Raw genomic sequence first — 274,813 nt, forward strand, 5'->3', positions numbered from 1 at the left:
CGTTTTGTTTTCCTGTTCTGTTCCGGTTTCAACAATGGAAGTAAATTTTCATCCCGAGAGCTTAGAGTTTGATTTAACGGAAAGCATAGCGGAAAAGCTCTATCGTGCGGATGCTGCTAGGATGAAAACTTTTAAGCTCCGGGAGCTTCGTGGTGAAGTTTCACATGATTTCACTTTGGGGATCGGGGTGGAGAAAATCGCCTCAAAGATTGAAAAGTTGAATAAGAAATACCTCTTTCAAAGAATTAATGTATTTCCAAGATGATTCAAATAATCGAATATTCTCTATTATTGGTTAAATTCTATTAACATAAATGCCAGTTCACCCTGTTGCGATTGTACTACGAGAGTACTTTGGGCAAAGAGTGTCAAACTATTCGTTTTGCTATATGATAATATGAAAGAATTTTGTATGCCTAAATTTGAAAATATATTAAAAATGTTGGAGCTTCTTTTACATTACAAGTTCCTGTAGCTAATGCAAACAAAAGTTTTATAGGACGCTAAAAGGGAGATCGTGCCCTTCTACTTAGTATTCTATAAAGGTATTTGTAAATACTAAAAACATATGCAAAATTTTTATTTTACGAACGTCGTCATTTTGACCCTTTTGAAAATGTCCCATAGTGCATAGTCGGAGGAACTCAACACATCCGCGGCACGCTCTCCCATTCCCGCGCCTAGAGAGCTTTTGCTTTGCACAGCTGAGCCGGCTGAGCTGACGTCGACTTAGTCTCGCCGGAACATTCAACGCAATAAGACGATCGTGGCTCGATCATCACGCGCTCCGCTTCCGCCAGAATGGCGCAGTTTATTGTTTGCCTTTCGTGAACGACACGTTTGGGGACGAAGCTGTGGAAACAAAGTGGAAAAACAGCACCGGATCCGAAGACACACGCATTCCCGGTGGTTTCGTACGGTAAAGTGATGGAATTGGCACGAAAACGTGTGTTGTGCGAGTGATCTTTAGTTGGTTTGGTTGAAAACAGCTGATGGACGGGTACGTGTGACGGGTAATAAGTGCTGTCTTAAAGAAACATACAATGTCGGGATTCACGTGATTGAAATCATAAAAAAGAAAAGTGTGTGTGAAGGATTATTTTCTATTTTAATGTTTGTCATATTGGTCCATTATTGTTCAAACATAGAAGAAGAACTTTCCTCAAACATTTTTCTTCCACAAAAATAAATATGTAAGTGCCATAAAACGATCGTTCCGGCGAAGGGAATATTTAACGCGTTCTTCATAAATTTCCACCGGCAAGCGCAAAGTGCTCGGCGTAAGTTGTCACTCGTTTCGATTAAGTGAAAATACGGCGCAAGATAAACAACGGCAACAGAAACAACCCATTCGATCGGCGCAACGCTTGTCGGCGCATTAAACATAAATTTCGGATAAATCTTGGCACCATTTAAAGCGGGTAGGGAGGTAGTGGTTTTCCCTCCACCCCGCCCCTTCGGGCTAGAATTTACGTCAGGTGGAGTCTGCCGTCGGTTGAGTGCGCGAGATTTGTGTGTACTTTTATGCAAGCCGAGCCCTCGCGAGGCAACGGCGCGTAGTTATGGGACCTTTCTTTGGGAACTGCGCGAGAGAATGCCGCGCGAGAGTTCCACCGATCGGCGGTTTTAGAACGATCGACATGGGGAAGGAAAAAGCATAAAGAGGTTTCGAATCGAATCGCGGTCCGCATCGTACTGCCCGCATCTGGCCGGGCCACTCCTTGGAGCTCGAAAACCCCGGGTGGAATGCGATGCAGAGAGCGTGAAAGAGAGCGCACGCGAATGCGGTTAGAAAACGCTAGAACTGGCCACTACCGAAAGCGACGAACCCGCATGAACGTTAAGGCGCCGTTTCTGTGCGCGTCCCAAGACCCGGTTGTTGTGTCCCCATCGGTTGCGTCGGCAAGACTTTGTTGGAACCATGGGATGGGAGAGAGAAAGAGGTCTAAAAAAAAAGAAGTAACAACGCATAAAACATATGTCCACGGTCGAGGTGTTGTGAGGCGAGAACAAGGCGAGTAAGAATCTTTCTCTTTTCCTCCTTCGGGATGGAAAAAAAAGCTTCAAATCCTCACCCTCAGTGCAACCGTAATCGCCGGGTTGCCGGCTAAACTTATGCTCAGCGCGTGGAGATTATGTTTTATTGTTTGCTGTACGCGGCCGAAATAGGGTAGCCGTTGGAAGGAACAGCGACAAATTATGAGGGTCACAACCCGGCCGATGAACCGCTATGTCGCTAAAAGCCCGATGTAGACGAGCCCTCCGCGCTTGGGACGGGGTTGGAATACTAAAATCCGGCGTCCAAACCGACAATTAACGATCGAGGTTTATTGTTGCTGAATTTTGATTGTTTGTTCTGGTTTTAAAAGTCTTCAGTTCAAAAGCCTCCGCCTTCGATTGATGTAATTGTTTACGGAAATTGACTTGTTTCAATCGGAATAATTATTTTTATTTCTAATGGAACGAAACACTCAAAGACAATTGGTCTTATTGATCAAAGAACGGTGAAAAAAGCTGTTTAATTTATCCACAATCAAAAATGTTTATTGATAAAACAAATCGACCAAATCAAAATAAAACTCATCGAAGCAAAGAAGCGGGAAACAGCTCACAAGTGCATCGAAGATCGAGTGCCAGGTTTGCCCGGAAAGGTAAGAAGTGATGAGAAGTAATTCAGCTGGAAAAGCGGACCACGGAGCAAGCAACCTGCTGCAGCGATCCATCGATCTCGTGTTGCACAGTTGCAGTTCCTCCTTCATCTTCTGTTGCGGGAAAAAGGGACACCTTCAGCCTCCCCGTTTTTCCAGCGACCATGAATTTCTTCTCCGATTCGTCTATTCCTCATTGACTTGTTTGAAGCGTTTTCCACTTCCCTCCCCGGTTGGTCCACTCCAACCGCTTGCGTGACCGATGGGGGATTTTCTGTTTTGTTTCATTTCTTCTTATTTGCGCACACTCGCTCGCTTTTCCACTTGATCTGCGGACTAGAGCGGGCTGGTTGGCCGATCGGACGGTAAAACCTGTTCCTCGTTTCTCCACTGTCCCGATTTTTCAAATACCGATACTATTTCCCAATGTGCGATGCTGATTTGGCAAGCATTTTGTTTTTGTTATTTCCCCCAAAAACTAAAGAAATGTTGTTTTCATTTTCCGATTCCCGCTCGGATTCGGAAATGGATGTGAGAAATTGGTCGTTTCGCTGTACTGTTCTTTCACTAATTTTCTCCCCTCCTATGCAACGGGATCGATCTTCCACCCTCGATCGGGAAGTTTTTCCGTTCACAAATCATCGTTCGATCAATTTTAAGTTCGCAGTTTCGCGGCTTTCCGATCGAGCGCGCGAATAAATAATTAGTAATACCTCTTTCTTGCACCAGCATTCCATCATCTCCCGCGTGCCTTCCCCTTTCCCCCTCTCCTCCCCTGAAGTGAGATATTCTTGGAGCAAAACAAAGCCAAAACAAAAAAAGGGGAAACGTTCTGCTTCCCATTCCTGTCCACCTGATTTGTCGTCGAACGTCGAAAAGGGGGAAGGGGGTAGGGGGCGGTAAATAATTAGCATAGAACAGAGCACCGAAGGGGGAAAGGTGGCGACGGAAGTAGGAAGCAAAAAAACGCGTGATCCATTAATCATGTGTAAGTGTTGAAAATTGATGAACCGCTACGAGAAGCCGGAGTTGAACCAAATGAAGCACGGCTCGTGATGCTATTGTGTGTGCGCCTCCTCCAATACCACCCACCCCCGGGCCCACCACCCACAGCTTTAAGGTAGACGAAACAAAAAACCGATCACCAACAAATAGCAGAACAAAACATTAACACGCTGTTGAGAACAGAATAGAACTATGCTAGTTTGTTGAAAAAAAAGCGTTTACCCATACTTTGATGGCAAAACCCGGGCTGTCCCACCCCATGCCGGACACCCCTAGGGCATGTGTGACCACCCCCGCGAGTGCTGCTCGGAGGCCCAATTGTTGTGCCCGAATAGGCGTTGCTAAAATCCATTCAAATGCGGAAAAGAATGGATCGAGAAAACCTTTTTCGATACGCAGTTTTTTTTCCCCTCAAGTGTTCCTCCTGGGGGTAGGATAAGGTTCCGGGGGGGTTTGGGGTGAGTTCTTGTGCCTTCCGGAACAGAATATTTGATACCCACCTATACCGTGATCGCCGCACTCGAGAATGATGGCGATGAGTTTTGCTTGATCGGTTAATTAACTTCTTTCATTCTCTCCTACTCTTTCCCTTATCGCTCGCTTCTCTTATCCTACGGAATTTTCCCGATGATCGATCGACGTGATGCTGAACAGTTTGGGGGAAGAAATGGAGATGAATCTTCGTGCGGGATCGGGAATTAGAATGGACGCCACGCGTTTGCAATGAGACTGATCATGATGCGTTTTGTTCCGTCTGCTCATTGCTTATTCATTTTTTTTCATTTTTCACCGTTTAAGCGAGTCGATCGCTTCTATTTAACCATCATTCTTTTTCTGCCTTCTCTTCCCTCGCAACTTAGTTTTCATTCATTGTTCATTTGATGTTTTTCATTTCTAGTTTGGTTTTGTGTATCGATAGCGGAAAGAATTTCCAAACTTTACCGTTCTTAACGTTCCTTCCATCCCTTTCTGCTCGACATCTTCGGTGGCAGGTGGTCAACTCAAAATGAAATGCTTCTCGGGGATGGTGAAAGATATTTTCCAAGTGTTCATTCTTCTCAATTTCTTCTCCATTTCACTTAATCAAAGGCGCACGAACGCACACCTCCCCCCAAAGTGGGCGGAAGATGGGGTTGCGCTTTTAGGGACGGCAAAAAAAAAGGTAAAAGTAAGTCAATCCGGCACGACACTCCCTTTAATCCTACACCAAGTTTTTCTTCTCGCCCACCCCCCTCCTGGGAATGGAAAATGCTAATCAAAATCTCACACTTCAATGCCAGATCTCGTGACCTACAATGGAAAAGTGAGGAAAAAATGAACCAAGCGTCTTCCGACCAAGCTGATGGCTGGCAAATTTATACCATTTTCCTTTCCCTCCCCCTCCCAGCTGGGCACCTGTCGTGAAGTAGGTGAGGGTGGGAGAAGGTTGGCTTCGAAGGCAAGTATTTGGGCCAGCGTAGAATTTGCAGCACTTCCGTTAGGCGTGTCGTGCCCGATTTGTGAAGTGCGTCGTCTTCGAAATGCCATACGCCCGGACCCATTTTTTGCCTTCTATGGTGAATTTGTAATGACTAAATAATGGCCGTCATTGCGGAGGATGGGATACTTAATTGAGGAATAACTCGGGTTGATTTTTAGTGCACACGCTTTCAAAACTGGACGAACATTTTACGAGTGACAAATTGGGGAAACATTTCTTTTTATTATTTTCTCATAATTTTTCTCTCTGGTTTATGAAAGTTTATGGAGAAAATCTTAAACCCTAAATGACAGTTAAATTTGATTGTCGAAAATAAAAAAAACAATCAACAACAAAATGAATTAAATTAAAATCTCCATAAGCAATAGAAATAACACCAAAATCGGTGTGAAAATAAGATTGAAAGATGATCCTCGAAGTGGATGAAAGAAGAAACAAACATCATCGCACATCTTCAAAGGGCCAGCTAGCTCGCAAACGCATATGTTGTGTGTGTTTGTGGACCGCTTGCGTACGTGCGCGGAACGGAAACATCGTAAATTTAAAACAAAAACCCAAATGTTATGTTATGCGCCCGGCCGAGATCCGGCCCGTTCCGTCCATCGGAGTTGCGCAACCGGCCCCGGGAGAGTTGATGAGAAGCGGACCGAAAACAAAAGATGGAAAACGTTCGACGAACTGTACGAAAAATTTCCAACACAACCCGGTCCCGTCACGCGCCGATCGATGGGTGGCCGTGTTCGATCAGTCGATCGATCGATCCGTCGATGGATCGATGCGGGTTGCTGGGAAAACACCCACTCCCCCTCGGTCGACACGTGGCGGAACGGTTCATTTGCTTATCGGCCCGTGTAATCGTGCCTCTTTGCCTTCGCGTCGGTGGGCGAGAGTGAGTGTTTTCTTTCGCCTTTTGCCATTATCAAACGCCTGATAGGGGCTAGGTTAGTTACATAAAATCATCGGGTACCCTTAAGTGAGTGATTGATGGTCCATGTTGGAAAAGCACAAGGGAAACACATAATGGTGCCTTTCGATTGGCAGTGAATAATCTCAACGTCAAAGCTTTGAATGTTAAATTAACCCCTTCTTCTGTTTTTGGTAATAAATTGTCCCATAAATTAACATGTTTAACAACGCTTCGCTTTTCAGAACAACACAATGAAAATACGATGAAATAGTAAAGTGTAAAGACTTGCTAGTTATAAACAAATACTGATAGTGAAATGGGACGAAGATAAAAATAGATTAGTCGGTCGTTTTAGTCAAAGCCTCGTTTACAATCAAAGAGGAAAACCTAAACACACGCCATCGATTGGTTTTCCTCCGCCGTCCTTGAAACGCCAACTGCCCAACAACAAGACAAGTGCGCTCCAGTTCCTGTCCGCGGTGTGTTTGTGTGTCCGTGCGTGTAGCAAGTGAGGAAAAAAAAGATAAATCAATCGGTGCCGAACATGGTGTTCCGGATCCGGCCGGCCGTCTGGTCCTCCGTCTAGAAGTGGAGCGAAAAGTGTACTGAAGTGAGACAACGGGAGCGCGCTGTGCACTGGGATGCGCCCGTGACGCTCTGTTTTCAGGTGTGCAGCAACATTAACATCAACATGTTACGTACTGTGTGTGTGTGCTGAGGAAGCGGTGCAGCTTCCCACTGAGCATTTCCTTTTTTGAATCGTGTGCTCCGGTCAAACGCAAATCTAATTGCGAATCGAAGAGAACAAGTGGAGGTGGTAGTTTTCTTTTACTGTCCGTTTTTCACTCCGAACACCACAAGATGCCCGCCGGATATCGATCGAATGGGCACATAGCGTTGCCGGTCAGCAACGGTCACATTAGTAAGTATTTCTTTTTCTATCGTTTATTTAATTTAAACAAGCCAAAATACATTAATTACTTATTTTGAACAATTTGGGAATGTCTTAACGCCAATTTAAACGATTGCAACTTTCAGTAATCGTTAACTGTCAAATGTTTTCTGGACCTCAAACTAGTACTGGTAAACGCATGGTTGTTTCCATGGTAACGTGAAATAAACACAACTCTTCTCAATGCTTCACAACATGAGTTGGTTTATTATTGCACTGTTCTGTCTACTACTATTCTTTAATCTTTGAATATCTTCTAGACTGTTTGAGTTGATTTGAAATGAAATTTGGGATTATTATTGGTTTTGTTCAGAATTGTGCTGTGAATTGAGAAATAACTAACTTGGTTCAAAGATAACAATCGATTAAAGTAGCTTTCATTTATCTTCTGCTTAAAAATAACAACTATTTTAAATTACTTAAAGAATAAATTTCTTCAGAAATCTGGAAAAATAAAGCTCAATATTGAGATGAAAAACAAAATTTCATCGTTTCACGTACTCTAAAATAATTTATCATCATGAATCATATCTTTATCATATCCTTTTCGCCATTTCACCAAAAACATTTTATGAGGAAAATAAAGCAATATAAAAGCCCATTTTCGTGACAATCCATAAACACAGAACGATGAAACTATAACTAACTCGAGATATAAAAATATGTTTTCCAAGAATAAACAGCAAAGGAATGTGCTTCTTCGTCAGCATATTTAGCAACAGCTCGGATTGTAGACTCTCTAAAAAAACACATACACACTGTGCGCTTCCTTACCTAATTTTTAAGGCATTCGTTTCAAATATGTGTGACAGTAAAGGCTTAACAAACAACGTCGGTTGGAGAGATCTAGCCCAGCAAGCTACCAAAGGCGATGGCTTTACAAATGAGCATCATTTAAATATTTTATAGCTCCCGTGAAAACGTCACGCGATGGAACGCGTGGACAAAAAAAAAATGCGGACATTTGTTCTTCGGATTAGAAAAGAAGGTCTCTTGTCTTGTGCCTACCGTGCTGTTTTATGCCTATGTTCATATTTTTTACACACTACGTTGTTGATTTTTTGTTTTTGTTTTAACTTTGATGAAGGTGATGATTTGGTTTGGGGTTTTCTTTTCCTCACGACGAGCATGTCGTTGTGCCCTGCGCGAGAGATAAAAGATTCCTGCTGCCTTCCACGACAACCACGTGTGAAGGAATAAAATTACGATTTTTACGATCGAAACCCCGAGCGGAATCCACCTTCACGGATCACTTAGTCAAAATATTTTAGCATAACATAATGCGAATGAGCCTTCGTCGGCGGGGTGCGGAATTTTTGTACGCCGCAGATAACCTTGACCGAGGGCTTCCTTGTGCCGCTTTCGTTCTTCGGCGATGACTCAGGGTGAAGGTGCGTTTTTTTCTTTGCCTTTCTTTTTCGCCACTTGAATCAGCTGTTCGAACACTTTTTTCGTCTTCGACCGTTTATCGTTCGGTCGTTCGGTTTGGTTTGATGGCTTTAAATGAGTCTTGTGTGTTCCTCCCCGGGGGTAGATTACTTCGATTACGTTTAAGGCAAAAGCAAAACCGCCATAAACAGAAGGCAGCAAAAAAAACGGCATCAAGGAGAAACACCACCATGCTTATGTGTCGCCATCGTATGGAGGCGTTCTTCTGGCGCGGTTTTCTTTTTCGGTCGATTGTTGGCAAAAGATTAACATCCAGGCGAAAGATGTAATCAGCTAGCCAACGGGAACGGCCCGTTGCCGCCACCGGAGATAATTCCTATAATTATTCCTCACCCATTCGAAGGTTTGTTGGGGAGCGTTCGTATCGTTCGTCACCGAATCGATCGGACTCATGTAATTTCGCTTCCAGCCAGCCAGCTGATCGATGTTCATCCAACGCCTGCCACGAGGGAGCCAACGAAATAGATCGATATTATAAGCCTCATTCAGCGAGTTTGGCCTGGAGTGGAGAGGACGATGGAACGGGGGACGCTATTTAGCGCGACTTGCGCAATCAACACGCGCAAAACCATTCATTCGCTCGTTCGTCACTAGACCGAGACGAAATGGCCGCCCCAAGCTCCCTTCATGCACACACACACTCACACACAAACGGATCGTTTAAAAAGCAATATAGGGACTCGGGCCCTTTGGAGAGATTTTCCCCTTGGAGCTTCCCTGCGAGGCTAGCTTTCTTCGCAAAGGGAAATTGTCTCCACTTCCTGGTTGCGATTTTCTCCCGGAGTATTCAGAGCATAGGAGATGGAAAAACAATGTTGCCTTTCTTTTTTTCTTTGCACCAAGTAATCACCTATTAATGTCTTGTTTATTTTATTAATTTGGAAACGAACCCGTTGATAATCAATCATCACTGTCAAATTTTGACAGGAGAGTGTTGATGTGTTGCTTTAAATGTACATTATGTAGAACAATTTTTTTTTGTATTTTAATCTTACACTCTTGTGACTCTCTTACATTATAAAATTAGTTTTTGTTAGTTTCGAGTCGAGTGTCGATTATTTCAAAATTTAACATTTAAATCAAGTGGACACAAATCGGATGAGACGCATGACAAACTGTATCATGTTCGTTGAATCAATTCCTAAGAACCTCGTTCAACCCACCGAAATCGAACCAAAACAATCTGTAAATCATATTAAGAATTCACCAAACGTCCTCACGATGCGATGATTTAATGCACCCCCGTACTGGATATCGAAGAATTCAAACTGAATGGGAAGAATTAGAAAAATAAGATTAAGTCACCGAATGGAACGCGAACCGAAGTTGTTCGAGGTTGAATAGAATATTTGGTTTCCAAAAAAAGACTCGTTCATGAAATGCAGAATTAATTGTGGCCACTCCCTTCACGATTCCTTACCAACTTATCCCTACGTTCGTGCGGCTCGATTTACTTGTCACTCTGGGGCGCGTTTCGGCTCCAGCAAGCCCTCGATGACTCAAACATGATTTTGTTGAACGGAAATCAGCCAGCGTTCGATGCGAAAGAAGCGATCAATTTTGTTGACTGCTCCGTCGAAACCGTCCGCGGGAGGCGCGAGATGAGAAATCGAAACCGTCCCGAAAAATCGTCCAACGGCTTTTGAGGTTCATGTGTCAGGAGCGTGTGTTTCCTTTATTCAATTGCCTCAGCCTTTAGGGTGCGACCTGGCGGTCGTACTTTAGCCCTGGGGGTGAAAGAGTGAAGAGAAGAGAAGGAAAACGAAGATAACCTCACGAAGGTCATTGTCACGCCGGCACGCCCGTGGCATGACCGCAGCAGCAGCAGCAGCTCCAAGACCGCCCGAGGTGTAGGGAAATTAGTGCTCCCCCAACTAAACGGATTCGAGATCGCGACTTCGGCGAAACACAATGAAATAAAGAGTGGCAGGTTTGGAAGAAGAAAAAAAACACCGAAAACGAACCACAACGTTATAATTACACGCAAATTTGTCATATTTCCTAACTATTGTGCGGTTCAAGCTGACATCTATAAAGCCATGATGCTTGAGAAATGGTGGTCCTTGGGAATCGGAAAGAATTTCGACCGGGAAATAACCAATTTACGGCAACGCTCCCAAAATGGAGGGCAAAAAATGGAGGAAACGTTAGCCTGGTGGAACGATACGTTAGAAGTCAACCACATGCCAGAGCTAGTCAGATTTATCTGAAACAACGGATCCGGCAAACGGAAAGCGAGACAGTGAGGAAGTGAGCAAGGAAGCGATTAATCAGCCGGTAATAGGAAATGTACATCTTTGTCGATTTTTATCGCTTGAAATGAGAAACAAAAGTGACGAAAAATATGACAAAACTTGTAAAATAAATTAAGTTTAGTTGTTAACGGCGTTACCGGTTCGATAGAAACATTTTACAACTAGCTTGACGCCCCGGCGTTGCTCGGTGAAGAAGGGATTGAGAATAGAATTATGGTTTTAACTAATACTTGAAAGATATGTTTGAATTTAATCCTTATAATAACGACATATCTAAAATGTTTGATATTTCATCAATTTCCCCGTCATGTATAATCCTTAGGGTAAATATGTTGGATACGATAGACATTGGTTTACATGCTTGTTTTGTTTGTGTTGTAAAACTGAGTTTCAATTGTAAAATTTAGATGATTTTATCAAAAAACAGTGATCAAACAAACCTTCAACAACATCAACAGTACTTAAACTTAGTGTGTGAAAAGTTTCAGAAGTTTTTTTTAGAAGTCGAGTTTTTAGTGTACACAGAACTCCATACATGGAAAAAGCTAAAATATGTCGTAGATTTGGAAAGTGTAAATAATGAACATAGTAATGCCAAGCTTTATTTAAAAAATAAAACTTTGGAAAATAAATTAAATTAAGTTGTTAGAGGTGTCACAGAATATGTGGAAACATTTAACAATTTGAAAAGCGTAAATAATGAAGATAGTCATGCAAAGCTTTCTTTTAAAAATAAAACTTTGGAAAATAAATTAAGTTGTAAGAGTTGTAATATGAATATTTTACAATTTAAATAGCGTCATGCATGAAATTATTTTAAAATGTGATGCTCAAACATTCAACCACTGCATCCCGGGTACGGGATGCATTTCCCAGCAGTTATGACATTCGATGTCGTAAAGCCATTTGAATTTTTCCCTCCTTTACCCCTCGTTCCTGCCCGTTCACTTTCCAATCAACACTGGGATGCGAAAGGCGCAACTCTGCGACATCGAAGGGCCATCAATAAAAGCCCATTTTTACAACCGAAAGGGCATAAACACGCGACCGTGAATGACCTCCCATGAAATGATGCTCCATTCCGTCGATGTCGGTCGGATTTGATTGAATTTCCTCGGGCCTTCGACATTCCCCCGCGCAAAGAGTGCCCGTGTAATGGCCGTCGGTAATTATCACTTTTCACATTCCGACTCGACGAATCGCTTTTCGATCAGCCGCGATCGCGGACAAGGGAGGGTAAGGGCAACGGAGACTGAGACTTTCTTTCTTGAAGCAGTCGTCGTAACGCACACTTACCCGACTGATGCCAAAGTGATGAGCCACGAACTGCCGAACGGAACGGGGACACATGCGGATTCGGATATCTTAATTGTCGCCAGCGATGGTTGGAATTTTCCGGCGAGATTATCACCGACCCTACCTGTCCTCTTTCCTTGCCGAGGGTTTCCTACCGGAATTGTGAAGAAAACAAAAAGCTTCTTAGCCATTTTCGTCGTGGTTTGGGTCAACGTCGTGATCAATTTCACGTTGTCGAGTGTCGAAAACGGGCAGAGATAATGCAAACGGAAGAGAGTTGGAGGACATGAACTTTGCGAAAGACCTCCGTCAAGCCGTTGACACTCCGCCAAGTCGCCAATTGTTTCGTTTCACGACCACAACATAATCGCCATCCTCCTCCTCCTCCTCCACCTCCTCAAGGCCAGCGTGACGTTCACGCACGGTCCACATCCGGCGGATCGTTCCCATTTTCCAGCGCCAAACGGATTCCCGTTGTGTCGATCGGTTTCTATTTCTAAACCATCCGGGATGATGAGGAGAAAATATGCAAATTATGCTGCCATGCCCGGGCCGATATGTTGCCGCAGTGGAGCATACATTAAGAGGGGAGTGCGAGTGCATTTGGTATCGCTAATGTATGCAAATCATCCCGACGCGATGGGAAACGAGCGGGAGGAAAAAGTAAAAACTGGTGCATATCGAGCATTGACTCGGGTCGTGTTTGTGTTGTGTTGTGGGGAAGGCAAAAAGTTCGCTGGCGATCTTGAAAAGATTATATTTCCAATGATAATAAATTTCTTATATCTTAAGCTCCTTATGAACGTCGTTCTCTAACTTTATCCTATTTTAAAACTGCTAAATTATTCTCTTGTTGATTCCTCTAAAAAAACCTACCAACAAAGTAACTTTTCGCTCCACCTCTTTTATCAAAACAACTGTACACCGGAGGTTGTATTCCACCGGCGACACGCGGGTTGATGCGCGAGCCAAACGTCCGGATGTCGTCCGGTTATCATGCCCCGATCGCGGATCGCGTGATCACTCTTTCTTTCGTCGACCGGATCGTCTCCATCCATCGGCGACGCATCTTAATCGCAGTGAAAACAGCTGCTTTGCGTTTCCTTTTCAAACCGCCCCGGATCGGTCGCGAAGATGAATTCCCCAAGGGGCAGCAGTCGTTCGCCCCTCGGGATGGTGAAACGAAAGTGGAAAGTTGTGACCTCCCGGCGGTGGGGAAGACAAGCAGGGACGAGGAGGACCGCCATTGGGCTGGCTATCGATGTGACGATGGGCGTTTTGCTCCAGTTCTTCCATCGACGCCTTCTTCCGAAAGCCACGCGCTATCGTGCACGCTCTAATCCCAGAACGAAGGAGAAATGGTCGGGAAAAATGGTCCCCCTTCCCCTGCCTCTTACCGCGATGCAAAAGCGTCAAAGTGGACCCCTCGGCGAGTGACCTTTTTCACGCGTCGGCCCTGAACGGAGCGTTCAATCAATTCGGCATCATGCGGCGCGAGCGTGTGAAAATTCAAAGCGCAACCCCGAAATGCACGCCGCATTTAGACCGCCGAACTACGGTGCCTCAAAAGTATGTCGATGGGCCTTTTCCGGCATCTTCATTAAAAGAGCGAGCCGGTGCTCATTCCACAAAACCCCAGCTTTATTGTCGCTTCCTGCATTCAACCCCTTTTCATACAAGCAAGAAACAACTTTTACTGCGAAGGATGTCAGTTTGTACAATCATAGCCTTTTTTTGAGAGGGTTCAATTGCGTTGAACTGTCCAATACTGTTGGTTGTTTTGGTTTTTCGTGAGAGTTATTTTTTTCACTTCCTGTCATTTGCAAACTTGCATTTCTTTTTTTCAATCTTCAACCGAGAAATTTATAAATCCTTATTTTTTATCAATTCCGGTAAGGTACCTTAGTTTTCAATTACCTGTACTTGCACAATTGCTTTTTGCCACGCACTTTAACAATGTTGCAAGAATACTTTTCAATAATGAAGTTATATTTGGAAAGAGTAGAACTATTTTCAAGATCCGATTTACATGGTTGTCTTTAAAACTATTTAATTTGCACTATATGAATGATGTTGAAAGGAAACCCGTGACCTTGATTTGTCCTATCTTTCAATGGTTTATGCAGAGGCGGATTATAAGGTAAGAAAACTAAGCAGCTCTTGGAGGCCCCGTATTTTAACACATCAAACACAATAATATTTGTTTTTAAATTTCAATGTTAGAATGAAATGCGTGACGAGTTTGTAAATTTACTTCCCAATGACAATAACAACAAAATATGAAAATGTGAGAATCATACATCTGAATTATCAAAATTGAATTTCGTTGAAGAACACGTCACCGAACGTTCAAAGATTTTTTACATAAGAGTACTTTTCTCAGGATAATTTAAGTATAATGGACATATTTGGATTAGCAAAAATTGGGTCCTTCTCTTTTCAAAACATAGAAATAATGCTTAAAAATGTACAAACCTTTTTTTTTAAACCTTTCATTCAAAAAAACACTGTTGCAGTTGTAAAACGATTTAAAAGCTATTTTATCAAAAAGTAAAAAATTAAATACTTTTTAATTTTCTTTAAAGAAAGTGATTTCATATCAAATTTGATTATTACTGTACAATAAATGAAGCAAATGTGTCACTGCGTTTTCCTCAAGAAAAACAAAACAAAAAAGTTAAGTAGTTAAAGAGTGCTTAAAATAGATCGTAAACCATTTGAGCGCGTTTGAAAGGCAGGCAATTCTATGAGGACAATTTGTCCTCCGACGAAAGTAATCCTCGTTACGCGAGACCCGGGTGTTACCGTGTTTCCCAATCGTAGCAGGTTGTTTGGTGGGCCTTGGAAAAATGGGTGAAAACCCGCGGCCTGAAGACAACCTACCTACCAACAAGCTCCTGCATCCTCCGGTGAATGTGAACGGCTTCGAGCATTCTGGCTAATGATTCTAACTACGGCGCGACCACTTGCGGCATCGTGTGGTGCAAAGTGGGTCAACAGCACTTTTGAGGGCAGTTTTGTTTTTGCTTCCCCTTGCGGGCCCTTTCCGACGTTTGCATCTTAGCATCTTAGCCGAGCGATTAAGCCAAAGCCTCCTCCGGTGCCGAGATGCTTCATTTGGACCACTTGGCCTCGCGTTGTGTAACTCATAAATAATTCCCTTCACCGAGGCCCGGGGGACCCCGGCGCCGTAAACCGGGAGAAGCCGCAGATTCGTCCGCGGGTTGGCAGTTTCTTCTGCCGTGTGCGACCTCTAAAAGCAAGCGCCCGAGAATTAGTCCGGTTCCCAAAACCCACGGGGAGAAAAACCGAAATCCACCGCGTCGTAATTCGTAACGAAGCACGAGCTTGGAAGTGCCGGGAGTGAAATTTATCCCGTCATTTATTCATCCAACCCCCGAGAGCTAACCTTCATTCGGTGGGTTTTTGATTTGGGTTTTCTTCGAAAGCTGTCCGAAGATTAACACCCCAGTGCCTCCCCCGTGGGGTACGTTTTTCTGTTTTTCGGGGCAGCACTTTCCAACCAAGAAGAAAACCTATCCGATAATTAATAGATTTACGGCTGCATTCTCAGCTGTGTCACTTTTGTCTCGTGTTCTCTATCGCTCCATTCCCTTTGGTATGCGCCGGAAATGGGTGGCGTAAGTGAAGCGCTTAAAGCTGCGTTTTTTTTTTCCTTTCTCTCCTTCATAGCTTACCTTTAACGGCTCATTTGAGCTTCGGCTCTCGGTTGGGGGGCAGCTATTTTCCCATTCGCTGCCACATCCGAGGTCGCACTCGACGTCGACGTCGCTAATTGATAAATAATCACCGCTAAATCGATGGGCTCGAGACGCCGCGGTGCCAATTTGCGACCGAACGGAAGAGCCGAAGTTCGTCCATGGGCCAGTGACACAATTTTGTCACGCACGAAATACATTGAGGGATATGGGCAGCTCGGTTGCCTAATTTCCGTTTGTTGGTTTTCTACATTTTTTCCTCCTTCCGATTTGTGTTAATTTTTTTTTGCTTTTGCAGCAAAGAGAAAAGCCAAATAATTGAACCAGGAAAAAAAAACACACCAACTAAATAAAACCATCACCACCGAACGATCAACGAAAAGAAATCAACAAGCTGGCGAACGAGATAAAAATCGAAAACGCATCCCACCACTTCCGAAACGGTGCCAAAATGGTGGTGGAAATAAAATAAAAATTAAATCAAGGCAAAACGAAAGAAACAAACAAACAAACAACCAAACATCCCGCATCGAAATGCGAACGACGCAACGAAAGACTTCAACGCCGCCGACAGAAAGCGACGAACCCTCGTTCGGGTGGCGTGGAAGTCGACGGCGTTGTTGTTGGTGTCGATATGGCAGTTGATAAAGTAAAAGTGGTCGTCGCAACGTGTTGATATCGGTGCAAATAGAAAAATAAAAACTAATGTGGATAAGAAAACATTGCTGGCGCTAAGAAATGGCACAGATGGAAGGAATTGAAAGCGGGAGCATTCCGGGAGTCGTCAGGCAGTTTCGTTGTTTCCACTCGTTTCCAAAGGGTGATGCGATTGTCAATCATCAACATGGCACTGCCGGTGGCCATGAGGGAAAATGAAAAACAAACACTACACACTTGGAGGAATGCTTTCTTCTTCCTAAGCCAATGGTAAAAGGATTTAGCAGGCATGCACATGGAAGTGAAGGCGATAAAACAAATGGGAACACAATATACCGGCTCGTGTGGAAAAACAAAACCTCAACGATGCTTCCCAAGTGGAAAATCCACCACGTTTCCCCCACCCCGCGCTCGGCCGGGAAACTCAATGAAGAGTGAAAATGGCACACACGATTCGGAGTAAAAGACGCTGTGTGCAGCAAGAACAATGCGCTTTTGTGCTCGATTCCATGTTTTCCACCAGGCTGTGCAGTTCGCCCGATGCAGCTGGGGCAGTGCAAGTGTGCGGCACAGCACTGCTGCTGCATAATGTGATGTGCATTCCCTTCTTCCCTTCGACGCTCGACGGCTTGTTGGCCCATTTTCTTACCTCTTTCGCACACTCCTTCGGCTTTCTCACTCTCGTGCTCGCATTGCAGCCCTTCCGCGTGGTGCTTTCTTTCCAAACAAAGTCGACAACGCTCCCGTCTATGTTGTCCTGCTTCCATCTTTGGCCTAGACCGGTAGTCGCGCCATGGTACTGGTGGCTTCTTCGGCGTTCCTTTCCTTAACGCTAATTTGCTTCTTTCTTCTTCGGTTCGTTTTTTTGTTCGCCCTTCACTTTGCTTCGACAACTTTTCCTACTCTTCTCGGACGACTTTGATTTTCTTTCCATTTTGCAAAATCCAACGCCTGCTACCAACGACCCAGGGGAGTGCACTTCTCCCTCTTTCGCTCGGCGGTATAAAAACAGTATGCGCGGTAAAATTATGCCATATTAGAGCGAGTTTAGTTTTACAAGAACAACGGTTTCTATTTATCACCTGCTGCATATTCATGTGCGCGATCTTCTTCGCGGCGCCCTAATCAGGCCAATCGGTGCGACGGTGGAAACCAGGGGTGAGGTGGGTGTGTTTTGGTGTCTTAAGGAGCCCGTGTGCCCTTTTTATTTATCGCCCACCCATTCCATCCATCTGGAGCAGCCCACCCGCGGGGAGGAGTAGATAAGATTTAATTTTCCTTTCTTTGCATACCATCACGGACGTAAGCATGAGAGACGTTTGGGTGGAACTTTCTGCGTGTTTGTATCTCCATTATCTTCCCAGTGATGTTTCATTATCTCACGGGGGCAGTACACAATTTTTCATTACCGATATGGAGTTTGCCAGAAGGGCGCGTCACAGTGAGCATGTAACAATACGTCGTGGTGAGTCGCAATATTTCATTTTTTCCTTCGTTTCCAACTTCATGTTTGTCACATTAACACTTTCTCCCTTGCGTTTGTGTAAAACATCCTTTTTATTTATTCAAATCAAGAATATGTAAATCAAGCTTACCACCGGTGGAGATTAATATGTTTGTCCCTCTACTTTTATGTTTTACCATCGTCTGACGTTTCAACACCATTGATATATTTTATTTATTTTAAATTTATTAACCACCGTATATGGAAAGGATAATCGTCAAGGCTTGTGCAGTGTGCTTGTTCGAATGACCGTGCAACAAAATTTGTGAGTCAGAAAATGCAGTCAAAGGATGTTAATTTACGAGCCACCGTATTTGGGACACCAATATTTTGCAAAGAATAACTCATTAATGAGGGTGACCTCGCACGAACCGAATCTCGTTGACTTGTTATTGATTCATTATGGTTAAAATTTATGAACATCACCAGAGTGTCTTCATTGCAGTTTCAATTCATATTTATTATTGTATTTCAAATCTCGTGGACTTTTAATTTCTGCTGACATTCTTTCTTTTTCTTCGAAAAGTAAATAAAACCCAAATCCAGCAAATTAAATGTCGTCAATGTATCACTTGTTTTAACCCATATTTTACAACGTACATTCTACCGGTCATTCACTCCCAGAATCTATGGCTTTACCGTCCGGTCTTTTTCCCTCGGGGGCGAACATTTAATGTCTTTCTTCAAATCGCTGCTCAGCGAAATAAAGACGATTTTATCGTTCATTGACTCCACCGCCGAACTCCAGCTACCTTAAGCGGCCGTCCCTGACAGCGTCGGCCACACTGGACGATTGAGATAAATAATCAAAGATTGTCCAGTTACGGACCCGCGCGAGTGGCCTATCCGGTCCATTTTTGGCCCGACGCCCGACGCGGCAGCGTGCGGGAAGATCATCCTCCGAAGTGCGTCCGAAGATAGAGGTAAAAATAAAAACAAACCGAAATGATGTATAAAAAAAACCTCACCGCACACACCAAGCCAACTTCTCGCGCGCTCGGTTTTGAAGGACCGTCATGGCAAAAGCACTCATGGCGTTCAAGTGGCTCCGGGAGTTCGTCTGTCACTCGTCACGGCCTACACGCCGTGGCCTCCCGGCCTCTAAATCGGGAAGGTGAGTGGCATTAGACGGGATAACCCGGACCCGTGGCTGGGTCTGTCGCTCCCCGAGAACAACGCCACACATTGTCACCCACGAGCGGGAGGCGGGAACGGTGACGACGAAGAAGAAGAACCGATCCCACCCTCAGCATCCGCCGCGTTTTCGCGTAATCAAGAGAAGGTTCCGGCCAACGGTGGGAACGTACCGAGTAGGTGTAAATGATACATTCGCGAATTTCTAGCCCCCTGGTACACACTCACACACATCTACAGGGACAGTGGAGGAGGTGGGTGGTGAGACGGGTGGCAGAAGAACCGCAACCGTTTGCGGGAACCGGCGAACCTCGGCTTGCCTAGAGAGACATCCATTAGACCCCGGCTGATTTATGCACTCGACGAGATTACGAGCTGCTTGAACCGTGCTTGTTTGTTTGTGCTCCCAACCCCCTACTCCCCCCCCATCAGGTTAATTTTATCTCGGGAAGGTTCTTCCTTTCCGAGAGACCGCGGCATTTATTTATTTACGCACAGACTGGCGTGATGTTCGCCCGACGCCGAAAGGAAAGTGGAAAGAAAGTTTCCGAACCTCAAGGCGGTGCACATCAAAACATGAAAACTGGTTGGAATGCTAATCTCGGGTGGGGCGAGAAGTTTCCTCCCAAACCTCCCACCTGTTTGGAGGTTTTTGCTCACGTAAGCCGTGTCCAACATGGAATTAGGATCGTTTGTTGTAGGAAGCGTATTGAGTAGTCAAGCGAATTTTGATCCAAGGCGAGGACGATTTTATACTATTTTATTCCTTTCTATGTAGACAAAAGCGGGTCGCTTCCATAATTTGGTGACAGTAGGAAATAAATAACGGATTGAATAGGGGAAACCGATATGGATGGAGTGAGAAAAACGCCTTCGCAGTCAAATTTTGCATTCGCAATCAGTTTCAAAGAAGTTATTGATGGTATCAAGTGGTTTATTTAAATTCATTTGCACAATGAAAATGTTTCATAGGTAAAGCAGATATGGAAAAACACAGATTTCAAGTACACTGAAGAACACAATTAAAAATACTTATTATGTGAATGTTATCCAAAATGCGTTTAATTTTTTATTGTCCAAAATACTTTCCAACCTAGAAATGCTAGAGTAAATTCTTTGACTCTAGAACAAAGTTTTGCCACCCCGCAACTAAAGGTTTGGTAGATTCTTTAGTTTAAAAGTACATTAAAAATGTGCCGGGACAAAACACTCCCAGCGCAATCATCATTACGATAAGAAAACAGAACTTGTCGTAAAGTTTTATTTGGCAAATTAAAGTTACTCATGTTGCGTCGCGGACAATAAGCAATAAACATAAATAACATTTTCTCACCCCGTTTCGCTTGCCAATTTTACGGTGACATCGAACACACATAGCTCAACACCCCGTCGGTACCCCCTTCCCAACGGGAAGGTGAAGCAGTTTAACACTTTGTTATGTGTGTAAACTTGCTGAAAATATATTTATAAAAAAAAGGAAAGGAAATGGAAGGACCGGCGCCGGTAAAAGCAAAAATGTGTTTGGCCTGTTAGCACACCCACCGTCGCGTGTTTGAGAGCTTCCGCCTTCGGTTTACCGAGCTGAAGAAATATCACCAAGGAATATAGGGAGGAAAAAGACCCAACAAGTTGAGAAGGGAGTTGAAACGAGGAAAGTTTCACAAGCGCAATGGAGAAAAGTATCTCATAATTGTATGACAAAAGTGTGCGCTCGCACAATTAGAGTCGATTTTTCATGGCAAACCCCATGGCACGTCGATCGGCGGCGTTTACTTCCCAACTTGACGCCAAGCTTTTTGCGGTGGAGTTCGCCATTTTCGCTTCATCTTCCCCCCTGCTTCACTTGCGGTGGTTCAGAAAAAGGGCCAAATGCCAGCCCGAGCCTGACAGGTTGAAGGTTTTGTACGCCCGTACCGCCACATTCGGTGGGAGTCCGGTTGCCTGCCTAGGCGGAAGATTATTAACAAATACGATTGTCACTTAACCAAATTGGCATTCCGTGCGCGCGCTCGTGGGTCGAACGCGGATGGCGCATATTGCACAAGTCCACCGCCAACACGGCCCGGGCGACATCTTCCTGCAGCGTTGTGCATCGGCCGGGATTGAAAGCATAAACTATTGCTGTTTATAACGCGGTCGAGAAGGGGTTTGGAAAACGGGGGGTTTGAGGCTGTGCAATATTATAACATATGCGTTGCAAATGGGACCCTCATTAAGCGGTACTTGCATTCGGTACGTTTTTTGCCGAACGATGTAGGAAGTTAAATATGTTTTCCTACGTGCCATTCGTTACTTCCCTGAGGAAGCCAGAAAAGGTTTTTAACAAACTTGAAGTCCTTGGAATATTTCACATTTACCAAAATTATCTACTTTCCGTTCATATTAAAGTTATACGAAACAAAATTATCCAAAACAGAGACAATCTATTTTACAAGTCAGTCAGAGAAAACTCCCAAATCGCAATATCACCATTAACCATACTGAAATTCATTGAAACAATGAAATCAAATACAACACGTCCAATAAAACATTTGTGCTGCCGAGAAAACGATTAAATCACTCTATTGCTTTGTAAATAGGAAGTCGAGTTTAAACTTAAGCAACAAACTGTTGTTGTATAAATCACTCATAAGACCCTTACTGCTCTACGCGTCACCTTTTTGGAGTACATGCGCGGCGGTACACTTACAGAAGATGCAAGTCTTCCAAAATAAATGCCTCAAAAAGATACTCAACTTGCCGCCGCGGCACAGTTAAACATGACATTCATTGGAAAACATCAATGAAAAAAATTAGTTGTTACACAAAGGAACTAAGTAGCAAGTACAAGATGAAATGCCAAACAAATCAGAACTACTTACTGAACTCATTGTTCAATAAACGCCAAATGCGTGTAATAGTCCGTATATTAGTTGTTAATCATTGTTATTATCATTATTTTGTTTATTTGTTGTAAGTTGTGCATGTCTTTTTTTTCTTCTTCTTTTTTATTAGGTTAAGGTTAGGGTTGTAAATCAAAAGCAACTGAAAGTTTTTTTTTATTTTTTCCCTTAGTTACATTTTTTTATCTAATCTAACTTGTCAATATGATCACTGATCATCGATATAATTTTAAAATGTCGAGTTGAGGATATGTATGCAGTACCGAGAAATCACTAAGATACAAATATTGTAGAAACATTATCTTAAATAAAACAAACTGAAACTGAAACTGAAACTATACGAAACAAAATTACAAATTTTTTACGTTAAAAACGGCTGATTATGTCCAAAATAAACTATTGTTGCAATCATGTCGATGAACATATTTTTTAATGGTTCAACTTGATCACTTGTTATTCTTCAAAAGAATTTATCACAAGTCAGTTAAAAAACCGCTGTTATTAAATCGCCCTGACCTACAAAAACGTTGTAAATATGATCCACTTTTAACATTATACCATAGATCGAGCTGGCATTTAATTGTTTTTCCTATCGCAACACTTGATTTTACCTTGAGCCGCAACCGTAAAGCAATGATAAAAATGCATCCACTCCCGTTAACCCAATTATCAGCTGAACTAATCCAATAAAACAACTGGCCACCCTCTGCTTACGGCTTGAAACCGAACCGACGCACCCTTTCATCTGGTGCAGTTTTATTATCTCTGGCAAAGTGTCCCAAACCCGGGCTCGATTTCATTCTCCACCCATAATACCTAGGAGGGGGGGAGCATAAGACAATGTAATAGATTTCCAGCAGATGGACGACAAGATGGCTTCGGGAAAAGTTAAGCCAGATCTCCGCATCGTAGAATTAACAAATGGAGTCGAAAGAATGAATTCATAATAATTTTCGACTTCGCATCATAAATCTTCCAGCTGGACGCTGTCGAGGAAAACCGGCGGGGGTTCTCCGGGCGGATTAATCCCAAAAAACGAAAAAATAAAAACTTAAATTTGTTTGACCTACTCAACAATTTGAAGGTTTTCAACTCCATCCTCCATCCAAAATGCGTTTTCCCTTGGGTTCGTAAGGCCTGAAGGCAACGCGGAGCGACAGAATTAGGTCTCCGGTAAGCCCATTTCAGGCACGCGCGTGGCTGCGTCGCAAAGAAAAGCGTATCATTTCCTCCCACCCCCCGAAACGAATGCAGATCCAACTAATTCGACAAAAACCCGCCAGACGAAACAATGGAACACAATTTCACACGCCGTTCGTTATCGGGTTGGCTTTCCGCCGTGAGTTGGGGCTTTAGTCGGGTCGAAAGACGGGTCGCCAAAAGCAGAAGAACCTCACTGTGAGCCCATGGAGGGTCCCATCTCAGGTCGCATCTCGATCCTTCAACTGGGTCATCGCTAATGAAACGCAAGCGTACTCGGGGCAGCTGCGCAAACACGTCCGTACACGCAAACCGAAACAACGACCAGAGAGAAACCTGCACTTGTCCCTGACAATGACTCTGAGCCAACTCAACTTCTGTTGCAACTGAACGCACGTGCATCGCTGTTGCAACGGGCGTGTTTGTGTCACTGTCATTAGCGATTGTTTATTTTGATTCATTCCGGTGCTGATAGACGCGGCTAATGGTGGTCGCATGCAGCAGAAATGGCTTGCTTTCCTTTTTTTCTTTTCAACCCTTCAACCTATCAACATTTCAACAACCCCGGGGAAACGGCAACAATGGCAATGTCAAATTGTATCATGCAGCGGACCTCCGGTAGGGTTAATAACAACTTCCTTCCCGTGTTGTGCGATTTGCATTTTTATCTGATCGTTTTGTGATAGTTTGATAACAACACGCACGCACACAAAACCGTAAACAAATGTGATTGATGATGATGGTGGTGGAAGGAAGAAATGAATCAAAACACAACCGAGAAATGGTTTGTGTATATTAAAAAGTCGAAAACGCCCTTAGCGAACGAAATATTGTTCATCATTTGATTCGAGAAGACGATACATTTTTATCAAGCTCAACTAGACCAACGATGCCCTCCGAACCCGAATCGGTTTGATTTATTTTCCTCCACGCTCCGCATCGAACACTTTCCACGCGCCTGGGGTTCGTCGTCTGGCGCAGCGTGCAGCTCGTTTGTTATTTATCAAAACGACTCCCGGGGGCGGGGGGGGAGGCCACAGAATCAGTTAATGTTTCCAGCCTAATGATGTGCGTGGGAATTCCTCCGCGATGGGGTGGATTTGTTTTCCTTTTTTCATCACTTTGTTTCTTCGGGTTGCGTTTCGGTATTGTTTTTCCTTCTAGTTTCATTCTTGTGCAATCTGAATCGTTCGATCGAGGCGGACCAGAACAATATTAATGATGCTGCCGGCGCGTCACAACTCAATCACGGCGCGCTGTTGTTGAAATTGTCCTTATCTTATATTTTACTTACTTTTTTGCATTTGGCCAACTTTTCATCACATCCGATCGGCAACACGTCCGGGAAATCTCTAGCCCCAGAAGTGCTTTCAGCACCTCGTATTTTCTACCCTATGGTGACCTTTTCCTTCCAACACCCCTCCCCTCTCGAATGCTTCCGAGCAGACTTTTGTTTGGAGCACTCAGTTCAAGTTTGATCAATGACTGTTTGTTGCCGAGCTTCAGATTTTTCTCCACCCATCTCGTTTGCTTTTCCTACGCCCAAACGCCCTTATTCTACATATCAAGTGTTCTTCTACATCTCAACTCTTGTGTGAATGTGTGTCTTTGTGTGTGTGTACCCACCACCTCTTGGGTGGGAAAGTGAAAGGAGGCTAAAACCTAGCCCACGGCATGGAAGCTTCCCATTTGGAAACACCTTACCGTTTATTGTTGGACGCGGTTGGAAGGTGGAAGCATCATGCACCGTGAAGGAAAATAAGAAGAAGGAGAAGAAGAAGAAGAAGAAGAAGAAGCAAATGAAACGGGTTTTCTTCTAAGTTCCGTGCGCTTCTTTATCGTCCCATCGTTGGGGGGTTCTATGAAATTAACCGACGATGATGATCAGCAACGCGGAGAACATTAGCAGAGTTTAGTGATCTCAACATTGCGGGCAAACGTTCGTTGTTGGATGGAAAAATACCCACATTGGATGGTCAATATCCTCCAAGGTGGAATTTTACACAATCTTTCCAAATTAATTTGAGAAAATTGAAACAGAATCTCGTCGAATATAAAGTGAATTGACATAATATTCAATTATACTATTTTTCTTCTACCTTGACAAAGAAGTAGGCATCGCTGGAAAGGTTACGTGAAAAAAAAAACAACGAAGCTCGAAAAGTCATTGCCTACCTAGAAGCCCCTCGAAGGGAGTGTGCTTTTGAAGGAGGATCGACGGTGGGGAATGCATACATGTTTCGTAAAAGAGACACATATGACTTCTCGTGTTGTGTAACATTCGCTAAGGAATCGGCCGGCTCGGACGGTGGGATGAAAAGGCGAGTGACGTTCTCTCCGACGGTTTTTTGTTTTGTTTTCTTCCTTTCAATCCGACACCCAAAGGTTCAACCCTCACCAAACGGTTGAACGTCGTGTCGCTTCTCTCCGCGTGCACGTTGTTCTGCTTCGGGTAGTACGGTATCCTATTGCTATCTAATTACGAACCGCGCAAGCCCCGTTACAGGCCCACCAGACTTCCTCCCCCTTCCACTCTCGCCCGCGGTTCGATATGTGAAGACATTTTCATTCTTGAAAACGAGAAACCCACCTTCCCGACAGTTGTTGCGCTGAAAACGGGCGTGCTTCCCCGTTTGGGTTCGGCCGCACGACGCGCCCCGAACGTCAATAATGACATTTGCAGTTTGACAAGCTGTCCCGTTGCATTGTTTACCTTTTGTGGTGCCGGCGGTGGTTGGCTTTGCGCTCTCGCCGGGGTTCACTTAAACGATTTAGCCAAATTATAACCCGCGCAAGCAGCCCCTTCCCGAGTGTGGAGTCTGCAATTGCTGCACCCTGTGCGCGGTGCGTAATCCGGAAGCGGGCGCAACAAAGGCATAAATTAAACCAACCCAAAGCGCACGCAACCATTGGACTCGGCTGCAGATTGGACTCATTTGGTCCTACGCGAACCTCGCTCTGATGGGTTCTGATTTCTTTCTTTTCCCCCACCCAAACGGGGCTTCAAGCGGGCCGTCCAGAATAGAAATGGAATTTGAGAGCTCCATTGCACGATCGAGATTGCGTTTCCGATCGTTCGAAAGGGACTTTAATGCTTCGCTTGTTTATTTCTCCGCGTGTTTCTATTTTCAGCAAACCGCAAGAATAAGTAGCAATTTAGAGCACACGCAATGCGAAGTATCTACACCACCGTGCGCCTTTGCGTGTGGTATTCCGCCTATTATTTGTGGAGATTTTAGCAAAGACATAAACGATCCAAAAGCGACGAACCGGAAAAAGGCGGAGAAGCAGACAGGTTCTGTCATTTTTTCAACCTCAATTATTGTTATAGTTTGTTTTAGTTGTTTCTTCCTGTTTAATATCTACTTTGGAAAATATACAAATATTTAAACAAGCAAATACTTTTTCCTATCTTTAAAATTAAGTTGGAATTAATTTCTATAGTATTTTACAATATTTACCAGTTTATAGAATCTTATTATCTCATAGCGTGAAACTCAAACTTACAACACATTACACAAAGTTGAGCTTTATCTGCAGACAAACAACATTTAACGGTTGAACGGTTTTTTAAGATAAATCACCGGTAATTACAACAACATGAAAAAATAACCCTATTCATTTCATTACGCCACGCGGAACACTTGAAAATGTAAACCAACCCAGAAAGACCGAAGGCTGGTTTTGTTTTTAATTAACAAAGCAAAAAACTACCGCCCTGATTCTGAGACGCACGCGGACTGCGTCAGAAGGCGGGAAAATGTGAGAAAAATATCTTTCACCTCCTCCTTGGTTTTTCGCTCCCGGGTGGTTTTTCGAAGGCCTTCCGCCCTCCCGCTCTACCTGTTACTATTTTCTATCTAAATTATTACCTTCGAAAACCGAAGGCAGATGTTGCTACATTCCGAACGGGGGTCTGATGCCCAGACATTTGGAACATAATTACTTACACCACCGAAACACTGTTATTCGTTATTCGCGCGCGTTAGGGTGGCCTCATGGAAAATAAAAAAGGAGACGAGGAAAAACAAAAGCGAACGCTGCCAAATTCCACTCGCCGAACGGGGTTAATTCGATGACTTCGACGCTTGACGAAAGCGCAAGATGAAACAAAGTAATCTAACCCACCAGCATAAAACTGCAACCGGCCGGTTTGGCGCAATAAACCCCAATTCCTAAACGGTCCCGCTGTTGAACGTTTCATTTCATCCGACCAATTTGAAGATCGCCACGGAGCGCCGAGGGAAATTGGCTTGGCCACTTTCGAGTTCATCGGTTCACGCGAGTGGAAAGTGATCGTTAGATTGAAAACGATCAGCTTCCGTTTTAGGTCGTTTTTCGTGTTGTGTGTGTGTATGTGTGTGTGTTTGGGTTTTTTTTGTTTATGACCATCTTGTAAACCATTTGCTTCCTCTTTAAAAGAAAGCTGCCGGGCAAACACGAACAGTGGCCAATGGGGGATGTACGAAATAAATAGAGAAAAAAAGTAAAACACCCTCGATTGCAAGCTCGAACAGGCTTCGGAAAATGAGAGGAAAATTTTGCGAGTCATATGCGCCTTATTACGTACCACGTCTGATGCATTGCAACTTTGTATTTTTCCATCACACACCGAACGCATCGGCATTACTCTCCTAAATCTTTAGAAATAAAAAAGGTCCGTGGAAAAATAGACATGCCAAAAGGAAGAAAAAATGGGGGGATGATGCTACCTTTACCTTTTCCACCCCAAAGTATGGCGTCATCGATAATCAGATAATTGGATCTTGATTGCTATTATTTTCTAAGTTGCGTCATCAAAGCAGACGACCGGGGCATTCCCAGCGAAGCGGCTCGTTGTGGATCAAATGGTCTGTGAAACCTTTTCACCTTGTTTTACATTTCTCGTCAGTCAGTTTGATGTTCGGGTTCGGTTTTTCGCGGCCGGTTAAATTATTATTTCCAGCTCTAAATGGTTTGCGTAAGAAAACTTGCTGCAACAGCAGAGATGGTAAGGCAGACGCACTTGTTCGTATGAGAAATACCGCGAAAGCTGGGGCATCACTCATTTAGTTTAGATGCTCCAAGGGCAATTAACATATTATAATTAAGGTTACATTCACATCGGTCGAAGGGGAGCAAAACACCAGTTATGTTTAGGTTGGTCAAATTGTTAACTGAATTTAAATGCGCAGATAAATAAATAATACGCCACGATCAAACTGATAGGATATCTTTACGATCAATGAACGTTAGAGTTGTATAAATTGAATCGAAATGGATTGAAAGACGTTTTATAATGAAATAAAATTCGTACGAAACATCTTCGCATCATAAACCAATCAAACAAAAAATAACAAAATATCAAGCTACAGATCAGATGGAAATGAAGAATTTTAAACTACAAATGAAAAGTAATTAAATTAAAAATCAAAAGAAGCAATACGCCCAGGCTGTTAATTCTGAAAAAATAATAAAAATCAAAAGATAGTAAATATATCATTCTTTAAGCTTTGTTTTGGCTACATGAAAGATCTTCTACACCAAACGGGAGTAAAGTTCCCCCCGTCGGGGATCCGCAAACGAAGGTCGCCAGCAAGAACAAAGAAACATCCCAATTATGGCGGGCTGCCGCGGCTAAGCGGAACATTTATGCATCTAAGCACGCATCAGCACCGCCGAACTCGGGTGCATCCGAAGCACTTGCACGCGCACCCCCTTGCATTCCTTCCGAGCTGAATTTCTGCAACTCGAACTCTCGGAGTTCTTCAGACGCGCCATGCCGGTAGATCCCGAAACCGCAAGAGCTTTCGCTTGTGGGGGGCAAGCGAATAAAAAAAAGGGAGGATAGTGCGGGAGTTGGTAAGGTTTAAAATATATTAACCACTCCACTCAACTCCCCCTTGACGCCAAAGAACCGCGCTCCAGAAGAAACGGTAATGATTAAAGCTCAACGCTCCGGTCTTCGTCCTCGGTTTTGCTCTCGTACATGTCGTGTTTTCCACCGTTTTTTTTTCTCTTCCTTCCACCTTCTGAGACCGTTTTTCTTCGCTTTCGGTCGATGGCGTTTCTTGCGCTTACTTGCTTTTCGTTGTTTTTTCTTCCAACCGTACGCCAAAGAATTTTCATTCAGAACTCGTACCGAGACTCGCTTTGGACACTGGGACTCGTTAAACTGTGCCTTCCAGTCCAGGGAGGAAGGGAAGGAGAGACAAATCTCGTCCGCGGGTTGTGGCGCACGCGGTGATCTAGGTTCGGTTTTCATCCAATTTCGTTTCCCTATTGGATTTATCTTCTTGTTAAGTTTCCCTTGTAGTTCACTTTACCTTTTTTTTTTGTTGTTTCGCTTACTCGGTTCTTCACTCCGTGCGGTGCTTTATTTTTACTCTCCTCACGTTAATGAACGTAGAAGTGTCGATGTCATTTGTACAAGTGCTTGTTGATAACTAGCCACGATAAGCCCGTAAAGCACCGGCGGCGCTATTCCAGCTCGTTGCAGAAGGTTGCAGTCGCGGAAAGAACGATCGTTAGCAATGAGGGGAGCACGGGCAAGGGAAGGATCGCTGGGAGCTTGTCGATAGCCCGGGGCAGATAACGAGCTGACGGTTACATAACTTCCACCTCCATAACGATCGGTCTCCCCTTCCGAACCCGGGTGGGACTCCGGAGAGTCGCTCGACAAAGGCCAAACGGCAGATCTCGGGGCAGATCCGGCTGGACCTGCCGACAGTGCAGGCGGCTCGAAGAGGTCAAAGTCTGCGTTTAGGAGTTTCAACCCTTTCCCCCTCGCTGCGGTGGAAAAGTAAGGAGCGTGGCAATGGCGATAAAACACGAGTTCGGAATCGACCCGATCCGGATTCCTCCGCGTGCTCTGGATTGGATTGGCGTTCTCAGCCGAGTTGCTGGCGAGCGGGGGACTGGGGTCTTTCAGGAGATCGGGAGCCCAAACCCCGAGAAGGTCTAACGTCATCGTGTAACGGGGCCTCGATGGGTTGGGCTCGATGAAATATGGTTCGGCTCGTAGGGAAACGAACTGTGAAACAAACGCGGTTATGGCAATGTTGCATCGCGAGCGTATGCACTTCTCGGTTTCAATAGAATCGTAAAATGTGTTCTTTAGATAACTTTCCAAGAAAGCTCCTTTCGAACCATAGTGGAATCTAGTATTGCATCTATTTTAATATTCGGAACTTCTTTCAAGCAATGAAATATAAGTTTTATAACCACATTGTTGGGCTGTTTTCTTATACATTGTATGTTTTCTAAACCAATCTGACTACAATGTTTTGTACAAGAGCAAAGAAATGTATAGACAAATCAATTTTCGTTCTGAATTAAACTAGAGTCTCTTTTTAAAACTATTTCGGATGAACACAGTTTTATACTTAGTTTGTGGATTGTTTCTTTTTCGATATTTTTAAAAACATTTAATGGTTTCTTCTGCTGTTTACCTAAATAATAAATTGGTGTTCCCATAAGTATATCTCATACATCTTAGGTGCATTGGTTCGGTCAGGTTTCGGTTCTCGTTTCGCAGGCCATCAGTTTACTTCCCCCGTAGAGTCTTTGTTCCAAACGACCTCCCGCAACTGACCTGAACTGGAATTTGCCAATGCCGAGGCACCTTACTGTTATTCGAGACGCGAAAACAAACTTCAGCCGTAGATAGAGGCCTGGCCTGGGTCTGTCGTTGCTCTGGTCGCGACCTGACATGATCTAATTATGAGCACACACACCCTGCCCGTGTCAGCATCCCTCGGATTGGTTGGCGAATTACGAAACGTGACTTCACATAACCCTAACGAGTGACTCACCTCGCACCCGGGGTGGGGTGGGGAAAACTGACAGCGGGCCGATGGAAACCGATACCGCTTCTCTCCACCCTCCTCCGGTTGTTGTGGACTCGGCAAATCGATCACTTCACGGCATCGGGGGAAAGAACTTGCTGTTTGCCCTACGGCACGGCATTCAGTGTTACTTTGTAACTCCTAGACAAGTTTGGTGTCCATTTCAATGGCCGGTTGCCTCTTCCCGGGCTCTCGCTTTGAGGTTTGCATTGGCCTGGCGCATAAATAATGCAACCATGATTTGCTAGCCCAAGCCAGGAAGTAGCAGAAGGAGATTATTTCCATTCATTCATTCATCAATCGTGTAATGAGTTTTCAGTCGGACCGGAGAATCGATCAATCTGTTCGGTGTAAAACGAGACTTAGTTTTGCGCAATTGTAAGAAAGTGGTCTTAATTTTGTTTGAAAAATAATAGATAATTAATATTTAAATCATACCGTTCACTTTTAACTATGTAATACAGGCTTTGCCTGCCAAATTTGCCTCGAAAGCGGATGATTTTGTCTCTAACGCACGTTATTTTGAAATAGCTCATCAACTGTTGTCTCTAAAGCAACTGGTATTGAAATAGCTCATCGACAGTTGTCTCTAACTCATCTCATTTTGTCGCTAACTCATCTGACTATGTCTCTAACGCATCTGGGTTGCCTCAAGCCGAAAAACAAGAAAAAACCAAAGTAATTATGATAAACCAAACGTATAAAAATTAAATGCAAAATTGTTCAAAAATACTTCAGAATAGCTTTAAAGCATACAAAAACTACAATGTTTATTGTTGTTGGAGTTCTACAACGTATCGTAACCACAATTACTTTGTTTATTCCATAGTTTTCGGCTTGAGACAAACCCAGAAGCGTTAGAGACAAAGTCAGATGAGTTAGAGACAAAAGGAAATGAGTTAGAGGCAATGAGCTATTTCAATACCACATGCTTTAGAGACAACAGTTGATGAGCTATTTCAATCATCGGTGGGTTAGAGCTGTGGCATAACATAGGTGGCAAACCCTGTAAGGTTTACCTAGAGCATGTTTTGAAAGAGTAACACAAACAGGGTTGCTTTTCCCTGGTTATATCTCTTTTCTCACTATTTTTGACATGCAATGGATGATGAAAGTATGGAAAAACCGGCAATTCTCATGACATCGTTCGATTTTTATGTTTCCTTTGATTAATAATCGCCTTCCTGCGGAAGTCACCGTGCACTTGAAGCGGTCGTAACGCTTTCTCCCAAGACGCTGACAATGGCGCTTCAAGCTGACGATTGGCAAACAGTGTCAACCCTGCGCGGTCACATTTAATACCATCCGGGCGGGGACAACCAGAAAATTACAATTATCCGCAACTAAAACTTCCAAAACCGGATGCGACCTTCGTGTGCGGCCTAAATAAATAAATCCACCAAAAAGGGGGATTTGTTTGGGGTCGCAGTCTCTTTCTTTCGGCGTCACCCTCTAGAAAGGTTGTGGCACACAAAAATATACAAAACATAATCGTCACATTTCCGTCTCATGAAGGGAACGAAACGCCGCCACCGGAGTTCCCAGATCTCGGGACGTTTAATTAGACATCGTCGTTTAAGTCGTTTGTTTTTATTAGTTCGTCAAAAAATCAAATGGCCTAATGCCGAAGGCCAGACGACACCCGAACCCTTCCCGCGCGGTTTCTGATCCGCCATTGTTCCGACGATGCTAACTTTAACAATTATCCCTTCATCCCGCCCAATTACCCCGGTACGCCCCGCGCGCCCTACCATGTGCTTAGATTTCACGGTGGAGATTAGAGCGGTCGTATCGGAGTGCCCAGAAAAGCCACTGCGTTGATGTCACGGTCCAATTTTCCACCGCCTCCTATCTGCCCCCCCTTGCCGAGCTTTTCCACAAATCACCAAACGTTACCCCCTTAAATCAATTATTCACTGACACCGTAATCGCATCGGTTGCGCGCCAAGATGTCGTCAGCATATCGTAGGAATCTCGTTGGCTTTCGTGGTGTAAAACCACTAACAAGAAAACGACCACTTGTTTTGAGGTGAAGCAAACACACACACACACACACGTGGCTGAGCTCCCGGAAAACGGCGATTATAGAGCGAACCACCCTAAACTCCAAGAACGTCACGCAATGTTGGAGTTTTTGAAGTGTTTCGACATTAACGGGAGCCGACGTTGCTAGAATAAGTGGTGTTGACAGAGTAAGAGGTCGGTTGACAAACTTTGTTGTTGATTTAGAGTTGTGTTGAAATGTGAAATAGATAAAACAAAACGAACATTAATTTATACTTCAAAGACGTTGCTCATTTATGCTTCATTTATAGACTTTATTTATAAACTTTATTTGTAGACTTTTAAAGTCTTACGGTGCTATTTTATTCGTTCAAAGTCTATGAGTTGTAAGTCATTTATTGTATTGTGTATCGAAGTGGTAATAAAGTCTTTTGTAAATCATTGCATGTGCTTGATGCTTAATTTATAAATTTTATTTAATTTTATTTCCATATCAATTCAAGTTCAAAACTTCCAGTACTTCCCAATCCTTTTTCCAAAACTAATTCAACAGTTTGATATATTTAATATCATTTAAAATATGGCCCTCTAAATCAACTGCAACCCCCTCGATGACTCATACACCAACATGCCGTGAGTACTTTCCTTGCCGTGATTCAATCGAAACCTTCCCTTCGTGCGACACACGGTCCATAACAAATGGGGCCCACCGGGACGCTGGTGGCCGATAACCATCGCCAATTTGCTTCCAGCTGCTGATGCAGATGCATAAAATTGCTGCGACCACCACGAGAACCCCGGCGGACTCTCGAATGTTGGCCGGACGTGAAGTCGCGCCGGCACAAATTGGCTTCACAGAAACACCGACCGACGGGAAGAAAGTAGACTTCATTCGTCGGACGGACTTGACCGTCGGCCATCGGAGTGTCTTCGTCGGTTGCCCCTGCCGGGCCTAATGAGCAGAAATTGATACACTTTTATTGCCCACGTGAGCCGTTTGCCCGCTTGGTCGCTCGGGTGGACGTTTTTCCGCACGGTGGATCATTTTGCTAAACGAGGCAAATAAAAGCTCGTGTCCATCCGCGGGTTTACTCCACCATTTTCCCCGGAGTTTCATCCCCTTTTACAGTCCTCTCGGGAGTCACAAACCCAAAAACTTCTTCTTGCAAGGGGAAAACTTTCGTTCGAGAAGGGAAAAGCTGGACTTCTACACCTCGGTCCATTGCTTTACCAACCGAAACTCTGCACTCAATGATTCATGTACATTTTATAGCCCCAACTTGAGAGATCTTCGGACGGTTTCCGTCGGCTTCAAATTGACATTTTCCCATGCACCAACGCGCCCCAGATGTGGCAACAAGTGAAAAGAAAATATTCTTCTCACCCAAACCTAGACTCCCGATGGCGGTAAAACCCGCGGGCCACCCTTTCTTGCCCTTTTCGGGACCCTCTGGAGTCCTAACCTATGTCTAACGGAGCATGGAATGAACCGACTCACAAAAGTTCGAAACAGAATGAAAAAAAAGGCACCCAAAAAAGAAAAACCATGCCATGAGGGCACAGCAGGGACATGCAAATAGCTCCCGGGCGAGCCTTCGTGTGACTAATTTGTGCTGAATAATTTATGTCAAATCACAGTTGTGACAGTAGGGCACCTTCTGTAGGTCGGGAGCATTGTAACAGTGTTGATTCGGAGTCTGCATCACCGGAGTCTGACATCTTACGAACACCCTTTAGGCTATTCACTCTTTGCGTTGTAGATTTATGTTTGCTGTGCACATTGTAAAGATCAGCGGGAAACATTAAAATTATAAGCACAAACATATTCAAACCTAGGATGTTTTGAAATGTTTCTTAAAATGTTAGTTAACGATCCTATCGAAACTAGCAATATTTTCTATTTTATTTCCAAAAGTTGATAAGTCTTTTCCCTGCTATTCGTAACACAAACTCCTACTTGAGAGTTAGAATTGCTAATAATGAACCTAACCGGAGAAAGTAATTCGGCTTATCTGGGTCATGTAAGCCCAGGACAATCGACAAAACCTACGCTCGGTTTAACCCAAATTTGCCTGCCGCTGGTGAGAAATTGAGTCCAAGTGTTTCAATGTCAAACAAATTGAGCCATTGACACAGTGTCTCGTTGGTTGGGATTTTCTTCTTTGTGCATGCTGTCTCCCCAGTTCCCCTCCAATATCCCGCTGACGCGACCCGGAGCGAGAAAGTGTTAATTTTTAACAAAACAGCACCATTTCACTCAGGCCTCAATTGACTTTCCTTCCGATCATAAACGGAACTCATAAACGAAAACCGTACCGACACAGACCTAGCCTTACCATTTGGTTTCCTTTTCTCTTTCAGGTGAGTTCACTGCCGCGGATAAGTATTACACAAGTAAGTAGCCGCAACGCGCGAGCTCGAGGGGCTCGATTGCGGGAAAGCTTACCTTCAATCCATCACTTTTGTTTATTAGTGGTCTCTTGTGGGATTCGACACAAGATCATACTCCACTCTCACTCCTCCCAAGGCCCAGACCATAACGGTCCGTGGTGATCTTCAATGAACCCTTGGTTGGCGATCGCATTACAAGAGGGTTTCCCATAACTCCGTTCCTTTTTCGCTACAGATGGTGGACCAAAGCTGCGGGGCTGGACCAATGGAGGGATGCAGGATCACCAGTCGACCCTGTCGCGACCCCGCTCGGCCGAGGTCATTACGGCGAACGGCAACGGCAACGGTACGCTGCCGAACGGAAGACACGTCAACGGTGTTGTCACACGCGGACCCGGAGGGCTTCACGAGGACCTCGAGTTTCCGCCCACTCCACGAACGCTGTCGAAAAAGAAGCAAATTGTCTGGATGCGGCCACACGTAAGAAGCCTTTTACATCATCCGATGCTGTCTATGAAACTCTTGTGTAAACATTTCCTTCATCCAACATCCCCAGGATATGTGCGCCAGACCACAGTTTCGGATTGCACCTCCTGGAACGCCACTGACCGCCCGGGAGCTTCCCGAACCGGTCGGCCCGGGAGATCCTAGTTTGCTGGCGGCCCTCGGATGCCTATCACAGTTGCCGCGCCTTCTGGAGCGTGTGGTTCCGCCGGAGCAAACGTTCGATACCGCCAACGGATATTGTGGAATGTTCAAGTGAGTGATCGATCATTATTTACTTTAGAAATTAAATAGCTCCCTTAATGTAACACACTCATTGTTTCACCTTCTTGTCAATCTATTACGATTTTAATTGAATCGTTAACAACGAATGAATAATGCAAGTTTTCCCTCGCATGTTGGACGATTATTCGTCCGTGTTTCTCACGATCGTTGCGCCTAAAGGTAGACTATCCGGGGTTGGCGGGATTGGCTCCAGATGTCTGAAATGCCAGGAATGTCACACTAAACGTACCAGACACTGTACTTTGCACACTCAATAAAAACCTGTTTAATGTTTTTTTCATTACATCAGAACCAACTTCCCCTTTTGAATTTAAATAATAACCAGATTCTCGTATAGTTGCTTTTGAAAACTAAAGCTTGTTTATTATCCTTAAAAGATCGAAGGGCGTTGGTAGTTGTCATGTTGTCTACGTCATTAGCAATTGGGGGATAATTCTCACTTAAAAATGCGTAGGAGTATGCGTGGAATCTATGACTAGTTTGTATCAATTATAGAAATTACCTTAATTAAATGTTTTGTATTGCTAATTAGAACATGGCCCATACCCAGTGGATCTCCATGGGCATTTGGATATTCTAAGTAATCCTTAACCCAGGCATTAGCACTAAGAGAAAAACAAAAAAGCCCTGTCTAACTTATTGGGACACTTTTTGAAGAGTCCTCTAATGTTACGGTGGTTTCAGTAGTTGATGTCGTCGGTATCTTTGTACTGAGTGGATATGGTCCGGCAACGGTCAACGCTTCTTCTAAAGTTTTCTTCCTCGGCAAAGGCGGTGACTCCCACTGCTTGCCCCACGCATGCAAACTGTAGATCAGATATTCCATCATGTGCATCCTCTTTCCATCGATGTAGTGGAAACTAACGGCCAGATTAGAGCAGCAGTTCTTGCCGTATATTGGCTCGTAGTACGAGTATAGGTTGTACCAGTACTCCGGATCGTCCGATACGGAGCCGGTAAGGTGGTCCACAGGCTGAAAGGGTAGGAACCGCTTCCGACCTAGCTCATCCCGCGAGTCTCCAGCCGTGACGTTAACGCCTTCCATGCATTTTCCTTAAATGGTCAAGAAGATACATTTGTAAGAGAAGTGAAAATTGAGAGACAAGGATTTCTTCTACCCAGTTCGAGATCCTCGACTTCACGCTTTAGCGGACAGACCGCCTCATCCTCCAGTGCTTTGTCGTAGAACCGGCGGACCGCTTCCCGGCTCATCACGTACCCAGCTCCGCCGGAAAAGTATCCTTGCTTCACGTAATCCGGATACCGAAACTTGCTCCCAAAGTATATCGGCAGATCGGGCGAGTACGCGTACAAAAAGTAGCGCAAGTTCTCCATCACCACGTACGTATCGTCGTCTGCCTTCAGGAACCAATCGTACCCCTCCAGGTCATGCTCGTAGATGTACCGGAGCGCTTCGCGCGTCTTATTCCACAGACCTTGGCGACCTTCCACAACCGGAAGCGCAATGCTTCCTACCGTCGGATCGGCTACCGAGCTCATAATCAGCAGCTTGTTGCACCGGGCGCCCCAGGTTTGCTGCAGATGAACCACCTTGCTCTGGTGGTTCTCCGGCGTGGTCATAATCCAGCAAAGCACACGGACGCTTTCCGTCAAGTTGATGGACGAACTCGCAGGCGCGGACCAGTTGGTAGACACCAAAAACGAGTGGTGAAGCATCGGCATTCCATGCAGAAGACGAGACAATATCCAACCACAGAGGATCCCCAGCAAGAAATTGCCATACTTGGGAATGAATGATTCTGAAATGTCAAAGATCATCTTAGAACACTTTCGATGTTGAATCGGCTCAGTCAACTCAGATCCATGCATAAATTAATTTATCTTATCAATATACGCATTAATCAGGTTCTTCGCTTCCCACACGAATAAGTTCACGCTGAACGACCTTTGAAGTTCAAAACAGTTTCTCGAATAGGGGAGATTCTTCACAAAGCACACAATTTGCGAATCGAGATTTGCTTAAATCAAACATTTGCATGATCAATGTGCTTCTTCCGAGTGTGAAATTGCACTTAGTATTCTTTCTCTTTTTGAAATACTCACTTTTGTACAATAACTTAAACATTTTCGAATACTGCCTGCGAGTGAGTATCCTAATTCGCTTGATACTCTTTTAAATCAACGTTAGGAAGGACATCTATTCCCCACCGGTTTATCACTAGCTTCTCAACCCTTCGACGTGCTTCACACAGCGTTGGTTAACAAAAGTTAATTGCCTGTTTAACGACGATTGACTCCTTGACCGATAGGCCGCACGGTCGCGAGAGAAGAAGCCATCGTCCGTATGATTGCCTGTTGTTGTTTTTATTTTTCTACTCTCCGGTTAATTAACTTCACCAGCCGAAAAGAATACACTATTGGGCTCGGAGGTTCGTACGAACCGCACCGTACACGGTACCAAACGCGAATGACATAAGCCGAGTGGATCCTAATACACGCCACCGTCCACGAGTCGTGAGCCTCATCCTCCGTTGCCGGGTTTGTCAAACAAACTTGGCGAGGGAGCGAAAGTGAAGAGGTCACAAGTCGTGCATCTGCTCGGTAGGGATGCGCCCGGCTCTCAACCCGATGCTCACCGATCTAATCACAACAGGTCTTCCTCGAGATCGGACGCTGTGTGAGGGTGGGCGGCATCGTGAGGTGACGCATAAAGCAGCAACTCGTCTCCGATTATCGATTAAGTTAGAAAGAAAAGCAAAATCCATCTTCAAACAAAGTCATGGATATCTGCAACACGGATCTCAACACTCATGCCATGCGATGGAGGGGATATCCTTTTTCCTGCCACTGGAACTCTCAGCATGGATGGAGTTCCGGGCATTGGAATACATATACGAACTGGTTGACCTTGGAATATTTTATCTCCTGCCGGCGATGTTAGAAGTTTTAACGGCTTAGACGACAACGCCAGCTCGCTACTTCGGGTAGAATCGCGGAACAGATGCACGCGAAACATCTTCATCTTTTCATTCGCGTAGTATCTCCCGTCAGGTCATTAGGCCATCAATACCCCCTTCGATCATCTCCCACGATGTCGTGACACTTTCGCACATTCGATTTCGATGCTGCTTTCAATGTCACCAAACACCAACGAATGAAAGCAGACTTATGTTTACCCGGTGTACACAATACGTAGCAACAGCATATGCGCTCGAACGTGCCTACTACGACCAGTGATTAAGTAATCGTCTCGAAAATGGTCAACAGCGAATGTGCGAATGGTGGACCATTCGTTGGTGTGTTGCGGTTGTAATTTGTCAACACCACTGACGAGAACCTCGATGGGTCGTACATTATGGCCGACAGGTTGTTGGGCAACGGGAAGTCTGTTTGACGATGAATCTTGATGCTAAATGGCACTTGTCCTTTCAGACGAGCGATTGAAACGGACGTGCGGGAAAGGGTTCAAATTTGTCACGACAATAAAGCCTGCCTTGATCACATTGCCCTTTCTTCTTCTGAACGGTGCGATCGTAACTGTACAATTTTATTTGCTTTCGTTAATGATCAGATATTTACTGTCCATCAAATATTTATGGCGAGCTCTTCTAATGTTGAGTTGAAGTAAAAGTGAAGTACTCGAATTCGTCAAGCAATTTTATAATAAACTATCTAATCAGGAAATTACCAAATGTTCATCATGGATGAAAATAGTCAATCATAGTAGTGAACCCTTCCATCAATGAATGCTTGAATAATCACTTCCATTATTTGGCGACACAGAAGTAAATAAGGTGGAAAAATAATGTTTCAAAACTTACCTAAAGTTCACTCGTTTGTGAGAATGGACGTTGTATTTTCTTTTATTTTATTACTAAACTAAACAATAAGAAAATTATTAGAACTGTCTATATTGGAACTACCTGAACTATCTATTTTGCACTATCTAATGCTTGTCTTACAGATTTCGCTTCTGGCAGTGGGGTAAATGGATTGAGGTACGGGTCGACGATCGACTTCCAACCCGAGGTGATCGTCCGGCTCATATGCACTGCGCCCAGCCGGACATCTTCTGGGCGGCGCTGCTAGAGAAAGCATATGCCAAGTGAGTGTCTCTTATTCAAAAAGAATGCTTTGTAGACGTCTCTATAACACATTTTCATTTCCCTCTCACGATCACCAAGATTATACGGAGGCTACACATTCTTGAAGTACGGAACGGTTGGACGTGCGCTACAGGACCTAACGGGTGCGGTGGTGCAGAGTGTGCCTCCAAGTGGACCCCTGCTCGGTGGCGCTGTTCCCCGATCGACACTACTGATCGCCATCAGTGGAGTGGTAAGATCTTAGATCATGTTCAGATACACTTACCCCAAGACCCATTAACATGCACTGTCGTTGTAGGAGAAAGAAACCAAACGCCGCAGGTCGGGTCTACTGACAGAGCACCCTTACTGCGTGACAGGATTAGCGCGGGTCCGGGCGAACTCCACCGACTCGGCGACGCACGGAAGTGGCTCCTCTGCCGGTGACACCAGCTTGATCCGGCTACGCAGCCCCTGGATCGGGGGGGAGTGGGGTGGCGTCTGGTGCGGGGCCTGGTCCGAACGAAGCTGGGAGTGGAATGCACTGAACGAGCGCGACCGTGAACTCCTGTCATCCCGTTCGTCAAACGACTGCGAGTTCTGGATGTCGGTGAACGAGTTCCTGACGCGCTTCGTTGTCATCTGGTTGGCTCACATCGGTCCGGACGACTGGGCGCTAGAACCTGGGCTGCACACACGCGCCCCCTGGCGGGCGGCGTTAGCAGTTCGCCAGTGGCGTGCCGGTTTCAACGCCGGAGGACCCCACAAGTTCATCGAAACGACCGCCACTAACCCACAGTTCCGAATCCGCGTCCCACCCGGCCACCCATCGAAGGCGCACGTGGTGGTAGCGGTGGCACAGAAGTACGAGTGCTACCGGAGTCGGAACTACGAGGAAGAAGAAATTGGCTTCACCATCTACGAAGTCCCGCCAGGGATGCAACGCGTCACACCGCAGTACGTCAGCGAACAGATGCCACTGGATTTTGCGCCACTTTCGAACCTACGAGAGATTGCCACGTTCTTCGCGCTGCCGGCCGGAGACTTTGTCGTGATGCCGCATGCCGCCCAGCATCGGGAGGGCCGGTTCCTGCTGCGGATCTTTGCCGACCAGCACACCGACGTGTGGGAGGTGAACGAGGAGAATCTGGTGATACACAACATTGCGGCCGAGTTTTGCGACGAGCGAACGATTGATGCTGTAAGTGAACTGGTGAGCCCGTAGTGAAGAGATTCAGAGCAAGGGAGTCTTCAATGCTATGTCCAGCACCTCTCTGATTGGAGCTTTTCATATAGACAACCAGTTAACCACCTTCTTCGTTCCAATTTCAGCGAATACTCTACAAACTAAGAGCCCGCTATCCGCACGAAATCGACGCCCCACAGCTACAGGCCATCCTGAAGGCACACGGAGGAAACAACCGTGGGTTCCGCGGACTCGGAGGAATCAACTGTGGTCCATCGCTGGAACTCTGTCGGGGTATGCTGGCGCTACGGGATCCGGCTCTCGGAGGACGACTCTCGATCGAACACGTGCCCGCCCTGATCGGACTGATGCGCTTCTGGAAGGCGGCCTTCCGACGCTGTGGACCCTCATCCTCCGGTACAGCCACGCTTAGCCGTGGCATCTGGGCGTCCAAGGTGTCATCGTACTGCTTACGTGGGTTACTCTGGGCCGGTGGTGCCACCGCTAGCAATAAGGTGTTGGAGGCGCTGGTCAGCCGCTTTACCCGCAATCGACAAATCACGCTAGAGGGCTATCTGCTGTCGATGGCGCGATTGCATCTGGCTCACGGTGAGTTCTAATGACAGAAAAGTGGTTTGTTGAAAGTTACTAACAGGGACTCTTTTCTACCCCTCAGAACGCTACCATAGTCTGGATGCCAAAGCTAAAGCAAGCCCCTTATCACTTGAAGAGGTAAGGATATAACGATGGCCACAGGTTCTTCCACAAAAGGCGTCAGACACTAATGAACCCAATTTTGCTTGACCTGTCTTTTCTTTTCTTCAGATGATTTTGATGACGATCTACTCATGAGAGCAACGCCAACGGTAGCAACGGACGCCCGGACAGACCTTCTGCAGGTTCACAGCATACGCATGCTGGAAACAGACGTATTTAAAAATCGTGTACATCACCAAAGAAACGACGATGGTATTGGCGAACATTGAATTGGACCATCTATTTGTTTACTTTAAATTTTGCGAAATTTCTCCACGAGACTATGCGCGGAAAAACAGTACCGAGGGAAAACTCACGCTAGCAAAGAAAAAGCAATGAAAAATAGCAAAATGAAACAAACTGATTACAAAGACACCTTTTTTGTGGAGTACTCGTAGGAGTCTTGAGTAATAGAGTGGCCAAATGAAGGGGAAAAGGAAAACATAGCAAACATCCAACAACATGAAAATGCAATATTAATTTAAATTGACTGATAATTAAATAAAATCACATATTTATGGAGCTCGTTACAACGTATGTTTGTGCAAGTTATTGAAGAGGAATGTTCCATGCATCCGAAATGTATAAATAAATCAATGATGTAATGAAATGTATTTAATGTAGTAACTTTTGCAGACTCGGTATCATTTCTGATGTTTTCATTCATCATCATCTTCTACTTTCTTCTTCAGCAAAACCGGTACGCAACAAAGTAAATTAATTATGACTATTTATCACCTCTTCAATTTCGTTCACCATCCACTGTGCAAATCTCTTCCAAAGGTGTTTGCACGAAAGCATTACCGTTTTTTAATTGAGTTGCACTAAAAGTGCTCTCGCAACCGACCAGCAGTCGATCAAATTGAACCAGTTACACACTGCCGTTGATCCTCCTGCGTGACAGGCGTGCAATGTCTCCACGTTCGAGTAGGCGTTTTTGTATAACTTTTTTGGATTTTAACACACCCCAAGATCGGTATCCCCCACTCGGGAGAAAGCCGGCAATGGCAATGCACTTTGCTGACAGTTGCATCGCGCAAAACGCAGTCAGTTGCAGATTGCTCTCCGATAGCGTTGGGTGTGCGTGTTGTAAGAAATGCAAAAAACGGTTGGTCAAGCATTAGGCCGCGGTTCGATCTGCCGGTCCGTGTGGTCTGGTTTGCCTTTAAACTGGTTCAAACGCGATCACAACACATAATCACAAGTGATGTCTAAGTGCGGTCCATTGGGCGATACTAACCACGCGGAAGGTGCTGTGAAGAAAAGTCGCACATGCGACGTCTGGTGTTTTGCTCCCTTACGTAACGTTGTTCACCGTTGGACGATTTTATGGATCAATTTGTAACCGAACGGGCTTGCAGGGTTGTTCTTGGAAAGCTGATCGGAATCAAGGAACCAAGGAACGATAGAGTTGAACCATGAGGCTCTTAGTTTGATTCAGTGCCGCGCAGAGGAAGGATCTCTCTCCAACGGTTTTTCCAAAAAAATAAATTCAAACGGAATGTTGTTCGATTGGTTTGGTGTTTGTTGTAAAGTTTTAAATACTCCACAGAACACTATCGTACGAACCATACTTTCAAATACGTGTCTTCCAAAGTAAAATTTGAGTTTCTCGTTGCAGTATCAGATTATTTTACAATTTTTATAAGAATTCTAAAGTGCCCCGAATTATTTATCAACACATGGTTTTCTTATCTCCGTCGATGTTTGGTTTCAGTTTCATGTTTCATTGGTTACACTTTTTACAACTAGGAAAGGCATTGTTATATTTAATCAAAAGTGCTAAGTTTGTGTACGGAAAGGATTAAGAAATAATAGTGTCCTCTAGTTCCCCGCCATGAAGGACCTGTTAGTGTTTATCGTCTGCCTACTGGTGTTGCCATCGACCACCATTACCTTCGTCCACAAGAAAACTCCCGACCAAAGCAACCTCACCGTGGGGAACTTTGTCGACTTCACGCGATGGCTTGGTATCGATTATGGCGAACCAAAGCTCCGCAAACGCTACGACTACGTCATAGTCGGCGCAGGACCGGCTGGCAGCGTCCTAGCGGCGCGTCTTTCCGAAGATCCGAACGTCTCGGTGCTGCTGCTGGAAGCTGGCCGTGCGGAAATACCATTAGTGACCACCATTCCACTGAGTGCCCCGAACCTGCAGGCTACCGACTACAATTTTGCGTACGAAACCGAAACCCAGACACGCGCCTGCCTTGGTCTGTGGGACCGGAAGTGCAGTTGGCCACATGGCCGTGGCGTCGGTGGATCGTCGATTATCAACTACATGATCTACACGCGGGGCAACCGGCGGGACTACGACGCCTGGGCCGCCGCCGGCAATCCGGGCTGGAGCTGGGAGGACATGCTGCCGTACCACATCCGAGCGGAGCGGGCAAACCTGCGCGACTTCGGCGGCAATGGATTCCACGGCCGCCAAGGCCCGCTTTCCGTCGAGGATTGTCCCTTCAGGTGCGTATCGTGCGTTTTCCCGGGGCCGCAACGTTTGGCAACTTTGATAAGTGTTTGTGTTTCTGAAAAAAACCAGTACCTTGTAAACCGCTCGAGGTGTAATTGCAATTGGTGCGCATTCGAAGCGCCATTTCTAGCGAGTGCATGGGAAAGCATGCGTTGAGGTGGAGGGTTGGAAAAGCGCAGCGTTTGTGTTTATGATGACCATTAAATGCTAACACGCCAGAAACCGGTAAGCGATGCACATTCACGATTGGCGGATGTTTTGAAATGTTGGCCAACATTCACTGAAACTGGTTTGTCAGTTCACTGCATTGCAAATTAAATGCAATTTTGGTAAAATACGCCAACTATAGTGACGAACAAAATGCATCAACGGTAAATCTGCAGGAAGTTGTGAAGTTTTGAAAGTACATTACTTTGTCGTTAAGACATTGTCGGTATATCTCCGATCGTGATTTTTTGGGCGTCCCACGTTTTTGGCTGGACTATTTTTATGTATGAAGTTCACGCAATACCAACAAACATATTAAAAACCATACAAAGTTTAAAGGAAACCTCAAAAAAGTAAAAAAGAAAAGTACAAAACATAGTCTACCAACACAAACATTTTATAACGAACCAATGGAAGGAGACAAATTTGAGCTAAATATGATCAATATTCCAGGCAGCCTCCTTTATAATTTTCATAATAAGTAGTTTTTCAGCTCAGTCAAACACTGGCCCATTGTGCGCCCTACAGATAAAGTTTTAAAACTTTTAACTACACAAGTTGAAGTGAAAGTATAGAAGTTAAGGCAATAATGATCCGACATGAGGCAGTCAAGATCGGGTCTTACAAGATTTACATAATGCACCGATAAAGCAAGTGTCTCGTTTTCTTCGTGGCCATCGTCAAGTTAAAAATAACATAAACACAGAAAAAACAAACCAACCTTCGTACTATTTTTCTTGATGTGACCTTCGATTTTTCAAAGCCATTCACTTCATTACACTAGTAAGTGTGGACGTCTGCTCTGACTTTATTGTATTGCATTTACAATCCTCTGTTTTGTCCACTTTACGTAACTCAATACGCATATAGAACACATTTTTTTTTACATTTCGCATTGTTATCGTGTAGAAACTATGTCAACACCCCACCTATGTTACCGCCGGAATCGTTAAAAACCGCCAAAAACCGAGCTTTTGTCTATTGAAGGTCATTGGTAGTGATTATTATGACTCACTTACTGTCGCCGAATTTTAATGAACGTCTGTAATCAACTCATTCAATCATGCGAATTGGTTTACGTACAGATCTGCTACGATAAAAAGCCCATAACAAGTAATTTCTACTGCACGATTTCATGAAGAAATTGAGATACTTTACCGTTTATACCGTAGATTTAAAAAAAAAACAACAACAAAACGGACTCTTTCGATTCTATTTAAATAAGTTTGTAATTCAAACTAAGTGCCAAACTGCTGTTCGCACCTATACTCTAACATCTAACGAAACTGTTTAAAAGAGGTTTGAAACTTAAAACGCTTCCGCAATTCCACAATGTCCCTCCCCAGATCCCGAATAGCTACTGCATTTGTCGAAAGCGCTCAACAGGCTGGCTTCCGGTATCTGGACTACAACGCTGGCGATCAGATCGGTGTGTCATTCCTGCAGGCGAACACCCTCCAGGGACGTCGTGTGACGAGCGGCAACGCCTACCTCGTTCCCGTACGCAACCGACCCAACCTGCACATCCTCACCCGGGCGTGGGTGACGCGGGTTTTGATAAGCCAAGGTATGCCAACGTACTTCCGGTTAGATGTGGTACCTTTTGAAGAGCCGTTCTTTACCGGTTTCTTCGAACGTTTGTCTATTCGCAGCCACGAAGGAAGCGACCGGTGTGGTGTTCGTACGCAACGGTAAAACACACACGGTGAAGGCCCGGAAGGAAGTGATCCTTTCAGCTGGTGCTTTCGAGAGCGCCAAGTTGCTTATGCTGTCGGGAGTTGGGCCTGCGGATCATCTGCGATCATTTGGCATTCCGGTGGTACAGGATCTACCGGTTGGTGAGCAACTGTACGAGCATCCGGGAGTATTCGGTCCGGTGTTCCTCGTACGACAACCCATCGATGGCTACACCAACCTGGATGAGAACCTCACCCTCGGTAACATCCTACAGTACCTCAAGGGTCGTGGCGTCTTCACGACGAACTCAGTGGAGAGTTTGATGTACGTAAAGTCTCCGGTTGCGGCCAGTCCGGACCCGGGACTCCCCGACGTCGAGATCATGCAAGCGTTCACCTCAATCGCCTTCGATACGGGTTACGGTACGGCACGCTCCTTCCGGTTAACGAATGCCACATACGACGGCTACTTCCGGCCAATCGAAAACGTCCGCTCGTTCCAGTACCTGCCGATGCTGCTGAAGCCGTACACGCGAGGAACACTGCGCCTAAAGTCCACCAATCCATTCCACCATCCCGTGTTCCACTACCAGTACTTCGAGGACGACCGTGACCTGGAGGCGTTGGTGTACGGAATGGAGGAAGCGATCCGCGTTACCTCCCAGGAACCGTTCCGCAAGCTCGGGGTCGAGCTGTACCGAAAGCATCTACCCGGCTGCGAACAATATCCGTTCGGAACGCACCGATACTGGCGTTGCCACGTGATGACCCTAACGGCGACGTTCCACCATCAGGTTGCCACCTGCAAGATGGGACCCCCGACCGATCCGGAGGCGATCGTCGACCACCAGCTCCGGGTGTATGGCGTTGGACGGCTACGGGTCGCCGACATCGGCGTTGTCCCGTTCCCTCCGACGGCTCACACAGCGGCCATAGCATTCGCGATCGGTGAGAAGGCTGCCGATCTGGTACGGGAGGCTGCCGCAATGGGACACTATACCAGCAGGTCGAAAGACCAACGCGTCACCGCCGAACCGTCGGCAGATAAATCCTTCCTCTGGTCTCCCTTCGACTGGCCCTTTAAATGAAAACCGGGGCACGTGCGATGACATCTTGAGCTACCTCCATTTGCGGTCAACGGCGACAGAAAACAATGTCCAGCTTTATCTGCTAATAAATTAGTCCATCACGGGGCGAAAGGTTAACAATGTCACATAAATATGGCCACCGTAGGCTTCCTTTTTGTTAACCTTCCTCTTAGTGCTTCCGTTGTACAAGAGATTTTATTTTTCGTCTTTGACCCTGTTTCATCAACATGATAAATCTACCTCCCACTAGTGGATTACAGTGTCTCGCAGGTCAAATGTGTTAAATTTCGTTTTGGCCTCGTAAACCTCGTGCAAAAGTAAGCCATCCAATTTTGGAAATAAATATTGCTCTTTTTTAGATAGTTCCATGATGCCAATTTTGAGATTGTATCCTTTAAGTATTTTATTCTACTGAGAGCATTTATGATGTTCTTGTTGACAAATGAAAAATACATTTCCACAATTTTATTAAAATGATGTTTTCATGATTTTTCCCATCTTATGGGAGCTTTCTTATTGCGTCTAAAGTAAAACAAGTAATACTGTTATAAAACTAGAAAAGTTAACCATTTCTATTGCTTGCTTAAAGAGTGAGCAATTTCTATTTACATTAGATGATAAAAGATACTCTTTTTTTTGAGTCACAGAACATTAAAACCAATGACAGATGGACATTGTTGTTAGTTTTTTGGGATGTTACTTTTTTTCTCCCTTTTTATTTCTAGTTAAAGTTGAAGAACCAGCGGCAGATTAACTTTTTTAAATTCAAATTCAATGAAGTCGTTGGTTACCAAGTTCAAATCGTCTTAAAAACACCGTAAACCGTTACTTTCTCCCCGCTCATATCGCCGATTTGTGACCGATGCTGTGGGTACCAAGTTTTACCAGCAACCTTGCGCCTGTGAACTGTGCCTGTACCATCACACCGCATGGGGCGCATGTGTCCAGACGCGTTTGCTGGACGCTCGTTTCGTAATGCCCAAACCTACGTTACGGAACCCTCCACTCCCTCCTTCAACTAGAGCCACAACGGGCATGGGGCTCCGGGTGGGGGTATATGTTGTAGCTAAACACACATATTTTTAAAAATCCATACCCGAATTGTGCCTGTTTTGGCGCGCTGGAGGCTCAGCGCGAGGAGTAGGGCTTCGACTGGTTCGCAAATAAACCGAAACATACGCTTATGTTCGCTGGAGCTGCTCGCTTGGAGGGGCGCAAGGAGGGTGGAGTAATGAGGGTCATCAGATTATGCTTTCTTTATGGCGCTGGCCGTGTACCCTACAGCGGCCACTTGATGACATTCTTCGCTCAGCGGCGCTAACGTGTTCGATGTGGTTGATGTTAATGTTGGCGTGAGGCGTTAAACAGTTCTTGTAAACTGAAAACGTGTTACTTGTACATCGAATCCACCTATCCTGAGCATACATTTCTACATTTGATTATCGTTACAGACCTGTTGAACATACCATGGCTATGTGTTGTTGTATTGAAATGAAATGCTCATTGCGTTTCCGGATTGCTTGGATGGTGGTACAACTTATTAAACTATCTTCTCACGAACATTGTTTTTTAGTAAGAAGTAAAAGAGCTCCAAATTAAAAACTACCGACCTCAAATGGAAGCTATCATAATTCAAATTAAAGATTTGATAATTTTGGAAACATGTTCAACCATCTTTTCGGTTAATTAATCCGTTAACATGGCTGCCCTTAAGTCGATGGCAAGGTCCAATTTCATTGCATTATCCTCCCGGCGCCAACACAAAAATCGCAACACGCCAAAGGCGCCAAAGCCATCAGCAAACACTGGCGAAGCTCCCAGAAGCGTTACAAACAAAAACCTCGTAGACTTGCCCCACGTGTTGTGCTCAATGATGCGTCCAACATCGCGCGACCGCCGCAGCTTGCTATAGTACGGAGTACCCTCTCCTATAGTTGAAATGCAAAAGGGGCTCGCAAGGCAGCACGCCAAAACGTAACGATATCCCTTCCCCGCACACCGTGTGCACCTGTGCGCTGATGACGTTTTGCAGTCATAATTTCCACATACCGCATGGGCATTAGGTTATACGATCGCGCGCGCCGTTTTTCGGATGGCACCACAGAGATTGACCTGGCGCTGCAGAAACAGATCGCCGCGAGCCTTTAAACGATGCGGACTAGGAGTTAGTGCGCGTAGTGACGCTGAGCTGAATATCGGGCAATCGATGCTAGAATTCCCAGCACTAGCTTGCAAGGCTAGTGAGTGAAGTGATCTACATTTGTGGATGTGATTGTGCCCGAGTGATAATACGTTGTTACAATGCGTGCGCTATATAGCCAAGTGATCCTCTGTCTAGTACTAGACCTCCCCAAGTTCAGTGTAGCGTGGTTGAGTTTCGGTAACATCTCCAGCATCGTGACGGATGCGAAGGAAATGAACTACGGAAACCACCCGATCCGGGATGCGTACGATTTCATCATCGTAGGCGCAGGTCCTGCCGGGTGTGTTCTAGCCAACCGACTGTCCGAGGACCCTTCAGTGACGGTGCTACTGCTCGAGATTGGTCGCGGTGAGAGACCACTCCTCACCGATTCGCCTCTCGTCGGGCCGATACTCGCTTCGACGGACTACAACTTTGGATACACCACGGAGAAACAGCGCCATGGGTGTTTGGGTCTTCGCGGTGGACGGTGTAGCTGGGCGCATGGACGTGGCGTCGGTGGATCATCCATCATTAACAATGTGATCTTCACGCGTGGCAATCGGCGGGACTATGATAGTTGGGCGAAGGCGGGCAACGAGGGCTGGAGCTGGGACGACGTGTTGCCACTGTACAAGCGTATCGAAACGGCCAACATTCGTGACTTTGGTGACAATGGGTTTCACGGGACTAGTGGACGGTTGTCGGTCGAGGACTGCCCGTTCAGGTGAGCCAATTCGAAGTAGTTGATTACCATCGAAGCTCACGCGATATCATTTCTCATCCGGAGCAGGTCAGATATTGCCCGCGCGTTTGTGGAGAGTGCAGAAGAGGCCGGTTACCGCTACCTGGACTACAACGCCGGTGATAACTTGGGAGTATCCTTCCTTCAGGCACATACCCGCAATGGACGGCGAGCTACGGGAGGGAACAGTTACCTACGGGATGTGGTGGATCGCGAAAATCTGCACGTCCTCACTAGAGCGTGGGTCACCCGAGTGCTCATCGATCCCGGTAGGGAATCGATTTGGATTTTCCCATCCCAAATTTCTAAGCACAACGCCACTGACCGTTGTTAACCTTCCCTTTTTAGATACGAAAACGGCCACCGGTGTGCGCCTGCTTCATAACAGGCAGTACTATGAGGTGGAAGCATCCATGGAGGTCATCCTATCGGCCGGTGCCTTCGAGAGTCCCAAGCTACTGATGCTCTCCGGCGTGGGCCCAGCGAAACACCTCAAACAGCACGGCATCAAGCCACTACAGGATCTCCCCGTTGGGCGCAAAGTGTACGAGCATGGCGGTGTCTTCGGACCGGTGTTTATCGTACGTGAACCGACCGACAATCTCGTCAGCTTCGATCAGCTGACCAACATCGGGGAGGTGTTGCGCTTCCGCAACGGATCCGGTCCACTCACGTCGAACTCTGTCGAGAGCCTGCTGTACGTGAAGTCCCCATTCGCCGAGGATCCAGATCCGGACTATCCGGACGTTGAGGTGATGCAAGCGTTCACATCGTTCAGCTTCGACACCTCACCCGGAACGAAGCGCGCATACTTTCTGACCGATCGGATGTACGACGAGTACTTCCGACCGTTGGCGAACAAACGAAACTTTATGTTCCTCCCGATGCTGCTAAAGCCGCGGGCCGTTGGACGCGTCGAACTGAAGTCTTCCAATCCCTTCCACCATCCGGCGTTCCGGTATCAATACTTCGAGGACGAACGGGATGTGGATGCGCTGGTGTACGCAATAAAGGAGGTGATCCGTATCAGCACCAAGGCACCCCTGCGCCGTATGGCGGTCGAGCTGTACTCGCGGAAGGTTCCCGGATGTCAGTACATGCCGTTCAACACGGTCGATTACTGGCGTTGCCACGTGCGAACACTGACCGCTACGTTCCAGCATCAGGTAAGCGAGCCGAGGATCATTCTGCCTCCTGGAATGGGCTTAAGAAAACCCTTTTTCCCCCCTCACTTCAGGTTGCGACATGCAAAATGGGACCCCCCGAAGACCCCGAAGCGGTCGTCGACAATCGGCTACGGGTGTACGGTGTCAAACGGTTGCGCGTGGCGGACGTTGGCATCATACCAGAGGCACCGACCGGTCACACCAGTGCACACAGTTTCCTCATTGGTGAAAAAGCATCCGACTTGATCAAGCAAGACCATAGGCTCCGATAAGTGAGGATTTGTTCGCGTCATTGACTGTTGGCCACCAACGAACACATGGTGGTGGGGGTTTAGGCGGCAAAAAAAAATCATCCATCGACCGGATGCGCTGGGAAATGTCGACAAACAGACGAAAAAGAAAGACTGCAACTGGCAGTGGGCCTCATTTATAAACGTTTAAATTTATTTCTAGATGGCATTGAACACATTTCGGGGGCGAATGAAAGCAAGCAGATTGGAAATGGGTACCCGAGCCTAACACAATTCGTTGCGGCCTCCACGGTGTTGGGGTGGTGAAATTGTCAGAGATGAATGAAATTAATTATACAAGTTGCACCATGCTGACGTTGGGGAAAATGTAACTTACGTAGATGCATCAGTCAAGTATGTCAAGATCGTGGCGGTATCGAAAAAGCCAATTTTATTGGCAGAACTGCAGCGCTATGCAATCATTTCCACTCTTTTGATGTAGTTCATGCATAGCTCTCAAAAGTGTGTGCTATTTTTAGTGTGGGTTTTCAATTGCAACTTTTTTGGGGCCACTGTGCCATCTACAGCCGCATGGCAATGAATGTGCGTACATTGCCATTGACCCCCAGGTGTACCCAACACAGCTGCCTACAGTTTGTTATGGGTCCGGGTGGAGGCACTTTTTTAAGAGGCCATCCATAGGAGTAAACTGCGACACATTGTGTATATATACACCCCAATCCAGGCACCGACCTGCGGTGCCTTTAGTTCCTAGTAAGCAGTACAAGTAAGCACACCCTACCTCAACATGAACAAGGGACCTCTCGTGTGGACGCTGATCGTAGTGCACCTAGTGAACGACGCCCTTGCTGGGTCATCGATAGTTCTAGGTAGTCATTTTTCGTACATTGTGGTAGGCGGTGATCACGTGGCGGAAAGCGTTGGAAGGTATCTCGCCACAAGAGACCCAAATAAAACGGTGCTAGTGTTAAAGGGTAGTCGGTGTAACGATGTTCTTGAACCATCCGAACCGTCGAAGTTGTGGCTAGAGACGTCATACCTATTTGCGGAGAGTGCACACTACCTCGGGTACGAGTTTATAGACCCGTTCTTGCGAGGTTCGAAACCCGGTATAGCGTTCACGAATCAAACGATGGGCTATATGCCACCGCAGCAACAGCTGTACGCGGTCGATCCAAACCTTAAGCTGCTAACCGACGCCAGACCTCAGAGGATCATCTACAACAGAGGTAGGATGAGAATTATTTATTCATCGAAGTGGTGTACAATAACACAAAATGTCATTACAGCGTCATCGACCGTGTTGGGAGTGGAAGTGAGCATAAACTTTGAGCCACAATACATCTTCGCCAAAGAAGAACTGATCATAGCCGGACGATGCATCGAGGACTACCAACTTCTGTCGAAGGCAGATATACTGCCCCATGATGACTTGCTAGAGCTACTACATAATGTTCCGCTCGAGTTTGCCCTTAAAAGCCCCATCATGTCACCGATCTTTACACTCGCTACAAACCCTTCGAGCGATGGAGGAACCTCCTCGACCCAACCATACTGTCTGCTAGCTACGGAACTTTACATCGAAACACTGTCTAGGGATAAACCGGGTCGAAAGAAAACTGCCATTGAAGGCATACAACCGAACGCTAAGGTGAACATTGTCGTCCACGAAAATCCACCAAATCGATGGATTGGATTTAGTCCTTCCGTAATCTACCAGGAGTCAACCACCGAATTAGCCAATCTGGACTCGATTCTGACCGTCTTAATGGACGCGATCGAGTTATGCATCCGGCTCGGTTCAAGTGAAACATTCCAAAAGCTGGGCCTCACTCTTCAGCGTCACCAGGTTCCATCGGCCACTTCCTGCCCACCTGACGATCAACCGGGTGGCTTACTTTGTTTTGTAAACCACACACTGTCGACGGTTTACAGCGGTCCCGAGGAGGTAATGAACTTGCACTTTGGAAAGGTCACAAGTAAAGGCCATGCCGTTCTACGCGGCCTATTGTATAGTGTTTATGGTTCATAAACGTTTTGCTAATGTTTATACTTTTTTGTTCTCTTTACCCACAACAACAGCATTTGACTTCGAACCCAGCACTCCACGAAACCAAGTTTCTAACGGAAGGCTTTCATCTGAAAACGTCTCGAAACCTTCGTGTGCTACCACTTGGGTTGACCGCACCATTTCTGGAACACTGGTGGAAGCGTATCTTCGACGCCACAAAGATGGTCCGGGAATACACCACGAGGACCGGCATTATGAGCCATAATCAACAGCCTTTTCCAAACAGCCCGCCCATGGATACACTGCTGGAGAAATTGAAAGAACGGTTGAAGGTTATTGATAGCATTGCAGCGAGACAAGAGTAGATAAGAAATTTGATAGCTGATATCATCCGATCCGACTAGTTGTTTTAAACTTGGGTCATGAATGCGATACAGCGGGCGCTTATTCGCAACTGTTTTACCTGAAGAGTCAATAAGTGATAAGTTTAATGCTTGAAGGGATGCACTACGAGATCACCATCATTGTTTTTTTTATATTAAATAAAAATCGTGTCAACAGTCTGCTCCACATGGGCCTATGTAAAATAAACATTGACAGAAAAAGGTTTCCACACATTTCCGCTTCGTTGTACAAGAAACGCTCTGCAGGAAATGAACGAGGACGAAAATGTTATCTATTTAAAAATATAAAAGCAATAAAAAAAATATTAGTGTGATGCGGCGACCCAATTATGCTGCACAACTGTGCCTTATATGATCGACTAAATACCGGTAGATATTTTTTACTATCTACCTGCAACACTTTCCCAAATGTTTACAAAAGCTTGGGATGATTTTAGTTTTCTCTGGAAAAAAAAATTAACCAGTTTCTATTCAATCGGTTCCCAAAGCTGTTTAATGATACAGCTGATAAGAAAACCAATGCTAGGAGCATCTGCACCGAACAGATAATGCGAGAGCGATAAAACAGAATAGACAATGTGATATAACAACTGATAATATTAAAAAATAAGAATGTTTAAAACCATTGTCTTGCCATCCACGTGGCTTAACACATGTGGGCCTTTTTTAAAGAGATCTCGTTGGTGGGAAACTTTTAAGGTAAAGTGGGGCAAGACGCCCCCCTTAAGCGGAAAATATTATTTTCTTCTATTCCTTTCATTAAAAAGTCTCTAATTTTCATAGTTAGATAAATTAACATCTTGTTTATGTATGAAAAATATTAAACACTATATCAAACTAATCAATTTCATATTAAATAAGATTTTCGAAGGGCCTTCCAGTTTTTGCTCCGTTGACAATAGTGGGGCAAGATGGCTCAACCGGTGGGGCAGGACGCACCACTACGTAAACATGGGGCAAGACGACCCAAAACAACCGGTGCATCTTGCCCCACTCTGAGGATCGTCCGTTGTAATTTGTAATTTATTTAAAATTTAGAGAATTTTAAAACAGTTTCTCTTCGGTATTCGTTAAATACCATTATCAGGTAGTAAAAGAAGGCCTGGGTGTTGAAAAAATATAATAGCGAAGCATGCCATACCTTACATAAAAGTGACAAAATATTAGATCATTTAGAGGCAATTTGGTTTTTTCTCGTTTTCTTTTTGAAATGGTTATTTCGTGCAGTGAAATTTACATAGGCTGTATTAAATAAGTTGATGAACATATTCGGTAAAAGAGTAAATGAGGCCCCGGCCGCCATGTTTTCGATCGTGGCTACACCTCTTGTGGACGTTTAAACTGAATGTATGCAATTGGTGATACATTAATTCGTTAAATTCAACCTACGAGTATTTGAACCGTAGTGTGTACCGTTAATTTCGGCTACGCAATCAACCTACTGGTGCGGTATGAGGGGGGCCCACGGGCCCCCCTTATTTCTCAAAACTATAACAAACTCTCTTTTTCGGTAGACCTAGCGCAGTCCGCTCGCTTCGCTCGCTGCGGGCGCGCCGCCGTTTCCAAATCATTTCTTCGGCTAAACTCATTGTTTCATGCTGTCCACCATGTGTGGTATAGTTTACTTACTAGTAACTTAACATGTAAAAGTATATTAACCCGCATTCAACCTCCACTGGGTGATTAGTTTAAACCGTTATGTTCTTTTAAGCGAACCGTTAGCGTTCAAAAATTCGAAACGAATGCATGTGTCGCGCTTTGCATAGCTTCAGGCGCTTAATGTGAACCAGCAGGAAGAGGAGAATCTAGCCCGGGGCCCCATTTACTCTTTTACCACATATTCTATTACTTAAATCATTTTTAAATGGCTTAATTCAGCTTAAAACAGGTCGGGGCATCCTACCCCACTAGGGCGTCTTGCCCCATCTTCCCCTAAATGCACCTCCTTACCTCACCACTACAACAAAAGCCCTACTGATGTTCGTGAAATGTCATTTCGAATACGTCAATATAATGTTTGTTTACATTTCTAGTCGGGGCAGGAAATTAGTTCCAATTCGTTCGTCCAACGTTGCTTGGATCGGATGAAGGGAAGCAATTTACTATCAACAACAGGCTCATACACTTAAGCTACGAGCCTGTTTGATAAGGCCTCGAGACAAGCGTTTAGAGGGCAGCGCAGGGACAGACTGTAATAGCCGCAGCAGCAGACACGGAAAGAGATGCGTATGTGTCGCCACAGGCAGCAGCAGTGTGTTGTGTGGACATTCTCGCAGAGCGACACGAATTATTAGATGAGCTGTCCGGACCGGGTGTGGATCAGTCGGTTCGCGTGGCAGTTTCCAAACAGTGGTAACAAGTGACACCGTGCGGTTGGGCGGCTTCCTTCGTGTACAATTGCAATTCTTCCTCCAAATATCCGAACCAAAGCCTCAAACCAATATGCCATCGAATATTCTGGTCACCGGCGGAGCCGGCTTCGTTGGATCGCACACCGTGCTAGAGCTGCTAAATGCGGGCCACACGGTCATTTGTGTGGACAATCTTTGCAACGCGTACGGCGGTGGCGCTGGGTCCAAGCTGCCGGAGTCGTTGAAACGGGTGCAGCAAATTACGGGTGCTAGCATAATCTTCTACGATGTGGACATCAGAAATCGGGAGGAGCTGCAGGGTGTCTTTCTGAAGGTATGTTCGGGGCAGATAATTTCCTATTCTTATCGCGCACAGATCACACATCGTTTGCAATGTTTGTTTAACTGTTGGCAGCACAAAATCGATTGCGTAGTGCACTTTGCTGCCCTAAAGGCCGTGGGAGAATCATGCCGTATACCGTTGAAGTACTATCAGAACAATATCACCGGCACCAGCGTCCTGCTCGAGGTGATGGCTGAGGTATGTGAGGGGCACAGGAAAGGCAAACAAGTTCTTCAAGACTCATAAACAAATTGTTTTACCCCCCATCAAAGGCCGGTGTGTTCAAGATAGTGTACAGCTCGAGTGCGACGGTCTACGGCGAGCCGCAGAAGCTGCCCCTGACGGAGAGCCACCCGACGGGCAATTGCACTAATCCGTACGGCAAGAGCAAATACTTTACGGAGGAAATCATGAAGGACCTGTGCGAGTCGGACCCGCGCTGGTCGGTGGTGTCCCTGCGCTACTTCAACCCGGTCGGAGCGCACAAGTCCGGCCGCATCGGGGAAGATCCGAATGGTGAGCCGAACAATCTGATGCCCTACATTTCGCAGGTTGCCGTTGGGCGCCGAGAGTGCTTGCGTGTGTTCGGTAGCAACTACGATACGCCGGACGGTACGGGGGTGCGCGATTACATCCACATCGTCGACCTGGCGGAGGGCCACGTGAAGGCGATCGATAAGCTGGCGGGCGGTTCGATCGGCGGATTCTGTGTGTATAATCTGGGTACGGGTCGTGGGTACTCGGTGCTGGAAGTAGTTAAAGCCTTCTCGAAAGCTTCCGGGAAGGAGGTGAAGTACGAAATTGTAGATAGGTAATTAACCACCATCCATTCTATTTTACTGTATTTTTCCCCGCTATAACTTGCCCACTTAAAACATAACACCCTTTCCGGTTGAATTTGTGTATGTACATGGTAATCTTTTAACACACCCTAGACGTGCCGGCGACGTGGCTGCCAGCTATGCGGACGTTTCGCTCGCCGCCAAAGAACTCGGCTGGACCGCCAAGCGAGGACTGGACGAGATGTGCGAGGACACCTGGAACTGGCAAAAAAACAATCCCAACGGGTTCGCCGGGTAGTGATGGAACACGGGAGGTGAAGGTGGACAGGAGAATGTGTGTGTGTGTATATTACCAGCACGCTGAACTAACTGAACCCGACCAAAGGCATTCGTTGCATTTAAGGCAATTCCTAGTAATGTTTTATCCAAATAGCACACAGCATTTAGTTGCATTTCTTCTTATGCTTTCCGCTTAGATAAATTAGTCCAAATCAGCTATGCACTTGTATACTAACAATCTTATGGGAATTATAGTGAAATTTAAAGTGTGTAATATTTTTTCCGAAGAATAAATGATCACCGCTAACAGACATGTTGGAAGCAATCGAAAAATGTTTTTACAATAAAACCAATGGTTCTAAACAGCTATAAAAAAGGAATGATATCTTTAAATTCTTAGAACTAGTAGAATGCGAATTTGTAAAGAAAAATACTATTCGCAATAAAGAAACGCTATTTTCAAACATTTTCCCTCAATTCCACTATTAGCGCCATCTGGTGAGCACTTAATAACTACTATGTATTGCATTTTCAAGCAAGCGGTAGTGATGGAATTCGAGTCATTCGATTCGACTCCATTCTATGATCCGGATCTCCAAATCCGAATCGCAATCCATCGAACAGTCGCAACACGATGTAAACTAATCAATGCCGCTCTGGAAATCGTTTATCCTAACCGGAATCCATACCTGATATTTAGATTTTTCCGTAATAACAACATGCCTCACATTTTCGATGTGAGGTTCACTGCTGTAAATACTTCTGCTGATCTTGATTATCTGTTTGAGAACCAAGCGAGAATTTAATCAAATCGAGTTCCAAACAAATCAAATCTGATTCAAGTCCCAAACGAATCAAAACTGATCCGAATCTGTCATATGGGACTCAATCCTTTAGAATCCGCCGAGGGGATCGAGTCCCCGAGTCTTACTGCCAACACTAGTTTTCAGAAACACACAAAAAATCGCGGCGGACATTTTGAAGGCAAACGCGATACAAGGGGCGCACTATTTTCGTTTCCAAACCTCAGGAAAATCAGCCCGTTTTGGCACGGTAAGATTCGTTTCGGCTGCGGAAAGTTGCCGTCCACCGACGGTGACTGTTATTTGCGGGCAAAAGTTGGTGAATTTCGTGCAATAACACCGTTTAGTTCGACACACGGTTCCCCCCCGCTCCTCTTCGGAAGGCAACCCAGCAACAATACGAAAACGCAAACGACACGAAGAACTGTGCGAACGTCTCGCTGAAAGACGCACTTACCGAGTGTGCGAATAAGAAGAGTACGCGCGGTGTGGTTCCTAATTTCGCGCACAAAATTGGTCGGTGTCAAACCGTGTGCTGGATTAAAGTGCTGTAATTGTTGTAGAGCATTGTTTCTGAACAGTTTCGGTGGTGGTTGCGGCAGGACAGACGGTGTAGTGAATGCCTACGTGCCGACGGCGACGGCCAGCATCTTTCTCATAATCACCAATTGCCAGGATCAGCGGGTGTGCTTAAAGGACCAGGTTGGTCGGGGGGTGGCAGTGACCGGAGGTTAGTTTGGCGCCTCACCACCACACGGCAGCTCCATTTACTATTACCGCCCGCAAAATCGCGCGTGAGTTCGCGTAAAACGCTTCGCCTGCTTGCGCAAAAGGAAGAAAACGCTTCAGCTCTCCCCACCTCCGCCGTCCCACCAACAGCACATTCGCGGTCACAGGTGATTCGTGGAGAACCTGGAGGGCGGGTGGTGGCGGATGTGCATCGATGCGACGGCGTGACGATACACACACACACTCACACATACAAACGCACACGCATAGTGAACGGGGACAATGCGTTTTTAAAATCACGCGTATGTAACCTTCCCCACGCAAAGGTGCATCGATATACCCAAGCGTTTGTTGGAGGAAAAGGAAGAAAACATATGCGTGCGACACAGGGAAGGGCAACCTGACGAGCGTGTATACGTGTCTGTGCGCGAAGAATCCTTTTGTTGTAACTGAAATCCGGGATTATGTTTGCGATATGTTTGCCCATCGGTAAAGTGTGAAAAGTGAGCTAAAATGCAGTGATGGCATGGAACAAACAATTATGATCAATTATCTAGATCCAGGCAAAAAAACCTCTGTGCCATAAATTCCATCGGAAATTACTCCACCATGTTCCTTTCCAATGTAGGAAAAGCAAAACAAACAAGGACGACACGCAAATGTTTTCTCTGGTCGAACAATGCGTTTTAAATCAACCCTTGACGGCATGCGATGCTTAAGCAGCCCAAACAAAACATACAGGAACATTATTTTAGTATAAAAACATAATTTTAACCGTGTTTGTTAAATAGAGCTTTTTGTTAAATCTCTTCCTATTTAAGATTTTTTCTGTGCACCAAATTCAATTTTAAAAACAATTTACAATCAATTTTGTTTGTTAAATTGTTTGAGAAATTGAAAACACTAATCGTGGACGAAAGGTGGTTTTATATGTGGTATATTGTTTCCCAGCGAATGAAATCCTATTCCAATATAAATCCTTTTGATTACAATACGACCTGGCCGTCCAAATATATATAAAAATAAATCCTTTTGATATCCATTGTCCCTGCAAGGAAAAAAGTCGTCCTTTTCACATATCGCTATTTTTCCGGCCTGCTTGATTGATTCGTTTCGGTTCGTTTCATTGCAGGAACAAACGCAGCGTGCAACGCCGGTTTAAAATTGGCGCCAAAAAAGCTTCCGAAATGCCATAAATGAAGGTTGTGTGGAGTACTAAAATCAACCTACCGGGTCAGTGCGATAAACAGTGGAACGCAGGAACAAAAGCAACGTCCGTTTGGAATCGTACTAACATTGTTCCAGAGCCCTAGTGTTTGAGGCTCGTGAAGCGGATCGAGCGAAAGGAACGTTGTCACACAAAATGGATCCCGTCGGTCCGTGGTCGTACACGTACAATCGGATACCGGGTGCGGCAGGCGGTGAGTTCCATCATCATCTCGCTTCGGCCGCGGCAGCCGCCGGAAGTTCGGCCGCGGCCGGTCTAGCAGCTCATCACAATGCAGCCGCTGCTGCAGCTGCGGCCACAGTCGCCGGCGTACCCTCGACGACCTCACAGTTACTTCTTCAGGCGGCCCACACCACTTCCCTCGGTTCCACCGGTACGCCGTTCAATCCGCCCAGCTTTCTTTCGCCGGGCAGCGTGACAGGCTACGACGCAGTATTTACCCCTCTATTCCATCATGCGGCCGCGGCCAGTAGTAACCCCAAGCCGGCCCATTACAGCACGAACAGCACCGGTGGCGGAGTTAGTGGCACCAGTAGCGTCATCAACGCCCAGCATCGACAGGTGCTGGTGCAGGCGCAAAGCCCGGTGGCCGTCGCGGCTGCTGCTGCGGCCGCCGCTGCCGCCGTCGGCAAGCAGCACCATCAGGTGGATAATCTTCGTGACAACTACCAGTCAACGATGGCACAGCATCAGCAAACGCTGGTGACTTTCTTCGAGCAGCAACAGGCTGCGGCAAACAGTGGTGGTGCAACGAATGCAACAGGAACGGGAAGTGTCGCCGGATCGTGGCAGACGAACAACAACCAGCTACCGAGCCCCTTCGGAATCATGCCCCACGAGAATGTGCTCCCATCGAGTCCATCGTCGAACAACAACGCCGCCCCCGGAGCGGCCACAACGGTCACCACGAAGTACGAAAACTTTGGCACACACTACACGAACTCCGCGTTGCAACAACAACATCATCACCACCAGCAACAACAACAGCAGCAACAACAGCAACAACAGCAGCAACAGCAGCAGCAGCAACAACAACACCAGCTGCTTTCAATGGCCGGAAAGGTAGCAGCTGGTCGTTCCTCTTCGCCAGCGGTGAACGTCGTCACGAAGACGGTCGGACAACCTCCACCACCGCCATCAGCCGGAGGTTCATCGGCGGGTGGCTACTTTTCACCGTCGGCGGGCACTAGCAGCAGCACCGGTGGAGCCAACAGCAGCCCTTACGCGGTGAACGAATCATCCCCGCATGGCGTCGGAGCGTACTCCAGTATGAGTAAGTCTTGCAACGACAACACGATCGGTAGTGGCGGCGGACGCATTGGTTCGTCTTCGCTCCTACCGACACCACAGCTTGGTGGTTCATCATCCCAGCGTTTGGACTACAAATATCAAGCCTCCTCCTCCTCCTCGTCTTCCCCTCGTGTCCCATCGCTATCCTCTCCCTCGCCCACACCGTCATCACCCTCGCTCGTAATCGGCAACGGTGGACCGGCAACGCTGTACTTTTCCTCTTCCTCCTCCAATGTACGCACGACCACCTCTGGGGCGACACATGTCGGTGAGAGCAAAGCAAGACAACAGTCCATTTCCCCTGGCAATATTCTTCAGCATCAACACCAGCTTCCTCAGCAGCAGCAACAGCAACATGTACAACATAATCATCATCATCATCATCCGCTAAATCACTTCACGGTGCCACGACCCTCGACGAATCATTCACCACCGACGGCGATACTGCAGTTCGGGGGAAGTAAAGTGCGACCGCCCTCGATGGGATCCCCTTGCGGAGGGGATCGGGTGGGGAAGTTAGGAGGCTCGTCACCGCAGGGTACGGGACAGCCGCAATCGTCGCCGATCAGTTACTCGATGACGGATAGCCTTCAGTCGAAGCTGAGTAGAAACGCAGCTAATAGTGGTAATAGTAGTAGCAGTAGTAATGGTAGTGGTGGTAATAATAGTAATAGTATCAGCGGACAGCAGCAACAGCAATATCAGCAGCAAGCCAGCACTAGTGCCTCTCTTATGTATAGGTCTTCTTCCAGCTATGGTAGTAGTAGTAGTAGCGGGCCCCTGGGGGACCCGGCCGGAGGGGATGATTCCAACCCGGGTCCTCCTTCCTCCGCAGCGGGTGACACACGGGTGACGGCGGAGCAGCACGTTCCACCGTACCACCACCATCACGCCTCTGCCCATCCGCATCATGCCCCGTACCATATGCTTGCCATGGCCGCTGCTGCTGCCGCCGCCGCCGCCGCAGCAGCCTCCACCAACTCCTCCGCGTCGCAGGCGGTAAACCATCCGTCTCGGTTGCCCCCATCCTCGCCAGCGGCCGGTTCCACATCGTCCACTTCATCAGGGGTATCTTCCGATTACTCCTCCTCGCCGTCCTCTAGCGCCGTTCTCACGTGCAATAACACCCCATCCCGGAAGGGTTCACCACCCACGGTGGCGTCCGGTGCCTACTCGTTCTACTCCCCTTCCGGTGCCCAACAGCATCAGATCGGTGGGCAAATCGCATATCCATCCGTGATAACCCGTGCGCAACAACAACAACAACCGCAGCAACAGCATCTTGCCCACAATCAGGGACACTCGTGGGACACGTCCACTAGCGATACGGTTAGATCCGACCCGATGGTCATGGTGAAAAGCCTCCAACGTCCGACGGTGGAAGAGTGTACGGAGCAGACAAAACCACCTCCAAAAGGGACTGCGTCGGAGGGGGGTGGATCGAAATCGAGACGTAAAAAGCAGACGGACTCAAAGGCGTCTAAGTTGAACGGAATCACCCACCAACGGCCGGACGAGGAACGGATCGTAGAACCGGTGCCTATCAAAACGGAACTCGACAGTGGCGGAAGCGTGGCAACGGCAGCGGCGGCGGATCTAATGGTGCAGCGATGGAACTATGGCGCTGCAAATGGGCTCGTCGTTGGCAGCGGTGGGGGTAGCAGGATTCCGTTTTCGTCTCCCTCATCTTCGTCGTCCTCTTTCTTTCCTTCCTCATCGCACTCCCATCTTTACTACCATCATGCCCCATTCCACCAGGATGGAGCGACCACCACCGGAAGCTCCTCACTCGTGCCTCTCGCTCCCAGCGAAATGCTTGCCGGGACGGCGCCACTGGCGACTGAATCATGCCCTTCGTACACGACGCTCCTGAACGTGCCATCGGCGAATGCCGCGTCCAGGAGCGAAGACGAACGGTCGCGATGGTCTTCGTCCGGCCCCACATCCCACGATAAGGTAGTCGTACCGAATATAGAGGAGGAACTTGGCTTTCTTTCAGAGCACAATGGCAGCGTTTCGAAACCTGCCGTAGGACAGCAGCAGCAGCAGCAGCAGGTAGCGGGCGGAGCGTCGGATGGGACGAACAACAACAACGGTACCGTGACGGTGGCCAATACGCTTAAGAAGCTCAACATCCCGGCCAATATGAACAAGGGCTTCATGGGCAGCTACCTGAAGTTTCTGCAGGGTGAGCGCGAAGGATCGCCACCACCGGTCAACCGACCCGGCCGTAAAACGGCCTGGTCGAGACCAGCCCCAGCTACATCATCCAATGTCCCCAAAAGTACAGCGGCTGCGGCGACATCAGCAGCAGCCGGCGGTACGAATGCATCCAGTCCGAAGGGAGGCACACAGTACAACAATAGCCAGACGCCGACAGGCGATGGTGGCGACCAGCGTCTCAAGCAGCAGCAACAACAACAGCGCGAAGTGCGTAACGGTACCGATGGCATGCAAGGTGGTGAGGGTGAGAACCAATCGTCTAATTACAGTATTACCGCTCTTCAGACTCCCAGCAGCAACAATAACCACAATACCGCCGCTACCAAACAGACCGATGCGAACCGGAAAAGAAAGTACAATCCTGCGGCGACCACTGGCGAAGCTGGTGAAGGTACGAATACAACCACCCTATTTCCGGGGGATGTTCCTCCCGCCGCCGGAAGTGCTCAGCAAGATCAAATAAACCTTGCGAATGATGCTAGCAAAACGATACCGGTGACAACTCCGACTGTTGTCCCCATAAACTTGCCGAAAAAGGCGCGCTACCTTCAGCAACAGCAACTTCTGCAACAACAACAACAACAATTGACCAATCCTACCTCCTCCGCCTCGCCGACACTTTCGATAACGCAACAGCAACAAACGCACCCTTCGTCGTCCGTTGCCGAAAGCAATACGCTTTCCCTGTCGACGGCGGCAGCGGGGAGTGCTAGTAGTGGGCTCTTACTACCAGCATCCCATGCTGCTGCTGGTCCCTTACCTGTACCACAGCACGATCAGCTGCACCAGCAGCAGCAGCAACATCAGCAACAGCAGCATGCCATGATACAGCAGTCCTATTATCAGCACAATGTGCACCAAACACAACATCATCAGCAACCACAGCAGCAGCAACATCTCCATCACAATCCACATCTTCAGCACCAGCAGCAGCAGCAGCATCAGCAACAGCAAACGCAGCAACTACACCAGCAGCAGCACCATCAACAAGTGGTCGATGCTGCTGCCGCATTCAGTTTGTACGATCTGCATCTAAGGAGGCAGCAGCAACGGTGGTAATCCATCTGTTGCTCTCCCGTGGTTGCTGTGATGTTCTGTGCTGGTGTTGCTGCTGGACTTTCTTTCTTCCCTCGTTCCATTTTTTTCCTCAATCATCTTCCACCCTGTTTTTCCATTTTTGTTTCACGAAAATGTGCCATTGCCGTCGTAGGGAAGATTTACTCGCAATCAGACTCGTAGCGAGAGCTACGGGATGATGATTTTTTAAAACCTAATAAGCACATATTCACACGACCAGCGATTCCGTAATTGCTTCCTCGAGAATATGTATTTGTTTTCGAACGTGTTCCGGTATCCTGTTACCCTTTCGTTTCTCCAGTACATTTTCCGGTCTGCCTGTCCCACAACGCAACACAAAAGGGGTGCTACCAGAGTCGATCGGCCCGAGCGGCAAAACCGTTCAAGCGAGTTTTAGTTTTATGGTTTTCTATTCGTTCTTCTAGGCACTGACGCCGAGTCACAAGCCGCATTTTCAGCACACAGCACAAACGCAAAAACCTGGTGAAAACGGGATTGTGTTTATGGCAGCTTTCTCGTGCACTATTGTAAATTATTTCCGTAGAAAAACAATACTCATATAGAGCCAATTGGCAGTGGCTGTTGTTGGTGTGAACACTGTGATATACGTAGGAAGATTTCGTCATGATGGGCAAACGGATTCTCCTCTCGCTCGTAAAAAGTGCGCTCTCTTTATCTGTCGATCGGTGCGGGAAATATTATTTATACGATTGAATCTCGTACGGTGTATTTAATAATTTTCACTACACAAACTGTTTGGATAATGGGCTAATGACAAAGAGGGTACGCTTGATGCAAACTGTTATTCTATTACTGCTGCCTGACTACCGTAGCTCTTAACTAAAACTAACTTCGCGACACTAAAAAAGACAAACAACCGTTGATTGCGGGTTGTCCTTTCACAGTTCTCCAATTTGTTTTTCGTTTATGTGGATTAAACGTAAACATAAATAATCGTGTCCTTGTATATACCGCGTGTAATTTTTGGTTCTTAGGGAACCGATAGGCTGTAGTGTAACGTGAACTAACAGAAGAACAACCACTGGGACAATATGTAGCAAAGGATCAGGTGATCACTTCAAGCAAGCAGGAATATGTGAGTCAAAATCAAACTAGGGTGATTTAGAGTAGAGGAAAGAGCAAAGCCGAACAAAATCGTATCAAATGCCATAATGCGATCGAATACACAAATTGTCTAGTTGCAGTACACAGTGGTGTAGTATTAGCAGGATCAGATGATCCGAAAGAAGGATCTTTTGCAAATTCTCATAGTAGTTTTTCATGTTTTATGTTTATCTTTGTTTATTTCTTAAAACTACCAGTGTCGAATTTCACCGAGAGAGTCATTTATATAAAGCAGGAATCGAGGCAGCCAGAGAGGACAAATAGCTTTAAAGGGCACACCACTGGGGGCGTAAGATGGGGACACTAGAGAAGGACATTACTTACATTTCGTGTCAAATATCGCGTTTGTGGTTACTATTTCCATATATTCGACACTCTCCAGCCCGGGTTGGGAGATTAGTTTGATTTGGTGGAAACCGTTTGTGAATTCTCTGAGGGAGGTATGAAATTTGTGAAGAGAATATAAAGCCTTTGATTTTAAGATATAAAAAAGACGTCGATAATTTATTGTATAATATAAGTAACGAATGTTTGTGCGTGTGTGCGTGTGTGAAAGAGCGAGAAACCAAAAAGCGTAACAGAGGTAGCACCCCGGGGGCAGAGGAATTTGTACGATGTTTGTTTATTGTTTTATTTGTTTTTCAACTGGAAAATACTGATCATGTGTTGTGGTTGGAAATTTATTAACTCGTACCATGCACATCAGAAAACCTTCGATCGCCTTGTTGATCGAAAGAATATCCGCCTAATTGATTGATAAAATGCCCAATTTTGGCACAATCTATCGTGGTGCGTTCCTTCATACCTTCCTTACGACTGCAATGGCCTAGCTGTACATCATATTCGGTCGTTGTCCGTCTGTGGTTTCCCAAGACCGTACGGGTTGCTACTTCTGTTACGTTCCGGTATCCGAACATAGTCCCTCAGAGCTGTTGCTAATGTTGCTGCGATCGTTCGCTTGGTAAGGATACGGCGGTCCACCGGTAGGTATGCCAAATCGAATTCCTGTTGACTGTTGTTGCAGAAAAATGATGCTGTTGCTATAGTTACGTCGCCTTTCGGTAAGAGAGTGTATCGTTTTAATGCTACTTATTTTTTATTAGTTATCAATTGAATTTATCAACGATAAATCCGCATGATATTTTGGCGGCAGGATCCGATCCACTCGTTGTACCGCAACGCCGTCAAACGACCAACCGGAAGGCAAAGGCGAAAGCCGTCGAATTGCAGCAGCAGATACTGGGCGGCTCGAAAGCGACCGGACGGGTACTCGACGAGGTGGAAGAACCGGCTGAATTCGCCAACGATTCCGACTCCGATCCGGCCTGGACGCCGGCGGAGGATAAGGTATTGTGATGACCTTTTTTTGGCTAAGCTCCTTCATTGTTTTGTTGGCACGATCTAACTTTATTTTGTCTACCGTACAGGACGATGTTGATGATGATGAGGAACGGATGGCGGGAGGCAGAAGGCGAGGAAGAAAAAGCACCACTGGCACACTGGGTCGGGGCAAAGGTCGCTCTAATATATTGTCAGGTTCGTATTGGGTGATAGTGCGCATGCTAAGCCCCTTCTTGCGAACTGTGCGAGCCACGAAACGGACACTGGCTCCGATGCTAACACTTGTCATGTCTATCGAGAGCTCAACTCTTATAGTTTGTTTTATTTCTTTTCCTTCAAATTGACCTTAGATGGTTTATTTGTGTCTTTACTTATTTCCGAAAGATTATGCCCTCTGCGATAACGTTGTGATTTGTTGCGATTTATTTTTTTTCAATTGTTTTACTTCCAACGAAACCTATTTCAAGCGGGACCATACTCGATTATGTGATTTCAATAATTTTTTATTCCTTTTTGTAGATTAAAAAAAATATGCAAGAAGCAATTTCAACTATTTAGCCAAGACAGATTTTGCCCATAGAGTCTCCCCAAAACTATTCCCACTGTGCTGCTTTTCAAGTGTAAGGATCTTCGACAAGTGTGCTAAATGTGCTCTAACCGGGACGAGGATTAAACCTTAGTTTTTAACCTTTCATGCCGGCACTCGCGCAACCGACCAACCAACCATCACCACGACACTACTAAATCTCACCTCTACGCCCTTCATCTCACTGCCTCCCCGCTCTAACCGCTCATTCCGTTGCTTCACATTTTCCCGTGCACCATTCCGTCGTGTGGTTCGACGAAACGACAAAACCCATGCCTGGCGAACCGAAATCAACGACACCTACGCGATCGAACGTCCATCGTGCCACAACCGCTTCGATTCAAAATGTGCTGTGCTACGAATATTCCGGAAAACACAAACTCACCGATGCGTCAATCGATGGTAATTGTTGTTCGAGTTTAAGGTAGTTAGGATAAACTGCACAATCTCTATCCGGCTTTTGTTGCACGCTTTTTTATCATTTTTTGTGAAACGTTCATCTCAAAGCTGTTCTCTAATGCGCTTGCTAACTACTGTTTCTTTTAGTTGCCGTTGCTGGTGCTGGTATAGCCGGCGATTACGAGTACAGTAGTGAGGAGGACAACAACCACAACAATGTTGGTGGTTCCCATGCTGCTGCCTCGTCAGGCCATACACCATCTCAGGCCAACCTACAACAGCATCAACAAATCGCGGTACCAAACGCGCCTCCTGCAAGCCATCACCATCCGAGCCAGATCCATCAAAATCAGCACACAACACAATCGCATATGCTCCACTCTCAGTCCTCGATGCAACGGCAAGCGCAGTCTGTTGCCGGTGTCCAGCAGCAACATCAGCACCACCACCAGCAGCAACAAATGGGGAACCTGCAAACGCAGCCCAACAACATCTACTCGTCGCAGTCGCCAACGAACAATAACATGCCTACTCAGTACGGTATCCAACAGCAACAAACGTACAGTGCACCGGCGTCCAACCAGAACACCCAGCCTGTTGTTCCTTCGACCGAAAGCGGAGAAGACTTTCAGGTAAATGTTAAAACGGCAGTCTTAAAAATTTCATGGTGATTCTAATGATTCTGATGACTCTTTCCTTATTTTATACCCCGGAATCGTTATCAGACGGGAGACTTTGTCGCCATCCGGTCCGAGCTAATGCAAGACTATCCGGCGATATGGCGCGTTGACGGTAAAACGCTGCTGCAAAAGTACGAAGCATTTGACGATCAGACCGGAAAAGTGCTCCATCGAAATGTATCTACCGTAAGTATGCGGTTCTTCGCTCCCCTCCTCACCTTTTTCCCAGTTTCATTTCCCAACTGTTTGTTTTGCTCTCCTTGCAGTACGCCGCGTGGAATGCGGAATCGAAAAAGTTGTACGTAAAGATCCCCGTCCGGTTCCGCGTGTACAACCAGATGGAAACGGTTGTCGAGTTTATGCGCAGCGAAATGGTGCTGGGTAGCGGTGCGGACGGGTCGTTCGACCATCAGCAGTTCCGGGAGACGGCTATGGCAGATACGAAGGCGTACCAGGACGTGTTCGAGGTGTACATACAGACGCTCATATCGCAGGCGCTCGATTCGAACTTCCTGAAGGAAATTTTACAAGAACAAGGTAGGAGGAGATCTTGGTTCAAGCGAGGCGCGACGTGCATATACATTTCCAACCATTTTTTCCACAGATGATTACTTCTTGTCGCGGGTGAAAACGATCGACAATCTAACGGAAGATCGTCGCCAGCGGCTGATTCAAATAACGCCCTGGTCGCATCACATCATCACCTCGTTAGCCACCTTCCCGGCGTACGACATTATGAATGAGCTAGGCCACCAGCAACATCATCAGCAGCCGCTGTGTGTGGCGTGCCATCAGCCTGGCATCGCCGTCCGAATCGTACTCCAGGGTCAAACGTACAACGTGGCCACACTGGGTACCTCGACGAGCTCCAACTCGGCTCAGTACGAGAAGAATTTACAGCTGTGCCGGGGCTGCTCGAGCCGCTTCGAGCTGCTGCATAAGATATGCCACCAGAAGTACATAATGTTTGTCGAGTGCGCCAAGCGCGTCAACCAGCAGATTTCTAACGATTCCTCCAAGGGACCGACGGTCATTTTGAATGATCTGCTCGCTGACGAAAACTGGCTATCGATGGTATGGTAGTGAACTCGAGGGATTTATTTCCTGTTTTATACTAGTCTCTTTTCTCCATTTGCAGCTCTTCAAAGAGGTACGCAGCATCTGGGCCGAGATCGAGCTTTTGGAGCGACAGTATAGATTTCAAATGGGCGGTGGTTCCCAGTAGGGGCCTCCCGGCAACTTATTGCTTTCTGTAACTAAAAAGTTTTCAAAGAACGTAAAAATCATTGCCAAGCAAAACAAAAACAAACGCCAGTGCCGATCTGCAACGCAGCGAGCCATATTGCGTACAGCACGATCAAACATCGACAAGACGAGTGGTGCGAAACACTTCTAACAAACATCCCTGCGAACATGCTTTTATTTTAGATGAGCCTACTTAAAACAATTGAACGGGTTCCTTTTTTTAATCTGGTATTTTTAAAATTGTCTTGAGCTAACGAACACTGGTTTACTACGTCATCTCAGTATGAGTTTTTAGATGGAATCAGGAATTAAAGTGGGACAGGAATTAAAAACGAACGTTCGGGAAACTATCCAGTTAATATACAGTGTGTATTTATAGTCCCACATCAGAAACGTACGATGAATCCTGATCGTGAAATGTTATCGTTTAGGTAAAGGGAAGAGAATAAACGCTTCCACACGTAATCTCCTCGTGCATTGTTATTGCTATTTTTCCAGTTCTGTAACCGAATATATTTTCTCAATCCTCTATAACAACCCGGAAAAGAAAGAAAGTAGATTGTATTTTATGTAACTTTTATCATGTCGCTCGAATCGAAGAATATGACTAGTACTGCTTTATTCTAGGATAGATCGTCTAAAATTGAACCATCGTTCGGTTCCGTCCTCTGACTGCTTTACCTTCCACGCAAGTCACGAGGTTGGCATCGCAGCTAAACTCAACCCCGGCTTTGTGTAGAATATGTATTCCTTGTCAATGTTAATGCGTTTTCGTGGTAAGAAAGAAAAATGTGGGAAAGGGCAAAGTTAGTGTTGTTTGCTTATAAAAACCCGAACCAAAAAGGGAAAACAGAATGGAAACTAAGGAAGCATGAAACAGATGTTTTAAAGTAGTCCAAATCTGTCGTAAAGGGGTTTCGGTTCCGTTTGGTTCGTTTTCCTGCCGCGACCCAGTTGCTGCATCGAGATTTGTTTTACTCATCGCTCGTTCTGCGGTAATTGCTTTAATTGCGCTTATTTTATTAGCCCACAATCAGTTTGGTAGACTATGTGTTTTTTTTTTGTTTTGCTAAACGTTTCAACATGCACAAGAGGATGGCTTCGAATATACTTTTGTTTGTTTGTTTGTTTGTCTTATTGAGCACACGCACACTCTCATATGCACACACACACACACACGCTCGTGCAGCAGATGAACTGTTTGCACAATTGATTTAATATGAACGGGTAAGAAGCAATAGGTTTATAAAAAAAAAACAAAGGTTCCATTCAAAATGTCCTCCGCCGCGACGATGCTCTAAGCGGGATCTCGTTCTATCTTTCGCCCACCCAATCATCGACTGACGGCAAGGAATGGGGAGGGAAAGATGGTGAACATACGTTTAGTTGGGCCAGGTGCGGTGGTAGAAAGCAGTATAGAAGATCGATAGTAAACTAGAATCATTCGAAACGTGTTTGGATTTGTTAAAAAACGAGATCCGATCCTTAAGGGGGAGGGACAGAGCCGGATTTAATCGTCCTTCTTTGTGGCCGGGCCGGCGGAAGTGTCCGTGGGGGAGTTCGCTGGTGCTGGCGTGGCCGTCGTCTTCGGCGCGGAAGAAGAGGAGGAAGATCGTGGTAGGACGGCTCGGAGTAGCGGAGGAAGGAACGCGTTGCCGCCGATGAACAGGATGAAACCGGTGAAGCGAACCGTCGTGTAGATGTGCCACCACTTGTTGAAGCTCAAAAATACGAACGGTACCAAGCACCAGCCGGCCCAGACGATGGTATAGTACTTTAGGCCAATAAACACGAGCGCTCGCAGGAGCGGCTGCTGCTGCAGTAGTTTCTGCAGTTTTTCATTTTTGGCAAAAATCGGCTCCACCTACAAGCGATTAACACCATTTGAATCGTTCCTAACCGGATGGATTTCAGCGCCTTTCTTACCTCCTTCTCCATATGGATGACCATGAACTCCATCAGGAATGTAACGTAGTAGCCGCTGTGGAAACCGTGCCAGATCGCGAGGAAGAACAGCGCTCCCAGGTGGCTGAGCATGCGGTTGTTAAGGAAACGTAACCGCTTGTAGACATAGTTGGCGACCCACGTATTCGTCTGCACGTTGAACGATTCGACGTAGTGACCGTACTTGCTGGTGTTTTCAAACACGCCCACCTTGATGTTGCTACAACCGGACAGTTCGTCCGAGCTGTACTCCCGCTCGCCGGGTTTGGCGTCGATGTACGTCAGACCTATGCGAAGAAAATACATTTATTGCCTTCTATCGGAATTTAACGCACCACACAGTATTACCAAAAAGAACGGCGGCACCTTCCGCCAGCAACCAGATCGAGATATACTTGTACAGCGTGATCCGACCCCAGCAGCCCAAGTAGATGTGCTTCATGAACAGCGATTCGCCTGTAAACTCGTCCGACATCAGGTACGCATCGGACACGTACTGCGTGCCGACCTGATTCACCACCAGATAGAAGACGCCCTGGAGGAACTTCTTTGTGGCGTATGCGGGCGCACCTTGAGTGTGCGGCTCGTAAGCACCGGCAACGAAGCGCCGGTAGCGCAGGAAGCTAAACTGCGGCCCAACGAGCACAGAGGCCGGAAAGTAGGTGAACGCGATCAGTTCCAGCAGCGTCGGCGTTGGGATGCACTTGTCGTCCGACTTGCCGGCGGCTTCTTTCTTCCGGCTGTCGGATAAATCAAACGCCAGTCCAATGAGGCGTAGCACCAGCACACAGTGTGGCATCGTCCACTTGATGTCGTACGTGTCACTCGTGGTGTGGTAGTATCCTGCAGGAGAGCAGAAAGAACAATCGTTAGAGAAATAGGCAACAAGCAGTTTAGCTGAAAGATTCCAGCAAGAAATATCTACTGATATCTTGTGCTATGTTTTTTCTACTCAACTTCAGTTCAGTATAAGCAAAATTAAAAAAAATTAATATTCCTCTTTTATTCGTTTTTTACACGTTGATTTAAATTTTATTGTAAAACGAAATTTTTTTAAAGTCCAATCGGTCTCTTCAATGACCATTACGGGTAAATAGTAGATATAAACTAATTCAATGTTATTCTAAATCAACGTAATTTGTAAATTGGATAAATTCTTGAAAAGGAAGATTCAAAAATAAAAATGCCTCATTTTATTCGATTAAATTCAAACAATTTCATCCTATATGTTTCCGAAAGAAATAACTAGAACCTTTAGCTCGTTTAAATCAATGGCTAGAGCCTACAAATGCCCGGTTAGAATCGGGTCACCGCGTGCACTCACCGATTAGCAGGTAGCCCATGTGGTAGGTGAAGCTGACCGGCACCATCAGGCTGCTGGTGCGAAGGAAGGTGTTGCACAGGAAGCTCACCGCCACGGCCAGCATGCTGTGGTACAGGTCGGTGCCATAGTTGAACAGCACGATCGATACGCCGGTGCAGGCAATGAAGAGGTTCCGCACGGTCGGCCCACCCTTCAGCTGCCGATAGAACAGTGCCAGTGGGTATGCTGCACTCGCGCGTTTATTTTTTTTTCGGAACATGCAGAATTGCAAGCGAGGAAAAAGGGAGAAGAAGAGAGAAAAAAAAGCATATGAGTTCAGCATTTAGAGTGACGTTAAATATAAAAGTGCTAAAAATATATATGTAGCTTTCAATCGATAAACGGTTGGGTCGGGGTAAGGGAGGTAGAATTAAAAAGGAAAACATTCCCACCAAGCCCACGACGTTCATCCAAGAGCCGGCTTCCTCTCGCACGATGACGCGTACGACGAGAAAGCCCTAATGCGTTATATCATTCGACGAGGCGCCTGGCTTAGCGAATGTTTTCACATTTCATCCGACGACGACGACGACGACGTAACCCTGTAACAAGGCTTTCTGCTTCGCTTTCGACTGTACGCGCTGGGTTGCGTTGGCTGCGGCCGATGCGGGGTGGGGATATGTTCGAGACGCATACGCACCGCATAACGCATGCAGCATGCTGCAAGCCCCACGAGTGGTGATGTAAAATCCGATCCTACTCCGAGCACACACTTACCAAGCAGGACGGATAGAATGAGCCGGATTGCGGGCGCCGAGGCACCACTCGCCCTGGCTAGGGCTTCCACGGGATTTATCATGCTGGGCAGGAGAAGATCCGTGGATTTGGCGTGTTATTATACGGATGCGAAGATAACCCGCCCTACGGCGTCTACCACGTGAACCGAGCGGCACAAGAAACGTTGTCCACAAGCGACGAAGCCCCTGTTATCGCGTACGCGCTCCCGATCCGTACCGGGTCGACCTGGTGCATAGAAAATTATATAATTTCCTTGTATAGTTTATCAACACAACACGCTACACGGCATCCACAAAAAGAATTTACTAATTCCGTAGGTCTATCGCAAGTTCACTGCCACCGAAAGTAATTGTCCTTCTCCGTGTGGCCTTCGCCTTCGTCGGCTCCGATGTTTTGCTATTGCGACGTGCGCCGTTTTGTCCCAACGTGACACCGTTTTCCAAAAGGCCGCCGCACAACAGAACACGCTATCGCTGAGCAAACAGATTTGCTGACGTGCAGCCGCTTTTGCCCGTGTGCGCCGCTCGGTACGACGGTTCGCGTAGCTCTAGCGATTCGATCGGCGAAGACGGCGGCAAAAGTTGGCAATAGCGCAAATATGGACCGACGAGGACGGGGCAGCAGAACGTGGAGGTCGTGGAGAGGCAAAACAAAACTTCGCGCAGCGAGTTTGGGCACGCGAAAAGCGATCGAAATTGAAGCAAACTTCATACGCCGAAAAAATCTCCACGGTCTCCTAGGTTTCCCAGTGCAATTCCGATCCGGTGGATGATATCGGCCTAATGCACAATACATTACAAAAACCCCCGAAACAGGTCGGCTATAATAAGTCTATCATTTGTTAAAGAAACATTCACAAATAGCACAGTTCTCGGGTCAGCGTATGTAAAGCGTGCTAATCTAATTAGCCAAACTAAATGTGCATCAAACGACACTAATTTTAACGCAAATCGAATACCAATAGAACGTAATAAGGTTAACAGTGTGCACTGAACTAATTGAACAGGAAATCCGTATGTAAATTCATTCGTAACAAAAAACCTTACGTACAAAATAATTCAGTTCGTATCAATATTTATAAACAACTGAATTCGAAGAAAGGAACTGTCAAATGACATTCCATTTTTTCACGTTCGGCTAAGCTTACTAGATCGAAGCTGTACTTGCTAAGCAGGATTGCTTCGTTCTAGTAATCTTGTTCAATGATTCAAAAAGACGGTTAGTGGTGTGTTTGAAATTTTATTTTTCGCTACATTCTTCCACATGTTGAGTCATCATTATTAACACCAAAAAACCCACATCGAATACGTAGTTTTAAAGCACATTTACGAAATATTTTTATTACTATACTCTTGTACAATACAATATCATTTCTTTTAATCGGTATAATATTTCATGTCAAGTGATGGATTTTACGACAGATTGCTCGCTTGATTTGGTTTGATCCAGATACAGATTATGTGTTTGGTTTTCATTTTCCTCGCTCGTTCACGGAAACCATGGAATACTGAATGGTCTAAGGGTTGCCCTTTGCGGTTCCGCCCAACTCCGGTGTAACCCTCGTTATTTGTACGTGTAGCCCTTGTTCTGGATTCAAATTGTCGTGGAGTAGTGGGAAAAGATGACGAAAAAAAACCTGCTTCAAAATCATACATTCTCCATACTGCAGCTGACCTATATTGGAACCAGGACGATTCCTTGATCTCACATGCTCCATCCTAGAGCCAGAGAGCATGGAGTGTACCTTGTCCGTGCGGGCCCGTGTCCTTTTTCTGTCGTTTGTTACCTTCTAATTGACCTTATTATATGATGAACTGTATGTTTGTTGAAGCATTGTATGAAGATCTGAAAAAATACCCTACGTTAAAGGTTCACGTTATAGATTGTGCTTTCGGTTTGTTATATGCTTTGCAAACAGGATCAAAAACAATAGAAAATAGAAATTGAGGTTCTGTTTTGAAGATTCCCGCTTCCTTAATAGAGCAAGAAAGCGAGATTCAGCCTTGACTTTTGTTTCCATTTTGTCCTTTCATGTCCTTGCCCAATGTGTGTTGCTTCTTTCGCCCAAAGGATGTGACCGCGGAATGCGGCTGGTTTGCAATCCATGTGATTTGAGTTTCCTCTAGGAGCTTGTTCTTTTTTTTGTTTTCATTTTGTTTTGCACGAAACAGAAAAACATCTCGGTTAAGGGCATCTAGGCACCGGTACTAGTTTTGCCCTCAATGGAGTGAATATGTAGCGCATCTCCTTACTATAAGTACTCCCGATGAATGCTTTTTCCTAAAGGAAAACCTAACGAAACAATGGTGACGTCATTATTGCCAATTTGTGTTACTCATTTCAAAAGCTCGTCGCTGTAAAACTGGAAATTTGTATTCTTTTTCTGTTACAGAATGTTTAGGTCTTCCATTTTGTTGTCCGTTGTTTGCATTTATTGTACAATCATATCTTTTCATCCATATTGTGTTTACCACGTGTTTGAGTAGCACGCCGGCGTAACTTCCGGCGCGTGATGTTCTGGTTCTGGGTTGGTTTTTCGCCTTTCTCGCACAAATGCGATGCGGTAAACTTGTGTCAAGCGTCAGATCGGTTTGTATAAAAATGCTTGATCATTTCCTCCCGTTTTCTCGCTACAGATTTGAATACCGTTCTACAAGTGTTTTTTTTTCTCTCTATGTATATTTGTTTCCTTTTTTGATTCGTTACTTTATACGACTACGCCGGTTTGGAACAGTAAATTTCATCTACGTTTGCGTCGGCACTGCTGCTGCCCGTTAGCTGCCGACCGATCCTAACAGGATCCTTGTTGTTTTTACGGGTAACGAATGACCCTACCATTTGATGGAACCTGATTTTTATTCTTCATCATTTTCTTGTTTTCCTCGCTCTAAACGACCGACGGTCACATGGATATTTCCTATTCCATATTTCTTACTTACTGGGTTTGGTTTGATCGATTTAACTACTTATATGGTTCGCCTAGCCATTGGTTGATGATTGATGGAAATGCTACTAACGCTCTGATTGCAGATATCCGCTGGTTTTTCTCCTTTGTTTTTTATTTGTTACTAGCCATTTTCTATCACTGCATTCACACCGAATGGCAGGTATACCGCCCTAAGTTTTAGGCTAACGCTATTTACTCGCCGCTACTATGACTATGGAGGAATGCTACGCGAATACAAAAGGTCAGACTAGACTCACTCAAAAAACGATGCCTGGTTTTGTGCGGGTTTTAGTTGTCCTTCTTTCTCTCTCTCTCTCTGGTTTTTCTCGTTTAAATTATTTGCGCTAAATGCAAGGTACAACTTTGACTAGTAACCAACGGAGAAATCTTAAATTTTACGAATTTGTTTCATCCCTTCCCTTCAAAATGCATCCAATTTGCCATTTACTCTTCGACTATTGAATCGATTTGAAACCGGCATCACCTACGCTTTGTCGGATAAGCCAACGTAATCAAACTATAATATCACCGAGCAAACGATACATTTGCAACACCACTTATCGCACTTATTTCGATTACTGTACGAAGCATTTTTTGGCATGCTGCTGAAGGAGGATCTCCCGCGATCGATCGTTCAACCGTCAGCCGTGCGAAAACGATCGTAAAGCTACAACATAAGGTACATTTTTTTAGCGTTTGCAATGATTGAGCAAAACTAATAAAATGGAAAATATAAAACATACCTAGAACCTACAAAACATCACCAAAGCCACTGGCCACAAGAGCCCAACCAATCCCAGATTTACGCTGGATAACTTCCGCAGGCACACACGATGGGGACGATGGCTCATACACACACATACACACTAACACACACACACACACGCACACATACACGCATACCCATACACACAGTCACACATACAAATACACGCTCTAACGTACCTTAGTAATCTTATCGCTGGTTGCTCAGGGCACCTACAAAGCGTTTTACGATCAACCGATAATGTCAACGACGACGATGCACTCTAATTTTACGACGATATCCGGAGATCTTTACCGTTTTACAGTTTTACCTTCCGGTTGGCAACGCGGTTACTACCCGCCCCCGGGGGCGCAGGATTCGTGTTTCCAATGATGCATTGCCTTTCATGTTCTGCTATAATTTGCTCCTGATTTTCCGGCCCTTCTATTATTCCTCCACCGTCCTACGCAATATCCGATGCTGTGCCTTTTACATCTTTCTTGATTTATCTTGCATCGCCCCCTTGTATTTTTTAAATAATCTTTTCCATCAATCTTTCGATTGCTCGCTTTTGCCCCTTTTTTCACCGCTTCTATCATCTTTTTTATTAACCAATATATTTGTGTGTGGTGTCGGTGTAAGTGTGTTCGTGTTTTTATTTTTTTATAATTTTAATATGTGAATTCTTAAGTTTGTTCTATTCTTTGTGATGATTTTCTTCTGCTCTGCTTGATGATTTCGTGCAGAGCAACGGTGATAGCATTCGCAATCGGTATCATTTGTCCGAACTACTTTTCGCTTCTAGTTTTATTATCAGTACTAGTATTATCGTTATTCATACTCATATTATTTTATGTAATTTTTTCTTTTCTTTTCTTTTCTTTTTGTTTTCATTTTAAGGCTGATGATCAACGGTCAATGCTGCGGAATGCCCACGACGATTCCACAATTGTCCTGCCATGTGCTCGAGCGCGCATGCTGACGTTCGAAGCTGTTTTTTTTTTCAGGACACTTCAATCCAACAGTCACTCGTTCGGCCCACGGTTTGGGGAGCTGGTCCCCCTCAAAAATAAATAGACATAAAATAAATCACACCGCCGATTGGAAAACACTTGCTTTTCCTCTCACTATTAAATGATATTTTGTACCGACAAATAGGGCCGACAATCCAAACAACCGGCCCCCTGCCAGTACCGTGCCTTCTCCCTCTCACGAGACAACAAGGGAGCTCTCTACACGACACGATTACTTCTACAAATGCTCTGTCTAACGGCGAACGACGGGGACGACGATTTCGATAATGTACCTTCAGGCCATATACCCCCTGGGGGAGGGCGCTAGGACTTTTTCCGAAATGGTTTTCTACTCCAAAAGCGACAGGTTCCTCTTGTCCTACGGTGTGGCGTGTCGCAAGCTTTCCCATCGATGCTGCCAACCATCCCAACGGATCAATTGTAAACTTTGTGCGAAAGTTGATAGGAAAAACAAAAAAAAAACGCCCGAATAGGATCACCACTTTGGGGGGGGTGGAGTGTTTTGGAAAATGTCCTTCTACTTTTTCGCGTTTTTTTACTTGCAAAACCGGCGCCCGCTCGATGCGTTTAGGGCGCTCAGGACGCCCGCTTCGAGTCGTCCACCTTCGCCGTACTGCTGGACGTGGTCGTGCTGTCGACGTTGTTGTTGGCACTTGCTTCGTAGCCCGCCACCAGCGTTTCGATGATGAACTTGATAGTGAGCTTGTAGATACCCTCGACGTTTTGCGTGTAGCGATCGCCGAGCGTGGTCGAGACGGCCGACAGGAACGGTTCCTCGATGCGCTGCGAATTGTGTGCCAGGGGGTAAAGAAAACAAGAAAGACAAACCAAATGAGTTCGAGCCGAACAGCTTGTAACAAAAACAAAAACTCCGTTGCGCCGGAAATGAGCGAAGTGGGACTACGAGATTCAATTAACCCATCGATTGGGACGCCCCGTAACTCCCTCGCGCCTCAAGGGGCAATTAAATACCGCGTGGCGTTCGCGCCCGCCCGCCCTCTCTAATGCAATTACCCAAAAATACTCCTGCTTGAAGCCGGGAATGCGCCGATGGGAGGCGCCGACCTGATGGATGAACTCGAAGAACGTGTCCAGGTCGTCCAGCCCGCGGATGCCCTCGTCCAGCGTGTTCATCACCTTGTTCGCGTGCTCCTGTAGCTCCTCGGAGGTGGCCTGCTCCTCCTTGGTCTTCAGCTCCTTGAACTTGGCGAACATGTTCAACAGGTCCGCGTGCTCCTCGAACAACCTGCACGAGGGTGACGGGTGGGGAAAATGAAGCTGGTTAGTGGAACTGACACTGGGAAAGTTTAGTGAGTGCGAAGGTGCCAAAAGGGATGCGTGAATATTGCATGAGGTTTCACGTGCTCGTTCGGCCGTGCTGAATGTTAATCGAAGTTGGAGGTCGTATACTTGTAGTGCACCATGGAGCCCCTCCCAGCATATGCCGCTGGAATCCAATTTCACGATACGACCCAATAATGTTGTTAAGTTTAGCATCTGCTTCAGTGCAGCAAAGTTCTACTTTTGGGTAGGGTCTACTTATCACTAGTTTATAGGCTTTACTTTTCTATACATTTAGTCTGGTTTCTTTCTTTCGAACTTTCAAAGAATAGACTTTCTACTCTGGGAAATACTTCACTTACGACATTAGGACAAGTGAGATTCCTTTAAAGGTTTGAGAAAAAACAACAATGACAAAAATCTAATAGTTTGAACTGCTCTGGACTTCAATTACCAACTTCTTAAAATCATAGTTTAAGTTGAAAGTCGACTATTTGTTTGTATACTTTACATCTCTTTTATTAGCTACGGTATAAACAAATACCAGAAATAGAATTGTATAGCAAAGAAAAGTGTATGCTTCAATTAAATTATATGGAGATAAGAAAAAAGAACATTTTTCTCCAGTTTGCAGGATGTAACAATGGAGCTTATCAAATTATAAGACTTATATTTAAAAAACAACCTTTAAAAATATGTTCAACCCTTCGGTTCCATCTATTATTTGAAGCATTAAGGGATCAAGGATAAAATGTTATATATTTTGTTAAAAGCTGTAACCCTCCGACAACAACTAATAATCTCAGATAAATTCATGTGAGGCATTTACCGGTATCCTTTAACATTTTATCGATGGAGGCTTGAAAATAATCGGCGAAAAGCCCATTTGTAAAGCGTGTGACTTTCAGCGCCATGCAGTAAAATGCCCCGGGAGGGGGAGAGGAAAAGTACAAGCTCGACAGTACTTGAGCACCAGTTGAGTCCCGGTCATACGTCATCGTGTTACGGACACGGCCGCACATAAGCCCTCCGGGACGCGATCGGATAAGGTTCGCAACGTTGCAGATGTAAAAATAGACCATCCGACCGGCCTGGAAAATGCGCTCCCCGAAGGACCTACCAACACACGCTCAACCAAACACACGGTAAACGAACCCCCTCGGAAAGGTCGTAAAACAAAACGCGCTTCGTTTTACTTGTTTCTTTTTTTTCTTGTTGTTTTTTTTTTCTTTAGGACTTTGTCGACGTCCTGGCGGTTTGGGGACAAACCGGCCGCCGACAGTAGTCGAATTATAGTAAATCAATTTTGTTTATGGCACTGGGCGCCGGAGTCGATAGCCGAACCCGAAATGGTATGACGTTGGATCGCACCCTACAAACGATGGTGACCTTCCTCCGCTCCGGGGTGCTGAGGTGGGGGTAGAAGGGTCGATAAAACGTTCCTCCGCACGGACGGAGGTTCGGTCCGGTTTCCCTATCGGTTTATTGATTACATGCTAATTTTTCACCGGTCCAACAAACCCTACCACTCCCGGAGCCCGGGCACGGTTGGATCCGTTTGATTTATTGGTACCCAAGTTTTGTGGACATGTTCCGCTCCATCAAACGAGGGTGCCGCAATATGGCCGTATTTGCTATGCCCTAGCCCGGGTTCCCTGCAAGACCGCATACGCCCAACGTCATCGAGGCGGAAACATAAAACCGATGGAATAAAACAAACTCCACCTAAGCTGGGCGGCAGTTCGGGGTCTAACACGGGAGAAAAGATGTCCGGAACAAATAGACCGGCGCCTTCGGACGATGGGGGAGTTGGCAAGCCGGGTTTGTGAAGCCACGAGTGGTTAGGTCGTCCTGTCCATTTGCTCTGTTCTGTTTCTCCTCGGCAAATGCAGAGAATGCTTGGAGCCATAGGATGACGACAAAACATGGCCACGACCGTTGAGGACTCCCGTGGTGTATGCATCAGCGCTCAGACCAGAAGGCCTTGTTGTGGTGCTTATTAATGAGAGTTGGGGATGGTTGCCTGGGTTGATCCTAGCATAGCCCCGGACAGGGACTGGAGCTAACTCTAGCGAACTCCAGGTCGCTGCATGTATGTGCAGCGCTTGATTGAACTCACTTGATGAACATGGTGATTCCGGTCGTCTCCATCGCTCGGCTGATGCCCTTCCAGGAGGCCACCATCGTGTACTTCTGTTTGGCGGTGAGGGGCAACCGGCTGTCCACCGGCGGGGGCCCGCACGCGTCCAGGCTCGGCACGTTGTTGCTCTTCGAATTGCTTCCATTGCTACTGCTCGCTAGCTTTGTAAGTTCACAACCCATGTTTTCTTTTTTGTGTTTGTTTATTTACTTTTTTGTGTTTTGTGTTGTTTTGTGCAACGGTTTTTGATTATTTTTCCTAAAAATTGTCTTCTTCTGTAACACTTTGGTATGTTATTTGTTTCGGTCTTTAGTATAGTTCACTTTCGCAACCAAGTGAAGTGGAATGTAATAGTTCGGGGGTTTATCACTTATTTACTCATATATTTTTGTTCTTTACAAAACTGCCTTTTATAATTCTTTTCTTTTCTTTCACACTAGGCAATGTTTCCGAGTGTGATTGATAGCCTCTACACAAGGATGCTGCTGCTCGTACTTTACCTCCTGGACATTTTTGTTGGAACCATTTTACACCTCACTTCCACGAACAAACACAATCAACACGAAAATTCCCCAATCGGCTGGCGCTCCCGACGGGAGCTACAAATTAAGTTGCTCAGCGATAGCACCGACTGAAGAAGGTGGGAAAAATAGATCCAAGAGTTTCACCCGGCGCACAGTTTTGTCACAAAATAATCCAGCAATTTCCACTTGCTTGCTTCAGCTCTCCTTTTTCGATCCTTTTTTCCGTTTCACTCTCTTCTCCAGAATCCTCTTCCGCAATTGTATCGATTGTGCTTTTGCTTGTTGTGTTAGATTTTCTTGTTGTTTTTGCTTTTGTTTAGTTTCGCTTAAAGGACCTTCGTCATGGTTGCGACCCGGTCACCACCTGCTTCGATGTAATAATGGTGTTCTATTTAAAGCTTCCGTTTCTCCGACTCTTTTGTCACGTCCTTTTGCCACTTCCGTACGTTCTTGCTTCCTTCTTTTTCACACTTTTGCACTTCAATCACTGCTCAGCGCCGCGCGTTGATCCTTGTGTCGGTTGCAGACACAAGCACACATTCTCTCCCTCTATCCCCGCCTCCCTCACAATGTAGCTGCACTGTTCACACGACATCCGTTGCTCAACATGAGGAAAGCGGCATTTGTAGCGCAATACTAGGTATTTACACCATAATCAGGACCGTGGTTATGCTGCTGTAATAAAAAAATAAATAAAATAAAATAAAATAAAAGGTTCCAATCCTTGTTCCAAGCATTGTCTCGCTCCATCGTCCCCCCTCAACACTATCCTACAAGATCTTTCTGCGTAGGAGGCACACCATGATTCATCTAAAGATGTTAGGTGGATGAATCGTGCTTATCCTTAAGGAATTATTTTATTTCCCTCTGACCTCAATAATATTTTTCTCGAATTTTGATTCAGGGAAAGATTTTTTTTAACTATTGGGAAACTCTAATTTTATTTGATTCTTTTTTACCTTACTCCGCTTTAGCTAGATCCAACTTTTTTGCAAAGATCAACGATCAATTTCATCATTGCGTTTTTTCACAATGTGGTAGTTCGAGCCACAAGAAAGCGACAAAATAAGGTGAAATGTTCAACATATGTAGATGAAAATTGATTGGTAAAGAGGGCGTCATGGGAACGATGGAAGTAAATGCATTAAACTATATGACTATTAAACTGTGTGTCTGTGTTGTCTCAAATTCGTAACTTAGTAAAAATAATAATTAAATTCTTTTTACGCTTCCTAACCCACTGTGCGACTTCATTGAATGTTTGAAGTAACGGTTTCTAGACCGTTACTCTTTTTTTCTTCTCGATGACCATCGGGAATTTGGCTTCGTTGGAATTCCCCGAGCACTAAAGCCCAAGGACTCTCGATAACATCAATTTGCTCGTCCCAGCACGTACCGGTTGGCCGTCGGGATCGGGGAAGGATTAGAATGAGACTAGACAGGAAATAAGGAAACATAAACCCCACTAATTCTTCACCAGATCGGAAAACCCATGCAACGCGCGATAGGGGTGAACGTGGAGACCCTAAGGTAAACGCGTGGACCGGTGTGGACAGACATCCTTTGGGAGATCCGCGCTCCACTTCACGTCACTTCGCTGGGGCACTACACGTGTATGCACATATACAAACAAGAATATACACATACACAAGTGCGCGCGCGAGCTCTCCCCGGCCACTTGAGGTGGCCCCCGCGGTGTGTTGGGAAATCTTTCCCCGAGCCACAAGTCGAGTTTTGATGTAATACACTTAGCTAGCTTTATCTGATTGCCTGTCCACCTGGCCACGAATACACACACACACACACATGCCGTGTCACTCATACCAGCACGAGTATGGTTTAATTTTTTCTTTGCCTTTTCCCCCCGTTTTTTTCTAGGACACCAAGCCAGGACCGGGGAGCAACGGCGGCCTCCGCGTGGTCGAGCAAGAGAAGGCTCGGTTCTGGAGGACCTTATCATCCCCCTTTGACTGTTTTATTATTTTTCCACAGCAGATACCGTGTTCCTTCTGCCTCGTACGGTATAGCACCGGACGAAGAAGTACCATTGAACCAGGTACCTGTATCCTGCAGGGTATGGTAACGTTGATATTTTTTTTACTTTTTGCTCTTTACCCTACTTTAAGTAGCACTACACACAGTTTCAATTCCATTATCAGCGAGGTACTAGTACGAGGGCTTTCCTATATCGCACGTGAACTAAACTCGAGATGGTAGGAAAAGTGATGATGCTGCACGGCGAGAACGGAAATTTTCGCATACAAATATACTGGGTCACTGCTGTTCACGTAAGTAACACCATTCGACTGAGAGCTAAGATCGCTCGTCTGCAAATATTTCCAGCCAAGGATTATAGCACACAATAAAATCAGGACATGAACGCACAAACACACAAGCACACCTGAGGGTCAGTAAGTATGGGGGGGAAAAAAACATCACAAATATGAAACTGCTCCACTTAGCTCGGCAACCTGGTCTGGCAGGACATTCTACGCAAGACTTGGAGTTAACGTGCGAACGAAGAGAATCTCTGGTGCTGCTGGTTCCTTTCGCTTTCACACGTTTTCGATAGGTGGATGGGGACGGAAAGGAAAACCCCCCGCCAGCAGGGTGCGGATGGTTGGCAAAAGTTTGCGGAATTTATTTATTTGAACGCTTCTCTACCCAGCTTCTCCGCTCCCGGTCCGGAACACACAAACCCGACCACCGTGCACGAAAGGCACCAAATCAATTCACTTGTGCACAAGCCCGGACCGCTGATGATGGCGCACCGTCAGTTTGGCCTGCGATGTTCCGTGTTTGTGCTGCTTCTGGGTGCCTCCAGGGCAATGCTACGACTAACGGTGGCCCTCAGCATAGCAGGTTACATGCAAAACACGCAAAAGAGGAAAAAAAGGGAAAAACCCTACCCAAACCCGAAGTGTGTGCGCTCTCGCCGGAAAAAAGGCTATATCTATGTAGATACACACTCGCGCAAACCGCGGCACCCGCCAGAAGGGAGCGTGTTTGTGTCGGTACACGGCACGAGCACAGGTTTTGTTATTCAACGCTTTTTTTCGGAGGAAAAATCCTAGGCGAAGGCGAATACTGCGAATGGCGCATGTTCATGATTTTTCCGACCGTGCACACGACTATCTCACCGTTCCGGTGTACCCGCGAGCTGGCCGTCTTTTGCACTCCGCCAGCGACACTTGTGTGCCCGTCTCGCTTGCGTCCGCACATCGGCCGAGAATTTTCCGATCGAGGTAGTTTTCCCGTCCGGCTCGGGGACGCTACTAACACAGATCAGCCCACGGGCACGCAGCGGTCTCACTTTTCCTCGCACCATACGTTCGCTTTCGCTCCTTCACGCTCGCCAAAGGTAAAGATTCATTCACACATGCCGGAACACAGTTTTCCTGCTGCTTAGGTAGGCAGCGTTGGTCAAACTGAAAGTATCGATTTTTGAAACTTTCCACCTTCGGTTTGCATCGTCGCCTGTACTGTGTGGCGTAAATGTTTGCAACGTACGATTTTATTCAATACGTTCGACAAACATTTTAAAGCGCTGGTTGCCTAGTCTGTTTACTATTCTCACACCAAATAAGCGTAGCAAAGCGCGATGTTTGCAAAGTAGGCTCAACTATGACAATGAAATCATGAGATCAATGAAAATTTCTTACTACACCGTACGATAGAAAAAAAGGATCAAGAAAGAGGGATAAACGGAAAGTCTACTAGAAAGAGACAGCATCGAAACGAGAAAGCACAAGGATCTTTCAATATTTACTATAGAGAATCCCACCACGTGTGCAAAACTTAAGTCAGCGTTTGTGATTAAATTTGAACATTTTAAGTGTTATCAAACAAATTGCAATTTTTACTGAATTGCACGGGTTAACTCAATTTAGAATTCAAGCATTTTTATGTATATTTTCAACTATATATATAATCCCGTTTCTATTTACTTCCAAAAGGATCCTCTATAATGCAAATATTGTATTTTCAATTACAGCATGCAATCAGTGTATTTGAATATGAGTTTCTTTCCTTATTGTCCTTTTTAACCTGGAAATGTAAGACAAGTTCCAATATGACTGTTCAAACTAGTTTGTTTCTTTACAACAGTGATTTTGGAGACTACGCAAACCAGATGCTAAATTATTACAAAAAGTTTCATTTATTAACGTTTACACTTTCAACGGACTGGCTGGCTTGTACGTATTCGCTCTCCCCAATGTATTTATCTGCGTCCTGCTTAGATTTTGTTGAATGCAGCAATGTCGACCGATTGGACGTAATCTTCGAACTCCTGGATCGTTTCCGTCAGCAGATCCACCGAAACCTTGTCATCCTCGATCACGCACATAATCTGCAGCTTGTGAATACCGTAACCCACTGGGACCAGCTTGGCGGCACCCCACAGAAGCCCGTCCATCTCGATGCTGCGGACATTCTTTTCCATTTCCTTCATGTCCGTCTCGTCATCCCACGGTTTGACGTCCAACAAAATGGAGCTCTTTGCAATGAGGGCAGGTTTCTTGGATTTCTTGGCGTTGTACGCGGCCACACGCTCCTCCTTCAGCCTCTCCGCCTCTGCACTCTCCTCCTCATCCTCCGATCCGAACAGATCCACATCGTCATCGTCGTCGGCCGGGGCTGCTGCGGTGGTGGGTTTGCCACCGGCAACCTGCGGCAGAGCCTGTCCGCCCCATTCCGAGCGCTCCTTGGTGCTGAAGGAGGCAATGTGATTGTACCAGCGTAGAGCGTGCACGTTGGCAGCCGCAGGAGCCTTGCCCAGCGCATCGAACACCGACAAATCAGCCTTCGATGGAGTGTATCTGTGGGACGAGGATTAAAAAACCGGATTGCGTGTCACTCTCGGCAGGAGGAAACTAACCTCAATCTTTACAAACACTAACTGCACTTACCCTTCGACGTAGCTATGGTCGGCAAGGAATTTGTCCAATTCCTTCAATCCGTTGGCGGTCTTCACATCACCGAATGCCATTGTAGGAGTATTACTTTAGTTTTTCTCGGTAAATGGAGCGTACAAGCACGAGCACGACGTGGTCTCGTTGGATTTTCGATTCGAAAAGAGTTTAGAATAGCAAGAATCTGTCAAACCGATGAGGTGGACACTTTTTGGCAACACTGCAAATACTAGAGTGGGGCAAAGAGTTATTTAAACGAAGCAGATCAATATTTTGAGGTAATTTTGAAGTAAAAATGATGCAGAGTTAGACTTGATCTACATTTTTTGGTGTATCCGTTACAAGCAATATGATTTGGGCAGATCAGAGCAGATTAACGTAAATTTACCATCTAATCCCAGCTGGAATCATAAGTCGGATTTTGAAGATGGCGTTTTGTTTACTTGTCCAAATAATCTTTTAAACCTACCTTTATAAGCCTCTGTACAATCCACCTTTACACTCAGTGTAGTGATGGGAACTGAAGCTACGGGAAGAATCAAACGATTAACCTTCGCTCCGTGAATGGAGCACGTCCTGCATATGCTTTAGGTTCCTAGAAAAGATAAGGTATCCTATTTTTATTCCACTTCAAACACTCGTCCGAATTAGATTCGCTTACAGATAAAATTTCTTCTAGAAATGCACTATGAATCCCCATTCATATCACATAAAGAGCTATTGACTCATAATTTGGGATCGGTGAGAAAAACTTCCTCTAGGGGGTCGGATAGATCCATACTGATCCAGCTCCGACTGCGGAACACTAGTGCGGAATGTGCTTCATCGTAGTTTCTTCGCAAAAAGATCGACCGCTCGACCACCGATCCGGGAATCGATTGCGAGTGTTGTTGTTGGGAAAATAGGTGACGAGATGCGTATTTATTAGCATTAGGTTTGTGCTCCGAGGTAGCTAAGAATGACGATCGAAAAGCATCTTGCAGTGTAGCGCTGCTTCATCCACAACAACCGACGAAGCGCAGGCAACATCGAAGCAGCTGCACCAGCAGTTTCGTTGTTCTCCTCCATTTACTTTCGTCGGTGGTGGGAAATTTTCCCTATCTACAACAGCTGGAAATTCGGGAAAAGGTGGAAGGTTCGCGCGTGGCATTCATAGTTCGGGGCTGTTGAATTTTCCCGAAGCAAGAGTTCAGTATTTAAGTTTCCAGCGAAGGAAAGGTCATATTCCTGTGCGAGCGTGTTATTAGGTAGGCTGTGAAGAACAAAAAAAAATCTCCCATCTGCTCTATTCCTGCTGGTTGGTCCAAATGGTGAACGATTTGTGTACAGCCAGAGAGCAGCAGAAAAATGCTATGATAAAAGATTGTGCGCAGAAAAGATTGTGCGTGCTCGCTCGATAGAGTTCTCCTGCCAACCGAACGGAAGCTGCTGCTCCAACACCGAAAACCGGAACAGCAAGCTGGGGCAACATTCTGGAGCACTAGCGCAAGATATGGTCGTTGCGGGATGCGTGATGTGATCCTATTTTTTTCTATTCCAGTTTGCTAGTTTCTAAGATGTGATCCTCCAAGTAATTCTAATTTCAGTAACTCAATTTCATTTGTTTAAAATCAATTGCCGAAAGATTTTTCGATAACTAAAAAGTATTTTCATATTCATTGGTTCAGTTTGCCAATCTAAACCATATTTCGTGGGTCAGGTGTTGGTCTCTTTTCTACACACAAACAAATTTCGGCCAAACAAACCACACCATACGACGAGGGTTTACAGATAGGACCATTTCGATCGGCTTGGCTCGAAATCTTTTGGCAACAAACGTGTCATACGGCACAAAAAGCGGCGATATGCATCTTTCATTACATTATGGTTGTTATGTACCCCACACAGAGAGCGAGATAAAAGCAGGAGGAAAAAGTGAACCCGAGCCACAACATCCAAGTGGTCCTATTCGTAGCGCGTGATGTTTCCAATGCACGGGAAAAGCAGCAGCAGCTAGTGAGAGCGAAAAGCAGTGCAGTGCGGTGATTTTTCGTACAGTTTTCACCACCGAGTGTCCCCAAGAGTGTGCATCCATCAGAACCAGCCGCGCAGCTATCACAACTTCGATAATCGTACGTGTGCCCGACGGCCGTACGTGTGCCCAAGGTGCATCGGTGAAATCGAGTGAAAGGAAAAATAAATCTACGGCAGAAGAAAAGATCGAAAATTCTATATTTAACGAAAGTAGTGGGCAAACAAGCCACAGAGTTAGAGAGCAAGAAAGGGGGAAGGCGAAGAAAAGGTGTTCACCGTGGCGGCAGTAGTTGTTGATGGTGGTGCTGTGATCATAGTCGTCTGTGACATCTCGTTTTTGCTGCTGTCAGTTTAGGTTGAAGTTTGGAAATTCGTGCGGGGTCGGACATCCGAAACATCCGCACCATATCAAAGCCCCGAAGGAAATCTGGAAAGAGTCAGCCCGAAACCCTTGGAAAGCTTTTGCTAGCCATAGTACCGTTTCCATTCGATAGTGGACAAAAGAAAACGTTCCCATCAGACGTAGGCCTCTTGCAGCATCCACGGGTCACCGCGAGGCTAGACACAGCCGCAGCACCGGACAGGAAGCGTGGAACGCAAGCGCTGCGGAACTGGCCAACCGGAAACCACCATCAAGCGGTGCGCTATCATGAAGAGGCGCAATGCCGACTGTGGCAAAATCCGACGGCCCATCAAGAAGAACAAAATAGCGGAACAGATTGGCAGGTAAGGGACAGGCAATCCTGCCGCCGGATTGCGGTATGGTGGTAAATTTTTAGCATTTTCCACCCTCCGGGTGCCAGGTGCTTCCGTATCATAGATTCAAGAAATGAGAAATGCTGGTTTATAGTTTGTTGTTACTTTGAAATTTCCCGATGCGCGGACTCGCTTTTTTCGTTTTTCCATTCCTCTGCCAACAGCAAATGTCCAGTAGGCGCCACTCGTTTGCCGAATGTCGATGTTCCCCGGTATGCTAAATCGATCCATTCCGTGAGACATAGGACAGATATGCTAGGAACCAAGTGTAGTGAGTGTTTTTCTTTCTCTAGAGGATTTAATTTCAATCCAATTCTAGATAAACGGAACAACATCACAGCATCCTAAACAGTTTTGCCTTCAGCTTGAAACAATCGAATGACATCAGTAGGCGCTCCGTTGCGTTCATCTGCCGCTCGCGTACGTCACGTAGGAACGCGAACGCAAACAATATGAGATTTAATAGCATAACGCCAGAATTCCGCGATGGTTCGCCGTCTTCCATCTCCTACGGTGCCAGCTACATCTGGGTCCGATGTAAACAAATGACACAAAACAGCTTAGCCCCACTCGCCGTCGTTAGTTTGACGCTCTAAGTCCACTCTAGAGACCGAAGACACAAACAACAAGAGCTACGATGGGGGGGCAGAGGGTAAGAAATGCGACAGAATTTTATAGCGCGTGCCCCACGAATACCAAGCCCAAACAAAAAATAAATTTGACCATCGCGCTTCAACCGGATGGGTGCCCGGTTTGATTTTGTAGACGAAAAATGTGCCTGCTCGATAATCGTGGGAGAATTTTTGGCCCGATACAATGATAATTGTAAAGATGAGATACAGCTCATTGTTGAAATGAGTACGATTGCGGTTGCAATCTTGTTTTGAAAGCTATGAGTTTTTTTTGACTTGGTCTTTAAAGATACCGAATGTTTTTCCTTGGTATGTCAAGAAATCGATGCACTTCATTCAAGCAAAAAATCTGGTTCCTAGGATTATAAGTTCTAAGACATTTAAGAAGTAAACGTGTCTTTCCTTGATGTTCATTGACCAAACTATTTATTTGCACTAGATAGGAATCCACTAATCTTTTTACTATTCAACTAAGAAAAAAACATACCTTATGGCACGTCTTCGCCAACATTTCACCTCCGGGGAAACTTGTTGCACACGCTACAGCTTTCCTTTATTATGCGCCATACGCGTAGTCAAATGGATGCTTTATCTCTTCAGTTTTAATTTTTCTGTTCTTCTTCGTGCAAATATTGAATGTGTCATCTGTTTTGCTGTGTATTTTTTTTGTTCATCGAATTGCATCCTTCCTGCTTTCTTCCTTCCCTGTGCGCAAGGCGCTTCCTTTGTGATGTAATTCATCCCGCCGCTTAACTCACCGGCTCGAACAGCTGTTGTCGGCGTCATCGTCAGTCGTGTCTTTATGCTACCGGTTCGTCGGATGAGTTTCATCCAGCTGCCATCAGATGACACGAAAGACGAGCGTCGTTCTGCGGGAAATTGGGAACGCCGCGGAAGGCGTCGATTAATTACCATTTATCGACGGTTGGTTTTCTCTTCCCCGGTTCTACTTCCTGCTATGCTGAGCTATGGACAGGTTGGGGTGTTTTTTTTTCGAGCTTTTATACCACGTTGTTGGTACCGCTCTCCAGTAGTAGATTTTCAATCGCGAAATATGGTTTGCTTCGAATAGTTCTTCTTCATTGCCAGTGAATCATTGTACCTCGTTCAATTTAGGAGAGCTTTCGAAAAGCTTCAACCATGACCAGAAATTGAAGAAACTCATTATTTGTGTAGTCTTGGTAGACGCAGCTTCGTCAGGGTCGATAGCCAACAAACGACTGTGCCTACCTGTCAGTACTCATAAAAAGTTAATGCATTGAACCTGTCGGCATTCGTTTATGAATTGGTTATGATTTCACAACCAATGTAATTATTTTGATTGCATGAATGTGTCTTGTAGTTTGTAAGTCCGATATTAAGTGCATCACAATTACGTCTTTTTAGTCTGAAGCATATATTATTTCTCATTATAAGTGCTTTTGTAATATAATGACTTTTGATTTATGGTTTTTCTTTTCAGCAACACACTGTTGTACTTTAAATTCCTGCTGCTATGGGTGTCCGTGATAACGGCCGACTTTTTGCTAGAATTCCGCTTCGAATTTTTGTGGCCGTTCTGGTTATTGCTACGTTCAGTATATGATTCCTTCAAGTATAAAGGTCTGGTAAGTGTCTCTCTGCCGCGTGTACCGATTTGTATGCAAAACTTACTTTTTATTCTACTGTGAATCTTCCATTGCAGGCATTCTCCGTGCTGTTCGTCTGTATAGCGATCACTTCCGATCTAGTATGTCTATTTTTCATCCCAGTGCAGTGGCTTTTCTTTGCTGCCAGCACCTACGTTTGGGTGCAGTACGTGTGGCATACAGGTTGGTTGCAATTTTTTCGGTCAGCCTACTTTGAATGTGATTCATTGCTTACTGTGTTGTGTTTTTGATTCTACAGACAAAGGCATCTGTTTGCCCACGATAATCCTCTGGATACTGTTCGTGTACCTAGAGGCGGCCATTCGATGGAAGGACAGTCGGAACATACCGCACCTTGATCTCTGCCGGCCGTTTGCAGCGCATTGGTAAGTAGCATGTACGCCCGTCGGAAACGCAACCACTGATCATCAATCTCTATCCTCCTTGCAGCATCGGCTATCCGGTGGTAACGCTTGGCTTCGGTTTCAAGAGCTACGTCGGCTACCGCATACGCCAGCGCAAGCAGCGCGAGGTGGCGAAGGACAATGACTTCTACATGCAGCTTTTGCAGGAAGCATTGCCGAAGGAGGAATCGATCCTGCTCGACCCAGCGGTGACCGACGGTATGGGTGTATGTACGCCCGAGCTACTCGGCTCGAAGGACATGGTACCGGTCGCGACGGCAGTTGCGGTTAGTAGTCTGAATAACAGTAGCAGTAGCACGACGAGCAGCCGGACCGACACCGGACAAAACCATCACCACCATCATAATAATAATCACAATCACAACCATCACCATCACAACCACCAACAACAGCAGCAACAACAACAGAGCCATAGTAAGAGTGCGCAAAGTTACAAAGCGTCGAGTAATGGCGACAGCACGGCCAGCCCGACGCAACAGCACGTGAATGGCCATGTAAGCAGTGGCAGCAGCTCGACGGTGATGGGAGGTGCGATGAACGGTGGTGTGAATCACCACCACGCGCCTCATTCAGGATCTCTTAAGCATCGGAAAAGTTTGGAGAAGGACGGCGGCAGTAGCAACAGTTCGGTGGTCAGTTCAGTGAACGGTGGCGGCAAGATGAACGGTAGCGGTGGAAGCTACTCCTACCACCAGGCTGTCACAGTGCAACAACAGGGCAGTGGAAATGCCGCCACTTCCACCACCACCACCACCACAACCAGCAACAACCAGAATACCGCCAGCGGTATCACCAACAGTACAAAAGACCACGGTGGTAGTGGCGGCAGCAATCACCTGGGTGGAGGAGCAGGTGGGAAGGAGCAAAAAGACGGCTTAGGAGGAGTGTCGAGCCAAATCGCGCACAATCGTAAGGAGGGTGACAAGGAAGTGCCCGGTAGCGGCAGCTCGTCGTCATCCTCGTCCTCATCGTCGTCGTCATCATCGGTGACAAATCGATCTAAAAGTCCCACCGAGACTGTTTCGCACGGTCCGGGATCGGCAGTGGGGAGTGGTAAATCGTCCGCTGGCAAGCAAAACGGCCATGTGCTTAACCATGACGTCGTGAACATTGAGAGCAGTATACCAGCGCCGAGCGAAGCGAAGAGTGGTGGCCGATCGGGAAGGAAGAATCGACTGAAGAAGGCGGCCGAGCAGAACCAAGCGAACCTATCGGCGATCGCCAAACTGTGCGCCACGCTTGCCCTTGCGTCCTCCGTGTCGACACTGACGACGTCCACCGCAACGTCCGGTGGTAGAGTTGGCGATACGACGACGCTTACGACGACCACAACCGGAACAACCTCGTCACCGTCATCAGCATCGTCGTCGACTAAAGACAATCATCAGCATAACAATGGCGACCAGACAAACAGCAACAGCAAGGGTGGCAACATAGCGGGCGATGGGGGCAGTTCGACGTGTTCCAATCAGCACGGGCCCAGTTCCGGATCGAACAAAACGATGGGAAGTGGAGGAGGAGGATTGTCCGGACAACAACAGCATCAACAGTCCGCTGTTACTGTAGTGGTACAGAAAGTGTGCGAATCCTGTCCACGGCTTGAAGTCGATCTGAAAAAGTTACGCGCAGAGCTCACGACGCACCGGCAGACGGAGAACGAGCTGAGACAGAAGTATGATTCGACTACGGGCAACCTTAAGGCGTGCCTGCAGGCCAAGCAAAAGGACTACGATGAACTACAGAGCAGGTGAGATTTGTATTAACATATTTGCAGTGAAGATAAGATGCAGACCAATTTGATAGAAATCTATACAAGAAGATGGTATTTCGAACATCCTTCGGACCGTTAAATGATTTCTGCCCCTTGTATGTCCTTACCAGGTATCAAGAGCTTAGCAACCAACGGCAGCAGGAGCGGCAGAGTTTACAAACGGTGGAGCGTCGACTCGGTGAAGAACGGCGCCATCGGCAATCGCTCGAGGCGCAGCTCAACAACGAGCGTAAGCACCGGAAGCAGGCGGAGGAAAAGGCGGCTCGGGCCGAGTGCGGCGAGGCGTGCAAGATGAAGAAAGAGCAAATGGAGCTGGAGATCGATAAGCTACAGCACGATGTGCTTGCCACGGAGGATGCGAAACACATGGCCGAGAAGCAGGCACGAAACTACGAGCAAGAGGTTGGACTATCCTTATTTATCCCTAATCAAACTAGACGATTTGCTTGACCGGTGCCATTTTCTTTAAACTTTTCTTACTTGCGAAAGATGCGAAAGATGGAAGTGCAAATGCGGAATCGGGAAGCCCAGCAGAACACGGAGGTGCTGATGAGTGCGCTGGCCGCGATGCAGGACAAGAACGCAACGCTGGAGAAGAACCTCTCCGCCGAAACGAGAGTTAAGCTGGACTTGTTCTCGGCCCTCGGCGGCACGAGGCGAGAGGTGGAAATTCTTACTTGTAAGTTACACTTGTCGAACCGGAACAAATCTGGTTTGTCCGGGAAAGGGTTAAGAAAGCAGACACATTTTAATGACTCATACGAGTATGTTATCTTAGCCAAAGTATGACTTTTTTCCCCTCTATTGTCTGCAGGTTCGCTACGATCGAAGGAAAAGGAAATTTTGGACCTGAATGCTAAAATCGTGCAACTGGTGGCTGTTATGCCGACGCTTACGAACGATGCGCTCTGTCTGGGTGGCCCCGGTTCCGGTACCGGTTCGGACGGTGTCTCCGGCGCATCGATGATGCGGCTGGCCGATGCACCACAACTGCTTCCACAACAGCCTATGGCCGGCGGACCTCTAAACGGGGTCAGCGGGGGTGGCGGCAACCAAGGCGGCGGCGGCGGCCCGCAACCGAATCCTATGGCGCACCGGGTGCTGAATGGGCCACCGATGATGAGTCAATTAGGTAGCCTCGGTGTGCTCACGTCCTCGATGACAACCCTGCCCTCCGTGTCGTCGGTACTGGCTGGACAGAATTCCGGGCCACCGCCTGGTTCCGTTGGCGTCAGTTTGGCATCGCTCGCTGCCGGTTCCGGGAATCCTTCCAGTGGTGGTGGTGGCAGCAGCCAAATAGTACAAATGCAAAGCTCCAATGCCGCCCCGAACGGCAGCAACTGTCCCTCTAATCTGGACCCGAACGCGACCGTCTACACGCCGAAGAACAACGGCATGGTGGGCGGTACTGAAGCCTGACCGCTTGAGCTGTCGTTTCTTCCGCCATGCAGCGTCTCCTTTGCGTCGCTCGCCTCGACCTCCTTGGCCTCGTTGGTGAGCCATGCAAGCGGCAGCGGTGGTGGCGGCAGCAACAGCAGCATTTGTACCAGCGGCTTCTCCGGCAGCTCTAGCAGCATCACCACGAACAGCCTCACCAGCGCCAGCGTGTCCAGTCTTGCTCAACAACTTAACGCACACCAGTCCTTGCTGTCCTCCGCGGGAGTGGGAACGATGGGAAGCAGTTTACTCTCATCGTCTCATCCCGGATCACTGCTGCTGTCCCATCACAACCATAACCATCAACCCCATCAACAGCAGCAGCAGCAGCAACAGTATCAGCATCTTCAGCAACACCTTCAGCAACATCGACAGCAACAGCATCCATCGAACGATCCGTTTGGTTAAACTTATCGTACTTGTATTTGCGGCCCGGAAATCCGGCCGGAAGCAACATGTTAATCAGGCTGTTTTGAAGTGCTTTTATTTAAGTTCCTCCTTTTGGTTGTTTTCTCTCTTTCTTTTTATTTTTCTCTCTCGCTCTCTCTCTTTTCTATATATCTTGGAAGCTCCCATTGCCATTATTATTTTGTCCAGCTTAGTTGAATGGCTAGAAGGCAGAATAGCAGCTCGACCGATCTCACTGAATGTAATCTCCTAGCGAAAAAAAACAAAATGTAGTTCATCAGCCACCCCTACACGAGCTACTACTAGAGGAGGATGGACGGCAATGATTCTTTTTCTGTCCTTTCCGTCAACTTTCTTTCTTTATTGGCATAGGATTGGCCTCCTGATACTCTCTTTACCATATTTTACTTCACAGCACGTTGGAGTAAGAATTTTCCGAATTTCACGTTCGGCCAGCTTCGGTAGTCGTTTGATAAACGATTACACAAAGCAGCGCAGCAGTACTTAATTATTATTATAAATCAGAGAATTATCATCCTTTTAACCGCTACCACTTGTTCTCTCTTAATATGGGTGTTCTATTTTTTTTAGAGCACCGTAAATCCCGCATAGATCCTTAGAAAATGCGACACGTTCTCGTGCGCCAGCTCCGTGAATATTTAAGAATGATTAGCATTAATTTGCGCGGATTGCAATGCCTGCTCTCAAATGGCTGATTCGTAAAAAGGAATCTATTCTTTTCGATAAGTAAAAATGAATTAACGTATTCTGAATTGAAGAGATCCTTCTCCTAGCCCTGTGTCGCTTGCTTGTAATTTATTTCTTTCTTACTCTCTTCGGTCACTCTTCTATTTTGAATGCGAAAATGTGATACATTGAACCGAGGTAGCCTGATTTTGACGTAAACAAATGGAAACTTGCCGTCTGAAGGATAACACACGAATATCCAACCACCACCTGTGTACAACCGATTCTGTTCGTAAATTCGAGCCCGCGTTTTACGTTAGTTTTACAAACCAGAGATATCCCTTTTTGGATTGAATGCCACCCGCGTGTGTGTGTACGGTGCTGGAGCCGTGAGGTTCAAGTGTGAAGAAATAAATGTGAAACGCATCTCCTTGACACCACACGCCCGTTTTATGCTCGTATTTATGCGTTTTTGTCCGCCTGCGCTAATTTTTGCCAACCCCTTCGGAAAGTCCTACGCACCTCGTCGATGCGAAGGAGGAAAAAAACGACGGGAAGGCGAAAAATGCAGACATAATGTTGTGATATTCATATTACTTACGCATATAGATATATACATACACACCCACATACACACGTACACACATGTATGAAATAAATACACAAATGTATTTTTTTTACAATTAATCGTAACTGTAGATTATTTAACATGTACTCACAAAACAAAACGAAACCTAGCTGTGGGGGGAGCGTTTGTAAGAAGTTGACGATCTTAAAAGATACCGAACTCTGGCACTAGCAACATCCTACGGGGCTTCTTGTAGGAGGTAGACCCAACTCCTAATGGTAATGCGGAAAGATTTAGTTTTATTTTTTATGTTTTCGCCCTTTTTTACGTTTTCAGTGTTTTGTTCGAAATTTTCTTTTTCGCTGCCACAATGAATGCTGCCGCAAGTACTGATACTTCCTAAGATTATATTAGTTTTTGGTGTCTAAAAAAAGCGACTCGTATCGTTTACAGTTAATTATGTAATATTCAAAATTCAATTTACATCATGCTGCTGAATTGGTTTCGCTCTGTTCACACAAAACCGAGTTGCTGTCGAAATAAAAAACACTTCAGAGTGATTGTAAAAGTCTAAACCAATTTAGGAACCGGAGAAAGCTGCACTGGCAAATCCGTTTCGTCGTTAAACATATGCACACTCGTGCTCACACTGAGAAGTGGCGTCTGGAACCATAAGCAACAAGCTTTGACATAAATATTCCCCCTTTAAAGCAGAAACGTGGTCACTGCGGATATGGAAGCGGATGGAAAAAGATCTTTGACACAATTAACGGTTGCACCACGTGGGGGGAGATTCGAAAGATGTATAAACAAAAACGAGACAAGAAGAAAACCGAAAACACACGTACCCGCGCAATGTAATGTATCATAAATTAAAACACAAGCTAAGTAACGTGGGAGAGAACAATAGAGAACATAAGAAAACAACACAACAAACAGATAAACACACACACAAGAACTACTAAGAACTATTGAGATTGGTATAAATGAATAAGAGAATTAAAGAACCTAGTGAACGACGAGAGTAACCGCACATGGTAATCACACGAAGAAGAATAAAGCAGCAGGTGATAATGCAAATTAAAATGGCAACAAGCAAGCAAACTATTGTTCGAAACACCGATTTATTTTGATGACAACTTTTTCTACTCTTGGGTTAATAGATCATAGAATGGTAAGTTTATCTTTTATATTATCTTGCCTGCTAACGAACCTCTTACTTATTCCGATGCATTATTTGCCAAACTGAATTTCCCCCAAACCAATTAGTGTCGAACTCCTTGTCAAAATTGAACCAAAATGTGTTTCTCCACCTTCTCCATTAGAATAATAAGTTATCGGTTGAATTTCTCTACCAATAGACATTTTTATTTATTTATAAAAACATATATAAAAATAACTGGGTTGACCCTGGTTAGTTCGTTTGCGATTGGAGGCTTTACTTTCGCCACTTGACTGTGTGCGCTGCATGAAACAAGTACGGCAGACGGTAGGTGGCCGGTCTACTAATTGATTGTCCACCAATAACATATTGCAATGCTGATAACATAATAAATGCTAATTCGATTCCTAGCGGCGTGCGTTAAAGTAGTTTCAGGCCGTCTAAAGTGCTGACTTAGATCGGGACAGATAAATCTTGATCGTTTCCGTTGCGAGGTAATTATCTAGTACCTCCGCGTCGTCTGTGCTGAAATTTACATCCAACCGTAGGGTGAACTCTTTCGGAAAGCAAACGTCACCTTCGCACAGATTTAGCTTAAAGTCGACACCGAGCAACGCGGATTCGCCGTTACCATTCGTTGGCAGATCATATTTCGGAAGCGTGACTTGTAGCTTAAGGCCTTGTTCAGGCGAAGGATCAATTGTGCCTTTCGTTCCTTCCTGGCAGACCCATTTGGTGGATGGAAGCTGGAGCGACCAGCGTTGCGGTGCACCTTCGGAAAATTTGGTAGCTGGTTCATGGAAATGGAATTCGAAGTTTAGATCCAGCGAATAGGCTGCACTCGCGGGCATCGTTATAACTCGCGAGGGCTTCAAAGATTGCAATGAGCGGTCCTCGGCACTGTCCATCTCTTCCGGTACGCGGAAGTAGAGCTCCATCGGACGGACGGTGTTGTCGGACAGATCGGCTACGAGCAACTCATGATTGTTCGTATCGGCTATGTAGAGATGCCGTCCGGACCGATCGAGACATAGTCCGGCCGGTTCGTTGAATCGTTTCGTTGATCCCTGTGAGTCGCGAAACTCGCATGTGACCGCGCAATTCGTTGTAGCGTCGATCTTTTTGATTTTGTGATTGTACGTGTCGGCGAAGTAGATACATCCGTCTTGCGGGTTGTAGGCCACACCAAGCGGATGTTGAAACTTGGCCGAGTACTGCTTACCGTCGACATCGCCAAAGGCAAACAGATCCTGGAGAATGAAAAACAAATTATGATAAGTAAAAGGAACAAAGTAGGCCCACGTCTTCAAAGGGGTTATCAAAAAAAGTCAGCGCTTACTATGCAACGTCCTACCTACCAATGGATTACGATCGCCACCGGCAACTGCCATAACTTTTCCATCGACCAAAGAAATCTTTCGAATTGCCGAACTTTCGCTGTCCGCTAGATAAACTTCCTTCACATCCCGATTGATCGCCAGGCCGGATGGTTGTGCAAAGGCAGCACTGTGCGGATACGAGGTGTTACGATTCTGCTCGTGGCCACTGCCTGCAATGGCCCAGCATGTCCCGGCGGGGTACTTCTTAAACTTCCACCAGATGGTCTCCTCCAGGAAGACGGCCCAAATCTGGTGGATGCCCGCCATGGCAATCAACAGCACATCCTTCAGCGGTGCCTTCGAGTCGTCCGCATGGAAAGACATGTCTAGATCTCGCGTCGAGTACACGGCAACGTCCCAGGGCGAGGAAATGGACTGGTCGCGACCACTCTTGCCGCCGGTACGATCGTTTCCTTGCACGCCATTTCCTACGACCGTGCTGACCTGCTGCGTGTCGAGATCGATTTTACGGATAGCATGGTTTTCGTTGTCGGCCACGAACACTACGCCGCATCCTTGGAAGGCCACACCCTGTGGGGCGTTAAAACGTGCCTGCTCGAAACTACCATCCACGAAGCCGCTCTGTTTACCGCCGATCTTGTAGCGAACCATCCCATCGGGCTGAATGATCAGGATACGATGGTTTCCGGAGTCTGATACGGCGTACAGCTCCTCCCCGTCGTTGTTGTCTTCTCGGACGCCTCGGGTTGGCAAAGAGCATGCGATTTTGCCAGGGAATTTTAGATTGGAGGCCATCGCTGCCGTGTTGGATAAATTCATCGGAAGCGAATCGTCCCGCAGCTCCCCCTTTTCCTTGTAAAACCGAATCGTGCTGCCTATGTAGAGCTTCAGATCCTCAAAGTTACCCTCACCCATGATCACGAACAGAGGGTTAGCGCGTGGCCCGAGAATCATGAGGGTGGGCCAGCACTGCACCCGCAGCTTCCGCCACATCGCCGACACATTGTCGTTGACGACGGGGTGGGAAATTTCGTACCGCTCCACCGCAGCGCGAATGTTTTTCGAGTCCTTTTCGTTTCGAAACTTAGCGCTATGCACGCCGACCACAACCAGTCCCTTTTCGATGGGGTACATATGCTCCAGGCGTTTCAGATTCGGTAGGATGTGCATGCAGTTGATGCAACAGTAGGTGAAAAAGTCCAGCACAACAACCTTCCCGCGCAGTGAACCCTGCAAGGTTAGCGGTTCCGTAACGTTAAACCAATCCAGTCCGTCGGGGAATTCGGCGGTCACACTCTTGCCCTCTCGGTCGGCCACTTTGAGGTAGTCTAGGACGAGCTTCTGCCGTTTGGCGGCATTGCTACCGACCGCAGCAACATCGTCCGCTAGCTGGTTGCTGTTGCTGGCCAAGACGTCCATCATGTCTTGACCCTCGGGTGATGAGCTCATTCTGGTACCTATTTTGCTGACAACAGACGGCAACGGACGGAGGAAAGTAGCACGATTATTGCACCAGGACTGTATGAGCCTTCGTGAGGAACCGATTGTTTTGATCGTTGACGTTTCTCTTTGGCAGCATCGGAATCCGTTCGCCAAGGATGACACTTGAAATTTACGCAAATTGCGTATCAACATTGCCCAACGTGCTCGTCGAAATCGGAGTCAATATCCAGACTCTGTACTGTAAAGAACTTTATTTTGTTGCTATGGACACTCAGATGATTTGAAGCGCTGCTCAAATTCGTAACTGGTATGTTTGTTTAATTGGAAAATCCCGTGATAATTTGCTGCGACCCAAACAAATCCTTTTTGTTTACCACCCAGAACAAAATACAGTGCGCCGCATAATATTATGGCAAATCAAAAGGATCTGTCACACTACGATGTGCTGCAAGTTCCTCAAAACGCGTCCCACGAAGAGATTCGTAAATCCTATCAAGCCCTCGTCCTCCAGCATCATCCGGACAAACAGAGAAACAGAAATGCAAACGATTCGGAGTTATTCATGCGAATTGATGAAGCATGGAAAATATTACGCGATGAGCAGACGAGACGCGTTTACGATGCCGAGCTGATGCAGCAAATGTGCCGGGAAGAATACTTTGTGAACGAGGTACTGCGGGAGGTAGATTTTGAGATAAATCACGAAGAAAACTATAGGTACCATACCTGCCGTTGTGGGGGATTCTATATTTTACCCGAGGAATCTCCGCTCGTGGAATCGATATATATTTCATGTGACGAATGTTCTCTTATAGTGCAGGTAAATCCGCCATAAATGTTGAATGAGAATAAAGTAAGCTATTTTTATTAATCCACCGTCGGAGGGAATTAATTTATCCAGGCGAATGGAACAGTTCTTTATTTGAAAAGTGACAGCACCGTATGCTGTCAGTTATTTTACCACAGCGGCTCACAAATGTCAAGTTGTGAATTGTCAAAAAGTTTTCAGTCGTGTCATTTTGTTTCGATCGAAGTTTTCTCACAAAAATCAGTGATTCGTCTTGTAAACCTCCCTCGTACGCTTAAACCACATTCGGAAAGTTAAAGAAGCTCCACGGATATCCACCATGAACGCATTCGGTGATAATTTCGAGCAATCGGAGGTCGATCCCGCGGCAGAGTTTTTGGCACGCGAGCAGGACGCCCTTGCTGGGCTTGAAGACGAAATTCCCAGCGTTGCAGCGTCGGCGACGAATGGTTCCGTCAATGGTGATCCCGTACCGAAAGCAGGTTCGTTTGCTTGGAAATCCGTCGTGGCGTGAGGCAGCATCAACGACGCCTAGCATATATTACATTCCCCATGTATCTCCCCAAACCACACTTTTTCACGTCAACATACATCCGACTACCGCGTTACGTACTCCCACGAATCCCATGATAGGGCAGGTCATTTATTAGTCATCGGACACTTTGCCGAGGCAGCTTCAGCACCCCACGGGTGATGGAATACTTCCAAACATACTCCTTTGCTACACCACCGTATCGCGTATTGATAAATCCGCCCATTTGGCGCTATGATAACACTTTCTATTACACATCATTGTTTACAAGTGGTTTACATCGTTAATTCAATTAACGTAGCCACACCAGGGGTAGTGCTTCGCAATGCCATCAGGAATCAAATGTACAGAACTTTTCCTCACTGATGGCAGCAGTTTAAGTAAATCACCATCGGAATGCTTCGTTGTTTCACTGTGCTTATCGAAACATGCAATGTACACGCTTATCTTCTTTTGCACCAGCTTCCGATGCTTTGTTCCAGCAGTTGTTTCCGCTTTAGTATGTCCATACAGTGTGAGACGCTTGTACTGACGGTAAATGGTTACTCTGTGTATCACATTTCATTTATTAACTTATGCGTAATTCTTGCCATTTTCTTTCCAATCAAAGTGGCCGTCAAATAACCTCGCAACATCACATATGTATGTGACCCCCTATTGGCCCATATTGTGGCCATTAATTTGTCTTCCTCTTAAAAAAATCATTCATTCTCATAACATGTGTATGAGCATCAGTTTTAATAACTTTTTGTTTGTTTTCATTTCTTTTATTCTTTCTCCGGAACCGAATGCAATCTACACTATGAACAACTACCGTCCGTTTGAATTGTGGCCTCTTTTTGCGCTGTGCGATTTTGCTTTTATTAACGGTTTGGTGTTGTAAACCTTTCGGAATTTGCACTAACCTCCCCCAACGAATCAACTTGCGGTTGGTTTTTGCTGGGGCACTTATGGCGAAAAAAAAACGAATTGAATCATCATTAAATTGTAATGTAATCGAAACGGTTCGTTTCCATATTAATATCGTAATCCGATCCACTATGATCGACATCTGAATCATTTGGCGCCAACAACTAACTCAAAACCATGGCCTGCTCGACAACACAAATATACACATTGTTCGAAGATACAGAATCGACCGGACTCGGAAATGAGCTAAATGGAAGCTTTGAAATGATCAGTAATGCCGATGCGCAAGATCCAACCATCTCTTCTGCCGATAACAATCCCAACGCAGGTAAATAAACTACTAAAATCAGTCCCATACTCACTAGCACGGCCGGTTAATGGTTTTTTGATTAAAACAACTTTTTTTCTATATTATTTCCAATTCTAATGTCCCTTTCGTCAATAGATAAAATATAACCGATCTAAAATTATAACCCATTGGTAGGAAAAGTAGTTGCCTGAATAGTTAGAAGTTTTTAGATTCATCTGCGTTGTTTCTAGAATGGTTTTTTGTTTAATACATTAAAGCAGGGGTGCACCCAAAGATTGTTTTTTCGGGACTTGTACAGAAACAAAGTGTGCTGAGCACGTGGGACACTAAAAATATCCTAAACATATTCCCGTAGGACATGCATTTGAAGCATAGTGATCCCCGGAAATTCTTATCAGTCGTAATTCTACTATTTAACATGACGAGTAAGATTTAAATTTAAATAATTTGGGGCATTATGGTATAGAATACTGCATAGTGACACATTTGTCTGACTAAAATTCTGAAATTCTAATCTATGAAAATCAACTTTTGGTGTATCTATGAAAATCAACTTTTGTGTCCCCTGCACTAACAAATGTTACTGACACCTTTGTTAATCCATTTAGTGAATGTAATCCCTAACCACCTTCAAGGTAACATCCTGGTAAAATTATCTAGTTAATAGTTTTCCCTTCGCTTTCAAAGTTGCTTACATTAATCGGGTATCTTTTGCTAGCAAATGGGAGGAAAAGATGGACAAGATCTTCCCATCGAAATTTAAATACGTATATTGGAAACGCTTGTAACCAACGGTTCGGTCAACAGGAGTGCCATTTCTGATGAATGTTTGTTTTCACACGATGCCCAGTGTAGCATCACATAAACACAGAGTATTCCAAAATTACCGTTAGACTTGAAATATGCATCCCTTGCAAATCCTGAACTCCTTGTCCCTTCTTTTTCCAATCAACCAGACCTACACAAAAACACACTATACCACGCGGTACAGCACGTCGCTTCGTGTATGCTTACGTTACGATTAAGTTTTGTTTCTCAATCCTGGTTTTTTACGTTCTAATAATATTTGTACAAATGTGTTTCTTTTCCCGATCTCTTAGAAGATGATAATGATGATTTTGCAGGCTTTACAGGTAAGTGAATGGGAATAAACGTTGGCGACTGTAGGAGGGGGTCCTCTCAGGAAGCTTTCTCTATAAATTTATTCGTTTTCTTCACGCAACAAAAATTTCGTGTCTGTCTTATTTTTCAACTTAGATTTTTCTATACCTTATGTTCGATTCAAATTTTTTTTTTTCTTTCCTATAGTTGCAACTGTAGTACTAGTATTGGCAAAGCTTTAATTGCTTGCTCCTTTTTCTATCAAATCATGAATGAAAATGTAAAATTTCAACACATTACAAAATAACGAAAACTTTGATCTTTCCAAACATCTGTCATAGAATTCCTGAACACTTTCAAACCTCAATAAGCCAGTTGTTTTACACTCTCTTTTGTGCAAATAATTAAATCCCGGCTCGTGTTATGCTTTCTTTGTCATTTTCCCAATTTCGCAACAGTGCCGAAGCAGGTGACGGAAGAGCCGGAAAAGATTCGCAAGTGGCGTGAGGAACAGAAGACCCGCCTGGAGGAGAAGGATTGCGAGGAAGAGCGCAAGAAGGATGAGCTGCGTGAGCAGGCACGCAAGGAGCTGGAGGATTGGTACAAACATCACGAGGAAGCCATCTCCAAGACGAAAGCCGCCAACCGGTAAGTGGAAAGCGGGAGAGGAAAGCAAAATGATTTTCAGAAACAGATCTCGAGAACGCCAAGATTTTGGACAAGAAAATCACAACAACAAAAAACATGCGACAATAATAATGCTTTTGGTGCCATTATCCAAAATTGTTCGTAGTTTGTCTGGCAAGCTGGAACCATTCTCGAGGCATTCTTTTCTAACCCACATGAACATTCTTTCTTTTCCTTTCGATTAATTGTTTGATACACTAACAAATCAACTGTTGCTCGATTTGATCGCAACTGTTGCGCCTATCAGGGAATCGGCCAAGTAAGTAAAATTGTGTGCGCAGTACTATTGGTTTGGCTTGTGTTTGATTTCGTAATTCTTCCCCAAATTGGTTCTATCACTATGCAACCTCTTCTAGACGGTTGTGCGTTAAAATTATTCTGTTAGTAAATTGAGTCACTCATTTATTGGTTTGTGTGGATAGCTTTGAACTTGGAATGATGTTTTAACCTATCCAATGTTTATTAGAGTTGAGTTTTTTTGTTCTTAGAACAATGTTTACTTGAGATTATTGTTTTCTCTTTCATAGTTTGTTAGCTATTTTTGCTTGGTACACAATCACATTTATTTGGCATTTCAAAATTGTTCTTAGTTCTTAGTTTGAGCACACCATGCCCTTCTTTTTTCCGACTAGCTAACCTTTCTTCCTTTGCCATTTGTTTTCTTTCTCTGTTCCCGTTCCGCAGAAATGCCGAAAAACAGTTTGTGGCCGAAACGGACGAGATCGAGCCGGGCACCGAGTGGGAACGGATCGCCAAGCTGTGCGACTTCAATCCGAAAACGAACAAATCGAGCAAAGATATTTCGCGTATGCGCTCCATCATTCTGCAACTGAAGCAGAATCCCCTCCAGGCCAACAAGAAGGTTTAAGCCGCAACGGACGACAGCAGCAAGACGGGCCTCCGCCTCCTCGTCGTTTCTCAGGAGCCTGGTGCGAGAAGGCGCTACGACGAGCGCTCATACAAACCATACATACCACGCGTGTACATCCACTGCACTTTAGCACCAGCAGCCTCCTCTTTCTCATACAATGGGGCACCAATTGCCGCACAGGAGAAGGTGGGTGACGATGCTGATAGTAGGGAAAAAAACGGAACATTTCGCGAGAAAGTAATTAAAAAGAAAATCCTACAAAAGTTATAAGACGTTTGAGTTATAGTAGTAACATATAACTATAAATAATATTATTAGTAATTACGCTAATGTTTGCAGAAGAATAATACAATGTAATGCTCGAGGACCTGCTCAGAGCGACAGAGGGAGAGAGAAAGCTGTAAGTTATATATTTCGCAGTATATAAAGAATGTTTTACAGCAGGAGAAGAAAATTATTCCATTCTCGGGCAGGGCAGGACTAAGATTACACAAAAAAACATTCATGCATAAATGGGAGTGACAGAAAAGAGTTGAAAATACATTCAAGTATCGAAATCGAAAATAAATTCAATTGTTAATCCCTACAGAATGGAGAATGGTTGGTTTAGTTGTTGTTTGTGGACAAATATTTAGTTACGCACTGGAATAGAGCACCGTTGCAACTCCAAAAATAAGCTGGTAAAATTGGTTGGGAGCTGTAAAAAACAGAATCGTACAGATAATACTTTATTTGGATGTTTTTCTTTTTCAAACGTGCTTAACAATTTATGAGTTATTTGTAGGTGTGTTTTTATGGCGACGTAAAAATTATTGACCACACTATCATACGTTGTTTCGCATTCGCACAGAGCCTTAACAGAGTGGTACTCGATTAAAATGTTGTATTGCATCATTTAGAATAGCCATAATGGCAACATGTACGTTCATCTTATTTTCATTGTTGTTTTTGGATCTTTTCTTACTCGTGCTATTACTGTAACGAATTGGGAAAGTTGTGTGAACTTGCGCTTGTGAAATCGTTATACATCCTTAATACCCGTTCTTCGTACCACAGTCCACCAGACTGAGTTCCCATACAGAAGTTACCTTGCCATATTCCATCGGACTTGCTCTACCCCTTCATGATACATAATTGCATGTTTTACTGTGCATTTTACAATATTTCTTGTCATGTTCATTACTTTGTTTCTGATCGTTAATTTAAAACAGGAATATGAATTAATGTTGATGAAAATGTTACACGAAAACATTTAGTGTAGATGTGTCAATTGAAAATTATTTTTAACTTAACATTACTAGAATCTTTTTCCGGGAGACAATATACTAATGCTACAACTATTGCGTCGAGCACATTGTCTAGACTCGACTTAACACGCTCTAAAACCTGGCGCTTAAAGACTATGATTAAATACTGGAATTGCTATAAAAAGCCCGCCCGTTCCTCCGACCGCTTGAGTGTACGTAACAATCGTTCGGAAATGTACTTATTTTGCACCATTTTCCTTTATATCATGGACAACTGAAAAACTAGACCTAATATGCGTGCCGCTTGTTACTTACAAGTTCATACGATCGCGCCCCTTACGTACTACAACAACTAACAACTGTTTGCTCCTAAGTAGGATGGTGTGGTGTTTTCAATTACTATAAGTTTTGTATTTTAAATAGTTTCTTTTTGCTCTTGCCTTGCCTTTTCGATGACTTGAACCGGTTAGGTCGAACGTGTTTTTGCTTCGTGTGTCTTGCTCTTTTATATTATTTGATAAATATGTGTATATATATAGTGCTATATAAAATTTTGATTTACTTTCAAACGAGTAGCTTCTTCGTGTAGCTTGTTTGCTCATACCATTATTGCGTCGTTTGTATAGAGTGTCAAAATGTTTTAAATAACCGTGTAAGTAAGTGGTCTTTGAACGGTGCTGTAAAAGTAAACTTGGTGCATTGGTGCAGTTTCTCTTGAAAATAATATACGTGTGTTTACTCATGTATACCAAAGTGCAGACATTGTGCAACACATGGATTAGGATAAGAAATTGAAAATATTTTCAAAATGTTTGTTCGAAAACTGCGATTAGCTTAAAAAGTATGCTTTATGGATATTTTCTTGAGTATCGGTGATAAGAGCAACGATTTTACGGGTTAGATTTCCTTCTTCGTTACCATCAATTTCGTAGTTCTTGACCGAAGCAAGTGCTATTGACTGCTATTGCTTGGTGTTTAAAGCTCTTATTCGCAGGATGAACAATTCATTTTCTTTTTGGCGAATAAGTCATATGTGTGCCTTCCGACTACTACCACGCTTCTAAAAGGTTAGGAATTTGGACCACCGATTATTTATTTGTTGTAGGAATTTGTTTTTTCTTAAGTTATCGTTTCAGATGGCAATACTGTGGGGATACCGGAGCAACTAGTGGCATTTCGATTAATCAAAGATTCGTTTGGTAGCATTCTAACTTTTGATTCATTCGTTTGCAAATGATTCGTCGTTTCAAGCAATGTTTCTACAACGTACTCCACTGACATGTTCGCTCCAACAACTTTTCAAATCCATCTAAAACCTCTCCAACGTCTCTTTTGGTCCGGCTTATAGTAACTTGTTTCTTTGCATCCACTTCGGTTCGGTGTGTGCATGCAATTTTTAGACATTTGGTTGATTCATATTCCTTTTTTCGACACTCTTCTAGTTTTGCCTACAACGATCCGCATGTCGTTATTGTTTCATTTGCTTTCATTGTTTTAAAAATTCATTGCTTTGCTGTGCGCTATTAGCTGCTGTTAGTTTTGTCGTAACCGTCTTAATAGTACAATTATTGTTATCCATAATATTCTTACCTGGTACATTGGTGCATTTGAAATGGACATTTCGTTAGAAGGGAAGTATTAGGGGAATCTTCATCCACGAGACGTATTTAATAGCGTTTACGTGCGCTATGGGACTGTTTTTGTCCAAGGAGATCTAGGGTTATGTAAAAGTAGTTGAATATACGCTCGAGATTTTACTTGCTCATCAAGTCCATCACGACGAATATGAATATAATATTTATGACTTTTGAATGAGAATCATGAAGTCGCTAGAAATTGGACATGCGAGAATTAGTTTCATTGTAAAAAAAAAACTATTGCTGATAACCATCGAAAGTTAAACATCCCAAAAATCCGTCACAATTTCTTACTACTTAATCATTGCTTGCATATCCACTATTTTAATATTCCCTACTGCTCTATTGCAACAAATCGTCTATCACGGGATGGTTCTACTTACTTTACGAGAACAATCGAATCACGGCAATGGTCTATCGAGAATTAGGGTCTCTTTTGTTACCGAATTGAACATAAAATAGAATGTTTTCTAATCTGTTTACTTTCTCTATATCCTTTTTTCTTGAATTGAAATGGAAGTATCCCTGTGACTTAGGAACGTTCTATTTGTTCTTGGTGTAGTCGCTACATGGTTCCAGCCTGTTTCATCCCTCGTCATTTGGTACTCCAATTGATTGCTTTTCTGTTCTACGGTTTAGAAATAGTGTCGGATGAATTGTGATTAGTCATAGTAGATATTGGTAAGTATTTTAATTATACTAATAATCTATGTATGTAGCACTAGTAGTGATCCGTTGTAGCAGTAGTGATAGCATATATACGTCATTAGAATATAAATATCATCTACTGAAAATTGTTTCTATCTCTCCTTACAGGCGCTAGTAGAATTTTTCGTACGTTTGTTGGATTTTTAAGTTGGTCCTCGTTAAAATGGATCCCACTGGCTGCTGGGGGAAATGGGAAATATCGACTTGGAATCGACCTTTGTAACCGCAGTTATTGTGCCCAACTGATGAGCATTAAAAAGAACAGAATACATCTTAAACTGGATAGAAACTTTAAAATAAAATTATTCTCTTGCACTGGGGGTTTAGGTAGGATAAAACCGTCGTAAATTTGGGTTCGAAATATGAAGAAATATGTATGATACCTCAGCGGTATCAGTTGGAGATGGTCCAGTAGATATACTTGAGATGCTTCCCGAATCCAACAATGTCAAGATCTACGATTAAAAAGAACAAATGGTCACACATTGCCACACTATTTGTTAACCGCAACTTTACCTTCAATGCTGCACCCTTCGAAACCAATGTACTTGATTGTGTCCCATGGTAAAGCAGCCAGCCCATCGCTGGTGATGGGACAGTGTCCTACATTCAGGTCCTCCAGCGTCTTACCGCAGCGCTCGTTAGCTATTGCCTTGAGAAATTTGTCCGTGATGCCGGTGTGCGCCACGTTTAGCCGAACCAGCGGCATATCACGTAAACCGTCGGCCGACTCGTCACCGACGTTCTTGCACGACTCCAGGTCGAGGGTGTCCAGATGCGGGCAGCTGGTCGTGAGCAGCCGCACGAACTCGTCATCGATCACCGGGCAATGCTTCGCGTAGAGATGCTGCAGTTTGCCTAGCTGCTTGATCATCGCATCCAGGCCGGCGCGGGTGAACCGATAGTTGCCCTCGGTCAGGGTAAGGCTACGCAGGTGAGGACACTTTTCGGACAACAGCGCCAGCAGACCATCAGTGATCGTCGACGTCGACAGGTTTACCCTCGTAAGGGTGGAGTTGAGCAGCAGTCGGGGCAATTCCTCATCATGGAAACCCTTGTGTACACGTACGACGTTGAGAAAGATGGCATTCTTCACCAGCGCTGGTAGCAGCTCCAGATACTCGATGTCCTTGTAGAGTTGTAAATTCTTAGCAACGAACCGAATGCACCTGGTCGGTAAAAGCGAAAAAAAAACGGTTTGGGAGTGGTTACTTGGGACCGAGAACAAGCGTAGGCGTTTTGACGACCATATGGTGTCTCAGGTAACGTACGTGTGAAACAATGAATCCGGTTGCTTCGCTAGCCGTACGCGGCCAGCTTTAGCACTCATTTTTCGTCCAACGGACCTGTTTGCGATTTCTTCTCCGATCTAGGGTTTGGGGCACTTATGGGATAATTGAGTATGGTGCACGTAATCGTACGATGAACAAAGTAACAACGCAACACTATTTACAACGAGTATTCACAGCGGAACGAAGAAAAACGCGATGCTACATCGCCTGCTGCCATTTGTGTTTACAAACAAAACACAACACCAAGCCGACCAATGGGACAACAACGAGTTTATACTACTGTGTGCAGGAGTGCACAGAAACATGCATTTTACCAAATTGTTTCACTCATGATGTATTTATCGTCTATAATTGGTTTTAATATAGTGTAAGCAATAGGTTTATTTTTATTTCATTACAGCAACACATATTTCAATCCACTTGTTGGTAGCAAATTCAAAATTAAAATATTGCTTGCATTAGAATTTGCCGAAAATATCATGAACCCCTGGGGCGAATATTGCATAACAACACGCGGATGTCAAATTGATTGTCATTTTACGAGCAACATTGTAGGACGATTTCATCAGAACAAGTGAGAATATTCGTTTTATTTAATGAAAAAAAGCATAATAATTAACATAATTATTGTCTACAGGAGCAATGACAGATTTCGGAGGAAGTGATGCGGCCAAACCAGCCGTCGATCCCGAGCTGCAGGACTTTCTGATGGCCGAAAACGAGAGGGCCCGGCTTAGCGCGCAGGTTTGTCTCCCGTGTTGAAGTAGAAACCTGTGGCCACTCGGCATACTAATTTGACCATTTTGTACGTTTGCTAGATCCACGAGTTCACCGACATCTGCTGGGATAAGTGCGTTGAGAAACCGAGCAACAAATTGGACAGCCGAACGGAAACATGCCTTGCCAATTGTGTCAATCGCTTCGTCGATACGTCTCTGCTGATCACCCAACGATTTGCGCAAAGTTTACAAAAGAGCCAGGGCATGTAAAGCTGAAGGGCATAACGTCCGATACGTCGGACGTAGTTGGCATTTTGGGATGTAGTTCATAGTTCCGGCAGGGCCCTCTAACGCTAATATGTTCACAAAATATACATGCACTGTATCACAAATATATTCTCTCGTCTTGTTTATGTTTTCATGTTGTTGCACCGAAATAGTAATAATGATGCTAAGGTAATGGTAATATGTATTTATTCTGTAGTCATGTATACACATTTACAAGAAATTTCCTTTTTCTTGGGTGTGCCGGAAACGCTTGGAACAATTGCATTCTTTTTATTCGCATCTTTTTCCTTTTCCGCATTCATTCATAAAATTCGGAAAAAGTTTTTTGGAATCCTGTTTGAAATTCCAACAATGTAAATTATTTATTCTCAATCACGAATGCATGATGTATTCGTGGTAACTTTATTCAATCTACAAATTCGTTCGCACTACTGACCATCTAAATCTATATGGATTAAACGTTACTGTTTCACAGAATTTTACATTCTTTCGCATGTTGCTAAATTGTATAAATTAGGGCATTTTTAAAATTGGGAGTAGGTTTTTTGGAAGGTATTACTAACCGGTCCGTGACTAGCGCTTTCAGTTTTATATACGAAAGTGTGCATCTACGTCTCGCTAATTACTAATACGTTTGCTCAGTAATCGCGAGCTGGGAATCGTCATCGGAGATTTTCAAACGTACTATGATGGCAATGAAAAAAAGTATCTTGATTACAATCTTATGAAAATTTATTAAAGTTATGAAAAAATAATCCAATACAGAAAAGTTCAATTAAATATATAAACCTGTCGCTCGCGTTGATACCATTTGTGACCTTGGAGTGATCCTCGACTCAGGTCTTCTTTTTAAGAATCACCTCGAGTCAATCATAGCCAAGGCCTATAGAACCCTCGGTCTTCTTCGCAAATACGCAGCCGATTTCTCAGACCCCATGTGTTTGAAGGCTCTATATTTTAGCCTGGTCCGCTCCATCCTAGAGTATGGCAGTGTGGTCTGGTGTCCCTCCGGTTCAGGCTGGATAGCGAGGCTTGAGGGTGTCCAGCGTTCCTTTACTAGGTTTGCTCTGTACCGCTGTCTTGACCACTCGGCCCCTAGAGCAGACTACCAGACTCGGTGTCAGCTTCTGGGTATTGAGACCCTCGAGTCCAGGCGCAATAACGCGCAGACCTTGTTCGTTGCGGGTTTATTGTTAGGCGAGGTTGACTGCGCCTCCTTACTGTCCCAGATTCACATCTACGCCCCTTCCCGCATCCTCCGTCCCCGCCCTCTTCTTGCTGTGCCTACTCGTCGTACGCGTCATGGCCAGGAGGACCCACTTGTGGCCTCCATCCGTCGCTTCAATGAGCGTTTTGAGTGGTTTGACTTTTCCTCCCTTTCATCTCTCAGATCCCATTTGCGTTCCTCCCCGTCCTAACCACTCTCTCCCCTTCATTTTCCCTTCTCTTCCTTGATACCTCTATTTTTAAGATGTTAGTTAGTAAGATAAACCATTGTTAAACCTTTATGGTGGACAATCTTAATTGAATAAATAACAAATAACAAATAAACGTATCTTTCATTGTATCAATCATGCTTGAAACATATGCGCCCCGGTTTCACCATCATCGCGCGTTTCACGCTCGATTGGGCATCGAAATCGCTCGGCAGACGTTTGGCGCCACCTGTTTGTTCGTTCCTCATGCGAGCATTAGCAACACATCTTCCAGGGACGATTATGCAAATAGTGCGCAAAGATAGTTTGCCCGCACGTGGCATCAGCTTCCTTAAATCCTTGAACCCTTCGTGTATTTTGTTCAGGGGATGCAAAAATTCACCTACCTGTGGCACGCCTTGTGTACAAAACCATGAAATGCGTCGGTATGGGAGTACCGGGAAATAAGTCAACTAAATCTCAACTGCCTACGTTTTGTTCGGCATATGTTTGTCGAGACAACCGGAGATGTATAAAAGCAGCCAGGAACAATCTCTTACCAAGCAGTAGTCGAAAGCATTCCCAAGTGTTTGGAACAAAGACTCCGTGAAAGAATAGTTGGTGAACCATCCACCGAAAGCGGTTTCAGCAAAGTCCTTTAGAATAACTCATCAAGGTAATTCTTCTTTCCCAACCACTTTATTTGTTCTCTAGATAAGAAAGTTAGTGCTTTTGTGCTATTTAGTGAAAATGGTAAGTGAAATATCAGAGAAAAAAAACGCTAAAGGTAAGTATTAACCCATACAGGTAAAGAACTTGGAGTAACCAGTTTTAATCTCGGAAGGAGCACGTGCTACATAATATTTGAATTTATTTCAGGCATGATTTTCGATCGGAAATTGAAAAGTTGTATTGGCTCAACACATCTATTCCTCAATCTTACAAAGCAGAGTTAGTGGATCCCCTATAGCAGTGCTGAAGCAGGCCGGAAATAGTATTGTACACCTCACAAAACCTGTGTGCGTTTTTTTAAATAAAGCTGTAGCATAATTTAACGCGTTCAGCTTATGGTTACTTGCTGTGATGAGGTTCAATCTACCAATAGACAGTTTTCAAATTGTTTGAAAACTTTCGCATTTCCTTTTCAGATGGCACCCAACAGCATGGAAAACCGCCGATCCGTGTTGATGGTTTATGGTGGATCGGTTCTGGTGCTATGTCTGATGTTATCTGGTGTCGATGGATCCCACCACCAAGGCACGAAAGCGCACTACTGTGGAACTGTGTTGAGCGATACCCTGGCAAAGCTATGTTCATCTTTCACCGGATTGCGTAAGAAGGCTGGTATGTACTATCTACCAAGGCTTGCCTAAGGTTACGTTTTTTAATTCTTCGTGTCTATTGCTATAGATTCTCCGGTAATTTCGTATGGTGATGAGGAATACTTTAATCGATTGCAACTGCTGGGCGACGTACGGCAGGATGTGGAGGAGTTGCGTCAGCTGCAAGATCGCTCAGAGGACACTATCTACCGGGCTTTGATTTCGCTGGACAGTCTGAACTCAAATGGCTTCCATCGCGTGCGGCGCCAGGTAGTAAAGGAATGTTGCATCCAGAGCTGCACCCACGAGACTCTCCGGACTTACTGTGCCGACGATTAAAGACGAATGGATCGATCGAATGGATGGCTGCAAAGAGACTGATCGGACATACTTGAACCACCTACCTCTGCTGCTGTAACCGCTGGATCAACTGCAACTGGCCGAGGACTAGCATTATTGTTATATCCACCGAATACTAAGTGTACTGCTGCACACCATCTAGTGGAATAAACGCATCGGAACAGCGGAAACGCTATATTTCCCCCCAAACAGAACTAAACTTATTTTTCATATCTGATCTCTTTTTCTTTTAGCTAGCACAACTGCATTCTCGCTGAGCTAACCTTTTTTCTGTCTACGATTCAATTTCAGTTTTTCCCAGAACCGTAAGTGTTTGGAGTGAGGTTATTTCTTTCTCCTGTTAAAGCAGCCCATCACATCTTACGCTGAACAATGTCGGCCAGCAACGGTGTCGGAACTGGTACCATGTTCACGCTGCAAGCGTTGGCACTGCTGTGGACGATTACGGTGGTGACGGCGAACAAGCGATACTGTGGAAACGAGCTGGTAAAGGTGCTGTCGTTCCTTTGTGACGAATTCCCCGATCTTCACACGGCAAACAAGAAAGCTAGTAAGTGAAGTCGATTAGCTCCGGCCTTCGGTGTTTCTTGAGCTAATCCTTTCGTATTCTTAGTCGACTCCTACAAGATGGACATGAGCAGCGATGAGTGGATGAATGGTGACGATAGTATGCAGCAGCAGATGATCCTCGACCAGCAGCTGCAAACACTCGGCATGACGGAGGACCACGACCATGATCGTGCATCGGTACCGGCCTGGATGAACATGGTCTACCCGGCGAACTACATGTTCCGACATGGTGCTGCCCATAACGAGCTCATTCCGGCTCGGTTCCGCAAAAGTCGTGGTGGAATTGTCGAGGAGTGCTGTTTGCGACCGTGCGGCATGAACCAACTGTTGCAGTACTGCAAGAAGACCAGCCAGTCAAAATAATTCGGTGTAGTGTAGAACTGTGTACGATTTGATAACCGCGTTTACCGCAGTATCCTTGCCTTCTTAGCTATAGAACGCCTTTCGTACGCCCTAGTTTAAACGTCTATCATATACTCAAAACTTCCAATATGGAAAAGTAGCACGCGTACAGCTTGGCGGCAGGATAGATCATCTAGTTAAAAGTACAAACATACGAATCGAAACACTTATCAATACCCATCTACCTACTAACCTACCGTCTATTACTACTTCTACTTGACCGTTGCGGAGGCCAAGCTCACTTCTGACCTACTGCTTCGTTCTATTGTGGCAGCTTTTAGGCGGTTGCAGTACGCAGTTCGTTTGCGTGCAGGATGTTAACTGATCTAGTTGATTTTATCGCTTGTAGAGTTTTGGACGATGGATTGGAAACGATAATGAATAAAGCATAGCTATCGATATTGGCAAAATTAAAAAAAGACACGAATATGATTGCCTTTTAAAATGATTCCTTGTCACGAAAGAAAACTGTAAGCGTACAAAATACGTGTGTAGTGTATATGCACGCTGCTTGCGGACTTTGGCACACATTGCGACCGGGTTGGATCCGATCGCAAGCGATGTGGAGAGCGAAAGTGAGGCTGCTAGAGCGTGCTTGAACGAGTCGAGGATCGATCGGAACGATCATCGAGAAAGCGGTCTCTTCTTCTCAGGACGCCGACCTGGTCGGACCAGGGATCGATCTTTTTCCATTAACCAAGTTTTAAAGTGACGTAATTTGTTTATTAATAAAGTGTTGTTATGCCATACCGCGTTATCAGAGTGTTTATTAAAATATGTGCCATCATATACTATAAACTACGACCTTCTTTGATATTATACACTTTGATACATTGAAAGATGTTCACATTAAACATCGTCTCCAGAGAATTCATTGAAGTACACAATCATGACTATTCTCTTGAATTCTATTATTTATGACTTGGTTTATGGAATTAAACAAAGTGTTAATACAGATTAATCCGCGAAAAGTGAGAATAAAAACTAAACAAAAAATTATATTCATTGTAGTTTTATTTTTTGAAAATCGTTTCAAATTGAAGAGCTTCTAGCCTCGTTACATGGCATCTGTCTTAGATTGAATAGAGTCATAGAAACATAAAAAACACTACACGAAAAAATAAGGGCCGTGTCCGTCTCAAGTTATTCAATAGACACGCCGGCGAGGTGGTATAAGCTCTAGAGCACATGAGCTTATTTTTGTAACCTATGCTACCACTCGGCTTTCGCGGAACTCGCAAAAACACAATTGCGTGGGGACTAAATAACTATCAGTTATTTTCAGTAATCCAATCGATCGAAGTCCGTGCTGAGGCTAAGTATTTTATTTGCTAATTAAATAGAAGTCGTGTTTACTTTTTCTGGAAAGTAGGTGGATGTATTGATTAACTACTGGCGTAATTTCAGATTAAAAAAAACCTTTAACGTTGTCGTGAACTTTTTTTTGATAACTCTCGGCTGATGTTAGAGAAATATTATTTTGCAGCATCAATGATCGATCTTTTTACGACTGACTGGGCAAATAGAATGAAAGCAAAGTTATTGTCCTTTTGATTTCCTTTGAATGACAATATTCCATAAAATATATAAACAATATTTACAATACACTTTAAATGGCTTGACACAGTTTACGGCTCTTATAGTTCGACTTTGCGTAGAGCAGCTTTAAATACTTTAAAAAATAAGCATTTTGGTGTTTCATCCGACAAGACACTGATAGCGTTCGACAGTTCCTGGAATTGCATATGTTTTCCACGACGTCTATCGCCAAAGGATGAAAAACACCACAGAAATAGCATTGGCATCGCGACATGCATTAATTAATCTACTTAACGCAAAAATGCACCGGCGAGACACCTTGGGATGGAGGGTGGGGGATTTAGGATTCCTGGATGGTAAGAAGCATCAACAACGTATTTTTGTATTTGTTGTTGTCATGTTCCAGAAATACATTATATACATCCTGGTTTCAGTCAACAAGTTGCAATATAAAAGGGATGCACCAAGAGAAACGCATTCATTCGTCGGACGAATGTTTTTCTTGGTGCATCGTAAACCTAGCAGTTCCGCCAGAATACAGTGAAATTACTGCCTCATCTTGTAACATAGTCCACAATGGTGCTGTTGTCAGACAACCTATTCGCCATCGTGTTCTGGCTAGTGTTGGCGTTTGGAGGTCCCAATGTTGCTCTATCTAAATCCCTCTGTAGTGGAGATTTAAATTCAGTATTTAAAGTGATCTGCGCTGAATTTCCTACCACCAATGACGACAACAGAAACGTAATGCGTGAGTACTTTAAAAATTCCTCCACTTTTTCTACTTTTGAAGGCACTTTGAGGATTCTATTTCTATTCTACAGGCCATGTTACGTCTGGTCTAGATGAATCTAGTAATCGCTTCAAGGAAATATCCGATCGTGGCATTGTAGAAAGAAACCGTAGACAAAGTGATTATAGCATGAGGACCAAACATGAATGCTGCGAGCGCCCATGTAACTTTACAGAACTTAAGAGTTACTGCGAGGAAGTGGACCCGGATCTAGGGAGTCTATCTATATCTAAACAGCTCTGTGGAACTGAGTTGACTTCGGTGTTCAGTGTAATCTGCGTTACATTTCCAAGTATGGAAAATCGAAAGAGGAATGTGATCGGTGAGTGCATTCAAGGAATGTGATCGCCAAAATTTTCATTCAAACTGGCAATATCGTGAATTCGATTTCTATTTTGCAGGTCATTTTAGACAAATTCCCAACAAACTCTTTTGGGATACGGTGTGGAATGGCCCGTCGAACAGCGAAGAAAGGACTATGGATTCAACCGTCGGTAATAATTGGTTTAATCAAATGGACGGTGAACGATCTGGTCCTGACGGATCACGTTTCAAGGATTCGTCTGAACGTGCCATTGTAATAAGAAATCAGAGAAGAGATGAAAGCATGAGGAACAAACATTTATGTTGCGAGCGACCTTGCAATATGACAGAACTTCTGTCCTACTGCGATGAAGTGGCAACACAGTTGGAGGGTTTATCTGTAAGTAAACGGCTCTGTGGCACTGAGCTGACTTCGGTGTTTAGTGTGATCTGCGTTACATTCCCAAATATGCACAATGGCAAGAGGAACAGTGTCGGTGAGTATTTAAAACATATTGTAATATTCCACATTCTGCATGTTAACTTGAGCATTCGATATCTTGTACACAGGTCATGCTAGACAAATTTTCAACAATCCCTTTCCAAAGACGATTTGGAATGGCCAGTACTACAGGGAAGAAGCGGATATAGTGCCGGATGCAACGTTGCCAAGGTCTAGCGTAGATCAATTCGGTCCTCTTTTCCATGGCTCACCCGTAGAACCTTAGGTCCCGGACACTCATGTACGCTACCATATGGGTACGAGATATGTTCTAAAATGGCATCAAACAGGAATTTGGCTAAGTAAATTCATACCTACGGGGGGAAAGGTAGCGTTTCGATGGAATCTATGGATGTTTTGTTTAAAACTTCTCTTAGAAGAGAGTTCTTTATAAAGTATTGATAAGTGTTTGTGGTTCGTGATATAAAGACACTAAAATTCACTTAAACGTAATATTTGTATAATAAAGCATAGATTAGCTAATATTTTGAAAACCGAAATGACACTGTCATGAAACGGCTGGCCCTTATTGATTTTTTTTTATTAGAGACGTCTTGGTCATTCGTCTCTTAGGAGCTTATTGATGGTGGCAGGAATAGTAAATTGAACTACAGCATTGAAGGTCACAGTGCTAGACTAGTGATTGGTTATCAACCATGCCCCAGCGTCGGCAGTTAGAGGCGGTCCATTTCATAACACATCACAACAACATCGATAGGGCTGCGCGTGCACAAGCCGATGCATCGTTGGCCCCTGTGGGTGCATCCCATCCCCGCATGCAACCCTCTATTCGCGTCCATCATCGCTACCACGCACTGACAATGTGATCCACATCCATCAACTCGATAGTCCGGCTCGACTGACGGTTAGTTTAAACTGGTTCGATGCCAGCCTTGCCGTAGGAGCGTGCGGGCCGCGGGTCCATCGTGGCCGGGACTACTAGGGGGGTGGTTAATTGACGGCGGCGACAGCATGTCGTACAGGTTCGTTATGTGCGCTTGTGTGTGGCTTTGGTTCAATTGAACCTTCCGAACTTTACCGCTTTGCCGTTGGATCCGAATCGAGTTTGGGAGAAACTGTAAATGATTGTCTAAAACCATACTCACCGCCCTTTTAAATGGCAAACTAAATGATGAACTATCCCAAATAATTTAAATTAAATGAAAACAACTTTCACAGTTTATGATAAAAGTTTACTTTAATAAAATATTCTTTGTTGTGGGTTACTCTATTGAAAAGAGGAGAACCCACTGGCGTATACGATCACATTCGTTAAGGGGACATGCATGGAGCTTCTTTTTTTTTAACTCAATTTTACTTTCCGGTAAATAATGATCCAACTTAAAAATAATGTTGTACACCTCGGAGTGAAGTTAAAGCACAACACTTCACTTCGCTCTTGGTCACTTCTTCTAACTAATGAATGTTACCGATCATTTCTCCTACAACGCATGCCCCAGCGTCTCTCTTCTCTTATTGTTACTTAGAATTTGTTCCTCCTACTGATCAAACCATTCCATCCTCTACTGCTCGATGAAACTCCGACCAATGTATCGTCCTTCCGCTAGCCGATGCTTCTTTTTAGTCGCTTCAAAAACTGTTAATAAATATACTGGTACAGGAACGAATGCGAAGCGTGTAAACCGGCACACCTTCGCCATACTGGAACAGAAAAATTTGTTGCACCAGCTATAATTTATCATCCGAAAGGTTTTGTTTTACTCTTTCTTAGGTTATACTATCTTTCGAACGGAACGCGGGATAAGAATCGTGGTGGTATGGTTTCTGTCGCATGACCATTTGGCCATTTCTACCGATTTCACGCAATAATCCACCCGTAAGCCTCGTTCGTAACACAGAAACGCTATATTTTATCGTTACACGTATGATAAATTGAGATTTATATTTTTTTTTCGTATAAAAACGGAACATATTGTGTGCAAAAATCATGCTTCAAAAAAAAAAAGGGTGACAAACAACTTTACTTCTTCGCTAAGGAGCAAATAGGCTCACCCAACTAAAAACAAATTCTTTCCGATCCATCGTTACATCACTCGGTTGAGTTCTGCTGGGGAAATGGAATCGGGAGCTGAGAAACTATGCTACAGACCAAACCGGAGACGCTTGAGATGCCCAAACGGTCCCTGGCCTTTCATCCCCGGGCGAATATAATTGACTAACAGCAATGGGCTGAACTGCTTTAGCTTATCGATAAAGTATGAATCTTAAACTGGTTCTACAACGGTATGCGACTTTGTTGAAGATACAAGACATATAAGATAATACGCAAGGAGTTGTTCAGATAAAGCGAACTGAACGACGGGGCTTTTCCGGTTACAGTTTTCCCAGTTTGTCGCACTTCGTTACTTCCCACAGATTGCGTTAGCCTGAGTGGAGTGGCCTCCGCTCAATCACAGTATGCTCGCAGCTCGACGTAGGAGCAGCTCTTCTTGCAGCACTCGTCGTAGATGCCACCGGTGCTGCGACGACTGCGCCGATGGACTCCCGTGCCTGGGTAGGGAAATCCGGGCGGCAGGGTATCCGGCAGGGTGGCCACCTCGACCTTTACCCGCTGCTGCTGCTGTTGCTGGTCGTGGTAATAATCTGAAAATAAACAAATCGAAGACGAACGATACGAGAATTAGCGAAACATCCAGGAGGAAACCCAGGTTCCAGGATTTTCCAGCGGGTTTGTTTTGCAGAGAGAGGGGGAGGGAAAGAGAGTTGCTGGCAGCCTTACCGGTGCGATAGTGGGTCAGCATCGGGTACCGTCCCTGGCAGAGGAAGGCCAGCGTTTCCGTCAGCCGGCGGCCGCAGTAGCGCGAGCGGGTCAAATGGCTGATCAGGGCATCGCTGTTCGGCGTGGAGTTGCCCTTGGTCTCGTCGAGCAGCAGTAGCACGACTACCGCCACGAACAGGATCGTGTTCATACCGATAAAGCCCGAACGCATCTGGAACCAGAACGGGGAATGCAAAGGGAAGAGAAATTAGTCAGTGGTCGTAAGCCTCGTTGCTACTTTGTTTTTCATAAACAACACATTCCGATTGCCCCAGTTGGTTGCTTTCGGCCGTTAGATCGATCGGTAATTGAAATCAGCGTAAACACTGCGTCGGAGTGAAAGGTCCCTGCGCTATGCCATTTAATACTCTCATTATCATTATTACGGTTCTTCAACACAACAGGAATAAAAACACAACCAACACACCGCACATTGGACTCCGATAAGAGATTGTAAACAAAATTACCACAACTACCCCCAACGGCGGGTACCAAAGTTTGATCATCTTGAAGAGTCGCAGGGGTGTCTCACAGGTTTGTTTCCGTAGGTAGGCCCGGGCTCTACCTTCCAAATCTTGACTCATTCCGGCACTAAGGTGAGGCAGCCCGCAATCCCGTATTTGCGATGAATATTTAGAACCCCCACCGTGAGCGGGTCAGCTTCTTATCAGGGTTGGGAGTTCACAAAGAAGAGCAAGTAAATAAAGCTGCAGGAAATTCTTGGGAAACAACACATTTCCCATGTGCTCGGTGAGTGCAAAAACAAGCTGTTTATTGCCCGCAGACGGTGCCAAAAGTGATTACCGCGTGAAGGCAATCGACCTCGTGTCGCACTTTTGTTTTGTTTCAGATCGCACGATAAGCCACCATATACATCATGTTGGCATGGGTTTTTGTCAGCGGTGTTTGTCGACTTTCGAATTTCTTTCGCTCGAGAGACGAGCTTCCTGATTTTGGGCCTATTAAGCTGGAACTCCGCGATCACAACAATGTCGCGTCCGGGGAACGCTCGATGGCGCGCGAACGATTGCGCGATTAATTGAGGTTCATTGAAAGAAACAATCGCCTCAGGGACAGCCACGGTTGAAGGCCAACAAGTCCTTGGTTTTCGGAAAAGATCCCACGATCGTCAGTACGATCGAGTGTTGTTCTGACCGTTTGGAAGTGGTGCAATGGAGGGTGGAAATAATAAAATACGCTACTTTGAACAGCAATATAGAAGCTAGACTGTCTCATCAATCTGTAGACTTCGCGTTTACTCTTGTGTGTAGTGCCATCTCACAAGGTGCCATAATTGGAGATCCAACAGAGTGACTCGAAATTAACGAGATCGTTGAACTCTCGGAGAAGAGCTTAGATATCTTCAGAGCTTGGCTAGATGTGTTCAACCTCGTTTTGGACATAAATCAATCCCACCCAGAATGAACCCAAAATCCACTTATGTGCCATTTCCCCCACGTTATGTGTGTGGCAAGCATGCGGAGGAAAACGCCGGTCCCAGAATTGGCTCAACAAAGCGCGGGAATTAATCAGGCGGACGCAATAAGACGTTCGCGAAATATCCGAGGACCTCCGTTGGGGACCACAAGAGGTTATACACAAAAACTTGAATAAAATAAGAAGTCTTCATCCAATTTCGGTGCAGCGTATGAACTGGCCAAGCTGCCTTGTTATGACATCGGCCCGTTTTTCCCCCGCCCGTCCGCCCGCATCGGGAGTGAGGTTCGAAAAGCGAGCTCCCCATTTCGCCGGTCAATGAATAAAAATGAATAAATTGTACCGGACCGCGTGTCCACTCGCCGATTAGGAGGTCCCCGGTTGGGTCAATTGAGAGCACCGATCGAGAACGCGGTCCGGGTAGGTGTCTCGGTTCCGGAGCAAAAAAAGTTCCTAGTGCCGCATCTCGTGCGCCGATGACACGCCAAAAGCGCGGTGAAAGATTGCCCACGAGCATGAGAGCTTGTGCCTGGTGCTCACGTTTCTATGGTATCTTCCTCAAGTGTTTCCCCGTCTTTGATTGATCGTTTCGCACACTGTTCCGGGGGGTTGGATCACGGGTTCAGGGTCCGACAGAGAGTTCGCCAAAACTCTGCCGAAGGTAGCAGTACCCTAGCACTGGCTGGGGGGTTGCGTTCAACCGCACCGGATCGGTGGCAACATTGTACGGCCACCGAAAGAACCTAATTGCCTACTGGACACCCGGCAGTCGTCCATGGTGGGCGTCAGCTCGATGCTTGAAATAGATACGACGTCCACACCAATCGACGCGAGCAAACGAGGTACGATAAAGACGCCTGGATTTCTGGGCGCGTTCCGCACCAACCGCACAGTGGGATAGGGGCTGACCGTTTAATTTACCGGTACTCGAAAACTTTGCATAAAATTAAGGACATACTTTAACATGTTTGCATACAATCTCTTTAAGTTAAATTTGTTTACATAAAAAAAGATTTTCTATCTGTTTTTATTAGTGCTTTATGAAGCGTACTTTTCTCTAAGGTATTAACGTTAATTTTCTTTGGCAAAAATGAAAGTGGAAAATAAAATTTACTAAAAAAATGATTTAAAAAAGTCAACAAATGAACTAAACAGAAAAATATTCAACATTACGAAGCTGTTGCATATTGAAAAGAGCAATTAAAAATTACCACTCGAAAATAAAAAAAAAAAAAGTCAAAATTGACCATAGATATGAACGAACCTGTTTCACTGTGGAAGGCAGCGATAGGGTTCCACTAATGTGTTCTCCTTCTTCATAGAAGCCGGCGTTGGTCGGGTCTAGTAATAGACCACAGTTGTACCATCCTAGTTCTAGCCCGTGAGCGATCGGACATGATAAAACTCCGGGCGGACACAAATGAAAATAAATGATTTCATTTAAACTTAGCAGGCAGTACACGGCCGGTGCCGGATCGGGAAACGGGACCATACCATACCGTCAACGGTTTGGCCGGTTTCCGATCCTCGGTGACGCACCGTGTGTCCCTGCGCTAGCGGAGAGCCCAGTACCACCGCGGGTGCCGATTACGGGTTAAATTTGTGTTAACATAATCAAACGCTCCTGTCCGGCGGTCGGGTTGGTTTAAATTTATGCTGATTGCTCTTTCGCGTCCGACCGAGGGCCGGCACCCATGCAGGTTTCCCCCGGCCGTGCGCGGGATCAAATAAAACTTTTTGAACTATGACCTGCGTCGGCGTTGGTGATGAAACCATTGCGAAGGCTCTCACAGACCCTCCTTCTTGCAGGAGGACTGTGATTGGGGTCGTAAATCATACTCAAAGTATGTGGAAACCACTCTCGTACAGCTTTAATGCAGCTCTCTCCCAGCTTGTTACGGCCCGAACCTCCCTGGAGGGCAAATCATAAATTTCCGCACGGTTCTCTCGAACGATCGAACGTGCCCTTCGAATCTTCCTTCGGTGGTTTCGTCTCGAGATGTTATGCCTACCGGAGGCCACCCGGGCCCGACGGTAATGAGAAGAGTAATCATCGTAACGCCTGCCGGGTGGATGCTGCGGCCCTGGAAGACCGACGGCCCACGCTGGCCACGACTGCCAGACAGCACATTCCGACACGTAATGGTGCAATCGAGGTGGTGCAATTGCAAACGGATGGCCACAAAAACATAAAAAACCATAAGCGAGCTCGAAGAAGGTGCGCACAGAAAAGTCAGAAATGCCAGCCCGAATGTCGAAGGTACACAAGTCACCACACTTCCACGAAGACCTTTATTAGCCGGATAGGGCGGATTGGGGTTTATGCCGGGCGCATGAGTCAACCGGCAATGTAAGGCACGAGAAAATGGGGAGCAGTTGAGAAGCTGCAACCCGAGCAAAAAATAAAAAAATAAGCGCGACTCAATCATTCAGTCCGCGCGTGTACATCATCGGGCGTATGTTCCAATCGGGCATCAGGGCTGCATCAGCGCATCGGCGCTTGACCACTTGTTTACTTCTTTGCTGCACTCTCCCAATTCCCGCCTCCGACCTTCAGCACACCTTCCGTCCGGGCCTTTTGCTTCCCTTCAACCGGTTCTCGCGTTGTTGTGGTTGCTGTCCGCCGTCAAGCGCGCGCGCGCCCCGCGGTCGCATCTTTACACGCGCTCTGCACGAGGTTAATGTTTTGCTGCACTCGGGTGCGTTTTTACGGGGTGCAGCAGGCAAGGTGGGGCAGAGATCCGGGCGCCGAGATTTTTTATATTGACCACATAATTCGGGAAAGAAAGTTAGTGTCCGATTGGGCGGTTGATTGAGTGTCAAGTTGAGATTGACAGCTGGCTTGCCAATTTAAATATTCCTCAACGATAAATCATTTTGGATAAAATCGTTTACTAATAAAATCAATAAATTAACCTGAACGATTATTTTCAACATGTTTTCCGAAAGTGACAAATTTTGGGAGATAAAAAAATCCAGTGTCATGGCGCACTGTTCGTTCTGCTCCCAACGTCGGAGAAAACGCGTTTGCTTCAAAAAAACCAGCTCGAGCTCTCGGCCCCTTTCGAACTTCCACGTGAAGTTGCATGTCCCGCTACCGGCTGGACACTGCACTCGAACTTGATTTACTTTCCTTTCTTCGGTTACACCCTTTGTGCGGGAACGGGCGAATGCGAAATCGTAATGATTTCATAAATGATGCAATTACGGCGTTTATCTAATGTGTCTCGTTTGGGAACTGTAGGAGAAAGATAACGGCAAGCGCAGGAAACCCGTAATCTTGGCGTCGCGTTCCATGGTGCGCGATATCTGGCCGTATTTCCGTTACATGTTTATGTTTTACAAGCAACATTTTTACATTCTTTTATGTTCTGGTTCGTCCAGCCCCAGCGAAAGATAGTAAAGTTGGTTTCGTTTTAAAAAGAAGACGAATTGGAATCGGTGTTGCTACGCTTTTTGGAGGACATCTACAACCGAGTCCCATTCACGCACACAACCTCGTATGCAGGATCTCTCGCGTGAAATGGAAATGATCGCCATCTCGTTGCCTTCACGGCCGACGGGGTCGTTCGCCGTTCATTTGCCGTTTCCTATGACCTACATACACGGTCTCTCCACCGGCCGTTCCAAGCTTGTTGTTCGGTGGCCTTTTTTTTCCCTTTTCGATTTTGTTGTTTTTGTCCGGATATTCGTCCAACCGTCCCGGTCTACGCCTCTCATATGGTCGACGCCATATTTTATGTTTTGCTTCCCTTCCCTGGTCCCTGCTTTATGGGTGTAAAAGCGAAGGGATTTTCCTATCTGTACCTATCACACCCCGCTGCTCGCTCGATCCTAAAGTCAAGATTGATATGGTACGGTCCTTCTGGTCCGGGTTGCGCCGATACAGCTGTTGTGTGCACCGAGAGAGAGGGCGTTCGAAAATGGTTGAATTACTCCAAAGGGTACCGTGAGCATTGGGTCAACATAAACACATTGGGTGGTAGGCCAGCGTAGGGCGGTGGGACTGCGATAGCAAGCTGCGAAGCACAATCAACAACAAATGCACAGCAAACAGACGCAGACAGTGAGGCAACCTGATGGATGGCCGAGGGAACCCTCATCCCAATCGCAGCCAGCGGGTCACTACATCGTCCCACATCAGTCGGGAACCTTTGACCCCTGCGCTCAAGGGGGTAGCCCACACCCTGCCGTTGGGCCCAGCTGGTCCTGCTGAGGGCAGCTGAGCGTACCAGCGTACCGAAAAGCCAGCGCTTCCAGCAGCGAGGAGCTGTGGTGCTATTTTTAGAACACTCTCCGGATAATGGAATACTGGTCCCTCCGGTAAGGCACCGAAAGGCAACGGAAGGGCTCGGGGGAAAGCTCGGGCCCGTTCCCACACGTCTCGGTTGGGAACGCACACGCTTCAGACTGATGCTGATAAAGCAAACGAAAATAAAACCCCCTGACAGCACGGCATCGGCACCCGGACCGTGGCCTCGTTGAACCTTTCGCTTCCTTTCCGAAAGGGCCCAGGGTGTCTGTTGATTGCCGTACCGAGGGAGGTCGAGGGAGAAAAGTGGGAAATTAATCACAAATACGACTGGGTACCACGACCACGGTGTGTATTACTTCACTGTTGGCTGTTGTTATTCTGCCCCCATGGGATCGCTACTGTGATGCTGTCCGTCTGTCTGTTCTAAATCTGTCCAGTGTCTGTAGTGCATCGTGTAGCGTAGATCGTCTGGAGTGATCGTTTTTGTTTTACTGACTCTGTTTTCGAGAGCTTTTCTTTTGTCTCGTAAATGGTTTCTTAACAATTTTATTTATTTTCATTGCTTCAAGTTTCTACTGTTTTTTTTATCTGAAATTATAATTAGAATATTAGATTAGAGTTATTTCGAACTCAATCTAATACAACCAATTTGTTATGCACACTGAACCAAGATCATCAGAAGGATCAATTCTTTTAGAACCTACCTTTGCTTTCGGCTTCTTCAGAGTGGCTCGAACACGGTTGGACGCACGACAATCGTAACGCTACGCAGCCAGGTGCCGACGGTGCCAGCAAGCTCACGATCCCGTGCGAGCGCAACTATTTTCGAGCAATTTTTGTTGAAAATGAAAATAAAATCAATCCAGCATCCAGTCCGTACGGTGGCACACATTCAAGCTTGGGCTCGGGAGTTCGAGTTGGTTGGTCTGCTTCGGTCCGGAGTTTCTAGTTTACTCTACTTCCGATGTAGTTTTTGCTTTTCCAATGTTTATTTGCTGTACTGATCGTAATCACCAACTGATTCACTAGGACATGGGGAATTAATGGCCCATCAACACTGGACACTTGAGCACATTTTATTCGGAAATGTGGCTTATAGTTGATCAATTGATCGGTGTTCAATCCACAACAAAGTCGATCACTTTCGTATAACACTCGGTCATGAATTCATTCAGATTGCACGTTGATAGTTTATTGGGAGGAACCACGTAATTTATCTTTGTTTTATGAATTCTCTAACACAATATGATATTCAGTTTTCGTTGCATTCAAAGCTGCTGGCAGTATGTTTTACGATCGTTAGCAAAGTGAGTGACGGATACCGCTTGGAACGAATCTTCCGGACGCCTTTCGGGATGGCTACTACTGGAGTTGTGGAATGGTTTTCGAGCGAACAATCGTTCACGAACGGTACACGTCAATACTATTCCAAAACCGGGACGGATGACGGGGATATTCTGCCTTCTGTTGGTGCAACGACAGGTTCAAAGGTCACTTCTTCTCGGCAGGCCAGATCGGACTCGATCAGCCAGACGCCTAACGGAACAACACGCACAGACGCACGTGCACGACCAGAACGAAAAAAAAAAAATGAAAGGATCACACAGACAAACACGTAACATGCACGCGTTGACTCCAAGTTCTTGTTCCCCCGGGGCTGGGATGGGATTTCGCTCGCTGCTGCTATCTCGTCGACATCACAATTGCAACTGTACGGTTTTCAGCAGCGAACTAGCGCTTTAAAAGCCCACAGACTCACAGTGGTCACTCTCCGGTGCCTGTCCCGTGATGAACTCTTCGGGCATTCATTCGCTCTCGCGACATTTTTCGTCGTGGGATGCTGCGCCAGCATCCTCAAAGGCCCGGAGGAACATAATAAGGATTCATCTCGCGCTTGTCCGATGGATAATGAACTCAAGTTTGCCACTCGTAGAGAGTAAAAGTAGCAATAACATTGCTGAGCATTTCTGTTGAGGCTGACGATCCGAGATCGGTGTTATTGATCGAGTGGAATAAGCAAATAATCCTTTTTTTCTAAATCCTATTTATGTTTCCAATTAATCTGATTTACATTTTTATTTGTCCAAAAATATGAAACAAAATGAGAAAATATGTATACTACCTTTTTCACATAGATTTTTGGTTTTTAACATGATATTGAACAGTTCTGAATATTTTGTTTATTCCGTTTCATCCTTTTATCATAATAAAAATATAACAACCTAATTTTGTTGATTTTTTAGATCAACCTTATTTTTTATCTTTTTAGTTCCTACATTAGCCAACAGTTGAATTATGGAGGAGTTTAATATCAAATATGAAAAAATAAATGCTTTCGTACTATTTTTAAATTCTGTGGATACTATCTCGTTCAATCTGGTAAAGGGTAGTTTTTGGATGTAGGCGGAATAATTATAGCTTTTCCGTGAACCGTTGAAGCATGCGATAAAAGAATGACGTCAAACTAACGTCGAAAGATTTCCTTTCACCATCTCACTTTGTCTGCATTGCCACACTTCAGATATGGTGAGTAGAGATATTATGCTTTGTTATTCAATCTAAAAATAAAATGTGCTTTAAGCATAAAGAAAAAAAATAGAAAAAGAAAGTAGATAAACATTATTGTGCAGAACTTATGCCCCACGTTTCGAAACCTCTTATATAATGTTGCAATATATTTGATTTTATACCAATTTCATATTGTCAATATTTTTTTTTAAATTGTAAATAATTATTTAATTTTAAAAAAAATGGGGGTATTACGGGGATATTTATACATATAAAATTCACGAGCCATCAAATTCTAAAGTTGATGCTGTACCCTGCTTTCATATAAATGTAATTCCTCTCGAAGCCTCTGCCGATTGTACAATATAGTGGTCGATAATCAATGGCGCCGGGTTGTAAACTAATCTATCACGGGCACGTCAAACACGTACTGGGAACCTAGAATTTGCAACATGACGTTTCCGCGAAACACTGATATGAGAATGCGGTGGCCGACGCACCGAGATGACGATCTCTAGGCGATCGTGACATGTGGCCATGTGCCATGGCACCGAACGTGTGCAATGTAGGTTAGCTGGACGGAACCGTTTCTCTTATGCATGATTTAAATTGTGCATATGAACGGGGGTCCGCGACAGCCGAGCGGTAGCGCCGGTTAGAAAATCGGCTCATGAGCGCCGGGGCTCACCACCTCGACGGCGTGGGTTCGAATCCCAACCGAGACCGGACCCCCTCCCCTGTACGAGAGGAGTGACTATCCACGTACAACAGGGAAACAAGTCTCGTAAGCCCTTAACGGGCAGGCATGACCAAGAGGTCGTTACGCCAAGAAGAAGAAGAAGAAGAAAAAGAAGAAGATATGAACAAACATTTTAAATTCTAAAAACTCATTAACAAAGTAACTGTGCATGTTATTGTCGATTATAAGAGATCCAAAACAGTTCTTCGTAACTATCAAAAACTATCCCGATGGTTAGGAAGAGATGGCAAATGAAAACTTAGCGCCTTCGGTCACGTAACGGTTAAGCAGACGAAAAAATGACTCACATGACTTAGTCCATTTTCGTTTCCTAGCACAACGAATCTGCAATTTAAATCTGTCGAATAGGGGGCAATGTTTTTTTCCCACTTCAACTACTTTTGATCGCCAAACGATCACCATAGGGCAAAGTGGGCAAATCATAATGCAAAATTACGGTGTGAAGAAAAGGCGCAAAAAACGCCATCGACTTCTTCCCAGTTCCCTCGCCTTTCCGTAGGCATATGTAGGTAGGCATGGACGGTCTATTAATAGATGGGAAGATTACCCACCGATCGCTTTTACGGTTTGGAAACGCGCGTTGGAAAGGATCACGGGCGAACGGATTGGCCGTAAATAATTCCTCCAGACCGTTCGCCCACTGGGTCCGTGGCTAAAAATAGCCCCTGCATGGGAAGCAATAAGTTTTTGACCGGCCCAAAGGCAATTCGCGACCTGTTGCACACCGTTTGTAAGGGGTTTCACAGGCCGAGTACGGGGCTCGTCGGTAAAAATGGGCATCGGTTGCTCGGTACGCTCAACACGCCACACTTCGGTTAGCTGTTAGCGAAAACCCCCGACGGGTAAGGAAGATGGAAACGATTTGAAAGCGGAACATAAAAATTTAAATTAAGGTACGGTCAGAGCCTGATGCACGGCGGGAGGATGAGGATTGCAAGAGTCTTGTTTTACTGGTAAACAAAACTATAAAACCGTCTGCAAGTTGCAGCGGATTGGTGGAACGCATTTTAATGCAGGGGGAGATTTGTTACGGTCAATAAGTTTAGCTTTGCCGTCAGAGAACATGAAAGTTGACTGGAGTTATTCCAAAGTACTGATGTGCTTACTAAATATTTTACAGATTTCTTGGAAGAGTAGCACAGAAATAGAAAGAGGTGCAACAATATTCTATCAACAAGCCGCTTTTCAGTGGCATCAAAATTGGAAATTTGTTTGCATCACTCGACCCCCTAAGAAGAAGGTTTATGTTGTCGAATCGATGTTTATGTTGTTGGCGAAAGTAAACAAGGGAGATACGTGCAAAAAAAAAAAAACAATCACGGTCACATTGGTTGCCGTGCGGTGCTGCGCAAATGAAGGTCAGAAATGATTTGCATTTTTCCGGTTGTTTTCGCTTTATGCTGCTTTTTTTAAAGCGCCATCATAGTTCGGGTTTATTACGCCCAATTGGTTACAGGAAGAAACAGAATCGTAAAAAGCCACATGCCGTTTGAATTTCTTTCATGATTGGTTCTGTTTCAGGAAGGATGATAAAACGCTTGCCACCATGACCTTGCTAATTTATTTTTCTGTTCAAACCTTTTCTTGAAATATTGGAATAAAATAGTTTAGTCCTAATTGATAGACAAGAGACATTAGAGGTAGCTAATTTTGGATTTATGCCACTTACCAACGGCTAAAGATTACTACGAGATGAAACAAAGATTACCTAAAGTGTCAGTGGATCAGCCTGTCGAACAAGACGCCGACGCCGACACCGATCTAATCTTCTCGTAAGCGTTGGCAACGAGGAAAGGCAATTGCACTGGAACCGGCGGGCGTAAATATTAACCCATGTTCCAATCAGACCTTACCGTATCACCACCGTGCTGCTTATCAGTAGCCAATGATGAAATCCCCCGCTTGACCTGCCCGGACCAGCTGAGGAAGCTCGTTTGGACGTAAACAACCAGCACTCGGAGTTCCGGCATGTGATTGTGCGGGTGGAAACATTCTGCGGCCTGCTGAGGGTGGACATGTTAGTGACTTTAACGCTGATTGATTGTAGTTTGCATCTCAGCCGTAATTGAAAAGGAGAGTTAGCTTAGGATGGAACTAACTAACTCATATTAGACAGTTTCACAAACCACCCAAAAATGGCCTAGTTTCAAAATAGTAGCGAATTCGAATTTGAAATTTACTAAAAATTTTGCTATAAACACAATCCTCAAAAATAAAAGGTCTTTCACTTTAAGGGTTGGTGAAGGAACTCCCGAGCAATGCGCCTTAAGTTATGCTATTGTCTAAGCATATTTAAGAAAATTTAAATTGTTCTTATCAATTTCGTGTTTGATTTTGAAAAAAATTACAAGTACTTTACTTATTTTCTTTCTTTCAAGTTTTCAATAAATAGTGCACATTTTTACTCATTCTGTTTATTTACGGAAACAAATTATAATATTTTAAAATGGGGTTTTGTTCGAATTTAATACCTAATGTGTGCTTCTAAAAAATACTTAAGATAATAAAAATAATCATTATCGTTTTATGAGACATTGTATGCAGCATAATTGGAAAAGAGTTAAGTACTGATGTTAAGATCATTTGAGTGCTTAACTAATTTAAGGAATCGTTTATGTCACGTCTGAGCGTGTTATAAAGTTCAAATTAATATAGTAAAACTATAAGTCAATCATATTAAAGAACTCTAAAATATACTGATCCTTTGACTTCCAGAATTTTCTCTGCCATCCTTACTATTTTGCTTAACTTAGCAGCTATTTTCACATCTGTCTATATTCCATTCCCTATTTACTGCCCTTCTCTTTCCATTGACTTTTTTTTTTAAACTTTATAAACTTTCCAACAGCACATTTGGATAGCTGATCGATCATATTTACACATTTCATACTCTCTGAATCAGTCCCGTTTGCTAACGTACAGATCTTAAACATTATCGTAAAAAACCGAGTAGATTTAGTGAATGTGTGTAACCAATGTATGATTGGAAATTCCATTTACGTGTAGAGTGTTGAAGTTTTAAATCATATTTAATCGATGTTCAATCTTTCTTGGCCAATTATAAGACTAATAGGCTGTTCTTCGCAGGATGCGATCAACTGAGGTCCTATAAACAACTAACATACATTTAATATTTTCAGCTTCAGCCTCACTTTCAAAAACATTCTTTCAAAACATCATGTCAAGGAGATCGCATGGATAAGTTTTAGTTTCATCTGCATGAGTGGGGATTGCGTGTTATTTCAATGACATCACTATATGAAAATGGATTTTTTACTGCTGGTGAAAACTTTCCTTAAGATTCTTCCCGGTGTGTCTCCACGCTCGTAATGCGATGTAGCGGTGTTTGTATATAGAAAATATTCTTTCCAACCATTCATTCCTAACAATTTACACAATCTCCTTCCCGATCGACTCGTTTTCCTAACATGATACAATTTCCTAGTCACAAAGGCCAGTCTCTTACAGCGTTTCTAGTGAATTTCGAAACAGTCTAGCTTATAGTCTAGCATTGGATGCTACGACATGCCGGACGACGGATCGTCCAGGTCCTGCCCGATAACAGGAGCGTTGCTCCGAGGGGCTTGATGATGCGGTGTGACGGATGCAGATTGAATACCAACCGAAGTGCTGGGACGAGTACTACTTCGACTACTTCGGCTACGGCTACTTTCGGTTGCGTGATCGAATGGCTTCTCCCGTTCATGGCTTCTGGTAGGATCTGGCAATGGGGCAGGTTTACCATCATCCACTAGCGTTTGCGACAACTCTAGGTCATTCATCCCCTCGGACTCGATAAAAACAGGATCCCCGGACGTTGGGCGGGTCGAAGAAGCGCCATCGTTGAGCAGCTCCTGCTGAGGTAATGGTGTTGGCATGTCTTCAGCGGCGACACGGGTGTCTTCCCCTATGCTGGCACTGTGCTGTTGCTGGTGCTGCTCTTGGTGCTCCGGCTCCTTCTCGTTATTTACAATGCCCTGAAGTAGCTGAAAATCAAGCTGAGGATCCTGCGGCGAACCGGAAGACGGATTGCCGCCGAACTCGCGCGGATCATAGTCCGCGAAGGCCACTTCCTTCTCCCGGCTGCCGTCCGGGGACTGGCGCAACCGAGTGATGCGCGTCTGCACGATCTGCAGATGGCGTCCGATGTACTCTTCGCTCGGTGCCAGCTGGTGAGCATGGGAGAGGCAAGCTTGCGCCTGCAGAAGCTTACCCCGCTCGACGTACACCACGCAGAGGTTGTGCAGTCCTTGGATATTCACCGGATCAAGTTGCAGGATGCGCTTGTAGCACTGAAATGAAAGAAAAGGGGTTCAACAATAACAAACGTTTATCAAATCTCCTCAAGACGTACATTTTCAGCTGCATCCAGATCCTTAATGTTGTTGATGTAGATGTCTCCGAGCAGAATGAGCCCTTTGATGTGGTCCGGATGGTACTTGACGAGCTGGTTCAGGAACGGTGCGGCTTCCAGCGGCCGATGATCGTCGGCTAAGAGCAGCGCTAGGTTGAACAGTGCACTGCGAAAGTCTTGCTTCAGATGAACCGCTCGTCGGAACCAGTTCTCCGCTTCGTCCGTGTTACGGTCGTCCATCGCCAGCATGCCGAGGTTGAAGTGAACTCGTTCATTGGATTCTTTAGGAAGACAACATTTAAGCTTAGATCAGTGATTCTGCTTCTCTTTTTTTCCCTAAAATGTCTTACCATCTTTAGTGAACAACTTCAAAAGACGCTCTCGAGCTATTTTCCTCAACTCCGGACGTCCCAGTTCTTGCAGCAAGATGGCCGAGTTCAACAGAGCCTGTTCGTGCTCCGGATCAAACTCGAGGGCCTTGTCGAGATAGGCCAAAGCCTGAGATGCTTTGCCTTGTTCGAGAAACACCACTCCAAGCTATTATTGCGAAAAGAGAAACCTATGTTAGTCTACCTCACAGCCTACGAGGAAAATAGCTTCACTTACATTGTAGTAAATGTCCGGATTGGTGCTATCGTAGAGTAGCGCTCGCTCGTAAACCTCCTGTGCTTCCTTGGTGCGGTTCAACTTGATCAAAATATCGCCCCGGTTGATGTACGCTTGCGTGTAGTCCGATCGCATGCTGATCGCCTGTCGGTATAACAGGTCCGCTTCTTCCAGCCGGGTCGCGTTCTTCGAGATCAGGTTCGCCAGATTGAGGAACACGTTCAGGTGATTCGGAGCGATGCGCGCCTGGTACGACTCGCCCGGTTTCGCCTTCGGTAGCAACGACTTCGCCTTTAGGTACGCCATCTCCGCTTCCTTGAACATCTTCAGATGATTGTACGTTCGGCCCACATTGATGTGCGCCCCGACGTCGTCTTCCTGTACGCGTACGGCCTTGTGGAAGAACTGCAGTGCCTCCTCGAACCGGCCCTCACTCTCGAGCGCATGGCCCACGTTGTTGAACAGCTTCGCGTTACGCTGGTTCACCTTCAGGCCGGACATGAAGATCGAGTACTCCGATTCCCAGTCCGCGTTGCGGTTGTATGTTTTGAGTGAGTGCGTTAGTAGTAGGAAGCCGAGGCAGCACCAGGTCATCTTGCGGGACCAACGCTCCGAGAGGACGTGAAAACCGTACGCTACCAAGATGCAGAAGCCCATCGAGGGCATGTACAGGACGCGCTCGGCAATCACGAAGCCCACCGGAAAGAAGAGATTCGAGGCGGGAAGGAACGGAAGCACCATAAACGCTAGTCCCTGAGTAGAGAAGGTAGAAGAATTAGTTAGGCTCAGTTTAACGTAAAGATTCATTTTCTAACTAAACGAACATCCATTGACTAATAGTGATGGGTTCTCGGAACCGCACCCACCGACCGGAACTGCTTCCGAGCATCTTTAAACCGGCTCCGATTCCGGCTTAGTAAAACCCCGGAGTCGCCCGGAACCGTCCGGAACCGTCCGGAGCCGCTAGTCGGCAGCCGGAGCCGGCTCCGGACGGCTCCGAACGACTCCGGACGGCTCTGGACGGCTCCGGCTCCGGTCGGTTCCGGACGGCTCCGACGGCTCCGGCTGCCGACTAGCGGCTCCAGACGGCTCCGGACGGCTCCAGACGGTTCCGGACGGCTCCGAGCTTGGAATATTGCACCTACCTTACGGAGCCGCTTCCGATATGGGTGGAGTCATTCGGAAGCGGTTCCGATTTTTTGTCGAATTTACCCATCACTATTGACTATTTGGCTAAATATAAAACGAACATAAAATCCCCAAATTAATATCTCTTACCATTACAACGACTGCCGACTTTTGTCGATGATTCTCCACGAAGGCAACCCACGCCAGCACGCCGATGAGGGAATAGGCACCGAGCGTGGACAAATTTCGTGGATCGGTGAAGGACTCCACCAGTGGCACCGTTCCCATCGTCCAGTCGCAGCACAGATCGCACGGAAACAGCAGCAACCAGAGGTTCACCGAGACGAGATAGTTGTAGGACAGCTGTCACGCTGGGGTGACCGCCACCGAGGCCGGATTATCAAACCTGTTGAGAGAGGAGCGAGTCATGAGGAATGGAGATTGTAATTAACGTGGTCACATTCTCGCGCACGCTTAAAGGTATGGAGGTTGAATAAAACATAAGGATTCCGTAAAGGAACGTTTGCATAATATACAAATCAAAATCGACGTCGAGAAGCATATTTTTATGAGTGTTACTCGGTATACATCATTGGTGGTGACGTACCACACGATCACACAGATTTTAGTTGACGAAAAACGAACCGGAGTTGAGTGACATTGAATCGTACCGAATGGTACCGGTAACGGTGGTATTATTTTCCTTGCGTTTTCCCATACTGTAACCCCACCTTTCTTGGAGTTGCTGACAGGCATGCCTCTTATAGTGTACGTGTTTGTGTCTAAGGAACACTTTTACCTCAAGCTGTTGTGCGCTCCAGAAAGCCCCCTTAGGTAGAGCAATAAAAAGGGGGAGAAAGGGGCTGCTATAGAAGTAAACATTCGGCGCCAGTAGATGTATTCAATGAAGGGACAGATTGTGTTTCTAAGAACGAGGGGTATAGGGTCAGGGTAGGTCGGGTCGTAATAGACGACCAGGTGCGTACCGTCAATGTAGCGGTTCGAAGTCTTTTGCGAACGAAGCCATCAACTTTTCCTATTGCACGATTGCACCGTCATAAAACTATCGTAAAGGTTAATAATTTTCACGCGTTGAAATGGCTTTCCTCGGTTCCGTGCCGTATCGTCACCAGCGGAAGGTAACGCACACACACGTGTTGAATGGAAGCGTGGGGAAGGGTTAGTTACTGGAATTTCTGGTCCACTTAAAGGGTGGCTTTAAATTAGGTGTCTTGAATATAGTTTCAACATTAAAAAAGTTAATAATAATTTATTTAATAGTTGAAACAATTGAAAAGGAATGTTTTAGTGTTGTGCTTAATGAATCTTTTGGCGAGATTCATTCATATGAATCTTTCACCTAAGATTCATTCAGATGGATTCATGAATCTTTGCGGATTCTAATCTTCACAGCTTAATGAATCTTTCGAAACCTTAATGAATCTTCATGAATCTTTCATGGATCTGTCATGAATCGCCCCGATTCTTTCATGACTGGTGACTTTTCACCACTTGGTATGTCTTTGGGATTCATGAATCTCTCGACGAAAGATTCATGAACCCCTTATAAGGCAGAGATTCATTCAGATTCATGAATCTGAATCAGATCTGCACAACTCTAGAATGTTTGGTTTTGTGAAGTTTTTTAAAGGATTTTTTTCTTGTGATTAGTCGAACTTGCATTGTATTTTGTTTGGGGTTTTTATTTGAGCAAAGATATTCGGTAATGAACTGAGATCAAATAAATGGAAAACGAAGGGTTTTGGGTTTAGTAGGTTTTTAATATCATAAACCTCCTGCTCTCTGTCACGTCATGGAAATCCATCGAAACCATTGACCTGTGATCCTGCTGAGTGCCGTTTTTTTTCTCTCCAGACCAACAGTAACCCGATGAATGGTCGTTACTCCTCGGCGTTGGTGACGCGTATTTTGTTCGGTTTATTTTAGGCCTCTCCCGACCTTGCGCCTGGTGGACCCTCGTCAAAACGTGAAACATAATTTATGAAGCGGCAGGTTTCATCAGATTCGTGCATCAGGATCGCGGCGGCAACGGGAGGAGGAGACGGAGGATCCTTTTGCCCTTTGCCACCAGTGACGGCGAGGTGTAAAGTGCGCCGAACCGTAGCGACGGAGCGAAGTGTTTTGTGTGCGTGAAATGGACGCCTGGTCCCCGCTCACCCGGCACTCTTTCCCGACCCTCCCCATGGGATATTGAATTTCGTGTAACCAAATGAACTTTCCACGTTCCACGTCCGAAAAGGGGACATTATTTTCTTTTTACCCATGGACACCCGAAAATGGTGGGCCTTTAAGCCGATTTTTCAATAAACCCGCCCAACACATGGGGGAGGGATCGGAAAATTCGTATGTCGCTTTTAACAAAAAAATAAATAACATTTGGGACAATAACATGGAGGCGCCTGGTGGCTCTCGGTTTGCCATGACTTTTTTGTTACCACGTTATATGTCATGCAATCGTGCAACCCGAAAAACCTTCCGTGGTCAAGCAATGTTCAATATGGCACGGTTTTCATACATGGAAAGTCTGTGTTTGACTTTTTTTTGTAAAGCGAAACATCAGTACATTATTTTAAAACACGAATGCTTCAACATTTTTCATTTTTAAAGTATTCGCATGTTGCACACCAAAAGTATCTCCTAAATTACAGATGAACTCTTCATTAAAAAGTTCATTACGAAAGTCATGTTTGTTCTTCTGTGCTTTGAAAATATTTTGGTTGAACACTGTCCTTCCTAAAGGTATGCTGGTTGGTACCGTTCCGTAACCGTGTTGGGCGTAAAGGTCACGCATTTCTAAGCAGTGAATGCAATCGGACAAACTTCTCCGCTCTGAACCATGTTAACCAGTTGATAAAGGAACCGACCGAACGAGCCGCCTTTCCCAAAATGGGACCGACTGTTGGAGAAATATGGCGCCTAGACGGTGGTTCCGGCGGTGCAAAACGACCGTAATCCTAATTAAATTCCCTCGTATCTCGTTTCGCAGCGGTGTTACGCCTGCCTAGACAGGAGCGTGTAGCGTTGTTGTACCGTCCCCGGGTGCTTGTGTCTGACGGTTTGAAGTTTGATATACGACCTCAAGCACCGGCACGCCCTGCGGAACATTACTGCAGCAACAGCCGAATGCACCGGGCCCGACCACCAGCAACCAGCCATATCCGATCGATACCCGATGAGCATTTGTTGTTTATACGATGGGCCATGTTAAACCAGCAGTCCCCACTTCGGCCTTACCTATCCTACACCGATGGGACCAAACAACATTCGGTGGTCCCGAGATCTGGTGCGCCTTGTTAATACAGTCCGAGGAAGCAGTCGGGCAGTCCTCTGTGCTAACACAGTTGTAGTAAATTCTCGGTGCAAAATCGTACATCCAGGTGTAGCGTATCTCGGCGGGACCTCCCAGTGGACCTGCAGTCTGATTTCGGAACGGTGAGACACATTGGGTGGATGTTTCGGTCAAGGGTGATTTATCATGCGTCGCACAAAAACATGTTGACCTAGATTTTCTCCCTCCGTACCGTTTTTAGGTTTCAAAGCATGTAGTTTCTTTTAGCTAAAACACGATGACATTAGAGAGAAGTTGTTCGGAAAATGTCATTTTGGATAGGTACTTTAACCTGACCTTCATACCTTCAAAGTACTACTATGTAAAATTAAAATTGAATAATTAGTTTCTGGAGTAATCTTCATGATGATTATTTAATTTTGTTTTGAACAAACTTTCGAGTAAATAAAAGGTTAACTTTTGTGTCTTGTACTTCTAACTTCTAGTGTCTAACCTTTTCGTTTTCTCTTTATAACAAAACCGAGTATATTTCGGGATGCCAACTATCAGATCTGGTATTGAAAATCTTCTTCATAATGATTTCATATTCTTCTCCTAACTCGATTGCCAAATAATAGTAGCCAATTTCGGAACTCCTTCATGCGACCTAACCTCAACCGAGTGCGAGCGACCGATCGTGCTGCAGATGAACAAAATTGCGTTTCCCAAAGATAGGCATCACCTAACTGATTTGCCTAAATGATTCATTCGAACCGTATCGATACCTCGAGCTCCCGAACAGGGAAGCAGGTTGTGTGGTGGTGCATCAGGCAATAAACAGACCGCCGTGCAACATTTTCTTCTACCAAACTCGGCACACCGATCGGGCCGGATTGGGATTTAATTGGTGCCATTAAAGAACGGTAAATAATTACCCAGGGCTCGAGAGTAAGCGTCCCTGCGTCCTCTGCGTGCAATTGATAAAAGTTCCGGTTCCGGCCTTAGGACAGGGTTCTCGCACAGGGAATCGATTCGTCGCCATCGATTCATTAGGGACTGATTAATCGAATCGGACTCCGAGATCGGTTCAGGTCACTTTTGAGGGGGGATGACGGTGTCATTCTGTGGGCTCCATCGAGCTGTGACAGCCGGGTGGTCGCATTGTCACAAGCTCTCCTGCGGATGGCATTGTGCTTCAAAATTTTCTTTTACCAACCACGGGACTCGGAAGGGAAAAACGGAAAAACGGAAAGCTAATAATTAGTGCACTCACCTGGTGAAAACGGGCAGCTGGGAGCCCATGATCTGCAGCCGGGCGAACAGCAGGGCGACGGTGGTCACACACAGGACGGCCAGACGTCGGCTCGCTTCGTGGGGCCACCAGCCGGCGGGCAGGGCGAACGATTTCCCGCTCATCATCGAGCGTGCGAGATGGTAGATGTCACCGAGGCGGATCTGTGCGAAGCGGAAGGAAAGAAAACACACACACACACATGGATAAAATTCAAGGTGACGGTGAGCGGGGTTGAGAAGATTGGGGAGGAGGAAAATTCAATTGTGCCGACATTCTACCGGACGGTCCGCCTTGCCAGAGTTTTCAAACGGTCTCCACTGTGGGCAAGTGTCGATAGTCAACTTTTGACCTGGGACCGAACTCTTTGTTGCTCTTGAACGACATTTTACCGGTATCGTCAGCCGGTGATACCGAGTACCCTTTTTGAAAGGGTAGTGGACATATCAAATACGGACAATTACTCAGCGATGAAGCGCTTGGTCAAGAAATAATAGATCCTTAAGCAAACAAGGGACATTGCTCGAGGTTAAATTGACGTAAAGTTTCTTTCTTGTTCTCTCTTGTCGAAACATTCTTTATAATTTTAAAGGACAAAAATATTAAAGTATTTTATCTGAATAATAATAAAACACATAAAGAAACAAAGATGATAATTCACGAACATTCATCAATATTCCAATTATGATAAAAATGTTATCCATTTCCAAAGAGTTCATTCATTCGACCAGCGTTGAACACATTGATTTGGGTTGCTAACAAACCATGTGCGCACTTGAAAGTTAACGACCCAACAACCACCCACTCTTGGATGCTTATAATCCGCCTCGCTCCACACTTGTGCGAGTTTGCCCATTTGCCATCAGCTTCGATACACTGCGTGCAGATGTTGAAATATATTCATTTTCCTGCGGTATAAATTATGATCGCAAATGCAAACATCATTCCATTTTCGACGCGAATGTGTCGGTGTTGATCATCGACCATGGGTAGCAGATGCAACCACTCCGCTCCAGCAACAGTGCGCCTTGGGTACTAGTGTTCGTTTCGATTTTCCCCGTTTGAAAGCTGCCTAGAGCTTCGAGGTTTTAAGCAAGCTGCTGCTCGCACTGGATGTGTTTAGGGCGGGTACTTTCCGTTACCGAGTGCACTAACAAGCACAAATACATTCCCGCGCCGATGATGGGTGATTATGGAAGGTGGCGGCATTCTGGCTGAACCATGTCGGTGTTGATTATGATAACGGGCTTGAAAGTTGCAGCCCACTGCAGAGCTGGAAGGGTAAGTTGCGTCGTTTCGCCTCGTTCGGTTTGGGGATCACATTTGGTGCGGACTTTCCCCGGCACGAGAATAAATAGTCTGAGTGGCGAAAATAAAACAACTCACTCCAAGCCTTTGTTTTCGGAGTTGGGGGAGTTTCCCTGGTTAGAGGGAAATATTCCTCGCATCTATCGGCAAACCCAACGCGATCTATAGTTTTCGTTCGCATCACTGTACCCTCAATAACCAACCCCGGGGTTTCCGCGATTGTTCGGAACGAGTTTTAGAATATTTACAAACTGGTGCTACCGTCTATCGTCTGTGGTACGCCTGTTTGTACAACTTTTCCAAACTCGCCCGACCGTCACCTCATGTAGAAAGGAAAGGTTTCCCAGCTCGTTATCGGAAGGAACGATCAGGTGGTTGGGTAAAATTAAAACCCTTTCGGAAAGCCTTGGAGCATAATGATTATAATGAATTCGTTTCCTTCTTTGTCCATACATTGATTCCATTGTGCAGTAATAACTGAAAGTTTCATAAATTTTAGAAATGTAATTTAGAGTATTCATATAAATGGAAGTACTGTAAACTATTTTATTAACGTATCTCAGTTGAAATTTCAAATATTTCAAATTTCTGTTCCAAAGAAAGTGTGGAAAAAAATTAAATAAAATCTTGTCTTGTGCTGTTGTCATTCCCTTTCACGTTCAATTCAATTAGTTACTATACACGCTTGTCATTGTAACTGGTGCATTGAAACCGTCAAACTTTGGCAACTTTTTGCTAATGCTTACCAAAGACTGTTCGTTAATCAAAGGCAACCAAATCATCGCCTTTCCGATTCCCCTGCAGACTGATTTTAATAATTCATAGAACCATTGCTTCTCGCTACTTATTGTTCTTCCATTCAAAAGAACAAAGAAAGGATTGAAGTTATCAAGCTATTCATTTTGAGTTTCTTGCTTGCATATTGAGAAAATGACATTCTTGAGAAAGTATGCATAAATAATACCGATAGTGAACTATAATACTTTTCCATAATGCTATTCAATTATGCAATATTTAACAGTTCTTTGTAGTTGATTTTGATTGCGTTTACATGAAATCGATCAATGACATATGGAGTATGAATTAATTGAAAAATTGTCAACCAACAAAGCGAACTATTCAATTTGTGAGCCGACGCAATTCAGTGAAGAAAAATATACGAAAAGTTGATTGGAATTATTAAAAATAGGTCACGGTAACGAATAACTGTCGTGTGTAGCATAAGGAAATAAATGAAATACAAATTCATTCCAACATGGAAAGCACAAGTACCATTAATCACATACACCGATTGTTGCTGGATACAGAAATTAATTTCACCTTCGTGCAATTTATCATACTTTAAAATAAGCTTCCACTAGTTACAACTCGCCTGCCATCGGAAAGGTACGCTCGGAAAGACACAGTTCATGGTAGCTGCTGTTTTTGAAAGGAAGAACATTAAACCAACATAAACGAGATAAAAATACAACACTCACTTTCAGATGTTCATTAGTTTCAATTACGGCAGTTAATGCTGGGCGGGAGTGGGATGCACTTGGTTCATTTTTTTTATTTTCAAATTGAACTCATGATTCTTTCTCCCCCCCCCCCCCCCCCCCCCTCCCTGCTCGTGGTGCATAATTTATGCTGCTGTTTGCTTTCGCAGCGATCGTGAAAACTTATCATCCACAGCGGGCGCCGCCAGCTGTCACTGGGAGCTTTATTACGACACATCTGCAAGCAGAGATCGTCAACGGCGTTTGTCATGCGTGCCTGCAAGCCGTTGAAAGCGAAGCCCGGTGGAAACATATGTAATTACCCGTGTGTTGCAAAATCATGCATTTTTGTTTTGTTAACATTCGGTGGTTCGGTTTTCCCGCTCGCTTCCAACCTCGAGCTGCGTTCGGCTTTGGTTGAAATATTTTCCCCGCGTGGGACTTGAGCAGGTCCCGGTGTGTAATTTTCACTGCACTCGATACCTAGAAGAGGGAGGGGGAAACGAGGATGGTCTCCGGTTGGTTGTGAACATTTTTCACAGCTTTTTCCCCGGGTGACGCGCTGGGGGGAAAAGTTTGTTAAAAATTCATTACATTTTGATTTATGTTCACCGTGCGCGCACACGAAACTTTGTCAAGCGCCATCGGTTCGCCAGGGAACACCAGTGGAACCCCTTAAATAGAACCGCCAAAAGCGGTCGCAACCAACCCTCCATAACGGGGTGTGGTGGGTTGCACACGCCTAACGCACACTAACACCGTGGTGGGGTGGCTTTGTTTTTTGTTTGTTGCTTCGGGCGGTTGAATTGAGCGGGTGTTTTTAGGGAAAGTAACGGAAATACTGTTTGGTTACGTAAGCTGTAAGACAATACCTCATATTTAAATTAAAGAAGCCTTAAAAGAACTATAAAATGAAAAAAAAATAATAATAATGACGGGGTAAAACCCATTTAAAGTATAACGATGCATGAAAACTGTTCTCGAATTGCTTGGTTCCAGAAGTGAGGAATCGAAAAAATATTTATTACTTCCTGCGGATTTATCACATATGCATTAATGTGCATCTATCACGCGGATGATATAAATATGTAATGGATTGTAAAAATGATTTCGCCATGATCGATGTACCGCATTTAATTGGTTCCTGTTTCAAAATTATCAATCGTATCGGTGGTTTTACAGAAAATAATTCACTAGAACCCACAGATTTGTAATGTAACCATAACATACAACACTGGTTATTTTTTAAAGCATTTTCTTCGTCAACCATTGTATAAATTCCATGTTTTCCACCAAATGTAACACGCATTGTTTGTCTGTTGTATGTTAACTCGAACACTGCAGAGATTATCCTGTACCTCCAAAATATGTCACACAAACTTTACAAAGGAGGAAAAACTTTGTTTTACCACAGCGTCACGAGAACAAAAACAAAAATCGGATCCGGGTGCGGGTTTGTCATCCATTTTGGGTTTGTTTGGTTTTCCCCAAAGTGAGAATGATGCACGGCAGAAAAGTTAGGCTACAATGTGTCCCCCGTACGATACCGTTGTTGTCGCTGTTTCCATTACCGAAAGAAGGGGCGCGCAGGTAGCGTAGCGAGAACCGGTCGTTTCTTATTTTCCGGACTGAAAGGATTGCATTAGCACTTCGTGGCAAAAGTTTCCAGTTGAAATAGTAAACCGCTGATAAAAGCAGGACTTTGTTGAAGGTTGAAAAATATTTAACCACGTGTGAAGGAATAAAAATTACCCTCATAAGCGTTACTGCGAGAAGAAACTTAGTTAAACTATTACGTCAGGAGTAACCTCAATCGTGGCCTTCGACGTATTTTCCTCGCGATGGGTATTCCAGCATTGCGGAAAAGTCGTGAAAGAAATAACTGGCGTACGCGACTTGCATATGCTTCCAGATATGAACTTTTTGACCAGCTTTCCCCAACGGTGCTGTTCGGTTTCGTGCCAAAGAAAATGGAAAGCAGGTTAGGGAAGTGAAAGATCTACGTTGAAAGTTCAACCCGTACCTTCCCAGAAGGGATGCATTCGAATCCGACCCTTCCCTCCAGACTAGGCTTGGAATGGAAGCGGCAAAGTTTTCCAACATTTCATTTCTTCCGACTGCGGAGAAAGAAAGGAGACCCGGGGTGCGGGAAGTTAGTTAGAAGCCCTTTCGTCCGGTGCTCCTTTCTTTCCAATATCACGTTTGCTTCCACGCTCCGAGGGATCCGCCTTGGGGGTGATCCGCCGCGCTAGGATTTATTATGCATGCTGATATCAAGGACAGTCGTGCCGGTGGGTCACACGGCCCCCCGGAACAGGCGAAGCGTGCCCAAGACTTTGACTTGCGTACGTACGTAGGAGTTTCCCTGCGTTTTCCCCAAGTCGCAGCTGGCGCGTGCGGGAACACTCGAAGCCGTGCATGCATCGAACGGGTGGCTGCAAATTTATGGGAGCCTCGTTTCGCCTCGCGCCAAGATGGATTGCCTAACTCTTAAGTGGGGGGGAGGGGGCCCTTGGTGGGTGGTTTAAATATGTTCATCGGAGTGGAGGTACGTAGAGCCGAGGGACCCTTATCGTACATTTGCATGCTTCTCGCTTCGTGGCCCACCGGATGAGGTTCAAGGACCTTTTTCTTCTGACCTCCGACCTCGTAGCTAAGTTCATCATCACCGGTGAGGGGGGAGGGAGTGAACAAAGGAAGAAGCCGTGGTGAAGGGTGTTTTTGGGTGCCAAAAATAGCGTAGTAAAATTGGTTGCGTATAATTTATTGTCGAAAGTTTTTTTTCCCGATCCCCTCGGCTAGATGTCGCTTCGATTCTATGGAACCCTGAGTACGAATACGGAGTGCCTTGGGTTTGATAATGCCCTCGGAGGACAAATAAATGAAAACAGGAATTTTTTCTACTAGCTTCTCCTTTGACTTTCGGCTTCGATTTGCTTTAAAAGGCACAATATTGGATAAGGTTGGGAATTTAAATTTCATCTCCGAAAGATAAGTCGATCCACTGTTTTACGATTTATATGATTTATAAATTCACTGGTATTAGTCATTTTCTATCGCTGTAGCGATACTATAAGAATTTAAAATGTATAGAAAGGCAAACTGTTAAGATTTTTATAAAAGACCAGGCGCCTCCATCACTAGCTTTGTGACGAACCATAAAAATAGGATAAGAAGATAAAGATATGAACATTTTTAAGACAAGTTGGTGTCACATATATGTTACTTTAAAAAATATTATTTTTCAATGAATTGAGTTAAGTAACTTGCAAAGCACCACTCCTCAGCGGTTTCATTCGAGAAAGTAACCGATATTGCCTCAAATCCGTCTTAAAGCAGATGAAGAAACGGACCGAATATCGTCTGACGTTTCCATTTGCCATTCGTTTTACCGTACTTCCATTTTTCTTATGGAGGAAAACAAAACAAAAAAGGCACCGAGAAACTCCGGTGACCGAAGGGTTAAGTGAAAGGAGAACAAAAAGAATCCGCTTTCGAGCGTCGTTTCCCATTTTCTTGCAAAGCCAGCCAGGCTGGCTTTCGTGCTCCAAGCGCTCGTTAGCCCGAACAAGCCCGCTAAGCCCGGCCGAAGGAAGAAACGGTGCTCGCGCGGGAAGGATAATATTCATTTATTATTCCGCTTCCGCGTCCGGGCCGCCGATTTGGATGCCATCCGACTTCGAACCTGGAAGCCCTCGCAGGTGCTCACAAAAAGAATGGCAACGAGTGGGCGGAACGCAAGGCGCCACAAGAGAAGCAAGGGTCCTTTTCGGCGGTGGGGCTAACCACGTGAGTTACAGTTAATCGATTTCGGATTTTCCAAGGATTCTGTCCGAACGCAGCAGCCTGAAACAATGGTTGGAAGGTTCGTGTGGGAAGTGGGTAGAAAAAGAAATCGAACCGAAGAGCTTCAGTAAAGTGAGCACAAGGGAGAGCATGCACTCGGTGGGTGATTTTTCGAAGGTTTTGTTTTCCCCTGTCTCCCCACACCTGCGCGTAAAGATTAGTTTTCTATTGAACTTCCGACTGGAGCTCGAGAAAACGCTACAAAAAGCTCTCACGTTTGGCTTGCAAACTAGGCAAGACTCGTCTCGTCCGTGGACGATGATCACGTGGTGCACGTTTATTGTCTATCGAAGGTGTGTGTGTCTACCGAGAAAAGGAACTTGGGATACTTTGCGGATATTGGAAGCGGGAGGTTAGCCGCTTTTCGTGGTAGGATGATACACTAAAGTGAACACCCGCCGGGCCGTTGAGGTGAAAAATTGAAATATACTCGTAAAAAATCAATTTCTCAAGATTTTGTGGTTGACAGAGTCAAGGTTCAATAACCGTAATGTATGCATTAAAATTAAAATGTAGATAAAACGTCATGTTACAATGCGTTAAAGTTCTTGATAAGAGAATGTTATATTTCTTTTAGTATCAAGGAATCAATATTCCGTATTATTGTTTTCCGTTGACCCTTTTTCTGGTTTAGCAGAATGGAGCAAAAAGAAAAGCTCACTAATTACTCGTTCGATGTCTCGTCGTGAAGAGAACGGTTTTCCCTCTTCAAGATTTACATTTTTTTTCAGTTTACGCCAAACCGAACAAGATTTTTCCTTCTTCCATCGACAGCTCTTTTGGTTTGCTTCATTACGAAAACCCGAAGGTATGCATGGTTGAAGACAAATCGTTAGCGTTTCCGGTACAGCGGGATCGACAAAAGGTTAATTTGCTGTAGCAAAAAAGAACCCCAAACCGGTAGAGAAAGGAGGAAAATCTAACAATTTCTCTTCGGGGGACGCAAGGGGTTGAATAGAGGAAAACGGATGAGGATGAAGCATAATAATGGACTGATGGATTTTCCCGGCGCGAAAAAATAATCCCCCATTGACTGACGAAGTGAGCGAAAACCGAAACCAAAAGCGAAACGGAACGCTCTCGTTTGCTTAAATGAGGCTTGGCAAACACAAGACCTAGAGTAGTGAGCTTCTTCTATTCGTCGGGGGAAAAGAAATGAAAAGCCTATTTTGTTTTCCTTACCCCTTTTTTCGGGAAGGAAAGTGTAGAATGTGGTGATTACAAAATTTCATTTACCACCGGGAACGTTTTCCGCTCGGTTCTTCTCCCCCTCATCACCTCTGTTTCAACGTGAAAAGTGTTTTAAAAATACATTATGGTCACCCTTTCACGGGTAGGGTTGTGAAAGTTGTCCCAAAAAAAGAAAGGAAAAGATTAATTTTCACATGGTTGCGGTTGTGACGGAAGGGAAACCCTTTTCTTTATTTGTTTCCTTCTCCACCCCTTCCCGGGAGCGAGTAAAAGAAAGGATCCACAATGGAGACATACTGCGCAATTAATCAAGTAAATTATGCCAGTAATTATGGATCGGTCCTTTTTGAGGCATTTAAAGTGCCGAGTAAGTTGTAAGGCGTCTTCAAACGCATGTTGTTCGCACAGGAAAAGTGCAATACAATAAGAAAAGCCCTTACCCGTAACAAATTTCCATAATTTGTGCACAAACTTACGATAATTGCATCGTTAACTGCTCTCAGTAGGAAAGCAATGGAAAAGTTTTTAAATAAAAACAAGAATATGAAAGCCGAGATTTTATCCTTCATCTTCAAGCTCAATCTAGTTTTGCTCTGTTGCTTACGTTCATTGAAATAAAATACCGCTGGAAGTGTTTCTTAACTTTGGTGTTAGGTGCTTTAAAACCAAATTATCTTTAAATTGCGAACCGAAACTATCTCCAAGAAGCAAATTTTATCAACTTGTTGATAATTTTCCAATTTAAATTCAAATCATTTCGCACCTTGCGCTATCATCGATGCCAATCGAGGGCAGACAAATAAAAGAAACAGTTTCTTTACTTCAGCCACCATTTCCATCTGATGGGCTCCCTCCACCTCACCGCGGAGAGAGAGAAAGCGACCATTTGAGACGGTTTTAATGAACCACGATAACGATTTGGCAGTACTTTCCGCTAAGTGCGTTCCTATTTCGAGGGCATAATCGAGGCCACCGTTTCGCAGGTTGGCGTCGGAACGCTCCGGGTACTAATGATGATGCCATCTCCAAACGATCGTTCCTGTGCTTTTGCGAGGGTGAGGGGGTAAAAAAAGGACACTTCAACGGAAACGCCCTTAAAACGGCTTCGAGCGTCGGTTGGCCGTTATCTTTGTGCCAAAGTGCGTCTTAATTTTTGATTACATTTCAATGCGATGTGATTCAGTGCCGGCGCGGTACCCGGTTGGGTGCGAGTGGGTGATAAAAATCTTCCACTCCGATTACATTTTCCACCACGGACACAACCCCTTTCCCTTTTCCAAACCCTGGAAGTTGGGTTGTGGAGTGTTCCATACGAAGCGCGCAAAACATTCATTGTAATTTGGTGTTGGCTAATGGCTGCGTCTCGGGTTTCCTTTCTTCTCCTAATGGAATCGCCAAGCGCTTGGGAAAGGGGCAACCATCGGAAGGAGTTAAATGTGAGGTCCCTTGGGGTCGTGATGAGCACGAGTTTAGTGCGCCACCCCCGGGAGACGTACGCAGGGTGCGCTTTAAGGATGCAATCGCTTGCGTTTTAAAAGACCAATAACACTAAAATCCACACTTTCATGTCCATCCATCTGCTCGTACTTCACTGCCGAGCGTCGGTATCGCATTTAATTGTGTAATAAAAATTAGTTCCCTCGCCAATCCAAACCCCAGGTCTCGGCCTTGGAAGCGTGCCCAGATGCGGAGAAATGGAAGGTGCGATGATACCCCTTTATTACTGCACACGAAGGGTGAGAGTCTACAGAGTTGCACAAGCAGTTTATCTAAAGCCCAACATTGCAATCTGCTCTGCAGCTCCAACTATCGTCCTCACCGGGACACAAAAGGGAGATCGGTTGAAAGTAGTTTCACTCTCGATTTAATTTTTGGTAATTCATTTTCGAAAACCCCTATAGAGGTTTCCCTGGTCTCCAGAGTCTGTTGGAATGAGAAAATCCCTTGCGTTTATCCTGTCCAGCGTCCATTCGGATTTTCGGTGGCGCAAAAAGTAAATGCGCAGTAAAGCAGCCGGATGTGCAATCCGGCGCCACTACTCATAAACTCCAATGTTGAGACAGAGAACCTCCATAGGACGGTAGTAAAATGACTCTCGGGGTGCTATTCCGCTGAAGAAGGTTTCCCGGATCGAGTTCAAACGGATGCTTCAGGAACATACAGGATAACGGCATTAGAAACAGAAACGATGTAACGAAACATTCTTGCTCTGTTTTCTTTAGTAATAAGTTTAGTTAAAGTATTTGAGAATTTGTGTCGTGTTCGATATATGAAAGGCCGTGTGTCATTTTCTAAAGTCGATTCAAATTTTTTATTCATTTTTTAAACCACTTTAACACGTTGACTGCCAAGCGTTTTTAGCACACCTTTTTAGTACAATCTTTTTTAATATAATTTGTTTGTAACATTTATTAAACCAACGATTTTTGAAGGCTAAGCAAAAACTTACCTTCTCAAAGAATTGATATAAAATATTACTATAGTTTTTATGTTGCATTTTCATTTATTTATAGGTCAAAAACTTTTTAGAACTGAATTTTGCTGTCACCCACTTTTGGGTGACATGGCAGTCAACGTGTTAATAGTTCAGAAACTGAAACAAAATGGTTTGAACTAGTGTTGTGCTTAATGAATCTTTTGGCGAGATTCATTCATATGAATCTTTCACCTGAGATTCATTCAGATGGATTCATGAATCTTTGCGGATTCGAATCTTAAGATCCGCTTTGATCAAAGCTTAATGAATCTTCGTGAATCTTTCATGGATCTGTCATGAATCTCCCCGATTCTTTCATAGGGGTCCCATTTTTGGCTGGTGACTTTTCGTCATTTGGTGAGTCTTTGGGATTCATGAATCTCTTGACGAAAGATTCATGTATCCCTTATAAGGATTTATGTATCCCTTATCAGAGTTTCATTCAGATTCATGAATTTGAATCAGATTTACACAACTCTAGTTTGAACTTCTGGAATGGTTATAGTCACATACTGGAGTATCGTTCTTATCCAGGGTTCAAGTGACTCAACGATTGGCAGGGCAATGTTTTTGGAGAAAATGTTGTATACTTAGTGAAGGGAGTCAGTAACCGTGTGTGTGTTAACCCTTGGCGTCGGTAAATATTTCAACCGATTTCGGGTAATTGTTGTGCAAACATTCACTACAGTTTTCCGTGCCCATCGGAGGATGAAAACTCTACCCTGCTCTAGAAGGTAGCTAGAGGCTACCGTAGAGTGTAGATCGGGAGATAGGACGTTCTCCATCTTCCGTTGCAGATGGTTTCGACTTTGACTGCAATTATGCAACATACCGAGTGGGGTGGAGTTATTTGTGGGTTTTAGCTGAAATTACTGCACCTCCTTATGGGAGTAGGGTTGTGCAAAAGGGCCCGGAGACGTGAGACGTGACGTCAAGCTGTATTTGCCAGAAATAGCTACAGCACTCAAGCTCAAGCGCGGGCGTCTAGTTACAGCTCTTTTCCCGATGCAGATGAGCAAAAACCGTGCATTGGCCTCTCAGGGGAGGGAGTACTACCGACACTTTCCGCAAGCGGACTGCGGTCGTAAAACGTGAGCCGTGGAAAATCCCCTTTTGCCCACCTCACTTCGGTTCTCGCGAGCTGCATCTTTCAAGTGATGAGATGAGCAAAGGTACCGTCGAGTTCTCAGAAAGCGACGCCCGTGTCTCCGGGGAGCCGTGCGGGGGGGTGGTTGAGAAATGGGGGGAAATGAAAAATGAGTTGCAAGGGAAGGAAAATGCCCCAGCGGGCCCGAACGGTAGGGCCATCGAATGCCGACCCGGTTTTGAAGCGTACATTGTCCTTCCCCGGATTCTCGACTTATCTTCACAATTTTACCGTATGCTTATGTTGGTTATAAGCTCAATACTTATATCCCCAACATGCTCCCGGCCGGTCTTCCGACAGTTGGATGGAATTGGACACGTGCTCATTTGACTGACGCGCTTAACATCTTGCCGTGCGTCGGCACCTGGACTACCTGTTTCTGAAGGAGAACATATAAAATTTGCGCCCAACATGGAGGAAAATTGTTGCATCGGAGGAAAATCTTCCCAAGCTTTCACCTATGTGTGCCGGTGTGTGCGTTCAGGTTTCCACTCTGTAATCTATATTTGTCCTATAATTGGATTCATTACACGAACGAATGAGACACGGTTCGCCCCCAGTAATGACTCCTTTCGCATCTTCGGAACAGATCATCTTTCGAGCTGCAGTCGGGGTTTCTTTATCCTCTTCCTTCACCCAAGGGAATGTTCTGGTCGATATAATTTGTTTCATCATTAAGTTTTCCGGTCGAGCTTCGTTTCAGATGGTGATAATTGGATGAACTAATGCCGTTTATCTATCAAGCGGACGGCTCCTCTTTTAAGTGAGGAACGACTCATGGGAAATTGGTTGAAATTAAAGCTTTCATTTGAAAATTAAGAAACTTTATTGAAGTAAGTACTCATGGAGAGAATGTTTTGGCATATTTTAACTGCAAAAAGTTTGTACATATCGAGTTGGAAACACCCTGCTGCTTGCCAGATTCATTGAAGATTTTTTGTACGTTGCACACATTGTTCGAAAATGTTCAGCAAAGGTTCCAAAAACGAGTCAAAACTTCAACCAGCTGCAAGCGTTTCGCTGTACCGCCATAACCTCACAATGCTTCCCTGGGCGCTCGTACGCCATTAGGACGCGCGTCGTCGCTTAAAATGTCGTTCCACCATCATCGTTTCGCGGGCAAGCGGTTTTTCAGATGATAGTAATAAGAGTTGATGGTGGGAAAGGGGGGGGGGGAAGAGGAGCGAGGGCCAGGGATGGAAACCTTTTTCCCCCTACATCAGAAACCCAGAAGCCCAGGCCACCGGTACCGCTAATAACACCATCCCGCACGGGGACATAAACGCCCCTAACGTTTGCGTGAGGATACCGTTACCATGTGGTGGAGGGCTCGGTTACCAACACTCACACATGAGCATGGGGATCGACCCAGCTCATGCCGACGGATTAGCAACAGCACTCCAGGACCTGCATATGCTGCTTTGAGGTGAAGGTAACCGGTGGTCCGAAAAGATCCCGAGAAAAGCGTTCGGTGAGATGTGTTTTTCCAGACTGTGGTGTTGGGTGCACTCGAAAGTCATTAGAAATTTATTGACATGGTACAGAAGCTGTTTAGCAGATGCTCACAGGGATCACTGATCACTAAACCGAAGGCTGAGGCTGTTACAATATAATTTTTAATTGCTCGCTTTTTGTAGATTAAAATTAGGAAACGAGATATTTTACCTAATGTTTATGGAAACTATGAACGATTCTTTTAATGAGTTTTAGAGTAAGAAACAGTTTTTCTTACAATTTTTCATGAGCTAAGATTTGTGATTTGCATGTCAATACTATAATCAAATGCTTCCTCTTTTAAATAAAATGTACATGAACACATTTCGCAGTTTAACGAAGCAAGCAAAACATGTAAACTTGTTACACGAAACCAGAGCCAGGTTGGGAAAACTGGAAACAATTTTCCTGTCATGGAAAGCTCTGGTGATGGCTAGAACGGTACCTAACCACGTCCTCGTGTGATGAGAACGGGAGTGAAATGCCGTATACAGTCACTTACTCCTTGAGACGGTATCGTTCCCATGGATTTAACTGGCGTTAGTGACAGACTTGCCGCAACCGTTCGTTACCGTTCCGTTCACCACGCACAGTATGGTAGGTTTCATAATTTTTAATCTATTTGTCAAACGTATATTGCTTGCGGGCGTTTATTTATTAAAAACCCGCAGGCAACGTACGAGCAGCTCCGAATGAACGGGGATAACGAGTTTTTGATGAGATATTTCTTCACCGCTTCATCAAAAATTCATGTCGGAAACATGCAGCGACAAGAGGCAATTGGTTTAATGATTAGCTAATCATCAGTTTTCGAACTTAACTTGGCCATTACGTCCATGGAATGGGTGTTTTATTGTGAAGATACGACCAGTCTGTTCAGTCTGTTTCATGATTGTGTTTTATCTGAAAAATATCTTTTCTATCAAATGTTAGATTAAGTTTTTATTTTCAAAGGGTGTCACATTCATTAGTATTCTTTTCAATTTTCTCCTCAAGTGTTTATTGTTTGCTTGCAACAGTGCTTTTCTCATACCACTAGGTTGTTTGGCTGACGAAGAATATCATGTTTTCAGCAGTGTATCGAATCAGCATTAACACCCTCCGGTTCTCGTTGTTGTGCAAGGCGTCTTTTCACGATTCCACGAAAGCGAAACAAAAACAAGGTAACGAGAAACCGTTGCCCGCAAGGTTCGCAACCGTTGTTGACCGACCGGTTGGGGCAATACATCTTCGATGATAGTTACTGTTTCAGTTCCGACGCTGGTTCACCGGGTTACAAGGATGCAAAACATTGCCAGAATCGACAGCAAGCGTGAGTGATGGTAGAAAAATAGCGGAGAGTATTTTCAGAGGCGAACACTCAAATCAAGCCGTGGGGATTTAGCCGGGTGAATTCTATGGAAACCGGATGCGTAGTCACTTCCGTTCCGTTCGAGTGTCAACAGGATAGAGAATAAATAATCCGCTTCGATTTGGAATCGTTTCCTAGCGCTGGTTTAATGTATTTTTGGTGACCAAATTCGAATGACTTTTTCCTGAACAAAATGGGAAAGTTACAATAGTTTCGACATGGATTTGTTGTGTAATTGCAAAATATTTTACATTTGTTTTGTTATGATAAGTTGTTACTGTCAATAAACAAAAAATTAAATGTTTGTGAATTGTTTAACACTTACAATTACAGTTGAGTTTGCAAATTTTTTTGCAATTGAAAAATATTTTAAGTTTTTCCTCTCAATAAACAAAACTTTGAATGTCTTTCACTTGTTCAACGCTTGCAATTACAGTTGAATTAATGTATTACAAAATAAATATATTAAATGTTAAATCATGTAGAGTATATTAGGAATCCTTTTCAACACTTATTCTTTGAAAAACAGATACAAAAAATTGAAGTTTTCTGTAATCCGTAAGTAATTGTTTTATCATCTAAATTTTTATCTTCTTTAATATGTCAATGTTTCTTTTCGAACGGTTCGTTTGGTTTTTCTATCAAACCGAGTTGAAAACAAAAGACAACAAATCGTTTCGTACCGAAGCGTTCACTTCAGGTCTGCCAGCGGATACTGGGGCGTGTCCTTCGCGCGTCACGAATTCGTCCCAAGGCGCATTACCATAAATTCCATCCACCCGCCCCCGTTCCCCCGACACGGCTCAGGAATGCGTGCCCTCGTAGAGTTACTGTACGATGTGCCGATGTTTGCTCATTCGTTTGTCACTCAATCATTGTGCGTCTGCATGGGTGTGTGTGTGTGTGTGTGGGCAACCATTTTCTCTTCCACTGGCGCATCTTTGCCAAACGTAAAGCCAGCGTCCAAAAATGGTTGGAATGAGGTAGCAAAAGAAAAAGAAACGCAATGCTTTCAAACTTTCGACCCTTCATTCGTCACGTGAAACAAACATTAAAATTTGTTCGATGTGTTTTGCAAATTCGCCAAAGCCGAGACAGAACGGGTGGTATGTGTTTTAGGTGGGATGGATTTTCACTTTCCACTGTGCTTTGCTGTGCGAAAACGGTGACGGTTCTTTCCCAAAATGGTGCAAAAGCAAACAACGCTGGAAAATGGCACCCGAGTTTGACGAGCTTTCCATTGAAAAGCCGTACCGCTTCCTCTAAGGCTCGTGTTTCATCCCTTTCTTCCGGCTGAGAAAGGCCGAGCCGGGAGAGATTTATAATATTGTTTGGAAACGATATATCAAACAACGGCGGCGGACATTTTGTTCAATGTCGAAACACGGTAGAGGCCGTGCCTTTTCGGGGTGACGCTTTGGTAGTTGACAGGAAAAACCCGAGGCATGAAGATTCGCCGGGAAAGCGGTCGGCCCATCAGTCAACATCCGGTTGGGAAAAGTCATCCCGTGAATCAGAGAGGAGTGGAACTTACTGCAACGGGTTGGCAGGTTCCATTGAACCCACCAGCCCAGCGGGGTAGATTTCCCACTTTCTGGAACGTGCACCGGAAAACCGAGTCCGTTCCGGGTTTTTGGCGGTCTCCGGCTAAAAAGAGAGAGTTCTCTCTCCGGAGGGCTCGGTTTGAATGTAGTTTAATTGAAATTTGTCACATAACAAAAGCGCTTTCCCGCGACCTGTGTGTGTGTGTGTGTGTACTTTTTGGGGTTTGGTTCCACCTTCGATTCCGGATGCAAGTCACGATAGTCAATGGTATGCTGACCTACGTCGAACGCAGCCGACCCTTTGGTGAAACCGGGCACGTTCACGGCGAGGGTGGAGAGGAAAAACTGAGGCCATTTTCCTGACCCGCCCGCCAGGCGGTGCTGGTTAGAATTGATTTATGTCGTTTCTACCGTTTCGGAGACGACCCGGTTCGCCCGGTACACCGTTACGGTTTTATTGCACCGTTCGTGTCTGCGTACAGCGCTACAAGTATATACGGTCTGGTCTCTTGCCACGTTCACGTTGGCCGTTTCCATGGGGACGTCACTGCCGATGCGCCACTGGCTGCCACTTCAATTTATCATATGCTACATTGTTGGTAATTGGTGTGTAACACTTCGCGGCGCTCGAGTGTTTGGTTGCCGAGCGAACATTTCTATTCCGCAAAATGGTCGGACGGACGCGGAGGTTGACTCGAGCCGTTCGCCGGTTATTGCATTCCGTGGGCGAATTGATGGCACGAAAAACGATCAGACCGACGTCGGTTTTAACGCGTTCTGCCAGCAACTGGATAGTACCGGTGACAGTTTACAAGAAAAACATCGAGCTGTAAATAGCTTTCTATTTTAACGATTTACCAAGGAACCGTTAGACTTTTCCAGAAATTTAAGAAATCTTTTACTTCGTTTATGATTTCTCGCAAAATAAGTTGACTTTCAACATGTAAAAGGGGATTTATTGTTTCTCAAGTTTATTGTACGCAGTTAGATAGAGAGAAAGTAGTAAAGTAGTTTATTCCATATTCTTAAATATTTAATGATTCAATGAATGACTTCCGTGTCATGTTTGTTACTCGAAGCTTTTCTCATATTTATTTCCATCTCACTAAAGTAAACGTGTGAAATCATTTCCTCAAGTGGTTTGACCTGTGTGGTCACATTTTTCACGCTTTTTCCGAAACCTTAATCCAACGCAACAAAGCTCCCAAGCAGTTACACGGATGCAGTAGGAAAATGCGCAAGAAAAACTCCACTCTTTCAGGATCGAACCAAACATTTTTCACCCTTTCGTGTGGTCTCTCTAAAGAAAAGCGAGAATAAAATATGACTGCCACAAAGAACAATACGAGCTCGAAACAATCGTCAAAACTTCTCCGCCGGCGGACGGGAAGAAGGAAGCGGGAAGCTACACGGCACTCGCCGAGTGCAAAAGCATTCGAAATGATGGAAGAACTTTGCACATGTCGTCAGCTTTTTTTCTTTCTGTCCCAGCCGGCACGTCCTGTCGACCCGTCGTTGACAGTTGACTAACACTTCCGGCTAGGGTTAGTCGAGGCATTACCTGACGCAGTAGCAGCTTGGTTTCCTTGCGGATGAAAGGTGGTAGTCCCTATGGTTCCCAAGGGCCGAAAAGGGGGGCGGGGGGGAGTGTGGAAAATTTGAAATACAACCGAAAACTTCTTCCTGCTGACTGCGGAACCGAGTCTGTCGCGTCGTTGGACAAGACTGCCGGTGAGTCGAAAGGATGTGTAGAGCTTGTGAAAAATCAGGAAAAACATGTCCCGGGGAAAACAACACCGAACCGAGCGCAGTAAAACCGGGCTAGGATAGTGATAAGTCTTGTCGAGTTTCGTCGTTGCCCGACGTCTTCACTCGTCATCATGCTTGTCTGGGGAGATGGTTTCTTTTATTGGAAAGCAAGCAAGCGGCAAGTGAGACTAAGAAACGGACGTATGGAATGCTGGATTGCAATTATTCTTGTTCACAATACCCGACCCGGGTTGCGCTGCATTTCCGCACGACACGAGTGTCCATCTTTAAATCTTTCATTTTTGATCTTCCACCAAGCGGCAAAAAGAACATTGCTTCGTTTATTCGAACAAGTGTGGACCATGCGCTGGTCCATCATCTTTGGAGCTCATAGAACGAATAGCTCAATCTTGAACGGTTCCTTGAAGGAGCAAAAGGTTTGATCCAATCAAGTTGACATCAAGAATTCCGGTCCAGGATCTTTCTGACATTGCTTCCAATAAAATGAAATTGCTTTCCTTCTTCGAACAATGCGACAGATCTTCGCTGGGATAGATGAATTGAATTATGAATACATCGTTATTTCAATCGCACTGTTTGCATTTGTCCAACAATAGGTGAAGGGGAAGAAATGAATATCTTCTTCGCTCAGAAATATAAGAACTTCATTATGTCTGGAAGTTGGCATAATTAACTACAGTTTGTTCTTCCTTTTGTCAATTTTCAACCACAATAAATTGAGGATTTAATTAACACTGTTTGCATCTAACATTTAGCAAGGGGAAATGATTTGAAATTGGTTAAGAATAAAATGCTATGGTAAAATCACCTGTCTCTTGGAGATACAAGTAAAATATTATACTAGACGGTACCAAAACAAGTGCGTCTGACACGAAACATTATTCTGTTCATTTCGTTCTCAAGTCCAAATATTTGTAAGACACAAATGAAACCATTTTAGCAAGTAGAAGAATGAAAAAAGAGATTGAACCATGAACTAGTTGAGGACCGGCAAGCATACGACCATCATATAAGGAGAAAATGGAATCCATCGACGCTATTTGCCATAACCAAACTAGAGCAAAGCAACCTTCTCCGTCGATCACAATTTTACCACATGATGCTTGGACGGATAAGTTCGATAGAGGTAGCATGATGTTTGCAAATCCATCCTGCCCCGATGTAGCATTAGGTAAACATCCATTTCCATGGTCACAGCAAAACTGCAAAATTGTACCAGTTGGATCTATATTCCAACGTTGGTGCGTTTTCGTTATGTGTATCCCTCAGCATTATTTGAAATCCCGTTCCTAGCAATCGGGCTATCGAGTGCACACTTTCCTCTCGATGTTGATGCAGTAACGCACTCTAGGTTCGTCGAGATTTCAGGCTGGGCACTCGTCGAAATTGAAGAGCCAATTTCGGTTTCGTCAAGCCAGCAAGCTTCCAATGGGAACTTCTTACAACATGACCCAAATAATAAACAAAGAAAGGAGGGACATGTCACTTAAGAATATTTATTGCCAGAAGCAAACGCACCTGCATCTGGTTTCCCTTTTTATTCTTTCCAAGAAGAATTCCTCACAAGTAGAGACCATGTCCCATTAGGTCGCTGGAAGTCCAACTCCTGGCTGCCGATTATATAGTGCATTGTCTTAGCGCCACGTACGTATCTCAGCGCAATAAGTACCGCCGATAGATTCGTTACTCAAAACGCATGGAGAACTCCTACAACTGATACATATTCCTCACCTCCCATCTTCTGTATGAACCTCTCGAGTTTCAACGGTGTAACTGTCCGTTCGGGAGCAGGGCATTGATCTTGTTGAAGATCTTCTGGGACCAGAAATACGCCACGGTATTTCTCAACCGCCTATTAACTACGCTAACTACCATCTCTAATACAATAAACTGATATAAACGATGGTTAAAATAAAAGTTGGAGTTCATGCGTCTGCTTATCTTATCACACACATTATTGCAGAGTTGTATAATGCTGACATGTGAAACAGCGCTTGCTGATCGCCGAATTCCACAAGCGTCTGTTGTAATAATTTTAACACAAGCAAGCAAATGTATAGTCTCCTTATCACAAACATTTTCAACGGTGTTGTGTAATTGCATCCCAAAATGTATGATCGTCCTAACAAAGCATAATTGTATAACTTCATATAAAAATGATATCTTATATCGTGCGGTACAAATGTAAACGCTATGATGAGGCACGTACAATAATCAAGATACAAGATAATCAACAGGTTTGGTTTGTGCTATGTTCTCAAACAAATTTTATTCGACTGTAACGTTTCACTATGTTTGTGTCGGCATGTGTGCTTTTTTACGTTCGCTCCTCGCGTGTTCCTTTTCTACTGATCTTTGCTACTTTCGTCTGCTTGTTTCATGTTGCGGTGGTCAGTCCTTATCGCATGGTTAGCCTCGCGACGTCAAGTTCTTCGACCCCGTTGCTTGTCTAGCTGGCATAGTCACTTTTCTTCTTCTTTTAGCGTAACGACAGCTCACTAGACTTTTCCTTTTGGGTACCTGGATAGTCAGGTTTGCCGTACAGGTTTTTCTCGGACAATTTGCTAAACGGTGATGCCCCTCGTCTATCGCGGACCCCCATAGTAATATTTATTTGTGATGATTATTCATTTGAATGATTTCAACAACCTTGCGTCGAAGCACTTTACCAGATTCGGTTTTTGGGAGTTCGTTGGAAAAATGTACACCTCCACGGAGTCGCTTGAAGTCCGATACCTGGCTATCTATTATGGAGTGCACTGTCTCAGCGCCAAGTACGCTGTCAGGTTTTCTCACAATAAGTGCCGCCGGTAGATCCATTGTTCTGGACGCATCCGGAACTCCTACAACTGACACATCCTGCACACCATCGATCTTTCTAATGAGATCTTCAAGCTCCGACGGTGTTATGTGGAAGTTATTGTACTTGAAAATGTCTTTCTGCCGATCAACTAAACATAAACAGCCACTCTCGTCAATGTAACCGACGTCACCAGTGCGATAGTAGTCCTCCTCGTCCACCGCGTCTGCTGTTGCCTTTTCGTTGCCGTAGTATCCACAAAATGGAGATGTCGGTTTAACAAGCAGCTCACCATGTTCACCGATGCCTAATCTGTTGCCGTCCTCATCGACAATCCGCACTTGAACTCCCGGTAACAATGGTCCGATGACGTTGGGTTTTCTCATTTGAAAATCTGCAGCGATTGGTCCGCATTCGGATGGTGCGACTCCATTCAACGAGCGTCCGTTGCGAAGCAAATCGTCGACCCGATCACGCAAATCTTCTGGAACCATGCTTCCGCCGAGTAACCAGATGTCGATCGAACTTAGATCGATCGATTTGATCCGCGAGTGAGAGACTATTGCATTACCGTGAGCCGGAGGTGTGAATACAAATGTGGCACGATACTTTTCAGCTGCCTCGAAGAACTGTTCTTCATTGAAGCTGTTTCGGGTAAACAACCTTAAATCGCCCGTGATCAAAACATTCAGCAGAAACGTGAGACCCGATATCCAGTAGATAGCACTGAAGGTAAAGTAGACTCTCTGGATAGGCGACTTCCTTGGATAACTAATATCGAACATTGCGTCGTACTCAATGATTCGGGCATGGGAAACATTAACACCCTTGTGAGCTCCTGTCGTACCCGAGGAGCAAACAATGGCCGCCAGCGTTTTACGGCTATCACCAAGGTATTGAGGTCTGCAATTATCAAAACATAAGTTTAACATTGTGTTGATGGGTTATTGGACAGTAAATCTTACATGAAGCTATTCTCTTCACCCGTTTCTTTCAACAGCTCCTCCGCATGTCGAACATCTTCTCTCGAGTCCTCGAACACATAAATTGGAGGAGTTGGACCCTCGGTCGTACCTTTCAAGGCAGATCGCACAGTTTCATAATTGTTCGCATCACAAAATACCAATTTGGGGTTCGTGGTTCGCAGCATATTCGCCATATCGTCCTCGTTGAAGCTCGGAGCTATCGGGTTAAATGGAGCACCAATGCACAACAGTGCACACACCAGCGGTGCCAGATTTTCACTATTCGCATTCGCCAAAGTCACCACGTCTCCTTTCTGTACTCCAATCCGAGTGAGGTTTTGCACAAACCTAATCATCCGGATCTTGAATTCAGCGTACGTCATGGATCGACCGGTATCCATGTCGATCTGGACAATGCTGTCTGTAGATCGGTTAAGGACGTGGAAAATCAGCTGACCTAAGCTGGCCTCGGGGTTCAACACTCCATGAAATGCTGCGCCTTGCCAGGTGCGCGATTTGGCATCGAACGTGGGCTGATAGTTAGACATTCGCACTCTTAATCAACTGAACACTCCAATACAATAGACAAACTGGAGCTAGGTGGTGGTTTATATATAGGTTAGTAATCATTCAAACATTTATCTTATCGCCGAGTGTATTGCAATTAAAGATACTGCTTGCTAGACGCAAAAAAAAGTCGTTGAGTTATCTCAAATTTTATGTCGCTTTAATGCATAATGGAAAAAAGCGGTTTATCTGCATGTAGCAACGACATCCCACTTTTTGGAACAATTTTATCTCCAAATGTATTCAACTGTTGAAGCACAGCATACCTGTGTGATTTACTACCATAAATCTTATCTCAGCTGGTAGAAATTCGCGATGTTTCCAGTGTGTACTCTAGATTCTCGAGGAATAAAAGAGCTTGGAAACGTCTAAATTAATTTTGCATAACTCTAGGCGTTCCATAGATTGCTACGTTTGGCAATGAATCTCGACATCGTCTCCCATGCGTTCGAAATAGTAGGATGGCGGTGGCAAATTGCGATTAACATTCCATAGGGGTACATTTTTAGACCAAACTCACTTTCAAACGCTTTGATATGGTTATTTCACCACCGAACGCTTGAACGTAACGCTTGGGTTGAACAGGGCGGTATAAAATATTCACTGTTTAACCGAATTCTAACCCCACCGTTGGCCAAACTAATGTTGCTTCAATATCAACAACAAACCTTCATTTTTTACCAACCACTGGAAGTTCTCTTCCACCAGACAGTGTGGTAACGGCGAACGTTTCTAATGGAATCGTTTCACTGCGCGAAAGGTACGATCCCGACGAACATTTTCGGCCCCCGGCACGCTGGACGAGCTGCGTATGCGGAAAATTGACCCAAATTGTTGGAATTATTTTGTTTTCCTTTCTTTTTTCAGCGGGGAAGGTGGTTTAAAAAGGCACGACCGGCAGCGCGTATGAAACGATGGTCGGCCTTTCACCGATCCACAGATTTCCGGCAACAATCTATCCCACCTCCCCCCACCTGCGCAGGAATGGGCCGATTCATCGGCCGGGGAAAATCAGTTGGGCCGGAGAATTTTTCCACCCGCGAAACGACCCCACGACCGAAAGAGGAAAGCGGGATCGTACAATTTAGCGTCCACCCGAGACTCAACTTTTCGGACAACTTCGTCGTTCACCCGGAAGCAGTCACACCCCCGGAGCACCCGGTGGGGCCACCTCCTTTGGGCCGAGCATCACCGTGAATCACTTCATTTCGCGTCATTCGCCCATTCGGATGGCGCTTTGTAGTGGTGGGTGGAAGAAATTTGAGGTTAGAATGCGGCACAAAAGTATGTTTGGGTTTTCCGAACGCGAAGAAGGTAATGGCGGCTTTAGATGTTTCCGGCGAAAGGCAGAAGAGGTAGGTGACCTTCGCCGGCAACTTTCCACATACCTTTTGTGCGACGAAGATTTCGTAGATTGCACACACGCCCGTTATGGTGATGCCCTGCTCCTTGCACAGCATGGCCGTGGCGACGAACAGCATGGAGAGGCAGAGGTAGCGCCAGCCTGTGGAGGAAAGAAAAAACAAATGGAAAAGGTGTTGGGGTTAGTAAAGCGATTACCACAACTGGAAAATCTTCTTTAGAAGATCTTCTGCGTTCTAACTTTCTATGTTTTAAACATTTTTGTTCTTTGTTCTGAATCTTTTTATGTGTTTAATTGAAATAAATTGATGTTCAGTATTTTATTTTTAAAAGTTAAATAATATTTTATACTCTTAAGATTAAAAATCGAGGTTCAAATCCCTCGAACGAGCTTGGTTGACATATTTTTCTACATTTAATGTTAATCCTCAGCTCAAAGCCAGTTTAAAGCTCCCGTCGGACTAGACTGAAGTGGTTTTCACTTGGCGTCCATGTTAGTTGTCAGTCCCGACCGTTCCATTTGCTACCATTTCTCAGACAGTTTAGTGCACGCTTTGGTGGCGCCCGTCTGAGTGGGTGGCCGTTTTCTTTCATGCCTGCAACAATACTACAACCAGTGACGACTGTCGAGAAGAGTTCTGTGCCAGAATCTGTCTCCCCAAACGATGTGCCTTTTAGCGTCGAGGATGGAATTTTGTTGTTTCAGGAACTGCCTCCAAGCCGTGCACCTTTATCGTTTCCCATGCCGGTAGTACAAGCTCACAAACACACACAAACACACACAGTCACGTACTAGACGGCAGTGTTTGATAATGTCAACCGGAACAATCTACAAGCTCCGGCGGGCTAGTTGACAGAGAGACAGAGCTTTGGGTGAGCGTATTTCCCTGATCCAGCCGTTCCGGAGTGCCCACGAAGCAACCCGGGCAGATGAGCCTTCCTCGGGTGGAGGGCTTTCATGTGCACAAAGATGGAACAAAGCGTTGGAAAGCTCACACACCGAAGTTTCATTGAATGGACCGGCTTGGTTTGAGGCAAGAAAAGGCATCCCCCGGGGGGGCGACACGAGTTCGAGACAGAGGACTCTCTGACGTATTTATGTTCCGAATGTATGGCGTGTAAATTGGGGAAACATTTCCTGCAAACGCAACATAAACCGGGCCGACGCGCCGGGTCTGCCGCTTTCTGATAGACACCTTCAACCTTCCGGTGGACGGAGTGGTGCCTTGCTGCTGGTAGATATTTAATTAAACGAAACATTTGCTCCCCCCCACCCTTGGTTTTACATCCCTTCGTTGCCTTTGCCGAGCGACATGTATGCACATTAATCTTGGGTTCATTGCCACGTCTGGAGGGTTGGGGGGTCTTTTTTGTCTTCTTTTCTTTTGCCCGAGTTTGCGGAATGGCTTGAGCAGGGACCTGTTTAACTCCGACAGCTCAGTTGCAACTGATGATACCCATTTTCTAGTATAAGTTAATTTGATAAATAGGCGTGCAATCATAGAAACGTTGTCGGTATACATTATTATTAACACTGCAAAGGATGACAGATAAATACTTGACACTTTAAAGCAATTTATAATCCAATCGAAATAATTTTGAAAGCATTATTAATTTCAGGTTGTATTTGTTTAACTGTAGAATCACATATTCTCGGAATCCCAGAAAGATTCAATAACAGTTAGAATTATCGCAAAATATTCCAATGAAAATCGATTGGGGCGGAAAACAAATAAATTGTAATGTAATGGTGACCCTGTTGTAAATAGGAAAAACATCGACAAAGTACTGGTAGGTTCTAGTTCTAGCGGGAACCATTTTCCTACGAAATCCCATTACGGTGCTACGGATCTACGGTGTATAATTTACATAGCGCACCAAAATCGACAAACATTCGAACGGATGCTGGAATTGGGTTTAACAATTTCCTGGAAAGGTGGATGTGCTGCGGGAGGGGGGGGGGGGGGGGGGGGGGGGGCAAATAAACAACCACCGGTGAGCCGAACTGATACTCTACATATGTCGAAAGTGATTGCTCGTGATTGATGAACTGAGCAGTGCCGGAATTTGGTTGAAGTATCGTTATACCTGCACCACAAAGGATGTTTTATTTTGGGTGGAAAATCGCAATTAGAATAATGTAAGTTAAAAAGATATAATAACCAAAACATAACAGATTTATTCTAATTGTATAAATAATACATTTGCTGTATGTAAAATTCAATGACGTAAAATTTTAGTAATTGATTCAATTGTGGCTGTAAAATGGTAACAGTCATAAGCTATTTGATCATATTATAAGACTTTAACAAGGAACCCCGGCTTATCTAGAACATTTCTCCTTCCAAGGAAATATGATGGTCCATATTTAAATACTAATTTATTTAACACAAGAAGAACTACCTATCGTCCCAGTTCGGGTGATGAAAAGTATGATTTAAATGCTAAAAGTATGATTGAACTGGAAACGGTGGTGGTTTTACGTTTACGATGGGAAAGTCCCAACAAGAATATCTCGTGGGATTCAAGTCTACCCGAAGCGAAGAGAGAAAGTACCTTTGATGGGTAAATTTCCCTTTTTGTTGGAATGGTAACGGTTTGTTTACGCATCTATTTATGCCTCGCCATCGCTTCAACGTATCCGGCATGAATAAGGTGGATGGATTACTATTGGGATTTTGAGGAAGGGATTACAATCTGTCTCCAAGCTTCGTTTGCGTGTCGGAATAGTTCACATCATTTCCTTTCTGGGTTACGCAAACCGATTCAGATGAGCTATGTTATTTGTAACGAATTGCAAAAGTGAAAGAATAACATCAAATCTCGAAGTGAAAACACTTCGCTCTTTGTCAAGCGATGGAGGCGCATGGTGTTTCACGTATTTTGCAATTATTACACATCGTTTACATGACGGGCTTAAGCTTAGTAAGTTGACCATGCCAATGACACGATGAGAAAAATATTCGGCAGTAAGATCCACAAAAGTACAATCTTTTGTTATCAATAAAAAAGGACGCACTACCGTTACAACATTTGTTACCAGCTATTTCTATTTTGTCTTCTAATTACTGTTTTCTGTGCCTTTTATATGTTTCGAATGACCGTTTCAATGAATCCTTTTGATGTTTAATGGGTGGCTATTGACAATGGAATAAACCTAATGATCCTATTATGTTGCAACTAATTAACTCACTCAATTGTAATTGCGATGAGATGTGGCGACCCGTTATTTTATGTGTGGGTATAATTTGCGTACAATTATAATTCGTGACAATATGTTGTCAACTGAAAAGGTCATGTAAGAGTTTTTTTTTCAAATAGTGATGCTGATATTTCAAAGCTTCAAAGAGGAATTTTAATTATGTTCTTTCCACTTGGTATTGATTCATGTTCACGGGAATGTCACAATTCATTGTTATACTATTTTTTTTTAAATAAACGAGATTTAATTTGATCCTTCGTGAGAAGTTTGTGAAAACTAATGGTGCCAATGTGATATTTTATGACATGTCAACACTCCAGATTGATGTGCTTCATCCAGTTTTGGCATCATCGTTATGCATGCGATGCATAACGATTCCCTCAGCGGAAACAGAGGGAAATCGTCGATATCCCTTTCTGGCTTGAAGCACATACACAAGAAAAATCTTAAACGAAAGCACACAGAAGGTATAAGCAGAAGAAAAGCTTTTCGCTTACTTTCACCGTAAGATAAGGCGATCCATCAGAAAGCGAATGAGCGCTAATGGTTTCTCGAAGCCCGGAGCGGTGTGATTTTTGTGAAGAAAGAGCTGAATTTGATCCACACCAGTCCATCAATGTCTGAGCATTAGCAATAGAGACAGAAGGAGGAGACAAAGCAAAACGGCGCTTATCAGTAAGGTTTAAAATCAGGTATATTGTGATTCTTTCATTAAAATATTTTCAATTTGAGCAGTGTGTTAAATAATAATAAAGCTTTTCGCGACAAGTTTACCAAACAAATAAACTTGCTTTTTCTCATGGTAGCTAAGGTCCTACAGAAAAGGTGGTAAAAAAGTAGCAAAGATCTGTGAATACAGTTTTTTCAGACAGCAAACGAAGCGTTGATGGTAAGCAATTTTCCATTGTTACAACTTGACGAATGATCGTCGGTATGAAAACAAAAACAACATTTCCGCATTTCAAGAGAAGATCTTTGGAAGCACCATGGCAAAGTTGATGATCCGCGGATGCACCGATTGCAAGGGGGAAAAAACATTACAGACGACAAGACAGATATCATAAAAATGTAGAAGCTTGAACCGGTCCGCTGGTAAGTGCAGTGTTTGCAAAAGCATAAGCCGGGCAAAGAAAAAGAAGGTCCCGGTTGCAGTGAAAAAAACGAATCCCAACGAACAAGCTGTATAAATCCTATGTCTGGGTGTACAGCCACCGTTCACAAGTGAGAGAGGAAGAAAAAATGAATTCTTCCATCCCGAGGGTGAGGGAAAAATAACACCAGACCACAGACAAATGTGACCATTACGATGTGTTGATGGCATTCCGGAGTTTTCCGGGTTGAATGCTGACAGAACAACGAGTGGTCTTCGGGTGGCCTGATTTTTCATGGATCACCAACGTTTAACAAAACGGTAAAATACTATGAGAAAGCAGAATATGTATAGTTTTCTTTGTCCTGGATGAGATGTGTTAAATAATCACAATTGGCAGACATATTATCTATTATTGATGTTATCAATTTAATATTTTAAATAATTATGCAGAAATGGATTTGTAAAAATATGTTTAATACCCGATTACAATTATGATGCTGACCATATCTTTTCGACCATATCTAATCGATATCGTGTAGGTTCTGCTTTGCCCCTAATAATTTTACACATCTTTTTCCTTTTACCTACATAAACTTGCAAGTCGTAATTATATGAAATTTAGTCAATTTACAGGAAACTTTGCTTGATATTGTAGTATATTGAAGCATTTGGTACATTTCCATACTTAACGAAAGTCCACAACGAGATATTAGACTAGCTTTTCTTTTAAAAAATTGTATGTTCGCGTTTCCCGAAAATTTAAGTTTTGCTTCATCTCAACATTGCTGTGCACCAAGTTGTCATAATAAAAGTTTTACATTATCATATTTCAATTTATTCTTCTCGTGAACTTTTCTCCGGCAAATATGAAATACTCCCAAACGCACCAGCATGGCACAAAGTGTTGTTTATAAAAAGGCCGGGAAACGTTCACGATCCACCGGGCAATCTGTTTCAATGCACGCTCGTCCTGTCCGCGGGAACGGCGTAAGAGCGAGATTTAAACAAGAAAAGTGCATCAAAAACAAACAGCGGAGCAACAAAAACGGGCGCATCATGAGCACCAGCAGACGCGGCATAACTATTTAGCTACGCCAAATTTAACAGAATGCAGAAAATTAAACTCATAAACATCCGAACGCAAAGGAACGTGCTCGTCGGCGTTGGAACGATGCGAGCGAAAGAAACACTTCGCCCAGTTTTCGAACCGTTTCTTTTCGCCGGCGCGCAACATTTGTGCGGAAATGGGATCCACAGATGAGCACTGGAGAGAGGTCACAAAAATTAACGGGAGGAAAGAACAATCTGAACACACTTCCCCAAACTAGGAGCTAGGCTCTTTTTGTGGCGCACGTGCAGCTACGTTGTTTTCGTATAAGTTTCCGTATTTATGTAATGTTACTGACGTACTGTTGGAATGGCTTCCGGTTTTCCCCCCCTTTGTTTGGTTTTGTTTGAACATACCGGAATGTCCTAGTTGGCCTGTTTTGGCCATTACGTCGAATGATCAACTTTGTAGCAGCTCAACTCTAGTTTGAGATCCTTTTCGGCCATCAATGTTATTCCACACACTATGGGTTGGCAAAAGTTGGCAAAAATATTCTATTTCTCATCCATAATCACCCGCATTCTGATTTTTCTCTCCCTCTCACAAACACTTTCATTGCGCTGCAGTAAACTGGATTGCGGGAAAAAATCACTTTGCCAAAAGCCTGTCGTAAATAAATCACGCCTTTCGGCGCCAATCCCCGCACGCCAACAATACAAGCTGGTAAGTGTGACATGACTGTGGGAAAAGCTAACCAGAAGTACGAGCTGTCCTGGAGAGAATATCTTGAGTTTTTTTTTAAAGTACGGTTTCAGTTTTTGCATGTTTTTTGAACCTTTTTTTTCAAGTAATGTTTTCTTCGCCACAACCTGTCTTTGTGAGTTCTTCATGCGGTAAACTTCATTTGTTTTTTTTTTTTATTTTTCTAGTGGCTGACCTTCTAAAGTAAATAGATTTAAGTTATTTTGGTGCACAAGTTTTATCATCTTTCGTTTTTCATGTTGACGCCTAACTTGTCACGTTTTTAAATGTTGTCATCTAACCATTCAACATTTAATCATTAAACTTAGTCTTTTTGAACGCAGAAGTTATAATCAAAATGTTTATAAATTGTGATTGCAAAACTTTTTCAGTTAATTTTACACAAATTATCCATCTTATCGAGAATGGATGCATTCGATTAGTGTTGGTATTGAAGTGTGAAGCCACTTTGCCACTTCGGTTACCGGTGTTGAACCGATGCCAGAGGAACCGCTATACCGAACGATACGCTGCCGGGAAATGGATACCGTGGGAAGCTTCAAGGGTGCTCGAGCAAAACGTGCTGTGAGTAAACCGCTCTAGGCTAAAGGGAACGGCTTCTTGGGTAGCCATTTTCCGGCGCACCCGTTTGACAAGAAAATCTCCCATCCCCGGAGTCGTTTGCGGACGGTTGATTTGCATGCAGTGGTGGTGCTGTTTGCGCCTTCTTTTGTGGCAATGCGAGCCGTGGAAAGTGTATGTTTTCGATTTTTCGATTGGAAAAGCAAACGAAATAGCGGGCACAAAAACCCACAGATAGACTCCGTAGTGTTGTTGGACAAATTGAGAAATGAAAAGTGTTTGCAATGCTAACGTGTCAGTGCCATCAACCGGGGATGGCGTGAATTTTCCCGGAAATGCACCAAGTGCATTGCAAATGGCTGTACAAATAATGTGTGATTAGCCGGGACAAGGTTTTGGGATGCATACTTCAAGCTGTTTGTGCAGCTGAAAGTTTTCGGAACCAAACTTCCAAAAAGCGCTAGGATTCGTTACGCTCGAACAAATTTAGATTAAACAGTTGTATAATAATCTTAATAAAATTTCCCTCAGATTTCCGCGGTTTTGACCACGGAAGAAAAGCTTTCACACTTTACAGCGGTGGCTGGTGTGATGCACTTTTCATTACTTCCGCCCGGGGAAAATGCTGGCCCGGATAGTTGCCAAACATTTCTCCCCGACACCCCCAAAGTGCCAAACTCGCTGCGCTGCTGAATGAAAAAGAAAATCTTTCACTCACGAGTGCGGAAATGCTTTCAATTCGAAGGAGAAACTTTTTCTCCCAGCCGTCGATGCCAGTCGTTCCCTTTTGCCGTCCCCTTCTCCCGCTTGCAGTGGCCTTAACGCCACGCTGCAGCCACAAATCAGCGTGATCCGTGGTGCTGCTAGAAGAATATTACCAACGAGAAAAATAGAAAGAAGGAAATCAAGAACGCAGTGTAAAAGTTGTTTCCGTATAACAGTCTACGTTAAAAAAAAAACCCTCCTGCGTTTCCGATGGCGTGAAAGGTGCCGTCAAGTAATTTACTTGATAAATGTTGTAATTTCATCGGTGTGAAAGGAATTTTAACATTTTCCACCGCCGGTCACTAGGAGCCCGGGGTTTCGCGTCAAAAAAACCCCCGAAACGGAACGGAACTGTTTGGCTGGCAGTTTTTCCGTCCGCCTCGTTCGTTAGTTTCTAGCCGCTCCGTTGTAGCCTGCGAAAATAAATCGGGTCCATTGTGTGTGTGTGAGTGTGCTCGTGTCAAAAAACTACCCCGAAAAAAATACCACCCCTTTCGCGGAATGAAAAATATTTTACTCACTTTTTCAACCCAATGGGGGCCTTGGATAAAGCCTACTTCTCCAAAAGCGCTAGCGACAGGCAGTAAAACGGATAAGTCCGCGTATGTGTGTATGTGGGCTTTTTTTTATTCCTCTTCGTAAATGGGGACCGCCGCGAAAATGACGGTCATTTTTAACGTCACCGGAAATCCCCGATGCGAGTTTGGAAAGCTTCCTAGCTGGATGCTGCCCCGTTCGGTGGAAAATGGTTCCCGAAAGAACGTACGTCCCTCGCGAGATGGGAAAAATAGGCGTGAACGATTGATGCACACGGGTTACGGGAGTTAATCCTGATGTGGCACGAGTGAACTGCAATTGAGAGGTGTTGTTTACCTTTAAAAATGACTCCAGCAGATGTAAAGAAAGTTTGTACAACACCAAGGTAGGCGCGAATTAGGCGATAGACAAATTTAAGCATTTTTAAATTTATACAACCGTTGGATCAAAAACAATTTTATTACAACAATTTGGGTTTAAATCATAATGGAAATTGATAACACCAGGCTTCCATTTATTTAAAGATAAAGCTACACTAACGTTCGTAAGGTAGTTCGTGGGCTCAAATGCTAAATTGTATCGCATTCCGAGGACTATACAAAAGGCTTATTTTTAAAGTCTTTTACGTTCGCTGCCAAGCTGACAGGAGAAACATTTGGTTCCATTAGCAGCCCATTGCGCACTCCATTCATCGCATCGGAGATGCTGAACCGAGGCACCAAAAAGCATCCCAAATTGAGCAGCGACTGATTTGCACTTTTTCACCCCTAGCGATGCAAAGCCGGGAAAGGAATGGGAAAGTGAAGTGCTTTCCACCGGGCGGAAGTTGTCGATATCGGCTGCTGATCCACCCGATCTACGATACTGGCAAGGTGCATTCGCTGGAATATTGGTTAAAAAAAAAGTCCTAAAAAGAAGAGAGTAAGAGGACAAAATCCGGCAGCCAGCAGCTCCGAAAAGCGAACCGCCGGTAGCGGCAGCATCCATAAAGCAAGCAGGCCATGAATTTTACCGATGAATAGCAAATCATTAGGGAGCGGATTTTCAATAATTAATCACATTTCGCTTGGGCTGCTTGTAAAATCAGCAAATTGATGGCGGGATATCTCCAATGCCTGGAGTTTTGGTGGATGGTGATCTGTTGGGAGATACGATACGGTGAAGTTGCTGCAGATGCGCGTCCGCGTACAACTCCACTAGCGCACGGACGGATCGATAGAACCCGTAGCGCTTCATGCTGGGTTAGGGAAAAGTCATCCAAAGGGTTCGGGAAAACGACAAAAAGGGTTTGAGGGGTCCGATGGTTGCAAATAGCGTAAATGGTCGCACGGGAGGCAATTTTGGAAATTGGATCAAGTGTGACTCTGGGCAGCACTCACTATATCCCTCTCTACTCTCTCTCTCTCTCTGTTTCCATCTCCCTTTCCTTTGGCAGACCGAAGCGAAATTGATTGATTTCATATTAGGTGCCATTTTGAGTGGATTTCCACGTGGCACATGATAACGCTCGGCGATGCGAATTGCATTAGCGAAGCGCATTTTACTTGTGGCGTTCGCTCGATGTGGGTTTGCAAATATGAAATGAATTTTAGCGGAAGAGCAAATGCTCAGCAAACTTCAGACTAATTAAATTTTATCGGCTACCAAAGCTTATGAGGATTGACGGATCGAATCCTTTTTATCAGGATCACAAAAATGTCTACGATGATACAAAAATATACACAAACTATATAGTTATCATTGGAAAAAGCGATAAAATTAAATGTGGTCTAAAAGAAATACATGACATAAACCACAAACATGTTTCATTTAAAAAATAATAAAAAGTTAGTTTTTCAGTGTTAAAGAGCTGATATTCATCAACGCTTTTGATCAAACTTTCTATGAAATGTTGATGTTTTTGCACAAAGGTTTTTTTCTGTTTTTCTTTTGCATAAGCTTTTCACTGTATTAAACCGTGTTTCGCCCCGCACTTTTCTCCGTTATGCTCTCCCATTTCCAACACCCGCGTTTCGTCAAAAGTGATTACACTTGTTTGTGAAACATTACACCGTTCGCAGTCTGTCACCAACACGAAGCGAAGCTGCCTCGGTTAGCAAAACTCTCACGGTTCATCTGCGACGTAGGACACCCGGCTAGCGGGTTACATACCTGTGGACTTTTTCCGCCTGGTCGCTTTGGTGTAGAATATGAATGCTGCCAGGAAAAACACCGACGACAACGTTTCCGCACGTCCGACGACTCCGGTCACCTGAAAGCGTAGAGGAAAAGAATAGAAATATTGAGAAGGGAATAAAAAAAATGGGAGCGAAGTTAGATATACGGTACGATAATGGTGGAAAATCATTTTTATTGGAATAAGCCACGAACGTTGGTGACGTCTAGGATAATTATTACAATCATGATGATGAGCGGGAATCCACGATCAAATGTAGAAAAAAAAACTAAACCGTGTGATAACAGGAAGTAATTAAAATAAATGGAAAACATTGTAAAAGAAGAAACGCAAACCAAATTCAATTATGTTAAAGGATTTGTTTTGTATGTTTCTCGAGAATAACTAACTAAATATCTAAGGAAATTTGAAACTTACTGATTGTCCGGCATAAAAATAAAATGATTTCAATGGAGCAAGTTTACTTGGATGCAAACTTGAGGATATGAACAACACACATTAGATTCGAGCAAAAATATTGCACACTCTAAATGAGCTTCGAGTAGTTAATGGATTGCAAAATTGTTACGAAAAGTAGAGAACAGGAAAAGTTGATGGCAGTTGTGATGTAGAAAGTCAATTAATTATGCCATGTTCTTTGAAATAATTAAACATTGTGTGGATGACTTTTTGTTTACTCTGTCATATAAAAATATCAAAGTATACGAATACACAATGTTTGAAGTGATAGTGTTTAACCTCTCTTAGTGGAATAACATCAAAATACAACGTTTTCAAACTTGTTTGGATAGCAGAAACCAATACCGATTAGTTTGTTATTATTATCAAAAACGAGTTTGGGTTTGGCTTTATAAACATCCCTTCCAAATGCTAAAGCTCAAATGCTTTGAAAACATTCATCTCATCGTATATTTTCAAAAACTGCAATGTCGATGTTCGCTTGAGGGGTTTAAACTATTCCTGCATATAGCTGCATTGTTTGAGTGTGTTTTAAGATGATTAAATGTAGGCTACCATGGTGATTATTTCAATTTCATTAACAGGTTACCCCATACGTTTCACAATGGGAGAAACTTTTCCCCAACAAACCAAAACCGATGGCGTCGGCAATTAGTTTCGGAAATAACTCCACACACTTGAAACCTGCTTGTGTTGGTGGAAGCTGAATCCGATATCATCATCAGCAGCTTTTTTGTTTTCTTTTTCAAGTAGTTCTACAATTCTGGGGCTTGCTGTGGGTTGGGGGGGGGGGGGGGGGGGGGGGGTTGTTTGGGTGAACACGGGGTACAATAAATTGCTACCCTTTTCCCTCCGGTAAGACTTTCAGCGCGTTTAGGGGCACGCACAGTTTCGGGTAGGTTTTGTTTCCACATCATCAATCTCTCTGTTTTACGCAAACACATACGGGCGCTCGGGGAAGCCATTGGTAGTTCGTGGAAACGAACCGACATTACTCATAGTGTGATTAGTGCCGGGTACATTTGTCAGACACTACGAGAGCGACGAAAGAATGGGCAGATAGATCTATTTGGTGCTAGGGAAAAGCCGGCATCCCATGCAAGGGCCAAAGCACCATGGATGGTTGATGGAATGAAAAACTCAACCTTGTTCCATCTGAAACCACTCTGGGAGCTCGGTATGTGTGTGTGTGTGTGTGTCTGTGTTCCGGGCCGATGATGCCGACAACGGCGATCGCGCATGGGAATACGGAATGCGATCAGTGGGATTTCCAACGGAACCACACAATCCCTCGCTCGCGTGAAGTCGTCCAGTTGATGGTAGAAATTGATGTGACTCTTTGGCGAGTTACCCGATGGATGCACCAGTGTTGTTGGTATTGGCAGGTCCGAACTTTTCCAATGGTCCTGTGAATTATCTAGTGATTTGAATCGGAAGCTTCTGTGACGTTCATCGAAAATAGGACAATTGTAAGCACTAACGTGGTTGCGAGAATTCTTTGCGTCACAATTTTTTATTTTGATTTCAATAAGTTAAATATTTTTACCAGTTCGTTTTACTCTATTACAATAGAATTGAAATGCGAACAAACTGAGATATTTAAATTTTAACTTTTCCAGTTTTCCATTTGTTTTCATTAGTATCGTAATATCTCTTGTGCATTCATTTTTTTGAGTCATATATTTCTTCTGAACAAAGTTTAAATAGCAGTCAGTTTCAATCAAAATTTTTTTATTAACTTTATTATACTCTATTGGCCATTTTAAAGCATAAACTTTCACATTTCCTTCAAACTTTGCCTTAGTTTTATTCTCTGTGATATTCTGCTTTGTAGTAGAACACACATTTTCGCTAATCTTTCCATAGCTAATACTGCACCAGCTCGGTCAAATCTACGGTGCAGTGTAAGTTACGATCGAAAAGCTTACCAAGGGAGATACAGTGTACCCGAAAGACCAAACCATCGTTCCGGGTCAGTTAGATTAGTGGATATTCTCGTCAGGCTCGTTTTCCATCGTTCTACTTTCGCTCGTAAGCGTTCCAGTGGATACGGAAGCTTCGATGGTTGACTTTGCGAACGCTACGACCAAGCGTTGGTGTAATAAAGCCTGGTCACCCACGGTCGAGCTCAGCGGTGGTGACGGATAGGTGGTGGAAAAATAATCCAATATCATTAATCAAGATTTATTACCTATTTACGTTGCTATTATTTCAAAACCCGAGACCAAGCTACCAAGCCTGGCTTTCCGGGACAGGGGGGTGGAAAAGGTATTTCGTTTTGGGGCCAAGGGTGTGTGTGTGTGTGCAGCCATGCGAAGTGGGACGCGATTGAGACCAACACCCGGACAGTTTTTGATGCACCACATGGAGGCGCCTGGTGGCTTATGGGATTCGGCCCATGGAGGCGCCTGGTGTCTGACGGCTTCGAACGTGCATCGATTGTTTTGCTTTCGATAGTTGCTATCTCGACGGTTGCAGAGCGCGTCTGCGGTAACGTTTTTCCACACGCTGGCATCATTTATTGCTGCGGAATGGTGATTGCAGGGAGTAGACAGTGCATTACTGCGCGTGGATGGTTTAGGATGGGTAGGGCAAACTAATGCCAGTAGATTCAATTGTAGTCAAAAAATTAAGACCACAGAAAATGGATTGATTTCGATATCACTTACGTTAACTGAGATAAAGCAATGTGATTGATTACCAAGCACAATTAAATGGCATAAATGAAGGTAGCTTCTTTTAAAGCTATATTACCAATATTAAACACTTATTTGAAGGAAATTTTACAGTGAAAAACCCCTATCAACTTAGTTTCATTGATTTACCTCAAACGTCAAACAAAGAATCCCCTAGATTGGCTTTACCAGCGATGGATGGTTTTCCTTTTGCACAAAAACCACGATTTCCACCACTGCCAGCTTTCTCAGGCAAAACCCCGGTCGGAAAAACCGCAGAGAAAAACTTCACGGAAACTTGCTCGCTTTATGCTCCTCGCGGCTCAGCAAAGTGTAGTCGTTGGAAGCAATTAAAAACTCAATCAACACCTTTTTTGCCGGTACGAACTTCCAACCATACAACCGCATCCAGCTGCGTGTTCGTTCGCGTTATCTTTCTCCAGACGGGTAGAAAAAATAACCCCCAGAAGATGCTCGCCCTTTTCCGGCGAAGCGAAGCTTTAAAGCTCGCCCGTGGGACTTTGCTCTGATTGGCGAGAACGGGAACAGCACGAAAGATTTATCCGAAATTGGAATCGGGTTTCTTCCTCATTTATTTTGGGCGGGAAAATGGAAGATCCGGATGTGCGCTGTGTTTTAGACGTGCACTTTCGTTGCCTTTGCTCATCCAATTTCTCATTTCGAAAAGGGTAGCCTCTTCCTGATGCGGGTTGGATATCCTTTGGCCTAGATTTTCCCACCGCCGCGATGGGATGGGAAAATGTCACACGTACACTTCTCTCATACGTGGGTGGCAGGAAAGCAAGGAAATTTACTATAGAACCCCCGGAAGCAGGAGTGTTTGTAGCCAGCTCGAACTAACGGATTGTGGTTTGTTCAATTCCAAATTCAATTATTGCCATAATACGATCGGGCGGTGAGCGGTTCCATTTTCTATACCGTCCTCTTTACACTCGACTAATGAAAAACGGCACGCTGTTTTTCCCTCATCCAACAAACTCGATCGGTGGAAGTTCGCACAGATTTGCTTAATGTTACTCCCGTCGACGGAGCCGTTTGTGGGATGATCTTTGCGACGACGCTGCGATTGGGAAGCTTGTTCCTTTTCCGTCGTTGTTTTGCGTCGACGAGAGCAGTTTTCCCGTCCGAGAGAAATACCGTGGAAACGTAATTTGCGTAGCCAATCGAATTAAAATTTAATTGGTGGGTTACGGGAATCCATGGCAGACGGGCCAGACATAGACCTGAAACATGCCGAGCGCAGAACAATTATATCGCCATAGAGTGGCACCGTCGTTGAGGCGGACAGCACTTACTCCCACAGCCCCCCCCCCCCCCCCTCCCGGCCCGGTTTGAATATTTTCCCCCGGTTTACCGACCGGCTGCATGCTGGAGCTAATTAAGTGCAGTAAGATAATACGACAATCGGTGCAATTTCAACCAATTTCGTCCGAGCGAGAGAGTTCGAAGGTTGCGACACGAGTGGCAGCAACGTTCCTCGGGCTGAGTTTATTGTTTACTCCCCTTTCGGCTCTTTTGCATCGCTCCTCCACATGCATTCCAGAGCCTACTACTGCTCGAGGCCGGGAAACGAGCCGGAGGATTCGAATTACCAATTCTGCGCGAAGCCTTAATTGCGAGATCGCTATGGGATCGATATCGAAGAGAACATTGATTGTCCCGACGGGCTGGCCTTCGGTTGTTTGGAGGGAAATTGTTTTGCCTCCCGCAGTAATTGAGTGTTCGCCAGCCGCTAGCTGAACGAGAGACGGGGTTTTTCAAACCCTTATTTGAACTATTTTAATAGATAAAATACTGTAGAAAGATTTCATTGTGTTGTTTCGAAGAAGTATGAAATTAAACTTAATAACAAGTAATGTTGCAAAACAAAACAACAGCATGACAGCTGCCGTCAAAACGCGATTGTCACCGAAACCGTTAAAATGACTCGAAAACGATCTAAACAAGGTTGGTATATAAAAGGCGCGACCATTTTAAATTGTCTTTTCTGAGAGAATAATGAGGTACGAAAATTTTAGCCACTCGTGCAAGTATACTCAAAATAAGTGTTTTCTTCTGTTGAAATAGTTTTCAACAAAGTGTATTGAAAGAGTAAATTGAAAGAAACAATTAAAATTGGAATTGAAAAATGTAATGAAAGCAAAGCGAAATATCATTGCTCAATGACTAGCAGTTAAAGTTGGTAGTTCTACATTGCACAAAATCTGTTTTATTCTTGTTGTAAAATTAATGACATCTAAGCTTTAATTCTTTTTTCTATTACCTCTGATTCTTCAATCAGTTGTATTAAAAGAACGTTTGGCTTAATGTTTCAGCATGCACCAGAGCTAAATCTTAGTTTTTGCTCAAGTGCATCACATTGAAATGCAACCGAGTGTGAGACTGCTTCGTGTCGAATTCTGTGAAGCAAAGTAACAACAACCCAACATGACCCCATCGGAAGGAGGGAAATGGGACGGCGTACTCGGAGGGATGAGTGCGAGAGGATAATCTGCGCTGAGAGCAACCAAATAGACTCGGGCGTCGCGGTGGGATGTCATTTGTGTAGGCAACGGCATGGAAGGAAAGTGTTTCAGTGTGTAATTTTCCACTTTCACACATTTTTTCCCACTCGCGTTGCGTTGCATTTTGTTGTTTTTTTTTTTGGTTCTACTTTGCGAGTATGTGTGTGTGTGTTTGCGCCTTTTTTGTACTCCCACCACGAACGTCCTCTTTTGTGGAATTTGTTGGTTTTTGCAGATTTTATTTTTTCGTCCTCCTCCCCCTCTAATAAGTTTATTTTCCATTCCCACCGTTGGGCAAATAGGAAAATGTTGTCCATTTTGTTGCACTCTTTCGGTGGTGTTCGCGTAGGCGCTAGGGCAAAAAAATCGCAAATCTAGGCTATCCGGAGGCTCGCTGGCTGGGAGGCTTAGGCTTAAGTGTGCGCGTGTATGAGCTCGGCTGGAGTGGGTGTTCAATTTGTTGCGTTTTCCGTTAAGCCCCCGGACTCGTTGCAATAAAATAAAAGCAACCAAATAGGGTTGAGGAAAGGGCCCATACGGAGGAAAACATGCGAGGCTGAGGTTTTTCCATTGTTGAGTGGAAATTTTCGGTAGACCGGGTTGCGATACATGAGTGTGGGCAGGAAAAAAGTGGATTCCCCTGTAGGACACTGTAACGCAATGCAGTCTGTTTAAACACACACACTCACATACATACAACCCATTTCTCTTCATCCCCTCACCCGTCACTTCCGTTCGGCCCGAAGCGTGTGATTCCTGAATTGGTTTAGCGATGGCTGATCGTTCGTTTTTATTACATCCTTTCGTACGTACCATCGGCGAAGTAGCGAGTTAAGGCTTTGTTGTGTGTGTGTCTGTGTATATGTTTGTTTTTTCCTCGCTTCCCAACTGTTTACTCCAAAGCCCACGGGTTGCACTCGGCTACAGTTTTGGTGTCGGTGGGCGTGCGTGTTGGTGTGTATTGGGGAGTATTCGATTGTAACCGCCAGACATCGGAGAACCTCCCGGGGCTCGTCCGGACGTCGTTTAGTGTTATTAAATTTCATTTATTAATACCATAAAACATCCCCTTTTTACACTCCTATCGCGCGTGTGGAATGAAAAGCGCGTTAGCTCGGAGAAAACACAGCCATTCGTTGCTTTTTGCTTTTTTTTTCCTCTTCTCAAGAGGTCCTTACACATTTGTTGTGTGTGAGTTTGTTTTGTGCATCGTTTGTTGCGGCATGTGAGAAATTTGTTCTCGAAATTGTTTCCACTCTTTTCTCTGCAGCTTTTTGCATGTTTATTACATTTTCCTTAGCTGAGACACAATGGTTTACATATTCGAGGGGTTTTAATAATGTGGATCACGTGGTAAACATTAAAGTAACTTCGTTGAATTGTTTGAAAATCAGTAATCGCTTTTATAAATAACGTTGATAGAATTTTATCATAAAATATCTTCTTTTTACCATTGTTAATATGCAATAAGTGTCTGATATTCTATAGCATCAACACAAATGTGTACAAAGGGTGAGCATTTCTGCATTCTAATGCTTTTTACTCCTCCCTCCTGATCTATCATAATGCGGTGTGCTGTTAAAAATCACTTTCTCAGAATAATCTTTCCCCTTGCATACCGGAGTCCTTCGCCAGTGGGTCGCATATAACTTATTCAATTAATTTAATCGGTTTATGGCCGGCATTCACAATGAGCCATTCGAGTCATGTGAGGAATATTTTAATGCTTGAGCGTGTTTGTGGTTTGCTCGCAGATACACACTTCGCTTCTGGGAATGTGTTTTCCTCTCTTGTTTTTTTTTTTTGCAATACTGTGTTTTAATATAATCTACTAAAACTGCCGTTTTCTGCTCGACGCCCCGGCTCTGGCTCGGGGAAACCGTTTGACTCAATTACGGCCGATTTGCAGAGGTTGAAGAGGAAGCGTTTTGTCTCCGACCGGTTGGACCGTAGTCCGGAGTTGTTGGCCGATCCGATGGCAGACGATATCGCACACAGATCGGCCTTTCGACTTTCGAGGAGTGCTTGCTTTCCGGCAACGTTCAGGAGTGAAAGGAGTGAAAAGAGCAGAAAATGGTATGCTTAAAAAAAAGCCTCGCTCCTACCACAAATTCACCGTTCGAATACAAACAAACAGCTTGAAAATTTCGACGAACTGTCTTGAAAATTTCACCTTCTCCACCTTTCCCCGGCCACCCTTCGCCCTGGCCCCGGGGGGGAAGTGCTTTCGTCCGGACGCCGTGGGAAAGAACAGAACGATGATTGTGCGATGAAATGATCGTTCGAGGAAATGGAACAATTTTCCTTCTCCGCAGATTATCTCGTGCCGGAGTGGCCAGAGTGCCGTGTATGCAAAGCGATAAGCGATTGTGGTCCGGTGTTGCGGTCCGGTGTAGGATTTGTTCATGGCTTTTGCTTGGTCCTCTCCCTCTTCGTCGCTAGCCGCTTTTCTATTTCACACTGGGTTCTTTGCGTTCTTTCACTCCCATTATCCGCTTGCACTATTCCCGTGGGTTTGTGGGAACGGCTCCCCTGATAAGTCGTTGGGAAAACTGAGGCTGATTATGGGAGGAAACTTTTCTCTCATCTCCTTGCCAACCTCCTGTGCTCGGTTCCTTTTTTAAGGTGACTCATTGTCTCCCTCTCTCTGTCCATTCCAGTTGAACAAAGATGCAGAGGTGGAAAATAAAACGCACACGAACACTAAACGCGTTGGTGAAAAAAAGAGCAGCTTATCCTTGGCCGAGGAAGACACTCGCGGATCCGGCGAGAGCCCCGGACGCCGGATGGAAAGTTTTAAATTGGAACGAATTTGAAACTTGCTATCCGGGGCTCGCACGGCCCTTCTGCCTTTTTTCCGCGCCCGAAAAGCGTTTCCACCGGAGCGAGCTCGGTGCATTTGCATACTGATGGCTTTCGGCGGGGCTTGATCCTTAAATGTGGCAAATTTTCGTTTACTTTTCCGGGTCAAACTGGCCGCCGTTCGGGCGCGTTCGAGGCGGTTCTTTATCTGCCAGCCATATTTTGCCGGAACAGATTGAGTATATTATGGCGCGGGTTTATATTTCTTTCCCTCAAACGCTGCGGATTGAGTGTTTAACTTTGCACTAGTTTTGTTTCTGTTTCGGTAGATTTTCTGTTTCAAAGTAATATACGCAAATAGTACCGCACGACCATTAAATCCTGTCACATTTCGGTACAATTTACAAATCGTTTCCACATTGTTCTTCTCCATGAAACTGATAAAACGAGAGAAGAGGAACTGAATCACGAGAATATAGCTAGTGAAATATTTTGTGCTCGTTTTTGTAGTTATTCTAAAGGGTGAAACTTAATTTGATATTTATGTTTATGTTTATGTTTATTGGTAAAGAGTCTGGCCATCCTGTGGCTAAGACATATCTTAGAAGTAGGTTTATACAAAGGTTTAACGCTTAACTAAAGCGATGAAAAGCAACATTAAGGGAATATCACAAAAGGGCACTAACTGAGTCTTAGTCGCTCACGAAATGACGTAGCGGACAAATTAAAGTCTGTCATAATTTTGTTAAAGACACAATAAATAATTTAAGCTGAATAAAATAATACATTAAGAATTGTACTACGTACATAACTATCTTAAATTTTAAAGATAAAGATAATGCAGGGGGTTGTTTGGGGAACTTACCGCTTCTGTGTGGATCGGATGAACGGCGAAGAGAAGGGCGGCCGCAAAGCTGGCCACTTCCGAAAGCAGCATGGCACACATTCTGTAACGGAAAAAGCGAGAAGAGAACGCATCAGCTTAGGATTTAACTATCGACCGGCGAGCACATGTAGATAATGGCCTGCGATGTGTAGTAAATTTTACTGACCTATGTTACTTAAAACCCTCACGCTCTGGGAGATTCCCACGATGGTTCCATTAGCGAGTGAAAGTACCGAGAAAGGCCGCACAAAGGCCGGCCTACTTTAAGAACCGGTCCTTCTGGGAACCGGCCATTTTACCATTTGATAGAAGGGAGCATTATGTGTTTGTTTCCTTTTCCTCTGCTATAATTCACTCCGAGCCAGCTGCTTTAACCCGTTTTTCTTTGTTATTGCTCGGAAGGCGGACCTTGGGGCGGTTCCTGGTCAGGGTGTGCCATCCTCCGTGGGGAGGATGAACAAGAACGTCCCCGTTTTCCCCCACCGCGTCCACCTTACCGAGCACGAAAGTTCAGGAGTTCAGTTCACCTACCTATGGCATTAATTTAATTAGTGCCGCTGGCCTTTGGGAGTAGGGACTGCGCCAAAACCATCCCCGGCCAAGCCCAACGTCACCCTCCCCCCATCTTTATCCTTCGTCAACCACACCCCGGGTCGTGTTAGGTTTTTCCCTTCCAGGTTCGTCGTTTGCTGTTGACTTTCCGGACGCTCGCCACGGAATGCTTGGAGCGGGTTGCGCCGCACACAAAGAACCCGCCCGTCGGGATGCGGCTCAAGCCCGCCCGGACAACGAACGGTCAACGGGTTCTGGCGAAGAAGGCGAAGCGGAAAGATAACGCCGGCCAGACCGGTGAAAGGCGGACTGAAGCATCCTTCGGCGGAAAAGTCAACAGTGAAATGGGTCCATTGTTGGCAAATGGTTCGAAGCCTTTTCTTCGCCGCTTTCTACCTCGCTGTTCTCGGAACATCGGCCTCGGAGGGTGTAGTTTTTTTTTTTTTTAATATCTGTACATCGTGTATTGACTTAAGCAAAAAAAAAGAAACCAAGAGCATGGAACGTCCAGCTGCGCAGGACATGATGCATCCTGGTGTGCTTTGTTAATAAGAACCGATAGTGGCATGCGGCTCATTGCGCTCATTAGAACTGTTTGCGTAAGTCACTGCGGGGCCCTCTTCTCACGAGAGTCGCAAAATCCATTGGTTTTCATAATCCACAACGGCACGGAGAAGGATTTATGCCGGCGGAATCATTAAAATGGAGCGTTCGAGTGCGGGTAATAATTAACAACTGCAAACAGGTTCGAGTTCGATCGAAGTTGATTTCATTTCAAGTAAAAGAATTTGAGGGTTTAACAAGCTAAGTTTTTTTAATGCAAGTTATAAGGGTTAAGTTTTACTATAATAATTTAATTCTAAATTAAATATTTTTTAACAAATTTTTAACAACAATTCAGCGTAGCTTATTTTCTAACATTATTTTGATGACATTTCCTTGAAAATGTCAACATAAAGTTCATCAACTTGAATGCCCATCCTTAAGTGCGTGTTATTAATTAATTCGCTTGCACTGTGCTGAAGTATATTTAACAAATAATTCGTTTCGGGGGAAATTTTCCACCGAGAGCTTCCACTGTGAAAGAAAACGCTTTCAATCTCGCCATATTTACGGACGCCATCCGTCTGCTTTTCTGGTTGTTGTTCGCACCTGATTTCACAGCATGAATTGATTAAATTTACTTTACGAGCGCAGCCCGAACGCGAGATCGTTTCTTGGAATTAAATAATTCCGTGCAAACAAAACGGTGCCAACCCCGTGCTTCCGTCCGTCGCCCTTTCGTTGCCATGGACCCGGGGGCCGGGGTTCGAAAATTGGAATACACCGTTCGGTGAATTATTCTTCCGTGCTTTTTACGACCCCACCGGATCCGAAGGGATTGCAGCATTGCACTTCAGGCGGGCGTGCATTGTACTCCGGTGCACACAATGCAGCAAAAGCGACCTCGAATGAAAATCGGGGGCCCTCGGTTTCCCGCCGTGCACGTGTCGCCGTGTGGCAGCCGAGGTGCAATTGCTCGGAACGTGCCCCGGGAAAACCGGGTCGTTTGTCCTCTCCCGGAACCGACCGGTTCGGCGTGCATTTTTCTGTATTCCGTTTTTATTCCCTCCACGATATTGCAGCACCAAGTGGACACACGTTTGCAGCGGCACCTCGATGGGAAGCTGTTTAACCGACCAGCATCAACATGGCGGCGTTCTCGGGCATACAAAAATCAGCTTCCCTATTCGTTGCACCATTTATTGTGCCGTGTTTGTACCCGTCCGTTTACTTTTTTGTTCCTCACCGTCTTCGGTGGATGTTTCGGCAGGCAGGGACCCGATTTGTCCGACTGGTTCAAGTGTTCACTTCTATTTTTTATTATTCACACTTATTACAGCTGGGGAACTTCAAGAAGGAGTGTTCGGTGGACCGTACAATTGCAGGATGTGTTCTGATTGGGCGTTTGGAATGTCGCGAACCAGCAGCGATGGTCGTTGACAGAGACGTCGCCGGTTAAATGAACTTATACATCGGATTTACCGTAGATTGTAGAAAAACATACCCTGCATGGAATGGGAATATGTAAAACGAAGCTCTTGAAAGGACATTTATTAATCCATCGTTCAATATGGCTTCTTTTTGTAAGTTCAATCCTGTCTTTTTGTAAATTGATATCGATCACATTCCTCCTTTTATATTTTCCTATTCATTATTGTGTCCATTTGGGTACGTTTTAACCCTTTCAGGACCATAAGCTATTCAAGACTAAAATTGGCAATACAACACAATATCTTGGCTATTTGGGGTGTAAAATAAGAGAATATCACCAGTAAAATCTAGCAGTATGTGAAGTTTTTTATAATTTCATGGGAATTATTTTTCCCTATTAACCATAAAAGTAAAAAATGAAGAGTATAGTGATGATATCGGATTATTTTAATTTGCTTTTCAATACAAATTACGTATAATAAATATTTAAAAAGAACATCTAAGCCATTTTTATAAAAAAATAATAAATTCATCAAATCTAATATACTTTTCAAATTCTAAGTTGTTCTTACTAATTGAACGCACGAGCGGTTTGGTTTTGGAGCAATTAATTTTAATAGTTTGTTTTTGTTTATTCGTTCAGAAAGACATTTGCCGCCTTTGACATAATGTTTTCTTTTATGTTTCTTTTCAAAAGTATCGTTTTGATAATAGTTGAACAAACAGTAAGGAGTTTTGTAGATGGGAAAAATATTTCTTGATAGATGCGAAATGTGCTTTTGTTCTACGCTGGAAGGATGCAAGTGTTGTTTAATTCACCTAACCCATTATTTTATCTTATCTTTGTGTTCTGTGACACCTTTAGAACGCTATTACACTAACTGATGCCCAGTTATCGTTCAATCGGTAACCCAATTAACAATAATACGACGTTTGTTTGACCCCGAGACTTGCTTCAACCATTTTTTTTCGTAGCAATGTCTGGGGAGGGAAAAACAAAGCTGCAAGAGCCATTTACACGTGCGCGTTGCGTGATAAAAAAAACTTTCACGAAGGACGTGATCCCTCGCACCGTCATCATCGTCGATGACATGCAACATATTTTATGGCGTCGTGAAGCATAATTGGGTGACAGCCATCCGTCCGGGTGTGACCGGTGGCCGTCGCCCGATCGGAAAGAAAAGCGAACCACACCGCGCTAAGCACACAAGCAAACAAACAAAACCGAGCGAGACACCAAAAAACACAAACATCATAAAGCACAACCACGCCATCGGTCGACGCTCGTGAAGCACCGGCAGACCAATTACGCCCCATTGCGGGCTCGGGGAGCTTGGATGAAGTCACACGGGCTGGGTAAAGAGTGGGACTCGAGTGACACAAACACACCCCTCCGCCATCCCCGAGAGACCTCACTCACCTGCCAGCCCGAGCACGACATTCGTTATCTGCGATAATGATGTTAGGGAAATTATTGTTTCACCGAACCATGAATTGGATAAAATATAATCTACTTTACCGCCCATCGGTACCGGACCGGTGGCATTCCGGTACGACCCATTGGGTCGTAAACTGACACCCTTGAACCTCCCTCGTTCCCTGTTGACGAAGGGTGTCACAGTGGTGTCCCGTTTCGATTCTAACCAAAACGAGAGACGAGAAAAACAAAAGCTCGGAAAAGGATGGCTCCTGCTGTTACCGTTTTGCGGGGATGAAATTTGCAGGCCTCCTCCTAATGCACGGGAATATTGTACGGGTTTATGAACAAACGACCCTCGCAAAACGGGGGTGGCACTGGTCGCATTCGAGCGCACCACCCATTACAATCATCCCACCCCGGTTTAAATCCCGGTGCCAAAATGGATTCGGATGCGACTGCAATAATTTTGCCTATCCATATGCAGGCAACACGGGAGAGCAAGGGGTTGGTGGGATGGACAGACGGACGAAATAATTCGAGCCGATCCAACCGAGCGTCCCCCAACGAAACGGGTGGCCATTACGGGAAAGCGACGTCGGTAAAATTGGCTACGAATTGAGTGCCACCGGATGAATTCTAATGTATGTGCATGGGCAGATTTTTAAGCCCGGTTCCGTGATTTCCCTCCCCCCCCACTCCCACCCACCAATCTTCCCCATGACAACCCGTTTTTCCGATACAGAAAACAGTCACACAGACACACAGTGACAACCGGGAGTCGTTAGTGTGATGGTGAAATTGCATAACTAAATTGAATTCTGCATTTTGCAAATCTGAAGTATGCTCGTAGTAACAGGGTTGGGAAACGCGGGGGAGGGGGGAGGGGGATGGAAATTTTGAGCACAACTTTTAATGGGAAAATATCTGCACGCCACTTGTGTTGGGAGCAGCTTGGTTCGGTGTTGTTGTGGGGGTTGCTACCGAGCCAGGCCAATCGGACGAATTGGAAGCTGGGAGTTTAATTTTTCGGCACCAAAATGGCGGGTCGATGCAATTTAACTTTCCGACAAATGCCGAGCAAAAGCGAGACTGACCGTTTGCAAGCGAAAAGCGGCCGGTGGAAATGAAATTGAGTTCCAGTGCAATCTTTCGCAAAGTTATTTGGTATAAGTTTTGATAAACAGCAAAATATTAAACGATTTACATGCGGGTCGGTGTGTTTTTCCATTTATCAACTATGAACATTTCATTCGAGCGACACTCGTAGTTTTTCCTCGCTTTCCCGACAAACAGAGCGATAAAATCAGTTATCAGTATCGTGAAACTAATTGCTTTTATTTTGTAACAATCTTTCACCCCGAAGAACTTCATGGCGTCCGTCCCCGGAATGATCCGGAAAAGTGAGTGCTACAAATACAGCTAGCGGAAGGGTGATTCTTTGCTTCCGGGAAAATCTCCCACCCTCATACCGAGGAACTAACAGCTGTTGGCGGTAAATCCTTCTACGTCCGTTTTTCCATTCGCTGACTTTGAGCAGCTGCTTCGAGCTTCGGGCTTTGTTTTTCCTTTCAGGGCACAAAGTTCGCACAAGACGCCAGCCGCCGTTTGCCGGTTGAATAATTTCCCCGAATGAGCGAAAACTTCGCTCCGCTAAAACGGAGCTCCAACTGCATCCGGTCGTGCGAGATGTCGAGGCAAATAATACAAAACAGCAAAGCAACCTTCAAGACAAAAGGTCATTCGGGAGGGCAGGGAGAATCTTGACGTGGAATGAAGCACCAGGGGGATGTGTTTCCTTTCTCGGAACCCATTTTCCATTCCCTGCGCAAAAGTTTGCACTTTGGGTGGAGCTTAATTTGATTGCAATAAGTTTGTCTTAGATACACACCGAGAATATTTTGCATTCAGTATCAACTGTCGTGGGTGTCGTGCGAACAGCGTTGCTGACATTGAACCGAAGGAAAGCTATCGCTTTATGAGCGTTGAAAAAACATACTTGTTTTAAATGGAAGTTGCAGGATCGATATCACAAAAGAAGAATTTTCGCCTATGCTAATGTCCCAGCTCTAGGTTTATTTATAGCAAAGCTCCCAAAACTACCAAACCTTGCAGAGTACAGATGGAAGAGTACGTAGAATAATATATCTGTACGTAGAATATAATAATCTGTACGTAGAAAATATCGATACAATTTAGGATAATTATTAAATATTAAAAATCAAATATTCAATGGAACAACATTTTATGTAAACAATTTAATTAGAATATTGCAATAATCCAACTCAAATATCATTGAGTAAAAGTTTCTATCATCAAATAATGCAAGGTAAGAACAGAACAGATTTCTAACCTTCGATACATAAGTGCTATCTACACGACATTTCCATTTTCTCAAACTGAGAATTTGACTATTGTTTTTACTCTGCGGAGTAGAAATAGACAATTTGGAAAGAAGCTAAGAGGGTTAAATGAAATTCGTTCGTTTTATTGCAGCACTTTTATGGCCATCCTAAAATGAACGAAAATTTCCTTCAGTAATATGTTTTCTATCATTAAAGGTAGGAATCTCGGGTGTTAATTTCATGACGGGCGTTCATCATTTATTTGTGGGCGCATCAGGCACCTTTCCTAAATATGTAAATATGGTTCACAATTTGAAATATGAGCTCATTTTTAAGCCATACATATCGAAACAGCAAGCAAAAATCCTTCAAAAAATTGTATGATATTCAAAATACACTGCACAAGATAGTACACCTTAAAACATAATCTTCAATGTCGTAGGCTAAAATCTGACTGCGTTGTGATAAATGCGCAATACTATCCCAAACGCGCGACCATTAAACGACTTTCTCGCTACTACACTCAGTTTCAAACCGAGCTGCGAAAAACTCATAATCCTTTGAAACTGCCCGCCCGACTTTTTGTGCCACGGGGGCACACGAAGATTAAATGCGGCAGCTTTCTTTACAAAATCCATCCACCCGAAAACCGACCCCCGAGCTCCTCCGCGCACCGCGGACGGAGGTCGGTGGGAGACCTATCACATTCAGTTTGCTGTTACACATTGCATTACATCCCTGATGGTTCGGGAAAAACACCGTTCGCCTGGCGAGCGTGGTGGTCTGGTGAGACTTACCGGAAGTACATCAGCGAAACGACCGTGTGCAGCAGCACGTTGACCAGATGATAGCCGGCCGGCTCGAGTCCGTGCAGCAGATAGTTCCAGCGGAACGTCAGGACACACAGCGGTCGATATGATTTATGACTTTGTTCCTGCAAAGAAAAACACGCCGAAGCAGAGAAAGAGGGAGAGAAGAGCGCGAGAAAATTGTTAGTACGTTGGAGGGAAAACTTACACACAAACACACACATAGAGAGAAACGTTCCACAAAGGAGGAAAGGTATAAGATCGTGGTCAGGACTTGCACGGACTTCCCGGGCGAAAGGACTTAACGGATCGGACGTTAGTAAGGCAAAAATATATATTTAATACATACACACAGCACAGGAGGAATATCCTGGAATTAATAAATCGCACGGGAATAATTTATGGTGGATTTACCATCCCGTGGGAGAGCGCGTTCGAAAGGTGCCGGAGTAGCCCCCCGTTGGAAGTCAGGGCTTTGCAAACTCGGTCCGAGCACCGATAGTGAGAATGTGGAAATAAATACACAGCCCGTAAGGACGCCCGGATTCGGTTCGAGGCGGGCAGGAAAATGCAATAAAAGGAAATCGTTCACTCGTGCCACGAACGGCTTTAGATTCCTCTCCCATTGGTGTCCAGCAACACTCCCCGCATCCTTTATCCTTCTCCCGTTGGCTTTAGTTGGGATGGTTTTACAAACACTTTATGGTCGGTGAAGGGATACGATTTTTCGGAAGGTGCTATGGAGAAAATTCCACAATTTCCCGGCTTCCCCTGGTCCCCGGGGGTGATGGAAGTAATAATAAACCGCACAGGGAGCGCCTGGCTAGCTTTTATTACATTAAGTCCGGATTGAGATTATCCGTTCGACCACAGGGCACTCCCCCCCCCCCCTCTCCCTTAGTTCTGCGTCGGTCGATAAAAGATTTTGTAACTTTACCGACCTTCCAGCACGCGGGCGAAAGGTATAATCCCCCGACATGTCTTTGTCGAACGTGGCACACAAAGCTGACCCCCCCCTGTGGTGAGGTGAAATTAGATTTTTCCGCCTTTATCTGGAGGCGGGAGGGGGGGGTCCTCAATTATGTCCAAGGGAAATGGGGGAACACGAGGTAGGGGGTTTTCCTTCCCCCGATTGTGGTGTCGTGTTCGAAGTTCTATGAAATCGTGAATTAATTACATTCGTTTGCGAGTGAACCGATGGAAAACTCCGGTAGGTCAGTAGGACACTTTTGGGTAAGGATTTAATTGAACGTCAGGAACAATTCCAACATGGCCGGTATAATTTTCTTCGAACAAAGGAAACGGTTTGCAAGAGAAGGATTAATGAAAATTTTGTATGCTTTCTTCCAAACAACCAATCGTTAAATATCTCCCCAGAAGATTGCACCATTTTTCATCGAAAGCATTAGATTTAAAGCGTGTTAGTTGGAGTTTTATTCTTGCATCAACGTCAACAGTTCACCGTATTTTTATCACCTTTGCAACAACCAAACAAAGCCACCGATAAGAAAATAAAATACCTTCCCCGAATACCGAAACCAACGTTGCGGGGGAATCGAATTGCTATTCAAAGCATCTTGAGAAAAGGAAGAAAGAAAAAACCCAACATTCGAATGAAAAGGAAAACTGCCGCGTCAGCAAACGGTCCCGGGCGCAGCCCGAAGGAAAAATAAACATTGGCGCATGTTTTGCAAAACATTGATCTAAGAATGGCCCACTCGAGTGTGGGTGATTCGTGGAAAATGTGTACATTTACTATACCTCGCCCGGGCGCCTGTTAGCTCCGGAACATTACCTCGGGCCCCCGGCACATCCCTCTTCTCCCCACCCCCGTCGTGAGTTGTTTGATTATTTTCCTTTCCACGCACAACTTACAGTATTTTTTTTTTGTCCCCCCGAGGGAAGTCCATCTTTCATAATCATTCATCTCATTATGCCTCGCGCATATCAACAAGCCGGGACAGCACGCAAAGAAACGTAGGAATGAAAGAGAGTGAAGGCAAAGAAAAAAGCTTCCTCGAGCGAAAATCTCAAATCACGCACCAAGAAAACTTTCTCGCTTCACTGTACGCTGATGATAATTAATGGCTTCCTTGCGCGGTAACAAATCGCTCGTGTGCGAAAGGAAAAACCTACGAACCGGCTCCTCGCCATTTTATTCATACGCAATCCATCATCGGTCGATAATCGGCGGCACATTGGTTGCGTTACGCAGTACGTGCGTCAAAGCGCGGAAGAAATGGAATGAAAAAAAAAACGGCTCCGAAACGGCACAATACGGCTCTAACATACTCACAAAAATAAATCCTCATCCCTTCGGGGAGGTTGAGTATTTACCTAAACGCGAGGGGCAAACCTTTTCCAACGCAAATGCGGTGAGGTCGACCGGTTTCGGCGAAAAAGGCACCTGTGGGAAAAATGGGTTCGGCATTCGGCAGGACCCCATTTTTCGAAGCACGAGTGGGACGAGGAACGAAGAGTGTAAGATTAACTGCCATGCCAAAGCGGGAAGGAAGCGGGTCGATGGATAGATTTCCACCACTCCACGAAGGGCAACATTCGGCAGCGAAACAATCGGGTGGAACGGAAACGAAGCGGGCAGGATCGTTGTTGCGTGCTTGAGTAATAATGCGCTACGGTCAGCTGGGAAATCGACTTAGGGGTTTTCCATTTGGATTTCTAAACATGGGAAGGGGGAAATCTTGGGGAAAATAATTAATCCTTTTGGCAACTTTCCTTTCGGGTGAGTTTTATTATTATTTTCATTATGCTAACACACTTCCACAAAAAGGGGCACGATCGCTTTCTTGGACCTTTTTTTTCTGGCGGAATGGGTTGTACGCTATAGCCTTGGGAAGATAATTGAATAATATCTTGAGCCGTTGAAAGTGTATGTGTGTGTATCTGTGCTTTACTATTATTTTTTTTTTAAAGGAAATTGAAGCTTTATTATATAAAAAATATTTATATGTGTAGAGTTTTTTCTTCACAGGATGGCAGCTACTAAGAGTTTAGTTACATCTCTTGAAGAGATGTTTCAAGATTGTGTTATGAACTTGTTTTTGCTTTAAAGCTTGAAACACTTTACATACTAATTAATTGCTACTTATATTAATCTTAAACTAATTTATTTACTTATGAAACTAAATTACGAATCAATTCATGTATTGATAGGAGACATTTAGCTCTTGTTGATATATTTGTATTGGTCAACTGGATATTGATCCGTTCCACTTCAGCAAGCTCCAGAACACAATTTGTAGGGGTCCTCCAGTGAAGCATCATTTTTAGAATCTTGTTTGCTCTGATTTGTAGCTTATTTTTGTGTGTGAATATGTGTGCTTTATCATCGGGGTTCCTTTGCTTAATGTCAGAAAATGAAATTTGTTCCTTCATGATTATTGTTTGATGATCCGTTAAAATAAATTATAGCAACGAGAAATATGAAATTATATTTCGAAAACGAAGATTTAACGTATATTTAAGTTTTATTTCGCAGTATTTTCCAATTTCATAAATATGTTTTATGTTACGCTCGACTAAATTAATATCGATCAGCTATCAGATAATGTCAAACAAGTCGCAAGAAGGCGTACAGTTTACGCCTGGTCGATCTCTACGAACCGATTTTTCTCAGAACCTAACGCATTCGGTGGTTACTTTTCATCCGAGAAACTGATACCTTGGGCAAAGAAGAAGTCTTAGAAAAACCAACCAAGGCAAAGAAGCGCCAGCGTGGACAGAAAGGATCAACCGAAAGGGGCTCCGGCGAGGAGAGTAAAATATATGATGGTAATTTATAACTCAATTAAAACGGTACAAACCGTAGGCAAGCAGCGGCTCCCGAATCGAAATGGAAGCTCCGGCTCGAATGTCAAACGAGAGACGTCCAAAAGGAATGATGATGGAAACCCGGGGGGCTGGGAAAATATTCCTGTCGCGCCTCGGAGTGCCGAGTGTATGTGTGTGTGTGTGTGTATAAGAAAAAGAAACTCCGGCACGAATTGATGGAGTGAGAGATAGAGGGGTGGGGGGTGGGGGGAGTTTTCCATTTGTAAGACGAATTATTCACTGTGGGAACGATGGAATCGAGCGCACTGGCCAGACCCGCCAAACCCTACCCCTCCTCGCCCCTCCGTCCGCGGTTAAGCGTGGCAAAGAAAAACACAAATCATTTCCACCCGAAACGGCACGACATTTTTCTTGGGTTTTGTGACCGGCGGCGAGCGAGTTTCGGTTTTGCGCCAAAAGCCAATCTAGCTGCTCGCTGACATTTTGGCTTTTTCGGATGCCGGAGGGGGAGTTTGGCACCGGGAGAGCGAAACGAACCATGCGCCGCCTTATAAATGGATGGGCAACCATGCGTCTCCATCGTGTGAAAGGACGAAAGTCTGCGAAAGTGGAGTAAGAAATGAAAAGTGTTCTTGCGGAAAAGAAGACAATTTTTTCCTGGCTTGACAAATCTGGCAGAAATATGACGTATTTCTTTAAAGGGCAATCGTGGATACTTTTGACGCTTCGTTGAGGGTTTTGATGTTCAATTTAAAAAATCGGTTGTTGAAAAATCTAAAAATGTTCAATTTTTCATAACAACTGTTTCCTCTTGAAAACTTTAGAGATTGTTACAAATAAACATACTTTGAAGAAAATATCATATTATATAATTCAATTCGAAACGATTGCAAAGCAAACATACTTCATCTATCGAACAAAAGTGTCAAATGAAACGTAAACAGTATCCTTAAAGTAGTAAAAAATCACTTTGTTTGGTTTGAAATTTGCGAAAACACAATTCAATACATTTATTGTCTCATCACACCAATAAAGAAATCGAAACTGGACGAATAGAATCCATTTCCACGCACAACATACGATCGATACTGCTTCAGATATTGTGTCAGATAGCGTCAAAATCGATTATCGAAGCTTTTGTGAGCCACGTACACTTGGGTCCGTCGAACCGGTAACCACCTAACGGGAGTGAAATTCATTTTTTGATATTTTATCTCAAACGAGACGTGGTTTAAGAGCAACATCGAAACAGCGCTTCCGTTCTTTTCTCGTGAAAGCGACGAGAGAAAAAAAAGTGAACAAATATCTCCCACGAGAGTTGTGAGGGAAGTATTTTTTTTTTCAAAGATAAAATTGAAAATAAACCAACCGCGGACAATTTTCCCCCTGTCTGTGCCCCTGTCTTTCCCCACAAGACGTGTGCTGAAATGTAACGTTCTTTTCTTTTTTTGCAAGCAGACAGTTGCTGCTCTGTTGCTTATAGCATCTCCGACGTGGCGTGTAATTCCATCGATACTCAATGGTAATGGGAAGGGCCTGTTTCTTCTGCCCGACTTGATCACGCGCCTCGCCTCGAGTTACGCTAGACCGGATCCACGCACCGGAAACGGATGGTAACTGTTCTCTCCTCCACTGCCCCTGTCTATCCTTGTATCATTGTCCTGCTTTTTTCTTTGGAACTGACAGAACAATGAAGTACGAAAAGCCTCACACACATAACAGCAGGGATAAGATGTCTATGTGCGTTCACAAAAGAAAGCGAAAAGATTTTCAAACTCTATCCCGGGCTGCACAGGTGTGTGTTCAACTGTTTCGAGAGCTTTTCCTTGGATGGTTTTTGGTGTGTTGGTATTCTTTTCTTCTTTATTGTGTTGTTCTTTGCTGAGTCAATGGACTTCAGCGCGTTCGATGTTGAAGAAAGACGGATGTTCGACAGTTCCTTTCGTATTTTTTCTATTCTTTTTGTTCCCTTCTGGCAGAAGATATTTTCCACCGTGACCAAATCGAAACGACGGAAGTTGAATTCACGGTGAAAGCATCCGCCTCCAGATGATCGCGAAAAGAACCGTCTCGATGCCACTTGATGTAAGGCGTTACTTATTCTCGTTAACGTTTTCTTCTCTTGTTACCTGACAACAATTGACACGTGCTAGTTCTGCTTTGCCTCTGTTAAAGTCGATTTTATGTTTTTACTTATTGTTTTATTTTTACCTTCTTTTCTGTGTTACTTTTTGAGACAATTTCTACGAAGCGGAAAACTGTGCCGAGTATCTAAAAGAGACAACGAAACTCTTCGAGTGAACCCTAGAGACAGAATGAACTGCTCGGAAAATATTTTTATGTTGATCGAAATTTTCCTACGGCTTTAGAAGAGTGCACAAAAAAACCAGTCTCGGTGAAGTGAAGGTACTCGGACAGTACTCAGACGTTTCGGGTACCAGGTTTTCCTCTTTCGCGATCATTTCGTCGGGACCAAGCGTAATGGATACGTACCTGTTCCACTATTTCTGCTCTTGGTTTAGTGATTTTTCCAACGAACAAAAACCAAAAGACCAGTAAGCAGTCTGTTGGGACTGATTTTGCTCATCGGCATCGATCCGTGCATGAGTGTCTTCCACGGGACGGTGGATTACGGCTTAGCGGTTGTCTAGCAATGGTTGGGTAAGTGGCATCGAATTTGGCTTTCTTTGAAGGAGCTCACGAAAGTGGTTTTGGTCTCGAGGCTTGTTGAACCGTCATAATATCAAGATCTTTGTCTGTAAGTCTTTGCATGAATACAGAAAGTGAATATGGTTGTAGAACGAAAAGAACTAATTATGTCACACTTGGAAAATATGAAAATATGCAAACCAAAACTAGTAAACTGAAAATATACTGTATTAGGCGCTGCTTTCAGTTCATCGGAGAATCGATGAAAGTAACATTGACTTAAAATTGGCTGTAGACGTCAGGATTTACATAAAGGGTTTCATCAAAGCTTACCTCTAATGCCATCAAATTGATCGTGGATTAGAGTTCTAATCTCCAAAAGCAACGTAGAATAATTTGAGCCTTTGCCTTTGTTGAAAGTGAGATGTCTCTGACTAAAATGTTTGTGGTATCGTAATGTATTGGTAATACAATTTTAAGGTTGAAACCTTTATTTTCTTCGAGCATCGATTTTAATTAAAACATGCTTTGACTACGAATGTAACAAAGTCATCTTTATGAACTGGTTCCTTTAAAATTAATGAAATGAATCCCTTCTTACGTAAAACACGACAAGGTCAATTCACAAACATTTCGATTTGAACTGGAAATAGTCTACTGTCCACTGTATTTAGTTGATGTACAACTAAAAGCCATTGTTTTGCTCATTTTTTCTCGTTTTATACCAGATCGTGTTTATTCTGGCCGACCACAAATATTTCTGCAACCGAATCAAGTCGGTTAAACAATTTAATTAAAATAGAACAAGCCGACTGGCAAGGCGCCGGCAGTTGGGTGCTGTCATTTAGTGCATTCCTTGGCCTTTCCCGGGATGAACACAACTACATCCGCTTTGGGATGCACACTTGCCTGCCGGCCTTTCGCTACTCCCCGCATTCGACGCTCAAGTTCAAACGTTCAGTGGGATTTTGTGAGAATGATAAAAATGTCCTTGCCCAATTGCTCCCGAAACCCGAAAGGCCCGAAGGGTTTGGGTCCGACGCCGTGGCGTCTTGGTCTGATGTGAAGCGGTTACGGAACGTCCGACTGACCTGACCGAACCCCAGATTTGTACCCGAACTGGCACCAGCTCTCCCCGAACAATGCAGCCACACTCCACATTGATTCATCGCATCGGATAAGGCTGCAGCAAACGGAAAAGCTGGTCTTGAATTTTTGGCTGCCTTTCAAGGCACGCGCCCAAGGCCTTGGACGCCCAAAGACGCCGAGCACCACGTTTGAGGCCTCTGTTTGGGGGGAGGGGGAGCTTGTTTTGGAGGATACCAGTTGTTTGCTTCGGACTTTGATTTCGCCTTCGGACGAATTGCAGCGGCGTGCATACGGAAGCGCTTTGGCTGTTTGTGTGTGTGTCCGTTCCCAAGCTTCCAATCTTCTTTTGCCGGTACAGCATGTCCGTACCCGTACCTCTTCGAACGTCTAGGTCCTACTACTTTGCTATTTCCGATTGGAATCTAAACCGTAGCTTGGCATGGCGAGGCTGAGATATTTTTTCCAACCCTTCGATCGACTTTCGTTCGATCGGATTCTTGTTAGGACAAGGCAAAAGGCGGCGAAAAGCGGCCGGAAAGGGGAAGAAAACAGACTTCCAATGTTCGGTAGGACTTGCGGGCTGCAAAACAGCAACGAAACACCGGGATATGAAAACGAGAACGATGAAGATAATTGACCAAACCGTCCGATGCGAAGGAAGGGAAAAACATTCCCTCACACACTCAGCACTGAATGAAGCTCTAAAAACTCGAACTGCACACGGAAGCATGAAGCGGAGAGGCCATCATGGTGCATTTCCAGACTAGCATGAAACAAACGGGGCGAGCATAACGAACCGAAACGAGCGATTATTTATGCGGGTTTGATGTTGTTGCCGGTTCCAAACTTTTTTTTTTGCTCCCTTCCAATCTATCGTTTCTCGCTTAACTCAGGTGAGGACAGGGGCAAGTGTTGGTGCTAGGGAAGGGGTATAGGTAAAACAATGTTGGCAACGTTTTGGCCGATATTATCAGTCGAGGCATAAGGGATGGGAAGTAAAAAACATCTCCAACTCCAACAAAACATACACACACACACACCCATCGACGATCGATGAAAGTCCCTTCCAAATGGCGGTGGAAGGTGGAGCAGGTGAATCTTTCGTTGCATAATAAATAACAAAATTTAATTTATGGAAATTGAACCGCTTCTCGGACACCCCTTCGGCATAACTACACACTCTCCTGAACCCTGTCTACGATGGAATAGGTTTAGAGTTGGCCAATCTAATGCAGTGGCGGCCAGGACTTCTCCACTACTCATTTCCAAATGTGTTAGAAAGGGAAGGAATCGGCAAATGAAATCGAACTAGATGCAAATAAAGACAAACAGTGGACAGGATTAATGCTGCTGGAAGTAGACATGAAACTTTCGGGAATCGACCGGATTGTCATTGAAAGTTAAGTCCGAACTGTTTGAATTCGAAACGAAATATTCGCTTCTAAGCTTTTTCTCTTTTATCAATTGATTTAAGCTTTGATTGGTGCTTTCCAACCTTTTGAAAATTCATTTTTATGTTTTTTTGGGGTATTTTATGTTTTGTTTGTAAAACAATTTAACAAAATAAATACATTTTGTGTTTCATAACGTTTTAATGTCTTATTAACTTCAGTTCATTGTGTCATTCAATTCAATTCCTTCATTCGATTTGTGTTACGGAAAACTCTTTAAATAGAATAATTCAAACGAAAAAAGAGGATTATGTTCCACGATATTGCAATCACACTCCATCAAATGTTGTTTTCCTTCCTGTACCAGCACTAAGCACCACTTTTGAGTAGCACAGCATTAATGGACCGGTTTCCGAACGGGTACGAGCGACATCCACTTTGCCATAAACTGGACTACTTCCGCAACGCTTAACGACAACCATTATCCTTACAAAGTAGCCTTGTTCGTTGGTTCAAAACCTGCCTTACTGCTAACGTTTGCTAACCACATGGTTTGGTGTATGTCTGATGGAAAAACCCTCGGGTTTTCCGGGCATCCTCAACTCATCATATTGAATCCGACTGACAGCAGAAAAGTTTTTTCTACCATCGCTTGCTCATACACTTCCGTTTCCGCACGATGGGAATCGGACACAACCCGACACACGTTTCGAAACTGCCTCGAGGAAGTGAAGAATGATAACTATATTTGTGCGATATGATCAGCAAAACCCCGTTGGGGGGAAAGTCGCACTCGAACCCGCCGGCCTGAATGGTGCACATATGTATTTATCTTATCGTCAATCTAGAGCTACCGTCAATTTTCGTTTTCGTTTTTCATTCTCTCCACGAAAGTCGGTAGCCATATTGGAAAGTTTACCCCGGAGCCAGCGTTTGACGGCTCCTTGAAGCGAGGATCCACAAAAAAAAAGAAAGAAACCCCGCTTTATTTTGTTTCGCCCCAAAATCCGCGAGCTTTTCCCCGGCGCCAGGAATTGTGAAAACTGAGATAAGAAGACTGTAAAGTGACCCGAAAGGAAGTGGGTAGTGATTTTCCATACGGCGAACGGGGCCGGAAACGATGCCATGAATGGACGGAATGTGGATGATGCTTCGTGAAGGAATGGCACCGTCAAGGTTCAGAACGATAGGAGTGGTTTTCTCCGAGGGGGGAGGGAGGGAAAGGGAAAATGGGAAGTGATATGATAACGAGCCATCATACGAATCCAGTAAACCCGTCCGCTGGAATTCGTCCGCAACGCCGGAAGGCGGTTTTTGCGGGGGAAAAGCGATGTTATCTCTTCCTTTATCGCGTCGAACATTGATGAAATGTTATATCGATGGTTTTTGGGAGCGATATGGAGCTTCATGAGTTTAGAAGTAGAAAAATAAGTTGCAAAGATTAGAGAGATGATTCGATGGGAGCTTTGCTAATGCAAGTATCAGTTTAATTAATCTAAAGTAGTCCGTAGATAAACGTCATGATTTTCAAAATTATATACAAAGAAAACGATTATTATTTACAATGATTATTTCATGTTAAGGCGGGGTTTAATTTACCAAAGTAAAAATTACTCATTAATTTTCTACCTGACCCTCCTTTGTTGCGTTTCACCTTGCGTAGGTTGGGATGTAATGATAATCCGGTGGAATTACCTGTAACAGAGAGAAAAAAAGAGGAAAGAGCATGGAATTAACCCATTAGCAGAACTTTTACTATTGCGACAGGCGTTGGGGTTGTAAATCAAATCACTAATTGAGTACTGCATCGCCGAGCTTGATGTGGATCACTCCTCACACACCCCCTCAACCCATTGAGAGATAATTCCAAATAAATCATACCATGAAGCCACAAAAGTTGCCCCAATCTCACGCGAATGATTTATTGGCATACGTCATCAGAGGGTTGGTTTTTCGTCGAGTGCACAAACACACGCACACATACCTTATTATCACCACCCAAAATGACCGGGGTCAAGCTCCCGGGAGCGCGTGCGAGTTTCACTTTCCCGGTCAGTTTGGGGGGAAAAACGGTAGTTCCGCAGAACACACTCACGAAAGCACCCCCCCGTCCGGGTTCAGGATGACTTGGCATTTGTGCTTGAAGTATATCACAGTTCGAGCCACGAGTTAATCATCACAACATGCGAACCCATTTTCCTAGCGGAAGGGGAGAAACTTTTCTCTCCGTGGGAAATCGAAGAAAAAGGGGTTTGTTTCTTTTGCCTAAACGCAAGTGTAGCATCATGAACTTTTATTGGTGTCCTTAACGAAACGGATAACTGGCAAAGAAAGAGTGTATGTATTTGATTTTTATCGTCAATCATCTAATACATTCGAAGAAAAGGGTTTCTAACAAGCTAATCAATACTTTTGTTACCAATGAATGATTCTTTCCTTTCGTCCATATTGAGTTCTCTGTGAAATCAAGTTCGAGTATCGACATGGTAAATATGTACATAATTTAAAGTGTGAAACAATCTTATGTGCAAACTTTATATTGTTACTAGGTGTATTGGAAGGAACTTGCTAGTCCTTAATAAGTTTTCAAATTGACTTTCGAAACGTCGACAGCGGCTTATGGAAGAAGTTTTTCAAAGCAGAGAAAACATAGAAAGCCCTCTTAACCGTACGCGGTGTGAAAGCTGCGCCACTATCGAGCCGAGGACTTTATGCCGAGCACGTCTGCGACATTGACCCGTCCATTATCCCGCCATATCCATGGAGGCCACTCACACGCGCACGTCGCAAAACGCCCATCTGGCCCCGGCTCGGGAGCCAATTGTCAAATAATAAATGGCACTACAGAACGCCCTCGAAAGATTGCCATTGCGATGACTTGGCGGCTGCGAGGCAAACACCCACACACACACACACACGTTGGAATGCGCACCTTGTGTGTGACACCATAATTTGCCATAACAATAAAGGCTACACCGGGGGTGGTGGGGTGGAAATGAGTCGCTTTTTTCCTGCCTTTTCTCCTTTTGTGTGCCCCGAGTCGACATTGAAATAAGATAAAAAAGGAATCAAGTACCCATTGTCGTATATTTACGTCCTTAATCACTTCGCGTGGTTACTAGGATGCTGTTCACTTCACGTTCACCCCTGGGCTTTGGTGTGCGTGTGTGTGAGAGCGTTTGATTGCTGTCGTGGATTATCGAAATATCCGAAGGGCAAGTACTTTCTCGAAAAAGAAAAAAAAAGTGTACAAAACATGTCGAAAGTAGAAGGAAAAATTGTTGAAAAGCAAACTCCAAGTGTGCGAGCGTAGGAAGGAATTGGAAATGAAAGCGGAAAATCCTCTTGCCGCATGGAAATATAATTCCTATGAATCGCGATTAGCCGTCCGTTTTTTTACCATACCGTAAGGATATGGAATAGATCACCTGCCATTATGTGTGTGTTTGTGAAGTTGTTCATCCGGAAGGAGCTGAGTGTTGGAGCTGTTTATCAAGCACGCACCGTACCGGAAGGTTCCAGGTGATTTCCAGCCCGACTGAACAGTGCCGGGAACATGTGGAAGCGAGCTCCGTACCCTTCGGAACTCCATCAGGATCGTCCCGGGAAAGGTGGTGTACATTATAATTCACTTCCAAACGAAATCTTCGCACGTCAGGACTTGTCTCTCCATTGTTGTTGTGACACCGGTTTCTAGCTTCGCTCGCACCGAATGCACTGTTGGATGGGTTCCAACGTGTGGAAACTCGATATCGGAAGAAAGAAATAAAGACGAGTCGAAGCAGTACGTCACCTTCTCAGCGCCTTTCCGTAGGTGCCAAAATGGGGCGCATAAATAAATTGTATGCGCTCCATAACGCGCCACGGTACATATTTCATGGAAACTCCCAGCGACGGCTGCTCCTTCCAGGCAACTCCGAAGTAGAACACCCTTCACTTTCCTGGCACCATTTCACACCATCATCTTCAACAGCATCAACAACAATAGCCGCAAGGTTTGGGCTCGCTTTCCACCTCCACCACGGGCCCTAACGAAATGTATCTGCTACCCATGATCACCACGCTCCACGTTCGGTAATGTCTACTTTCTGGAAAGCTTGACGTCCCAGAAGCTTTGAAAATTCGTTTCTTTTTATTCCCGTCTCCGCCGCTTTCGGATCACCTGGATCTTCTAATCCTGCGGCGAAGCCGAACCCAAAAGTGGGCTTAACAGGGGCTCGCTTCTAAGCAACTTCGCACTGGCCGTGGCACGATAACGGGATGCACACATGGTGGGACGTTCACGACGGCGATGATGATGATGATGGTGATGGTGAACCGTTGAAAGGGAAAACTGAGAAGAAGATGAAAACGAATACTCCACTTCGAGCGGATGCAAAGCATGCCTTGCCACAATGTTCCCGTATTCGGCGAATCGGATCCCGTTGTATATTTATACATCCCTCGATGAACCTTCCTCTACTTCAAAACCGCACTAACTCAAGGGAACCATTTTTTCTTTTTCCTTTGCTTTTTATCTTTCAAGTTTTTACTTCGTCTGTTTCTTGCTCTCGAATGCAGTTGTTTTCCGGCAAGCTCCTTGAAATTGGACCACCACGGAGAAAAGCGGGTTTTATATATGCCGTAGTACCGCTTTCCAACGGGGTTCACTCCGATTGTCTGTGATTTTGCTGGCTTCGTTTCGTCAGGTCGAGCACAAACCGGAAGATAACGAGTGAATTTTATCGTGCAGCAAAAGGAGCCAAGAGGAACTGCATTTCCGGACGGCATGTTTGCACGCATGGGAGTGTGAAAGTTTCCCGTTTGCATTCAGAAAGTGAGCGAAACGACAGGCAGTGTTTTAGGTGTAGTGAAGTATGTATTCACCTGCAATTTATTAAACAGAAACCTGTGCATGTTTGGACGAGCTTTTATTTTGGACCTACCGTAAAACTATTTTACACTTTCTAGATCCTTACCAAAACACACATCGTTAATATTGTTGGAAATGGGTGAATACCTCTGCGTATAAACCTTGGGCAGAAAAGAACTAAAGTTGGCAGCACTGCATTTGGCTGTCAACGTAACTGAACTGTATGAAATAAATTATTGTTACTGGACTTTCAAAGAGACAACACGTGTTTTCTTGCTGCTTTCCTCTATTGGTGTTTGATCCAAGGGTGGAGTATTTCCACAGAAACCAAAAGACATTACTCAGTATTTTTCAACAGGTTATGGGCCCAGCCCCAGTGCTTCGGAGCGTGTGTTAAAGTTTTTGGTTGAGGACAAGGTTTTCCAGGAAGTGCATTTGTGGTATTCCTGAAGAGAAACGGTGTAAAGAAAAAGTAACAATGGCGGACGGTTGGAAGGCAACATTTGCGAAGCTCGGGAACGGTAATTATCAAACATGGAGGTTCCGCATGCAGTCCTTGCTGGAACGCGAGGAATTGTGGGACATGATAGAATTACCGAAGCCGGAAGAAAATGATGATGATTACGCAGACTGGAAAAAGAAAGACGTCAAGGCGCGAGCGACGATTTCCCTTCTTGTTGAAGATAGTCAACTTCGCTTTATAAAGAAAAGCAAGACGGCTCGTGACATGTGGCGCAACCTGCAGGCTTACCACGAAAAAGCCACCATTGGTAATCAGGTAATGTTGCTTCAAAAGATATGTTCCAAAAACCTGTGTGAAGGCGGTAACGTGGAGAAGCACCTCGAAGAATTTGAGGACTTGTTTGAGCGCCTCGACAACGCCGGGGTAGAGCTCAGCGAACTGCTGCGCATAATTATGATGCTACGCAGTCTCCCACCGTCTTACAGCAGTTTCGTTACGGCATTAGAGAATCGGCCGCAGGAGGATCTAACCTTAGATCTGGTAACTGCGCGGTTGCGGGACGAGTTCCAGAAACGTTCCAGTTCTAATGACCTCTCAGAAAAAGAAATGGTGTTGAAAGTGACAGAACGGAGCGAGCAAAGGAAGTGCTTCTTTTGCCAGAAACCTGGACACTTAAAGAAAAACTGCCGCAAATTTCTGGCGCAATCCGGCAGTGAAAAGAGTTTCAAGCCGAAAGCGAAACAGGTTCAAATGGAAGGCGAACGCTCGTCGGAGGAGAAGCAGGCGGCGGTTATTGGAGCTGTGTGCTTCATAGCGGGTGACGTCATACCGGGCGCATGGACGATTGACAGTGGTTGTACCTGTCACATGACGAATGACCCTGAGTTTTTCGCCGAATTTAAAAGAGAACCTTTGGGTGATGTGACTCTAGCAGATGGAACGAAAACAAAATCGACCGGAATTGGGAGCGGTGTGATTGTAGGCATGAACGCCAATGGTCAACGTGTGGCCATCACACTGGAAAACGTGTTGTTAGTTCCAGCGCTAGAAGGTGGGCTTATATCTGTAAGAAAGCTCGCAGCAAAGGGTTTCTCTGTAGTATTCGGAAGAAAAGGTTGCGAAATAAAAGCACAAAATACTACCGTAGCTGTTGGTATATTAGTCGGCAACCAGTATAAGCTAAAGGTGGTGGAAACGTGTATGACAGCAACGCGTTATCATGGTGTAGACTGCCAACACACGTGGCACCGGCGAATGGGACACCGTGACATACAGACTGTGAACACGATGGTGAATAAAGGGCTAGTTGACGGAGTAAGAATGACAAACTGCCGAGAGCGGATGGTGTGTGAGTGTTGCATGCTGGGAAAGCTGGTGCGGAAGCCCTTTCCGCAGGTTCTAGAGCGGAAATCTAAGCGACCAATGGACATCATACACACGGATCTCTGTAGTCCTATGGAGCGTCCGACGCCAGGCGAATACGGAGACCCCTGCGGGGAACAGGCGGCAACAAAGAACCTAATGAAACAGGAGGAGCGACATGTTTTGAATGATCCTGTATTAGAGAGTGACGAAGATCTTCCGTTTGAATGTGACAACAAGAATGAAGGGACCCTGTCACAACCGAGAGCATCAGAGCAAGAAGATGCAGACAAAAAATATGAAGAGGTGGCCAGAAAACTAGTGCTCATGGAACAGGACCTCAAGCGTTCGGAGGAGAAGGTCGAGATGAACGAAAGCAAGATCGTCGAGCTTGAGGAGGAACTCCGCGTTGTCGGTAACAACCTGAAGTCGCTGGAAGTTTCGGAAGAAAAGGCAACGAAACGGGAGGAATCGTACGGTGGTCAAGTGAGAGTGTTGGATCAGCGTCTCAAGGAGGCTGAAGCTCGCGCTGAATTCGCTGAACGTTCCGTTCAGAAGTTGCAGAAGGAAGTCGACAGACTCGAAGATGAGTTGACTGTCGAACGTGCCAAGAACTCCAATAGATCCAGGGTACACAGCGGAAAATGAAGGAAGCAAACCGTTCGAAGACATAACACTGTACAGGGGACGCAAAGCCAGTCAGCCTAACAACAGTGACTGTAGTGCGAAAAAGCGCGTGTTACAATACTTGTAAAGTAGTAAGGTTGGTACTCACCCAGGAGGAGTGTTGGAAATGGGTGAATACCTCTGCGTATAAACCTTGGGCAGAAAAGAACTAAAGTTGGCAGCACTGCATTTGGCTGTCAACGTAACTGAACTGTATGAAATAAATTATTGTTACTGGACTTTCAAAGAGACAACACGTGTTTTCTTGCTGCTTTCCTCTATTGGTGTTTGATCCAAGGGTGGAGTATTTCCACAGAAACCAAAAGACATTACTCAGTATTTTTCAACAAATATTACAAACGGTAACATCAAAAAAGGTCCTTTGAAATAGATCTTTGATGGTAAAAGAAAGGGTTTTTAATAAAGCGAGGAAAGAAAGGTAAAGAAATTGAGCCGAGATTGCCGTCACCATCTCATACAATGGTGTATGTGAGTAACTATGTCTGTTCATAGCGTCGAAGAATTTTTATACGAACAACTATCCTTTCCTTTTCAGTGCAGCATCTTCTCGGTGTTTGGATTGAAAATTTCTAAAGGATCCACGTCCATAAGGAACATGTTTAAATTTTTCTATTTTCATGGCCACTGCCTTTGATTTCTCCAACACGTTAGATCTTCCGAAGGTAGAGGAAAACACTAACCACACATGCTCGTATTAAACCCCATACTGGTTTAAGGATCGCATGAAAGATAAAAGAGAAAAAGCATCTTGTGGCCATCGTTTTTACCTTCGGCCACACTTCGTTATCCTTGCCGGATCTCGTGGTGCTTTCAAAAAGATGACATTAAGCGGGTAAAGCCTCTGTGCATGTGTGTGTGTGTGAGTGTTTTTGTTTTCTGGGTTCTGGCGCCGAAGAAAAAGATTCTCTGCCAAAATGGCCGTGCAAAAGGGGGCACACACACACACGTGGGGCGTTTCGAAATCCCTCCAGCAACGCTCCACATTCATCACCTTCTGTCCCTTCTGGTTCCCCCCCCCCCCCCCCCTCCCCCCCCATCCACCACTCCACAGTGCCTTTTCTCACCATCGCTAACGTAATCCTTTTATTTCTTTCAACCCCCTCTTTTTTTTTTTAAAAGTCCTTCTCAAAGCATTTGTTTTCCTCCAGAGGATACGCTGGACGATTTGAAGAATACAATTTTATTCACATGGATAGTTTCGGAGAGGGGTCGAAAAAACCGAACCGCAAAAAAAAAAGCCGACTGGATTTGGAGAGGAAATTCCTGAATCGAAATTCCTATCCCGTGACCTACATTTATGAATTTCAAATTTCAGATTTGCCAGTCCCGGCTTCTCAACTCGACCGTATTTTTCGGCCGTTTCTTCGCCGTCGGAATGTATTTCTCCTTTTTCTGTTTTTGTTTTTCACAACCCCGTGAACCGTGTCTTGAGGATCGTTCGGTTTTGGCATTTTGGGGAGGGAAACTTTGTCTTTTAAATCCAATATTTCGTAATAAAATTGTAAATCTAGCCAAGCGAATAAAATCATCTCAACGACAACCGAACAGTCCACTGCCCCGAAATGTACTTCCACATTCTGTTGGAGGAAAAACGGAAAGCTGTGCAGTGACTCGGTTCAACAAACGGTGCACGAAAAGCGCATCTGCCGTTGAGTGCATAAAAGTCACTCAATAGAAGCAGAAAAGGAGAGCTACCATAAAAAACAACAAAACTTTCCACTATTTTGAACCATTTTTATCAACAGTAACAACGGGTACTACAATTGGGTACTTTCGGTAGCGTTTGTACAGCTGAAAACCACTTTGGTGGAAAACATTTTCCACTCCCGAGCGCCGTTCCTTCGCACACTGCGGGATGCGGACATCGATTCCCAGCGGGAACTTGACTCCTTAAGTTGTCGAACTTGACTTCCGGATACGGAGGGGAAAAAAAAAGAAAACCGGCAGACTCAAACCGAAAACACTGAGTAAGTAACAAACCAAAAGGTTTTTCCTTCGTTCGGTAGCAGAAGAAGAAAAAAACACCCCGAAAGTACAGCCCACCGGTTTCATCTTCACTGCGGGGAGCCGAGGACGCTGGTTGGACCAATATCGACAGTGTGCAAACAGGAGGAGGCGGACAAAAACCAACCAAACCCCCGGCAAAACCCCGCCCGAACGTACACTGTTGACTTCGATGTCTGCATGACGCCAGCGGGATGACGCCAGCTGACGCCATTCGCTCGAGAACATCGGTCTCCTGCCGGGTTTTTTTTTCGGAAGTATCGTTTGGGGTAGTTTTTTGGATAGTTTATCCCCCGCAGCCTTCGTAGGGCGGCGAGGAAAAACCCAGACCCTGCTGGCGCGGTCACGCTTCCGACTTTTCCAGCTGATACAGAATCATAAAACGAGCACGGAGAGAAGCTTGGGGGAAAAAAAATACTAGAACTAAAGTTTACGTTACGAGGCAGATCGAAAGGAGGTCGATCGATTGCAAGGAGAGAGAAGAAAAAAAACACACTCAATCGCATCTCTCGGTCCTTCGCTGCCTGGTCGGTGCATTCGAGCCCAGGGAAAATCGATACAGCCATCCGACGAGGACCCAACCTTACTCCAATCGCCGCCAAGGTTGGAAAGCAATCCCAACCGAAAGGTTCCATCTTTCATCATCAGCAGCACTGTGCACACTCTGTGGAAGTACTGCCTTTTGCACGTTTAGTTGTACGAAGCACTTCGTTTTCCTTTTTTTGCGTTCAAAGGCAATGGGAGGACGCCTCGCTTGGGCAAAAGAAAAAAACGAAACCAGTCGGCTTTTATCAAACGGCAGCGACACAATTTCCCCCATGAGAAACACAGCTGCAGTGGATGTACTGAGTGCGCTGCTGCGACAAATATACGTCCAGGTCAGGAGCATTACTTCATCGGGACTGCAGCTGAAGATCAAAGGCAGTGGCATAAGGAAAGAGTGTGGCCAGATAAAAAACGACTGCGATAAAGTACGCCCAACAAGTAATGGATAGCTCGAAGTGGGATTCAGGTATGATGCAAACGAAGCAGAGGATGATGAACATCTAGTCCGAGAAGGATTGCTTGAGCTCAAATAAAACACACACTTTCCCAGAGCAGAACCATTTCACGTCCTTGATGAACAAATCGACTTGAAGGTGGTCAAATACAGTAAAAGAAACAACATGAACAAAATACGAATCATGCAAAATATGTGGGTTTTTTCCGAGTTTAATAACAATATACAGGGTTTTTCACATGATATCATAACCGTAGCAGTATTTATTCCAACTGCAGCACATGATATTCCAAACAGCATCAGTTAATTTTATAAAGCAATCACGTTTATTATAACTTTGTCAGTTGAAATCAGAATAGTAGCAGTTTATATTATAATCCTCCTGGAACAGCAGCTTGAGTGAAGTAGGCAACTAGCGAGTGTAAACGTATATCGCACGAACGACAGCGCAAGGTGGATCTACATAGCAGGTGGGTTCATAACGAATGAAGTTCTTCGATTTCATTGGAACGAAACTGCTCACAAAAATAAGTAAAAAAATGACATGCAGTTAACTTGAAAATTAATCAGCATTACTTGTTTAAAAATTCTTTTCGTTTTCTAATGCAATTAAAGCGATTCATGCGAGATGAACTCACCTGATATGTTGAACTACCATGAAGTTTTATTCGTGCGATATACGTTTATACTTGCTAGTTACGTACATCACTCGACCTGCCATACCAACTTTATAATATCAACAGCTACGATTCTGAATTCATGTGCTGCAGTTGGAATAAATGCTGCTACTGTTATGATATCACTTGAAAATCCCTGTAAATGCATTGAAAGCACTTAAACATTATTGAAAGTTTAAATTGACCAGTTCCGTAGCGTATTGTTTCGCACAAAATAATTGTTAAAGTGCTTTTCGAAATTCGCTACCTCCCTATTCCCTTGTCGAAAACAATTACGAATGCATTTCGGTTTCGCTTCCGAAACCCTCCCTTCCTCCTTCTGCTCGTTATCCTTCCGTCCGGGTGCTATCGATGAATTAATTTTCCAAATCAACGCTCACGCTCCAAGCTCCCGGAGGGGCCCGGAAAATTGACACAATCGGGGGTTGGAAAACGGAGGCCCAGTGGAGCAGTGGCTCCCTAAACTTTCGATTGGTGGAAATTATCAAACGCACGCAAATGTGTTTTCCCCGGGGGGAGCGAAAAAAACAGGGTAAGTCTTTAAATGGCGCATTTCAACCGAAACACCGAGCAACAGAACCAGGTTTTGCGGCAAGCACGAAACGATAACGCACAATGAAATAAATCTGGTTGCAAAACCAAACGGCAAACATGAAAGCCCTGGCGTGGCGATGCAAATGCGAAAATAAAAATGGACCCCCCCCCGTAGGGCAGAGGAGTTGTTAAAACCCAGCAAAAAGTGTGTATGAAACCAGTGAACAAAATTACTCGATTACCTTTTCCGCGATTAAAATTTCAATCAAAAAAAGTTGCACGACCATCAGGATGACCGACGAACTACCACCGGGGTTTACTGCGGCTTTGGCAAGGCCCAATCACCTGCACGGCGGGGAGGGGAGGATGTTGGGAGGTTCGGAAATTCATTTCGTCATTAATAAATTAATAAAAAAATACATTGCAATTCACCACCAGCAAACCGCCGGATCGCCCGAGAATCGGTTGTACGATATATTATGATTGGTTGACTAAAACCGGTGAAACTTCCATCGGCCCGAACGAGCGCGTCGGAAAAATGCTAGCAAGCATGCAAACAAGTTCAGATGCACCAAAACTGCAGTCGGAACGCATCAAAGTGCTCACCCACACACCTTCACGCTATCGTGCCCCCGGCCGCCAACACAATCATCCGGTAAAAGTTGTTGTGAAGCAAATTGCGATTGTGTCAAGCTGGCTGCGGTGAAATTGACGCGCTTTGCGTCCCGCAATGTGTGTATGTGTGTGGGAAATGTGTTGTGGGTTGGCACACGTCGCTCTCGCCAGTCACCCCCCACCCCACCCCCCCAATACCAATCGTTAGCCGCCGGAGTAATGAGAAAAATTTAATAACTTTCCTCATTTGAGGTCGTCGTGTGCAGCGGTTTACGTTCCGGGGTTTGGCTTTTCAGCCTCCTGTCTCGCTTTTGGGGTCGATTTTTCCGATCGATTTATTTTTTTTTCTGCCTCAATTTTTATTTTCCACTCCATCCATCAGCGTGAGATGTGGCGACCCTTTGGATTATTTTTGTTTCATTTGTTTGATATATTTTTACTTGCAAGCAAACACGAGGGAGTTGGTGGAAAAATTCACCCAACCAATCGAATTCCTTGTGGTGACGTGTGATTAACACATGGCAACGAAATGGAACCGTTTTCCGTCACAGTCGGTTTCTTTTTGTTGCCAGGAATGTCATCTTTTTTATTCAAAATTAACATAAGGTCAACATTCAGTTGAGTGCAAATAAAATGAAACAAAATAGCTAAACGCAAGTAAAACAATTTTAAAGATAAAATATAATGCACATTTTGTGCTTCGATGGTGTATTTTGTTCAATGTGTTTGCATTTGCTTCGCATAAGCGTATGCAAGAAATTCAACATTTCTCCTCATCTCTTGGCTTTAATTTGTGATAAAACCCCCCTCGACGCAATCAGGCCACACCCGGTTCGGGAAAGAAGATGATTAATTGGGCCCACCACGTGACAATGTCCACATCCTTGTTCGCTCATAATGAGTTTTCCCAACTCTCGCCCAGGGTGCTCCGACGTGCAGCCCTTACCTGACAAGGAAAATCCACGGCGAAACGGGCAAGAAGAAAAATTGACAACATATTGAACATGAAACCGGCTCACCAAACGCGCGCGTACATTCACTCCACCCGGCTTGGCATGTCAGTCGGAATGCCGGTCGGTGGTTGCTATTTAGCTCGTCCGACCGACGGCTCGATGCCGGCTCCAACCCCGCGCGACGGCGTCCGGCTGGCAGCAAAGGTAGGAGAGATTGATGAAACGCGAACACGCGACCAATATGTTGCCCATACATCAACTTCAGTACATCTGCATTTCGGCATTAATCGTGCCACTCGATGGCGGGACTGAGAGCAGGTTGAGTGATGGCCACTTTTTTTCTCTCTGATTCTTTTTGTTTTGTTGCTGTTGTTATTGGCTGGAATCCTTTTTCCCATTAATTTCCCCGAGGAAAAATCGATCGAGTTCCGGTAACGTGCAGTCAAAACAAAGGCCTCAGGAAGGGTAAACTGGTAGGTATTTTTTCCCAAACAACTGATAACGTACCAACATCAGTGCATATGAGCTCGAACGATTATCAAAGCTGTTCTGTTGATCCACCAATCTGCATTATTTGGATATTGAAATGGATTGAAAATAGCCTTTCCAAAGTGACACTCTTGTTCGCCCACCAAACCGAGGGAGCACAGAGAGACACCCGCGAGGAGAGAGTTGAAGGGGGAGAAGGGGCACGATTTAAGTGCATTGGTATAATTTGCACAGTTTTAAATTGACCCCAAATCGATTAATAACAACGTTGCCCGCTGCCAAGCGCAACATTATCTGTTGGTTTAAATTGATAATTGTGTTATTATGCTCTCGTTTTTGTAGGCGACATTTTGTCAGCCATTCTTTTCAGGCTTTTTATTTTTATTTTTCATGTTCACGCACAACGATTGTTTCCACAAGTGCACAATTTGCTGTTGCATTTTTCTGTTGCCACCGTACAACTCGATCGTATCTCGATCGATGCACGGCACCGGATTACGCCCATTATGTCAGTTTTAATTGCAGGATGGTTGCTTCTGTTGGAAAATTTATTTTACTACAAATAAACGGCAATGAATCGATGGAGATTTTGTTTGTTTTTGTAAGCGAAGCGAGTGGTTTGATAATGGAAGACATGAACAAGGTTATTTTACTTGTTTATTTAACTTACTTTCAAAGATAACTTACTTCTAGTTTTAATTAAAAAAGTTAAATTTAAGATAACGATTAACACTGATTGAATTTGAAAGGAGTAAAAAGTGTGCAAGATTTGTTTAAATGAATCTTTCACAGAACTAATGACTTATCAATTACTTAATACTTGTCAACTAAATGTCTCACCAATAACCAAACAATTACAGCTAGGGTGCAAATAACTTCAGCTGCTGGAAAATTTATTTTACTGCAAATAAAAGGCAATGGATCGATGGAGATTTTATTTGTTTTTGTAAGCGGTAGCGAGTGGTTTGATAATGGAAGACATGAATAAGGTTCTTTTACTTGTTTATTGAATTTACTTGTTAAGAGAACTTACTTCTAGTTTTAATTAAACAGTTAAATTTAAGATAAGGATTAACACTGATTTAATTTGAAAGGAGTTAAAAGTGTGCGAGATTTGTTTAAATGAATCTTTCTCAGAACTAATTACTTTTTAATTCCTTTATACTCGTCAACTAAATCGATGGAGATTTTGTTTGTTTTTGTAAGCGAAGCGAGTGGTTTGATAAAGGAAGCCATGAATAAGGTTATTTTACTTGTTTATTGAACTTACTTGTGAAGTGAACTTACTTCTAGTTTTAATTAAAAAAGTTAATTTTAAGATAAGGATTAACACTGATTGAATTTGAAAGGAGTTAAAAGTGTGCAAGATTTGTTTAAATGAATCTTTCTCAGAACTAATGATTTCTCAATTCCTTAATACTTGTCAACTAAATGTCTCACCAATAACCAAACAACTTCAGTTAGGGTTTAATTAAAATTTTCAGCACAAAAGATCAATCAAAACACAAACCTTCGAAAATGCTCGTATTTGTTCTTCATTTGCGAAAAGTCGGAATGGTTCTGACATGCTCTTAGTTTCGGTCGTATCAACCAGACCAAATCTTACTGAAATACCCTTCCAACCGTGACGGCGAACCGGAAATGTCAACCGTCTGCTACTGACTCGGGTGGAGGCCGATTTTCTTCCATCCACCCACACACAGGTTTACAGGACAAAGTGGAAAAGCGAACCGTTCCGGCAGCCTCCTTTACAAGATCTGGCGTGTAAACCTTCCCGTATCACGGGCTCAACTCTGACCGCCCGGTCGGTCAGAAGTCATTTCTGGAGGTTTCGACCGGCCGTACATTAGCCCGATTGCCTGGTGGTATTGGTGAAACGGTGCGCATGGATGGGCCTTCGGTCGGAACGAGAACGAAGTGTGTTGGAGAAGTCGCCGGAAGCAAAACCATTGTGCTTTAAAAAAACAGGGAAAACTCCACCCCGGAAGCTCCAAAAAGTGAGCAATACAGGAAAAAAAAGCGGAGCTCTACGGGAAAAAACCGGAAAACACACCAAGGCTAAAAAAAGTGGAGGCCTCGAAGGGTGGAAAAAAACCAGATGTTATCTGATTCTCTGGGTGAACGCAAGGCAACCTGGAACGAGAGATTAATCGCAAAATTTACACTCCTTCTGGGGATTCCATGGAATGGAAGTTTGGTGTTTTGTTGTGGCTGAGTGTGTGTGTGTGTGTGTTTGTGTACGATTCCGTGTGTCTTGGGTCTTCTTCTCGGGCCACGGGACTTCACTACTCGCCACTGTGGCTCAGGATCGCCGGAGTGTTGTTTCGTTGCGTTGTGTTCCATATCCCTCACTTCCATTCCGATGATATTCCCAAGGTTTTCCTTCCGTTGGGTGGATTTTTTTTGCCAGTTGTGCTGTTTTCCGTCGCTTTCCGTGGCGCAAATCGCACTCGAGCCGGCTTGCCCTTATTCTTTCCCGTTTCGCTTGCGAACCGGCGCGCGGGACTGCGTTTTTCCCGAGTGCCGGAACCGGAAACGACGAAATTCTGCTACCGGCACCGGCGGCCACCGGTGGGACTTTGCGCACGGGGCTTTGCTTTATGGGTGGAAGCTACAGATTTATGGCAAAACTTGGACCGTGTCTCCATTCCGGGCGAACCGCTGGGATGGAACGGGAAAAAAACCGAAGTATCCCAAACGCCAGTTCCATTCGTAAACGCAAAAACCAAAGGATCCTCTAGGAAGGACCGGACATACGGTAGGGGGAGGGGGGGGGGGGTGCTAACGAACGGGAAATTAGTTGTACCCTCCGCGGGGAAGAGTTTCACCCTGTTTTGGTTTTTCTCTTAGGCGATCGTGATAAAGCGATGAGAGTTATGTCGTTCGGTTTAATTTTAGGGAGTATCTTTCTTCTTTCTTCTTCCCATTTCCGGAAGGCTCTCGTTTTCGAAACCCTTTGGCCTTCCATCAGTTTTTTTCCCTCTTCTCAGGTTTACTCCGGGTCCCGGATTTATCTTCACTCTTATCTTGACACTTTATTCCTCTTCCTTGCTGCAGAGAAGTTTGTGCGGCCCGAAATAATGTTTGCGTCCATTTTTCTACGTGTTTTCGCAGAGTGCTGTTAGTAAATTTTGCAACTAAACACACAACGGAACTAAAGCATTCCAAGCAGCTACTTACCCCCGCCAGGCAAGGGATTGCGCTAGCGTCGTATGTTAAGCTATGCATGACGAAACAACCATTACATCCCATCCAGCGAGTCAAGCCGAGGGGAAAACGCCACGATGGCCAACCGACAACCGACGACAAAAATGACGACAAGCACTCGGAATTGGCTTATAAATTGGCTGATTTGAATACTAAATTGATCATTAGCCGTTTGGGTAGGCGAGAGTGCTGGTTTCCGACCTGCCCACGGATGGTGCGTGACGTGACGACAGCAAAGGACGTCCCCAAGTTGCTGGCGAAAGGAAAAAGAAAAAGTGTGTCCCTGGGCGCGCTCGGTGAAAGGAGTTTAATTTTAAGATAAGAAACGACAACGAACGTTGTTTTTCCTGCAACCACCGCACACCACCGTGCCAATGTGCTTTGATGATGAGAACGATAATTAACGCCGTCTGGCGCGGACATTATTTCACATGGCGGCGGAGGAGAAGAAGAAAAAAGTGTTAAAGTAGATCGAGCAAACGAAGCGTGCTTTGCTGAAAGGTGGGATTGATGCCCGGGAAGGACAATACCTTACCCTTACTGCTCTATTTCCCTTCAATGACCCATTTTACCCACTTTGGTGATGTGATGTTCTGCCGATTTTTCCGAGAAGAAAAGTTTTCCCTTTTGCACGCCAGGTATTTTGTATGCGCCTGCGTCACTTGCGCCGGATGGCCTACTTTAGTTTTCGTTCCACTCTCGTGCTTAAAGGGTAGAAACTACCCATTTCGGCCAGTTGTTAGAACAGGGTTTTGCCCTTTTCGCACCGGGGCCAGTTGTTAGGAAAGGGAGAAGTAAACTCCCATAATTGACAAGGGAGCGAAAGTTTCTTATCCGTATTTTCCTCTCCGCTTTAAAGCAAGGAAGGGGAGTGGGAAAACGAGAAACTCCTGGAAACGGTTGCCAAGGTACGTAGAAGGCTAAGAATAAAACTCCAAGCGCTGGTAAAGCTCCAGCTACAGAAAAGGATACATGGCCTACGGCGTGCTTTAGATGTTCTACACGTCGAAGACGATGGAGAAAAGGGGGCCGAAAGAAGACCGAATTCATGCTAACGAATGTGAATTCCGGGAAATGGAACACGAACGAATGCTAATTGGATCCGAAATGGGTGGAATCCATTCGGAACGCAATCAATGAGAAACACGACATCGACACTCGGGAGGGAAGGCGTATACAATTGGATGAAGTTCAAGGACAAGTGCGCACGGTGTCGGAGGATACTGGAAAGGTCTTTCAATGGTCAGCCTCGCATGCTTCACGATGAATGGTGAAATAGTAGGCAGGTTTGGAGGTAATCGGCGGAAACCTTATCATTTAAGCTACGTCTTATAAGGCTTCTAGGGATATTAAACATCGACCGACTTAACTCAGGAGTGTGTTAAGGGCTATTGACTGGAAGAGCAAACCTACTAAATGTTAGAATGAGTATAATTTAGAAATAGTCCAACATAATTGTAGGGATTGAGCCGAGCTAGAAGAATATTTAGAAAAATAGTAATAATGAACGAATTGATCGAAATTATAAACGAATGAATTTTGAATGCGATGCAATGTGCAAAATGAAATAATTAACTAGATAGTTAGCAACGAAAATTGGAAGAGCGATGGCCTGCTACTGAACCGAGATGGATCTGCATATTAAAAAAGATGGAACAAAGTAGACATTGAAAAACGAAAAGGATTTACCAAAGTCAATCAACAGACAGGTCGCAGCATATCATACGATGAGACAAAAACTGTGGAAAATTTGTTGACAGTTGGTTGAAAGTTGGTTGGTTGCAAATTCGGTATGTTTCATCAACAGAACAAAGAGTTGAGGCGTTCGAAATATGTTCTGGAAGAAGACTGGGTATAAGGCAAACAAACACACTTAAATTCGGCAATCATAGCGAGCAAAAGGATCAATATCCCATGATTTCACACAGAAGAGCAGTTTCCATCCGCAAGGCCATGGATACTATGATCTAGAATTACCAATTACCTATTTCGAGAAGATTTTGGCGGAGATCTCCCACAAGTATGCTAGAAATTTTTGTAAACACTTTTTCAACCAACGCGGGAGGAAATGAAACGAACAATGGCGGAGCAAAAAACAGCTTTGACTCGACCTGTCTGTTAATTGTCTTTGGAATTTACCCATTAGTCTTGTGATTGATTTTGACGCGAATGGATAGAGATTGGATAATGAAAAGAATCTTAAAGAGGAAAAATATTCGAATTTGTAATTTTAAATATGAATATAGAGAAATGTTTCGTGAAGATCACGACAATAATATTGTAAATTTCTTTCTCAAATCCAAATTCAAAACATAACATGTTATTGCCCAAATTTGGGTTTCAAAACTGAGAAATGATTTCTAAAAAATTTTATTCAAGCATCATTAGCGCTTTCGATCGTGATAATTTCGTCCACCCACATAATCTGTATCACGGGTTTTCCTCCAAAAAAAGAAAAGAACAAGCTACACATGGACAATCGGCGAACGCTGGAGTGTCCGATTTGCTGCGTCGATTGTTTCGACGAGTCGCATTCTCGTGGAGAGCACACCACGTACTTATCGGTCCGGAAGAATCGGCCCCCGTAACGAGCGATTTCCCAATATTCACTCATATTTGCCAACCGAGCCGGTCCCCCGCGGGAGGAAATGAAACGAAAACAGTGTGCGGTGAAAAGCTGGAAGCGGAAAATACGGCCTTGCGCTCGTGGTGCTGAAACGTGGTGGAAATATTCGCGCTAGGCCGCTTATAAGTGACCACCCGTGCGGAAAAAACAAACCGCCGGGAGGCGCCGGGAAAGCCTTTGCGCCCGCACCGCATCTCCCGCTCCGCTGGACGAAAATAATCAAATACTAGAATAAACACATCTCCTCTTCTATCATTTCCGGCTACCGACCGGAGCTGGCGTTTTAGGTTTGCCTGACTGAATCAACATCGCAGCCTCATCTCCGTCCTCCTCGGTGTGTATGTGGGTGTTTGCACGAGGGTGTATGTGTGTGACTGGGCTGTTTTCACTCGGAATGTGAATGCTTACGTGCCCATTGAAGAGGTGCGAAAAGTGTGAACCGGGTGTTTCCGCCTCCACACAACGAGCGTTCCTATTTTCCTTCTTTTTTGTGTTGTGTTTTGCTTCAGTTTTTTTTTTAGTTGTTTTGTTCACACCCCGATTTCCCTTTGTTGGTCCCACCGATCGTTGGTGAAGCCCGTTTTCCGGGATTTTCATGTATTGTGCGTTGGCATGTGTAGGAGGGCGAGAGGAGAGGACCGGAAACGTACGTTGCCAAATTTCCGAAACCGGTTTATGACAATGCTCAAGCGACACTTGTATTGCAAAAAAAAAATGGCGGACGTGAAAAATTTCCACAGACGGATGGAAAATCATCCACAGAGCCAATTTTCTATATCAAGAACATAGTTTTGTTTTGCTTTACCTTTCACTATTTTAATATTTAACTTACATCTATACACTTTTTACTTCCAACTTGAGAAAAGGATATTTGGAATTGTTTAATAAGGTAAGTGTAGAAGGTAAGGAAGTGAATTGGAAAATATGTGCTAGAATTGAAATATTCCAATCACATTTCTACCGCAGTTATGCTTCCGCACATGATACAGGTAAAAACTGAGACAATAATACGGCTGTCCAGGCTTTTCCAGCTATTTACCAAACAGTCCGGAACAAAGCACACACACACACAAAAGCCAGCTGGCCACTCGCGCAAGCAACCTCTTCACACCGGTGAAGTGGTCATTTTTCGAGGGCTTTCCAGTCGTTTGTTCCTGTTCGGTGTTAACGTGGAAAACTGGGCGCGGGCACATACATAAAAACGAAATACCAGCCCGCTCGTGCATTCCGGAACCGCGGAACCATGTTGCGCACACAAAACAAACAGGAAAGCAGCGTATTAAATGACCAAGAGAGTGATACAGACTGTTGCATTAAGTGCAACGGCACACGGCGTGCTTTGTGTCCGCAACCCGGGGTCCGCGTTGCTGGCCATTTACTAAATTCTAATACCGCCTTACCACCACGTATGGATCAGCCCGGACACGTGCAACTTTCGACCAGAAGCCCTTTTCCGAAGCGACATGCTCGTAGGAGAACAGGATGGCGAGGAATTTCCGACACCAGTCATGAATATCCTGAAATTTCGTTCCCATTAGAAGAACGGAATCATTCCGGGGCCGGATTTGAGGGCTCTATGTTTTCGTCTCTGTTTTTTTTCTACTCTTCGTGCCGGAAAACTTCAAACCTTCGGCGCTTGCAGAATTCCACTGCAAGGATGCGTCGAACGGATTCTCGGACGAAAAGAACACTGAAATACAAACCAATCACATCCGGAAGCGTTCGCTTGGGGTTCGGTGCAAAGAAAACACATCCTTGACACACACACACGGGTCTTTCCCGCACACCCACCATTCGGAGTGCAATGTTATCCTTTGGCACTGGTTTTTGTGTCGCGGGAAAATGAGCGCAAACATTGACGTGCCGACGAGCCGAGATTTGGGCGAGAAGTGCAGCCACCTCCGGCTGTCGATTTCTTCCGAATAAAAGGTGCACCGCGTGTGAGGTTGCATCTTCCTTTCTCCATTCCGAAAGCCCTTTCCCAGAGGCAAGAGGATAACATTGTCCTCGGGAGAGCAAAAAAAAGAACCGCACCGACCAACTTTAATCCGATCAGTGTACGAGAGTCGGTCGGCTCGACACTCTCGACGTCGGCGCGAAATCTCCTGATACGATATCCTTCGGCAAACAGTGCAAGGATCAAGGATAGCTGCCAGTGCTCGGTACCACGCCACGAGGGCATCCCCCGGCAGCAAGCATCACATACACACACAAATGCCGGGCGGTATGAATTATTCATCTTACGAGTTTTTGGAAAATGCATCAGATACGCCACATCACTTATGATTGTAGGAAGATTGGAAAGGATTTCCGGTGTCTAGTGTGCGGAAAGGAGGTGGTGGACACCAAGGAAAATGGGTGTCTGGAAATGGAACTCCGGATATCACGAAATTGAACGACACATTCGAGTGCCGGGTGTGGCCGGGAAAGCTTTCACACCGGAAGTGCTCAAAACGAACGTGACTGACGTGAGGAGAAGGAGTGAAATAAAAATGGGGAGAAAATGGACCAAGAAGATGGAGAGCCGAGGGAAAAACAATCTGCACGCCCCAGCAGGGGAAGGGCGAGACGGTGCGCGGGAATAATTCATTTTGGACGCAAGAGGATTTTGTCTTTTGCAAACTCGAAAAAGGATACACGAGGATGTTTGACGTTTTTAATGTGGTTTTGGAGCTTTCAAGTGTGCTTTGTCTTCGTATCTGGTGTCCTCTCGACTCGAGAGCAATACAACACGTCACTGGATTATTTTTAATTTATTTTAAAATATGAATGAGATGCAATCCATGCCAAATGGCGAAATGGTTCTCTTTTGATTCTCTCTTTACCACAAACGGGTGAAATGAGACGTACGAGGATGGCATGAGCATATAATTTAGACACAAACATAAAGCTCCAGCATGTATAATTAGGAAAAATGGTTGAGAACCAATTTCAAGAGTCCTATAAGAGCCCCAACGCTTCTTTTAATGGACTCTATGCCTTTAAATATTGTTTCCTGTCTAACTTTCCTTCGTTAATAACTCTCCAACATTTCAAGAACTTCTTGTGAAGTCAGAAGTCGTAGTTCTTTTTCCAAATGGGTGATAATTACAGATAGGTACGCCATTGCTTTTCGAAAATGGACAAAAGTTTTCAACAAAGGAAAATGTTTGGTTTCTCCACTGTTGGAATCGAAACAAGAGAGAGAGAGAGAGAGAGAAGAAAAAGAGTCAAACAAACGAAACCATCGTGGAGTTCCGTCAGTTATCACAAAGCTGAAATCCCAGCTGTCAGTAACATAATTATGCTTGGAAAATCGCGTTGTTTTAACGAGTGCCAAGTCGTTGTACATAGTAATTTTCACCCCCTCTCTCTCTCCCCCTTCATCGAACCACTCCCACCACCGAGGGAAGATAATCAACTCCACTCGAGCGAGTGGAAAACAAAGAAAGTCCACCCGGGAGACAGCAAAAGTCGGAAGCGACAGTGCGGTTCCGAGGCATATTTTGCAACGAGTTAGAGGTTGCGCTTGTCCCCTGCTTCCGCACCAACACCGGCTAGATGAGGCCGCGCGGCTGGAATCGGGGGGCGCATTACCATACAAACAGCTTTCCTAATCGTGGCGGCAAGCGGTTTTGGGCTGAGGAAAATTAACTTAATCTTCCCTTCGTGGAAAATCACGGTTCGAGAGTTCGTGCGGTTTTGTACGAAGCAATCAACCATGGGCTAGTCGTCCCGCGTCTTCGTTGACCGAGGGAATAATCGGGCGTTGGCGTGGTGATTTGTTTTGCCATGTTCAATTATCATTATCTGTAAATAGGAATCAGATGTAATTTTGTTCAATATTTTTCTTAGCTCACCCAGTAGTTTAAAGAATTTGAAAATGAAGCCTTATATTAAATACATTTACAACTTAAATGTGTAAATTCTGGCCGTACCCTTACGCCAACAAATATTTTACGGATGCATTTTGTTGATTTAAACAGAATTTTAATTATTTCATATGTATCATATTTCTACATGTGCTGAACGTTCGATTGAAATTGCCATGTTTTATTTCATCCCCAATCACTGAGTGATTGAATGTAACAGGTGCTGGAAAATCAATATTTTCACCCACACCGAACGCTACATCGAACATTGTAACCGTCCGTGTGGAAAAGCTCTAATGAAATAAGTGCTTGCGGGAATAAATATTGGAAATAAAAATCAAATGAATAAATCAAACAAAATATGGCCAACCTCCCGCTTTCCCGGGAACACGCCGATTGGAGCTATCGGCTGTGTTCAAACATTCCTTCTGGGAAACGCTTTGCCATTAAACATACACACCCAACGTACAATATGGCCTTGAGGTTGGTTTGTTTACCTTTTTTCCAAGAATTAGGCCCGACATAGTCGCTGCTTTTGCGCCCGGGAGTCTTTATGATAATGCAAATTTATTCTAGCAACGTGTAATGTGTTTATGTTGACATTATAAATTTATCACTTCGGTGTGAGTTAATTTACTTCAGATCAAACAACCATTACGTTACACGCGGGGAAAGTTCTTTGTGGTGTTTAACGAACGAGCTGTATATTATTTCGGAGAGGTGAGTTACTATTATTATTCGTTAAATTGTATGATAAAGGAAAAGAGTACGCATCAAAGTGTCTAAATATTGTTGGAAAATTGTGGTAAAGAATAATGTTATTGTTAAGCATTGAGAATTTCATGTAGAACATTTCAATCAAAGGAGAAAACTAAAGCTTTGCAAAAGAGAAAACTAAAGCTGCCACATGACGATCCAGTGGATGGTGATAACTTAATTAAGAAAATGATTTCAACTAAACCTGATGGTGATTACGGTTCACGATGAAAGGCGGAAAAGCTTTCGCAATAGGAGAAACTGTTACGGATCCGCATTCGTATTCGTCGGCGTAGTCTTTATAACGCACGAAGATAAGCCCCATGTGCGCAGCTATACTACTCAACGTGTGATGAAATAATAGGACGTAGGGAAAAGTGAAAAAAGAAACGTGAAATACGTAAGCTTTTCCAGGAGCGCTTTCGTTCGCTCGCGAGATGAAAGAACTCATTAGACGAATGTATAAATGCGGAAAATGAAAACCGACTAACACGGGGCGCAGGGTCCAGGTTTCAGCAGGCGATCTATTGGAGCAAGCGACACTCGGGACATCCTGGTCCCCGCCATTCCCCGTCCACCGGTGCCGATCCCTTTGTGTCTCCGTGGCACAAAAGGCCTTGGCAAAGAAATCCTCCAATTAGGCACGGCTTGGCAATGAGTTGTGCTATTTTGATGAACCTTTAGCAACGGGTTTCCACAACATTTTTCCCCCCCGGAGAGAGAACGCATTCGCGTTGATTTGTTTTCGTTTTGTTTTCTTCTCCCTACTTAAAGCAACGGCTTTCACCATTTTTGGTCCCGGTTTTCTCGACTCGTTTCGATGGCGCGAGATGAGGCTGGGCGCAGTAATCGTCACATTACGAACACAAACTATTCGTGGGCATGGAACGAGGTCGAGTAAGGACCTTTCTCTTTCTATCCTTCTCTCTCTCTCGCTGATTTTGCCGGGTCAGGCACTCTCGTTGCGTTCGCAAATGATGGGTTTTTGATTATCACATGTCTCATTAGGCATAATGAGCCCGGTTTTTCCCGAGGATGCCCTCCACAGTGCCTGTTGCAATTAGAGTTAACGGTTGGCGAGAGTATGACATAGTTCAAAGCTCCATATCTCGTACGCTTCACCGAAATTGATGCATGCAAAAGAGTTGGAGGTCTGATTTGAACATTTTTGCTACGTAATGTAATAATAAATTGTAGGTCAGTATTGGCGAAATGAAGTAAAGAATCTTCTAAAGTAGTCTATACTACGCAAAAGGAGTGTAGATGCAATTACATTACACGATTAGTAAAACATATTAAACATGTCAATCTTGCAAAAGTGAAATAAAAATACCCATTTCACAACGTATTACACTTAGAAAATATTAATACTGCTGCACAATATGCAATACAGGTCCTGAACATTGCATTTAAAGCAGTGATGTCAAACTCGTTTCACCTTGCGGGCCGCATTTCCTCCCAAAATAGGTTCGCGGGCCGCATTTTCTCCCAAAATAGGCTCGCGGGCCAAACCATATAATTGATTGGAGTGATGAAAATATGTTCTTATCAATGTGGTTTTATCTTAACAGTCAATCATGTTTTACATTTTCACATTTTTTCATATTATATTACTTCTTATAAAATTTATAAATTTTGAGTAAAAGAGAGGGTTTGTTGCTCAATAATTTTCCAAATTTTAACGAATTCAAATCAAGTTTATTGAAATATATGTTGCAGTTCAACACTATTGTGTATTTTGTTAATGATTTTAGAAAAGTAAAGGTATTGTTATTACAATAGCTAACTTATTGCTCCGCATTTGTTATTTTGTTTGGAATGGTCTTGTAGTATAGAAACGTTTGTTTTCTATAAACACTATTTATCCACTTGTCTAGAAAAATCTGTGTAAAACCTTTGCTGCAAAGTTGCATATCACTTTCTTATTGAAATAGTTTAAATTGACATTCGTTCAGTTCTCTTGCAATTCGCAGTTCGTGAAAAAAATTACATTAAATATTTTGGTAATTGCTATAAGCCAATACTCAAGGATCCAAACTTTCGATGTAATGTTTCAAAGGGGTCGCGGGCCGCACCCAATGGTCTTGCGGGCCGCATGTGGCCCGCGGGCCGCATGTTTGACATCCCTGATTTAAAGGTTTTCCAAGCTCGATTTAAAAGCATAAACATTCATCTTTAAATGAAATAATTGGCCAGAAAGTAAAACAACGTAACTAATATGAAATGTTTGCCGTCAAACATCAGTCACAGGGTTTTCTTCCACTCGCATATCCGGAGGGTATTTCTAAAATAACTGGACGTGATTTTCAACCCCTCAGGTGGGTGTTCAAACTTTTTCCTCCACCCTGAAATGGCTTCGCATTACAATGTACTTACTGAGGTGCGATCCGTATCGTCGCCCGGTAATGGTCAGGCTTTTCAAGTTTTTCGCGTGACCCACGCTTGACACACGCCGATATTTACCCTCCCACTTACGAGGGAACCCATACTCATGCCGAGCGCCCGAGGCCACGGGGATTAAGTACCGCACGGAACCCCTCACGCCTTTAAGTAATCCCCATCCCCCCCGGCATGGACTTCAAAGTGTCGTGCCTAAGTGGATTCGTTGCATGCCGAGTTTTGTTTTTGTTTACGCGCCTAAGGAAACGTTTTTCTTGACCTCCGATATCGGGTCAAGCGTGTTTCTACTCGGCTCAGCGGTAATTGCTGGCAATTTTCCTGCTCTGACCAGCTCTCGGGGGGAGGTGGAGCGCTTATCTTGGGGTTTTCCAACACCCTAGGTGTGCCTATCAACTTTCCGGCAGATAAGGTTTGAAATATTTCCATCGGCGGGAGGGAAAGTTGGGGGAGGTAAAAACTTTGCGGTAATAAAATTCCCCCCCCCCTGCACCAAAAAATGTGGCTTACCGATGAGTTGCGGCTGGTGTACGACTGGTTGGTTCGGTTGGTTCTTATTCGCATTTAATTTTAAAGCACGCCCCGTTTTAAGACTCTTCTCCTTTTCTTAAAGGCATTAAAACGCGCAGCACCATTTTTCCCAATAGCAGGGCGATCCGGTGAACCTATAAACCAATTTATTTTTATAGTTTCTTCCACGGAAATGCCCACCCTCATCGTGGGGGAATCTTACTTGGGCGGAAAAGAACCACAAGAATCGACGCTTCGCGTAAACCATCGCGTTTCCATCGGCGTGGGCTTCCCCCCCCCCCTACCTTTGCTTGGTACTAAACTGATCCCATGAATGGTTAATACTTTCCACCCTCCGAGCACCATCCCGGACCGGACTGGAGAGCGCAAAGTAGCCAGCAACGCACCGACGCTTCGGCTTCTCGCTAATGAATCTGAACCAGTTTTCCACCAAGGCCAGCTCAAGCTGACACGGCAAAAAATGCCCCAACGCGGAAAACCTTCAGATTTCTTCCAAGGGTCGAGAATGAGCGGAAATATTCACGCTCCTTCCCACATCATGCTTTCCCGGTTTCATGCGCAAACTTTTGCCCACTTTCCCCGATGCTCACAAATTGAGCATGCCGATGATGAGACGGGAGCATAAAAATCAATGTATCGCAGTATTATCCTCATTAGGGCGATGCAAAAGGAAAACAAGAAATCGAACGAACGGAAACAACGAAAAGAGTCAACGAGTTCTTAGGTTTAGCAAGCATTATGAAATGTGTTTTGATGAGAGAGAAAAATACAGGTTTCAAAGTAGAAAAACATAATTTATTTCCAGGATAATTGCTGACCATAATAAATTATAAATAAATAAGTAAAAAATAATAAAAAAATAAATTACGAAATGTGTTTTCATGAGAGAGAAAAATGCTGGTTTCAAAGTAGAAAAAAAAAAGTTATTTACAAGATAATTCCTAAACCATAAGATGTAAATTCAATAGTCCAGGGTTCCAAAACATAACAAACGCCACTTTTGGTAAACCAACGTATAAATAATTGAACATCTTCAAAGAAAGGATGTAGAAGATTTCATCAGGAAAACGAAACGATTGGTATAATATCCGGACGGGAGGATGCCAAACGAAAAGAACAACATGCCCGCAATCAGCTGCGGCAAAGAAAACCTCATCTTCGGAAAAATCATTCATCTAATATCATCTTGGCACGCAGTCCCCCGCTTCCCCCCCGGGGGCAAATGCGCCGTGGATTTTACGCCTCACTTCACCGGTAATGCTAAATTGAAAGACATTTTCCAGTAATCATCGTACCATATCGAATATCCTTAATCGAATCGCGGGCATCCGCGGGCGAGAGGAGATGGCATAAACACATCAACCAACGCCTACAGCACCAACAACAAATCCCTTCCACCACCGGTCCTCCCTTCGGCTTCGGTTGCGATCCATCACGCAAAATGCGTGCGTGCGGAAGCACCACCTGATTAAATCTTCATCAGCCGCGCGCGCGCTGCACATTTTTCATCGATGACGAAATTGATTCCGTCAATTTTCACAATCCATCGCCAAGCCAAGGTGGCTTCCTTCTGCCTTCGGGCCAGGTTGAAACCTTGCCACCCTGTCAGTCGCCCAAGGGGATGAGTTTTTCGGCTGTCAACACAACACAACCCGGGCCCGGGTAAGAAACGCTTCCGACAGGCGTGTGGAAATCGCTGTGAGTCTTGCGATTTTTCCACGAGCCGAAGCACCGTACTCGGCAGAAATTTGCGGAGCGAAAACAAATATGCGTCTTCACGCGATGGAGGCCTTGCGCGGACAAGAGTGTATGTGCTGATGGAACACGTTTTTTTCACCGACGCTTTTCTTTTCCGAACAAAATGAGAGTGAACCTGTCACGATACGTTGATGTGGAAGGACGTACATGATTTCAATTTGCTTTCATGTTTTGCAAATTCATCACTTTGTTGCAAGCGGCAACACGATGGATGGCGTCGGCCTTTTCTCACAAAAAAAAAAAAAAATGTGGACAACCTCTAACTATTTGACTTGCAGAATCCTCGCAATTCAATATTCCTTAAATATTTCTATACCGATACAATATTTCAAACTAAGTGAAGTTGTCATCGTTTGGAAGAATAAAAAAAACCCCTATGATATCATTTCCCACGTAACTTGACACAGTAGCGAACGAAATCGAATTTTTATCAATCTCATTTTGTGCCGCAAGCGACATTCACGACACACATGCTTTCGGCCTCGAAGCCCTCGGTTTCCAGAAAAGGAAATGTATTTCATTCACTCAACGGTGGCACCATCAATCTAGGCGCTTTGGAAGAAGAGACGAAAAAGAAAAACACATCTCTCCAACATAACGAAACATGATGGAACGTTGGAAAAACACCTTGACATCCGCGCCCGGGACCCGTGGTGGCGTCGGAAAATAGGAGTACACGTACACGTGTACAAAACTTTGTACCGGTGAAAATATCGCGCTAGCGTGGCGTTGTGCGTCGCCTTCCATTTCCATCAATTTTCTGTTTAACAGGAAAACTTACGGCGTACTTCGGGAACGACAAACCACGCTCGTGCAGTAGCATAAACGCAAACGACAACAAACACAACCAAACAGCGTACAAATGAAGGGAAAAGATGGGAGAAGCTGCTCTGAAACGAAAATCCAACCCACGAGTAACTAAACGAAAATGTTTAGGCATAGAAAAACAGATACAGGGAGAGAGAGTTTTGACGAAAAGATTATATTTCGTTAAAATGTTCTCTCGCGCACGACCTATGACCCCCGCCAGGACGCGATATGATGTGTACTGCGTGCGGGAAAATAGGGAAAAACATCTCTACCGCGGAATGATTACGTTTTTCGGTTGACTGAGATGAGGTACCAATAAATGGAAGTTAGAAGTAAGAAAATAAAGTACAGTTCGGGAGAAAAATGGTCACAGACCGTTTGAGGGGAAAAGCTTTCACGGCAACCGGGAGGCGTCTGGCGGAATCGAAACGGCTTTTAAAACCATTCGTCTGCAAACACATCGGAAACGGCGCACGTAGCGAAGGACATATCTTTTAATATACTGTATGGAGTGCTGTTCGGTGCTCTCCTTTCGTGTTCGGATCCCTTTCGAACCATTCCATTTGCTGAACGGCGTTTTTCCTTGGAAAAGTGTACGCCCGCGATAGGCCCGGCACGTGGATGTTCACGGAGAGATCACGCGGAAGCATTTCCCACCTGCTTTCCCAACAGTGGGAGGAGAAACGGGAACGGGAAAACCCGGAAAAGAAATAAAGCAACACAGGACACACCTTTGGAAACATGTCACAACCATGTGTCACTTACCGGGGCCCTTTTCCGGGAAATCGTTACCTGCCGTGGGAAGAGCACGGGAATGGAAAGCAAAGGTGGCGGCGCAGGGAAGGAAAGATGTTGCGATGTGCTTGGGATTTAATGTGATAAGCACACGGGGCAGACAACGGCATGGCAACGCGACGCATTAAAGCACCCGTCGGCTTTTTCGGGCAGGGGTTTTTTTCCCGCGGCGTGCGAAGTAATATTTCTCCGTCATTTACTTTTTTACTTATGCATGCAGCTTACGTAACGCGCTGTTTCGTTCGATTCCCCGTCTCGGGATGTTATCTCTTTGCGCTTGAAGAGATGGAAAGGAGCAAAGACAGGGAAAAATAATCCCTTGCGGTAAGACTTTAAACAAGGACAGCCCCTCCCCCCGGCCCGTTTTTGGCGCGTAATGGGGAGTGATTTGTCACACGCACATCGTTACGATGAATTGTTCTGACACAATTGTCAAATAATTCGTTATACACACAACGCATACATGGGGAGGGTATAATTGATGATAGCATAATGTTTCATCTAAATGTAGAAAGAACCTCTGATCTGCGCTGGATTGATTAATTTTATGAAATGTGTTAATGGTGTGAAGTTAAAAGCAACCAATCGATTAACATGATTAGTAAAGTAATTAAAACCGTAAACTTGACCTTGTTTGACACATACCAATAACTTTCCTTAAGTTTAGCAAGGATAACATTTCCAAACCTTTCTTTAAAGTTTTTCCAAAAAGCGCTCTGATGTTACATAAAAAACAGGATAATGAATCAAACAGAAGTAAGCATCAAATCGAAAATTCGTTTGAAAAAATTCCTCAATGTCCCGATTTTGATTACCCACTGGGATAAAAACCCCGGATACACACCACTGACGACAACGACAATCAAAACCAATCGATTTGACGGCAATCAGCAGCCTGTGGATCAATCCATGAAAAAAACAGAAACGCCGAAAATAGAAAATGATAGGAAAAACCCTCTTCAGAACAATTGAGACAGAAAAAAAAACTCGAAGACGAGAAAGAAAACCCACCTCCTAGACCATTCGACCAGTTGAAAACTCCAGACGAATGAACAAAAAGTGCCACCTACGCTTTTCCTTCTGGCTCGCAGATAAGGCCGGGCTTTTCCACAAACACTCCGGGGATCGCCGGAGAGGAAAGCCGGAGGCCCCTCATATAAGCTAAAGTTTTCAGCATAATTCTAATTAATTGGGGTAGAATCGATAGCCATGAATAAGTGATCTTTCCGAAATATTTATAGCCCATAGTGGGGCGGGAGTGGTGCGGCAAAACTCCAGTGGAAAACCAGTCGACGAGGCAGAAAAGAGACAAACATGAAGCTTGATATATTACTCCGGTAAACTTTTAATGATCGTGTTTTGAGGGGCTGTTTTTGAGGGAGTTGAAACGAATCTCGGTTTTATTTATAATTTCTGGTGTTCCTACCGGTTACTTTAATGATTGAAGCTTTATACATAGAGCGTTAGAGCATGTTAAAAAAAGTAAAGATTATTATGAAAACATAGAACCAGAGCCGATAATCAACAACTAGAAGGATTAAGTGGGAATTTATAAAACTAAAACGAACTTCCTTTTGAAAATCGACGCTTTTTCAATATAAGCATGGAACACGAAGCGTTTCAATACAGTGGGTGGCAAACTCTGTATGATATAAATCAACCAAGAACAAAAGTGAAATGTAATAATTGAAAGTGGAAGTCTTTTTCTTAACAGACATTCTCAGCTGGCTAGAATATTATCAAATTTTAAAAAATGTCGAAAAATTATACTCCTTGGACCTGCCATTGCCGACCACTGGAATAAATGGCCCGCCCTGTGCGTTCTGGGAAAAACCCACGCGGACGTGCTGGCGATCGCTTCGGCACAGGACTGCTGGCTCGATTTCATCCCTTCCTCGAGGTTCGAAATATACGTTATGAATAATGGATGTTAAACCTATTTCGGACTGGCTTGCGACTGGCTTCGGGTTCCCCCTTGGCGGGCAAAAACCGGGCGGCTTTATTATTATGCCTACCGTCTGTACATACATACATACACACACACATGCCCGGCCGCGCCCCAAAGCAACGGGGAAAAAAGAGGGATCCACTGTGGGCGAGCCCACTGGGAAAACGGATGCAGAATATTTAACCGATTGTACTCGTTCCATTCGATTTTTCCCGCTTCCTCGCTGTTGTTTTTCGGGATCGGTTTGCGTGCGGCTGGACGGCACCGTAATAGTCCACCCGTCCGGTGTTGTCCCGGGAGGAAAAATGTTATGTTGTTTTTGGGGTGCAATTTTATTTTTCCTACGTTAGGTTTTTATTTTTTCGACGACATCTGCTGTCGTCAAGTTGGTCGAATATTTGTGCGAGAACAACATTTATATTAACGAAACAATTTGTCAACCAATCTTCATGGTTTAAATAAAATAGAATGTATATTATTTCACATTTTACTCGAACATACATACTGCTCCGTCAATTCCCTTCAACAAGCAACGATCAATCTCTAGTGTAATTTTACTTTAAGAGAGCTGATAAAGCCGAAGAAAACGGCTCGATTTTACGTGCATTACAAAGTGACACCATAAAGCGACCCACCGAAGGGGCCGCTCCCCTTTTGGCTGTAAAGCAGCAAAACACACACGTCCATCTTCATAGTACACCGTACCTACACCGGACCCGTTACTCTAGGGAAGGTTGTAAAGTCGCACGAACGATCGATAGCTAGGTCGACGCAATCCTATTTACACATTTGCTCCCTTTGCCGTCTCCAAAAGGGGCGGTGTCCCTTTTTCGGGTGGCCGGGTTGGGGGTTTCTAGGTTGGCATGAATTTCCAATTTGATGACCCCAATAATTTAGTGCGCAATCGGTCCGTAAATTGAGGTGTGAGTGTATGTAAACCGAGTGGCATTCGAAGGAGGCAGTGCTTTTCGGGATGGTTTTCCCAAGGCTATCCCCGAGATTGTTGTGCGGGAAGTGGGAATCTCGGGCTCGGACGAATGAAATAGAGATGCAAACAACAGCCCTTCGAGACCCGCAGACAAATACAAGTGAAAAATAGATTTATCGAGCAACCTTCTTCTTACCTTGTGCATCGGCGTTCCCCAGAAGTCGTTGAGAAACACGTTCTTGATGGACGAGTGTGGCCGCAGGTCGCGATTTTCCTTGATGGCGCTGATGTCGTCGAACACGAAGCCACAGTTGAGACTGTTGTGGTAGCACAGCACGCACACCAGCGCGATCAGCGCACCGTACAGATGATGGGAGGCCATTTTTCTCGCCGTGATTTTCCCTTCCGCTGTTTTTCGCTCCTTTTTCTCCGTGCGCTTTTTTTTTTTGAAGCGCTCGGTTGATCTTAGCCCTGGCTTAAGATCACCGGCTTGGCGAAGGCATCGGCGTAATGGGAAGAAAATTGCAACACCGAGTTGCGAGAGTGTTGGTTTGTCCCGTTACCGCGAAAGGACACTTTGTTTCCCTGGCTGAAGTCCTCCTGTTGACGGATTTTATCCGCTACACTTCCAACAAAGACGGCATCTGCGGAGCGAAAGATAGACGGACAGAAAAGATGGATAGGATTAGCGAAGATTTTAGCGAAAGCTTTTTTTTTGTTTCCTGAAAAGTCTCACGAAAAACGTTCTATGCTTGCGCTGCTCATCAGCAGCGACGCGGCCAAACTTTCTGGCGTCTTTTTTGCAGGGTGTCGTATTTTAGCGAGATTGAAATTTGACAACATGGCGACGTGCCGGCTCGGGCTTGGGCGTTATCTTTTTCCAGGCTTTGGAAACTTCGACGGCGGATGGATGGTTTAGTGAATCAGAAAAAGCTAACTAAAATCCACAGACTTATTCATTTTTAAAGGCAAACCGCGACTTTTGGACGGCAAAATCTTCTAATCTAAACTATGGGAAACATTTTTCGGCCCCCGATCCAGGGGCTCTCGTGCGCTCTCTTTGCCACTTAAAACGAACCCACAAGCCACGCCAGCCCACGCTTTCCGGTCAAAACTTTCTTCGCTGAGCAGTGTACCGGCGGTGTACGGCATCTTGAAGACAATGAGAACCTCCGCATAGGAGGGTAGGAATAATTTCGGCACAAACTACCCTCCAAGTCCTCGAAGACCCAGTGCTTCTTCGTTGGGTCTTGTGGTTTCGTTTTTTTCTCACTTCAAGCAAAAGAGAAAACGAGTTCATGCAACCTCATGGGATCTTTGCTCACTTTTTCAATGGAAGTTTCACGAAAGAAACCCTTTGCCCAAGATTGCGGTTCTTGCTGCCGGGACAACGTGGTAAACCAATGCCGAAGAGAGTCCTTTTATTCATGTGCATGTGCACGAAGGTTGTGCCTTCGAAAGCCACCGTTACTTTGCTGCAAGTTTTCGCGAAAGATGTTGAACATTACTGTGGAAAGCATAAGCCGGGTGTTTCATGCGTCTGCTTGCGGAACTTAAAAGACATACATAGTCCGTACAACCGTTCATAGGACACTGAAACGAGTGCACGCATAAATCATACTGGATGGAAAAAAATATTCACCTTCAATACGTAAAGGGGTATTTGCTAAATTTACAAAAACCTATACATTTTCATTTAAATATCTTACACATTTCTATTCCTAATTATATTTTTCAAAAATAGTATCGTGATTTTAAATGTAATAATCAATTTACAGATCATTCTCAACCATTTTGAAATTATTGTGCTAAAAAGAAATTAATGTAAATACTTTACACCAAAAATTTCGATTGAAGGAATTATGCAAATACATTTTTGTATTACGTGACCTTTATTTTGACATAAAGTGTTTACTTTGCATGAAGACAAGAAAAGAATCTTTACGTCAAACCAACGCGGGAGCTTACGAAAAAGAGAAAGATTACAAATTATTTCCCATCCCGGAATCCTTATTACGCACACTGACATAAAGCTAACGACGAAAGAAAACAGAGTTACTGATAAAAAGATCACAATGAACTGTCTTATAGTTTAGACAACTTGCTCTAAACAGCCAAGCTCCTAATCCTAAAACGTAAACAGGCGTTCTGCTTGTTACTACACATATATTTTACAAGATTAATAATGCGATGATTGGTAAAAGTTTTTGCGTAGCAAAATTTGCAGACGTATAAAATGACATCCAATTACAATTTGACATGGACTCTCATGTTGTATCCTAGAAGCTGGTTCCCCGAAATAAAATTAAACCTCTTTGAATGTTTCCCTTTTTTTCTTTTCATCTGTTTCATCATCTTCATTCATTATCCTCAAATTTCCCATGAAAATTCTGTTGGAGAAAAGAACGCTCCGCATACCCGGTTTCCGCTTTTCATGAAAGGTAAATGTTACCTACGTTCCGCGTGTCGGAACAAGTCCCTAGCGTTGCTACAAAACGACATCATTTGAAGGATTTCAATCTTCCGGGCGAGCGGCTTCACGGCTTCAACTTTACAGTGGAGCAGATGCGGAGTGCTAGGTGGCAGCTGGGATTTTTATTATTGAATTGCACGCACATTCAGCACATCCGCGCAAATCCACGACCGGGGAAAGATTCACGTTCCGTAACGTGAGCCGATTAAAGTTATGAATGCCTTTTGTGGCACATTCCCGTCAACATGCTTCACCTTTCGCTTCAGGTGCTTCCGTTTGATATTTGAAGCCCAGCAGCTCGGTGTCAACGGAACTGTAACACACACACACGCACGTACACACGGACGCACCCTCGTAAGACTGGCTCCAACAAGTGCCGTAACACTTTTTGGGGTACTAGCTTGTAAATGAAGTTGTACAAATTCCGCTGAACCCGAGAATAACATCGCCTTCGACAGCGTTCAGCTGCATGCGCACGGTTTTGTGGCTTTTCTTGAGAAGGAACACGGACCCCCCTGTTGGAGGAGGAAAGACATTGTAGAACAATTTCAACACCGCTCGTCACGGTCATGGACGAGGGCAAACAACAACACGCGTACAAGGCGAGGCGTACTGGGTTTCCATCCCAAAGGGGGTAGAAAATTTTCCCAGTAGACCGGCGTAAGTTGGTATGTTTCCTAACGAGAGAGAGAAAGAGAGAGTGGAAGTGTTTGGAGAGTGAAAATACCAGAGAACCTCAATTTTAAAGACTTGGGCGTGTTTTTCTGGGAACAAAGTCAAAGGAACACATGGACACAAAATTTGTTTGCAAATTATTTCCAACGAAAAAAGCATGTTCCTTTCCACAAATATCACAAACTTGTCGTTAAATCTATATTTTCAAGGCAAATGTTCCTGCAAAAGATAGATCAAAGTTATTTTCTGCTTTAGATGCGTCTCCCTTCCTTTATTCCGTTTGTAAAAACGTTTGACAGATTGACTATTGATCTAAAATAAGAAATAAAATCCCAGTTCACCAGAACTTCATTGATTGTTTTTACCTTAGCTAACATTTAGAGGATGAATTCCTGAATTCTTTCATTAGGAATTCGCATGAATGAAAGTCTTCCAAAGATTCATAAGAACAAACTACTTAAATTCATTAATCGACTTTGAAGTGTCCAACCACTTTTGAGAAATTGTAATGAAGCCTTGTAATAATTTTGTTCTTGGAGTTTCGCTATTTTCTTCCTATTTCTATGTTTTCTAATCACTGATCGGATCATGTACGCAACCCACAAATGTTGGTGAAAAATGGTTTCTCGAAATTTATTTCAAGCTAAAGTTAAATCGTCCGGTACAGAAACTCCACGAAAAAGCCTCTCAAGTGATAATGCATAATCAAAAACGAATCCTCACCGTTGTCCGTTTCTTGGAAACGATGGCACCGCTAACTGTCCCGAGTTTTCCCGAGAAACCTGCCGGACCACCGCCAAGGTCATTTTGCTTCGCGCCCGCGTGCGCCAGAACGTAAGCGGAAGCCGACAGCTGTGCCGGTTCACTGGTCTGCTTTTCCGGGCAAGTTTTTCCCTGTCTTTTGGCTTTTTTTTCTTCTTTCTTTCTTGCAAAAACGTTCCCTCTTTCAGCGCGGATGTACGTCATTTTCGGAGCGGTTTTTCTCAACCACCCTGAGGCTAAGAGTGTGGAGACAATTGTTGAGACGAGGGTGTACAAGTGGGTGGCTTGCAAAAAAGAAAAACCCCACAAAACCGACAACACCCGCGACGAACGAATGGATCGAAAGTTAACTTTTGGAGCAAAAGGAAGCAAGCGAACGTGGCGAACGGTAGAAAAGCGGAGGAGAAAGGAACTGAACAGGGCGGTGGAAAACGCGTCCCAAACTGCCAGCGGCATTTAAAATGAATGGCATCGGGAAAGCAAAGATGAAATTTAGCACCGCGATGTCGTGCTGAATTTTAAGTGCCACCGCCTGGGCCAGCCTTTCCAGCCTTTCCAGCCTTTTCGCTTCAGGTTGGGCGGAAATACTCGCGTTCAAAAGGTGAACGAAGTGAACGCGTGCAGCAACAGGCCCAACACTCCTCTAGGAGGACGGTTCGGATTCGGATGGCCCGGTGAAAAATTTTCGAATGATAAAAAATGCGTTACCGTTTTTCCTTTTTATTCCTCGACGGAATACGGAAACGGAATAAAAAAGTCCTGACGTCACAAAACGGGAGTCACGAAGTCTGGGGCCTCGAAATGCGTGACCGGAACGCGTGAGTGGCTGCAAGAGGTGTGGTAAAGGAGCACACACACACACACATTTTTGCCCCGTAAAGCGGAAGCCTTTGACCAGTCACGTCCTCCTGGAAAGCGGATGGTCAAGAGGAAGAAATAGAAGTACAAAATGGAAAAAGGAAGCACTCAAGTAAAACCGCCAACTGGACCAAACATCATAAGAGGTCCACTCCATCCGCGAACCGGGCGCACATCCGCATCGAACCGAGGAGGTCGGCTTTTTTTCCCCCCGTTTCACAGCGAATTTTCATCTCATTGATAACCAACTCGACACATTTCGAGGCTAATTTTCGTCGGACCGTCGGACGGGCTCGGGTGGCTGGTGGTCGAATTTTCACTTTTGCCGCTGTCTATTTCACCCAAATTTGTGCCTCCAACCGACATCCAACCGAATTAAGCCTCACCCGTACTGTCGTAAAGGCAAACGCCTGGAGGCTGGGAAAATCGTTCATTCCGCGCACGAAGGAGAGAGTAGGCAAGGGAGAGGGGAAATAAAAACCAGCGAAAAGGCATCGAAAAAAATTAAATGGACCGTACTTGAAGCCGACGACCGTGGCTCCAGACGGCCGGCAGTAAATTTTGGGTCGCGGAAGATGAATTTGCTGCGTTCGTAAAGTTTGTGAAGGGCGCCCTCCAGCGCAAGGACTTCCGTTACTGATTGCACGAAGAAGAAAAAAAGCCGAAACGAAAAACAAAACAGAAACAGAATTATATACGCAACGTCGACCATAAATAGTAACTCTGGACTGGACGAATAAAAAATGGTTTCGCAAAGAGCACCGACAAGAAAAAAAATGAACCCTCAGCAGATTGATGATGTTCATTGCAGTCAGGCCGCCAAGCGCACGGGATCCGGCCGAGGTCAGTTGGCAAAAATCTGCAGGCCGAAAACGAAAAGTAGCTTTCCCGCCGCCCTGTGCCGTCCAATCGCTTTATGGCCTACCGGAAGCGCCCCGAAACTGTTCGTTTCGTTTATATCACCACTTAAACGCACGTGCTTCGTGACTTACGGACACCCCATTCGAGCGGGATCAACTTCAGCTGGCTGCTCTTCGCCTGCGAAAAGGATCAAGGAGGTTATTGCGGGGCCTTTACTTGACTTAAAGCAAGTGCAATTTAAATTGAATGGAACCAAGACAATCGGTTCTAGTTAACTGGGATCGTCTAGGAGTTTCCCATAACGCTTTCTTTTATCATTCTCTTTGCCAGTAATACGTTCACTTTACGGATTTTAAAGGCGTTTTTTCGAGTGTTATCCTTTGTATACGCTTTTGTTTTCCCAACTGATTGTAATTGTTAAATGTTCTGAAACGACATTTTGTTTAAATCTTAGGATGAAGATATCCTCAATAATCTGAAAACTAGATTTGACTTTTTGCGCGTTGAAGGCTTTAACACTGGAATTCAAATTAGAGTCATTTTGACCCCAATGCAGTTTTCGATTTTATTATCTCGAAAACGGCTGAATATTTTTACAAAAAAAGGCTTTTCTTAAAATCCAAAGCTACATCTAAAATTAAATTTTCAGATTTTTCTGTTCGACCACCAACTTGTTTCGAGAACCAACTTGACTATCCCTAGAATGCTTTTTAGGGGTCATTTTGACCCCTAGTTATGAAACGCTATAACTTCACTATTTTTATAAAAATTGCAATGCCGTAAACTGTTACTTTATAGTATACTAGCTCGAAGCCCCGGCGAAGCTCGGGGAGGAAAAATGTGACTGAAGTTTTTATCCTTGGTTCATTTTCTATGCTACATTCAGATTGCCTACAGACATATCAGTAGCTGTGATATCACGCGGAAATTTTCTTTCATCAATAGTCTAGGGGGCTAAGTGCATGGGTGTTGTTCCGGAGGATCGGAGTTCGAATCTAGGTTGAGAAAAACTTTTTTGTTGACGGCTGTAAAATTTTTTTCCATGATTTTTTTTAGATATTTAATGTAATTTTTCAAATCCGATCATGTTTTGATACATAGATTTCAAATTATCATAACCATTATTAAATTAAAAGCTTGGTAGTTCAATTTATTCAAGCCATATATACCTATATTTTCCCTATGCAATCAATTCGTACAACTGGTATACTGGTAGTGGTGCTCGAGCCTTGTATCAGAGGTTTGGTGTTCGAATCCCGATAGGGAAAATCTTTTATAGTACGATATAACATTTTTCTTCAAAATCTACGTTTGCCATTCAAGTAGCGATATTTCCTCACTATTTCTAACTTGTACTATGGTTCCTCGGCAAGACTACGGCTTCGCTCTTGGTAAACCCGTGTTCGAGTCCCGTTTCCACTTAGAGTCAGATTGTAAAAAGCATGCTTCACGTGCACTGTATAAATGGTAGGGTTTATTGCCTAATCTCATCACGGGACTTTGAAACTGAGATTTATAAAAGTAAAGATTTGTTAACTATCTTTTGACGTTTTTAGTTTTTCGTCGTTAGTGAAATTATAGCGTTTTAAAAATAGGGATCAAAATGACCCCTAAAAAGCATTTGGGCAAGTTTCCAAAGCAATGTATTCTAGTGTTAACACGTTGCCACAATCCCGATTTGTTTTACACTCTGCGATAAAAATGAAAACAAGCGAAAATCTTTAATAAAATAACAATCGAGCTGTTTTCATTGTTGCTTGAAGGATGTTGCAATAAAATTAATTTCGCCACCAACTATAGGTTCTATCGTATAGCTCCGAAGTTAACCTCAATACTCCATCGTTGCACTTGGACCCTTGAGGCACTGCACTTCGCAGCTTCCAACCATGCACACCCATACGAACATACTGACAACCACAAGATAGTCTCCCCGCCTTTATTCCTCCAACAATCGCAAAGGCGAAGGCGAAGGCTCGCGGTAAAGCAAGCATATCATTATTAAAATAACCTTCCAGTATGCATAATCCAGCCACGAAACCAAAGAAAGGTGCCATACCATCGAGCTCGAAGCGAACAAGCTCATCATCATCATCATCATCATCATCATCATCATCGCCGTCATCGGCACAGTCTCAAAAGCCCAGAAGGCGGGCAAAATTATGAATAATCCATTGTATAATGCACTCCGGTAAGATGTTTTCCGAGATGATGAAGATAAGAAGTTCCAACGGTGGGGGGCGCAGGTAAGGGGGGGAAGGTTTTTCACCACAATAGAGGACGAGACGCATGCGAAAGAAAATGCTCGACCGTTTGCTCAAGGACACGGCGCGCGCGATGCAGATGAGGCTTATAGCGCTTTAAGCTATTTCGAAGTATCCTCCGTCCGGTCCGCCGATTTGAGCCAATGTCTTATACGCTCGTTAACGCAGTCCCATATACACACGTGGGCACATCCCTGCGCTAGCCTTCACTCTCCCACCCCCCCGGAAAGGTATTGAATTAATTTTCTCGCACATCGTTGGGCGGACTTTGCGACTTATTAGCGAAAATCCCCGGAAATCGTCGGTAGCGAGCGTCAACGACGAGGACGAGACAAGGAGAAGGTTCAGGTTCGTGTGGGCGCGTCTTGACAAACTTTTCCTTCCCCACACGGTGACACAATGGCGGGGAAAAGTTAGCTAGCCTGCACTAGGTCAACCGCGCGGTGTCCTTCGAGCTAGGTTGGGCCTGTTTGTCTTGGCCCAGGCATGGGATAGCCCGGGGATTGCTCGTCAAACTGACTGGAAAGTCACGTCAACACCTCGCCGTGGTTGGGCCCAGCTTGTAGCCGACACCCGTTGCAGAGTCACGAGAGATTGAAACCAAAGAGATTGTTGCCGAAACACAAAAGGACGGGAAAGGAATCATCTTGAATGCAACCGCACAAGAAAACAAACCCGTGGAGGTGGAAACCGTGAGCCTGGCTCATTAGAATGTACGCCAGCGCGATCGTGTGTGTGTGAGTGTAAGGGAGAAAGAAAGAGAGAGCAAGATAAAGAAGCAAAAACTTCCTCAATCTCGCAGGAACGGGTCCTGTTTTGTCTTCTTCCCAGCTGATGAAGCAAAAGTGTTCTGCTTGCTTGCGTCGATGTGGGAAAGTTTTTCCCACTGCCGCATGTACAACGATGGGGGTGGGGGCGGTGGAAAAACTTTTGTCTACCCTTGGTTTTCCAAGAAGCCTTGTCGGAGTAGTCGAAGCCATCGACAAGAAGCGAAGAAAAAGCGGGCCAAAGTTACCCACATGCCACCTGAGATGGCCCCAAGGTGGAAGAAAATCGATCGAAAGGTGAATGATTTTTGCATCGGAACGGCGCATTAATTCACGTGAATTTTCTGCTCCCGCGTCGAGTTCGGCGAAGTAATAATCATTTATGAGCAAGCAATAATATTTATGCTCCCGCGGGAAGTGGAACCGGCAGCGGATGTACGTGCCGCCCGAATGGTTCCATAAAGAAAAAGGCTGTTGAAAAGCTTCACTCGCTTTCAGCTATTATGCTGAGGAGTTTTAGAATTCTCCAAGGGGTAGTTTACTTTATCGTTGCATATTTAGCATTTATGGATCCTTTGAAGGAGCAATGCTATTCAAAACATCTTTTCCATACGTTGAAAATGAAAATTTGGCCTCCATCAAGTACACAAAACAAGTTTGAATTTAAATCTACATAAGGTTTGACTTATTAAAATTGTAGAATAGATACTGTGGCACTCCAAAAACTGGTTTTTTGCTATTTGGTTGGTTTCAAATTCAATTACAACATCGTGCAATGTTAAATAATGAAACATGTATTGGAATAAAAAAATGATTCCAATATGTTATGCCTACTTCATTTCACTCATGTTGATTTATGTAAGGTTTTCTATATATTAGTTCTTCTCTAGATACTTCTTATAACATACAGCCTTATCCTTCCACTCTCTGAATTCAACTCTTCTGCTGCTGCTCGTCACTTCTTTTTATATTCTCCTCTATAATATTTCAATGTCTACTTGATTGTTCCCAACTCACATTTATTAATGTTTCGCACATTAAACGCTTATAGTTTTAATATACATTCTTAAACATTGTTGTACTAGTAATTTGATATGTTCTAAACTACCTTCTAGTTCTTTCTCCAGATGGAAATCTTTTCATTGCCATCTTATGGCCAGCATTTTTGTTAGGCTTTTTGTGCGCTTTTTACCGTCTTATAGCATGCAGACATGGCACGAGCAGTTACCGTATTGGTCCGTCGAAGAAGCTTTTTTGCGCTGCCGCCACCAATATCGCTAATGGAAGCGACCGCTCCACCGACCACCGGATGCCAAATTATTTTCCCTACAGCCTCTACGCCGCGCCCGTCCCCTTTCTTCTAAGACGGGTCGCCGAACTCCGCCAGTCGAAATTGGGCAGAATGATTGATCGTTTCCAGTCACGGTTTGAAATGAATCCATTTGATTAATACATTCCCATCGGCCGGCTCGCGAGCAAATGGATGTCTAGAAGTTATTTTTATCTTCCATTCGTCTTTACGCGAATTGTGAATGAGATTTTCTTTTCCCCGCCGTCTCGTCCACGCGCCCGGAAAGGCGTCTTCCGGAACGTTTCCGAGAGAGAGAATGCAAACTAATTTTATTGGAAAACACAGTGGCGCTCGCTTTCCGCATTGGATGTAATTTAATTCGAATTTCAAAATACCCATTTGACAGTTGACCTGTGCGTCGCTGTTTAGTCATGAAATCCATCATTAATGTTACACTACCACAGTTCCATTCCGCAGTCGGGTGCGGGGCAGGTGCTTTAATAAATTAAATAAACTCCGGGTTTTCTCGGACGGTGCGGGACGTTCCAAATAAATGCTGACCTAATTAAAAGCCAATCAAGTGCAAAGGCAGCCCACCGATGGGTGGCAAATGTGAAATGTATTTAAACCAGTACAGCATCAATAGTGGCGAGGGGCCGGTAAATGTTTAACCGAAAAAAAAGGTTTAAACACCGAAACCAACAAATTAGCATCAATTATTCTGCACGAATTGCCTGCCGCGGCCGAAACATTGCCGGAATTTAATTGTAATTAAACAACTGCTGCAACTGCGGAGCGTTTCCATGTAAACTTCTATCAGAGACGGTGTAATAAAGTAGCATGGAGCCAGAAGAAGCGACGTGTTGGTAATAGTTTGAAAATTATCTTAATTTTCCAAGAGTAGGTGGTGAGTTCATGTGGCTCTTTAACCTTTTCAAAACTATCATATCATTAACATCCTCAACCACCAAACGATAGCAGCAACAAAAACTGTTGAAACCCTAAAACGAAGAAGGAAGGCGAACACCGAAGAAGTCAACTCCTCCATTTGTTGACCTTCGAACAAGTCAGCAGTTTAGCCGGTAAAGGAAAAGCAAAAAGAAAGCGAAACTTTTGGCTCGGAAAAACATCCGATAAGGCCGGCGAACATTTTGTGCCGGTGCCGTGTTGGAATCCCATCACAATTTCATTGTTATTTTTCAGTTACACGAAAGTTATATTAAATTTTCGCACTCTTTCCCGGCCTCCCGCGCTCGCCGCTGTGTTTAGATAGGAAATTCATTTCCTTCAACGGCCGGCCGCTCAAAGAGAAAGGGCGACTGACTGTTACTTTTGATTCCTGTTTCTTCCAATGCGTTGTTGCTTTCCGATACTCGTCACAATATCATTTCCCACACACAGAGCGACACGGTAGGATAGAGTTTTTGATTTGGTTTAAAAAAAAACGAACATAACTTTCTCCAGCAACTGCCGGGAGCTATCGATGGAGTTTGCGGAACAAGTTCGACAGGACGATCCGAGACTGAAGAGAAAAACCACCTGGATGAGAAAAAAAAACCGTGCTCCTTCATGCCTACATGGGAAATTCCCGAACGCTGTCGAAGGTTTCAGCAGAAGTAAGAAAAACAACCTCCATTACGGAGGAAAGAACGACACCGAGTCTATTTGATAACTTTGCAACATTTTCCCTGAAAAGAAGCGCCGTGTTTATGGGGACGCATGAGCCGGAAGTTTTTCCTCTTGCATGGCTCGGGGTGATGCCGCGGACACGATTCGATTCTGTCGAAACGTCCATTTTCGTGTAGTCCAATGTTAAAACATTAGAACAAGAAGTTCACATCGGCCGAGGAATGAGTTTACTCCGGTTTTTGTTAAATAGAGACCAACACAAAACAAAAGCAACGGCTACATGAATGTCCAACAAGTCGCGTGTTAAAGCGAGTTTATTTTTAACATAGATAAGACATAAGGTTCCAATTGAACGTCAAAAGCATATAAGCTAATTTGTAAAAACTGTGCTGTAAAAAATATCCATAGAAATACACCATAATAGAATGAAGGAACACCTTGTTTTGAAATAATTAAAAGTCCTATTTCGAAATGCTTTTCCACTTGTTTCAACGATCAGTTCTAGGGCCTTCCCTGGATAATTATCCTAACCACGCTTCAACGTACGTTAGTTACAGATTTCCGTTTACTAAAACTCTCACCAACCCGCCTTTTCTGGCTTCAAACACCCAAATGGGTTCAAAACTGTCGAAAAAGCGCGACTTATGGAACCTCGGTCCCATTTCCCAGCACTCGGCTTTGATCTGGCGGCGGCTTTGTGCCACGAACGAATTCCCAATAAAAGGAAAATTTCGTTTCATCTTCGTACGCGCACGCGAAAGAGTTTTCCACCCGGGCGCTCTAGTTCACGGTCGGGTATGAAATTGTGGTGCTTTAAAGGTACTTCGATAAGCAGTCTGAAGTCTGACTTCCAGCGCTCCGGGTCCTTCGTGGCATTCGCCATTACCATTCAAGCACCTATCGAATCGGAAACCCTTCACCGTTACGAACCGGAACATTCCGGTTTTCCACGCCTTGTTACAACGTCTTTGCATTCAGTCGCTCGGTTGTCGAATAAATTGGAAAGATTCAGGGCATGAAATTGCTTTAAAATATAAAGAAACATTACAAGAAGCATTCCAGCCCGGTTCGGCATTTTCTCTAACTGGTAGTTTTTCTCCCGAACGCAAGGGCATGGAAATCGTAACGAAGCCTAGCTAGAGGTGAGTGGAAATGTGCTTTGTGCCACTTCTTTAACCATTTTATTACTCCCGCATGCCATCCATGGTGGAGGAAAATGGTTCGATTCATAAACGTTGTGTAAACAATTTTAATCCTAATTTTATTGTAGCTCGAACATATTTTAAAAACAAACGTTTCATTCTAGTTCGTTGAACGATACTCATTTAATTTTAGACATCCAGTCTGTTTTCAGCGTTCAACTTACTTTCTGTTTCGTTTCGAACAGCTTTGAACTCTTTCGACGTTCATCATCACGTTAGAGGGTATTCCCAAATTTCAGCGATGTGTCAGTTTTTCCATTTCGGGCAGCCGCTTCTGCACTTCAACTGCAGACATGGCTTTTATCCCGCGTTTTGCAAAATGTATACGATTTGTGCTTGACGTTTGACTGCCACTGGAGGCAGCAATCGTTCCGTTACGCCATGTTAGAACCGTCAGCAGCCATCGATCATCGTCCGGGAGCATTACTTTTGCTTCATTTTTGATTACATACGGATCGATTTTTCGGTACACAGAATAAAGCTAAAGATAAAATGTTGTACGTCAGAGATTCAAAATTCGTTTAATCGGGCTGTAGTTTAGTTGTATTTATATGAAATGAATTCCGTACCTTCAGGAAGTACCTATTGCTTCAGGGTTTATGTAACTGACGCTGATAATTGAAAGATGACAATACTTGATCCTTATTGATGCTGCTTTCCGCGAACCAGAACTTCTATTCTAAGTGTTATGTTATGTGAACGGCACTCTTTCATCTCATTTAGATAATTGATAGTTATGATAAATTGTAGTTTGGATTTATCAAGATCTTTTTGTAAAATACGTTCACAAACGTATGACAAAATTGTTGCGTCTTGTTTTAGAAAGTTGGAATGTCTCAAAAGAAGTTGTAAACTCCTCCAGGTTAATGTTTGTTTTTTGTAATTTGTTTTTTAAATTTGTCTAATGTTGTCAATTAATTCTAGCTGATGTTCATTGGATAAAGCATATTTCTACATTCGAAATGGCTCACTTTCTTGTAGAAACTGCTCGAATTAAATGTGGTTGTGTCCTTTGACTTGCATAAAAGCCATCAATCGGAAATCAAAATTCCTTGTTTCTTGTTCATAGGCCAATTTATTTTAATATCCTCATATGTTTGACATCCTTAACATAAATTTTGTACTATTATTATTTGTTCAACCCTCTATTTCATAGGAAAACCCCCAGCTGGAAATCAATTGATATTTCGAAATCAAAACCAACTGGGCTCTTTGAACTCGTTTGATGTATGGCATGTTTGACATTTTTAACCTATTCCATCCAATCATCGTTGCACCACGGCAATCATATCGGTAGCTGTATTTAAACACCTCACCCCACGGATCGACCAAATGGCCTGCCGGGCTCGGGAAAATCAATAAAATTTCCCTCACATTGGGGCACCGCTAATGGTGGCACCTACACACGCAGAAATTATGGGCCCACTGCCGAGCGCCCTACCGAAAACCACCAGCGGTCTGCTCTTGCTGCTGCTAATGGTCTCGATAAATCCGATCTAATTAAGACACACTCCTCCGGAGCAAGCAAAACCGCAAACGCGTCCACGGGAGCGCCGAGGTTGAGAGTCCTTTTTTCGGGAGGCCGGGAGGGGGGGGGGGGGGGGGAAGGGCCCGGCGAGGGCCGGCAGGACGACTGGTGAAATATTTATTACAGTAATAAGTCCTATCAGTCGTCGTAAATCAGTCCTCGTCTTCGGTTCTTGCGGCCATCCCGGGTCCGTGCCCTTCGTTCCGCGTTTCCCCGCGTCCGAGCTGGAGGGAACCAAATGAATTCGATTAATTATTCCATCGACACTCGACCGTCCGGGCTCCGGAAGGGTCCGCTGACCAGCTGGTGGCTGAAAGGCTTACTCGAGCGAACCGAATTTCACCGGGTCACCGGGACGACACACTGATTCAACCACGAACATTTCGACTGGCCGATGAAAGGACCGCTCGCTTTTGACAGAAACCAATCCCATTTCATGTTATGAAATGTCACGCAGCTTAGCAAAAGGAAGACGAAGAGTTTTTGTTGGAAGTTTTCCCATTGTCACATGAACACCCACAGCATCAGGGGCACAGCGGTGGGATTTTCCGCCCGTACCATCTTCCAAACCACCTTCCGACAGTGGAAGGACATTCAAAGGACACTGTCGTGGGGTGTCCCGTATGGAGATGAGAAGCAGATTCTCTTGGGAGTGATATAATTTTTCCACTGTTTTACCCTGCTTTCATTGAAGGAAAACCCTGTCAAACGATGGCATTGGTTGGAAAATTTTCTCAGTGCCCTGCATCATTCTTTAATCAAATCGGAAGTATCTGTCTAACTTATTTCATATTTAAGCTTAACATCAGTAGCACTCTTTCTTGTTTTGACACCATCTTATAAATCCACCATCGTTTCACTCACATTTAACTAATTGCATTTGAAGAAATCAGAAGAACAAACGCTTTTCCGCATGGAAGTAATAATTGCAAAGAAAAACGAGAAAATTCTTCACTTAACTAATTACTTACAGATCGTTACTGCTCCCGTTGGTCTCGATCTTATTTCGACACAAACACTGCACGAAGTTTTCTAACAATGCAATAATTTCAAGCACACATGCTCATACTCCTTATCAACAAACAATATCAACACATCAGCCCTTCACCAACATCACTGCGTACAACATAACCGGAGTAAAGGAAACTTTCTTTTCAATGCTTTTTACCGATGTTTATGCGAAAACAGAAATCACCATCCCACTTTCGCCATACCCGCACATTAACTACATACACAAGCACATTTACGGACACTACACAACGATTTAAAAAAGCCCTCCGGGTAGCCCTACGACCGCGCTAGTAACACACTTTTATCACGCATTTCTTCACAAGGAACATAATTTCATCACGCCTAGAACGGGTGGATGGGATTTTCTCGCAAGCTTTCGCGTGATTGTGATGCGGCTAAACTCTAAACTGGACACGGCCCTTACTTTTATGGATGTATGTTGCTAATTTTGCTAAAAATTTCTATGCTTAAAAGATCTAAACTCTAACACACTGTTCAACTACGACGTCGAAGAAAACTCTGCCACGAAAGGTGGTTCATCTGTGGGAGAGGATAAAGAATGTTATAAATTTTGTGGTCGCCCGAACTTCAGGACATTTGTTGATGGAATGAGAAAAGATTCGCATTCCTTAATTCAACAATCGTATGATTAGTTTTCTTAATGCTCGGTTGAAAGATTTTCTAAACATTCCAGACTCCGTGAAATAGTTCTAGAAACAGTGATAACGAATGCTTTTCACTTCGCCCAATCTCGTTGTCGGGAGATTTTTCTCGTTCCATTCTCGATCTGACACGCGACAGTTCTCCGAAAACTCGAAGATACAGCTCGAAACGTACCGTTATGCTACGCTACATAATACTGCGTCGTGACCTACACTGCTCGAAAAAGCAGTCTGCTGGCGTTCCGAGAAGAGAAACTGTGAGCGAAGTGTCAAAATATACGCATGGCGTTTTCACAGAGAAGAAAACATGGGCAATATTCTTGCCATGCGGACTAGCTTGTTTCTGCACGGTGCGTCCGTGGTGCCCTTTAAGGTTGTGTTGTAGGGCGGAGGAAAGAGAAAAGAGTAGTGAAAATACGACATACCATCACAGCAAGACTGGGGATGGAAGCAAGAAAAGAAAAGGGAACATAAATTGAGACACTTTTCGAGGCGTTGGATAGTTTTCAATGCAGTAGAGTATTTACGCAAAATCATAATAACTATCAACTACATTTACGTTCAGTTACATTAACTTTGATTGCACACTGCAAGAGCAGTTTGCACTTGTTGTCTCGCTCTAAACAAAACTTGTTTTGACAGAAAACCTTCACGGCACTCCCATGAAACCACTTGTTTCGGACATGTTTGGAGGATGAATTGGACCGATTTTCACACTTCTACAGTCGGCAGCCAAACGTTCTGGCAATTTCACGTCCCTTAGAAGACGATACCAGCGATGGACGAATGTCGAAGGCTGCCTGATTCGAACTTTGCGACACAGACGGTACAACTTTCGCTGGTCAGGAAAGGTGCGAACGGCACGGAAACCAGTTTGCCACACGTCGACGTCGGCCTCCAGGACACCGATCGGTTGTCTTCCACTTCGCAATTCGATTACAATCACCGGCAACGAATTAAACTCAATTACCACTTTTCACCTGCGACGGTAGGGTTCACATGTTTTTCGTTATAAGAATCCTCCTTGGCCACTGTAGGTGCCAGAAGCTTCACGGTCCGTCTGTCATTTGATCAGACTGCCCGTCACGTACACGGAGCAAGTTCTTGTTTTCTTCTCTCTCGACGTTTATGTCTCGCTTTCTGGTGGTCGTGCAGCATGAAAACGACGACCAGTTCAAATCTCCGCGGACCGGGTTGAGCATGCACCACCACACGCATAAAACAGGTTGGTTGGCTCGAGTAGCTTCTTTCGCCTCTTTCACATACACAAAACATGCCTCACATTCACCACCTTGGCTTATGCTTTTATGCTGCGTTCCACGCTGCTCGAACAAAAAATCGAGCAGCGTGCAACGTGTGCAGATAAAAATTCAAACAGCGTGCAACGTATTTCGAGCACGCTACAATACACTCGATGCGGTCTGTGACACTTCACCTGCTGTTGCGTCAGTTGGAAAAAACGCGACGGGAACGCTTGTTTAAATTTGCAACCGCTGACGATGAACGGGACGGCCAGGACCTTTGCTGGCCCAGCATCAGGCGTACGGAGAACAAACAACTGAGACTTCCGCTCGCGAGTAAAGTGACCGACAGACTGAGGCGCTCGGTATCACATGACCGATCTTTTTGTTGCCCGGCCTCCGTTGGGACGTGAAGGACTCGTCCCGAGCTCGTGGACTCGTCGGGAAGTGCACACCGATTCGGCAGGGACATGCGCCATCGTGAATCTGTGCTGATAATGCTGGCAGTTTTTGTCTCCAGACAGAATTGATGCTATGCTGACAGCTGTTGCATGTGGGTTATGCAAATCTAGCATCGTCTAAAGTGTTAAGGATATGCAATTTTTTAAGGTGCGAGGTCTCAGACAAATTTAATGGACCTTAGGTGATGTTTTAAATTAAAAAGTATTGTCTTTTTTAAGACGACAACTAGAAAATCTTGAAAAATCAAGCAAGCAAAAGAAAATTATGCTTTGTAAAAATAAACAAATTCAAATGCAGCTGTTTTCACGTATCAGAAAATATGTAAGACTGCCTATTTCTAATTCACATTCAATTCAAATACATTTTCCTCAGCCAAATCAAAACTGACAGCATTTCTCCTCCAAATTCACATCCCAGTGCGCACCTTGCACGAGTGCGATCGTGTCGACCGGCGATTTCCCCTTTCGCGCGACCGAACGCGAGGTCATTCTCACTCCATTCGGTTCGCTCGATGGCGCCGGATGTCCTTCTTCGCCCGCCGAGAAAGTAAAAACCACGCGCACGGTCCCGCACGTCACCCTACGCAGCATAAATATTACCGAAAACGCATCATTATCAAAAGTGAAACCGACCGACCGGCCGAGCGCGATCCAGACGGCGACGGGCGCAACAAGGCGTCCCGGGCGAACAATGACATTGGCAGGATCAGCAAACACACACTCGCACACACACACACACCCTTCTCGAGGGAGAGTTGAAAAGAATGTTTGGTCCTTTCGGTTCGTTTAGGGTGAGGATGTCTTTGTCCGATGCCGTTGAGGGATTCACACCACGTGCCCTTGGCGTCGATGGGTGAAGGGAAAAGTGAAAATTGAAGTCATTCTGTGCAGGATCTTCTCCCCTCTTCCTTTCGACACCAATTACTCCTGCAGTTAAAGGCATAGGGGAACGCATTGAGTTCAGTTTATCGAGACTATTCCTGCATGCGTGAATAAAGGACGCTTCGACTCGTGACACGGGAGGATGGTGATATTAATTACATCGTTACCCACCCTCGGCATGGAGGGTCGAAATCGAACGCAATAGAGTTATCTTTTCCACAGGGGGAAAATGGCAAGAAAACGAAGCAACCCCTGCCAACCTAGGATTCTGCAACCACCTGCTAAGGCAAAGGAAAACTGCTGAGAGTTAGGGTAGCATTCCCTTTTTTCCCTCCTAATTGGACTTTGAATCCTCAACATGCATTCCCACTCAGGGGGTTTTGAGAGTGGCTTTTGTTGAGAAGTTTCCCATTCCCATTTTTGCATCGCAGTAATTCGTCGTTCCAGAGTTGATACCGTTTATTTCGTATCGATCTGCAGCTTTGCAGAACTCCGGGTTCTGTCTTACCTCCAGCAAAAATAATTAACAATTCTCATGCTGTAGTTGGCAATGAATACTACATCCTTCATAGAAGAAAGGATGAAAACTTTTCCTAAGGAGTCATCATCGCCTTTCACTTTCAGATTTAGCTTCCCTTTAAACTTGCAATACTCTAGATAGATTACAATCATTTTAGATTTTACATGCATTTTTTCCATCATATTTAAATTTTTCCATTCCAGGAAATTTCAATGACAAAAAAAGCAATAATCATAGAACGGAAAATAGGACCGATTAATCTTATCTCTTAATAGGGAATATGGTAACAAAGAAATAAATAAAAAAGAAATTAGAAAATAAAAGTGAAGATAAACATAAATAGATTCAGTGGAAAATTGCAAGAATAAGGTAAAAAGTGTTGGACTGAACAGATAATATTTCAAAGAAGTTTTTTTCTTGCGATTTAGAAAGTAAACGTCCTTTAATTTTTTTTTGTCGTGTGTTTCTATAACAGGAACATTTAATAATGTAGGTGAAGAGCTTTGTGTATGGATGATAAAAAGGGGAATACTAAGGTTTTAGATAAAAAAGAATACTACTAGATAGTTTATCACTTTCGAGTACAAAATGCATAGAAGGGTTGTGCAATCATAATCGAGCCACATAAATTTATCAACTCGAAATGCTAATGCCCCCAAGCTGACGTACCGTCTGCAGGCCGTAACACGCTTCAAAGTTCTCACTCGTTTTGTAAAAAGAAAAGGGAAAAAAGATTCGTACCACCTGAACGAAATGCTTTGAACCGTAAGATTGCTCGTCGAAATCGGGAGTGAAAAATGGCGCGGGTAAAGGAAAGTGGAAACAAACCCAAGCATCCTGTCGGTCAAATAAATCATTTCCGTAAAAGTAACGTTCGGTGGCAAATCCAATTCTCCGCAACAGGGCGCGAAACGCGGTGGAAAACGCTGCGAAACCCCTCGTGGTGGGTTAGGGGAGGGAAAAGTTCCATGGGAACAACCTTCGGGGGGGTGAAATTTCGTAGCCCGGGGGTTTCGCTTCGTCGCCATCTTTTGCTTTATCCTTTTCCTAATTTAGTTGCCCCCGTCCCGAAAACGGTTTTCTCTTTCGAGCATTTACTTTTATTTTTGTTTTCTCCAGTTGGAGGAAAAAAACGAAAGTTCAAATACGTTCCCACTGCTTGGGAGGATCTGCTCGATGGAAAACTCAACGTCGGTACGATGACTTCTGTTACATTGACCTCGGGACCAGACCAGACATCCTGGGCCACAAATAAAACGCACCATCGTGCAGACACTTGTAAGGTTTAGGGCAAAAAGAGGGGTGGGAAAAAAGAAATGCAACAAAGAGCTGGGAAAACTCAAATAAAATAAAACTCACACAGCCACACAAATACCGTTACGCCCGGTGCGATAATTTTCGGTTCAGTGTTTTTATTTTTCATTTTCCTCCCAGTCGTTTGGAAGCTTTTCTTCGTTGGAAAAGTGAAAAGAAAAAAAAAACGAGAGAGCGAGAGAAATGAATCGGGTTCAACACCGCATGGGATTCCCTCCGCTTGGGAAACAAACTCTCGAACTACCTCCCCAATACCTCCCCCCCCTTTCGAAAAGTCAACATTCGATTGCCATGGGTTCGCACGAAAATCTGGCCCGCCTCGGTGGTTAAACTTTTGTCCTTTTCCCCTGCACCGCGCCCACTCTTTGCAGCAAATCCGTGGTTCGTAAGCTTCCATTGCTGGTTGCATCCATTTATGTTTTTCCTCCCCTCAGGGGCACGTTTCCCAATTCAGAGTTCTAATCCTTGTTTCCCGCTCGTGCGCCATTTTCCCGCCCGACACCCGGGCGACCGTATCGGTGGATGGTTTGCGATTTTCCCAAATCTAATCTTTCTCGCCGCAAACAGGATTTTGCCATTTCTTTTTCCCTTTCTTTTTTTTTTGTTTAGTCGTCTGGTTTTCACACCTCACTGACACACATACCCCCAGACACATCGTTCATCAACCCCAGCGTGTCACCGTCACACCAATTAGTATCCCGACCCGTTCCCCTTTTTCTGTCTGGCTGTCTTGAGCTCCACGACGACGACGACGACGACCGAGGGTCCTTGTTTAACCTTCGCCCCTCATGCATCGTTTATGCGCTTGTTTTTCTGCACCCATCTTTCCGCCCAACCCCCCCATCCCCACCGCACTTTTCTTTTGTCCTTTCGTAAAGGGAAAAGGAGAACGGTTTCGCACGCCATAAACGACGTGTCTCTGCGAGCGACGACGACGACGATGACGATGTCTGCAATCGTGTCGAATGGGGATGTCCTTTCATGTCCTTGGAGAGCTTGCTTCGCAAATCTTGCTTCGGCGAACTTTTTTTGTCGTTTCTTTTGAGCTTTCCCTCCTTTTTTTTTGGGTGCTCTCCATTTTGCAACGGAGCTCGCATGCGACGCTGGTGGAAGCGATACGCATCCCGATTTTAGACAATCCGGTCCCACTCGTCTCTGATTGAGTCTTTTTCCCCCGCGTCCGTACCCGTTCCTTTCACCTTGCGTTCCTTATCGGCACCGAACAGTTTCACGTAAATCAAATTTACCGTATCGAATGCGTTCGTTCACCTCCCGGCCAAATCTGGGTTTGGGGTTGGGTAATATCCTTACCAAATTTTATGCGGTTCTTCACCTTTTCTTTGGAACTGTTTTATTCTCTCCAACTCACACTCTCTCTCTTTCTCAATTGGCCACTTGTTAAATATTTTATTTTCACTTTCTTGTCTGCCTTGCCTTTTCTGATCCGTTTGCAGGAGAGATCATGATGCGCTTCGACCTCCCCGCCCCGCCTCAAGACATTCCACAACAGCGAACTTCCTTCCGCATCTCCCCCATGCTCCAGGAGGGAAGGCGATTTTCTGGGGATGAAAATCAGTAGTTCACTTGATGCCTTCCCGGCCCATGTTGCTTCGTGCGGAAGGCCAACCAGCCGGATGGAAGGATGGAAGGCGTTAATTGCGGTGTCGGGATTTTTTTTTGTTCAGTGCTCCCAGTGGAACCATCAGCCTCATCATGATGAGGCGATGGAAGTTTCTACGGCGCTTGCGATGGATGAAGCGTTTAATTGAGCTTATCGCATCTTCTGGCAGAACGCGTCGGATGGCGTATCGTGATGCTGTACGAAGATTAAAAGGAACGTCTTTGCTTAAGGTCATGTTTGGTCGGACTTTGGTCATGTTCGTAGGTTTTTAATTGATCCAAGTATTGACCACGATGACGGAGAGATCAACTCGAGGTTTTATTCAAAAGAAGTTGAAGGACTTAAATTGTGTTTTGACAATTTAATGCACGAAAATATTCATTCTTCGAATGAAAAGTGCATTTTGATGAAAATTTTAATTTATTTGAGCATGCTTTTACGCAAGTATTTGAAAAGGCGCCAAAGTATTTATGGTCGTGATGCAAATGGACACTTTCTGTAACAATCTTTCATGGAAACCTTACAACATTTATCATGTTTTCCACGAACATTTCCACGCTCCCCAAGGTTCTGCTGTGTGCGGGGAAATTGACTGCACGTTTCGGAAAACCCCCAGGGCGGGGTAGTAAATTGACTGCAGGTTAACGCAGTTCATCACGAGCGCATTTCAGCGAGCCGACGAGTTGCGTTTCTGGCTTCCCGGAACGCTGAAATTGATTTTCGTGGCATATCATTACACATACTGGGAGCGTTTGACCCAACGATTGACGTCGGGGTTTTGTTGGATGGAAAATTGACTGCCAACGTGAGAGGGCGAGTGGTGTTTTTCCACCCCCGGTTGGAAGGTTTTCCGTCACTGACAAGCTTGTTGTTCGCCGACAGGTGTGTCACGTAATAAACACGCTCCACCAGCAGAGGAACGTAGCAGTCAATCAGACTTCTACGTGGGCTCCTTTTCTAGCGGCCCCGGGTTACTCCCCGAGACCGAATGACGGTAATCAATATGCGGCCGAGCGGCCACTCCCGGGTTTTGGGTGAGGAGATTTTTGTGGAGCGAAGAGCTTTCCTCCTTTGGCTGTGAAAAGCGTGGAAAAACAACGCACCAGTCGCAGCGAAAGTACCGTCAGCGGATTAACACGCATGGTAAAGCTCTCCGGTGAACGCTCGGTAAACGTTACGCACGTGCAGGTGAAACCTTTTCGAACCCCACCCCCGTGTCAGCTCTAATGCCACCCGGTACAGATTGTTCCATTTCACTACACGGTACATAGAACCCTCAATCGATCGTTGAGTGAAGCGAACCGATTTGTGCATTCAATCGGATGTCAAATCCCGGTGCCCGCGTTGTGGAGCGAAATGTAGTACTTTGCATTTTGTAAGGATTCATGGAATGATACCATGTTGCGTAAAGTCTTTCCACAAGTACACCCGAAAAATGTAACCAAAAGGTTTTGAATGAAATTATTACATTTGATTCTGGAAACCACACATTCGGTAAAATGCGAAATGAAAAGTGCAGTTATTGATATCAATTTTAGACTTCGGGGAAATTTTACCAAGCATTTAATTTGTATTTATTTAAACTCATAAAGTTAATGAAATCCTTTGTGCAATGATAAGGTTACTTTGTAACAGTTACGTACCCCCCGTACCTTTGTAACCGTTATGAACGTTAGTATTTATGACAAGAAGTGAAGAAACGGTTTTTGACACTTTTAAACAGGTAAAATGGCTAAACGTTTCAATGTTTGATTAGTTGTTGACTAATGGTCCATAACTTTATAGCTTTAATTAACTTCCATGATTTATAATAGCTCAAAAAGAACAGTAGACAAAGGAAAAACAAAACATTTAAAACTATTAAACTTCATTTTCAAAGCTGAACAAGAAGCAATCGATAAATTATGCATCGAAAGTTAAGCAATTGATGTTCGAAAATAACTGCGCGGCGTGAATCGTTACACAAACTCATCTCTTTCGCTATTCGCGTGCCATCACATCGGGGGGACCCGTCGACCAAAACTCGCTCTAGCTCCCGTGCTCGTGGAAGCATTAAAACCATCAAAATAATTACGGCGAACAGCATTAAAAGTAATTTGATTTTTAATGAACCGTTCCGCGGATTCGCGAAGCTGTTGGCCGTGCGCCGCGGGGGTCGCAACAGTGGCGGGTGGGTGGACAACAAAATAAAACCAACATGAAACAGATTGTCTAGGAGTTGGAAAGTGTGTCGAATGATGCGCCGACCGAACCGTCGCCGATTGGAGGATCGATGCGGAAGGAGAAGGCGCTCGGCGTAATTAAAAGTGCATTAATTGTTGTACGATGACGAGGGAATGGGGCAAACGGAGCCGTTGCTGGCGGAAGCGGTTGAATATTGACAGTGTTTCAAAATGTATAATAAATATTGCCCTTTCGCTTCCGAGCCGTGTCTGATGAGGCGTCTGTTCGGTCAGACGACTGGTTCTGTATGCATATTTCAGGGAATCGCGCGCTAATAAATATGCTTTGAAAGTTATAATTAACGACAAATCTCCGTTATTAAAGCATAACAGGTAGGTGTTACCGATTACTAAAGTAAAGGACATTTTTTCAAAGATTAAAGATTAAAAAGAATGGAAATTAGAAAGTATTTTAATATAGAATATCAAAACTAAGACTAAAATTCTTAGAAAACTTGCAAATAGTTAGATGTAATAGATTTAAGGATTTATTTTTCGTTCTTGTTTTACATAATTATTGATTTTTCACATTTTTCTTTTATTTTTTAGCAATTTTCTTTTCCTTCAACCCAATTTTTCCCTATTTGAACCTCATGATGACAATTTTTATGATAAGAAATCTCTTTACATCGCGTTCTCTTTACTTCCTAGTAAAATGATAGCTTGACTTCGTTTGACTCCAATCTGGTTGCCCTGTTTGCATCGAGTTTCCGATTGGAAGTGCGCATCGTATTTGCTCGTAAACCTGAAATGACTAACATAATCACCACTGGTGGTGTAAAACACATTCTCTCCTACTCCGCTCTTCCTCCGCCAGTGCATGTCGTTAGTGAGGAAAAGCACACCCAGCTGGACTAGATCAGGTTGTGAAGGTCCGGATGTCATCTACAGCATCCTACTCAACCCTTTCCGAATCCAAAGCCGGGGGTCGATCACGAAGGTCGGATTGGCGGGAAAAGGGTGAGGGCAGGCAGAAGATGAATATATTTAATATAAAAGCAATTTCCACCTTATTTTATTTTATCGCCGTCTGAACTTTGTCGGAAGTGCCCGGTAATAGTGTCGCTTGCCGACCAGTTTGTCGTCGATGGGGGAATGTGGTGGATAGGAAAGGAGGTACTTGGGATGGGAAATCTCCCTCACACCATCGCTGCAATTGGTGACCCGTTGCACGAACCTGAAAACAGGGAAGACTTTCGAATGGGATCGGAGAATGCGATCCCCAGACATAAGCCGGAGACGGGACAAACGATGTGTCCACCTTCATCTGAACGTAGAATGCAAATGGGGCGCGTGTTGTTTTATTTGTGTAATTTTACTTCGGCGCACCTGCTGAGGACACCCGTTTTTGCTTTGGACCGAAAGTAAACCGAAGCTGGCACCTCTACGGGTGGAAATAATCACACTCGGCATCGGAAATAAGCCATCCTGAGTGCGCGCTAGCCCTATCTATGAGTGAAAACTGAGAAATAGACGGCAATCTTGAAAGGAAGCTTGACCGTTTTGCTTGTGTGATGTGGAAGAAGTAACGGACGGGACGTTTTATTATCAAAGACTTGGAAAAGCTAACACGTGCTGAGGTGCACTTCCGCTGAAACGAGCAAACGCTCCTCTCCAAGCAAAGATTATTCCCGTACGTGTGTTTGTATGTGTCCTTTGACCAAACGGAACCAACAGTTTGCACTTGAGCTCGTGAAAGCAACGTTTGTGGCAATGGCGGTGCGAATGGAAATTTATTGTCGTACAATATTTACTCTTCACAACGGTTTGTTCCTCCATCAGGAAAACCAGGCCAGGGGAAGTTCACGCTGGCGGGTCGGAAGGGAAATATTGATGGTGAACACGAGATCGAAACCTAAGCTGGAGTAAATGAGCAAAGATGGCGTCGGAGTGAGCGGAAGGTAATCGCTCCTGTAAAGCATCGAAAACGGCCCGGACTCCGGGAATGTTATGTTTATCAACTCCACGGGAAGGTAGGGAAAAAGGGGGGGGGGGACGGTGGAAATGGAGCTGATAATCTACGGTGCATGCAATTGCTCTAGTCAATTGCAACGTTGTCTGCGTTGGCTGCTGGCCAACGGGCATACAGATATAAACGCAGGCCCGCAGTTACTACAAATGGCGCTGTCCGTCGGTGTCATCGAGCGTTGCGATTTGCCAGAAACGTCCCGTTTCTTGTGGTGGTCTGTTGTTGGACGCAGACAAGGCTCGCTGTGTTGGACACATGGTGGTCGGGACGGTTTCAGCTTGTTGTAACGAATCGGGAGGACATTCGGGACATCGACAGCCTGCGATGGAAGGGTACTTTGCATAAAAACATCTCTTCGCATAGCGTATAATGCTACGGGATCGACGGTTGTCTTTAATTAATGGAGGTATCTTGTACCAGCTGGTTAAGGTTTCGAACGAGTTAATTAACTTATCCTGCTCCGGTTTACGCTTGTTGTCGAGAGTGGCAGAGTGTTGATACAATTTGTCTTCATTTGAAAACGTAACGCCCGTAACGCCCGAATGTATGCAATACGCTCGACATAGACATTCGAACAAATCTCCAATTTTCTGAACAACTAAATACGTTTGAAAACATTATAAAATATGTGTAAGTACAGTGTTCCCTTAATGATTCAATTAAAAAGGTACATCCTGCCACCGGGTACCATCGAAAAATGTCCAATTTACAGCCATTTCCCATTCCTCTTCGGCAGCAAAGTTCGGCGGCTAATTCTACTTTCAGTCGAATGGTACCAAAGCACAATTTAATTACGTTACCGTTTATTTGCACCACGGAGCTAAGGAAATGGCAGAGAGGATGGTGTAATAAACGAAGAGGAAAAGCATTCCGTGCAATGTCAATGGCGTTCGGGAGTGGCGTTTCATTTCAGAGGCCCATCATCATCATCATTTTTCCTTCTAATGAAAGCTCGCGGCCCTGCGCCCATCTAATTACGAGTTGCCGTGTCGGAGCTAATAAGACGCTTGCTTTCGCCGGCCTCAGCGGTAGCGGTGGAACGCATCAGCACGCTTCGGGACGCGTTCGGGCCATTAAGTTGTCACACAAGGCACCGAGTTTCGAGGAACGAAAAAAGAAGGACTTTCATGTACGCCTAACTTCCACTTGCTGCCGACATTTGAGCGGCAATTTCCTTTTGGGTTTGGAGAATGTAATTGACACGTGCAGGAATCTGGAACACTTGAGCAAGGAATTGTAACTATTGGCCACGGCTTATGGGTACGTTGGAGAATCCCACTTGAAACGGAAGGCTACTCTTTCTAACGATGCATTTTTCAACCAGCTTTTCCGGAAGCGTGCGAGTGAGCTGGGCGCTTATAATATGATCCAAGCCGTTTTTCCCGACCATTACAGGATCGATAGCTCCACCGAACGCTGTTTCCCGGGTGGCGGACGATGACTTTCGAGCCATGCCAGGGTAGTTGACCTACTCAATCGATGAGCACTCGGCAGAACGTCGGTAATATGATATCGATAATACATTTAATGGTATTTTGCACTCGCTTGCCCCTCACACACACCGTAACGGAAACCGTTCCGTACCGGTAGGGCGCACCCTTTGAAGAGAAACGATTGACGTACCCAGTGCCAATCCGGGCGGCTTCAGCTACCAGTGCTCGTCTCGGTGTTGCGCCAAGCGCAGGAAAGGAAAGAAATTCGATATCACTTTCAACGCAATTGAATATTCGCTTCGGCTAGAAGGTTCGTGCTCGCTCCTAATTGGAGAGGGGGTGCTTGGAAAGCTACAGGCCAAAGGGGAAATAAGGGAAATAATCAACTGGAAAAGCGTTCGTTTCATGGCTCATCGGACGCTAAGCACTATTTAATGAAGGATATTGGGAAAGTGCTACTGCTTCTCGTTTGACTGGCATATGACGAAGATGATGGTTGTCCTTTAAAGAAGAAAATTACGAACATCATAACAAGAAATGTACAAACACACGAAATTAGTTGTGCAAAAATTTCGAAAATAGAACAGAGAAAATACTCAGAAAATATAACGTCACGTATAAAAACACAGAAACAACACTGGAACAAAGTAACATAGATTTTTTTAAATGTGAAATTCTTGATAAAGAAAATGTGATAAGTGAACAAAAAAAATATAAAATTCAGTGAAACCGTAACTAAATGCAAACTTTATTTCGGTAGAAACCGAATTGTGGTTTGCAATGTTTTTTTGATGCATAACCATTTGTAAGTGGATGTCCGGGTATCACTCACTTCTAGAAACAAGAGCGCATGGGACAACGGCAGCTTCGGGGGAAATCTTCTCCGGACAAAACAAACGAGCGCTCGTTTTCGGATGCCGACAATTTTTCACACTTGTCCCACGAGATGGCCTGACACGGGAACTAAGCGTGTCCTATTTTTGGCACTCCACTTTTCCAGTGATAATTTTAAAAAGAAAAACGCCAAACGTAGCGTAGACGTCATCCATTCAACAAACGCGACGACTTTCCAACCTGTGGGGGGGGAGGAAAAGTCTAGCGGTGCGAGGGGTTAGGAAAAATCAGTCTAGCAAGAAAGAAGTGAAACACGTTCGACTCCGCCAGGCGAAATGGCGGACCACTTCATTCTTCCCCTCACGCCGCACCATTTTCCGCTCGTCCGTCAAACGCTATGACCGAAATAACGAGATTTGGACGTCACGAAAGTTATCTTTCATCGAGCAAGACTAATCTTTCGATGGCGAGGATTTGGGTCCCGTGTCGCTGGCAGCCATACTCCCTGCTGTTACTCCAAACCGCCCCCCCCCCCCCCCCCCCCCCTCGGGAGCGGACGGATTTCTTCCCGCTGCCGGAAAGTGATGGAAAGTTTCCCCGCCGGCGCGAAGGGAGTGGAAAACGAAATAAAGAGAAAGTGGCAAAACATCCGTCTCGCACTTGGGCTTACGCGGGCAGCTTTCGAGGGCTCGGCTTGGTTTCTCTTGCGGACTTACCTCCCTCACCTCGCCTCCGATAGGATAAGGATGCGAACAAATTACCCGTGGTTTAAAGTGAACAACGAGGCATGACAGTTTTTCCGATTAGAGGACATCGTTTGCGCCGCGCTTGGTATCTACGGTTCGTTTTTCCTTCAGGTTGGGCGAAAATAGCGGTTGTCTTTTGCTATTTTCGTGTGTTTCTTCGGTCTGTTCCTGCCCGCTGACCAGGGATGAGCCATCAAGCAGCATTGTCTTTCGTTCGATGTTTCCTTCCTCCGACTCTACGTCGCTTCTCCCACATTGTCGCTAGGAAAAACAAATCAACCTACCATCGATTGGAAGGCTTTTGGCCAGAACGGAACGTGCCTGAGGTGCCACGGCACAAATATCGATCGAGCAGGAAATAATTTGCTGTTGTTGCGCGTTTCCCTCGTTCGCGAGTGTCTCTCGGCTCCACTATTAATCAGTGGATTAAAATGTGATGGCGAAAGATCACAAATAAATAAGCGAAAACAACACGGATAGGAGAGGAAAAAAACGGGCATAAATCCACCATCCAGCAGCCCCCCCAGGACAGGATTATGAAAGTTAATAGGAGTTGTGGCAACGAACGGCGGTCGGCTGGCCGATAACGTGAATCGATTGCATAATGGATGTTCATGTTGATTGGGTTCGTTGCGTCGGAGGTCGATGTTCAACATGCGACAAGGAAGGTTGGAGGAAGATTATAGCCTTGGCGACATAGACTCTACACCGCTTCCGAGTAAATCTTTAGATTTAATTCATCTTGATTGGAATAAATATTTGTTGTTAACACTAGAAGCAGGCTCTCAAAGTCCTTGTTCGTAGAAGGACGTGAAAATTGACAATTGCGCCATAACTAAGGCGAATTTTTCGAAACTAATTTAAAGCAAACTAATTTAAAATGAAATGTTATAAATTTCTTCACTATTTTAACACGTTGACTGCCATGTCACCCAAAAGTGGGTGACAGCTGAAATCAGTTCTAAAAAGTTTTTGACCCAGAAATAAATGGAAATGCAACATCAAAATTGTAGTAATTTTTAATATCAATTCTTTGCGGAGCTTAGTTTTTGCTTAGCCTTAAAAAATCATTGGTTTAATAAATGTTATGGACAAATTTTATCAACACGTTGACTGCCATGTCCCCCAAAAGTGGGTGACAGTTCTAAAAAGTTCTAAAAAGTTTTTCATCCATAAACAAATGAAAATGCAACATAAAAATTATAGTAATATTTTTGTCAATTCTTTGAGTAGCAAAACTTTTGCTTAGCCTTCAAAAATCGTTGGTTTAATATGTTTTAAGCAAATTTTATTAAAAAAGATTGTACTAAAAAGGGTGCTAAAAACGCTTGGCAGTCAACGTGTTAAGTGTTTAGCTATTCACGACGTTTACCTAGTTTACATATAAAAATAATGTGCATTTTACACATAGTTATAGCATATAGTTTACTCATAAAAACAGATATGAAAGGATTTTTATGTTGAAAAAACCGATGAACTGTCATGTTATTCCTTATTGTGCTTAAAAGCCTGTGGGTATTTTAAAAACACTTTTAGAAAGCACAGGAAAAATGAATCAAATATCTCCATTTTAAAACACTATTTTAAAGGGTCCGTTCATTATTGCCTTGATAAAAACATCAACCAAATGGATCTCGCATGTTACTTATCAACTTGAATTCATTCAATCTCGCACAAGCTCTGTTATAACGAATGATGAAACTTATCACTATCGTTAAAATGAAAACTGTGAATGCTTTTTATAAGTTGTCATTTTAAAAATCCAACGACCATTTGCACTGCTTTGTGATGTAAATGTCCGGGTTTACCTTACGTGTGACCCCTCCCACCCCACCCCCCCCCCCCCCTTCCCGGGCCGGCTAGACTGAACGAAAGGGTGCCATTAAATGTTTGAGTGAAAGGAATGGATCAGCCATCAGCTTCGTCCCGAGCCACATAATCCTGCATAATGCGACAAAGTTCGCACTAATCCTCGCCAAGTCTATCCCATTCCGAGCCGGGCCGGTTGTGAACGAAACGTGAAGATATGTCCGGGAAAAGTTGCCGGAACATTTCCAAACCCATCATCGCCCGGGCACGGTTTGGGGCAAAGCATATTCATGAATAAATTTCTCACCTTAGGCCACGTGTCATCACGACTGCCGGAGGGACGAACGGGGTTTTCCCTTCGATGTAATCGAAAATGTTCCATTCCGATTGGTCATGCTCGGACCGGACCGGGGCGGATGGATGGATGGATGAAGTTTTCCCCGGTCAGGGGGAGGGAACCCGTTCGCCGTTTGCCCTCCCGAGAAGCTCCGAGCTCTCATCTCGGTAATTGAAACATATCCCCAGGAGCTTTTAACGAGTCACTTTCACATATGCGTCACGTAGCCGCCTAATCTTCCCCGGAGCCTTTTTCAATTTGTTTCATTCGCTCCGGGCTTCCGTTCCGTACGAGAGACCCTGGGAGACAATTCCTTCCGCTGTCTTACGCCACCATCAACACCATCCGGCCATCAACACTAGGCTTGCGATGAGTGCTCCAGTGTTCCGCATCGGTGAAACGCTTTTCCTCATCCGCACATGATGACGAACCTCGTTTTACCCGCCTCGTTTGCGAGCGTCTCCAATTGCTTCCTCGCCAGCCAGCGGTCTTGCATTTCCAAGGACTGGAAAACCCCTTTGCCCGGGCGGACCGAGATGAAAGTTTCTCCTCAACGACACGAGCGAATGGAGAAAGTATAATTTAATTTATTTGCCCGTCGATGATACTTTCCTTTGTGCTGCCTTTGGTCGATCTTGGCTCAAGGATTTTCTTCAAGCCGATTTTTCGCCGACAAAAAAAAAAACACGAAGAAAGACCACTAAAACCAACCCACTGTTGAGGGCTATCATTGACGCGAAAGTTGGCCGCGCGTACGTTGGCTTAGGATAGGAAAGAAACTCTTTTCCCGGTCGCGAACTGCTAAGACGCGAGATCACAAGCAAATTGGTTTAAAAATCTGCTTGGTTGCATGTGTATGTTTTTGCTTATCCATGGGCTGACTAGTTTGTCGAATCCCTTACACCAGTCTGGAGCTTAGCGGGGCGGATTTTTAGCAGTAGATTGTTCTTCGATTATAATAAAATTTTCAATCCATGAATATCGCTGCGCAATGACTTTTCGAGTGAGCAAAGACGCTTGAAGTTGAGGCGGCTAAAGAAGGCATCTTAGTCTTTTGATCTTTGAGATAGTACTTCTTAGCACTTCAGTGGCTCGCGACGTTTATTCGCGTGAATAAAATGATGAAAATTTATAGGAAAATTAGCATTTCGAACTAACACTCGTGACATGGAATGATATCAGCACATTGAGCCACAATGAAACAAATATATTTAAGTCTTTTAAGGCGAAGCACATATTCTGGCTGAAACAGTTGTTTCGCTTATTCATTTCATTTAAACAGTTGTTTCATTTATACATTATTCAATGTTCATTTCAACGTTTTTCAATTTTGTTTTGCCTCAAATAGTCAGATATGTATTTTTCAGTTGGCTTTTCTGTTAGATAAGTTTCATATGCTTTCTAAAACAATCGTATAAATCAACAATCTAGCGGTCCCTTCAAAATGTTGTGTATTTGCTTCACGATATCCTCAGACAAAATTATAATCCGTCGGTGGAAAGAGCGGGAAATAAAAACACTCCGGCTCTCTAGGGCGCCGATTAAATGAGACCTCCGTGTGGGTGGAAATTCAACGTCATACTTGAAATCCAACTCCATCGCGTACCGTTCCCAGCCTTCCGGCTGGGTTTTCTCGCCACCCCAAGCCTGGGAAGTTCCTTGCATCTAGCACGCTGCCCGAAGGCACCCGAAAGGAATAACCAAGATAATAATAATTAATTTGCAAACTACGATCCCTTATGAATAACAAATGAGCTCCGAGGAGGTGGCGTAGTTTTGCTTTGACGGATTTCGGCCCGGTTGGGAGGGAAGAGGCCGAGACTTTGTGGAGGAGGTCTCCGGCTAACGACTCGACGGCCAAGAGTAGCCGAGTGCTCCGATCCTTGTGTCGATTGCGCAACGAGAGGCGGAACGGAATAAAAACAATCCTCATTAATCTTGGATGCCGTGGCGCGTTGAAAGGCGAAACCAACACTTGAACGGGCGACTACGGATAGGGTGGAGTGGACGGAAAAGTCAGCCGTAGAAGAAGACGGCTGGACCTCTGCTTCAAGGCCACGGGGAAAAAGTCTCGACAAAAGGAAGCTACTCCCGAGGTCGGAGTGCTTAAAAATTCAACTGAAACGATTGAGGCATAAATCAAAAAGTCGCTTGAAAACTCGGGAAGATGCGCACCGTTCCCGGGCGCTTTTCCGTGCGCCTTTGGAGCTTCGAATCCCCCTGTGCTACCTTGGCACACCGCAACCGCAGGATCACGTTAAGATTGAGGTTGGCAGGCGTAGGTCGACGACGGTCACGTTGCTCAGGTGGAAAAGCGAACACGGGAAGTTCCGCCTCGAACGTCCGAGAATTTTCCCCGATATCGAAATTCGAACGGCCGGGGATGGTGGATGGAGTTCGTTTTCATTTTCCCTTCCCACTCCGATTGAGACATACTCTTTAACAGTTTGGAAAAGCCCCTCCCCGTCGCCGTCTGGCCAATGGTTTTCGGTGCCGATTTTGGGGTTTTCCCTCGGTGGCAAAAAAGGCTGTGCCAAATCTGCCACCGAAACCTGGCAAGCGCTAATTGGGAAAATATGCTAAAAAGCCACACTCCTTCTTCTCCACTCCAGCTGCCCCCCCTCTCCTTTACCAACTCGCTACTTTCCGCCACTGTGACAAACTTTAGAAACTTGCAGCAAACAGACACGTACCGTAGCGCTTCGCTCCGTTCCGGGCGGCGTAAAGTTCCGGGCATTCGCACAGGTGGAACTTATCGTTTTGTTATTGCTGAATAAATTTCCGATCTTTCACAGATAACTTCCGGGCGTGGGGCGAAAACCACCACCGCCCGATGTGGGAGTGGGAAAACCCGGTCGGTTAGCGCCACGTTCGGCGGTGAGTTCTTTGCGGTCTGGAATTAGGCTTCAGCCGTCGCATAACCGATGGGCGAACCGGTGCTCTACCTGCGAGCTGGCTTGGCTGGAAAAACTCATCCCGGTTTCCCGCTCGACCGAGGACACAGCGACGATGGATTCGGCGACGACAACGATGCCGGCGACGACGACGACGACGACCGTAATTAGGCAGAAATCCGGCAGAAACTAACGATATAATAAATAACCACCAGCAACCATCAACACCCACATCCACCCGGTTGGTTGAGGAGGGGGTGGGGACGCTTTTCCCGGGAATCGGTTAAACAACTCCTTTTCCATCTGTTCGAACCGATCGCAGAGCCTCGTGGTGATACAAAGCGGCGCTGCTAAATGGCCCATCGTGTCGCCTGGTGACGTGCGTCAGAGCGCTTTTCCACCAGCGGAACAAGGGGGGAGACGAACAGGGAGTTGCTGATGCCGTGGGTAACATCATTAAGATTTATTTGCATTTTACGCCGTTACCGGGGGAAAATGTTATCTGCTTGTAACGCGTCACGCTAGCGGGAAAACGCCGGCGTTTGTTTGATAGTAGTTTTGCTGATGTTGGTTTTGATGTGAAATTAGATTATCGCTCGGGAACGGCAGGCTTGTTGGAAAACGTGACACTGGTTTGTGAAGAGTGTAGTGCAAAGTGTGTGTTTTTGTGTTTGTTGTTTCATTTTTCCGTGAACTTGTAAGCTGCTCGATGAGGATTACACCTTTGGCTGTCTGTTTTTAAGACAAGACAAGGTTTTAATTGATTTATTTTCAAAATATTGTTGAGTATAGCTGTGTTCAAAATAGGTTATTTTGTCGCATAGTAATAAAAGCTGTCTTTTCATTTGTTTGCAGTTGAGTTAGTTGAGTAGAATGTTTACTTTCAGTTCATATCCACCTTAATATTGGTTAATACATTATGTTTTCGCTATATATGGGATGTCATTTAATTTTTTTTGTAAAATTGATAACCCACAGTAGAAAGTTAAAAAAAAAAAAAATAATTAAATCACTATAGAAAGATGCAGTCCATAGAGCAAAAGCAACGAACCAAAGAAGATTTTTAGTTCATAGGCCTTTTCAATTTTTTTGTAGAATTGATAACTCACAATGAAAAGATTAAAAAAATTGTAAAAATAATAAATTCACTATAGAAAGTGTGAGTTCATAGAGCAAAAGCAACGAACCAAAGAAGATTCTTAGTTCATAGGCCTTCACTGTACGATGTGTGAGTTTTTTCGGTTATAAATCATTCAGGCAAAACAAGAACTTCCCGCTCCAGCCATAAATACGAAACGACAGAAACTTGTTCCAATTTACAAATTGATATCTTACCAGCCCGAGCTTCGGAGTCGTTGTGCAATTTATTTCTTTTATGAAGAATCCTAAAGCAATGACTCGACGAAGATGAAGAATAAAAGCAACCCATCAACCGCAGTGCCATCAAATGCATCACAAGTGAGGTTCCGTTTTTCATCCGTCGCCGGGAAGATGGACCGTCGCACGGGAGAAGAATAAGACATCTAACGCAGGCATAGAAGCGTACAAACACACACACAGACACACGCATGCTGATAAGGCCGTGAGCGTTGGGATTATCAAATCTTCAAAATGTAATCCCCGTCGTTGGCGTGGTGAATGGAAAATGTCACTTTACAACCGTGCATAATAATTTTACCGTCTCATATCTTTTGCTGTGAAACTCCGAGCATCGTGCGTCTACCAACACTTCTCGAGCTCGAGCTACAACGACATCTTCGACCGCCGAAAAAGTACTTCCGAGTGTTGTTTGGTGTCTGTTTATTTTTTTTTTCTCCCTCGCCGGTTTTTATTATTTATTTTTGCGTGATGCTTTACAACAGTTTGAGAAGCCCGTGTTGTGACAAAATTATGTATCCATGGCGAGGGAAATTCCGTGAAAATCTCCATCCTACGGGGAAGAGCTTCCTCGATCAACAAAAAGGAAGTAGCTTGTTCTTTTGTCCCGTTTCGATGGATGGCAGCTACCCGTTGTTGTTGGACTCGTTTTTACACTTATAAAATATTACATCACACGCGTAAGACAATGGCGAGGCACAAAAAAAAACAAGAGAATTACACGCATGGCATGTCGAATGAATGGATGAGTAGCGAGCACCGACGAGTTGTGTCGAGCGAGACAAAAGGGATAACATTTTATTGCAACCACCAAAGTGCATTATTTCGCCCTCTTAGCAGTGGTAAAAAAAGAATTTACACATTATGACAATCGTAAAACTTTTCCCTCACGCTCTGCAGATGCAGTCAACCTTGCCGTGTCAACGTGACCGGGGGTTTTCCCGTTTCGGGAACCCATGGGAAGACCGAGTGGCTTGACGTTGGAGTGCTTTTAAAAAGGGCACCGAGCGGAAGGAATAATAAATCGACCGAGCGCGTGGAAAAAGGAAAGAAAACCGTACAAATTTTGCGAAGGGTACAAGTCAGAATCATGTCGCAGATGGAAGAAGATTCTAATCTAGTTCCTCAAGAATCGTAAAATAAGATTCAAGCTATTGACTTTAAGTGCGTGACCTATTTTGGTACGCAGAATGAGTTGGTTTTTGTCTGGTTAGGGGTTAATTTGTTTGATGGAAAATCTCTTTGTTTAATTCAAATTTTCTTCTTGTAAAAATTTAATTTTAATTTACATTACATTTTTTACACTTTTACATGAGATGTTTTTGGTTTCGTTTAAAAAAATGGCTCTGACATGATTTTCCTAACAAGTTACCGGATACAGCGGTAACGAAAGACGCTTGCGTCATTGTTTTCCCTTCCTTGCCAGATCCATTACCGGACCCACGGGTGCATCGAAAGTGTCGTTAGCTGCAGATGCGATTGCTGTTTTTCATACTCACATGACACGGAAGGTTCGGCCCGACGCAAACAACTGCATTCACCGTTGGCGTGGAAAGCTAACACGCTAGAAGATGCTGAACTTTGTAATGGCGAAGGAAAGCCCCGGTCCATCGGTGACGGTGACAATCCCGGGAGAGTTTAGCGTGATGCTCCCTCGCCCGGGTGTTGTTGCCAAGCCAATGGATAAACAAGCCAAGAAGGACGGTTCCACATCCCCACGATGTCCTTCGGGGTGTTTCGAATCCGAAGCGATGATCTTCCCGCAGGTGGTGAGGTGGTCGGTGTGCATCGCTGGGGATTTAATGTTGACGTCGTTATTGGTTGCAAGAAAGTGGGCTGATAGTGGGCCAACTCTTTCGTGAGCAAGAGCACGGACGCCTCACCACCTTCCACCGGACAACGAACTCCAAAGCAAACGCACCGAACTGGCTAACAAACTGCTTCGAGGAGAAGTGCTGCGTTGGCGTCGATGGGAAAAGCTTTCAAACATTCAATCGACGCCGGATAGATACGCAAACACCAGCACGAGGGCACCTTCACACGGTGGGCTGATAGATGGTAAAGATTTGGATAGAGTAAGTTATTTAAAAACCCTTTGGTTTTCGTATTTTAAAGCTGATTTTGTTAATAGTTTCACTTATTTCGCAACATAATGAATACTCTCATAAGTTATATTTATTTTATTACATTTGTTTCGTTTTCTTTCGGATACTTTTTTTTGTGTTCCTTTATGGTCAACGTCCATCCTTTGATAACTAATTTTGTCCAGTTTTCGAAAGTATCACACCAGCGTTGCGCAAGCAAGATGGTTATGATGGCGCTCGAAGCGAAATGAAATCGCTGTTTACATCGTCCTCTGATATTCATGGTTACGGTATGACCAACACCATCAGCGCTGAACGGCGGGAAAGCTCGCCCGTCTATCGGTAAGACGACGATCGTTTCTTACCAGTTTTTTCTTTCCTTCTCTTTTCCATTTTTCCATTTTTAATCGGACGCTACCATGCCATACCAAAAGAAAGTCTCCGTCGTTCGGGGAATTGCGTCTTTCATCGACGCCGGTGTTGAATGGCGTTCGAACGTTGGGGGGAAGTAATGTGTCGTGGGAATGAGGGGAGAAAAATATACAAGTCTCACAAGACGCTACACATAGGAGGGATTTTTGCTCCCACTTCCAAGCCCCGGCCCCGGCGGAAAGCACGCCCGAAGCAACGATGGCGCATTGTCGAGAGCAAGCTTTTAATGAGGTCCTTCACCTTCGCCTCAGTTGAATGGGTCTTTGGCGAGAATGTACAAGCGATAAATAGAAGATTGTTAAAGCGTCCAGCGTGCTGTTCGTGGGTGGGAGGATGCCAAACGTCTTCGGTTGACGAGGAGGGGTGGCGGATGAAGGAAAAGTCAATAACTCTGTCTGGTTTGATATTAATAGCTGAGATGGCGAGAATGTACTTTTGGATTATCATTAGTTATTAATTATGAATCTAAAATTAAACGAGCGCCACTGGAAAAGCTTGAAAGCAACGTTTAATGGCACATTGCTGGTTTTTCCATTTTTATTTAAAGCTAACTGTATTTGAGAATGGATCTTTGTTCATTTATTGTTACAAAGTATAGAATAGTAGAAGGTTAAATCAAAACAGAGAATAAGTAAATTGTTTTGTGCTGCTTCGGATCCCAGAGGAAATGCTTCATCTTTTATTTACCGCTGGCTGAAAATCCTTCAAAATATTTTATTCGAAACGACAATTGACATTGATAAATTTAAACTCACATTGTAGGACTGTCACTGGAATAAATGTTAGATTTTATTGAAGAGGAATGATAGAGGCGATCAAAGTGAAAACATTAGCTATTATTTACTTGTTCTTGAGAACCGTTCTGTCAGTTTTTTATCTAAAGATTGATTTTAACACCTGTTTCAATGTCTCTTTCGAGAAGTTTTCACAAAATAATTCGCTTTTATTTCAATTGTATTTGAATGACAGTTTTGTTTTATGATTTTCAGTCATTCTTCCATTACTTAATATGATGATGATGATGAGACCACCTCCTGATAAGATATTTCAAGAGTAATACCATTGCCAGTAGAGTTGTAGACTCTCACTTTTTTATTCACCTTTTCCCGTCATCAATGCAAGTATCATCGCTAGTCAAATCCCTTTTTGTCCTAAACCTATGTTTTCTTTATTAGTATATACCGTCCCAAACACATTTTGATGGGTGACATTGCTGAC

The 274,813-nt window shown here is 44.6% G+C and overlaps 19 protein-coding genes across 33 annotated transcripts; 11 read left to right on the forward strand and 8 right to left on the reverse strand.

Annotated features, from left to right (window-relative positions):
• The first annotated feature begins 6,901 nt into the window (after positions 1 to 6,901).
• Positions 6,902 to 42,583, forward strand: LOC131272642 (calpain-11-like). Its single transcript, XM_058274460.1, has 10 exons — positions 6,902 to 6,962; positions 35,280 to 35,312; positions 35,545 to 35,789; positions 35,866 to 36,068; positions 40,024 to 40,164; positions 40,244 to 40,397; positions 40,464 to 41,345; positions 41,477 to 41,939; positions 42,007 to 42,062; positions 42,156 to 42,583. Exons 1-10 carry the CDS (start codon positions 6,902 to 6,904, stop codon positions 42,180 to 42,182), a joined length of 2,265 nt encoding a protein of 754 aa, XP_058130443.1. The 3' UTR covers positions 42,183 to 42,583.
• LOC131259898 (glycoprotein-N-acetylgalactosamine 3-beta-galactosyltransferase 1-like) lies at positions 36,730 to 37,877 on the reverse strand. The gene is made up of 2 exons (XM_058261508.1): positions 37,217 to 37,877; positions 36,730 to 37,151 (listed from the first exon to the last, which is right to left on the reverse strand). Exons 1-2 carry the CDS (start codon positions 37,875 to 37,877, stop codon positions 36,730 to 36,732), a joined length of 1,083 nt encoding a protein of 360 aa, XP_058117491.1.
• A 1,340-nt stretch (positions 42,584 to 43,923) lies between the features above and the next one.
• Positions 43,924 to 47,530, forward strand: LOC131269718 (glucose dehydrogenase [FAD, quinone]-like). Its single transcript, XM_058272215.1, has 3 exons — positions 43,924 to 44,552; positions 46,113 to 46,333; positions 46,419 to 47,530. The coding sequence occupies exons 1-3, from the start codon at positions 43,924 to 43,926 to the stop codon at positions 47,528 to 47,530; spliced, it is 1,962 nt and encodes a 653-aa protein (XP_058128198.1).
• A 2,301-nt stretch (positions 47,531 to 49,831) lies between these two features.
• Positions 49,832 to 51,895, forward strand: LOC131269727 (glucose dehydrogenase [FAD, quinone]-like). The gene is made up of 4 exons (XM_058272227.1): positions 49,832 to 50,439; positions 50,506 to 50,726; positions 50,806 to 51,623; positions 51,695 to 51,895. Exons 1-4 carry the CDS (start codon positions 49,832 to 49,834, stop codon positions 51,893 to 51,895), a joined length of 1,848 nt encoding a protein of 615 aa, XP_058128210.1.
• Positions 51,896 to 56,360: 4,465 nt separating this feature from the next.
• LOC131272231 (UDP-glucose 4-epimerase) lies at positions 56,361 to 58,396 on the forward strand. Its single transcript, XM_058273896.1, has 4 exons — positions 56,361 to 56,974; positions 57,056 to 57,181; positions 57,256 to 57,794; positions 57,919 to 58,396. The coding sequence occupies exons 1-4, from the start codon at positions 56,732 to 56,734 to the stop codon at positions 58,061 to 58,063; spliced, it is 1,053 nt and encodes a 350-aa protein (XP_058129879.1). The 5' UTR covers positions 56,361 to 56,731; the 3' UTR covers positions 58,064 to 58,396.
• Positions 58,397 to 59,013: 617 nt separating this feature from the next.
• LOC131271905 (box A-binding factor) lies at positions 59,014 to 71,229 on the forward strand. The gene is made up of 10 exons (XM_058273476.1): positions 59,014 to 59,097; positions 60,709 to 62,077; positions 64,094 to 64,708; positions 67,673 to 67,866; positions 67,947 to 68,055; positions 69,017 to 69,477; positions 69,571 to 69,711; positions 69,792 to 70,062; positions 70,130 to 70,599; positions 70,664 to 71,229. The coding sequence occupies exons 2-10, from the start codon at positions 60,940 to 60,942 to the stop codon at positions 70,748 to 70,750; spliced, it is 3,486 nt and encodes a 1,161-aa protein (XP_058129459.1). The 5' UTR covers positions 59,014 to 59,097; positions 60,709 to 60,939; the 3' UTR covers positions 70,751 to 71,229.
• LOC131271922 (uncharacterized) lies at positions 65,026 to 65,491 on the forward strand. Its single transcript, XM_058273506.1, has one exon. It carries the CDS (start codon positions 65,168 to 65,170, stop codon positions 65,351 to 65,353), a length of 186 nt encoding a protein of 61 aa, XP_058129489.1. The 5' UTR covers positions 65,026 to 65,167; the 3' UTR covers positions 65,354 to 65,491.
• A 100-nt stretch (positions 71,230 to 71,329) lies between the features above and the next one.
• On the reverse strand, positions 71,330 to 75,892 carry LOC131271910 (lysophospholipid acyltransferase 5). Of its 2 annotated transcripts, none has more exons than XM_058273482.1 (6): positions 75,866 to 75,892; positions 74,795 to 75,040; positions 74,039 to 74,263; positions 73,063 to 73,557; positions 72,697 to 73,001; positions 71,330 to 72,634 (listed from the first exon to the last, which is right to left on the reverse strand). In XM_058273482.1, exons 2-6 carry the CDS (start codon positions 74,874 to 74,876, stop codon positions 72,281 to 72,283), a joined length of 1,461 nt encoding a protein of 486 aa, XP_058129465.1. In that variant the 5' UTR covers positions 74,877 to 75,040; positions 75,866 to 75,892; the 3' UTR covers positions 71,330 to 72,280. The 2 variants fall into 2 exon arrangements, with proteins under 2 accessions (XP_058129465.1, XP_058129467.1); XM_058273484.1 differs by lacking the exon at positions 75,866 to 75,892 and adding an exon at positions 75,122 to 75,241.
• Positions 75,893 to 79,085: 3,193 nt separating this feature from the next.
• Positions 79,086 to 83,945, reverse strand: LOC131271916 (neuroglobin-like). The gene is made up of 3 exons (XM_058273498.1): positions 82,942 to 83,945; positions 80,556 to 80,787; positions 79,086 to 80,324 (listed from the first exon to the last, which is right to left on the reverse strand). Exons 1-3 carry the CDS (start codon positions 83,142 to 83,144, stop codon positions 80,118 to 80,120), a joined length of 642 nt encoding a protein of 213 aa, XP_058129481.1. The 5' UTR covers positions 83,145 to 83,945; the 3' UTR covers positions 79,086 to 80,117.
• Positions 83,946 to 87,622: 3,677 nt separating this feature from the next.
• LOC131271915 (probable elongation factor 1-beta) lies at positions 87,623 to 88,570 on the reverse strand. The gene is made up of 2 exons (XM_058273496.1): positions 88,397 to 88,570; positions 87,623 to 88,306 (listed from the first exon to the last, which is right to left on the reverse strand). Exons 1-2 carry the CDS (start codon positions 88,474 to 88,476, stop codon positions 87,724 to 87,726), a joined length of 663 nt encoding a protein of 220 aa, XP_058129479.1. The 5' UTR covers positions 88,477 to 88,570; the 3' UTR covers positions 87,623 to 87,723.
• A 678-nt stretch (positions 88,571 to 89,248) lies between these two features.
• LOC131271906 (macoilin-2-like) lies at positions 89,249 to 98,019 on the forward strand. Of its 3 annotated transcripts, none has more exons than XM_058273477.1 (9): positions 89,249 to 89,304; positions 90,287 to 91,138; positions 93,263 to 93,407; positions 93,485 to 93,611; positions 93,688 to 93,814; positions 93,879 to 95,600; positions 95,735 to 96,026; positions 96,114 to 96,303; positions 96,439 to 98,019. In XM_058273477.1, exons 2-9 carry the CDS (start codon positions 91,062 to 91,064, stop codon positions 97,041 to 97,043), a joined length of 3,285 nt encoding a protein of 1,094 aa, XP_058129460.1. In that variant the 5' UTR covers positions 89,249 to 89,304; positions 90,287 to 91,061; the 3' UTR covers positions 97,044 to 98,019. The 3 variants fall into 3 exon arrangements, with proteins under 3 accessions (XP_058129460.1, XP_058129462.1, XP_058129461.1); XM_058273479.1 differs by lacking the exon at positions 89,249 to 89,304 and adding an exon at positions 89,520 to 89,646 and having other exon boundaries at positions 90,763 to 91,138; XM_058273478.1 differs by lacking the exon at positions 89,249 to 89,304 and adding an exon at positions 89,565 to 89,646.
• Positions 98,020 to 100,055: 2,036 nt separating this feature from the next.
• On the reverse strand, positions 100,056 to 102,759 carry LOC131271909 (NHL repeat-containing protein 2). Its single transcript, XM_058273481.1, has 2 exons — positions 101,245 to 102,759; positions 100,056 to 101,136 (listed from the first exon to the last, which is right to left on the reverse strand). Exons 1-2 carry the CDS (start codon positions 102,673 to 102,675, stop codon positions 100,327 to 100,329), a joined length of 2,241 nt encoding a protein of 746 aa, XP_058129464.1. The 5' UTR covers positions 102,676 to 102,759; the 3' UTR covers positions 100,056 to 100,326.
• A 63-nt stretch (positions 102,760 to 102,822) lies between these two features.
• LOC131271918 (DPH4 homolog) lies at positions 102,823 to 103,541 on the forward strand. Its single transcript, XM_058273501.1, has 2 exons — positions 102,823 to 102,976; positions 103,051 to 103,541. Exon 2 carries the CDS (start codon positions 103,079 to 103,081, stop codon positions 103,502 to 103,504), a length of 426 nt encoding a protein of 141 aa, XP_058129484.1. The 5' UTR covers positions 102,823 to 102,976; positions 103,051 to 103,078; the 3' UTR covers positions 103,505 to 103,541.
• Positions 103,542 to 103,672: 131 nt separating this feature from the next.
• On the forward strand, positions 103,673 to 108,465 carry LOC131271913 (clathrin light chain). Of its 9 annotated transcripts, XM_058273492.1 has the most exons (6): positions 103,673 to 103,959; positions 105,142 to 105,246; positions 106,329 to 106,361; positions 106,788 to 106,977; positions 107,264 to 107,275; positions 107,701 to 108,465. In XM_058273492.1, exons 1-6 carry the CDS (start codon positions 103,797 to 103,799, stop codon positions 107,882 to 107,884), a joined length of 687 nt encoding a protein of 228 aa, XP_058129475.1. In that variant the 5' UTR covers positions 103,673 to 103,796; the 3' UTR covers positions 107,885 to 108,465. The 9 variants fall into 9 exon arrangements, with proteins under 9 accessions (XP_058129475.1, XP_058129470.1, XP_058129471.1 ...); XM_058273487.1 differs by lacking the exon at positions 107,264 to 107,275 and having other exon boundaries at positions 105,136 to 105,246; XM_058273488.1 differs by lacking the exon at positions 107,264 to 107,275 and having other exon boundaries at positions 105,136 to 105,246; positions 106,332 to 106,361.
• Positions 108,466 to 109,352: 887 nt separating this feature from the next.
• LOC131271911 (F-box/LRR-repeat protein 20-like) lies at positions 109,353 to 112,959 on the reverse strand. The gene is made up of 3 exons (XM_058273485.1): positions 112,751 to 112,959; positions 111,996 to 112,648; positions 109,353 to 111,934 (listed from the first exon to the last, which is right to left on the reverse strand). Exons 1-3 carry the CDS (start codon positions 112,807 to 112,809, stop codon positions 111,873 to 111,875), a joined length of 774 nt encoding a protein of 257 aa, XP_058129468.1. The 5' UTR covers positions 112,810 to 112,959; the 3' UTR covers positions 109,353 to 111,872.
• A 324-nt stretch (positions 112,960 to 113,283) lies between these two features.
• On the forward strand, positions 113,284 to 113,888 carry LOC131271920 (mitochondrial import inner membrane translocase subunit Tim8). The gene is made up of 3 exons (XM_058273505.1): positions 113,284 to 113,345; positions 113,409 to 113,515; positions 113,590 to 113,888. Exons 2-3 carry the CDS (start codon positions 113,414 to 113,416, stop codon positions 113,758 to 113,760), a joined length of 273 nt encoding a protein of 90 aa, XP_058129488.1. The 5' UTR covers positions 113,284 to 113,345; positions 113,409 to 113,413; the 3' UTR covers positions 113,761 to 113,888.
• A 1,879-nt stretch (positions 113,889 to 115,767) lies between these two features.
• On the forward strand, positions 115,768 to 118,257 carry LOC131271917 (probable insulin-like peptide 2). 2 transcript variants are annotated; one of them, XM_058273499.1, is made up of 3 exons: positions 115,768 to 115,869; positions 117,167 to 117,425; positions 117,489 to 118,257. In XM_058273499.1, exons 2-3 carry the CDS (start codon positions 117,248 to 117,250, stop codon positions 117,806 to 117,808), a joined length of 498 nt encoding a protein of 165 aa, XP_058129482.1. In that variant the 5' UTR covers positions 115,768 to 115,869; positions 117,167 to 117,247; the 3' UTR covers positions 117,809 to 118,257. The 2 variants fall into 2 exon arrangements, with proteins under 2 accessions (XP_058129482.1, XP_058129483.1); XM_058273500.1 differs by lacking the exons at positions 117,167 to 117,425; positions 117,489 to 118,257 and adding exons at positions 116,342 to 116,537; positions 116,604 to 117,056 and having other exon boundaries at positions 115,806 to 115,869.
• A 4,056-nt stretch (positions 118,258 to 122,313) lies between these two features.
• On the reverse strand, positions 122,314 to 131,147 carry LOC131271919 (bombyxin B-2 homolog). 3 transcript variants are annotated; one of them, XM_058273504.1, is made up of 3 exons: positions 130,775 to 131,147; positions 123,722 to 123,932; positions 122,314 to 123,585 (listed from the first exon to the last, which is right to left on the reverse strand). In XM_058273504.1, exons 2-3 carry the CDS (start codon positions 123,930 to 123,932, stop codon positions 123,389 to 123,391), a joined length of 408 nt encoding a protein of 135 aa, XP_058129487.1. In that variant the 5' UTR covers positions 130,775 to 131,147; the 3' UTR covers positions 122,314 to 123,388. The 3 variants fall into 3 exon arrangements, with proteins under 3 accessions (XP_058129487.1, XP_058129485.1, XP_058129486.1); XM_058273502.1 differs by having other exon boundaries at positions 130,157 to 131,147; XM_058273503.1 differs by lacking the exon at positions 130,775 to 131,147 and adding an exon at positions 129,809 to 129,936.
• Positions 131,148 to 135,133: 3,986 nt separating this feature from the next.
• On the reverse strand, positions 135,134 to 235,849 carry LOC131271908 (protein O-mannosyl-transferase Tmtc3-like). Its single transcript, XM_058273480.1, is given in 11 exon segments — positions 135,134 to 137,012; positions 137,075 to 137,355; positions 137,425 to 137,611; positions 137,681 to 138,433; positions 138,959 to 139,214; positions 143,371 to 143,552; positions 166,714 to 166,829; positions 176,807 to 176,906; positions 186,158 to 186,239; positions 193,264 to 193,400; positions 235,636 to 235,849. Coding segments are annotated over 11 exon segments (3,054 nt in total). The 5' UTR covers positions 235,822 to 235,849; the 3' UTR covers positions 135,134 to 136,238.
• Between the last annotated feature and the right edge of the window lie 38,964 nt (positions 235,850 to 274,813).

Source organism: Anopheles coustani, chromosome 3, assembly GCF_943734705.1.
Source record: "Anopheles coustani chromosome 3, idAnoCousDA_361_x.2, whole genome shotgun sequence".
Lineage (NCBI taxonomy): Eukaryota > Metazoa > Arthropoda > Insecta > Diptera > Culicidae > Anopheles > Anopheles coustani.

What these genes read in the sequence shown, in the direction of transcription:
- LOC131271917 (XM_058273499.1), top strand. Translation starts at nt 117,248, where the DNA reads ATGTCGGCCAGCAACGGTGTCGGAACTGGTACCATGTTCACGCTGCAA. An exon ending in CACGGCAAACAAGAAAGCTA is followed by an intron (nt 117,426 to 117,488) that starts GTAAGTGAAGTC and finishes TCGTATTCTTAG; the next exon opens with TCGACTCCTACAAGATGGAC.
- LOC131271920 (XM_058273505.1), top strand. Translation starts at nt 113,414, where the DNA reads ATGACAGATTTCGGAGGAAGTGATGCGGCCAAACCAGCCGTCGATCCC. An exon ending in GGGCCCGGCTTAGCGCGCAG is followed by an intron (nt 113,516 to 113,589) that starts GTTTGTCTCCCG and finishes TACGTTTGCTAG; the next exon opens with ATCCACGAGTTCACCGACAT.
- LOC131271911 (XM_058273485.1), bottom strand. Translation starts at nt 112,809, where the DNA reads ATGAGTGCTAAAGCTGGCCGCGTACGGCTAGCGAAGCAACCGGATTCA. An exon ending in CCGGATTCATTGTTTCACAC is followed by an intron (nt 112,649 to 112,750) that starts GTACGTTACCTG and finishes TTTACCGACCAG; the next exon opens with GTGCATTCGGTTCGTTGCTA. An exon ending in CGAAGGGTGCAGCATTGAAG is followed by an intron (nt 111,935 to 111,995) that starts GTAAAGTTGCGG and finishes TTTTAATCGTAG; the next exon opens with ATCTTGACATTGTTGGATTC.
- LOC131271910 (XM_058273482.1), bottom strand. Translation starts at nt 74,876, where the DNA reads ATGATAAATCCCGTGGAAGCCCTAGCCAGGGCGAGTGGTGCCTCGGCG. An exon ending in CATGGGCTACCTGCTAATCG is followed by an intron (nt 73,558 to 74,038) that starts GTGAGTGCACGC and finishes GCTCTCCTGCAG; the next exon opens with GATACTACCACACCACGAGT. An exon ending in TCATCCATATGGAGAAGGAG is followed by an intron (nt 72,635 to 72,696) that starts GTAAGAAAGGCG and finishes AATCGCTTGTAG; the next exon opens with GTGGAGCCGATTTTTGCCAA.
- LOC131269727 (XM_058272227.1), top strand. Translation starts at nt 49,832, where the DNA reads ATGCGTGCGCTATATAGCCAAGTGATCCTCTGTCTAGTACTAGACCTC. An exon ending in GTCGAGGACTGCCCGTTCAG is followed by an intron (nt 50,440 to 50,505) that starts GTGAGCCAATTC and finishes CATCCGGAGCAG; the next exon opens with GTCAGATATTGCCCGCGCGT. An exon ending in CCGCTACGTTCCAGCATCAG is followed by an intron (nt 51,624 to 51,694) that starts GTAAGCGAGCCG and finishes CCCTCACTTCAG; the next exon opens with GTTGCGACATGCAAAATGGG.
- LOC131271922 (XM_058273506.1), top strand. Translation starts at nt 65,168, where the DNA reads ATGTGCACCAAACACAACATCATCAGCAACCACAGCAGCAGCAACATC.
- LOC131271916 (XM_058273498.1), bottom strand. Translation starts at nt 83,144, where the DNA reads ATGGGTTGTGAACTTACAAAGCTAGCGAGCAGTAGCAATGGAAGCAAT. An exon ending in GGAATCACCATGTTCATCAA is followed by an intron (nt 80,788 to 82,941) that starts GTGAGTTCAATC and finishes ACCCTCGTGCAG; the next exon opens with GTTGTTCGAGGAGCACGCGG. An exon ending in TCAAGCAGGAGTATTTTTGG is followed by an intron (nt 80,325 to 80,555) that starts GTAATTGCATTA and finishes CACAATTCGCAG; the next exon opens with CGCATCGAGGAACCGTTCCT.
- LOC131271913 (XM_058273492.1), top strand. Translation starts at nt 103,797, where the DNA reads ATGAACGCATTCGGTGATAATTTCGAGCAATCGGAGGTCGATCCCGCG. An exon ending in CGATAACAATCCCAACGCAG is followed by an intron (nt 105,247 to 106,328) that starts GTAAATAAACTA and finishes CCGATCTCTTAG; the next exon opens with AAGATGATAATGATGATTTT. An exon ending in TGATTTTGCAGGCTTTACAG is followed by an intron (nt 106,362 to 106,787) that starts GTAAGTGAATGG and finishes ATTTCGCAACAG; the next exon opens with TGCCGAAGCAGGTGACGGAA.
- LOC131259898 (XM_058261508.1), bottom strand. Translation starts at nt 37,877, where the DNA reads ATGATCTTTGACATTTCAGAATCATTCATTCCCAAGTATGGCAATTTC. An exon ending in AGTCGAGGATCTCGAACTGG is followed by an intron (nt 37,152 to 37,216) that starts GTAGAAGAAATC and finishes TGACCATTTAAG; the next exon opens with GAAAATGCATGGAAGGCGTT.
- LOC131272642 (XM_058274460.1), top strand. Translation starts at nt 6,902, where the DNA reads ATGCCCGCCGGATATCGATCGAATGGGCACATAGCGTTGCCGGTCAGC. An exon ending in CGCGGATAAGTATTACACAA is followed by an intron (nt 35,313 to 35,544) that starts GTAAGTAGCCGC and finishes TTTTCGCTACAG; the next exon opens with ATGGTGGACCAAAGCTGCGG. An exon ending in GCCCCTTATCACTTGAAGAG is followed by an intron (nt 42,063 to 42,155) that starts GTAAGGATATAA and finishes TCTTTTCTTCAG; the next exon opens with ATGATTTTGATGACGATCTA.
- LOC131271905 (XM_058273476.1), top strand. Translation starts at nt 60,940, where the DNA reads ATGGATCCCGTCGGTCCGTGGTCGTACACGTACAATCGGATACCGGGT. An exon ending in CGGAGCGTACTCCAGTATGA is followed by an intron (nt 62,078 to 64,093) that starts GTAAGTCTTGCA and finishes GCTTTCTTTCAG; the next exon opens with AGCACAATGGCAGCGTTTCG. An exon ending in TCGCTCTAATATATTGTCAG is followed by an intron (nt 68,056 to 69,016) that starts GTTCGTATTGGG and finishes GTGCTGGTATAG; the next exon opens with CCGGCGATTACGAGTACAGT.
- LOC131272231 (XM_058273896.1), top strand. Translation starts at nt 56,732, where the DNA reads ATGCCATCGAATATTCTGGTCACCGGCGGAGCCGGCTTCGTTGGATCG. An exon ending in TGCAGGGTGTCTTTCTGAAG is followed by an intron (nt 56,975 to 57,055) that starts GTATGTTCGGGG and finishes AACTGTTGGCAG; the next exon opens with CACAAAATCGATTGCGTAGT. An exon ending in AAGTACGAAATTGTAGATAG is followed by an intron (nt 57,795 to 57,918) that starts GTAATTAACCAC and finishes AACACACCCTAG; the next exon opens with ACGTGCCGGCGACGTGGCTG.
- LOC131271918 (XM_058273501.1), top strand. Translation starts at nt 103,079, where the DNA reads ATGGCAAATCAAAAGGATCTGTCACACTACGATGTGCTGCAAGTTCCT.
- LOC131271915 (XM_058273496.1), bottom strand. Translation starts at nt 88,476, where the DNA reads ATGGCATTCGGTGATGTGAAGACCGCCAACGGATTGAAGGAATTGGAC. An exon ending in GACCATAGCTACGTCGAAGG is followed by an intron (nt 88,307 to 88,396) that starts GTAAGTGCAGTT and finishes CTCGTCCCACAG; the next exon opens with ATACACTCCATCGAAGGCTG.
- LOC131271909 (XM_058273481.1), bottom strand. Translation starts at nt 102,675, where the DNA reads ATGAGCTCATCACCCGAGGGTCAAGACATGATGGACGTCTTGGCCAGC. An exon ending in GTGGCGATCGTAATCCATTG is followed by an intron (nt 101,137 to 101,244) that starts GTAGGTAGGACG and finishes TTCATTCTCCAG; the next exon opens with GATCTGTTTGCCTTTGGCGA.
- LOC131271906 (XM_058273477.1), top strand. Translation starts at nt 91,062, where the DNA reads ATGAAGAGGCGCAATGCCGACTGTGGCAAAATCCGACGGCCCATCAAG. An exon ending in ATAGCGGAACAGATTGGCAG is followed by an intron (nt 91,139 to 93,262) that starts GTAAGGGACAGG and finishes TTTTCTTTTCAG; the next exon opens with CAACACACTGTTGTACTTTA. An exon ending in CCTTCAAGTATAAAGGTCTG is followed by an intron (nt 93,408 to 93,484) that starts GTAAGTGTCTCT and finishes CTTCCATTGCAG; the next exon opens with GCATTCTCCGTGCTGTTCGT.
- LOC131271919 (XM_058273504.1), bottom strand. Translation starts at nt 123,932, where the DNA reads ATGCGTTCGGGCTTTATCGGTATGAACACGATCCTGTTCGTGGCGGTA. An exon ending in GCTGACCCACTATCGCACCG is followed by an intron (nt 123,586 to 123,721) that starts GTAAGGCTGCCA and finishes GTTTATTTTCAG; the next exon opens with ATTATTACCACGACCAGCAA.
- LOC131269718 (XM_058272215.1), top strand. Translation starts at nt 43,924, where the DNA reads ATGAAGGACCTGTTAGTGTTTATCGTCTGCCTACTGGTGTTGCCATCG. An exon ending in GTCGAGGATTGTCCCTTCAG is followed by an intron (nt 44,553 to 46,112) that starts GTGCGTATCGTG and finishes GTCCCTCCCCAG; the next exon opens with ATCCCGAATAGCTACTGCAT. An exon ending in GCGGGTTTTGATAAGCCAAG is followed by an intron (nt 46,334 to 46,418) that starts GTATGCCAACGT and finishes GTCTATTCGCAG; the next exon opens with CCACGAAGGAAGCGACCGGT.